Raw genomic sequence first — 288358 nt, 5'->3', positions numbered from 1 at the left:
GGAAACTGTATACCTGATCAGGAGGCAAGCAAGGTAGGGATGCCCATATTATATCCTTGATACTGAATACGTCTCATACTACACCATGGTATAAAATATTGTGCATAGACCACCTATGGTTTCTATTTTCTTGTCCATGGCTACGGTTTCTAGCTCAAGCCATGAACAGAGTTTGGTGCCTAGTGTGGCAGTTTTCATAATAATTTTATTTCTGGTATGGTATGCTGTCACTATTCTGATAGACATTAGTGAATCATAAAAAATGGATTGGTCTACAAGCCAGTCTAGCATACCCAGTTGTTAGGTCTGTCTCTGATAATGAACAGACCTTGTACCATTTAGTCTGACTCTTGGGTAAGGGCAGGCTGGTGCGGGTGGAATCCTGTGTATGTGAAAGGAAGCCAGGTCATTGGCTAGTCAGTGAAAGCCTATTTGTAACTGCAAGCATAAAAGAGGATTCAAACCACACTATGAAGTCATCACTAGCTTCAGTTTATGTGTCTCAACCAGGCTTTTGCTCTGACTATCTGGAGACCTGTGCTGCTGATCTGTTCTTTTAAAACAAATTGTAAATAAATAAATGTCTTTGTTATTTGCATACAACTCCTGCCTCAGTGATCTCTGTGTTCTTCTCTCTCACCACTAAACTTACCTTATGTCAGCAATCCCAAAGCGTTTACACAAGCAACCCTGAGAAAATCTTGTAACTGAGAAGGTTTACAGTTCAAAACAAACATGGTTCCCTATAATCATAACAGGCTGTGTGGGATCCCTTAGTTCCAAGAAAGGTACTATTGCAGTTTTCATGATGTGTTTTTGTTGGTTTTAATTATCTTAAAATGTGTTTTTTATTATGTATATCTAATTCTCAACTTGGCTCCATCTGCAGATTCTTTTTTTCCCCCCAACATTCATCATTTATTGAGATTAGTATATATAACAGATCCATAGTAATAATAAGTATTTAACAATTAAACAAACAAAAATTACGTAGTTCATAATTATCCACTCATCCAACACCCTGTGACCCGTCACCCTTGTTGCCCATACTTATCTATCACTGCCTATTGTATGCCTAATACTTGATATAGCTCTCTGGACCACCTTGGCCCCCACAGCCTAGAGGGAACTATGTTCAAGATCACATCCCGGACCCTGTAAATTATTGACAGCCGCCAAAAATGGTGCCCAAATGTCCTCGAATTGTTGTTGTTGCATCATTCGTCGGTAGACCAGCCTTTCATCCACCGCCAGTCGCAGCATGTCCTCTAACCATTGTGCTACGGTTCCTGAAAAATCCGTTCTCCACATCTGCATGATTATCCTCTTTGCCGTCATCAGTGCCCGAAATCCCCAATATCGCTGTGGGCGAGACAACACCCATGTTGACGGGAAGTGGTTTAAAAGAACTTGCATGGCTGTAAATCTGTGCTGACCTCCCAATACGCGGTTTATCCACCTGAGTATATCGCCCCAGAAATCAAGCAGCACCGGACATGCCCAGATCATGTGGCTTAGCCCCGCTTCACTTCCCTGGCATCGCCAACATGCTGGTGAAGTCAAGAGGTTAAATTTGTGTAGTCGAACAGGTGTCCAGTAAATACGGAAATGAATTTTTTGCTGAATTAATATCAAGCGTTGATCTTTAGAAACTTTTCGGATCGCCCTGTTGATTGTGAACCATTGGAATGGTAAAATATTAAGGTTCAGTTCATCTGCCCATTTTACCCGTAATTCTTCAATTAGCTGTTGTTGTTGCGTCCCATATCGAAAGTGCGTGTACAGGGCTTGCACTGGATTATCTTGTTGCCATGTCCGCCTTAATACAGCTAAAAGGGATTCTTAAATGTGTGGATCAGAACCAGGTGGAGCGTAAGGTTTTTCTGCAAAGTTGAGAACCTGCAAGGTTTGTGTGAAAATCTAAATTTCCCTAAAAATGGGAAATGGATGGGGTATTTCTAATCCGCCCTGCAAATTCACCTCTCAGTGCCTGTACAGAAATGCTGCTGCTCCAGCCCTGCCTCTCCTCAGCAGCCTCAGATTTTCAAGAGGCTGGCATGTCATTGGAGCCAGGTGGCCCTTTGCCACTGCTGCCAATGCTGACTGGTATTCTCCAGCTACTGGGTTCCTAGAGGCTGGCATGGTAGCTGCTGTTGCTAGAGACTGGCATGAGCCCTGGTGAGGGAGCCAGTGGAAATGGGGCTATCTGGGGGTAAAGGCATCTCTACCCTTGTGCTTGCCCTTGTGGGACTCCAGCAGGTCCCATAGGGCTGGCTGCATTAGTATCAGGCAGTCTTCCATGGGCTCTGCCAAAGCTGGATGGCCCTCTGTGGTTGCCATTGACACCAGATGGGCTTCTCCTGTCACTGGTTCTCAAAAGGTCAGTGTACTGCCAAATGGGTCTGGAAGTACCCTGGCCAGAAAGCTGGGGTGAGGCTGGTGGGAAGGCAGGCAAACAGGCCCCACAAGCCAGGGATGATCCAGCAGCAGGCAGGATCCAAGCAAGTGATGGGGATAAGGAGAGAAAGAATTAGAAGGGAGAGAGAAAGAAAGGGTGGTGGCATGGGTGGGGGGAACGAAAGAGAGAGAAGGAAGTGACAGTAGATGTGGGTGGAAGGAGAAAGAGAAAAGCAGAGATAGATAAAGAGAAGGAGAAGAAGAAGAAATTGGATTTATATCCCGCCCTTCACTCTGAATCTCAGAGTCTCAGAGCAGCTCACAATCTCCTTTATCTTCCTCCCCCACAACAGACACCCTATGAGGTGGGTGGGGCTGAGAGGGCTCTCACAGCATCTGCCCTTTCAAGGACAACTCCTATGAAACCTATGGATGACCCAAGGCCATTCTAGCAGGTGCAAGTGGAGGAGTGGGGAATCAAACCTGGTTCTCCCAGATAAGAGTCCGCACACTTAACTACTACACCAAACTGGAGAGGTGGAAAAAATGAGAATGAGTGGGGGGGGGGGAGAAGGGTGGTGGGAGAGAGGAATGAACAAAGGTGTTGGAACAGGATGACCACTTATGGCCTATACTTGTATTGAACTGATCCTTTATTAAATCCAGGAAGAGATGCATTGCATGGTACCATAGAGTTTTTACCCAAATCCTAAAGCATCTCTGGTGCAATGTGCCCAGTGTGATGGCATCACTTCCAGATGATGTCATCATGTAGCACACGCAAAGCACACACAATTAAAATACCCCACTGAGGTATGACTTGGCAACCCTACGACACATTTCTTCCAATTGTGTGGCTTGGTTCCAAGACCCTCTAAAACAGGGGTGGCCAAACTTGCTTAATGTAAGAGCCTCATAGAATAAATGTCAGATGTTTGAGAGCTTCAAGGGAAGGAAAGAAGGAAATGGGAGGAGGGAGGAAGAGGTGGAAAGAAAGCAACATAACTTTACATTCATTCTCCAAGCTGCCGACTTGGATAAGTGATTTAAAGAGAAAAATGCCTTCTCCAAGTCAGCTGACAGGGCAGCGGGGGCTTTGAGAGCCACACAAATCGTGGCTCCCGAGCCACAGTTTGGCCACCCTTGCTCTAAAACATGTTAAAAAATGAAGCAGACTTTCTATGAAGCAGCATGCTCTTTCCTTCTCATTTGCATGTAATTTAATCAGTGTTCACTTCTAAAAACTAACCTACTTGTCTTTACATACCCTGTTGGAATCTCTGTTGTCTTTACAATGGTGCTATATTATTATCAACAGCAATAACAACAACAATAATGTGAAATCATTGTATCCAGGATTGAGCATTCTTCAAAAGCAAAGCAAAACATTTCCATTTAAACAGGAATGAAATTATGAGTAATGTGTTATCACTCTTAATTGCATTCCTGCTTAAATAAAAATTTCATGGCTTACAGATTTCTGAAATATTCTTCTAACCAGTCCTGAACTTAAAGTCCTGGATGGAAAAGAGAAAAGATGAAAATGAACCACCAAACCAGACGGCCAGGGGAGGAAGTTTGAGAAGATCTTTTGGGCAGGTCAACAAGAGCTGGGCTAAGATTCCACAATAGGGTTGCCAAGTCCAATTTAAGAAATATCTGGGGACTTTGGGGGTGGAGCCAGGAGTCTTTGGGGGTGGAGCCAGGAGACATTGTGGGCGGAGCCGAGAGCAAGGGTGTGACAAGCATAATTGAACTTCAAGGGAGTTCTGGCCATCACATTTAAAGGGACTGCACAAATTTTTAAACGCCTTCCTTCCATAGGAAATAATGAAGGATAGGGGCACCTTCTTTTGGGGCTCATAGAATTGGACCCCCTGGTCCAATCTTTTTGAAACTTGGGAGGTATTTTGGGGAGAGGCACTAGATGCTATACTGAAAATTTGGTGCCTCTATCTCAAAAAACAGCCCCCCCCGAGCCCTCGATACCCGCAGATCAATTCCCCATCATTCCCTATGGGAATCGTTCATAGAGGTGCATGATGGCTCTGGGGGCGGGGCTTCCCCCGCCGGCCAGCTGGCTAGGGGAGGGGGGAAGCCTGTAAAACCGGGGGATCCCCTCTGGGACCTGGGGATTGGGAAGCCTATTCCACAATAAGTAATAAAATGCTCACACTTTGAATAATGTTGAGACAGAAATTAAGGATGAAACTTTTAATATATTAAACAGGCCTCTCTGCATAATATCTCCACCTCCTGGCCTTTCCATTGTTTGGAGCTTTTAGTTTAAATGTAACTGCCTAATGGATGAACATTTCATGTATTAGAGTAGGCTTGCCAATCCCCAGGTCCCAGCAGGGGTTCTTCCACTTTCCCAGGCTCCTTCCCACCCCCAGTCAGCTGGCCAGCAGGGGGAAGCCCCGCCCCCAAAGGACCATGTGCCTTTTCACCTCCAGAGGCTTCAGTTTTCGATTGAAAAGCTTCCTCTTGGGATGGTGTGTCTATGTTACTTTGAAGACATTGGCAGCAACTCGTGAGTAGAGAGGCCAATCCCTCACTTCAGAGTCACCAGAAACGGGGTGGTGGGGGGGAGGGAAACGTCTGCTGAGCACTTCATTATTCCCTATGTGGAGATCGATTCTCATAGGGTATAATGGGGAGTTGATCTGGAGGTTTTGGGGGCTCTGGGGGAGCTGTTTATTGAGGTAGAGGCACCAAATTTTCAGTATAGCATTTAGTGCCTCTCCCCAAAGTACCCCCCAAGTTTCAAAACGATTGGACCAGGGGGTCCAATTCTATGAGCCCCAAAAGAAGGTGTCCCTATCCTTCATTATTTTCTATGGAAGGAAGACATTTAAAAAGGTGTGCTGTCCCTTTAAATGTGATGGCCAGAACTCCCTTGGAGTTCAATTATGTTTGTCACACCCTTGTTCCTGGCTCCACCCCCAATGTCTCCTGGCTCCACCCCCAAAGTCTCCTGGCTTCACCCCCAACGTCCCCAGATATTTCTTGAATTGGACTTGGCAACCCTATATTAGCTAGATGGAGCTTTGACTCACAAAAACTTTTTGCTGCAATAAATAGACTTTAAAGTTCTATTGAACCTTCAATTTCATTTCCACCTTGTTAGGAAATGAACCTGCAAGTCCTCCTTTTTTTGCACCAGCCTGTCTTCCCTCATGTCAAATTTCTTCTATTAAAATCAGAGCATTTTCAACATTATTATGTGAGTTGAATTTGTATAAAGAGGGAGGGATGGCATATAAATTATCCAACACTGATGTGTATACAGATATGGCTTTAAAATAGGACTAAAGAAAAAAATGGATAATCAGTGATAGCAAAAAAGAGAGGCAAACTGGAAATAAGAGCATACAAATTTAAAAAATGAAACTGGTCTGGCAATATCAATTCATTCTTGACAAAAGCCATATACATATCCATAGGATGCTGCTGGGACATAGGAATTGAAAACCTGGCCAAATATAACAGAATAAAAAGAATAAACATTCGTTTACTCACCCTGCCCAACCTTGACTGCCTGGCTGAGACCGATATATCGTATATTAAAGCCATTTACGCAAAGAAAGCACCTTCCCATTATAAAAGTGAATTTGATTCACTTATACCTGGAGAGAAGATTATGCCTTCTATCTCATTCCTTGTATTCAGTTCTCCTTGTATCATACGCTACAAAGTCATCTCCTTTCACCCTGTACTGTAATTTTCTACAGGGGTTTTTTTTTTTTTTGAATGTATATATTTTGTGCCTTGGGGAGAATCATTTCCCCAACAATAAACTAATAGTTGGTAGGAGGTCTCTGCACCCTGCTAATTTGCCTTTCATTTTGTTATGCCTGCTCTCAAATCACAGCTTGGTGGGAGGGTGATTTGAACAAGAAAAAGAGAGAGACAAGGATAGACTTGGCAGAATTTTTCTAGTTAGGCTTCAACTGTACACAGACCCAGAGTGCTCAGACTTTTTCATAGTGAACTCAAAAAAAATAATTGCCCAGCCCATCAGCTCTCCTTGTTCAAACACAAGGCAAATAGAAGATTCATCTCTAGGGAGCCATTTCAAGTTTCACCAAGGGGAAGACAGATTTCATAAAGCAAGCAAAATTCACAGCTAGGTTTTTAAAGCTTGTTCTTGGGTATACTGATGACAGAATAGCGAATGTTGTTATTGTTGTTGTTCAGTCGCACAGTCGAGTCTGATTCTTTGCGAGCCCATGGACAATGTAACGCAAGGCCCTTCTGTCTTCCACCATCCTCCAAAGTCTGCTCAAATTCATGTTAGTTGCATCAGTAATGCTATCCAGCCATCTCATCTTTTGCCATCCCCTTCTTCTTTTGCCTTCTGTCTTTCCCAGCATCAGGATCTTCTCCAGTGAGTGCTCCCTTCTCATTTGGTGGCCAAAGTATTTCAGCTTCAGCTTCAGCATCTGACCTCCCAGGGAACAGTCGGGGTTGATTTCTCTTAGGACTGATCAATTTGATCTTCTTGCAGTCCAAGGAACTCTCAAGATTCTTCTCCAGCACCACAGCCCGAAAGCATCTATTCTTCTGCACTTGGCCTTCCTTATGGTCCAACTCTCACAGCCATACATTACTACTGGGAATACCATCGCTTTGTCTATATGGACTTTTGTTGGCAGGGTGATGTCTCTACTTTTTATTATATTGCCCAGGTTCACCATAGCTGCCCTCCCAAGGAGCAAACGTCTTTTAATTTCATGGCTACAGTCACCATCTACAGTGATCTTGGATCCCAGAAATTTGAAGTCTATCACTACGTCCATGTCTTCCCCTTCTATTTGCCAAGGTGTGATGGGGCCAGATGCCATGATCTTAGGTTTTTTTATGTTGAGTTTCAAGCTTAGTTTTGTGCTTTCCTCTTTCACCCTCAACAAGAGGTTCTTTAGGTCCTCCTCACTTTCTGCCATTAGAGTGGTGTCATCTGCATATCTGAGGTTGTTGATTTTTTCCTGGCAATCTTAATTCTGGCTTGTGCTTCATCCAGGCCAGCATTCTTGGAGAAGGAACTTGATCAGGCTAAATTGGAAAATGTCCCAGAACTGGCAGAAATGTTGCTATTTGCCCTGAACATTTGACAGGGGAAGAGTTGCCTGATCTTTTATCAGTATGCCCAGTAACATATGCACAGAATGAGAATAGGCAACAGGTGGTTAACTATACTGTGTTGCCCCACTCTGTTTTGAGTGAAATTCAAAAGGCTATCAGAGACATGGGCATAAGGGGAACCGATGTGCAGAGTCTTTTAGAAGGACTCTCTAATGGATACACTGTGATTCCTCAAGATTGGAAAAATATGGTGGGGATGATGTTAACTCCTGGACTGTATGTGGTATGGGACAGTGAATATTGTAATTTGGCTGATGTTCAAGGGTGTGGCTCCAATGGGACTTATACTGCTGAACAACTATATGGATCTGGACAGTTCAGCTCTATTGAAGCACAAGCGGTGCTCTCTGTTGCAACCCTTGCTATAATATCTAAAGATGCTTTACAGGCCTTTGCTAAGGTACCTACAGAAGGGAAATCAGCCCATAGTTTTGCAGGTGTCTGTCAAAAGCCACAAGAGCCCTATTTAGACTTTATCAACTGTCTTCAGGCAGCAATCAAAAGACAGGTTGATAATCCTGAGGCAGCAGGAGAATTGATGATGAAATTGGCTAAGGAAAATGCTAATTTGGATTCAGAAAGAGCCCTGTGGTGCAGAGTGGTAAAGCTGCAATATTGCAGTCTTGAGCTCTGCTCACGGCCTGAGTTTGATCCTGGCAGAAGCTGGATTCAGGTAGATGGCTCAAGGTTACTCAGCCTTCTTGGGTTGGTAAAATGAGTACCCAGTTTGCTGGGGAGAAAGTGTAAAAGACACAGTTTACTTTGCAACAGCGCTTAGTGCAGCAGGCTGAAATAGCTGCCGTAACAAGGGCTTTTCAGCTCTATTTACAAAGGTTTTTCAGCTTAATAGTTAACACCTTGTATGCATTAAATTTGATACATCAACTTCCTGGTGCATGTATCACTCCTCAAATTGACTCTAATTTGATAGTATATATTTTTAATCTTGTAATTTTTAATTTCTCGATGTGAGTTACTTTTTTCATTGATCACATTCCAAGTCATTCTAATCTTCCTGGCTTGATTGCTCAGGGCAATGCATGCTGATAAGGCTTAAAAAGTGTTACCTCTCTATTTACTAATCCCTCTCTCAGTCATAGCTATTTTCACCAGAATGCTAAAGCATTTGTCAAACAGTTCTCATTACCTTTTGATCAGGACAGTGGCACATCCAGTCCAACACTCTGTGTCATACAGTGACCAATATATGTTTCAGTTTGGTGTAGTGGTTAAGTGTGTGGACTCTTATCTGGGAGAGCCAGGTTTGATTCCCCACTCCTCCACTCACAACTGCTGGAATGGCTTTGGATCAGCCATAACTCTGGCAGAGGTCATCCTTGAAAGGGCAGCTTCTGTGAGAATCCTCTCAGCCCCACCCACCTCACAGGGTGTTTGTTGTGGGGAAGGGAGATAAAGGAGATTGTGAGCCACTCTGCAGCTCTTGAATGGAGGGCAGAATATAAATCCAATGTCTTCTTCTATGCACACACACACACACACACACACACACACATATATATATATATATACATATATATATATATATATATATATATATACATATATATATATATATATATATATATATATATATATATATATATATATATATATATATATATATATATATACACATACATACTGTGGCTAATAGTCACTGATGGACCTCTTCTCTATATTTTTATCCAGTCCCCTCTTGGGGCTGTCTATGCTTGTAGCCACCACCTCCTGTAGCAGTGAATTCCACATGTTAATCACCCTTTGGGTGAAGAAGTACTTCCTTTTATCTGTTTTAACCTGACTGCTAAGCAATTTCATTGAATGCCCACAAGTTCTTGTATTGTGAGAAAGGGAGAAAAGTACTATTTCTCTACTTTCTCCATCCCATGCATAATCTTGTAAACCTCTTATCACATCACTCCGCAGCCAATGTTCAAGCCAAAGAGCCCCAAGTGTTTTAACCTTTCTTCATAGGGAAAGTGTTCCCTAACAAGCTCTGGCAAATGGATATTATCCATATAGCTTCCTTGAAACCCTGATACTGTGTTCATGTTTGCATGGACACATACTCTGGATATCTTTGGGCTACTGCTCACTGTGGCGAAGCCACAAAACATGTCATGGCTCACCTTATTTCTGCCTTTGCGGTAATGGGTTGTCTGCAACTGTTGAAAACTGATAATGCCTCAGTATATAGTTCTTCTGAATTTGTTGATTTTTGTACACAATGGAACATTCAAATCTAGCATAGCATTGCATATAATTCCACAGGTCAAGCTATTGTGAAACATGCTAATCAGACATTGAAAACTACTCTTCAAAAACAATTAAAAGGAGTGAAAATGAAGATTCCTACCCAAATGCGGGTTCAGGAACAATTGAATTTGGTCTTATTAACTTGGCATGGTCCAGTTCCCCTTGTTAACTGGGGGTGCCGGCATGCTGCTGTGTTCTCTCTTACAGGTCCTTTGTGGGTTCTGGCACGTTGTGCTCGCCCAGCTAAAGATGGCGTGGCATCAGGGTCTCCCAAATCCAATTCCCAATTTCAATCTCAGCCTCAAAAGGGAGATGGTGAAATCCACACACCCAGACTGCTTGTGATGTCATATGGGGGGATGTGAAGTGTCTAACTAATCCAGCTCAACAAACATTGGAAGAGGCTGGTCAAGAGCCATCTCCAGAGAATTTGGTGACTACTGTTTTTGCAACTCACAATGAACAAACTTTGTTGTTTGTGTTTATGTATTTTGTCTCCTGTCAAGGCTATTAGTTTTGGAGATCGTCCTCAGTTTAATATTTGGGAACGCTTAGCTAACATGAACAATGTTTCACATCTTTGTTTGACACAACACTCTGCTTTACATATGTTATTAGGAAGCTGCTTAATTCCTGTTTTCAAGGCTCCATTGAACTTTTAGTTATGTTCCTGCTAATATATCTCTTTCTGTATGTTGTTTAAGTCACCTTGCTGTGGTGTTGCCTCAAAGATCCTGGTTTATGGAATCCTCTGCCTCATGCATTAGCAGAGAAACTGTCCCCTTAGACTCTACCTGTGATTCTTCTGATATGGCATTATCTCAAGCTGAATATGTGTCCTTCGCTGCTTCACTCGTCGAGGTGCCAGCCTTAGCTGTTATTAATCACAGAACATTAAGTAAAATTGCTTGCAGCTTAGCAAAAACTATTAATTCTACCTCCATCGCCTTGGACACTTTGAATGCAGAACAAATGGAGCTGCAGCATGCTGTTATAGACTATCTGCTCCTTCTTCACCACCAAGGATGTGAATCATTGCAGAATATGTGCTGCTTCAATATCACTGACAATTCTCAAAGAATAAACCACCAGCTCGATAACCTACGGCAGTTGGCTGCTTCTATTCATAAGGACTTTCTGCCATCCTGGTGGGAAGCACTAGGGTATTGGCTGCCTACAGGATGGTTGGGCACTTCGTGTTTGTGGGGTTTGGGAATGTTAGGACCAGCTGTATCGGTGTGTTGCTTTGTACAATGCTTGCCTTCCTTATGTGTCTTGTGTACAAAAATATGTAAGCCGTCAAGAGAAGAATATACCTTGCAAGCCAATCATGCATATGTATTAGCAAAGCAATTGGAACAATACACCCCTTTAATACAATCGATTCCAGAGAGTGATGGTGAGGGGTCAGATACCTTTTAACAAAAAACAAAAAAGAGTGAGATGCAGGAAGGGCAATGGCCTCGTCAACCTTGTCCTGACTTCATCTGTAGACTCAGAAGGCGGCATTAAGCCTTCATGTACTTTGCCCTATGCAAGAATGCTGAGGGTCTCGGAATGTGCTGGCCTTTTCACCTCCTTCCTGGAATACGCATTTGGGGTAACGAGCTAAGGTAAACATCAGTTGGCTTCATTCTGCATGTTGTTAGTAAATGATTGTGTAAAGAATATTGTATATAAATAAAGCAACACAGCCACTGATAGTCAGAAGAGCAGCACAGACTGGACAGACTGGTGCGAGAACATCAACCCTGAGTCGTGTGACATTCCTACAACCAAAAACCTTATTTATTAATATAGAGAGTACAAAGATACAACCAAAAATGACTACCCTTCTACTATTTTTATGTATTTTCTCCTCCTTCAGAATCCTGACATTTTCCTTCAAATTATTTTCAGTCCACCATTCCATTCAATTTGCCATGGATAAATTTGTAATTAGAAAGAGGAATGTCCCTTCTGATGCTGAAGATCCTCATGTACACCTACAACATCCTGATGTGATGTGAAACAAAAGCCAGGATGACAGTATCAAGATACATGGAAAAGAACCTCTTATGATGTGGAAACGGAAAAAAGCATACTGTGACATCTGTCACTTAGCAGCAAATGACGTGTATGTTCCTCTGCCAAATACATCAAGAGACAAGGATGCATGTAAAGTGGGGAAGGGCATGGAACATGAAAATGGTGGTTCGTGTTGGTTTGTGGTTTGATTACATAAACCAGTGGCTCATTTCATTTTATTATCCATATGGTTGCCTGAACCAGTTGATTATTTGTTTGGTTTGGGGGGGGGGGTGTAAAACTTGCTGGGAGTCTTCAGTAGGCTCTCCTCCACCCACCCACCAAGTTTGGTGAAGATTGGATTTGTAATGTCCGAGTTATAGCCCCCCAAAGCAGATGCCCACAGGAAGGCTCAGCTTTAGCTCTTACATCAACTAACTCTTCCCTCTTCATGGTGCAAAGTGAAAGCAGCTGAGTCAGGGTGTCTGCTCTCATAGAGCAGAATGTGAGCTCCATGATTGGTTCCCAGAGCTGCCAATCAAGCTATAGACTACTGCTATGGGTGTTTCTAAAGCTCCCAGAAGACACTTCTCAGTGTTGCCTAGAAATTGAGTCAAGCACCAGGCTGTCTGGGAAAAGATCAGCAAAAATGAACCAAACAAATTCATTTTCCAATTTGGGCATGACACAAGCAAACAAACTAGTTCAATAACTAACCGTGAACCAGCCTGATTCATGCACAAATCGCAATTTGTGGATTGATTCATGCCCATCCCTAATGTGATGCTTTTGTTCAATGTGGCTTCTCAAACTGGAAGAAGGCACTGTTCAGATTTTGCAACCATGAGAATTCTAACTGGCATCATGCAGCTGTCCAAGCCATGGTCTCTGTTAAGCAGGGGTAAATGTACATAGCAAGTTTCAGAAGGTCAGCAGAAGCAAATGCAAGATGCTAGAAAGGCACTGCTGACAATTCTGTCATCAGTAAGGCACTTTGCCTGTCAGGGCAGTGCAATACGCAGCCATGATGAGGAAGAATCAAACCTGAAACAGCTCTTGCTGCTACATGCTGAAGATATTCCACAGCTAAAATAATGGTTGAATTGCACAATCTACAAATGGATTTTACCCACCACTGTGAATGAAATGCTTGAGATCATGGGTCACAATGTTCTACAAATACTAGTGAGAGAGATTAAAGCAGCTGTTTTATTACAGTGTAATTGCTGATGAGACTACAGATATCACTATGCAAGAACAGGTTTCGTTTTGCTTCCGCATTGCTATGGAGGGTATGTTTGTGGAGGAATTCTTTTTTGGATTTTATGAAACTGGATCTACCACTGCTAAAACTCTCTTTTCTATTTTGAAAGATGTACTCTGTCACTTCGATCTTTCTCTTGACAGATGTTGTGGCCAATGTTTTGATGGAGCATCAAATGTTGCTGGACATGTTAGTGAAGAACAGGCTCTTGTAAAGAATGAGGAGTCAAGAACACTATATCTTCATTGTTCTGCACATGTTGTGAACTTAGTAGTACAAGATGTGCCAAAAAATGTTACTGTGTGTAGAAATTTTCTGAGTTAGTTATTTAACATGTTTACCTTTGTGAAAACTTCACCGAAACATCTTGCTTTGTTTAAGCACTTTCAGCAGGTAGAGAACACAAATCTGAGACAGTTTTACCATATAAGGTGGACTATTAGAGCAGCCTCTTTACAACCAGTGGCTCCAAATTATAGGGAGTTGATTCAGTTCTTTGAGAATGTATCTCCTGAAGAGAGAGGATATTATATAGTGCAGGGGTGGCCAACGGTAGCTCTCCAGATATTTTTTGCCTACAACTCCCATCAGCCCCAGCCGTTGGCCATGCTGGCTGGGCTGATGGAAGTTGTAGGCAAAAAAACATCTGGAGAGCTACCGTTGGCCACCCCTGATATAGTGGGTTTAAAGCATCGAGGAGACGAGGCAACAGTGATAACAACTCTTTATTAGAGGAAGCATGACAATGGCTGCTCCCAACAAGACTGACTAAGGGCCTGTGGGCCAAACCTATATACAACTCTAAGCTCCCGCACAAGCTTGCCATTGGTTCATTCAAACAGGCAGGGGTCTGTGATTGGTGTAGGGCAGCAGGTATTTGGATCCCACTCCCCATTGTTTTCCAGTCCCCAAGCTCTGCTCGCCTGGCTCCAATGAATCACATATTTTAAGGCACATACAATAACATCCCTCCCCCCTAAGTTAACAAGCCCTACTGCACATAATCCTGTAGGTACGCTGGCTTGCGGTGCTCACATGTTGACAGTCTGAGCTCTGGGGCCACAGGTGGGGAGGTTGCAGCCTCAGGTGCTGTGAGTTGAGGGGCCTGTGGTGTTGGCGCCTCAACCACTGGTTTGAGGTCTTCCTGATGCTCAGTTCCAGCCGGATGTTCCAGTTCCCCCTGAGGCTCAGGTGTTTGTTGAGCTGCAGCAGCCGGGGCAGCCGGTTCTTCTGTCTCTGCCTCTGGACTGTCAGCTGGTGAGTCATCTGGGCTTGCCGCTCCGCCCTCTGGTGCCTCACAGGACTGTAACTGGTCTATGTGTCACCTCATTGTGAATCCCCCTTTTGAGGGGACCTCATACATCACCGCCCCCAGGACCCTGGCGACTCAGGCCGGTATCCATGCTGGGCACCCCCTCCCCAAAGTTTTAAGCAAACACCAGGTCCCCTGTGTCAAACCCCCTGGATGCACGGACCATCTCAGGTACCTCCTGTAGATTTGGGGTCCAATCTGGGTATATGTGGTCTAGTAGTGTGTTAAGCCTCCTGCCCATGAGCAGTTCCGCCGGGTTTCGGCTGGTCACCATACTAGGGGTGTAGTGTTGGGTGAGTAGGCATTCAGCTAGGCGGGCTTCCCAGTCACCCTGGATGATGCGGTGGAGCGATTCCTTGGTAGCCTGCACCATCCATTCCGCTTGGCCGTTTGTGGCGGGGTGGAAGGGGACTGACCTTATATGCTTTATTAGATTTTGGCCACAAAAGTCTTGGAACTCGGCCGAAGTGAATGCCATCCCATTGTCTGAGACAAAGGTGTCAGGCAAACTGTGTGTGGCAAAAACCATTCAGAGTGCCCCTAGTGCCACCCTGGTGGACGTGGATGCTATTGGGACTACCTCCAACCACCTGGAGTGAGAATCTATGATCAAGAAGAATACCTGCCCCTGGAAGGGCCCCACAAAATCTAAATGCAGGCAGGTCCAGGGGTTGTGTGTGTGTTCCCACTGTTGACCTGGGGCTCTCGACATGGCTGGCAACAAGCTACCCAGGACTCAATGGCATCATCAATCCGTGACCACCAGACATAACTGCAGGCCAGCGCCTTCATGCACACTATACCGGGGTGTGTCTCGTGCAAGGCATTGAGGACCCGCTGCCTTAAACCAGGGGTACCACCACCCTGTTTCCCCACAACAGACACCCCTTGTATACAGATAATTCATCCTGGTGGGATACAGACGCAGAGAATTCTGACACACACGCACACCCGGCCGTAGGCCATCCCTTCCACATGCACTCCAGAACCCGCAAGAGGGTCTTGTCTTTCCTGGAGCATCAGGCAATGTTCATAATGTGCACCGGGCAGTCCAGAAGAGACTCCAACGACATGATCTGATAAGCCTGGGTAGGATCAGGGTCAATGGAAGGCAGCAGCAGCGAGCTCAACACGTCCGTGTGGCCCATCACCTTCCCCGGTCAGTACCACAGGTTGTACTGGTACCCCTCAAGGAAGATGGACCACCGTAAGACCCACGGGGAAAGCATTTGTGGTGTCTGGCGGTCAGGGATGAACAGGCCAAGCAGGAGCTTGCGGTCAATGTGGGTAGTGAAGGGCCGGCGTACAAATAGTCATGAATTTTTTTTACCCCTGCTACGATAGCCAGACCCTCCTTGTCGATCTACATGTAATGGCACTCCAGCTTCTGCAAAGTCTGGGAATAATAAGCCACCAGGACCTCGCGGCTGTCCAGAAGCACATGAGCCAAGGCCGCCCCCACCCCATATGGTGATGCGTTGCAGGCCAAGACAACAAGCAGCCACTCGTCAAAGTGGGCCAGCAAGCTATTTGAAGTTAAAATGTCCTTTACTGCCTAAAAGCCCTGTGCGTGATGATTGTCTGTGCATCTGCAGTGGCGGCGTCCACAGGAAGCTGCTGATATGCCTGAGCCAAATCTAGCTTTCTAAAAATCTTACCCCCGCCAGCAAGGCCAGCATGTGACCCACCACCAGCACCAGATAAGTGTGGCCTTGCAGTGCCTTGTTGATTGTACATTCGTAATCTGCACAAATGCGCACGCTCCGTTGGGCTTAACTGGGGTGACTATAGGGGTTTCCCATTTAGCGTTCGCCACCAGCTCTTGTACCTCCTGAGCCATAAGGCAGCCCAACTTCTCCTCAATCTTGGACCTTAACGCCAGGAGCACCCACCAGGCCTTCAGCATAATAGGCTGCACATTGGGGTCTAGTTGTAGGGTCACTGGTTCTCCCATGTATGTACCCAAGGTGCCGTCGAAACGGCAGGGAATTCCTCGCACACCCTCTGAAAATTTGTCTGAGAGGGGGCGTGGTGGATACCTGTTACCCGGATTCCCAGGGCCTTGAACCAGGACCACCCCAGGAGACTACATAGGTCCCCCTCAACTACTATTAGGGGAAGCCAGCCCGAAAACTGGCCGTATTTGACGTGGACCTTTCCCACTCCCAGAACGGCAACCTCCCTCTTCTGGAAGTCCTGGACTATGAAAATGGAAGGGCTCAACTGAGCTTCCCTCCCCAGGCACAGTTCCCTGAATGTCCGGGCTGATATTACCATCTGGCCCGCCCCTGAATCAACCTCCATCTGGCAGGGCCTGCCCACTATTAGCACAGTCACTTTGTACTTGTCAAGGGAGGGAATGGGGAGCTGGCATACCTGGTTCCCCGCCTTGGTGAGTGCCTGGATGTCCTCCACGAATGCGACCTCATGGTGGCAGCCTCCTTTCTGTCATGGTTTTTCCCCCTAGGCGCAGCAACTTCAACCGACACACATATGTGAGGTGTCCCGTCCTTCCACATGTGTGGCAGACGGTGTTCTGAAACTTGTAGGAACAGCGCTCATGGGCTTCCCACAGCTGGTGCATCCTCCCGTCAAGGTAGGCTGTTGGCGCTTTGGGGCTTGGCGTGTCTGTAGTGCATCTTCCTCACCGGAGTCTTCCGTGTTGGACCCACTGATGACCTGGTTTGTTGCTGTGGTACACCGCTCTTTATGCAACTTCTTGTAGGCAGCCGCCTCATCCAGGGCATCTGGCAATGTAAGAATCTTGTGTCTCATCAGCTTCTTATCACAGAGACCAGCCACAAAATGGCACAGCACCGCTTTGTCGAGGCTTGCAAAAGCACAATCTTGGGCAAGGCAGTGCAGCTCAACTAGGAAGGTTGAAGCAGTCTCGCCAGCCTTCTGTACTCTTTTGTAGTGTTTTAATCGCAAGGCCGTCAGTGTAGGCCTGGGTGAGAAATGTTCGGTGAGCCTCTACACAATGACCTTGTATGTGGCGGCGTCATCAGTCAGCCGCATGGGCGACATCAGGTTCTCGGCCAGTGCCAGCGTGTCTTCTCCTTAGAAGCTGAACAAAAGCTGTTTCTACTTCCGCTCGTTTGTGATGTCATGGTAGAGGAGGTAAAAATCAAGCCTTTTCTCCCAGAGTAGGGTTGAACTCCGGCAGTTGCCCATGGGGCCCAAGTGCTGCAGCCTGATCGGAGTTGGCCCTCGGCAGGGCCGTAGCGGGAACAGTGGTGCTGGAGGAGCTGGAAGCTTGGCCGTTGCTCATCTCTGGTCCTGGCGCGGTGCTTCTTTAGTGATGGTGGTGTGATGCGTGGAGCTGGGTAGCAGCTGCTGTGGGCACGGTGCAGTGCTGGTTGCTCAGTCGCCTACCAGGATCCTATCCTCGTTGCCTATTATATAGTGGGTTTAAAGTATCGAGGAGACGAGGCAACAGTGATAACAGCTCTTTATTAGAGGCAGCAAGGCAATGGCTGCTCCCAACAAGACTGACTAAGGGCCTGCGGGCCAAACCTATATACAACTCTAAGCTCCCGTGCAAGCTTGCCATTGGTTCATTCAAACAGGCAGGCGTCTGTGATTGGTGTAGGGCAGCAGGTATTTGGATCCCACTCCCCATTGTTCTCCAGTCCCCAAGCTTTGCTCTCCTGGCTTCAATGAGCTGGCAGGAATCACATATTTTAAGGTATAACAGAGGAGATCCTGGGGCAAAAGCTTGAAGCTTGTTGAGATTTGCTTCATACTTCAAGCTACAGTTAGTGCTGTTTATGTATGGTTGTTTGAACACATTAAACACAGCTCTTCAAAAAAGTAATCTACAGTTCCATCAAGCGGAACTTCTTGCTTCTGCAAAAGAGAGTACAAAGCAACTATGGGACATCTTTGAACAGTTCTGGTCACAGACAGTCGTGACAGCAAAAGAGAGTCCTACTGTTCTTAGGTGCAGAATGCCTGCACAATGTGTTGATGCTCACCGGTTGATCCTCACCAGTTTCAATCTCCCAAGATTTCTTCAAGAAAATATTTTATGAAATCATTTATAATATCTCCAGCAGTTTACACAATCGCTTTTCCACGGATGGGTCCCAACACATGTGCAAAATTGAAAAGTTTGCCATAGGAGAGGATGAAAGTATATACATTCTAAACTTTTACAAAACTGACTTGGATGCTGTCCAGTTACAGCTTCACTGGGATATGGGGGTTTTTTTTGATACTGCAAGGGAGTGGAAAGTTAAACTTAGCTCTTCATAATGTGATTGATCTATTCAATAGAGAACATGGAAAATGTCTGCATCAGCTACTACCAGAATAACAGTATCAGAATAGCCCAGCATGAACTCATTTACATATTAGGCCATGCCCCATGATGTCACCAGAAGTGATGTCACCAGTAGGTTACTTTCCACATATTGACACGTAACAGTACAGTGCCATCAGCTGCATTTCATGGATGTTTGTTCTCACACTGCCCAATGAGAAACCTTGTTTCACTCCCCCACAACACAGCTGGAGAGAGAGAGACATGTGTGGCAGAGTGGGCAGTGGCAGGCACAGCTCCCCCAGGAGGGGGCGCTTGTGGGTGGCTCCACATCTCTCGCTCTCTTCACAAGCCTGTTGGAGGCTGTAGGCACGTTTATTTATTTATTTATCTCTTTAGTTTTCTATCCCGCTCTCTCCGCAAGCAGACTCAGGGCGACTCACAGTCATTAAAACACAATTTAAAGTTATAATTTAAAAACAATGCAATTTAATAATTAAAATACAATACATTCATGGTGCTACTCAGAGATTTTTGGTCTAGGTAGGATCAAAACTTACTTCAATCAGCAGTTAGTTCTGATAGTGATCCTATAGTAGTCATAATTGCTTAGCAATATAAAGTGACAGTCCTCTCCCATTTAGGTATTGTAGGCCTGTCAAAATAATTCAGTTTTACAGGCCCTGCAAAACTGGGAGAGATCCCACAGGGCTCTTATGGCCTCTGGGAGGGCATTCCACATCATTGGTGCTGCCGCTGAGAAGGCCCTAGCACAATCTGGCACAATCTGGCCTCCCTTGGCCCAGGGATTTGTAACAGATTTTGTTCTCCTGAACGCAGTTCTCTGGAGAACATGTGTTGGTATGATTAATGGCAAATCTATACTGATTGCTTCATCTAAGTACAACCCACTTGCTAAGATGCAGCATTTAAAAAAAAAAAAAAAACAGCAAGACCGATTTCCCACTCACCTTGTTTCAGTCTCGTTGCTCCTTTTCCCTGTGGGGCTGCTGCTGGATTTCGCACAAGCTGCCCCAAGCCAGCAAGTTGCCCCGCTCCTTTTCAAGTTCCCTCAGAGGCAGACAGAAACTGGTTTTCAGAGGATCCTGCTTGCTGCAGAGGGAACTTGAAGAGAGGCAGCGCAACTCGCTGGTCCGGGGCAGTTTGTGCAAAATCCAACAACAGCCCCGCGGAGAAGAGGAGGTTGAGAGCACTGTAAGTAAATTGGTCCAACTATTTTGTATTCTGCTCTGGCACAGAGACTTCAAGCATGCATTTACCAAATGAAGGCATCTGTGATGCCTTAATTTAGTAAATTTCAGTAGAAGAGGAAGGCTGCAGATTTATACCCTGCCCTTCTCTCTAAATCGGAGACTCAGAGCAGCTTACAATCTCCTATATCTTCTTCCCCTACAACAGACACCCTGTGAGGTAGGTGCGGCTGAGAGGGCTCTCACAGCAGCTGCCCTTTCAAGGACAACCTCTGTGATAGGTATGGTTAACCCAAGGCCATTCCAGCAGCTGTAAGTGGAGGAGTGGGGAATCAAACCTGGTTCTCCCAGATAAGAGTTTGCACACTTAACCACTACACCAAACTGACTTTCTGTACTAAGTCATCCTTATGAATAAGAAACAAGACTACTGTAAATGAACCACCAGGAAAACTTTAAAAATGTTCCCCTACAGGCTTTTTTGTGTTATCTTTCTTAATGTTGATTTTGTGACCATTAATAATTTTTCCTATACATATGGCATATATATTTGTAGATCTTAAAGTGACTATCCTAAAAGCGAATTTCAAAAACAGTACACAGCAAGAGATCATTGAGATACCATCACTGGCCAACTCCCACATTTTCCTAGCTTTGGCCAAGCTCAGGGATGTTGCTAGGAGGTGTCCAGGGGTGCCCAGTTCCCCAAATTTTCTGGGGAGCACCTCCTTAAATCCCCCGTGGCCCCTCATTCAAAGATAGTGGCAATGGAGGCCCCTACCTATGATGCCACTGTGTCCTAGGGTTGCCAGGCCCTACGTTGCTGCTGGCGGAGGTGATCCTGGACCCAGCTCAGGAGTCTTCTGCCACATGTGTGACATCCCTGATGTGATGACATTACTCAGAAGTGACGTCAATACATTGGTGACATCGCGCATGATGCTCGTTTTGAGCAAAAATTCTATTTTGGGGCGTTGCTACAAAACCATAGAGTTTGCCTAAAACCCAGAGCATTGTCATGTGACATCAGTAACATGATGACATCACTTTGTCATCATGTTACTGTCATTGAGTCAGGCACATTGTGTGACAATTCCCCTGTTTCGGAGTGGGGTTTCCCCCACCAGCCAGCAGGGGATTGGTGGATTGGAGCCCCAAAGACCGAGGGATCCCTTGGCTGGACTGGGCATCTGGCAACCCTGCTAGGTACTGGTTCTTTTAAGAACCTAGCATAACAATGCTTCTAGCCCAGCCCCAGGCCCCCCACCCCCGCACTGGAAAGTCTATGCCTTTGAGCTCTGACATTAATTTTGGGCCCAGCCTATATCAACTTTATTTACTGCTACCAGAGCTATAGCTCACTCACCCGAGTATAAGAAGGATGCGGTCCAAATGCTTTAATTAAACAAGCTAGGCCTCAGCCTAGAATTCGGTGTTCAGATGTGGGTGATGGGTTTTGTTATCAGGCCCGTAGCCACGACAGGGGCTGTAAGGGCTAGGCTTCCCACCCCTCCCGCCCTGGCGGGGGACCCCAGGATTTGCAGCCTCTTCCCCCGCTCGCCAAAAAAACGGAAGCGGGGGGAGGGAAACGGCACCAAGGAGCGTGGCAAGCCACTCCATCTCGGAGGAGCAGCTAAGGTGAAGCGGAGAAGAGGCAGCAGCAGCGCAGCGGCATCGCCCGCTCAGCTCCGCCTCTGAGGTAAAATCAGAGAAGGGGAGGGTGAGGGCAGGCCAGGAGTGTGGCGAGCTGCGAATCCGGGTCCTTCTAGGCAAACATCGTCACCCAGCAGCTCCTCCTAGGTATAAGAATAACTTTTCCCGTCAGCCGGGAGTTACCAAGATGGAAGAGAACCGCTTAGTTGCTCCCCCCTCTTTGGCTGGCCTCTGACCACGCCCTGGCCTCTGATTGGGAGCTTATGTTTTCGGCGATCTGATTGGTTAGCATATCAACCACAAGGTTTTGAACTAAGGTAGGGGAAGAACATTGTTTGGCGAAGCGGTCATCTGCGGTTTTCACAGAAAGTGGGCAATCAGTTGGAGGGCTAATGGGACAGCGAGCTGGGTGAGACTCGGGGGTTTGCTCTGATTTTGGTGTCCCGGTTCTGGATCTGGGGGAAAGATGTCCTTGCCTGATCCATTCGTGGCCAGGGTCGTGTGTTTGTAGTTTTAGATGGCGCTTACCAATGCGGACCCTGGGTCTGAGTACTGTGAAAAGCTCCTTTCTTGCATGAATGAAGCTACTGTAATTTCTAAAGACCACAAAGAAGCTACTGTAATTTCTAAAGACCACAAAGGGGTAAATCTCTGAGGTAAAATCAGAGAAGGGGAGGGTGGAGGGAAGGAAGACATTTAAAAAGGTGTGCCGTCCCTTCAAATGCGATGGCCAAAACTCCCATTGGGGTTCAGTGATGCTTGTCACACCCTTGCTCCTAGCTCCACCCCAGTGTCTCCTGGCTCCACCCCCAAAGTCCCCAGATATTTCTTGAATTGGACTTGGCAACACTGCCCCCAACTTCCAGGCAGGGCCCCTGACTTCCAGGGGACCCTCTGGGGAGGGGGGCAGCCTGTTTTCGTGTGTGTGTGTGTGCAATGTCTGAGCCACCAAAGCAGCAGTAGCTGGAGCCATGAAAGCTGAGCAGGGCAGAGTGCACTGCAGCAGCAAAAGTAGCAGTTCCTTCTTGACTCCAAAGTTTTGTGGTTGGCTGCCTTGACTTGGCCACTTTCAGAGCCTCCAGGTTTTGCCCCTACCCCAAAAAGCTTTTGAGAAGCAGCAAGCCCCGCAGTGGATGGCAAAGGGTGCCCCATGACGTTAAAAAAAAGCCCCATGATTTTTAATATCCCGGCTATGACCCTGTTTGTTGTTATTGTTTCTAAGTTTTTTCATTCTACCCATTTTCTTAGCTGATGTGATCCAGAGATCTCATAGAATTACAACTGATATTTAGAATACAAAAAATCTGAAGCCATTGAATCCAGCATCCAATCCAATCCAGCAGTTCTTTCTTCGGTTATCCCCATGTAACTGATCCCATATGACACTTGCATACATTTTCAGACAAAGATACTAAGATGTGCTTTTCTCATGACACATTCCTTTCAAAGATGTACATCTGTGTAACAGGGGAGGAAAAAAATTATGTACAAAATGTTTTCCCCAAAACGAATCTACCTGGCAAATTCAGGCAAATTCAGGCAACTTCATAAATTACATTTTAAGTGTATATTCAAAATATAAAATTTAATGTGAAAAGCAAAACTGTATATCATACAGATGTACCATCAAAGAACCAGGAGTCTCTGCAGCTTCCTATTGAGTGCACACTTCATGGTATACAAATGCGTAAAAATATGGCCTAATCTGTCGCTTGAGATCTTTGTATACCAATGTACACTTGTTTCCCCCTACACCATGTACAAAAATGTGGAGAAAGCATCACAAAAACTGCCTTCATTCTCTTCTATCACCAATAGATGACACTAGAGAGTGTTCTCTAGAATTAGTAGTTTAATTTAATGTGATGTACACTAAAGTGTGGAAAAAACAATACAGAAAAATATTCTCTGAACAAATTTTAGTTATTAACCCTACTTCTTGAGCACATTGTTCAGTTCCTGTAGTGTCCTTTCTGCAAAAAATAATTTATAAAGGACTCTAAATATAAAACAATCTCTCATTCTGCAAAGTATTCACTACTCTTAAATTATACCTCTTAGTAGTAAGATTGCACTACTTCTTCTTAAGCACCTGCAACCATGAAGCAATTGCAGAGTTGGAACAAAGGCTTAATTTCCCAATTTCTAAGTTAGGCTGATGAAGGCTAAGAGGCAGATAAATCATCATAAGGGGAGGAAAGGTATTGTAATCAGCAAGAGGGAAAAAAACATACTTGAAGCTATGAAGGATCTTGGATATTCATTGCTAGCCATTAACCCAATTTTCTAATGAATATGGCATTAGGCATTCATTAACAATCATTTGTGTTTATATGGGACTGTGGCTGTACAATGGGGACTGATAAATGAAAGCAATGAAACGAGGGAATTTTGGACACTTATTAAGCAATTTAACTAGTTGGCCAGTAATTACATATTGTTGCCTAATCAAGTACGTTTGGGAACAGCACGAGGAGTGAGACAGAAAACTAAAGGTACCTAGCCCTAAAAAGAATACAAAGAGCTTTAGATCCTGTCTGAATACCGAGAAAAGCTGACGCAAGTATAGTATTAATGGCAAAGAGTACATTTCTGATTTTTTTTTTTTTTTTTAAAAAAGAGGGGGTCCAGGCTGTGTGGTTAATAAAGAATGAAGTTAATGGAAAAAAATAGCGAAACAACTTTGCCCCTAAAAAAGAATCCTTCATGTTAACAATGGAGTGCAAACAGGTGGTGTACTAGAGGGTTAATGTTTTTGTTTCCCAAAGAAGGCCCAGAGCAAGGGCTGGCTGGCTTGAATGTACACTAATAAACGAAACCACCTAGCAAATTAGATGTGCAAAATGGCATGGGGGGATGGGTGAAGCTCATTTTACAGTTATCGGGATGCATTTTCCTTAATGAGCTAGTAACCTGATCTCTCTGGAGCTACTTTTCCTCTTCTTTCTTTTTTTTAAAAAAAACATACTGCTTCCCCCCCACCCGCCCCCAAAACCCCATGGTATTGATCCTGTAGAATGCAGCACAAGTCTGCAGTTGTAAGAGTCCACAAGGTGCATAGGCTTTCTTCCAATGAATCTGATTAAACAATAAGGACTTCTGTTTAGGATCACAAAATCAGAAAGGTCACAAGCACTGTTCCCCCTAAGCTGAGTTAGCATAAACTAGCTCACATATTTTTAACCTCCAGCTCACACATTTTTGTCTTAGCTCAGGAAGGATGACCCCAAAGCACAATAATCTATGTAGTAGCTCATAACTTTAGTGCCAGTAGCTCACAACTTTAATACCAGTAGCTCACAAAGTAGAATTTTTGCTCACAAGATTTTGCAGCTTAGAGGGAATATTGGTCACAAAGACATTCAACTCATCTTCTTGCCCAAAGACAGTGTAATTCACACATTAGTCTGTTACGTCTTTCTGCCATTCTCACATACAGAATCTAAATAGTACTATGAATGAGAACAGGAATGGGGATACGTCTAAAGAAGGCACATGTAGATAGGCCTGGAGAAAAATGTTCCATCCTTTTTATAGAGGCTATATGTGTGGAATGGGCACCTGAAGTTTTCCAGGGCATGGAGGTGAATAATATCATCTGGAAAATGACCTGCCACTAGGCGTTCATCAAAGAGACCAGGCATTTTTCTCCATGTCTGTTGGCAGACCTACATACAGGAGATAAATCTCTCTGCTTCTGCATCTTTGATACTAACAAGCTGCACTAGATAAGAACATAAGAGAAGCCATGCTGGATCAGGTCAGTAGCCCATCCAGTCCAACACTCTGTCACACAGTTTCCAAAGAAAACCAGGTGCCATCAGGAGGTCCACCAGTGGGGCCAGGACACTAGAAGCCCTCCCACTGCTGCCCCCCAAACACCAAGAATAAAGAGCATTGTGTAATATATTCCATGAGCAATGTTCCCTCTAAGCTGCAGAGTCTTGTGAGCAAAAATTCTACTTTGTGAGTTACTGGCATGAAAGTTGTGAGCTGCTGCATAAATTAGTGTGCTCTGGGGTCATCTTTCCTGAGCTAAGACAAAAATGTGTGAGCTGGAGGTTAAAAATCTGTGAGCTAGCTCACACTAACTCAGCTTAGAGGGAACACTGACCATGAGCATCAGCATTATTTTCATTTAATTCATTACAGCCTGCCTATCTTCTGAGACTCAAGGTGGGCAACAAAACTGGGAGGGTCCATCAGACAACTTAAGACATCTTGCAGGGAGGATAGTATATAAAATGAAGAAATAAAATAAATAAATAAATAAACCGCATTGAGATGAATCCATAGCCAAGGAAAACAGCCAGCTGGGTGCAGAGGAAGAAGTGTTGGACTAGGATCTGGGAGACCCACAACAAGTGTAACACATCCAGGTGTCTCCAACATGGTGACTGTGGGTGCCATGGCACCTGCCATGATCTTTCCTGGTACCTGCCAAGTATTTTTAGAGAGTGGGTGGGGGTAACATGGGGTTTTAGCCCAGAAGGTCTTCTGACTGGCCTATGGAGATCTGATTTGAGTGGATTAAAATAACATTGTTTTAGGAGCTTTCTCACTCCTCTTTCCCAGTGTATTTTTTAGAAAATTGCCCCTCTTCTTCCCTGTACTTGGGCTTCTTCTGCTTGTGGGTACAGCTCTGCCTTCCATGGTGTGTGAGAATTCCAAAGACTCATGCAGGATAAAAAAAAAATACCTGACACAACCCATCGCTTACTGAGTCATACAGGCATGAATTTTAAGACTACTCACTTCAGATATTGAGTCAGGTGTATGAAGCAGACTGAGATTATTTCTATATATTAAATATGATCATGAAATCCCATTAGATCAAATCCCCCCACCTTCAACTTTTCATTGGATCAAAATGTGATCTATGGGACTTCTGCTGAGTGCTCTGTCCCAATGGACATTTTCTTACCCATCTCCCCCCCCCCCCATTTTCTACAGATACTTCAAATGTCAAGAAAAAAAATTCAGTGCATGAATACACACATCTGGGATACTGCAATTCAGTCATCCTTGAGGAACAATAGTACACCCAAGTGTTCCCTAAGGCGCCTTGGTATCTGACAAGCATGGCCAGGGGTGGGGGTGGAAAGCAGGTGCTACGTTCCTCAGTGATTGACAAGATGGGACAAATTCACAGAAACAGAGATTTATGGGTTTAATCTGGGCAAATCTAATAATCCCCACTGTGTGTATGTGTTCAGGTACATTACTGGATCTTAAACCAAGTAACTGGACATTGCTTTCCATTTTTTCACTGCATACATTTCCACATACACCTGCTGCCTTCTCAGTCTAGTATATGCAGCTGCTGAAGTCACTGGTGTCTAGTTTGTATCACAGTAAACAAGCAATTCCTGAAATATCACATTTTGTTGCTTTGCTTCTGCAGATGAATAAAATTATTCTCTTGGAATCCCTACAGGGTAATCCTTTAATTTAGCTTTATGCTGAGGGAAAGACACTAGGGAAACACCCTGTGCATTTTTCTTGGGAGTAATTCCCACTGAATGCTTTACTTCTGAGTAAACACAGATAAGATTATGCAACATGGCTTTTCTCCTATGCCTTGCTACTATGTTCCATTGACTCTGCAGAGAATGGGTTTCCTATCATTAGGGGGGTTATTCATGACAAATGAGCTATGTGGCTGTTTTGGTTTTTCTTTTTTGCTGCTGAATTATTAAGAAACACATAATCAAAATTGGCATGATTAACCCAGTGTAATGTATTTTATTTCCTTACATGAAACCAAATGTAAAAAGCTACCGGGGGGGGGGGGGCAGGAACTATCTGCTTTATTTTTGCGATAGTGTTATTTACTGTGTCATTCTTAAAATCTTTCAGACTGGTGATGGATACCATGTGTACTGCAAAAATATTAATCCATGATTCCACTTATTTGGGAGTAATGTGTCAATTCAACAAAATCCAATTTGCACAATGCTTCTGAAGATCCAAAGGCAGATTCCTTTTTCTGCTTATAAAATTTCTTTATTTCCATGTCGCTCCCTTCTCTGCCATTGTTTTTCCTTGTCAGAAAAGCTGGTGGAAATTTCTCAAGGAATCAAGATGCAGCTAAAGTAAGCCATGAATCCTGACCTAACGGATGGTAACTTTTCTTCTGAAAACAAAAGCTGAATCTTTGTTTTACCCTCACCAGCAAACACCAATCAAAGGCCAAGCTTTTCAGTTACAAATGTTAGCAAGGAAATTCAATTGTGTTTAATTAAGTTCTTCCAGAGAGAAACTGCACACTGTTCCAGCAAAGGAGGTTATCGGAGGTCAGATTCCTGCAATGACTTTGTGACCTCCCAAAGGACAAATAAAAGATAGCCGCATCCCTGCTGGTAAGACGGGCTTCCCCGTTTGTTTCTTCCTCTTTCTGCTTTAATTTAATAGCAATCAGCACAATATGGCGGCTTTTCTTCTAACAATGGGATGGGCAGAAGTTAGATTTACAGCACGGCAAGAGGGAAGTCAGAAAACAAGAGAGGCTCCCCATGACTTTCAATCTACAATGGGGACATCACTTTGATACCCATAAATAACTCCCAAATCTACTTAAGATTCATTGTTGTCAAAAGCTGACAGATGTGCACAATTTAAAATTTAGGAGTTACCTCCTGGATTGTAGTCAGTGCAAGACATATTAAAAGCATCATTTTGATACTTCAAAAAGAACCAGCTCTTATATCAACCTAGCACAAAGTGCACATCATATTTATTTATTTAGAAAATAAAAGAAGGGTTAAAAGAAGCCAAGTAACAACTATATCACAAGTTACTAGAACCAAACACAAAACCACAATTCAAATATGGAAAGCAAGGAAGAGGTGGTGCAAGAATTTCTAAAAATCACATTTTAGAAGATGGATAGGAATGTAGTAAGTTTTGAGAACTGATTACCACAGGGGTAGTTCAGCAATTACACCCAAGATCAGTTCTAAAAGGCTAGCAATGTAGCAGTAGCAACAGCATAAAAAGAGCTTTGTTAACACATCTGTTGTGGCATCTCCTTTCACAGGTATTTCATTTACTTATTATGTTAGAAGCATCTTTACTTTCTACTTCAGGCACCCCACCTGATGAAACGGGCTGCCACTGGCCGACAGAAGCTTATACCAGAATAAACATGACTAATCTTTAAGGTAGTGCAAGATTTCTTGTTATACAAAGCAATATTTCGAGAATCTATTATCTCAAAAAATAGTCTAGATTAAAACTAATGTCTTGATTCATTTTATAGTTTAACAAAAGGGGGACCCACAAGGACTTGTGTGGGGCATCTAATTTAAAACCACCACCCCTACAATTTCCTCTTTCCCTTCCCTGGCAGTCCCCACAGCCTCTACCCCTTTCCTGTTTGTTTCTCTCCTTACCACCCTTACCACCTTACCACCTACCATTATCTGACCTCCTGTCTTCAGTTTTTCCTCCTTCTCTCCTCTGGCAGCCTCTACCTGGGAAGACTATGGCCAAGTTGTGCAGTGGCAGCCACCTCACTCTCCCCTCTATGCCCCTCCCCACACTATTTCCTCTGGCAACCCCCCACTCTCACTTTTCCTTGCTTCTTTCTCTCCTTCCCACCCACCCAGTCTTTTAACTGTCCCCCATCTTTGACTATATTGATATTTATGTCTTTTATGCCATGCCTTTCTCCACAATTAGGACCCACAATAGTTTACATAATTCTCTTTTTCTAAAAAATTATGAACATGTGTGTTTGCATGTGCACACACATGCACGAGTGAATGTGCATGTGCACCTGGAAATTGTGGTGATCTCTGATGGCTGACCCCTACTGGGGACCTGTAGGATATTCAGAGAGGTAGCTGAATAAAGTGCCTGTCTTCTCCTCTGAACTTCTGGTATTCCTTTGGAGGTCTCCCATCCAAGTACTTGCCAGAGTTGACCCTGCTTAGCTTCCGCAGTCTGACAAGATCAGGCTTACCTGGGCTATCCAGATCAGGGCTAGTTTACAGAATTTTCTTGTCCTCTATTTTATCCTCACAACAACCATCTGAGTAGGCGTGCCATTCCCCAGTTGTGGGTAGGGAATTCCCTGGTTTTGAGGGCTCCTGCTCACTGCCTGCCAGCTTGACAGTGGGAGGAAATTCCCTCCCAACAATAATGTCTCACACCGTGCCTATGTCACTCAGAAGTGACATGGGCACACTGAGGGTGGCACTCTGGTTTTGGGGCAAAACTCTATGGTTTGAAGGTGATTTTACCATAGAGTTTGCTGAGCGAGTCATACAAGTCACATAGTAGAAAGTTACCAAGTGGCTGCTGCTGGGCCTGGCCCTACTGAGTCCCTCCTCAAAGTCAAAACAGCTCTGGAAAGAGTCTTGCTCTCTCCTCCTGCCCTCTTCTGTCAGCTTTTGATAAGCAAGTCTGGCCACCTCTGCTCTATATCATACCTACTATGCTATGCTCATTCAGATTTTGGTAATTTTATTCCTAGTACATTGCTCTTTCGATGACTCCTCTTGTTGACTGTATCGACCTACACTGCTTATCAGATATCTCTTTGTATGAGTTGTTATTGATTTGCACTGTGTAATTCACTTTTGAGTCTCAGTGTAAAAAGCAAACTATTAATACAGTAAATACAGGGATCCATTGAGTCCTCCTAACCATCGGGAGGAGGGGGGCTGCTCTGCAGTCTACCCTAATAATTTTGCTAAGCACTTTGAGGATACAATCTCTCACATCCATTCTGATTCAGATTTTACATTAGCAGCAACAGATGAGGTGGTACCAGGGAAACACTTTGTCTGGTTGTGTGGGATATCTTTCCACCTGTGTTGGTCTGAGGATGTGGACAGGATTCTTGGAAGTTTGACAGCTATTACCTGTTTGCATGACCCTTGCCCCTTCTAGCTACTTAAATCTGGCAGAGGGCACTAGCAGACTGGGTCTGGGAGACTGCAAATGCCTCCCTGAGAATAAAGTGTTTGATCCTTGTCTTGAAGTGGGCAACAGTGTGCCCACACCTGTGGTTTATTTTAATGTTGTTTTAATGTTATTTGAATGTTGTAAGCTGCCCTGAGCCTGCTTGTGGAATAGGGTGGGGTATAAATTGAAAAATTAAATTAAACTTATTGTTGTTTCTTCTGTCCAGCTCAAATGTACCATTCTAGAGCAAGGTGGGTGAACAAGCGATTGCTGGCCAAATTCAGAGATTTCTGAATTAAGTGAATTGTTCAAATCAATTTCAATCTGGTTATAGACCTGCTTATGGGACAAACTGCATTGGACTGACATACACTGGAAGACAGATGGGGAAGTCCCACCCTGTTTATTCTCCTAGACCTCTTGGCAGCTTTTGATACCACTGATCATGATAAGCTTCTGGATCACCTTTTGGGAATGAACTGGGAGACCCTGTTCTGTGATAGTTCCAGTTCTAACTCAAGGGTAGATTTCAGAGTGTGGTGATGGGGGACTGTTCCTCTGCCCCTTGGTCTTTGGTTTACAGGGTTCCCCAAGGTTTCCTCTTGTCCCCCATGCTTTTCAGCATCTATGCAAAGTTGCTGGGATCAGTCATCCAGAGATCTGAGCTAAACTGCCACCAATATGCAGATGACACTCAGCCCTATCTAGTGCTACCAGCAGATTCCAGGGAGGCTATAGAAACCAGGTGCATAGAGGCAGTTTTGGAATGGATGAGGGCTAACAAATTGAAGTTTAACCAGGTGCTATTGGTGGTCCGACCCAGGAAATGGGTTATCTGCTGCTCTGGATGGGGTCACGCTCACTCTAAAAGAGCAGGTTCATAGCATGGGGGTGCTCCTGGACCCAGGCCTCCTGTTGGATAAACAGGTAGAAGCAGTGACCACCAGGAGTGCCTTGCAGCAGCTTTGGCTGATGAGCCAGCTGCAGCTCTATCTGAGCAGAAAAGATTTTGCCACTGCTGTGTAACATCTAGATTGGATTACTGCAATACACTCTACATGGCGCAGCCCTTAAAGACTGTCTGGAAGCTACAGTTGGCTCAGACTGCTGTGGTCAGAGCATTGACCGAAGTGAATCATAGGGATCGTATCACTCCAATCTTGTTCCACCTACACTGGCTTCCAGTTTCCTTCCACACTCAATTCAAGGTATTAGTATAAGCCCTGTGCACCCTGGGACCAATATGCCTTAAGGACCACCTTCTCCCATATGAACCTATTTGAACCTACCCGCTCATTCCAGTCATCCTCAGAAGTCCTGTTTTGGTTGCCCCTGCCATCCAAGGCTAAATAGGTGGTAACCCAAGAAAGGGCCTTCTCCAACGTGACACCAGAACTTGTGGCAACACAAGAAAGGGCCCTCTACGTTGTGGCACCAAAGCTTTGGAACTCCCACTCCAGGGAGATTCATCTGTCCCCTCTACCAATGTCTTTTACCAGCAGGTAAAGACTTTTTTTGTTTCATCTGGCATTTCCCCAATAACAGCAAAAATGTCTAAACTGTAGGAACAAATGGAAGCCATGCAGGCAAGATTGGCTAAAGTGATAAAAGACTCTATAACTGAATGTAAGAAGGAATTAAAAAAAGATATAGCAGTTCTCAGAAAAGATTCCCAAGCAGTGTTAAAGAAAGTGCATGAGGTTGAAGAAAAGGTGAAAGACCATGATGCAAGAATAGACACAGTGGATTCCACTATTAAAAAAAAAACAGTACTACAAGACTGTAAACTAATGGAAAATCAGATACATTTGAGAGGGGTGCCTGAATCTGACGAGACTGATTTAAGGGCATATATAATAAAAATCAATGCTGAATTTTTGGGAGATGACCCTGATGAAACCAGTTATTTTTATGACTATATCTACAGGGTTAATTCAGACTATGCAAGGAAAAATAAACTACCAAGGGATGTGGTAGTGAGATATGGTGGGAAGGATTCTAAGGAAACAATTTGAAAATACACTGGTGGTGGATGGCAGTAGTGTAAGAATCATGAAAGAATTGCCAAGGAAAGTTATAAATGACCGAAGATTTTATAAAAAACTGACTGACAAGCTGAGAGAAAGTGAAATGAGATACAGATGGATACTTCCAGAGGGTCTAAGCTTTGAATACAAAGGAAAGAGATTTACCATTACAAGCACTCAAGACATGACGAAGTTTTTGGAGGAATATAAGGAATTTGGGGGTACAGATTAAAAATAGAAAACCATGATGGATTACAAATTAATATCTTGGAATGTAAATGGAAGTAATTCACCACAAAAAAGAAGGGCAACTTTTCATTGGATTGGGAAGCAAAAATGTAACATAATTTGCCTACAAGAAGTACACATCAAACAAATGGATTATAATTTTTTATGGAATAAACAACTTGGTGTGGAATTTTGTTCATTGGCTAAGGAGAAAAAAAGGGGTGTGGCTTTTTTACGTGAAGCAAGAATTAGACCCAAAATTGATTTTTAAAGACAATGATGGTAGATTTATTGCGGTGGAAGTGATGTTGAATCATAAAAGAACTTTGTTATTGGGATTGTATGCCCCAAATGGAGCAAAAGACTCTTTCTTTAAGGACATTATGCAACAATTAGATCAAGTGACATATGAGCAAATTATGTTATGGGAGATTTTAATGGAACAGTTAAAAATATTTTGGACAGATCTGAGAAAAAAAATAATGAAGGAAAACTATCAAAGTCTTTTTTTGAATTAGTTAAACAAGAAAGTCTGGAAGATGTATGGAGGAAATTTAACCCCAAAGAACGTGACTACACTTCCTTTTCAGCAAGACATAACTCTTTCTCAAGAATTGATATGTTATTGATCACAAAAAATTTGGGACTTATAACGAAAAAACCAGAGATTCTTCCTAAAATAGGGGCAGACCATAATCCATTAATATGGTCTGCAAAACCCATAAAAAAGACTTTAAGATGGTGGATAAATGAAGATTTGCTGCAGAAAAAGGTAGTAGTAGAGTCTCTGGAAAAGGAAACTAAATCTTTCTTTCAAATAAATGAAAATGAGGACATTCAATTTCAGATGGTGTGGGATGCATATAAAGTGGTAATGAGGGGCATCCTAATTACATTGAATAATAAAGATTAAAAAGCCAAAGACAAACAAATGATGGACTTACAAAAAGAGATTGGAAAGAATGAGAAGGAGCCCACTGTTGGTGGTTCTGTCCGAAAGTACAGGCCTATTGGAAAGTCTTGCTAAACAAAATTGAAGCCATCACTAATGAACACATTCCTTGCACTCCTGAGTCAATACTACTCAATTACTGGCCGAATAATAATTACACCAAACAAAAAACAGAACTTATTTCTCTTTTAATTTTGGCTGGGAAAGCTCTGTTAGCAAAATATTGGAAAACTACAAGAATTCCTTCAATTACCCTTTGGTTTCAGAAAGTGTGGGAAATAGTTATTCAGGATAAAATTGCATCGCAACTTATTTTTAATGATAATCCCAAAGCAGGGGAGAATTTCATCGAAAAATGGTTTTTTTTTTTATTATATAAATGCTAACTCATCCAAAAAAAATGAAATGCCTAAGAAATACTTAAACTTTGTCCTATTTTAATTTAAAGACTCTTTGATGGGTTCTCTGAGCTTGGCTGTGGAGTTTGGAGCAGTAGTACAAGGGATTTTTTTTCCCTTTCTTTTCTCCCTATACATTGTGTCAGTGTTTGAATTTAAGCTGTATTTGTATTGAAAAGTGTTGTTTATTGAAAAATAAAAAATTTGAGTTTAAAAAAAAAGAGGCATGGGAAAAAGAAAATTACAAGGGAGATTACAATACTACAAAGTCAACTGAGACGTTTGTTAAATAAAGTGGAATGGACTCTTAAAAGACTTCAACAGAAATCTTTTGAAGGAGTGCATAAACCTGGAAAATACTTGGCCTGGCAAATGAAAAAAAAGGGAGAATAAAGTTATTAATAAAATTATATCGGGAGGCAAGGAAATTGTCAACCAGGAAGGAATCAAAAGGTAATTTTATAAATACTATGCCAAGTTGTTTAAACGTCAAGAGGTGGACAAGGAAAAGATTGATGCATACTTACAGAAAATCAATGTAAGTCCCTTAACTGAAAATATGGAGAAGGTATTAAATGAACCAATTGGAAAGGAAGAAATAGAGGCAGCAATTAATTCAATGAAATTAGGAAAGCCACCCGGTCCAAATGGTTTCACAGCAAAATTTTATAAAGTCTTCATGGAGGCCCTATTACCAAAACTTCAGAAGTTGATGAATACTATAAGAATAGATGGGAAAATACCTAATACTTGGAAAGAAGCAGTAATTTCGCTGATACCGAAAGAAGATAGAGATGCCACGAACGTAAAAATTACAGACCAATTTCATTACTTAACAATGACTACAAAATATATGCTAGAATATTAGCAGAACGCCTTAAACAGCATTTGAGTAATTTTATTAAAGGAGAGCAAGCAGGATTTCTTCCCAGGAGGCAAATTAGAGATAACATCAAAACAGTTATAGACATTATTGAATATTATGAGAAACATCCTGAAACAGAAGTAGCATTATTTTTTGCAGATGCAGAGAAAGCATTTGATAACATGCATTGAGATTTTATGTTTGCAGCGATGGAGAAATTAAGATTGGGAGAAGATTTTGTAAGAATGGTGAAGGCAATATATACTGAACAACAAGCAAGACTCTGTATAAATGCAGATTTGACAGAAAAAATTATAATTAGTAAATGAACAAGACAAGGTTGCCCTCTATCTCCATTGATATTTATAATGACTTTCGAGGTATTGCTTATGCAAATCCAAGAAGATAAAGATATAGAGAAACTGAAATTGAAAGGTCTTTCTTATAAATACAGAGCGTTTGCAGATGATGTAATGTTTATAAATGAAAATCCCATTCAAGTTACACCGTTGTTGCTTTGTAAGATACAAGAATATGGAGAATTGGCAGGCTTTTACATAAACAAAGAGAAGTCAAAAATTTTGTGCAAAAATATGTCAAAGAGTGTGAAGTGACCTCCAAAGAAAAATATCTAGGTGTAGAAATTACAACAAAAAACATTGACTTGTATAAAAACAATTATGAAAAGCTTTGACAGAAAAATTGATGGAGACTTATTAAAATGGAATAAGTTGAACCTGTCTATATTGGGCAGAATTTCTGCAAGTAAAATGAATGTTTTACCAAGAATTATGTTCTTGTTTCAAACAATTCCAATAGTGAAGAACAATAAACAATTTAATAAATGGCAGAGGAAACTTTCAGAATTTGTATGGGCTGGCAAGAAACCAAGAATTAAAATGAAAATTTTGACCGATGCAAAAGAAAGGGGAGGCTTCCAATTGCCAGATTTAAAGTTGTACCATGATGCAGTTTGTTTGGTGTGGATCAACAAACTGCATTACTAAATAGAAAATTATTAGCATTAGAAGGTCATGGAAATGTTTTTAGTTGGCATGCTTATCTGTGTTATGGGAAAAGTAAGACGGATGGTTTCTTCTTACATCATTATATAAGAAGTAATTTGTTAAATACCTGGTCGAAATACAAAAGATATGGGGATGAGAGGAAACCGCTTTGGATTGTGCCAAAAGAAGTAATAAAGTTATATTCAGATATTAATGAAGAGAAATGGTTATCATACAAACAATTGTTAAAAATACATGGAGGTAAGGTGGAATTAAAATTGGCGGAAGAATTAGAATATAAATATAATTGGTTTCAATTGCAACAAATTAAGAGTTTGCTTGAACAGGATATTAAAAATGATGGAGTAAGACAAGAACAAATAGAACTGGAGAGAATGCTGTTTGGCAATAATGAAAAATTAATTTCAAGAATTTATACATTATTATTGAAATGGTCTACATAAGATGAAGTAGTTAAATCTCAAATGATAAAATGGGCGATAAATATAAATAAAGAAATACAGATGGAACAATGGAAGTACTTATGGAAGAACTCTATGAAAATATTGACATGTAAAAATATTAAAGAAAACTGTTTTAAAATGCTTGATAGGTGGTATATGACACCTAAGAAACTGTCGAAAATGAACAATCAGGTGTCGGATAGATGTTGGAAAAATAAAAAACATGAAGGATCTTTCTACCATATGTGGTGGACTTGTGAAATGGCAAAGCAATTTTGGTAAATGATTCAGCAAGAGATTTCAAAAATTCTGGGTTATAACATTAAGAAGGCACCAGAAATCTTTCCAAAACAAGATAGAATGATAATTTGGTACATGCTTTCAGCTGCAAGGACATTATATGCACAGATGTGGAAGCAAGACAAAATACCAGAAAATTGGGACTGGATTATGAAAGTAATACATTGGAGTGAAATGGACAAGTTTACAAGAATCTTAAAAGAATATGATGTAGAGAAATTTAAAAATGAGTAGGGAAAATTTCAGAAATATGTTGAAAAACAATGGAAGGTTAAAGGACATTTGGTGATCTTTGACAATAGCTGAATGCTCTCTCTCTCTCTCTCGGCTTGGCTTCGCGAACGAAGATTTAAGAAGGGTGCAGTAGTCCACGTCTGCTGCAGGCTCGCTGGTGGCTGACAAGACCAATGCGGGACAGGCAGATCCGGCCACAGTGGCTGCAGGGAAAAGTCTGATTTGGGGTTGGTGCTGTAGCAGTGCGATTCTTCCTCAATCTCCTTTTGTCCTCAAGACCAGCTATGCGTGCGTTCTCAAAGGAAGAGACGGCCTGGTGGATGGTGTGCCTCCATGCTTTACGATCTGAGGCTAGGTCAGACCACTGGTGATGGTTGATGCGACAGGTGCCAAGGGATTTCTTCAAGGAGTCCTTGTACCTCTTCTTTGGTGCCCCTCTATTTCGATGGCCGGTGGAGAGTTCGCCATACAGGGCAATCTTGGGAAGGCGGTGGTTTTCCATCCTAGAAATATGCCCTGCCCAGCGCAGCTGCGTCTTCAACAGCAGTGCCTCGATGCTTGTAACCTCCGCTCGCTTGAGGACTTCAGTGTTGGTTACAAAGTCACTCCAGTGGATGTTGAGGATGGTGCGAAGGCAGCGCTGATGAAAGCGCTCGAGGAGTCGCAGGTGATGATGGTATAAAACCCACGATTCGGAGCCATAGATGAGGGTTGTCATCACAACCGCTTTGTAAACATTGATCTTTGTGCCTTTTTTCAGATGCTTGTTGCTCCACACTCTTTTGTGCAGTCGGCCAAATGCACGGTTTGCCTTTGCCAGCCTGTTGTCAATCTCCTTGTTGATCTTGGCATCTGAGGAGATGATGCACCCCAGGTAGCTGAACTGCTGGACTGTCTTCAGAACTGATTCACCCACAGTGATGCAGGGAGGGTGATAATCTTCCTGGGGTGCAGGCTGGTGGAGAACTTCTGTCTTCTTCAGACTAACTTCTAGGCCAAATAGCTTGGCAGCCTCTGCAAAGCAGGATGTCATATGCTGCAGAGCTGATACCGAGTGGGAGACGAGTGCAGCATCATCAGCAAACAGTAGCTCTCGGATGAGTTTTTCCATTGTCTTGGAGTGGGCCTTTAGTTGCCTCAGGTTGAACAGGCTGCCATCGGTGCGATAGCAGATGTAGACACCATCGTCATCATCTAGATCTACTGCGGCTCTTTGAAGCATCATGCTAAAGAAGATCGTAAAGAGAGTTGGCGCGAGAACACAGCCTTGCTTTACACCTGTGCCTATTGGGAAGGGCTCTGAGAGGTCGTTGCAGTGTCTGACTTGGCCTCGCTGGTCTTCGTGTAGCTGGATGATCATGCTGAGGAACCTTGGGGGACATCCTAAACGTTCCAAGATTTGCCATAGGCCTTTCCTGCTAATGGTATCGAAAGCTTTGGTAAGGTCGACAAAAGTCACATACAGAGCCTTGTTCTGTTCCCTGCATTTCTCTTGGAGCTGCCTGAGAACAAATACCATGTCGGTGGTGCTCCTGTTAGCTCTGAAGCCGCACTGGCTCTCTGGGAGGAGTTCTTCTGCAATGGTGGGCACCAGTCTGTTCAGGAGTATTCTGGCAAGGATTTTGCCTGCGATGGAGAGCAGGGTTATCCCCCGGTTGTTGGAGCAGTCTGACTTTTCCCCTTTGTTCTTGTATAGGGTGATGATGATTGCATCGCGAAAGTCCTGTGGTAATTTGCCTTGTTCCCAGCAGGTGACAAGTACTTTGTGAAGTGAGCTATGTAGTGCTGTGCCCCCATGCTTCCAGATCTCTGGTGGAATTCCATCAACTCCTGCTGCCTTGCCACTTTTCAGTTGCTTGATGGCTTTAACAGTCTCTTCTAGGGTGGGGATCTCATCCAACTCTGTTTTCACTGGTTGAAGTGGGGTGAGGTGGATTGCTGAATCTTGAACTACGCGGTTGGCACTGAAGAGAACCTGAAAATACTCCAACCACCGGTTCAGTATGGATGCCTTGTCTGTGAGGAGCACTTGGCCGTCTGCACTACGCAAGGGACTCTGAGCCTGATATGATGGACCATATACTGCCTTCAGGGCTTCGTAGAACCCTCTTACATCACCAGTGTCTGCACACAGCTGGGTTCTCTCTGCAAGCTTGGTCCACCAATCATTCTGAATGTCTCGAAGCTTGCGCTGGAGGTTGCTACATGCAGCGCGAAAGGTTGCTTTTTTCCTAGGACAGGAGGGCTGAGCAAGATGTGCTTGGTAGGCAGATCTCTTTTTCGCCAGTAAATCTTGGATCTCTTGATTGTTCTCATCAAACCAGTCCTTGTTCTTCCTTATGGAGAACCCGAGGACTTCTTCAGAGATCTGCAGGACGGTAGTTTTTAGGTGTTCCCAGAGTGCTTCTGGAGAAGGGTCTTCTGGAGAAGGGAGAAGCTGAATGCTAGGGGAATAGTAAATGGACTACAGTTAAAAAATGAGACTATGTGATCAAACCTTTTTTTTCAACTTATTTTAATAAGGATTATAGTTAAAAGTGAGACTCTTCAATCTTATTTTTATGATAAGGACTAAGGACTAAAGGATTATAATGAAGATGGATGATAATCATAGTAAATGGTTTTTTTCTTTTTCTTTATTTTTATTTTATTATAGTTATAAGATTTTTATGAAGATTCTTAAAACGTTAAAATTACCTTTTATTTCTTTTTAGTATTTTAATTAAAATGCACCGGTGGAGGGCACGAAAAGAGGGGGAGGGAGATAGAAAATGTAATATATAGATACTAAGTTTTTAATAATAGATTAGTATTATTTCAATATATTGCAGAATAATAAAAATTGTTTTTACAAAAAAAAAATAGAAAAGCCATGGAGTGTTTCAATAAGTTCAGAATAGAGTCAAAATAACCAATATTATATGAATACTGTAAGTTCATGCTTATACTTATTTAGATTGGATCATATTCTCAATATATATACAACAGTAAACAGTAAAATTTCACATCTCACAGCTAGTCTCATTCAGAAAATCAGCCTGAAGTATCCAACCAAACATATAATGGCTCCCAGTGTTTTCTTGCTTCTTCCTTAGATTTGCCACCAAGTAGATAGATAGTCCATCTCAGCTGTCTCCAATATTTTCCTAATCAGTTCTTGCCTAATAGGCAATCTCTGGAGTTTCCATTTCTGTGCAAGCAATATTCTCATTGCTGTATTAATGTATTCCATTAAATGACTTGTCTCTTTTGTATATTCACTGGAATATATGTTCAATAAAAATAATTCTGGTTTAAATTGGATCTGTGTTTTCAATATTTTCTGTAGTAGTTCATGCACCATCTTCCAATAGCCTTTCACCGGTCCACCACATGTGATAAAAAGATCCAACATGAAATGTACATTTCCAACACTTATTAGACATTTTAACATACATTTTAGATAGCTTTTCAGGAGTTACATATCATCTGTAAAACATGTTATAAACATTTTCTTTAAAGGCTGTTGACTTAGTCAATTTAATACTAAGTTTCCATAATGCCTCCCACTGGTCTAGAGTAATATTACAGGCTATTTTCTTAGCCCATTGTATCATACAATCTTTTACAATCTCATCTTGCATTTTCATTTGCAATAGATATAAATATAACTTCACATCAATTTCTCCTGGGGACCCAAAGGTCATGCTTCTTTCTTCACTTCCAGTCAAATCAAGTGACATTAAGGCATGCATTATTACATTTTTGCCTGGTACCACATTGGGATACAAGATTTGCCTATTTGCTGTCAGCTTGTTCTATGTTATTCAGAAAAACACTTACAAATCCCATATCTATATATGTAACACTGGCAGCAATCAGTGTAGTCTGAAACCTCCAGAACCAAAATCTGCAGTTTCCAGCCTTTTAATTAAAGGAAAGAGCTACTAGCACCTTGACCATGATATGGAGCACCAGATTAATACTAATATTAGTGATCCATGATGGCTGCTTCATGCATGCAAGCTACCACTACTTAACTGCAGCCTCAAGTGGGGCATATGCATGTGTGAACTGTATATTCTCAAGTGTAAACAATGAAAGATTTAGGAATACTGAAGGATGTGCAATCCCATTTGGCAGAAATGCCCACAACTTCAGAGCAAATCCTCAAAAGTAACTATATAAAAAGATTCTATGAAGAATATATGAAGAAACCATCCAACCTATATTATATTATATCATTCACTGTACAAATAAGAAAAATATTTAAACAACAGCAGTTTAGAATAAAAAAATGCTTATTGGATGAATGACAGAATTCAAAATCTTGGAACAAAAGCAACAAAAAACAAATACCATTTTATCACAACTGACTTACGGCAAGAGCTCAGCAAGGTGGTTTTTGCCACTGCCTTCCTCTGCAAAGAAATACTGGTCTCCCCCCAGCCAACAGTAACCATGGCTGACTATGCTTAGCTTTCAAACTCTCATGAGTTTAAGAATATAAGAACATAAAAGAAGCCATGTTGGATCAGGTCAATGGCCCATCCAGTACAACACTTTGTGCCACACAGTAGCCAAAGATCAGATGCCATCAAGGGGTCCACCAGCAGGGCTAGAACTCCAGAAGCCCTCCCACTGTTGCCACCCTGAGCACCAAGAATACTGAGCATCACTGTCCCAGAAATATTGTTTCACCTATACCTTGTGAATAAAAGCTACTGATGGACCTCTGCTCCATATGTTTATCCATAGATTGGCTAGTCTGGGCTACTCAGGCTACTAAAAGCAACAAGCACCAGCATTTGTTCACGAAGTGTCAATGGCAGCCAAAAGATATTTCGTAAGATATTTCCAACAAGTATATGCAGGCCTCAGATTCAGTAGGAGCTCACAGGAGCACAGCTCCTGAACCTTTCTGATGGTTCCCCCTCTTCCTCCCCACCTACCTTGTCCATTGAATAGTAGGTGCAGCTGTATAATAATCCCTGGATTAGGACAGCGGGCAGCCAGCCAGTCACCAGGGGCTTTGTCACGCCCCCAGTAGCCTTCATTAATCCCTGGAGAAGCCCACACCACCCTTTCTCCACTTATATGATTTTGGGCATCGGGTGGCTTGCTGGCCTTTTGCCTGGGGGGCAGCCAAGGAGAGCCCCAGGTGAGTGAGGCCTGCTTGGGCTAGCTGGATCATCTGGGGTTCTCCTTTTTTGCATTGGGTTGCTTTTGGCTGGGAGGGGTAGCATATGCTAATATTATGCTAATGAGCTCCACCACCTATTTTTCTACAAAATGACCCGAGTATATGATACCATCCTATAAATGATATAGTAGAAATGTACAACCTTGGGGCATGAGTTACAGAAAGTGATCAAATGTGTGAGAATAGATTATATGATACCTAATAATCATTCCAGGGTAGCCTTACAAATTCTAACTGCCCAGGAAACACCCATAGCAATCATCTAAGGTGTGGATTTCATGTACTGTCCCAGTTTCAGTCTTCAAGATCAGATAGCCTGAGACCCGGTAAACCTGCTACCTAGCCGCCCTGAGCCCGCCTCGGTGGGGAGGGCGGGATATAAATCGAATAAATAAATAATAAATAAATAGCATTGTGATGTTCCAGGTTGGGCCTGCAGTCCTGCTGGAATTGCAGCTAATCTCAGACTACAAAGATCAGTTCCCTTGGAGGAAATGGCAGCTTCAGTAAATAGAGTCTCTGGCATCACAACCTCCCTGTGCCTCCATCTTCTTCCCAAGTGGAAGTTGTTAACCCTACTGCTTCCAGTTGCACATGGAGCTGTATGGTCTAATTCAGTATAAGACAACATCAGATTTCACATATATACATCATGCATCTTCAAACAGCCATGTGCATACCCCCAACCCAGGGTTCCAGATGCAGCCAATGAGACTGGGGGCAAAAATGTCTTGTCTTTCTTAACAGAGGCTTAATGTATGAAAATGGGCAGTTGAAACTTCCTATAGCATAGAGGTAAACAACATCCCCTGGTATTTACTACACATCAAACTGATATTAAAAGGCCTAGAGGGATCAATTTAAAAGGTGGCAATCTTGTTTGCATCTAGGGATATAACATGTTCACATGTTTGCAGTGAAAAAGCTGCCTTTCTTGAACTTCAGTCTATCACAGAATTTCTAAAGGAGGATGTATTTTTTAAAAGCAGATAATTAGGAGGTAAACCTACTTCTAATCTGATTTGTACCACATCAGAATGCAGGTGTGACGTACAACAATGTATAACAATTCCCTGTGGGTGGAAAACCAGCACATTGAGGAGGAGGGGGAGGTAAAGGTAGTCCCTTGTGCAAGCACCAGTCATTTCCGACTCTGGGGTGACGTTGTATCACGTTTTCATGGCAGATTTTTTTATGGGGTGGTTTGCCATTGCCCTCCCCAGTCATCTATACGTTCTCCCCAGCAAGCTGGGTACTCATTTTACCTACTGCGGAAGGATGGAAGGCTGAGTTAACCTTGAACTGGCTACCTGAACCTAACTTCCATCAGGATTGAACTCAGGTCATGAGCAGAGGTTGGACTACAGTACTGCAGCTTACCACTCTGAGCCATGAAGAACATTAGGGGAAACAGATATCTGATTTTCTATGCTGAGAAGCATTCAGTCACAACTGCCTTCATCTGCAGTCTGAAGTAGCACAGCACAGATACAGGTTTGCCTTCTTATCTTACCAATGTTACTTTGGTATAACAGTAAATGCAGGCTGTGTAATGGATGGATAATGGAGTGGTCACATGACTATGAGCCCCAAGTTTAGGGAAGGACAGTTTAGAAATATAACAGCAGCAGCAACAATAATAATTCTGAATAAATTCTGCCTGTGACAAATCATCACGTATCTCAGCATGTTTTGCTCATGAAAACTGGGTTGCAAAACCTGTTTTCCAGCACTTATTAAAGGGTCTGCTAGATGGGGTTCTTTAAATCTTTAAAGAATCTTTTAAAATAACATTTAGCAGAAACATATTTGTAGTTTATGACATGCAAATTCTCCGAACTGGGAGAAGATGGTAGAGGATGTTATTTTTAGGAAATACACAGTCACAGCAAGGTGTTCCTAACCATTTTGGGTGTTCTTTTTTCTGTAAACAAATGTTGCATTTTATTCCAAATCAACCTATACTAAGCAGGAAAAAATAGGGAGTAGAAATGAAAAGCAGAGTTATAATATTTGTTCAACCACAAAATCATATTTGGGTGATAAAAATTAAATCTAAAAAATTGAGCTGGATCTAATAACAGAAAAAAGATATTCCAGTATTCCAAAATGGAATTACAGATTCTGGGAAAACTGAGTAGGGGGAAAAAATCCCTTCCAAAGAAAAATAAAACAATGTGGCTAAAATAGGCCTGATTATCTGGGTCACTAAGTACTGTGTATTTCCCCTGTAGCATTTCATAGTAGTTACTGTTGCCAAGGAAGGGTTGATCTTCTCATTCTGTATGTTTGTCTTTCACATCAGAGCTAGTCGCTTTCTTTCTCTACCCTAGAACTGTAATAAAAAAAAATAAGAAATAACCTCTATTCCCCACCCCACCCCCACATTATTACACAAATACCTACAAAGCAGAGGGAGGAACCTTCTCAGGTCATGGGGTCAGGTCTCTAATCACTGATGCACTTGCTCCTGCGGTCCCCTGCCTTTTGTAACTGGGTCAAAGCCAAGACCTCTGCTGAGTATCCTCAGTGAAGAATTAACAAGTGTGACAATTTGCAGTCCCTCCCCCAAAGGCCCCTGGTCCCGTCTGTTTGAATGCAGTAAATAGAGACATCTGGATGGAGGCCTTTCAGTGCAGTAATTGAAAATGAACATGGATCAAGTTCTAGCCTGTTGTATTCATAAATCTTGAGGCTTAATTACATTAAAGGGCCCAGCTCTATGAGACGGCAGATTCTATTGGGCACTCCAATCATGAATCTTTAAAATAAGTCTTTGACTGACTCTCGCCCAGCTTAGTGAGAAGAGAATTTTTTTTTAAAGTCAGCATTAAAAAGACAGCTTAAACATTTCTCTCTTTGGGGTACCTTCAATGTGGCCGTTAGCTAAAACCTGAAAGCCATCTATGAAAATAACTGCACTGGTAATTTTGCTATTCATTCCATAATGCCAGTCAGAAGTGGATGTCATAGAAAAAGAACCCAGAATCTACATTTGCTCATGGTGGGCAGAATTATTAACTACCATACAGGTTCCAGTTGGGGGCACCGAGCAAAGCTAATGAGTGAAATCATAAATCAAACACAGCCATTAGGTGTGGTTAAAGTCCTCGCTGGGGTTAACAGCCACAGAGGAGCAGAAGCAAGGATATGAAGGGCTTGAATAATAATCAAGCTACAGACAACAGCAGCACGCCTGAAATAAGTCAGAAGATATATAGGTCAAGAGAGCCACAGATCAAATTCTTTTGCTCCACTCCTTAAGACTGTGGCAGTCCCTACCAACAAAAGAATTTGTACAAATCATGGGAAGTAGTCAACCAGTGAGTCCAAGGGGAAAAACCTCTTTCCAGAAGAATGCACACAGTATTCTGATGAGGCCCATTATTACTGAATCCTGGGAATGTTTGGCATATGGTCTGTAGCAGGACTCGGAGCTAGGTAAAGAGACCAAGCCCTTAGTCAGCCACACTAGGCTGCCAGGGTTATTGGGGCTGTGGCTTTGGTGTCATTATAGCTATGGCATTGGACAATACAGAAGTTCTACCGGTGGTATTATTGCTGCAAAAGCTCATCCACATGCAAGTCATTACACATTGCATGAGTGAATCAACCCTTTGATTCCAAACCACCAAGGCCTTCAGTGGGTCCTGCCTGTTGACTGCTGATAAAATAGGTCTTGCACATGGTATGTGGAATCACAGCTTTCATAAAGCTTGTAGAGAGTAAGGAACAAATTTAACCCCTATAACTGAAGGAGAAAATTCTGATAATGTATTGGCAATGTGACTTAAAGGTTCTGCACATTAACATTTCAAATTTTATTTCAATATTTATGCCCTGCTTTCCTTCCCAAAGGACACCCAAGACAACATTAGTCCCCTTCATTTTATCCTCACAACAACCCTTTTTCATAGATTAGGCTGAGAGAGAGTGACTCACCCAAGTACACCCAGTCAGCTTCCATGGCAGAGCGCAGATTCACACCTGGCTCCCCTCATTCCTAGTCTGAAGTTCTAACTACTACCTTGCACCGGGCAGGTAAGTGTAGTGTCCTCTTCCTTACATATTGTTCCTGAACAAATGGGATGAACTCACATGGTCTGATAGCCTGTGGAAGCTTTTTCATGGGTAATGAGGCACACAGTTTTTCTTCCCCATTGATCATTTTGTTCCTTTGGGCAAAACTGATGTAGTGTGTGGGCATTATTACCTATTCCAGTTCATTCCTTGTCAAATTCCACTGCCTCGGCTACTTTTTGCTGTATTCTCTGCTGGATAAACCAGGGGCCAAAGATTTACTTTAAAGGTACTGTTGTGTATGTGGATCCATGTTACCTTTATACAGGTTCCTGCATGGCTCATTGGAGCCTTTAGGTCTGAGCTAGGGGACACATGAACAATGGGCAGTAGGATCCAAATCCCTTCTGCCATGCTCCAATCACAGGCTCCCTGCTGGTTTAAATGATCCAATGGCATCCTAGCACAGGAACCTTGAACTGTATATAGTTGGCCCCATTGGCCCAGAAAAGCAGTCTTCTAGTCCACACATTGCCATGCTGTAACTAATAAAGAGAGCTATGATCACCACAACCGCATCTCCTCCTTGGATTGAACCCACTATATTATAAGTAACCAAAGGCTTCAGCTTGTTCAGTGGGATTCTTGACACTTCTTTTGTTCCAGAAGACTCCAGCTTATGACCCGGTGCTTTTGGGGTCCTTTTGTTTCAAAAGCAGCTTACTAAGTGGCATAAGGTCATCCAGTTCTGGTATTACTTTTGCAGCCCCCTTCCCCAGGGGCACACGGAGCTAGCTGTGCAGTTTACTAAGTTTCAGCTTGTTTTTGATAACATCCTCTCCTGTACAGATCAAGTATTCTAAAGACCAAAGAGACCCCAGCTCTTACACTGTTTATCCTCATTTGTTTGGTTGGTTTTTCAAGATACGTATGTCCAACTTCACCTCTTTTCCAATTTTTTAAAGTGTGCTTTTTATGATTAATGCTTAATTTTTCTAAGAAACTTAACCAGGAACACACCACAATAGAACTTCTCATACCCGGATCCTTTGACGGTATGTGATGTCAGCGTTTAACAGAGAAGTGTTTGGAATCAGGGCCAGCATCAGTATTCCCTGAGGTGGGACAGCTGCCATGACTCAGGCTCCAGGTGAGGCCCACACCCACTGACCTCATGACCTTCCCTTTGCCAGTTCATTCACCTGTGAGTCCTTTCTGGCTGTACATGCAGCCCTGCACTGGCTATTGTGGCACTCCCAGCCACATAGACTGCCCAGCACCATTTGAGAAAGGGCATGTGGGGTGTGTGAGGATGAGAAAGGGGGTGTTGCAAGGTGGCACAGGAAGGATGTGCAAGAAGGGGGGCAAACAAATGAGTGGGTGGGAAAGGAGAAAAAAGTGGGGTGGCTGGGGGGGCAGAGGAGGGCAAGGGATTTCTGGGCACTTTATGCCCAGAACCTCCCCTCCCCCCTTCAAAATTGGAACGGGGCCTATCTGGCATAAAATGGTTGAGACACAGAACTAAACCAAAACAATTGTATAGAAAAGAATATAATGCAATATACAGAGAAGCTAAAGCAAATCCTACTGAACCACTACTTAGATTGGAGAATTATCTGTCAAAAGTTATGCTCTAACTCTACCATCCCTAAACCCCAAATCTTTTTCATGCCATTCAGAGAGTTTAGAAAGCTGTGTGTGTGTGTGTGTGTCTTTATACTCCTGTAGAAGCAAACTTGCTTCCTCTCCTGTGGAACCACATCATTTCCAAAAGCCCTATACCATTGAGGGGACAATTGTTTTCTATAGAGATGAGAAACAAATACTCATGACCCAGGTCACTTTGCCCCAGCAGGCTTTTGCTGCGGCTTCCTCTGTGCAGCTACAACAAAGTCTGGCAGCAGTCAATCCTGCCAGCCCACACTGAGCCACCACAGAGAGGCCTGCTATTTACCCTTCCTATTAATCTGTCAGGGTCCTAGTCAAACACGTAAAACAATATGGTGTGCACATATCTTGATTAGCCATTGCTAAGTAACTGAGGGGAAACATGAAGAAGTCGAAAACCATCCCGCATTCTACTGCATGGCATTCTGAGGTATGAAATGTTTGTCCACCCACTTGTCAAATTAGAGGGACAGTACACTAGTGAGTTTCTTCTCCACTTGTGGAACCGGCCTTCTAAAATGTCAACTGCAGCTTCAGTTAAAAAAAAGAAAAGAAAAGAAAGGAATGCAATGCAATTTACTATATTTTCCTGTGTAGTGGTTGGTTGTTGTTGGGTTTTTTTAAGGCTGAGGTTGACAGCTGCTTGAAGTCATAACCTCTGGCCTAACAATTGTTTCAGAAGCATGTGGGCTAATACAATTCTGTGACTATGAGATGAAAGTGAATGCTCAGAGGCACTCTCTTCTTCATGTGCCAGAGTACAGCCTTGGTATTCACAACATGGCTGGGAAAACCTTTACTCGGATTAAAGCCTGCAGGGAAATGAGGTGGTAAAATATTGTGGGAGTGAACTGTACCTATGGTTGCCAGCCTCCAGATGTAGCCCAGAAAGCTCTTTAGAATTACAACTGATTTCCAGACTACCAGGGCTTTTTATGTAGAAAAGGCCCAGCAGGAACTCATTTGCATATTAGGCCACACCCTCTGATGCCGAGCCAGCTGGAACTGCATTTCTGCTAAAAAAGAAAAAGCCCTGCAGACTGCAGAGATCAATTCCCCTGGAGAAAATGGCTGCTTTGGGGGGGTGGACTTAATGACATTATACCTTACGCCCACTGAGGCCCCTCACTTTCCTAAACCCTGACATCTGCAGACACCACGCTCAAGTCTCCAGGAACTTCCCACTCCAGATCTGGCAATGCTAATTGCACCACTTTGGACAACAGGCAGAAGATTTCAGCACTGCATGTTCTTTGACATAAAAAGTTCCATGTAAACAGTAGACCAGCTCTGCACAAAAAAATATTCTTGCCCCTGCTTCTTTTTTGCTACTCTTTTTTCTTAAATCATTAGAGACACTTTGCAATAGGGATCACTCCAAAATGTGATCCTCCCAAGATCCTCCACCTGAAGTTTGAATTGCTGTTTAGGATGTGTGCGTGTGTCTGTGTGTGTGGCTTCAGCATTTATACAAGGAACAAGCATGTAATCTTCTTGGGTCCATAAAAACAAATAGGAAGGAATGTGGATTGGAATAAAACAAATATAATAAGTAGGGTTGCCAGCTCTGACTTGGGAAACACCTGGTGATTGGGGGGGGTGGAGCCTCAGGAGGGCAGGGTTGGGGGCATAATGCCATAGAGTCCAACTTCCAAAGAAGTCATTTTTCTCCAGGTGAACTGATATCTGTCACTGGAGGTCAGTTTTAATAGCAGCCACCACCTTGAGGTTGGCAACCCTACAGAGTGCCTGTGTAGCTGTGTCAGCAGTCTCAAAGATTTCTCTGACCTAACAGGTTCTAATAACTTGAGGGATGTCATAGGGATGTCATAGAAGTAGTATTTCCTTTATTGCAAGAACATAAGAAGTTAGGAGCCCTTCTGGATCACACCAATGACTCATGTAGTCCAGCATCATAAGAATATAAGAGAAGCCATGTTGGATTAGCCACTGATGGACCTCTGCTCCACATTTTTATCTAACCCCCTCTTGAAGCATCCTCACACAATGGCCAACCAGTTCCTCTGGAGGGTGAACAGCAGGGCATAGAGGCCAAAACTTTTCCCTGAAGTTGCCTCCTGGCTCTAGGATTCAGAAGATTGGTGCCTCTGAATGTGGAGGTTCCTCCTCAGTCACTATGGCTAGTAACCCGATAGACCTATTCTCCATTAATCTATCAAATTCCCTTTTAAAGCTGTATATTCCTGTGGCCATCACTACATAGGGATCACTATGCAAATTCCATATTTTAATCTCTCTGTGTACAGAAGTAGTTCCATTTGTCCATCTCGAATCTACTGCCCATCAGTTTCATTGGATTCATTCAGATTCAGATTTTTTGGGGGAGAAAAAATGTCAACTCTCTCCAGCCTGTGCATAATTTTATAAACCTCTATAATGTCCCCTCTTACTCATCTGTTTTCTAAACTGAAAAGTTCCAGAGTCTTCAGCCTTTCCCCATAGGGAAGGTGCTTCCAACACACCAACTGTCTTGATGGCCTTCTTCTGTACTTTTTCTAGCCCTACAATGTCCTTTCAAAATATGGTGAGAACTATATGCAATATTCCAAATGAGGCTGCGCCACAGATTTATTGATTTGATTTTTGACCGCCCTTCCCAATAGCTGGGCTCAGGGCAGTTAACAAGATCTATATTAGAGCATTATAATATTGCTTATTTTATGTTCAATCACTTTTCTAATAGTTATTAACACAGAGCTTGCCTTTTTCACTACTGCAGGACACTGGGTTGATGCTTTCATTGAGTTATCCACTACAATCAGAAGATCCCCCCCCCCTCATAGTATCAGCAACTTCAGACCTCATTAGCCTATACTTGAAGTTGGGAATTTTTTTTTTGTCCTAATGTGTACCACCTTACACTAACCACCAATGTTGAATTTCATTTGCCACATTTGCCCAATCTGTGGAGATCATCATGGAGCTCTTCACAGTCAGCCTTGGTTTTCTGAATAATTTCTGAATCCTGAATAATTTTGTGTCACCTGAATACTTGGTCTTTACATACTCACCCCTAGTTCCAGCTAATTTATGAATAAACAAAATAGTGCCATCTTCAGTGAGTTATCATATATGTGCATGTTTCCAAAAGGAGTTATGGATAGAAAGGGCAGAGATCACAATTGAATGGGACATGCCACACTTGAAGCTACACTCAAAAGGAATATGAAATTCCACTAATAAACTCTTCCATAGCTCCCATTAATTTAAAAGTGACTGGTGGGTTATGCCAAAAGCTACAACATGTCTCCAGGCTACTGATTACTGTGAAGAGTCTGTTTTTATATATTTATTCCATTTCAGAGAACCTTATATTTATGAGTACAAAGAATGAAAACCAAGTCCCCTTCAAATCTGTAGTATAAGCATAACAAAAAGTTTGATACATTTCATCAAGAAAGGTCAAACAAGTTTCTGCCTCAAGAGGGCTACTATTTTTAATTTCAGCACTGGGGTGCAATAACAAACTAAGGGTAAAGAGGAAAGGGTAAGCCAAGAGGAATGCGTGATGATATGTCATTGGGGGTAATGATGTGGCATTGGGTTTTGTGTCACTGAGGTTAATGACAGCTCTGTCCAGTCATATACTGTATATAATTAAAAGAGGCATTTCTAGATATCTTTTTTTTAAAAAATGTACAGAATGCTGGAAGCCCAAGGTAAACACATGTAACATTTTCTTCATCTGAAAGATCTTGAGATGATGCCTCGATTGAAAGGCTTGATTTGCTGCTTTGGGTAAGTATATTTTATTACTAATAATACATAAATGCCTGATTCATTGTCTGTTAAGGATGGTGTCAAAAACTCCCACTGATTTTAATGAGATTTGGATCTGATCTTTTCTGTGAGAGCATGTATACATAATCTACTCTTTTGTGACCTTCATAGGCAGAAGATTCTCCTTCAAGACAATCCTAGAACAGCAGGATTTTACTCTGGCAAGCAGTGTCTTGAACCACAACCTTTAAATTCTCTGTAACCATCCAAGCTAGACCCCATGCCAAGTTAAATTACAATATCAGTTTCCATACTAAATTCCCCACTATTTCCACTGAAACTCTGGTGCTGACAACCTCAATGTTATGGTACAGACAAAAATAAAACCTTAACCTGTCCTGCAAGTAGGGAAACAAGTAATCTCAAGGGAAATCATTCTAGCTGTGCAAATTATAGGGAAGATTAAGTGTGCTTTCCTTGAACATATGAAGTAGCATTAAATCATATTCCTTTATTATAATTATACAGCAATTTCCTGCAATCTAATCATCCGTTCTGAGAGAAATGTAGGGGGCTGCAAATTTTTTTTCCTGCCAGTTCTGTTCATGCCTATGTTCTTTAGAAATACTTGTAGTATATTCGCTGCATATAAATACATACAGAACTCTCCTCTGATCATTGGTACAACCAAGCAGCTCTCTAGGGTCTCAAGCAGAGAAAAGGCCTTCCATACATCTGCTACCTGACTTTTTAACTGCCGCTTTCGGGGACTGGACATGGGACTTTCTGCATTTAAGCATATGCTCTTCTCCAGGGTTTCCCAAACTGTTCTTTCTCGTGGCCCAGTTTTTACACTTCTCCTTTGTGGCCCACTAAAATTTGGGGTGGAGCCAGGAGACTTTGAGGGTGGAGCCAGGAGACAGGAATTATGTCATTTCCTGTGGTGTCAAGGGCCAAGTGATGTCACTTCCGGGGGATACTGAACCAAAACTCCACATCTTCCTGTGATGTCACTTCCAAGGCACTCCCCCAAACCTGCTTCTTCTGAAGTAAATTCATTTTCAGAAAAATCTCTCTGAAACTCATGCTGAGCCAAAATGGGGGTGGAAAGTGGGCGGTCTTCTCTTTCCACTCCCACACCTGCATGCACCTATCTGTGTGTTCTTTGTCAGCTTGCAAGCACTCCTAATGCCCATGTTCAATTGCCTGCACCACCTACATATCCCTTCCTCAACAGCACTGGCCAGTGTATGCAGTTGGGAGTGCTGTTGCCATTGCCATCAGAAATGCCAGCACTGTGTACCACCCATACTGGGCCCTGGCAGCTGCTCTACCTCAAAATATGCTGACACATTTAGTAGGCCCTTCCTTCAGCTGCTACTACTGGAAACCTGCCTCAAGCTACAACCAAGCTTGCTTGGTTTCAAGAAAATCTTTCGACAGCTATTCTTCATACTTTTCTTTGGTTGAAACACTGGGAAACTGCTGTGAAAGGTAGCAGAGAATTGTACTGCAACTAATGAATTAATTTCAAGTTATATGAAGTTCATACAAGCTTTTCTGAAGTTATCCCAAAAAGAATATCTATGAGGGGCTTGCAGTTTTTTACCGGCTGTGTTTTCCATGCCTTTAAAAGCAACTTGTTGTGCAGATACTTAGCTAGTGAATTTCTTTCATCCTTTTTAATATCTACAGGAGGAGTTTAATTTTGATGTCAGACAGCTGTTAAAAGCAGGACCAGTAAAATGGTGCCAGGTTCATAGAACCATCACTTCCAGTGCTGTTGAGATATACCGCAGTGATCTCCAATAATCTCTTTCTGCCCCACACCTCTCACTCTCACTCACTCACACAGAATCTCATAGAAGGCCATCTGGCTACAACTGGGGGTGCCAATTTTTCATTGGCAGAGCTCCTATGTCTGCAACAACAGTATGATGAACAGAAAAGTTTCATCCAGTAAAAATGGATGGAAGGAAGAAAGGAAGGAAGGAAGGAAGGAAGGAAGGAAGAAAGAAAGAAAGAAAGAAAGAAAGAAAGAAAGAAAGAAAGAAAGAAAGAAAGAAAGAAAGAAAGAAAGAAAGAAAGAAAGAAAGAAAGAAAGAAAGAAAGAAAGAAAGAAAGAAAGAAAGAAAGAAAGAAAGAAAGAAAGAAAGAAAGAAAGAAAGAAAGGAAAGGAAAGGAAAGACATGGAAAGAAAGAACATAAACATAAGAGGAGCCATGTTGGATCAGGCCAGTGGACTATCCAGTCCAAAATTCCCTCATACAATGCCCAAAAAGTACCAGAATGTCCACCAGTGGGGCCAGGGCACTAGAAGCCCTCCCACTGTTGCTCCCCCGCCCCCAGCACCAAGAATACAGACAGAGCATCACTTGCAGGGAAAGAAAGAGGGGGGGCAAAGGAAAAAAAAGCCTTTCCCACCATCAGATGACCCCAGCCAGCAACAATTCTGCCCAGGGGTTGTTTGGTAAAAAAAAAATAGCTACTGGAATGCCGACTCCTCACCTCTCCTGGAGAGCCAGTTTGGTTTAGTGGTTAAGAGTGTGGACTCTTATCTGGGAGAACCGGTTTTGATTCCCCACTCCTCCACTTGCACCTGCTGGCATGGCCTTGGGTCAGCCATAGCTCTGGCAGAGGTTGTCCTTGAAAGGGCAGATGCTGTGAGAGCCCTCTCCAGCCCCACCCACCTCACAGGGTGTCTGTTGTGGGGGAGGAAGGTAAAGGAGATTGTGAGCCACTCTGAGACTCTTCGGAGTGGAGGGCGGGATATAAATCCAATATCTTCTTCTTCTTCTTCTCCTGGTTGAAAAAAACACACACACCCTTCTTTGCTACCCAGGCCTCCCAGCGAAATCTCCCCAAAAGAACATACTGCAAGGCACATGAAAGCTCATACCTTGACGAACACTTCATGGGTCTAAAGTGCCAGTGGATGCCAGCTTTTCTCTCAAACACTGGGAGCGGGGGAGAAGGAAAGAGAGGCAGGCCAGCTCCTCTCTGTACAATACAGAGATGGGGTGGGGCTAGCTTTGCTGGAGGTGGGGCTAGCTTTGGCTTTTCTTGTGACCCAGTAGTGAGGCTTCCAGGTCACGACCCTGCAAATGGGAAACACTGCTCTACTCCATATCAGTACATGATAACTAAACATACTAAGCCAGATCATTGGACTATATAACCCAGTAGCATCTATTGTGACAGGAAATGGTTCTCCAAGGTCTCACTCAGAGTGATCTTTCCTAACCCCACAACCTACATTCCTTTATTGGGATATGATAACTGAACCTTGGATCTTGTGCATTGAATACATCCTCTGTCTCTATGATCTCCTCCACTTCATAAAAAATTGAGGCTACGATTTTTTTTTCCAAACTTTACTAAGTAGGATACAAGACCCTGTTTTTCAAAAAACCACCAATCCTTATATGGAGCGAGTTAGTGCTTTAGGTTGCATGGTGCATTCATTCATTCATCCCATTCCTTGATTCCTCACACACTTCCTCCAAGGAATTCAGATTTCGGGGTTTTAGTAAATGTCATGAACACCTTTTCGATGAGAAAACTCTAATTACTGACAGGATGAAATGGCAGTTGTTTTTCCCTGACCACACTAACACATTTTTTATAGAACTGCTATTAAAATTCATGATGGGTATTATATCAGCTGCATATAAAAGGCATAAAACGAAGGTAACCTCATATGGATGAGGTTGTTTCAGACTTATTCCATAATTTAAAAAAAAAAATCACTTCAGCCTTTGTCCCTGTGCCTGCTCTGATCTGCAGGCCCTGTTCCACTTCACCCTCCCAGAGGTTCCCAACTCCCTGGAGGGACTGTTCCCTCTCTCTAGGGTAGCCTGCCACCACCATCTGATCATTGTAGGGATTTCCCACTGGGATGATCAAGACTCCCAGCTTCCCTTCCAAGCTCTGAGGCCTTGCTTGTGTGTCTCCTGCTGCCCAGCATCTGGTTACCATGGGGACAGATTACAGTCTTGCTTCCCCCTCCAGGAACTTCTTTTAAAATATCATGTCTAAGATGGTGGAGGTCTATGGACGGTGGCTCAGTGGTAGAGCATCTGCTTGGGAAGCAGAAGGTCCCAGGTTCAATCCCTGGCATCTCCAAAAAAGGGTCCAGGCAAATAGGTGTGAAAAACCTCAGCCTGAGACCCTGGAGAGCCGCTGCCAGTCTGAGAAGACAATACTGACTTTGATGGACCGAGGGTCTGATTCAGTAGAAGGCAGCTTCATATATATATATGTGGTACAAAGGATCACTCCCAGCACCCAAAGTTACAAAGTATTTATTAAAAAGCAAATGTTTACAACCATACTTTTAGCACATCACCAGATGGAAGGGAAACAAAAGAACTGGGTAAAAATTCAAATGCTCTATCCCTCTCAATATAAGTTTAGAATGTTAGAAATCTCTAGCTCTCAGGGTGAGCACATGGTCAAAGATAGCTGCTTTCTTGGAGGAGAGGTCTGGGTGTGATCATGTCCTAACCACCGAAGGAAAAGAGAGCCTCCTCCTTCTGCAAGGAGGTTTTATCAGATGTTTTCCCCTCCTGCTGGCCTGCCCAGGCCAGGAAAAAGAGGCACTTCCTGGAGCTTCTTCCCTAGCACCTCGCTAGCCCAAAGTCCTCCAGCTCTATGTTACCTGCTTGGAGAAGGGGGAGGGCTTGACCTACCCCATTGTCACTAGCTAAATCCATTAGCATATGTGTACAGGTAAACTGGAAAGCCATATGTGTACAGGTAAACTGGAAAGCCTCCCATTCCCCGCCTGGGTTGGAGGACTGTTAAAATACAAAATGGGAGGGTTGGTTCGTTCCCAACTCCCCAGGAGAGAAAAAGGCATATCTTCACAGTCCTCAATGGGAACCCAAAGTGGCTTAATTCTTCATCTCTTCCATATTTGCTCTTACACCAATCCTGTGAGGCAAGTTAGGCTGAGGGTGTATAACTGGCTCAAGTTCACCCAGCAAGCTTCCAAGAACAGCAGAAAATTGAATCTGAGTCTTCTAGATTGGAGTCGGATATTCTAACTATAACACTACACTAGCCCTCACTAATCACTGCATTACTGCTATCCCCATACTTGAGATGACCCAGAATGGAGTACCATGCAATCAATGTCAGGGTGCCTTTGCATCTCATGGGCAACAACTCATTTCAGCCTGCTCTTGTATTGCTCTCACTTCAAACATTAGTTCTGCTTCAATCCAGATCGATTACATCTGAGTTGCAAATATAAAAGCAGTTATAAGGAATGAGTCATGGCTCCAGAAAATGTCAGTGAATTTGCACAGAATTGTGCTAATTCATTAATCTATATGACAGAAAATGAATTTTTCTTGGTCCTTTGTTGTGCATTTCCAGAAGTGTTTGCTTTTGGCAAACGTGTGTGTATGTATATATGGAGAGAGAGAGACAGAGACAAAGAGGTATCTTTGTATTCTAGACATAAAGTCTCGCTTATTTCAACTGATCATGCATCCAGATAAGAAAGCTCAGAAATGATGCTATAGTTGTTTTCTAAATCAATTTCCTATGCAATGGTCCTGTGGGTGTGATTTATACTACCATATTCTCTGGTTCCTATAAGCAGCTAGGACTACTGGCTGCGAAGAGTTACAGGCAAAATGTTCTCAGATGTCATTAAAATTGCAGTCCTTTGAAAGACCTTTGGAGAATGAAGCTTTCACCATAACGTTAAGTGGTCCTCTTCCTCCCACTTTGCCGCCTCATTTCTGAAGTTCATGAAATGCTAACAGAGCATTTTGAATTGAATGCCTGCCTGTTGTGCTTAGCCAAGAGAGGCCGTGTAAACCTAAACAATCACTCAGCTCCTTCTATTTATTTATGTTTGCCTTTGCCAGCTCCTTCTTTGACAACCACAGGTGTTTACGGAGACAAAATACTCCAAATGCATTGGAGATGAGTTCAGCGTGAAGAGGTTTTTCTTCTCCTCTTGTTCAAAAACTGCTTGCAAAGAGTTACATGCATCCTACCGACCCCCATAAAAATCAAGAAACAAGAAGCCCTCTGTAAACCGGTCCAGCAGTTCCACTATGACATTAGTTGAGACAGCTTTGCAACCCTGTATTGTCTGGCCTTTATTCAGACCTGTTTCTTTTCATTATGTGTATGTGTTGCGCACACATTTTACCCTTTTAAAAGAATAGAAAGCCTTTGTGGCATTTTTATCTACTGTAAAATGGACTGGGAGCGAGAAGGGCAAATTTATCTTAAAAGCTGTGCTTCAACCACTTGAGATGACACTAGAAAGCGGCTACTGTAGTTATGGTTTTTAGAACCACCTGCAATCAAGTGCCGATACCGTAGCAAACTGTGCCCTCGGGTTTTGTGGCACTGTTGTAAAGGCTGTTTCTTTTTAAACCCCTTCTCTCTTTTCTCAGCTCAAGACCAGCAATGAATTTATGTGACAGCTATGAAGGTAAGATTCACAGTGTGAATAAAAGCGAACCATTTCCATGCCCCTCTCTGTTGGTATCATCACAATTTGCCATACCATGGAGAATACCAAAACCAGGCCTGGCAAATGGGTGGGAAGGGGAAGAGTACATATAGCCTGAGAGGCACCGATGTCCCCTCATTTAAGTACTGGCAGGAAGATCAGTTCTAGAATTTTACATTCAATTTTCCTCACAACAAAATTTCCTCCTTATTCAGCGGTTTTTAAAGCTTGCTTTTCAACATTTATATCGTTTTTGCCCATTGTTTCAATTGCATAGGATTTTCCTTATGCCTGGTCATGTCATGAAAGCCAGTATGAGAACGTGATGACATCAACTTTGCTACTTGATATCTGATTGGCTATGCTGATCCTCTCAAATTCATTTAATTTTATATGGCTTAGCAAGATGCTATCTCAGTACATCCAATCCACTTCTAGCTGTTTCCCATTCATAACCCAGCCTCTCCCAGCACCACTACAGACCTCACTTAGACTCCTACGATCATTCTGCATCATAGAACAATATGAGCAGGGGTCACTGGGGGTTGTGGTGGGGGAGGTATTTGTGAATTTCCTGCATTGTGCAGGGGGATGGACTAGATAACCCTGGAGGTCCCTTCTACTTCTGATTCTATGTCTGTATCACAAATATATTTCTACTGGCTAAAATCTACATCAAGCCACCAATCAATACTCATTAGTTCAGAAGGTTTTTGGAACATGGGAGCTTGTTATGGTTATATAAGCAAGGTGAGTAAGGTGACTGTCCAAGCACCAATTATATTGTTCTAGCCATCTAGCACATAAATGCACTCATCAGATCTGCTCAGTCCAATAACTGTTGCTGGAGGTTTCTTCCTCCCCCAAATTTAATCCGGCATCAGTGAAAACAATGGTTGTTCTGGTGGTACTCCCTGCTCAATCCTATGGAATGTCATATCAAAAGAAGTACGTAAGTACCTTCTCTAGTTAGATTCCACCAAACAAGTTAAGCAGTTTCATTTCAGCTGACATTTGCCAGGCTTCAGAGTGTATTCTGTAGTTCTGTTGTGATGAGTTTGGGGGCTAATAAATCTATACATTCACTGGCAGGGCAGATGTTTTGTGAGGTGGCATTACACTTCTTATTTCTGTGTATGTGCCCTTTATGTGCCCTCAATTCTTGGCAGCCACATGGAGCATATTTAGAAGTGGGGCAGAATTTTCTTTCAAACAAATATATAAGCCTAGCTGTCCTTCAGTGGAGTACATGTGGAAACTGTAATTCACTTATCAACAGGAATTTTAGTGATTTCAGTATATTCTTAACTCTTCGTGAAATGCTTATGAAACCTGAACCTATTTATGTACTTTGTACTGGTTTTGTTCTCAATAAATGCTTTGGGGGAGTTTCCTTTTTTGTAACCAATATACAGAACTCCCATCAGTTCTACTCCTAACAGGGTAACCTAAGGAACTCCTTGCAGCAACTTTTGTGGTTCACATTTGTGTCCTCAGACACTCAGCTGCGTCCAATGTCTTGCTCTGGCCATGAGGAATAAGTGGGGAGAGCCAAAAACATCAATTGGCAACATGTGTTAACCCATAGGTGGCAGTCAAAAGCATTTTTATTTCATCTTGCTTTTAGTTTGAGGTCTGGTGGTTTAATTTGGTCCTGGGTCTTAACTGCCACTCTTTTCTCAAATCACCATTCTTTTTACATTGCTGTTTTATTACTGATCTGGTAATATTACTAGTTCCTTCTCTCTATACATTTCTATCCCATCTCTTTTCCCTAGGAGTTTGAATATACATGGTTCTCTGCTCTCCATCCTTTCTTTCTCCCAACCCTGTGAGGTAGATTAATTCAGCTGAGTGAGTGAGGGCGGAAAGCTCAGCTAGCACCATGGCTTAGTAGACAACTGAACTTGGGTCTCCCAGGTCCTAACCATTATATCACCCTGAATCACACTGACTTCATGAGAATGGAAACTAAAACTGAAGCAATACAGAAATAAACGGCCTTGTTAGGTTAGATTGGTTCACTGTGGTGATGTTACTGTGCTTAAACTGATGTCAGCCACATTGGACAATTTATTTTTTTAAGTACATAAAAACCTAGGATGGATGCAAAGGCTGGGTGGGGCTTTCTTCCACGTGTCTGCACAGTGCTTCTTTCTGTGGCAGTGAGGAGAAATGCCTCCAAGTTTATTCCTTTCTTTTCTTGACTGTACCTCCCTATTTCTGAGGTAAGTGAGAGAGAAGCACATACTATGGCGTGTAAGCCGCACAGGCATCTCGGGAGGGAGGAGAAAACTCAGGCAAGAAGGCTCCAAAACGGACGCCGCCTCCAAGAATAGAAAAGGAGCAATATGATCAATATGGTTTCTTTGTTGGGCCTCGCTTACCTCGGCGGGAGACCATCTGCTCCCTGTCAATGGATCACCTGCTTGTCTGGCTTGTTGGCCGGGCAACCAGCGGGGAGGAGGGCTGAAGGAAGGCGAGAGAGAGAGCTTGTGTGGCAAAGGAGCCTGTTTTGTTCCCTCACACAGCGCTGGAAGGGCTGGGAGGGGGAGGGTGGAAGGCTGGCGAGAGGACTGGACTCCGCTGGAGGCGAAGCTGGATCGACTCTTACTCATGTCTTCTAATAAAGGACGCTAGGCCACAGGGGCACAGAAGGGTGTAAGGAATGCTGCCTCTTGCTCCCCATTTTTCTCAGAGAGGCTGCCAAGGGTCAGCCACACACCCCTGCAGAGCTTCTGCTGAAATGCTAAACGGTTTCCCCTCCCGGAGGAAAAGAAAAGGCCTGCTTATTGCACGGCCTCACAAGAAACGGATAGTCAACATTTCATTCCTGTAGAACTCTGGAGCCAACAAGGAGGGAGGCAGGCAGGGAGGGCTGTGGCCGGCCTTTGGATTGCCAAGCGTTTGGTTGAAATATTTTCCAGTTATGATTTTTCTAATTTAAGAGGGACTGCCTGAGGTCACATATTTTTGGAATATAAACGGTTTAATTCTCCAAGGCAAAGAATCATGCTAAGAATTGCAGCTAAGAACATAAGAACATAGGAGAAGCCATGTTAGATCAGGCTAATGGTCCATCCAATTCAACACACTGTGTCACACAGTGGCCAAAAAAAAATTCTTTCTATCTATCTATCTATCTATCTATCTATCTATCTATCTATCTATCTATCTATCTATCCATCCATCCATCCATCCATCCATCCATCCATCCATCCATCCATCCATCCACCCACCCACTGTGGCTAATAGCCACTGATTGACCTCTGCTCCATATTTTTATCCAATCCCCTCTTGAAGCTATGCTTGTAGCCACCACCACCTCCTGTGGCAGTGAATTCCACATGTTAATCACCCTTTGGGTGAAGAAGTACTTCCTTTTATCCGTTTTAACCTGACTGCTCAGCAATTTCATTGAATGCCCACAAGTTCTTGTATTGTGAGAAAGGTAGAAAAGTACTTCTTTCTCTACTTTCTCCATCCCATGCATTATCTTGTAAACTTCTATCATGTCACCCCACAGACGACGTTTCTCCAAGCTAAAGAGCCCCAAGCGTTTCAACCTTTCTTCATAGGGAAAGTGTTCCAACCCTTTAATCATTCTAGTTGCCCTTTTCTGGACTTTCTCCAATGCTATAATATTCTTTTTGAGGTGCGGCAATTGCACACAGTACTCCAAATGTGACCGCACCATTGATTTATACAGGGGCATGATGATACTGGCTGATTTGTTATCAATTCCCTTCCTAATAATTCCCAGCATGGCATTGGCCTTCTTTATTGCAATCACACACTGTCTTGACATTTTCAGTGAGTTATCTACCACAACCCCAAGATCTCTCTTGGTCAGTCTCTGCCAGTTCACACCCCATCAATTGTATTTGTAGCTGGGATTCTTGGCCCCAATGTGCATTACTTTTCACTTGGCCACATTGAACCTCATCTGCCACATTGACGCCCACTCACCCAGCCTCAACAGATCCCTTTGCCCCCCAAGGTCGGAATAAAGAGTCAGACACAATGCCTTGGAATAAAATTGGGCCACTTTATTAAACAACATGAACCACGGCAAGGGAACCCAACCAGCAGCCTGGCCAGGGCTAGGGATCACCGTGACCGCTCCCCTACCATTAGCGGGCGAGAGACCCAGCCCCCCAGCTGGAGCTGAGTGACTCAGCTCCCTCCAGGCAGGCCCAGCAGGGAGGCATGCACCAGAGGGTCCAAACCCAGATGCACATCTCGACGGAAAGGCACCCTCTAGCCGTGCCTCCAGGACGGTCTGCATTCTCCAAACCTGGGTTTTCAAACCCCAAGGTTGATCATGCCAGACCCCTAATTCCCCAAAAGGGGGATGCTTCACAGTCCTCCCCTAGCCGCATAGTGCCCTAAACCCCCCAAACCTGCCACAACTAAGGCCAAGTCTCTACTTAGGGCTTAGCGCCCACCAGGAGGCCCAAAGCCACCCGCAACCCTTGCCGCAAATCTCTCAGGAAAAGCACGTTACCCTTTTCTGAGATATGCACCCCATCCCCTCTGTAGAGGTCAGGAAATTTCGTTGAAATGTCCGGATGGGACAAATAGTGGCCCAACCCCCCCTTCTAACACCTTTTTAATCTCCTTATTAGCCTTATACCGGGCCCTCTCAATAGCTGCAGGGTCCCAAGCACAACGCCAAAGAAGGCAGGGCAGCATGGCTGACCACACTATGATGGTCCCAGGCCATCGCTCCCTAATGTGCTGAAAGTCGTCACGGGCCTGCCAAACTAAAGCCTTGCCCTTTAAAAGCCCCAAATCATTGCCTCCCAGGTGAACCATTAAAACCTGGGGAAGAGGACCTGCACTATCTTGAAATAACAAAGGCAGCAGGCCCGGCCACTGAAGGCCCTGGCGTCCCCGCCATTCAATACCAACATGTTGGCTGAGTCCCAGCTGAGAGCCGACCGAAGTTCTCCTCGCCTGGTGAGCGGCCCAAAACACGTGGCTATGGCTGCAGATGAGAACTCGGCTTCTCTGGCCAGGAACAACAGCATCTAAAGAGAAAGAACAGTTAAACAGGCACATGACCAGTAACAACCAATAACAAGCTACCTAAGGCATAAGAAACGGTCGAACATAAGACTTGTAAGCGACGAATGCCAACGGCCCAAGTGCTGAATAGAAGAGGAAGGATACCCCATGGTGGCAGCCGTTGAGGCTGCCCCAATCCTAAAGGAGTGGGTCCCAAACCGCACCCCCATCAAACCCAGTTTTCCTAAAGCCTGGGACGTCACCGCCCAAAACTGATGTTTTGTCAATGGGCTACCATCATGATGGCAAAAAAAACCCCTAATCGGGCCCCCCGGGCTGCCAAGCAGCCAACACGGTACCCGGACATAGTTCAAGCTCTGAGCAGCTACCCAACTCAAGTACAACACCTTTCTGTAACTGATCCATCTTAGAGCGATGGATGGTAATCACAGCCCTACCCTCAGACAGCCTAATATCCCTCAATAATAGAGCCTTACCAGAAACATCGTTTCTGGACTGTGCCACCAGATCACTAACTCTCAAAGCCACTAAGGACGCAGCATGAACCAAACATGCTTCAAAAGAAGAAGCACATGCCATGTCCCAAACCCCTCTCAAACCACACAGAATCAATGGAGACATAGGAATCCGCATGTCAACTCTGGGTCCAGCCTCTGGCCCACCCCTCCAGCATCTTTTGCAGCCAAAAGTCACCTGTCTCCTCCCTATAACCCAGCACCTTACTGGCAAAAGCCAATGCTGACAGGCGCCTCCTGATGGATCACACGGCCAATCCCTTACCTCGAAGTGAAACACAGTAGTGGAGCAACTGCTCCACCGGGAGCGGCCAATCAATGCAATACCCTACCTCAGCCCTAAAGTCTTCAAACTGCCGCACAGCCTGTTCATAAGACTTCCTGGTGCTGGGTGCAATGGCTAGGCCTATCGCTCTGCAGGCCTCAGCTCTCCAATCAGCCATAGATCCTGGGGCATTGGCACCGCGTCTCTGTCAGCATCCGGGGCCAGCTGACAAAACCTCTTCATCTGTTTACAAGAGAGAGCGTCAGCCACCCCATTACTTACCCCAGGAACATGCTTGTCTAAAAACAAAATATTAAGCCGCAAACAGCGCAGAGTGAAGGCCCTCACCAACCTCATCACCCGTTGCAATTTGGATGAAAGGGAATTAATGACGTGGACTACCGCCATATTATCACACCAAAAATGGACAGTGTGATTGGCCAAATCCTTCCCCCACAGCCAAACCGCGACTAAAATAGAAAAGAACTCAAGAAATGTAAGATCCCGGTTCACACCAACCTTTACCCAGGAGTCAGGCCAACTATCTGCGCACCAATGTCCACGGAAATAGACTCCAAAACCCAAGGAACCAGCAGCATCAGACATGACCTGAAGCTCAGCTTCGAGCCTCATGTTGTCTCTCCAAAAGGAGACTCCATTGAAAGACTCAAAAATTCCTGCCAAACCCTCAAACCATCCCTCATGCTGCAGGTAACCCGAGTTCTATGCTGAGGCAGGCGTAACCATGCCATAGCATCACACAGCAGCCTAAGAAAAACCCTCCGTGGAGCAACCACTTTGCACGCAAAGTTAAGGTGCCCCACCAGCTGCTGTAACTCCAGCAGAGTAACCTTCTTTTTGAGGAGAAAAGCAAAAATCCTAGCCCTCAGCTCCACTATCTTCTGAAAAGGTACCCTAGACTGCTGTGCAACAGTATTGATCTTGATTCCTAAAAACGTCAGTTTCTGGACTGGACCTTCCGTTTTCTCAGGGGCCAAAGGGACCCCAAGCTCAGCCGCCAGTTCAGTAAAACCTGACAGGAGCTGGCCACAACGCCCTGTCCCCTCAGGACCCACCAAAAGGTAGTTGTCCAAATAATGAACGACATCCTGTAATCCTACTTTCACCTTCACAGCCCATTCCAAAAATGTGCTGAAGCGCTCGAAAGCAGAACATGAAACAGAGCAGCCCATTGGCAATGTTCTTTCCATGTAAAACTGGCCTTCAAAGAAAAACCCCAAAAGCTCAAAATCCTCGGGATGAACTGGTAAGATCGCATTTTGCCAGCTCTGCCCCCACCCCACAGCGTCTGACCACGGCCACCGCCTGGTCGAAACTAGTATACCTGACTGAGCATAAATGCTCAGGAATCCCATCATTCAAAGACTTTCCCCAGCATAAATGGGACTGTCCCATAAGGGGAAGGTCCGCCAATAAAAGAACCTGCCACACCAGGAAGCCCTAAAGCAGGATAAACACCCATGTTACCTTGTCCATTAGGCCAGCCCCAATTGGGAAGTGAACCGGCTCCCAAAGAAGCCGGCACCCCAACACCTGCCACAGAAGTACCCAGCCCGACACCTACAGCTAGTTCCCAAGGCCCCCATGGCCAAACTTGCTCTAATCCAGCCTGCCAAGTATCCCCAGACCTACCTCCAAATCCAGAAGGCACCAGTGGCAATCCACATCCCAAACCTCCAGCCGCTGCCACCGCACCCAACTTGGGACCACCAAGGCCAGGATCCCTGCCGGGCAGCACTCCACCGGACCTGCCCTCAAGAATAGACAGCCTTGTAAGAATATTAGCTTTCCTACCTTTCTGAGAGGTCCTAACCCCTTCAATACCACATGGTGAAGGGATACCGAACACCTGCTCCAATGTCCTCAACCTACTAATACTAGCATCTACTGCTAAATCACCCTCCTCATCAGACGAGGATGACAGGGGTGGTGCCCTCTTAGCAGGCGCCCTAGGTGCCTGAGGTGCTGGCTTCTTACCCTTAGATGTGCAAGACCCTTTACCCCCTGCCATTATAGTTGAAGGATAAAACTGCAAAAACGGCCCCTCAAAATTACCAAAAATGGCCGCCACCCCCAGAGCAGGGAAAAGAAACCTAAAATGGCCACCAAGGGTTCTTACATACCCTTCTTCCCAAGAAGAGCTTTAAAATGGCCACCCTACCAATGCCCTCAGCAAAGGCAGCCGCTTAAACACAAGCAGCCACCTGCCAGGGAACTTAACAAGGCAGGCTCAACGCTCCTCCACACCTAAACAGGCAGTCACCAGGCAATCCCCTGCACCTGGGACTCAAGCCTCCCCCAAAATAAAGACAAAAGACTACCCCAGGCTCCTCCACTAAAATGGCACCCAAAGAGAGCACAGGCCCAGCTCCTATAGCCCAGGCCCCCACTTCAGACACCTGAAGCAAGGCCCCTCAGAAGCAACTCCCTGCCAACTGCAGCAACCCCCCAAGGGCAGCCACCAGCACCACCGCAAATCAGGGACTTAACCTCCCCAAACCGACCACCCCAGGCTCCCACACAAGGCACCCCAGACCACCCCGAGTCTTCCCCACATGGGCCCAACACCACCAGCCCCCAGGCCAACTCAGCCTAACAGGCTCCTCGGATGCTCAGACGATCCCCCGACGAAACCGCTGCCAACGCCAACATGACCACGTGCTGTTCTGATCTTCAAGAACTGCACAGAGGGAGCGGGGAGCTGGCCATTAAAAAGGCTAGCCCCCGCCCCCAACATTGCGTGCCCAAACGGGCGATCCCTGACTCCTCCCTCCCAGGGAGGCAAACCGGGCTGAAGCAGCCTAGAAGCTACGCTGCAGTCTGTAAGCCCCAGATTGGAGTGCCTCACAATCCTTTCTGGTTCTCACCACCCTGAACAATTTAGTGCCTTCTGCAAACTTGGCCACTTCACTGCTCACTCCCAACTCCAAATCATTTATGAACAAGTTAAAGAGCATGGGACCCAGTACTGAGCCCTGCGGCACCCCATTGCTTACCATCCTCCACTGTGAAGACTGCCCATTTATATTCACTCTCTGTTTCCTATTAAGCAGCCAGTTTTTGATCCACAAGAGGACCTGTCCTTTTACTCCATGACTCTCGAGCTTTCTAAGGAGCCTTTGATGAGGAACTTTATCAAAAGCTTTCTGGAAGTCAAGGTAAACAACATCTATTGGGTCTCCTTTGTCCACATGTTTGTTCACCCCCTCAAAGAACTGTAACAGGTTAGTGAGGCAAGATCTTCCCTTATAGAACCCATGCTGAGTCTTCTTCAATAACCCGTGTTCATCAATGTGCCTACTCATTCTGTCCTTGATAATGGTTTCTACCAACTTTCCCAGTATTGAAGTCAGACTGACTGGCCTGTAATTTCCCGGATCTCCTCTGGAACCCTTTTTAAAGATGGGGGTGACATTTGCTACCTTCCAGTCCTCAGGAAGTTAGTCTGAAGAAGACAGAAGTTCTCCACCAGCCTGAACCCCAGGAAGATTATCACCCTCCCTGCATCACTGTGGGTGAATCAGTTCTGAAGACAGTCCAGCAGTTCAGCTACCTGGGGTGCATCATCTCCTCAGATGCCAAGATCGACAAGGAGATTGACAACAGGCTGGCAAAGGCAAACCGTGCATTTGGCCGACTGCACAAAAGAGTGTGGAGCAACAAGCATCTGAAAAAAGGCACAAAGATCAATGTTTACAAAGCGGTTGTGATGACAACCCTCATCTACGGCTCCGAATCGTGGGTTTTATACCGTCATCACCTGCGACTCCTTGAGCGCTTTCATCAGCGCTGCCTTTGCACCATCCTCAACATCCACTGGAGTGACTTTGTGACCAACACTGAAGTCCTCAAGAGGGCGGAGGTTACAAGCATCGAAGCACTGCTGTTGAAGACGCAGCTGCGCTGGGCAGGGCATATTTCTAGGATGGAAAACCACCGCCTTCCCAAGATTGCTCTGTATGGCGAACTTTCCACCAGCCATCGAAATAGAGGGGCACCAAAGAAGAGGTACAAGGACTCCTTGAAGAATTCCCTTGGCACCTGTCGCATCAACCATCACCAGTGGTCTGACCTAGCCTCAGATCGCAAAGCATGGAGGCACACCATCCACCAGGCTGTCTCTTCCTTTGAGAACGCACACATAGCTGGTCTTGAGGACAAAAGGAGATTGAGGAAGAATCGCACTGCTACAGCACCAACCCCAAATCAGACTTTTCCCTGCAGCCACTGTGGCCGGATCTGCCTGTCCCGCATTGGTCTTGTCAGCCACCAGCGAGCCTGCAGCAGACGTGGACTACTGCACCCTTCTTAAATCTTCGTTCGCGAAGTCAAGCCAAGAGAAGAGAGAGAGAGTCCTCAGGAACGGAGGCAGATTTCAATGAAAGATTACAGATTTTTGTCAGAAGATCTACAAGCTCAACTTTGAGTTCTTTCACAACTCTTGGATGTATGCCATCCGAACCTGGTGACTTATTAGTTTTTAATTCATCTATCAGTTGTAGGACCTCTTCTTTTGTCACCTCAATCTGACTCAGGTCTTTCAACACCCCTTCCAAAATTAGGGGTTCTGGAGCGGGCAAACACTTCTCATCTTCCACAGTGAAGATGGAGGCAAAAAATGCATTCAGCTTCTCAGCCATTTCCCTATCCTCCTTCAGTAATCCTTTGACCCATTGGTCATCCAAGGGCCCCACTGCCTCCCTGCCTGGTTTCCTGCTTCTAATATATTTGAAGACATTTTTATTGTTGGTCCTTATGTTTTTTGCAATATGCTCCTCATAGTCCCTTTTTGCCTGCCTGATCCCAGTCTTGCATTTGATTTGCCACAGCCTGTGTTCCCTTTTATTAATTTCACTTGGACTGATTTTCCACCGCTTAAAGGAGTCCTTCTTACCTTTTACAGCTTCCATTACTTTGTTTGTTAACCATGTAGGCCTTTTCTTATACCTGTTTGTGTTTTTCCTAACTTCTGTATATATTTTATCTGTGCTTCTAGGATTGTAGTTTTAAATAGCCTCCAAGCTTTCCCAAGGGTTTTGATGGTATTTACCTTTCCTTTCAGTTTCCTCTTCACATGCCTCCTCATCTCAGAGAATTTACCCCTTTTAAAGTTAAACGTGGTTGTGCCGGTCTTTTGGGGCAACTCCCTATTTATACAAATGGTGAAATCAATAACGTTATGGTCATTGCTCCCAAGTGGTGCGATCACTTTTACATCTCTCACCAAGTCTTGGACATTACTTAGGACCAAATCCAGGACTGCCCCACCCCTGGTAGGTTCTGAGACCATCTGCTCCATAGCTCAGTCATTGAGAGCATCAAGAAACTCAATCTCTTTCTCTCAACCAGAACACATATTGACCCAATCAATCTGCAGGTAGTTAAAATCACCTATTACGACACAGTTTTTATGTTTAGCTGCTATCTTTAATCCTTCCATCATACTATAGTCGTCCTCTATCTTTCGATTTGGTGGGTGATAACAAACTCCCATAGCTAAATTTCCTTTTGGGCCCTCTATTTCAACCCAAAGCATTTCTAGAAGGGAATCTAATTCTCTGACCTCAGTCTTACTGGACCGTATATTCTCTCTGAGAATTCCAATACATTCCAATTCACCAATTTTACTTCGAACACTTATAGTATTTGCATACAAATATCTATAATTTCCCAGGCAAGCTAGGCCCGCAACCTTCCTCCTGATGCCTCGAGACTTTGGCACCAGGCAGGCAAGTCACCATACGGTCAGTACGCGGTTTTGCCACCCAGCTGTCTACTTGCCTAAGGATCGAATCACCAATTACCAAGACCCCCCCCCTCTCCCCACCCAGGGATGGTTCCTTGGCGTGAAAGGATTCCCACCAACTGAAGAAGAGGTCCCTTCTGAGGGCGCATTCCCCTTATCCTCAGCACGGTGCCCTGTTCCCTCTCAACCCTCACGCTCCCTGGCAGCAATGGGGCTGCCATGTTCAGAGCGTGGTTCATCTAATATGCCCCCAAGAGTCTTCCCCAAGTGCCTAACTGACCGCCTCTGCTTCTCCAGGGCAGTCACCTCAGCTTCAAGGGTACGAACTCGTTCCCTGAGGACCTGGAGCTCCTTGCATCGAGCACACACCCAAGACTTCTGTCCTGTGGGCAGATAGTCATACATGTGACACTCAGTGCAAAACACTGAAAGCCCCCACCCCCTGCTGGCATTCTACCTTCGTGATAGCTTTTTTAAAATATATATATATATATATACAGTCCTCTTTAAATCCTGTTAGTTTAAGTTACTCCCCTTCTGGAGGGTCAACTTACCTTATTGGGAGAACAAGGAAATTAGGGATCTGGGTTCCTGGTCCTTACAGAGCCCCCAGGCTAAGAGCCACAGGCCAAGAGCCCTTTAGCTCTCTGGCAAGGTGCAGCTTAAAATACAAAGAGGGTGGGAGCACTGCCACTCCTAAGCAGTCAGCAGCAATCAGCAACAATCACTTTCAATCACCTTCACCTTCAGCCTACTCAACCAAACAAACAGCAGTTCCCCAGCTACCACAATTCAGCTGTCTCAGCTTATCTCAGAGCTGCTTTGCTCTGCTGTCCCTCAGACCTCTCTGAGATGTGCTCAGCCTTTGGCAAGGCGCAGCTTAAAATGCAAAGAGGGTAGGGAGCACTGCCACTCCTTAGCAATCAGCAGCAATCAACAACAATCACTTTCAATCACCTTCACTTTCAGCCCACTCAACCAAACAAACAGCTACCATAACTCAGCTGTCTCAGCTTATCTCAGAGCTGCTCTGCTCTGCTCTCCCTCAGACCTCTCTGAGATGTCTAGGCTTGCCAAGTCCTATACAAGAAATATCTGGGGGCTTTGGGGGTGGAGCCAAGAGACTTTGGGAGTGAGCTAGGAGACATTGGGGTGGAGCCAGGGGCAAGGTTGTGACTAGTATAATAGAGCTCCAAAGGAAGTTCTGGCCATAACATTTAAAAGAGACTGCACTCCTTTTAAATGTCTTCCTTCCATTGGAAATAATGGATAGGGGCACCTTCTGTTGTGGTTCATAAGATTGGTCCCCCTGGACAAATCTTTTTGAAACTTGGAGGGCGTTTTAAGGAGAGGTAGTGGATGCTATGCGCAAATTTGGTGCCTCTACCTCAAAAAATAGCCCCCCCCCGACTCCCAGTTACCCACAGATCAATTATACCCTATGGAAATTGGTCTCCATAGAGAATAATGGAGTGTCCAGCAGACATTTTCATCCTCCCCCACTTTCTGATTACACTGAGGTGGGGGAAGGGCCTCCAAACTGGGGGATCCCCTGCCCCCACTTGGGGATTGGCAACCCTAATCGCAGCTTATAACCAAGTTTACTCAGAGTTCAGTTCCATTCAGTGGTGCTTATTCATGGAACTTAGTATATAGCCTAAGCATCCTTACCAGGATATGTCCCATTAAATTCAGAGAAACTGGCTTCTGACTAAGAAAACATCTTTAGGATTCACTGAAGAACACCCAGTGAGACTCCACAGCTGTATTCAGAAGTCACAAGCAACCATGGTTTGCTCCTAAGTGAAGCTAAGTGGATGATCCACAGGCTTACCTGCTCTTACCTCTCCCCTCCCTCTTCCACAACCAGCTAATTCACTTTCAGTGATTACAGCTGAACTGACAGTCTGATTTCTGCTTGCCCTACACAGCAGGATTCCCAGTGTTCTAGATGTGCACAAAAATGTGAACGATATCATCCACTGGTTCTGGCATAGCAGGACACTGGTTTGCAGCAAAAAAAGAAATTTGTACTTAGCTGGCCATGTGAAAGAGAAAGAGAAATGCAGCATGAAACCCAGGGAGTCTACGCTCTGCCATTATCTCACCAGAGTCTTATATATGTATTTATTATACAAAAAGGATTTACACCCTCCAAAATCTGCCCAAGGCATCCTCCCTAAAACAAAACAATAGTTCAAGTTAAAATACAATAATACATTTAGCAGAACTAAGCTATCGTTAGTAAAACCATCTGTATTCATCGTTAGTAAAACCACCTGTATCCATGTGACAAAACAGCAATTAATGGAACCAGAGATGTAAAAAGTTTATGACCTGTTCTTATTTTGCAACTCTTTTTACATGGTTGGTTCAACTTTTAGCTCATCAAAAATTTCCAATTTCACAGGCAATAATGATTTGCCATTTCAACCAAATTGGCAAACTACAGTTTGCACCCTTCCTGCTTACCAGGATTCCAGTCGAGGAATGAACCATGTTTTAAAATCCTGGTTTGTATGGCAAACACACACCACAGTTTGCCAACCAGCATGTAATAGCAATGATGGTTTGCCAGGAAAGCAGCAATTTCTAATTAGCTGACCACATTAAGAAGAGGAGGCAGTGGTTATCCACCTATATTGGCCTCCCCTGCCCTGCTTTATTCTACTTTATTTGATCACTAGGAATAAGGCCCATTATGCGGGAAAATACAATGGGCTGTAGAAAGAGGCTCCAGGTGAGTGCCCCCCACCCTTGCTGTCTTCCCACCCAAGTGTAGGCATTCACTCCCCCCACCCTTGTTATCTCCCCCCCCAACTATCACCCACCCCAATCCTCTCAATTACCCCTGCACCCCTGACACTCCACTACTCTCCTAGGCTTGCCAATCCCCAGGTCCCAGCAGGGGTTCTTCTGCTTTCGCAGTCTCCTTCCCGCCTCCAGTCAGCTGGCCGGCGGGGGGAAGCCCCGCCCCTAAAGCCACCATGTGATTTTTTCCTCTTGGGATGGGGTGTCTGTGTTACTTGGAAGAAATTGGCTGCAACTCGTGAGTAGAGAGGCCAAGCCCTCACTTCAGAGTTGCCAGAAAAGGGGGTGGGGAGGAACGTCTGCTGAGCACTTTATTATTCCCTATGTGGAGATCGATTCTCATAGGGTATAATGGGGAATTGATCTGGAGGTTTCAGGGGCTCTGGGGGAGCTGTTTTTGAGGTAGAGGCACCAAATTTTCAGTATAGTATCTAGTGCCTCCCTAAAGTACCCCCCAAGTTTCAAAACAATTGGACCAGGGGGTCCAATTCTATGAGCCCCAGAAGAAGATGCCCCTATCCTTCATTATTTCCTATGGAAGGAAGACATTTAAAAAGGTGTGCTGTCCCTTTAAATGCGATGGCCAGAACTCCCTTGGAGTTCAAGTATGCTTGTCACACCCTTGTTCCTGGCTTCACCCCCAATATCTCCTGGCTCCACCCCCAAAGTCCCCAGATATTTCTTGAATTGGACTTGGCAACCCTATACACTCCCCACCCATGACATTCACTGACCTCCCCCCACCCTTGCTGTCTTCCCACCCACCCTGCAGCTGAAACAGATGCTGGCTTCCCCCCCCCAACATGTGTGTGCGTGTATCCCCATGTCTGTCCCCATCCCCGTGGCTCAAAACCCCCATCCCCATCCCCGTGGCTCAAAACCCTGAAAGAGGTCCAGAATGGAGATAAGGAAGTATTATTATGAGGGGGGTGTGGGGAAGGCACACAAACTCTGAATTTGAGCATTCCTTTTGTTTACAGTGCATTGTTGCACTGCATTTCATGTCATATTCAGCCTTGTGGCACTTTGCATCACTGTGAGCTTGTGGTGTGATTTGTCTTTTTTGTCCTGGCCTGGTTGTGTTATGGTATACCATAGAGTATGCACCTCAAGGCAGGGGAATTGATCTGACTTCAGCTTTCCATCTCCTCCCCCTCCTTGCAGCTTCTACCTAGGAAAAGTACAGTCTTTCTCCACAGTGGGGACCAAAGCAGGAGGGAACAGCTACTGCCCAGCAGCTTCCCCAGTGACCCAATCCTCGTCTGTCCTGAGGTAAGGCTGAGGGGAGGAGTGAAAGAGGGAGTAACAGGAAAGAGGCGGCTACCATGGGCTCTGAGGAAACACTCCTGCTGGGACCAGGCCTTGCCACCTAGTTTAGGATTGCCAGGTCTAATTCAAGAAATATCTGGGGACTTTGGGAGTGAAGCCAGGAGATTTTGGGGTGAAGCCAGGAGCAAAGTTATGACAAGCATAATTGAACTCCAAAAGGAGTTCTGGACATCACATTTAAAGGGACCACACACCTTTTAAATGACTTTCCTCCACTGGAAATAATTAAGGATAGGAGCACCTTTATCTTAAAGGTCATAAAACTTTGTCTTAAAGGTTCCACTGGACTCAGACTTTGTTCTGCTGTTTTGATTATGTGCCACATCTGCTCACAAGGCTACTTACAAGGATTATGTGCCACATCTACTCAGAAGGCTACAGAAATAATAAATTACAACAAACCTGAATTGTATCATAATATTTAAATCCACGTGAAACCAGAATTTTATGTTATGATTTTGTTATTGTTGCAGTGGTGCTTATGTACTTCTCTCTCTCCCCCACCCCCAGACCTATCTCATATGCTCAATCAACTTCAGGGAATCCAGCAAGGACTTTACAAACGAAATTTGTTTCAGACAGGAGAATCTGTCAACACAGGTAAACAGAACTATTTGGCGCAAACCTAATGAGGGAGAAAGAGGCCTTCCAGAACCACTCAGAAGGATAATTAAGTGATAGTGCCGGATGAACGCTGAATTCATTTCCAGCACACTGGAGCTCAGTTTAGGCAAGATGCAAAGCTCAGAATTTTACACAATGCCTGACACGCATCAATGAAAGTAAAGCGAGGCTTCCAGTTAATCATTGCTATTGTCCAAGAGGCTGTCAAAACATGTAAACTGCCAGGAGGAGATAACATTTTAACATCAATGCCAACTTCAAATCATAATTTTATCTATTATTAAAGCACATTTCAGAACAGTTCCCCCCCACACACACACGTGCAAGGACTGCATCAGCATTTACATAAAGACTATTCCCACTTCCAGAGCAAGCACATTGGCACTTTCTTCAGCCCACTTCCTGTTTTGTAGCAAGAGCTGAATCCATAGGGGACTACCAAACAGGCAGGTTATCCAAACTATCTTCAGATGTTGTTCTCTGTAGTTCCCTAATGACTTTTAAAATAATAACGCAGTTTGACCCTACCAGGATGCTACTAAGTGTAGCAGGATGAAGAACTGCGGGAGATACATGATACTGGTGTTCCCCTTGACTGAATCTTGCCACTCTAGGCAAGCAGACTTCACTTGCAACTGCAAAAGCTTCCATGGGGCTACTGTAAAACAATCAAATTATGAATATTCATGAGGGAATTGGACCACTATCCAAGCATGGGAGTGCATCTTTCAAATTGTTGCCACTTTCATAGTTTTCCTAACATTCAAAGTGCTTTTCCTGGTGTACCCCCACCCCAAAGAGAATTGCACTCAGCAGAAGAATCTACTGCTGGTTCCTGGCTTGAGAGATATCCAGATGTTCTTAACCACAGTCAGGGCATTCTCTGTCCTGGATCCAAACTGGTGGAACTCTGTGCCCAAATAACATCCATGCTCTGTGGGATTTAATGCAATTCCCCGGGGCCCATAATGCAGATATGTTCCACCAGCCATTTGAGCACAGTAATGGTTTTCATCTGTATGGCATTCCTATCCCTCTACCCCTGTCCTGTGAGGCAGTGGCACAATTGGAAATTTTTGTGTCATCAAATTAGGCCAATTACCGTGTTTTTACTGTGAATTAATATGTGAAGGTATTTACTGTTGTACACCACCCTAAGCCCTGTTTTACATCTTCCCCAATATGCAAAGGAGTTCCTGCTACAAAAGCCAGCTTGGTGTAGTGGTTAAGTGTGCGAACTCATATCTGGGAGAACCGGGTTTGATTCCGCACTCCTCCACTTACAGCTGCTGGAATGGCCTTGGGTTAGTCATAGCTATCGCAGGAGTTGTCCTTGAAAGAGCAACCCCACCTATCTCATAGGGTGTCTGTTGTGGGGGGAGAAGATATAGGAGATTGTAAGCCATTCCGAGTCTCTGATTTAGAGAGAAGAGTGGGATATAAATCTGCAGTAAGTATTGCCTATTGGCAGCTGCTTTCAAGATGTGTGGAAAATGTCATCAACTTATAGCAGTTTAGGATTTTAAAGGCAAGAGATGTACAGAGGTCATTTGCTTTTGCTGCCTCTACATAACAAACTTGGACTTCCTTGGTGGTCTTCCATCCAAATACTAACCAGAGCCAACCCTACTTAGCTTCCAATATCTGATGAGATCTGGTCAGCTTGAGGCATCCAGGTCAGGACTTTCAAGACACTCAAGTAGAAAAAGGAGGTCTTTCCTAACTTTTGCAAAGGCAAGATTGCAGCATGGCTAAAGAGTTCACAGTGAGTCCTCTTTTTAATATTACATCTCACCACAGTCTAAGGATTGTTGGAACAGGCCTTTCTCAGTTAACACAGCATATCTACCTGTCAACACTCTGGAACCTGAACTGCCATCCCCACACCACAGGACTCATGACAGACAGATGTATAAAACATTCATCCACAGAAAGACAGAACACTCTGTTTTCTTGAAGAAAGATCCAGTTTGTCTGTCCTTGGGAGTTCCAAGTCCCTTTATTCCATTGAAATAGTCCCCCTGCTCGGCTGCACTCACTGTGTGAGTCCCACGAAAGGTTAACAAGCACAGCAGCCATCATTTGTGAGGAGTGGGAAAGCACCATGTGCTGCCTCCCCACCCCTCATTTCTTTTCAACAGACTTGAGGCTTTTTGTCTATATGCTGGCATAGGGCAAGGGCCCAACATAGCTCGTGCTGAGGAATTTGGCAGTGGGGTTAACGTCTCTGACAGAGAAAGAAATCTAGTTGTCATCTACACCTGTAAATGAAAAGGGGAAAAGACAGAATTAATTGATTTGTAGGTCAAGGATTTTTTTTCAAATTTTATACACAATACTTATAGGTGAAATTAGGTCCAATTAACACTACAATCTGAAACACACTTTTTGGAGAATAAACCCCAGGGATGACAGTCGAGCTTTCCCCCTGGGACTTACTATACTCATATACAGTTGTGATCATATGCCTATTTATCTGGAAGTAAGGTTCATTAATTTCAATGAAACATGCAAAGGACCAATATTTAAAGCTACATGCCTATGCACATTAAGGGTTTTTTTTAATCAGTTGGAGTTACTTCTGAGTAGGATTGTGCTATGTACAACAAATTCATCTCATTCATACCCTGGAAACCAGTTTGGAAGATGAACTGATTTAAGAATCAGCACTGTTGAAGGCTAATTTTATTTAAGATTGAGTACGATGAAGGCATTTGTGTAGTCACAGGAAAGGAAAAAGAGTGAAAAGGCAGGAGGAAGTTCACTGGGGATCTGTTAATTGATTCTGATGGAAATGTACTGTTATAAACAACATCTGTCTTCTCTCTCTTATTCCCCTCAGGAAAGTTTGGGCTTTTCTTTGAATGGCATCGCAACATCTTATCTAAAATATATGGTTTTCTCAGAAAGTTTTGCCTTCTGCCAAATATTTGCTGCATACCAAGGCCTTCTGCTCCAGCAGCTTCTGCATGCTGCCTTTCACAAACCATGAGCTAATTGATCAACAGAATGGAGTTATGGGAACCAGATTTCTCAGAACTGCCCCACTTGTCATATGGACTGACTAAGAAGGGGTTCTCCTTAGGGGCAAGCCATTATGGTTTTCATTTCTTTTTAATTGTTGTCCTCATCCATTTTGATCTTCATTTTCATTCCTGTTTTTTTATCTTGGGTGCAATTTATAAGGCTTTTGGTGACCTTCATGAGGGGAAACTGTGATATATTATAAACAAACTAGGAATAAAGCCCATTGTGAGAATTAACACAGAAAGAAGCTCTGAGCAAGTGCTACAGCCTTGGGCACTCAGCATCAATTTGCTGTGGTGTCATAGTATGATGCTAATCATGCAGATGCTGAAGCTCAGCATTCCTTTCATCTGCAGTGCGTTGGTGCCACCTTTTCATGTCATATTCACCCTTGCGGCTTTTAGCATCAGTGTGCGCTTGTGGCGTGATCTGTCTTTTTTTTTTTTACCTAGCATGGTTGCATTATGGTATACCACAAAGTATGCACCTCAAGGCAGCTGTTTTCTGTAGGGGAATTGATCTGACTTCAGATTCCCATCTTCTCTACCCTCCCTGCATCTTCTACCTAGGAAAAGTACAGTCTTTCTCCACAGTGTAGAGCAGGGGTGACCAAATTTTCTTAGCATAAGAGACACATAGAATAAACATCAGAAGTTTGAGAGCTGCAAGGCATGAATATCAGATGTTTGAGAGCAGCAACTTGCAGCCTGCAAGACAGGAAGGAAGGAAAATAGATGGAGGAGGGAAGAAGGAGGGAGAGGTGGAAAGAAAGCAACATTAACTTTAAACACATTCTCTGATCTGCTGGCTGGCTTGGCTTGGAGAAGTGATTTAATGCCTTCACTAAGCTGGCCAATGAGGTAGTGGGGGCTTCGAGAGCCACACATTAAGTGTGAAAGAGCCACACGTGGCTCCTGAGCCACAATTTGGCCACCCCCGATGTAGAGCAAAGTAGTAGGGAAGTGACTTCACAGGGCATCATGACACAGAGTCCACCTTGTAAAGCAGCCATTTTCTCCAGGGGAGGTGATCTCTGCCATCTGGAGAACATTTGTGATTCTGAGTGATCTACAGCCCTCACCTGGAGATTGACAACAATGGTTCCCCAGGAGGAAATGGCTGGTTTGGATGGTGGAGTCTTTGGCATTGTACCTGTCTAAAGTCCCACTCCTCCTCAAACCCCACCCTCTCCAGGCTCCATTCCTCAAATCTTAAGAAATTTTCCAACCTGAAGTTGGCAACCCTATCTCCTTCCCAGTCAACCACCAACCTACCTTTATCTGCACCTCTGACTTCAGCTTTCCATCTGCTCCCGCTTCCCTGCAGCCTCTACCTAGGAAAAGATCAGTCTTTCTCCACAGTGGGGACCAAAGCAGCTTATATCATTCTCCTCTCCCTCTTTTGATCTGCACAACCATCCTGTGAGGTAAGTTGGCATGAAAGTCTGTGATTGGTCCAAAATCACCCAGTCAGCTTCTGCAGTAAGAATCTGGGTTTGGCAGACCCTGCTCTGAAGTGCTAAATGCTTCACTACAGGCTATCATAGGAGGGGGCTGCAGCCAGGCCTAGTTATATCATGCCAATCAGGTGAAATTAAATCACCTTGAGGGTGCTGCCAGGCTAGGGTAGCCAACCTCTTGGTGGAGGCTGAAGATCTCCTGGTATTGCAACTGAACTCCAGGCAACAGATCTCTCTCTCCCGGAAGGAAATAAATGCTTTGGAGGGTGGACTCTATGGCATTATATTCAGCTGAGGCCTCTCCCCTCCCCAAATTCTGGCTTCCATAGACTCTGTCACAAAATCTCCAGGAATTTCCAAACCTGGAGCTGGCAACCCTACTCAGGACTGGCCCCAATCAATTCTTCCTCAAAGACCAAAATAGGCCAAAAAGGGCCTCCTCCCCCTGCCTTTTACTGACAAAGCCAAACTTGGCATACTATGGTTGCCTAGCAACAGCCACTGAGGGAAAACTGAGTGCAGTGTAAAAGTGGAGGACCCAATAGGATGGGCCAATAGGATGCAAAGGCAGCTTCTCCAATGGCCCAATCCTCATTTGTCCTGGGGCTGGAGGGTTGGGTTGCTCTCCATTGAGATTGAGCAACATGCAGCTCAGCCGATGGAAGGCAAGGTGAGCCATCAGCAACACCGCTTGTCTTTTATATAGAGAGAGATAAATGTAGAATGAGATCAGAAAGATCAAGGACAGGAAGAAAACAGAATTGCTTCAACAAACATGGTAGAAAAAGTATGACTTGACTTGACACTTGTAGCTACAGAGGTTTCGGGGATGTTGAGAGTTTTTTTCTTCGGGTTTTTCTTATATATATTGCCACTGTGTGACATTCAGCCTGAAACACATGACATTCTGACAGCATCATCTGCTGCTGAAATAGATACATTAATTAAGTTGCTCTCAGAATATCTGACCTGCTAGCTACAAGCAGAAACAGTGAGAGAGCAAGGATAACAGCAACAGTCATTCAAGCTGTCAGTTTTCGCCAGCTTCCTGTGATGACAGGGTGTAGATCTCCGGGTTAGAGACACATACTTCAGCCTTCAAAGAGGTCACATCAAACCTCTTTCACCCCACAGGCAAGGTGAAGACAAGACCATACATACAAAGGGGAATTGTGTTTCAGCTGGCATGACTGGAACTAATGCCAGTCAAACAAGAGTTCATAGCACAGTTCAATCATTTAGCTTGACAGAGAATGGTTCCTCTCCATCCTTTCTATCATCAAAGCACAGCCTTTTCCTTAACAGTCATGGATTGCATTCTCTAACAGATATTCCAGAGGCAGTAGGGCAGTATTATTTGGGGACTAAATGTGTAATAGTTACTTAGCTACCTAGAGTTCTTTGTTACTGCAGTATTCAGAAAATCAGCTCTGAAAGTAGATCACTTATTTCCTGACAAGTATTTGTAGGAGAAATTTCTATTGTTTTATTTTTCAGATTTCTGGTCATTGAAGCATATTGCTTTTGGTACTTAATGATGTGTGGTGGATAAATATGTCTCTGTAAGGTTGAAAATACTATTTCTTAAAACAAATATTCTTCTTGCATCTAACTCAAATCTAATAGAAAAGCAGTGTACTTCAAGTTCAAAATAAAAAGAGGGAAACATACTGTAAATATATTATCAAATTAGAAGTAACATATCCATATGTGTATCTCAGACAATGTATTTGGGGCCTTAGTTTATTGAGAGCATGGACAAAATGGTCTTTGGTACAAACCACTTCCTTGAACTGGACTTCTCCTTCAGCTGGAGAAAATCCTCTCCCTCTTGACCTAGCATATGGCTGTTGCTAGTCCAGAACTGCTTCAGTTCTTTTCAGCTAGCTGTTTTCTCTCAACTACTTATTATCACTATCTAGATACCTCTGTCTTCAGCCATCTAATCACATTGACAGAAAGTGTTACAGTTTTACTTATTTCAACTGTATCCCACCCTTTAATGAGCTCAGGATGGAATTTTAACCTCACAACATCCTTGTGATGCATACAGAAAAAAGAACAACTGGACCAAGGTCACCTGTGAGTTTCATGATTGAGCAAGGTTTGAATCTGGACCTTCCCAAGTCTAGTCAGACTTTAACCACTGCTCCACATGGATTGCCATTCTAACAGATGACACCTTCCCTGTGAGAACAACCAAGGCAGTGCAGGGTTTTACCAGAAACCCACTGAGCCAGTTTTACCCTCCTCCTTAAAGTTGCTCAGTGGGTCACCATTCTTTTCTTTTTTAAAAAAGCATTTTATTACTATGGTTTGGTTCAGTTGATCAATAAACCTGGACTTTCATATTCATTTTCTACACAATGTGGGCACCACAAGGGCAACACATGTCATTTTTCACATCATACTACTTTCTTCTTAACATGCTAAAAAGCACCCACATGGAGAGAGCAAATACTTATCACTGTGATGAATGAATACCTCTTTTTTGCTGTAAGAAAGGCTGATTTTGTGTGAGGACCATAGCTGACCAAAAACTCAATTCTTTCAACACGGGGAACTGTCATGTAAGCTGTCCAGGATTTCAGACTTAAGAGGGCTGTCCCACCAGCCTGTCAATTATCACCCCAGCAAAGGACAATGGAGAGTTTCCTTCCACCAGACAGACACCTCAGGAACACCCTACTCAAATGCCTCCCCACACAACCCCCAAAGCGCCAGGTGCAAATGCCCCCCCCCCATTAACCTGGAGCAAGAGTTCAGTGGTCTGGACCATTTTGCAAAGAATGTCTGGATACCCCCCCCCCCACATACACATACACACTATTTGAAAAAAGATTAAGCCAACACTCCATCCCACCCTGAAACATAAATTAGCAAGAAGAGAATCCTCTGTCATCAGTTCCATCTGTCATCTCTCAGTTGAGATTGGAGGTTTGGTCTGCTTTGGCTAGCAAGAACACATTGCAGCTAGCTAGAAATTGTACTTTTGAGTTATTTTCTCATTTCTGTATTTCTTTTCCCCAGTTCCCCCTCACACACACATTTGCCTCCTTGTGTGTGCTTAGAATAAACCTTTTAACATTGGGATGTGACTCAAAGAGACTACAGAAAGTTTTCTTTTCCCACACAAGCCCACCAATTAGTAAACTTTACTGGGAATAGGAGAAGTGTCTTACACTGGCTCTCTCTCACACTCACACACACACTATCAAGCAGTGAAGAATTAGGATTGACTAGTTGGAGCAGTCCATCAATATCGCAGAGGGCTGATTTCCTGCATGTGGTGGAAATCTCGTGAAGGCTGGCTTAATGCATGCAGTTGCAGCCACATCTTGCAACACAAGCAAAAATGAAGTTCTCCAAAATGGAGAACTCATGTTCTGTGTTCCTTTGTCTTAGTATAGGCCACACATTTCGCTATTATAATCTATAGAATGCTAAAGGGCACTTGTCATTAGGAAAGTTGACTGAGTCCATTTAGTTTAGTATTACCTGCTCTGATGGGCAGTGGCTCTCCAGAGTCTCAGCCAGAGAAAGGGTTTTCCTGATATCTGCTACCCAAGAGTCTTTAACTGGAGATTTCCAGAGACTGAATCAGAACTTCTACATGGAAGCCATCTCTCTGCTATTCATCCAGGGTCCCATGGTAGAGGAAATAGTGGATAAATTTTCTGATATTTTAACATGTTAAAATATTGTGCTATATGCTTTGCTGTAGTTCCAGACATTATTGTGTGTATGTGTGTGGTCAAGACAAAGTTCCTTTTCAAAACACGTGAAGATTAAATCCAGAAAGTGTGTCATCACACAACACTCACCACGCAATTGGAAATAGCTAGTCCAGCATTAATCTTGAGTATCAGTGCTTGTGTAGGACAAATTCTATGGAAGCCTCATCTTGAAGATTCATGGACTTTCTTACTGGTGCACTCACACATGTAGAGTGTTTCTGGAAAACATATAGACCGATTTAACACCCACCCTACACCGCTCTGACGTTCCTCTTTTCAGCACGTCGTCCTTCCAATTTCCCACTATCTGCCCCGGGGCTTCAGCCTGCATCGCCGTTTTTGCACAGCAAAGAGAAACTGGTTTTTAGCTGAAAAGAGGAACATAGGGTGAGTGCAAAACTGGTTATATAGACTCTTTCATTGAGAGTAGTTAAGCATTTTGTTCTTTAATTAAGGAATAATATTATACATGGCTTTTTCCTTATTGCTCAACCTTGCCTATGTATCCTGGTTGTGTTGCTAAGCCTCCAGGTGAGGCCTAGAGACCTGCTTTTACAACCGATCTCCAGCTGGCAGAGGTCAGCTCTAGGGGTGCCAAGTCCAATTCAAGAAATATCTGGGGACTTTGGGGGTGGAGCCATAAGCAAAGTTGTGACAAGCACAACTGAACTCCAAAGGGAATTCTGGCCATCACATTTAAAGGAATCACACACCTTTTTAAATGCCTTCCCTACATTAGAAATAATGAAGAATAGAGGCACCTTCTTTTGGGGCTCATAGAATTGGACCCCCTGGCCCAATCATTTTAAAACTTGGAGACTATTTTGAGGAGTCATCAGATGCCATGCTGAATATTTGGTGCCTCTACTCAAAAAACAGGCCCTCCAGATCAATTCTCTATTATACCGTATGGGAATTGATCGCCATAGGGAATAATAAAGTGCCCAACAGAAATTTCCCTCCCCCCCCCCGATTTCTGACAACTCTGACGTGGGGGGGGGGGCTGCTCCCACCTGGGGATTGGCATCTCTACTCATGAGTTGCTGAACTTCCAACCTCTTCAAAGTAACACAGAGCAACCAAAGGTTCAAGTTTACCTTTCCTATGCAAACAACCTCTGAAAAGATTGTGCAACCAACAGAGGGTCTGGGCTGCTTTCACAGCCACTCGGAGCAGCCATGTTATTCTTCCTGCTCCCCCCGCCCCAATTCAGCCTTAAAGACACAGAAACACCATCCCAAGAGGAAGCCTTTCCAAGTGGAGTCTGAAGCCTTCGGAGGTGGAAAGGTACACAGTGGCTATGGGGGCGGGGCTTCCCCCCACCAGCTAATTGACTGGGAGCGGGAAAGAGCCTGGGAAGGCGGGAGAACCCCCACTGGGACCTGGAGATTGGCAATCCTAGTCAGCTCCCTGGAGAAAATGGTTGCTTTGAAGAGTGGACTCTATGGCATTCCACCATGCTGAGGCCCCTCCCCTCCCCAAACCCCACCCTCTCCTGGATCTACCTCCAAAGTCTCCAGGTATTTTCCAACACAGACCTGGCATTGCAACCCTATTTTGCAACAGGATGGCCAGGTGTGGTACAAGTTCTACAAAAGTAAATAGAGAAAGGGTTCACAGCCTCACTGTGTACACTCAGAGACCTCCTATGAAATCACATCATGATGAAATCACATCATACAAGAGACATATATTGTGAAGCCCAAGAAAACTGATGGATCTACATTGAATTATAGCAAGTCCTCAAACTATTGTAATGGAATTCTGCTACAATGAGAGCAAATTTCCCATGTCTTTTTTTAAAGCAGCAGCCTATATACAGTTTGTCAATTGTGTTGCCATAAATAAAAGGAAGAGACTAGCACAGCACGGATAACATATGAGTACACCTGGGGTGTTTTCGCACTCACCTTCAGCCGGCGCCGCGACCCTCTTGACGACGGAGGATCTGTGCTGATTTCCCACACGAAGCGCTGGAGCAACCAGAAGAGCCGCCAATTTCCGGCGCGAAGCCCGCTCAAACGCAAATCGCCAGGAAGCAGGAAAACGCTTGAGCGGGCTTCGCGCCGGAAATTGGCGGCTCTTCTGGTTGCTCCAGCGCTTCGTGTGGGAAATCAGCACAGATCCTCCGTCGTCAAGAGGGTCGCGGCGCCGGCTGAAGGTGAGTGCGAAAACACCCCTGGTGTTTTGTGTTTTCAGGAAAGCAATCAAATTGGAAGGGGTCTGCTTTTCATTTGATGATAAATTATTCCATTCATTTTGGGTTTGGGGAGGGGAATGTCCCTCAGCTTCTCGCAGGGTTGTCAACCTCCAGGTGGGGTCTGGAGATCTGGAGCTACAACTGATCCCCACATGACAAAGATTAGTTCTTCTGGAGAAAATGGCTGCTTTGAAGGAAGGGATCTGTGGAATTTTACCCTGCTAAGCTCTCTCTCTAAACCTCCTTCTGAGGCTCTGCCCCATAAATCTCTATTCTTGCCTACTTGCAAGGGGAACCCTTAAAGGTTTCTATAATGTTTTTTTCAAACCCAAGGTGAGAGATTGCTCAAAGAAATTCAAGCATATTCATTTTGTTTATTTCTCCAAATTTTTCAGTTCAGAGACATTTCAAGCCAGTTTATTTATATTAAACTAATCCTTACCCTCATAACCTTAGCATGTAAGAGAACACATGTGTACCCCCTAGGGTTGCCAGCCTCCAGGTAGGGCCTGGAAATCTCCCGCTTTTACAACTGATCTCCAACTGGCAGAGATCAGCTCCCCTGGAGAAACCGGCAACTTTGAAGGGGGGACTCTATGGCATTGAACCATGCTGAGACCCCTCCCCTCTCCAAACCCCACCCTCTCCTGGATCGACGCCGAAAGTCTCCAAGTATTTCCCAACACAAACCTGGCAACCCTAGCTCCTATATGTAATGGAACATGGCCTAGAAGCTTCTGTGAGCCCTGACTTTGATAGCCCAGGCTAGCCCAATTTCTTGAAAGCCTGTCTGCAAAGCATGTTTGGTCCTGGTTAGTATGTGAATGGGAGACTGCAAAGGAATTCTGGGCTCTGTATGTAAAAGCAGGCAATGTTAAACTGTCTCTGCTTCACACTTGTTTTGAAAAAGCCCCTTGCTGTGGTCGCCATACTTTGGCTGCAACTTGACAGCACTTTACACACACACAATGTCCTGCCATTGTGTTCCTCTGCTGTCTTCCTTGGGGGTTTCCCTTCCAAGTACTGCCCCTACTTAGCTTCTGAGGAGCTAGAGCTGGACCAGGCCGCCTTCCTTGCCAGACGACTTTGTATTCTACATTTTTCAAGGTAGCAGTCTAGCACAATTGCTTTTATTCTGCTGCCACCTGGTGGCAGAGTCATTAATTTCTACTTGAAATAGCAGAACTTGGAACTTTTAAAAAAAAAATCGAATTTTTTCTTTGGGGCAATAGGTAAACACCATCTTTCACAGAGTTTACTTAAAAAAAAGTAGTACAATAGTACACTTTATTTTGCATCTGTTAATATTAAATGAAATATCTTACCAGGACATGAAGTCTGTTTTCAAATACAGAGAAAAATGTTTCACAGCAAACAAGTACCCTTAGTAATAGTCATTTTAATCAGTATAGTAGTAATGTAGCTGGTACTCGTGCTAATTACAAAAGCAGCAGAACCTTGGATCCCACAGACAACATACTCAGTGAATCCTCAAGAATGTAAATTAAGCAAAAGAGGAGAAAAAATACACCCTTTACTGAATGTATTCCAGGAGGCTCAGCATGTAAGAATCTGTTAACAGGGAAGAGAAATCATCCTGCTCCATCAAAGAAGGAGGAGGAGCTGGAGGAGATGGATTTATACCCCCACCCTTCAGAGTGATTTACAGTCTCCTTCCCTTCCTCGCCCCACCAGACACCTTGTGAGCAATGTTCCCTCTAAGCTGCAATCTTGTGAGAAAAAATTCTACATTGTGAGCTACTGGTATTAAAGTTGTGAGCTACTGTATAAATTATTGTGCTCTGAAGTCATCCTTCCTGAGCTAAGACAAAAATGTGTTAGCTGAAGACAAAAAAATTGTGAGCTAGCTTACACTAACTGAGCTTAGAGGAAACACTGCTTGTGAGGCATGTAGGGCTGAGAGAGCTCTGAGAGGACTGTTCTTGAGAGAACAGATCTTAGAGAGTTTGTGATTGACCCAAGATCACACCAGCAGCCGCATGTGCAAGAGTGGGGAATCAAACCCAGTTCTCCGAGATTAGAGTCTGCACTGTTAACCACTACACCAAACTAGCTTGGAACTGAAGGGTTTCCAGATGGTTCCCTTTCCTCTCAGCCCCCAACTAAAATATAAACATTCTATTTAATTCTTCATAAAAAAGGGAGATGCAACAACAACAAAAGGATGTGGGTGCCAACCTGCAAATGGGCAAAATCAACAACTGCCTGTACATGTGCTTTTTCTGTTGTGTCTCCTGCCTTGTGGAATGGCCTGCCCAAGGAGGTCAGACAAACACCAACTCTTGGATTGGATAAGCATATGGAGCAGAGGTGACTATTAATATTGTTGGAACTCTCTGTCTGGGGCAGTGATGCTCTGTATTCTTGGTGCTTGGGGGGGCAGCATTGTGGAAGGGTTTTTAGTGTCTTGGCCCCATTGATGGACCTCCTGATGGTGCCTGGTGTTTTGTTTTGTTTTGGCCACTGTATGACACACAGTGTTGGACTAGATGGGCCATTGGCCTGATCCAACATGGCTTCTCTTATGTTCTTATGTTTTTAACTCTTCTGGCCTTCCACAAACTATGCAAAATTCAAGAGAGTATTTCTGCGCAGTACAAAATGGTTCACAAACTTACTTGAATAATATGATTAGGGACTGTGATCTGTACTGCTGTATGTAGTTTATTGTAGGTAGGATCATAATATGTGAATCCTGTAAGGCTTAATGTGAATCCTTATGCTTCAGTTCTTTCTGGTGGTTCAGGACTCCTAAAATCCTAATGCATTGATCAAGATGGGTAGTTGTGTTAGTCTGTCTGTTGCAGTAGAAAAGAGCAAGAATCCAGTAGCACCTTAAAGACTAATAAAATTTGCAGTGGGGTATATGCTCTCATGAGTCACTGCTCACTTCTTCAGATACAGGTAGAATGTGAGTCCATCTTGGAAAGTGGAGTGATTTCAGAGAATTGCAGGCAAGTGAGAATAGGAGCTGAATGACAATAGCGAGCATGATTGGATTAGGTGTGATCTGTCAGTTATTGAATGTTCCCATGTTGTTGATTGTACTGACTCTCTCTGTGTAATCTGCCTTGAGTCTAGGTGAGGAATGCATACTCTAAATAACAAATAAGTATTCGTGTACTATATAATGATGGTGGGCAATGGGATCCCGATGGGGTGGATTCCCTGCCCCAGCCAAGGGTTTAGTAGGCCGGGCCCAATGTTATACAGTTCACCCTCCAAAGCAGCCATTTTCTTCAGGGCAATTGATCCATGTAGATCAGTTATAATTCAAGATCTCCAGGCTCCACCTGAAGGCTGGCAGCCCTATTTACATGGCAGGCACTAATGCAGAAGAAGCATTCTGTCCAATGCAAGAGGGGATGAGGGGTGTGTTTTCTGAACAGTAATCAATGCAACGGTCACCTCCAGGCTGGATTAACTCACTCTGTGTGGGCCTACCCTAGAGGCTGACCTGGAAACTCCAAGTGGTACAGAATGTGACAGTAGGGTCCACATGGGGACTCCACATACAGTACATATCCACCCTGTGCTGTGTAAGCTGTACTGGCTTCCAGTGGAGTACCAAATCAAGTTCAAGTTTCTGATGCTGATCTTTGAGGCCTTTAACAATCTGGGACCCACATATATTCAGGACTGTGTCTCCTGGTATACTGCCCCCCCACAAGAGAGCACAGCTCAATAGATCAAAATCTGCTTGTGGTCCCCAGCCTGAAAGATATCTGGCTGTTCCATCCTGGCTCTAACCTGGGGGAAGTCTCTGCCAAATCACATCTGTACCCTTCAGTACCTGATACAGTTCCACAGGGCCTGTAAGGCAGAGATGTTCCACCAGGCATTTATTTCAGAGCAGCAATAACTCCATCTTTCTGGCATTCCCACTCCCTGCCTCCTTGAGAGAGCCAGTTTGGTGTAGTGGTCAGGTTTGCGGAATTTTATCTGGGAGAACCAGGTTTGATTCCCCACTCCTCCACGTACAGCTGCTGGAATAACCTTGGGTTAGCCATAGCTCTCGCAGAGCTGTTCTTGAAAGGGCAGCTTCTGTGAGAGCTCTCTCAGTCCCACCCACCTCACAGGGTGTCTGTTGTGGGGGAGAAGATATAAGATAAGATAAGATAAATTTATTTTTATATCCCGCCCTCCCCCGCCGATGGCGGGCTCAGGGCGGCTCACAGACACGGAACAGCGTGATATAAATAAAATACAATATAAAACAAACAATTTTAAAATACAATTCAGTTACAATTCAATTACATAGTTAATTAAATGGATAAAACGGTGCTATAAAGTTCTATAGATCACAATCATGCACAAGATGGCTGGATGGCTACAAATCCGGTTAGCCAGGTTCTGTCCCAAAAGCAAGCTGAAACAGAGAGGTTTTGCAAGCCCTGCGGAACTGGTTCAGGTCCCGCAGGGCTCGCACCATCTCTGGAAGTTGATTCCACCATCGAGTGGCCATTGCTGAAAAGGCTTGCTCCCTGGTTGTCTTCAGTCTAGCCTCTCTTGGCCCAGGGATTTTTAAGAGGTTTTGGGAGCTAGATCTCAGTGCTCTCTGGGGAACATATGGGGAGAGGCGGTCCCTAAGGTAGGCAGGTCCTCAGCCATATAGGGCTTTAAAGGTAATAACCAGCACCTTATAGCGAACACGGTACACAACCGGCAGCCAGTGCAGGTCCCGCAGCCCAGGCTGCACGTGTTCCCACCGAGGTAGTCCCAGCAGCAGCCTGGCCGCCGCGTTCTGCACTACCTGAAGTTTCCGTGTTCGGCATAAGGGCAGCCCCATGTAGAGGGCATTGCAGTAGTCTAGTCTCAAGTTGACCGTTGCATGGATCACAGTTGCTAGGTCGCTACGTTCCAAGAAGGGAGCCAACTGCCTCGCCCTCTTGAGGTGGAAGAAGGCGGATCTAGCCGTGGCAGCTATCTGGGCCTCCATTGATAAAGAGGATTCCAGTAGCACTCCCAGGCTCTTGACCCTGCGCACTGGTATCAGTGGCGCACCGTCAAAAGCCGGTAGGATAATCTCCCCTCTTGGTCCGCCGCGGCCCACGCAAAGGACCTCAGTCTTCGCCGGATTCAACTTCAGCCCACTCAGCCTGAGCCAGTCAGCCACGGCTTGTAACGCCCAGTCCAGATGTATAGGGACATCGCCAGTCCGGCCGTCCATCAATAGATAGAGCTGGGTATCATCAGCATACTGATGACAGCCAAGCCCATACCTCCGTGCAATCTGGGCAAGGCGGCGCATGTAGATGTTGAACAACATCGGGGAGAGAACTGCCCCCTGAGGCACCCCGCAATGGAGTGGGTGTCTCTGAGACAGTTCCCCCCTAATTGCCACCCTTTGTCCCCGACCTTCAAGGAAGGAGGAGAGCCACTGTAAGGCTAGCCCCCGAATTCCTGCGTCGGCGAGGCGGCGGGTCAGCAGCCGATGATCGACCATATCAAACGCAGCCGACAGGTCTAGCAGCAGCAATACTGCCGAGCCGCCTCAGTCCAGTTGCTGGAGATTGTGAGCCTCTCTGAGTCTCTGATTCAGAGAGAAGGGTGGGGTATAAATCTGCAGTTGTCTTCTTCTTTTGAGGCCAGTGACACCATTAAGGAAAAAGTTTGTGCCATCTTTTGGTTATTCCTGTGTTTTATTGGTTTTAATTTGTTTTTAATGATGTTTATATGATATTATGGTTTCTCCAAGGGACAGTGGTCTAAATCAAATTTAAGAAATAAACTCTTGCCAACTACCTTTTTTAAAAAAAGTATTTGTATTAAGGACAAGAATGTTACATAACTATCACCATGTTACTCTGGAACAACTTTTTAACAAATCAAAAGATTTTTAATTGCTCAGTGTAATGATTTATGCAACCATAGTCTGGACTGAATTTGGGTCTATCCAGAGATCTATAAATTCTGGCCCCCGACTATGATGTCATTGCTGTGCACCAAAGTCCACAGACCTCAGATTGTGAGGTCATGTGGTATAGTGTTAGAATTCCAGGTTAGGTCTGCAGAGGCTTGGATTCAGACCCCTACTTTCCAATGAAGTTCACTAGGTGACCTTGGACCTAGAAGTGCTAACTTCCAGGTGGGGCCTGATAATCTCCCGGAATGACAACTGATCTCCAGGCAAAAGGAATCAGTTTCCTGGAGAAAATGGCTGCTTTGGAGGATGGACTATATGGCATTAAACCCCATTGAGGTCCCTCCCCTCCCCAAACCCCACCCTCCCCAGGTTCCACCTCAAAATCTAGGGAAATTTTTGCAGCCCAGAGTTGACAACTCTACTTGATTCAGTCTCAGCCTAACCTACTTCATAAAATTGTTGTGAAGGTAATATGGCAGAAAAAACAACCTTGTACCGTCCTGAGATCAGTGCAGGTGGATAGTTGACAAATAAGTCTTCTGCCCTGACCTGGATAGCCCAGGCAAGCCCGATCTTGGCAGATCTCAGAAGCTAAGCAGGGCCAACTCTGGCAAGTACTTGGATGGGAGATCTCAAAGGAATACCAGGAGCCGGGAGGCAGGGCAGACTTTATTCAGCCATCTCCCTGAATATCCTTCAGGCCCCCAGTAGGGGTCAATCACCAGAGGTTGCCATGACTTCCAGGTGCACCTGCACACACACTCACACATGCATGCACACACATGCACATATTTTTAAAAAGATAAATAAGTCTCCTCTGTTATCATAGCCATTGCTCACCTAACTGGTACAGCATTCCTTAACATTCCTTCTCGGTTAAGCTTTCTATATTATTGCCTCAGAAGGCGCTTGCCTTTTGTCTGCAATTACATCAGTTGAGAGGGCTTTTAAAGAACAAAGAAGCTGGAGAGGCTGCTAGAAGGATCTAATCTCTGGATAAGACCCTCCCCACCCCCAGGACTGACAGCCTGCCCTGTCATCAGCTGTATGCCCCCTCAAACATGTTCTCCCTTCAGTCAGCTGTCTTGGCCTTCTCCTTCATTAACGCCAATGAAAGGCGACGGGCTGCAGCAGACAAGCAGCATTCCTCAGCGTGCCATCTGCAGCTGGCTCCTAAGGCTTCCACTTGGCTTTTCGGGATTCATTAATTCTGTCAGTCACCAGTTTTTTTAAAAAGATCTCTGCCATTATGACTGACACCATGACGGAAATTATGAAGCGTCCACCAAATCAAAGCTGAGCAGCAAGCACTCAAGATTTCCACAAGGTTTCCAATGGATTACTTTGAACGGACACATTAACTTCCCATTGACAAACATTTTTCTCCTTTGCTGCAGTCCAGGGGTGAGATATCGCCAATGCAATGGAGTAATTCAAGAATTAATGTGAAAAACACAAAACAGTTGGTTCCATTAACACATAATGCAAAACTGTGCTTCAATTAACATAAAAGGTAAAAAAAGGCAATCCCCTGTGCAAACAGAGAAGGACAGTGCAAACAGTGCAAAAAGGGAGGGACAGTGGCTCAGTGGTAGAGCATCTGCTTGGTAAGCAGAAGGTCCCAGGTTCATTCCCCGGCATCTCCAAGGGTCTAAGCAAATAGGCGTGAAAAACCTCAGCTTGAGACCCTGCCAGTCTGAGTAGACAATACTGACTTTGATGGACCAAGGGTCTGATTCAGTATAAAGCAGCTTCATATGTCCATGTATGTCCATATGTCCACCAGTTGTTTCCAACTCTGAGGTGGGGTGATGTCACATCATGATGTTTTCACGGCAGATTTTTTTATGGGGTGGTTTGCCATTGCCTTCCCCAATCATCTACACTTTCCCCCCAACAAGCTGGGTACTCATTTTACCGACCTTGGAAGGATGGAAGGTTGAGTCAACCTTGAGCTGGCTACCTGAACCCAGCTTCTGCTGGGATCGAACTCAGGTCATGCAGAGAGCTCGAACTGCGTACAGCAGCGTTACCACTCTGCACCATGGGTTCAACTAAAAGTAGGCTATTCCACAATCTGTGGTTAGTTATGGTCCATTCATGGTTTGCCTCATTTATTAATCATAGTCTTAGCTATGTTCTCATGTGAAATATAGAGGTTTGGCTTAATCTAGACTTATTCCTTGGTGCCTCTCTTATGCATTCCCTAAAAGCAAAAGTGATGAAGCCAACATTTGTTGATGCAAAATGAAGATCTGGGTAATTATCCACATGCTGAATCCTGTGAACCATAAGATAAATCATGGTTTTGTGTTGTGCCTGAAATAAGCCAGAATCTTTGATCTTATTTATTTATTTAGATTTTTCAACCACCCTCCCCCATGAAACTGGGATGAGAGCGGTGTACAACAGAGATAAAACATACTGAAACATACTTAAAAGATTATTTTAAAAACAGTATAAACAAGTGTAACAAAAGATGGGGCAAAAGCAGTAACATCACTATCTTACGGGGGCAGGGGGAGTGCCAGGATGGAATCATCAGTGTCCTCAACCAAACACCTGGTGGAACATCTCTGCCTTGCAAGTCCTGTAGAACTGAAGGTTCCGCAGGGCACAGATGTTAGAAGGCAGAGAGTTTCACAGGTTGGAGCCAGGGCAGAAAAAGCCCTGGCTCTGGTCGAGGACAGCCGCATATCTCTTGGGCCAGGAACCACCAGTAGATTTTTGTCTGTAGGGTGCAGTGCTCTTTGGAGGGTATGTTAGACGAGGGAGTCCAAAAGGTACATTTAATGATGAAACTAAACTTTGAAGTCATGCAGAGTTCTTTAACCTTAGCCAAAGTCTGTTTGCTATTGGCAACAAAGCTCAGTGTTCACTACTCAGGAAATGGCCTTATGCAGTATTGTGTACTTTAAACAGCAGTGAATCTCCAAGGTCTCAAACAGAAACAAGATTTATCTCAACACCATGATGAATGCTTTAGGCCAGAAGTGTCAAACATGTGGCCTGGGGGCCGAATCAGGCCCTGGAGGGCTCCTATCAGGCCCCTGAGCAACTGGCTGTCATCTGCTTCCTTCTCCCCCTCTCTTGCTTCCTTTTGCATAACAGCTTGCTTTGCCAGGCTTGCTCAATTGCACAGAAGCTACAGAGCAAAACCTCTATGTTCTCCATTGGCTGAGGTTCCTCCCTTGGGGAAGAAGGGGGGGGAGGCAGAGCTTGCTTTACTAGGCTCTCTCCATCACACAGCAGAGCTACTGAGTCAAGTTTCTCTTCCTTCTATTGACTGAGGCTCCCTCTCTCTTGGTCCCCTGGGAAGGGAGGGAAAGAGCCAGAGCTTCCTCTGCTCAGTTCCCTGGATCCCACAGTAGACATACAAAGAAAGCATGAGTGCTAATGTTTTTAGGATGTCTTATTTTATGGTTTTTTTTAAAAAAAAAATTGGTTGTCTGTGTCCTTTCTAAAGTTTATATCTTTGCTACCTAATCTTAAATAGGTACACACATGGCCCAGCCCAACATGGCTTGGCCCAACAAGGTCTCATTTATATTAGATCCGGCCCTCATAACAAATATGTTCAACACCCCTGCTTTACACTGATCCTGCATTGAGCAGGGGGATGAACTAGATTGCCTGTAGAGCCCCTTCCAGCTCAATGATTCTACGATTCTACCTGCTGTTTGAGATCCTTTCAACTGAAGATGCCAGGAATAAACTTGAACTGAGGGACTTTTTCTGCAAAGCAAATGCTATACGGTTAGGCTGAAGGCAAGAGACATTCAGAGGTGGTTTGCCATTGCTTGCCTCTTCATAGCAACCCTGGTATTCCTGGTGGTCTCCAATCCAAATACCAACCAAATACTAACCAGGGCCAACCCTGCTTAATTGCTGAGATCTGCTGAGATTGGGTTTGCCTGGGCTATCCAGGTCAAGGCAAAGCAGTACATAAATCATGTGCAATACCTACTAACTGCTACACAATGGGTGCTTTCACACTAGAGATTTGACCTGACCTAGGAATGCCTCACACTCGATTTAAATGCACATGTTCACACAAGCACATCTGGCCTCCAAGTCCAACCTGTTCCCACCCCATTCCCAGACACCTCCTATTCACAGTAAAAAGCTACCTGGATCTTCTTGGTAGCTTCCCCGTGATTTGGATGTAGGTCACGTAATCTCCTGCTGTCTGAATGCCCCAGCGTGAAGAGCTGTGTGATCGTGCCAAGCTGTTTGAAGCACCGCCGGGGGGTGGGTGGGGGGTTTACTAGGCCCTCTTGGAGGTGCACTTCTGTGCTTCCCTGCATGAGCGCACACATGGGGGACTTTTTAAGAAAAACCACCCTTTCAGCAGCGGTGGGTACTTGAGCTGCGCTAGCCGTGTGAATGCGCAACCACTGACGGCTGCCGGGATCCTGCCGCTTCAACAGTGACCATCTGATCCCTCTAAAATGGACCTGACTGGATCGGGTTTTTTCGCCTCGAGATACTACCACGTCAATTTCCCAGTCTGTAACTATGTGCCACTGAATTGCCAAGCTAGCCTGAAAGAAACAATGCTGCAGCTGTCTTACAAAAGATGATCTCCTTCCTCAATTTGTTCTAACACAATATAGATTTTATTTTTTTCCTTCCACAGGGGACATTCAAAGAGGATTCCTAAATGAAACAGACATTCAATTTAGTGGCTAGCCGATTCTGCTCTTCAGGTTATGAGGTCTGGGAGATGGTTCAAAAGCAAGAAGCTATCTGTTGTCTGATTCCTTTCCTGGCCCACTATTTGCATATTATCTCCTCCTTTCATTAACAATATCAATAAAGAAAGCATATTCTCCATCCGTGCCAGATCTGTGGTCCTTATTGTGTGTTGTTTTGTATCCTTCTCCTCACAGAAGACAAAGATGAAAAATAACCAGCCATGACACCAATCCCTCCCTCTCATTTACTACTAAGTACTAAGTTAACTACTAGCTAACCAAATGAAATTAAATTGAAATACCAACTATTTCACCTTTTCTCAGTAGATTAATAGCATGTTTCAGTACAGGTCTTTGCAGAGTTGCTCAGGTCTAAGCCCAATGATGTCAGTGAGCTGAGGTTGGATGAACTTTATATAGGATTGCTGTGTAAGCAGCAGGGCTAGCTTTTGAATAGACCTGTTTAGGATTTCTGAGTATGACCCCTGCTCATGTCCCCATGATTTCTGGTGCCTGCCATACTCATTAAACAGACGCAAGACCTGACTGTTCTTTATTGAGGCTAGTGATGGAGGAGTGAAAAGCCACCTTTTCCTTCATGCTGATATTTGATAGAGAATAGTTCTGCATTGCTTTGGAGTCAATCCATAGCACAGGAAAGGGAAGTGCCTCATTTCTAGCCCTTGTGAAAGCTGCTCTGGTTGAAACAAGATAACAGGAAAGAAAGCACACAATTACTCCAATTCGCTACAAGATCCTGAAAGAGAAACATGGAAACAACCACGCAAATTCTCAGAAAATTGGGCTGAACCTGAGGCACTAGACTAGTCTCTCCCCTGCCATGCAGTATGTTAAGAAATATATAACGAACAGGTGGCACAAAAAGGCTATCTCTGTGCTGGGGATTAGTAGGAAAGGGATTGAAAGCAAAAAGGCTAATAATATAGTAATGCCCATGTATATGATCTATGGAGCAGCCTCATTGTGCAGTCCTGTTCACCTAAAAAAGGATATTGCAGAGCTAGAAAAAAATACAGAGATTTTTTTTTTGCAGGGGGGGGTAGGGCTGGAGCACCTTCTTTATGAGGAAAGACTGAACAGTCTGGGACTTTTCAGTTTAGAAAAGAATTGACTAAGGGGGAGTGTGACAGGTTTTTAAAATTATACACAGGATAGAGAGAAAGGACAGAGATAATTTTTTCTCCCTCTTCCCTAGAACTAGAACTCGGGGCAACCAATGAAGATAATAGGCAGTAGCTTCAGGACAGCCAAAAGGATATATTTATACAACGATAGATTGAAATGTGGAATTTGCTGCCAGGAGATGTAATGATAGCTACAGGCAGAGCTTTTTTTGTAGCAGGAACTTTGCATATTAGGCCACACACCCTGATGTAGCCAATCCTCCTGGAGTTTACAGTAGACCCTGTAAGAAGAGCCCTGTAAGCTGTTGGAGGATTGGCTACATCAGGGGTGTGTGGCCTAATATGCAAAGGAGTTCCTGCTACAAAAAAAAAATAAGCCCTGGCTACGAGCATAGATAGTTTTAAAAAGGAATTAGATTCAAAAATGGCAAGTTTATCCATGGTTACCAGCTGTGGTGACTAAAGGGAACCTCCATATACAGAGACCAAAAACTCTGAATCCCAGGGCCATGAGGCAACATCAGGGGAAGGCATTGGCCTCTGTGCCCTATTGTTGATCTTCCCAAGTAACTGGTTGGGCCATCATGTAAGACAGGCAGCTGGACTAGAGGGACTACTGGTCTGATCCAGCAGGGCTCTTCTTACGTTCTTTCTCAGTTGAATTTTCATGACTTCTGTCATGCTCTGCCTGCAACTGCTCTCTCAGTTACTTAAGATTCCTTTCTTTCCACACAGCTTAACTTTTAACATTTAACTAGTTAGTGACATAGAGAGCCCCATGGCACAGAGTGGTAAAGCCGCAGTACTGCAGTCAAACTCTCTGCTCACAACCTGAGTTCGATCCCAGCAGAAGCTGGGTTCAGGTAGCCGGCTCCAGGTTGACTCAGCCTGCACAGGGGACTACCTTTACCTTTTTTTAGTTAGTGACATAATGAGAGGTAGGGCATTCCTCTCCTCCCTTCTCAGCTCTGCCAATTTTCTTCTTTGCTTCCTCCTGAGACATAAACATATTACTCCATAAAAGAGACAGAAGAATCTTGGATTTGCATTGGATTGGAACACCAGGTTAGATCTGAGAATTCCAAGAGTTATGAAAAGGGTACGGAACAATGAACAGGGTATGGAAATACTTCAATATTCTCCCCTCCTCTGCACTCACAGACTCTCCATCATGAATTAATGTAGCTCTTCTGTATATGATTCACAAGTGGACTGTGAATCATATACAGCAGCAGTCCCCAACCTTTTTGGCACCAGGGACCGGTTTTGTGGAAGACAACTGAGGAAGAGCGATGGTTTCAGAATGATATTAGTTTGGTGTGATGGTTAAGTGGGTGGACTCTTATCTGGGAGAACTGGGTTTGATTCCCCACTCCTCCACTTGCAGCTGCTGGAATGGCCTTGGGTCAGCCATAGCAATCACAAAGTTTGTCCTTGAAAGGGCAGCTTCTGAGAGCCTCTCAGCCCCACCCAACTCACAGGGTTTCTGTTGTGGAGGGGGGGAAGGTAAAGGAGATTGTGACTGCTCTGAGACTCTGAGATTCGAAGTGGAGGGCAGGATATAAATCCAATGTTGTCTTATTATTATCACTACATTGTAATATATCATGAAATAATTATACAACTCAAGGCCTGGTTGCTAACAGGCCACAGACTGGTACTGGTCCACGGCCCGGGGGTTGGGGACCCCTGATATACAGGATAGAGAATTTAGAAAGTCATGTGAGAACAACAGAATAATGGTCCACAGGATGACATGGTTGTATAGGTTGTCAGCGTATAAAATTTACTGCAGTGTATACATTGTGAAACCTGGAGAGGTGGTTTACTTTTCGGGGCATACAATTCATCTGATGAGTTTGCAGGAAATCCTTTTTCCCTGTTGTTTCCTATGTTATAATTTTCACTTTTTTGAAAAAAAACCTTAGCACTTTCAAAAAGAACAATACAGGGACATGGTAATGGATTACAGTTGGAGATTTATAAGTCTGATACATTTGTTTAATGTTTTCCAGTGACAAGAAAGTCCACTTGACAACAATAATTGAGTTAACATATACCTGAGGCTTTGGGAGGATTTTAATAGGTAATAGCACAGGTCTACTACCGGCAAAATCCTCCAGCATTTTTGAAAAAGGAAGACATAAAAATAGAGGTGCATAGCAGAGAAATAATAATAATTATTATTATTATTAATCATCATCATCATCAATTGGATTTATGAATTGCCCATCTCTGGGCAATGTACAACATATAATAAAAACATCAGATCATAAAAACTAAGTATAAAAAGGTAAAGGTAGTCCCCTGTGCAAGCACCAGTCGTTTTCGACTCTCGGGTGACATTGCTTTCACATCGTTTTCAGGGCAGACTTTTTACAGGGTGGTTTGCCATTGCCTTCCCCAGTCATCTACACTTTCCCCCCAGCAAGCTGGGTATACAAATAGAATTAATACTTCAGTATTAAAAGTCAGATGGAGAATTTTAAATTATTTCCCATTCTGGACTTTGCAGTAGAAGGGAAGAGGAACAAGCTAGTCTGGAGAGTAAGGGAGGGTGCCAGCCAGTTGGAAAACTATCACTGCCCTCAACCCAAAGCCTGGCAAAACACCTCTGCTTTACAGACCCTGCGGAATTGCATAAGGTCCCACAAGGCCCTGGTTGGACTAATGTGGCAGCCTTGAGCTCTCTTTATTTCCAAATGTTTAGCCATAATGATATAGTATGGCCTAGAAGGTAAAAGCAGCAGAAGATAGGTTAAAAAGCTCAATCAGTTGCATTTACACACCTTGATAAACCTTAGTCAAATCATGGTGAGACCCGGTTTGATCAAACTTGAGCTAGTTTGTTCACTGTGATGAACCACTCTTTGTTGAATAGCTCTCATCCTTCACATGGGTGCCTATACAAGGACAGCATATGAAATATGTCCTTTCCACTGGGAGGCAGGAAAGAAGGGTAAGAAGCAAAGACACCAGGGTTTATAGACACCCCTGGCTCTGCTAACTGCTTTTGGCAAACTAACCAGACCCTCACCTGGATTGCCCAGACTAGCCTGATCTCAGATCTTGGAAACTAAGCAGAGTTGGCCCTAGTTAGTACTTGAATGGGAAGGAAATCCAGAGCTGCTATACAGAGGCAGTTAATGGTGAACCACCTCCATTGATCTCGCCTTGAAAACTCTACAAAACCCTGCTAAGCAGTTGGCTGCAGCTTGACAGCACTTCCCACTACCATCTTGACCAGAATTCATTGCACAACCAACAGATGAATGCATCCTTTCTATCCACCTAACTAAAAGCTTAAAGACACTGCTTTGACCTCTTCTGTTGACCCTCTCGTAGAGTTGCCAGCCTCCAGGTGGGGCCTGGAGATCTCCCACTATTACAACTGATCTCCAGCTGGCAAAGATGAGCTCCCCTGGAGAAAATGGCTGCTTGGAAGGGTGGACTCTATGGCATTGTACCATGCTGAGGCCCCTGCCCTCCACAAGCCCCACCCTCTCCCGGATCCATCCCCAAAGTCTCCAGGTATTTTCTAACACACACTTAGTGGCACCCTACCCTCTCATCAAGCTCTCAGTACTGCAGTCCACTGTTATTCCCACATCTTTGCAAAATTAGCAAATTCAGCTCCATGAAGAGTGGTCTCTGGCTGGTTTCATTTAAGGAAGATTTGCAGATGGTATGTCCTTTAACAACTACTTCCTTAGATTGCTAGTATTCACTCCAAACCCACAAAGTTATCTTCTTTTGTCACCAGTGCTTGTGTCCTTGGAACTGTGTTGTTAACAGCTCCAAATGTTTAGGGAGGGACGGAGAGAGACAAGAGTTCATACAGCAGAGTCTGGCAGGATGCCAGCCAGGAAGTGTTAATTGAGTTGACTGTAAGCATTTTTAACAACTCTCTGCAACTCTGCCTAAAAGCAAGTTTCACATGCTCTCCGGTCTTCACTCGTTTGGGGGGAAGGAGGGGTGGGGGGCAGAAAAGCCAAGGGAACATTTTGAAAGATTCCATAATGTGGATGGATTTAGCTTAGCACAACTTTGCAGACTTGTTGCAATATTTTAACATTCATGACTGAATTATTTCAAAGAAAAGAAAAAGACTCTAATCATTTCTCATCATGAAGAACAGCTTGGCAGCTTTATTCCTTGTGCCTTCTTTGATTGCAAACATGTACAATGTAATACAAGCCACAGAGCAGGTAAGTAGGTCTTTTATGGTCAATGCATGTTGAAAGTAAAGGCTTGCATTAGTACCTAGGAAGGAATACATATTTGAATGTGTGCAAATGGAGGGGTGGGTTATAAGAGCATACAGCATCTACATTCCAACCTCTGGATGAGCAAAAGGTACCTGTAGGCATGACCTCTGGTCTGTATTTCAAGGACCGATTTTTTAGTTAGTTTTGACAAAAATACCCGTGGAAATTCAGAGCTACACTGCAAACAAACAACTTTAATCATAACTGGAAGATGAGTTGGTCTTTAGACCCCGCTTTTCTTTATCCTAAGGAGTCTCAAAGCAGCTTGCAATCACCTTCCCTTCCTCTCCCCACCACAGGCACCTTGTGAGGTAGGTGGGGCTGAGAGAGCTCTGAGAGAACTGTGACTGGCCCAAGACCACCCAGCTGGCTTCATGTGGAGGAGTGGGGGATCAAATCCTGTTCTCCAGATTACAGCCCACTGCTCTTAACCGCTGCACCACTCTGGCTCTCAATATAGATATTAAACTGATAACAGATAAGAATAAGGATGGTATATTCTAATAAAATACAGTTAATTTCTGATGTTTGTAATATACTTATTTCTTCTTGTCTTAAAATTGTGTTGCTTACAGAGGTTCTGTGGTTAAGGAGGAGACCTCAGGACTGGGGCACAGGCTTCCACCTCTGGATGGGGTGCCACTAACACCGGCACATTCTGTCAAAAGTCTGGGTATGATCCTGGATGCCTCCTTGAATATGGAGGCCCGGGTCACACATTGCCAGACTGGCATTTTTCCACCAGGCTCATAAACTGACCCCTTTCCTCTAGCATCAGTAATCCATGCAACAGTCATCTCCAGGCTAGACTACTGTAACTCTCTCTACACTTGCCTGCCCTTGAGACTGACCTGGAAACGCCGACTAATCCTGAATATGGCGGCATGAGTCTGATGGCAACATCACAGATGGCACATATACAACCTGTGCTGCATAGGGTTGCCAAGTCCAATTCAAGAAATATCTGGGGACTTTGGGGGTGGAGCCAGGAGACAATGGGGTGGAGCCAGGAGCATGGTTGTAACAAACATGACTGAACTCCAAAGGGAGTTCTGGCTGTCACATTTAAAGGAACCACACATCTTTTGAATGTCCTCCCTCAATTAGAAATAATGAAGGATAGGGGCACCTTATTTTGGGGCTCATAGAAACTTGGACACTTTTGAAACTTGGAGGGTGTTTTGAGGAGAGGCATTGGATGCTATGCTGCAAATATGGTGCATCTACCTCAAAATATAGCCCCACCCCCAGAGCCCCAGATACTCTCAAATCAATTATCCATTATACCCTATGGGAATTGGTCTCCCTAGGGAATAATGGAGTGCCCAGCAGACAGCTTTCTGATGAAGTGAAGGAAGGGCCTGCAAACCAGGGGATGCCTTGCCCGCACCTGGGAATGGCAGCCCTAGTGCTGCACCAACTGCACTGGCTTCCAGTGGACTATTGAGTCAAGTTCAAAGTCTTAGTGTTGACCTTTAAGGTCTTGAGTAGCCAGGGACCAACTTATCTGCAGGACCATCTTCTCCAGTATGTCTCCAGGAGAGCATTATGCTCCTTAGACAACAATCTACTAGTGATCCCTAGCCTCAAAGATGTCCAGCTGTCCTCAACCAGGGCCAGGACTTTTTTAGTTCTGGCCCCAGCCTGGTGGGATTCCACCAGATACCATCAGGGCCCTGTGGGATTTTATGTAATTCTGTAGGGACTGTAAGGTAAAGATGTTTAGTTGAGGGCAGCAATGGTTTTATTCTGGCTTGCACCTTCCCTTTATTCCCCACGCGATAGAAAGAAAGAAAGAAAGAAAGAAAGAAAGAAAGAAAGAAAGAAAGAAAGAAAGAAAGAAAGAAAGAAAGAAAGAAAGAAAGAAAGAAAGAAAGAAAGAAAGAAAGAAAGAAAGAAAGAAAGAAAGAAAGAAAGGCTGTAATTCTAGGTAGCAGCAGCCATGCAGGCCTGGAATTACTGGCTCTGTAGCCCAGTTTCTTGCCCATATTAAAAGATGCTGATGTATAAGTATAATAAATATTACAAGATGCTGATGTAGCTGTAGCTACTAAGTGGTAAGAAAAATGCACTCTGTACCTGGTCTGGTAAAGTAATCCCATGATTCTGAGGGACTCTGGAACTCAATCTTAATATTGCATGGCCAGTCTAGCACTGAAGTAGACTCACTACCAAAGGACTTGAGCAACAGCCCCAATACTATGTATATTCTCTCAATATATTAAAAGAGGTTTACTTCCAAGTAAATATACATAGAACTGCATCACAAATGAAGCTGGAGGATACCGAATGGAGATTCCTCTTTGCCAATCCAGGGATATTTCACAATATCAATTTTCTCTGGAGGAGAAAAGGCACAAGGATCTCTTGCATTACAAGGGTACCCAGATAAACAGTGCTAATTCCAAAAAGCTGCATCAGGTGGTTATGATCCTAGAAACTATGTCCACTGGGCATGTCCATGCTGCATCTGTGTTTCCTTGTATGCCCACTCTCAGGGCTAAGACAGAGCTTCTGCCTTAACAGGCAGGTGTGATCCATATTCCAGGCACTTGGAAAAGCCAAAAAGATTATTGCAAGTTAGAAGCTCCTGATCCAGATCAAGAAATATTTAAATACAACAGGCACCTGCATTTTGCATATTGAATCTGAGCATTCATCATTCTCCTCCTTGATGGTTAGATACAACTATAACCACCTATTCCAGGGAGAGGAAGAAAGGGGCCCTAGCTTTATTCAAGCATCCATTTGCCCCAAAAGCAGGTCACTTTTACATACAAACAAAAGGGCTAGATCCCATTCTAATTATGAGTTGTATGCTATTATTTGTAAGGGTAGCCAGTTCTAGGTTGGGAAATACCTGGGTGAGGGGAGAACCATCTGAAAGTCAATATCTTCTTTGTCATTCACTTGGAAAAATTCCTTAGTTTCTTTTCCTAGAAATGTCACTGTTTCTTTGCTTTGTAGCAAATCTTGATTCAGTCTCCATCTTCTCAATCTTTTGGACAATTTTGTAATCCACATTATTGGGTTATGATCAGCCCCAATTTTAGGTATCTACATAGAGTCCACTTTCCAAAGCAGTCATTTTCCCCTGGTGAACTGATCTCTGTTGCCTGAATAGCAGGAAATCTCCAGCCACCACTTGGAGGTTAGTATGGGGATATTGGCAAGGCATATTTTAATTTTTGAAAATCTGAGTGCAAAAATATTTGATCACTGCTTTTGCATGGCTTTGGAGGAAAAAAAATTACTGGAGATCTCATTTGTGATCAAACACAAAGGATGACCAAATGTTGCTAGCCACATACAGAATGGAGTTGCCCTTAGTGAGACTCAGCCTTTTATTTAGTGAGATTCAAACTATGTACATGGAAGATGAATTAAAAAGTGTGGTGGGTTATTAATCTGTTACAGCAAAAATGAAAAGGAACCTTTGTGGCACTAAAAGACTATGTTCCCTTTGGGAATTTAGTGTTGCCAGCTTTCAGGTGGTGCCTGGCATTCTCCTGAAACTACAATTTATTGCCAAACTGCAGAGATCAGTTCCCCAGAGGAAATGGCAGCTTTGGAGAGTGGACTTTGTGGCATCACATCCTCCCCTCCCCAGGCTCCAACCTCCCCAGGCTCTACCCCCAAATATCTAGAAATTTCCTAAACCAGAATTGGCAAGCCTATTTCAAATATGGCTGTCATTTTTTGAAAAGACCTATTTATGTGGGGTTGTTAACCACCATTTGATCTGCAGGAATTAGTGATAATGTTACCTCACCACAAAAAGCATTATTTTAGGGTTGCCAACCTTAAGGGGAGGCCTGGAGATTTCCTGGAATTACAACTAATCTCCAAATTACAGAGATCAGGAACCCTGGAGAAAATGGATACTTTTGGGAAGGTGGACTTCATGACATTGTACCCTGCTGAGGTCTCTCCTCCCCAGTCCCCACATTCCCCAGCCTCTACCCTAAATCTCCAGAAATTCCCCAACCCAGAATTAACAACCCTATAATTTATGATACTACAGACATATTCATTTTACAGTTTTTCCATGGACTAAAGTGTTCACTGAATGTATCTTCTATCAAACTACTGTTCAAGGTGTAGCTACAGCAGCTGGTTGAAATTTTAGATACATCACAACTTGCTTTTTCCTCTCAGGGGAAGAATAAATGTGATGAGAAGACCGTCATTACCACAAAAACCCTGTGCCGTCCTTGTTCTCTGAATTATGATATTCAGTGTCCTGAAGGTTTTACCAGAATTACCAATGGTTCTGGAATGCAAGACTGCAGGTATTAATATTGTTAATTACTTATTGAGGCTTTCTGTGTTGAAACAGGACTGTACAATCATAGTTATTTTTGAACATCACCTTCATTAAGAAACTGCTTCATCTGTAGTTTCCAGCTCCATTGGAATAGTAGCTGAATTTATGTAAGACCTTTGAATGTTCACCCTTGAATGTCCGTGCCTGGAGGCAACATCAGGGGGAAGGTATTGGCCTCTGTGCCCTTTTTTTTGCACTCCAGAGTAACTGATTGGTCACTGTATGAGACATAATGCTGGACTAGATGGGCCAGTGGACTGACCAAGCAGAGCTCTTCTTATGTTCTTCCTAAATCTAGCAGGCACAACAGTCCACCAGGTCTTTACTGATCAGCTTGAGTTGCATATTCTCAGCAGTGAGACGCTCCATTGCAGCCACCTCTTTTTCCCAGTACCTACTTCCTAAAGCCAGTGATTAATGCACTGCATTCATGGAAGTGCCATAATCCCATGCAAGCAAAAGCTTTCATTTCTTATACTTGGCCATACATATGGGGAGAACATGCTACATGCAGTCCTCATGATACATGCAGTCATCATTTTGTCTAAAGGGGGCAAGAGACATATATTCTAGATTTTCTTCTCTCTTTTTTTGTACATGTGCACCAGGGCTGAATATATACGTAAAGGCAACCAGCAGGAAGGTTGTGGGTGGGGCCATGGGAGGGCAGCAGCATTGTGTGTGGCACTACATCACTTCTGGGGAAAGACCCCTGAAGTGATAATGGATAGCTGTAGAAGTCATCAGGAACTCTATGATCAAGCCATAGAGTTCCTGGTAATTTCCTCAGTTACCCTTTGTCACTTCCAGTAAGAACATGAGGCTATGTTTTTGTTTTAATTTTTCTCCTGTTGCCATTTATTTATTTATTTATTTATTTATTTATTTATTTATTTATTTATTTATTTATTTATTTATTTAGTAGACTTATAATCCGTCCTTTCCCATAAACGGGCTCAGGGTGGATCACAACATAAACTGAACAACAATAAAAACCTACAATTTAAAACTAAAAACAATGCATTAAAATTAACAAACCAAAGAACAATAGAACAATAAATAAGGTGCATTACAAGTGGGAAGGGCACATTTTACAGAATAAATTATCAGCCCAAGAATAAAAATGATGGTAATAATCAGGGGTGTAATTCTAGCAGAAGCTCCTTTGCATATTAGGCCAAACACCCCTGATGTAGCCAATGCTCCAAGAGCATACAAAAAAAGAGTCTTGTAAGCTCTTGGAGGATTGACAACATGAGGGGGTATGGCCTAATATGCAAAGGAGCTCCTGTTAGAATTCCACCCCTGGTAATAATAAATAAGATAGCACAATAGTAAAGCATGATATCACAACAAGGGAGACCAACTGATGAATAGCAGCTGGAATAGGACACCCACTGCCTCAACCAAAAGCCCAGCAGAATAGCTTCATCTTACAGGCTCTATGGAATGATAGTAGCTCATGTGTGTGGAGTGTGATGGGCAACAGAACCTGGGGGCAAGGAATCCTCCAGCCCTGCAGGCAGTCCTGATGCTGCCCTTCCAGACAAAGTAGTGATCACATGTATTGGGAGAATTACATATAGCACACACTCCCAGTACATGCAACTGTCAAGCATATGGCCATAAAGACTGAAAAGGGCTATAAAGAGAGCTCAGTATGTTTGCAGCACTGTGCTCCTCTTTTATATACAGCTGTATACAGCCTGACAGCTCATCTTTGCCTATGTTTGAAGGTTCCAAATATTCCCTATAAAGCTGTTTAGAACTTTAACAAAGCCTTAAATATATTTCTTCCAGGTTTGGTGGTCAGAGCAGAGGGGGCTCAGTTCTCTCATTCCTGGGATGTCAGCATACATGTATGAAGGAGTATCAGCAGCCTCAGTGTTGCCCAGGTTACTGGGGACCTGACTGTCTAGGTAAGAAAGTTCTCTGATAGTAGGTAGTTTATTGGTGTGGTTCTGTTCCATAAGGATTTATGTACTTCCTTATTTATTTTCTGAACTTCCCTAGTGTAATCCATACTGTGTTCAGGAAAGTACATCAGCTTTGTCAGGAGTATTAGGGGGAAACTGGTTGGAACTATCTTGCTGATGTGCTGTATGTCCAGAGGGAACTTTTTGTAAAGAGCTTGTGGCACAATTGCCAGAAATATTTACATCAGCATTATATAGTTCCATGATAACTTTCAGAATCCCTTTGCACTCAACATGAGCTACCTTTCTGTTTCATCTGTAGGCTGAGATTAGAAATGACCAAAATTGTCCTTGTTAGTATGTGCAAGGGTAGACTGCTACCTCTTTCTTTAAAAAGGATTAAATGGATTAAATTTGGCATACTGTGTTAACTGTGTTTTAAATATGTTTTTGGTATTGTAAATTCTGTTTATAAATAAATAAATAAAAGCTTGCTCCTTAAACAAAAGTAAAAGGTGAGACTTATGGGGGGGGGGTAAAATTAAAATCACTGACAACAATGTTCAGCCCTGGGGAGGTGTTTGTTCCAAGTTTCACACACCTCCCCATGACTGAACAGGGATATTGGTTTTTTTATCTCATTACGCATGCTAAACCTATTCTCACCAAGTATAGCTGTATAACCACAATATTCTAATGTAACCACCCATACTCAAGGAGAATTTGAATTGCTGACTGCTAAATTTATTTGTTAAGTAATTGTCTTATTGGATAATTAATTTTGGACTATTGGTTAATTGATTGGTTATCCGATGAATTTTATATTTCTGGCAAATTAATTGGGGGAGGGTAACTGGCTGGGAGGGTCTTTGCAATTAAGGAAGCATCAGAATTAATTAAATTTTTTAGCTAATTAATTAAAGGGGAGATTGTGGGGTTGGGGTTTTAGATTAAATTAACTATTAGATTAAATTATTAGCAGGTTAATTTAAATTAGAAAACTGACTGATTGGTGAGAGAGGAGAGGGTTGGGGAGCTAGCTTGTTGTTTAACACCCGGAGTAGGGTGATGAGCTGGGCTTATTCACAGCTGGTCTGAGGCTATGGCGGAGACCAGCAGGGGATGACCGGCCTGGGGATTCCATTATTCCTGGAGAGGGGAAGGTATGATGGTGGGAACAGACAGAATTATAAGGGAAGGAGGCCAAGACATGATAGCGCTCTGCCCCCTTCCAGTCTGCATCCCATCCCGACGGTGGCAGGTAAAGGGGTCAGGTCAAATTACTCGCCTCCGTCATTGGTGTTATGTAATGCCAGGTTCATAAATAATAAGACCTCAATCCTTCAGGAGTTCTTGCTTGAGCAAGACGTGGACCTGGCTTGTGTGACTGAGACCTGGGTGCGAGATGGGGAGACTGTAGCTCTCTCCCAGACGGCTCCCCCTGGATACTCAGTCTTTCACTAATCACGAACTAGCAGGTGGGGGGGAGGGGTGGCTCTATTCATACAAGAGGCTTACTCCTCCCGGGCTCTCCCGGCCCCAGAGATCAATGGCATTGAATGTGCCAGTCTGGCGTGGAATGTTGGGGAGGTGAACTGACTGGTGTACCATCTGCCTAATGCACCAGCCAGTGCCTTACCATCCCTGATGGAGGCCGTAACAGGCTGGGCATTGGAGTAACCAAGGCTTTTGATCCTGGGTGACTTCAATGTCCATGCCAATGACGCGACCTCCAGTCAGGCATTGGACTTAGTGTCATCCATGGCGACACTGGGACTCTCCCAACTTGTTACAACGCCCACTCAGCAGGCGGGGCACAAGCTAGATTTGATCTTTGAGGCGGGAGTTTTAGTGGACGGTATTACTGCTGAAGCAGTGCCATGGTCAGACCACTATGCCCTCAAGGCTCGTGTGGATGTCCCACCCCAAGCCCGTTTAGGCAGTGAGCACATTTTAGCTCGCCCATGGAGCCAGATGGACCTGGAATGGTTTCAAAGGGCTCTACGGTATTCTTGGCCCCCTGGCGATTTTCTGGATGACCTGGTTGAGTCCTGGCATGACAGACTCTCCAGAGTCATCAATGAGATCGCACCTCGGCGTCCTCTGCACTCTAGCTCTAAGCTAGCACCATTGTACAACCTGGAGTTGCGGCAGATGAAACGAGAACTCAGATGGCTAGAGAGGCAATGGCAGCGTACTTGAGACAAAGTGACTAGAACATCTTATAGTTTATGAGGTCCTATGAGATGGCAGTCAAAGCCACAAAGAAAACTTACTTTGCAGCCAAGATTGTGTCTGCAATTTCACACCCGGCACAATTGTTTAACACAATTCGGACCCTTACAATACTACCACAAGGCAGGCCAAATTCTAGGGAAGTGGAGATCAGCTGTGAGGCTTTTGCGAACTTTTTTGCAGATAAGATCTTGTTGCTCCGCCACAACCTCCCTGCCACAATGGAGGCAGTATGTGAACTTGAGGCCCCATGCCTGTCTTCTGGTTTTGTTCTGGACCACTTCAATATACTCAACCTAGAGGAAGTTGACATGATCCTCTCTACTGTACGCCCAACAACTTGTGATCTGGACCCTTGCCCCTCCTGGCTAATTAAAGCTTGCCAGAAGGAGCTCAGATATCCTATATGGGATATCATAAATAGATCCCTTGTGGAAGGGCGTTTTCCAACACCTCTTAAAGAGGCTGTGGTTCGCCCTCTCCTGAAAAAATCGACATTAGACCCAGCCGAATTGGCACATTACCTGTCAGTCTCAAATTTACCCTTTTTGTGTAAAATTATTGAGAGGGCAATAGTACTACAGTTACAGAGCTTTCTGGATGATGCTTCCATCCTAGACCCTCACCAGTCCGGCTTCCGCCCAGGTCACAGGACGGAGACAGTGCTGGTCGCCCTGGTGATTGACCTCCAGCGGCATCTGGATCGAGGCGGCTCAGCAGTACTGATATTGTTGGACCTATCAGCAGCGTTCGATACGGTCGACCATTGGTTGCTGACTCGCCGTTGCCAACACAGGGATTCAGGGGTTGGTCTTGCAATGGCTTTCCTCTTTCTTTGATAGTCGGGGACAAATGGTGGCGATTGGGGGTGAACTGTCCCGGAGGCATGCACTTGACTGCAGGGTGCTTCAGGGGCTGGTGCTCTCCCCGATGTTGTTCAACATCTACATGCACCCCCTTGCCCAGATTGCACAGGTATGGGTTGGGTTGTCACCAGTACGCTGATGACACCCAGCTCTATCTACTGATGGACAGCCGGCCTGACTGTGTCCCAGAAAATTTAGATCTGGCGCTACAAGTCATGGCTGGATGGCTTAGGCTGAGTAGATTGAAGCTCAATCCAGCGAAGACAGAGGCCCTTTGCTTGTGTTGTGGCAGTCTGGGAAGGGAAATTTCCCTACCAGCATTTGACGGTGCACCACTGGCAATGGCGCACAAGGTCAAGAGCTTGGGGGTGCTACTGGAGCCTGCCTTGATAATGGAGGCCCAGATAGCAGCCACTGCTAAATCCACGTTTTTCCATCTTAGGCAGGCAAGGCAGTTGGTCCCCTTCCTGGAGCGCAGTGACCTGGCAACAGTGATCCATGAAACGGTCACCTCGAGGCTGGACTACTGTAATGCCCTCTACATAGGCTGCCCTTATACCGAACCGGGAAGCTGCAGCTAGTGCAGAACACAGCCACCCGGCTGTTATTGGGGCTCCCCAGGTGGAAGCACATTCAGCCGGGACTGCGGGAACTGCACTGGCTGCCAATAGTATACCGGATTCATTACAAGGTGCTGGTTATGACCTTTAATGCCCTATATGGCCTAGTACCTGACTACCTTAGGGACCGTTTCTCCTCACATGTTCCCCAGAGAGTACTTAGATCAGGATCACAAAATCTATTAGTAATCCCTGGGCTGAAGGAGGCCTGATTGAAATCAACCAGAGACAGGGCCTTCTCAATTGTAGCCCCCTGCTGGTGGAACCAACTGCCAGATGAAGTGAGGGCCTTGCAGAACCTTGTGCAGTTCTGCAGGGCCTGCAAGACTGTCCTCTTCCAGCTGGCATTCAATTGACTCGACACCGGTATTTAAGAGAAGTGGAAGAAGGCCATCACTACCAGAATAGCACCAATTAAATATTCTGTTTTAACTGTTTTAATCATTTCATATCTATTTTATTACTGAATGTGTAATTTTAATACTTATTAATTTAATTGTTTATGGGATTTTATGTTGTGAGCCGCCCTGAGCCTGCTTCAGCGGGGAGGACGGGATATAAATCAAATAAAATAAAATAAATAAATAAAATAAATTTCTCTTCGAGAATAGTGTATCAGAATGTTTTTTGTATTAACATACTCAAATAAGGGATATTGACTGTTTATCTCATTACATATACTAAACCCATTTTCAGTATATTGTAATGTATTCTTTTTTCTTCTTATGGCAAACTAGAATGATGTTTATAATGCATGTTACATTTTTAAAAGTAAATTAGGTGGACAGGAACATCTTTAAGAAAAACATGTCCTTAGTTTAACTCTACTTGCTAACAACAGGGCAATTAACAGACAGCTTTTATTACCTTTTATTGGTTTCCCATGCAAGTGCTATCCAGAGCAAATATTCTTTTGTTAATTACACTATTTTGGCATTGGATTTTAACTTTGTACCATTTTGTATTCTAAACCACTGTCCACCTGCTATATGTAGCTCTGCTCACTGTACTTCATTCCTTGTCTGAAGAAGTACGCATGCATACAAAAGCTTACCTGCCAAATAAAACTCTGTTGGTTTTAAAGGTGCTACTGGACTCCTACTTTGTTCTATTGCTTCAGACCAACACGGCTGCCCACCTGGATCTATCAACAATGTTTTCTGTAACAATAATGCCACTAAAAAAGATGGTTGAGAAAATACTGGCAATGAAACTTAATATATTGAGAAGCTCCAGTGAACTGCTGTCATCTCTTCCAGACAAATGAATTTAATTATTTGAAACCCTGACAAAACCAGTGGATTAACAAGGAATAAAACATGTCTTTTCCCCTCCTCCCAGTGCAGCATCCTATCTGAAATAAAAGCAACTATAATATGTTTGACATAGCTAATAAATGTTATCAAGGCTTTTTTTGTAGCAGGAACTCCTTTGCATATTAGGCTATAGCCCCCTGATGTAGCCAATTCTCCAAGAGCTTACAGTAGGCCCTGTATGAAAAGCCCTGTAAACTCTTGGAGGATTGGCTACATCAAGGGGGTGTAGCCTAATATGCAAATGAGTTCCTGCTACAATAAAAAGCTCTCAATATAATACAGTTATTCTGACTGACTGAAGACATCTCTAGTTTTGGTTACTTGCTACTGTCTGTATTTTTACCTACTGGAGATCCTTTATTAATTTTGTAATAAGGGTGAAAGTTGTCATGTTTCAGGGTTCAGTTTCCTCCCCAGAGACTCTGGAACTTTTCTGAGTAAGGGTGGAGGGTTTCTAGATGTATCTGGTCTCTATTGAGCATGCCTATAAATACATACACATGAACAGTAAGGCACTCTGCAGTACCCAGCCTGCCATTTCAAATACTGCAGATGCAGATATTTATAGGGCAACTTTTTTCCAGTGTCAAGGAGCTTTGTGTTGGTGTAGTAGTGCTTATACTACAGGGATAAGTCATATCTTGTTAATAACTAACAAATAAGCTGCAGCTTGTGGTCACTTTGACATAGTCCATGAACTTAATCTTGATTGCCAGAAAAGAGGTATGTATCTCCCATGGACTGGGGTCAGGCTATTATATTGACCAACCTGTCAATCACAGACGCAACTGCAGTTTGTTCCCTCTTTGTGCCTGTGCAGTTGGGTGCATCCTTAAATAACTGGCACGGGATATATTGCTTGCTTCTTGCATCACAACAGATTGCAAAATTAGTTAAATTCATGGTCAATTAGGTAAATTCATGGTCAGGAGAGCCAGTTTGGTGTAGTCGTTAAGTGTGTGGACTCTTATCTAGGAAAACCAGGTTTGATTCCCCACTCCTCCACTTGCACCTGCTAGCATGGCCTTGGGTCAGCCATAGCCCTGGCAGAGGTTGTCCTTGAAAGGGCAGCTGCTGTGAGAGCCCTCTCCAGCCCTCCACCTCACAGGGTGTCTGTTGTGGGAGAGGAAGGTAAAGGAGATTGTGAGCCGCTCTGAGACTCTTCGGAGTGGAGGGCAGGATATAAATCCAATATCTTCATCTTCTTCAAACACCTAAGGCACACAGCAACATTCAAATAGTAAGCCTCAACTCAATGTTCAAAGGATTCCCCCCCCCTTTTAACTACATGCCTTTTAACAGTGGGAAGTGGCAGCAGGCAGGGACACAGCTGTGAGAAAGCAGTGTAATTATGCAAACACACAAACATATAAGCATATGAAGCATATCCCTATTTTCCTCTGTGAAATGCTGAAGATAGTTAAGGCACTTCTTCCATGTCTGTGTTAAATCCAGCCTGACAAAAATGTACCACCAGTGGACAATATACCCCAAAGAGGTTGCATCAACTAGCTTTTGCTCTGGTATACCACTAGTATACCATTTTTCGGTGTCTGAGTGAACAATAATGTCCAGAATGTTCTGGCATGTGAAGATCAAGAGGAAATGCTTTGTCTGCCAAGATACAATTGTAAAACAATATGACAAAGCATACTTGAAGGACAGGCAGCCCCTCTATTGCAGTGAAAACAAGAAGCAACCAGGAAATGGAATGGAGTTGTCAGCAGTTTGCAAATGGCTGCTTTTCGAAAAATTTCACGTAGCACAGTCTGAAAGTATTGTTTTAATACTTTTTTATACTTGTTTTAATATTGTTTTAATACTGGTGCCAAGAGGGTTCACTGCCCAACCTAAGAATTTGTCAAAAATAGACTTTTAAATGTATGGTTTAAAAGCAGCTTCTGCAAGTGGCAGCCCCCCACCACTTCATTTTTATTTATTTTTCATTGTAAAATTAGGGGAACTCTTGGGGAAATGTAGGCAGGTACGTGTGTTCAAGTACTTGAGCTTGGCCAATAGGGATTCCTTCATCCCTGCCAATAGCAGCAAGGAAAACTTATGGGTTTAACTCTAGTTCTTGATTGGTAATGTTGCCAACTCTTTTATGGAAGGAGAGCTTTTGCAGAAAGTGGACCTAACAGGACATCTTTGAAGCTTGGGTGTATGGTTAAATACTGCACTTCTTCAAAGTTTTCTTTTTAAAAAAATGGTTAAACACACCACTTCTTCAAAGCTTCTTTTAAAAATGCTTTAGGGAAAGGCACTATGCTTCTCTGGCTATTGATCTAAGAAAAACTGAAAAACCAGTACTCTTCTGGCTAGCTGGAAGCCATGGTTTCCATATACATCCACCTTTAAAAGTGCCTGTCTGAGAAGTCACATCCAAGCTCGCAGTCTTCCCATAAAACTTAGATCTGTTGATTGTTCACTTGCAGAGTGTCCAGGTGGAGCAGCATCTCCCTGCAATAACAGAGGGCATTGCTCTCAGGGCATTACTGGGAATGGAGTCTGTACCTGCCAGGTATGTGTTTATCATTCTTCAAAGCAATACTGCATTTTCACAAGTTGAAAGAGACACAGAAATCAAGCAACATCTAGAATGGGATTTCTTAGTCCTGAGCTTGGCCCACTGGTGGAGCATCTGTTTCCAGGTTCAGCTCCTTGGTGCCTACAGTTAAAGGATCTTAGTTAGTCGATATTGGAGAAGACCTCCTTGATGAGTGCTGTTCCCAGTCAGATCAGACAACTAAGCTAGTTGGAGCAATGATTGAACAGCTTAATTGAGATGTCTGAATAGCCATTCAAGGACCTCCTATATCCTGTCTAATTAAATCCTTAGTAATGTTTAAAAACCTTAGTAACTGTTTAGTTACTTAGTAACTGTTTTTTGTTTTAAAAGTTTTATTGAGTTTACTATAATGAGAAGGGATGGAAAAGGGTAGGGGGATACAAACGTAAGGACGGGTAAGAAAATGTTACATTCTGCATAACATTACTACAAAGAGATTAACAAAAGGGGGGAGAGTTCAAGAAATTCAAAGTACACTAGAATAAGAATACTGTAAGTCTTAGCTTATACCTATCTAGATCAGTCTTTATATCAATATGCAAAATAGCCAACAACAGCCATTATCATCAAACATCATCATTAGGGAGATCAACCAGTATCATCTAAACAAGTATAGAATGGTTGCCAATGCTTTTTGGCTTCCTCCATGGTCTTGCCTCTCAATAGGGAAGATAAATAGTCCAGTCACCTATCTCCCATATTTTTTTCAATTAGTTCTTGTTTTGTAGGCAGCTTCTGATGCTTCCATTTTCGCACAATCAATATTTTCACTGCTATATTAATATGCACCAACAACTATCTTATCTCTTTTGTATAGTCATTAGAATATATATTCAATTAAAATAGCTCTGGTTTAAATTGAATTTGCATTTTCAATATTTTTTGCAATAGTTCATTTACCATCTTCCAATAGCCTTTAATAACATCACAAGCCATTACTTAGTAACTGTTTTGTAGGTGTTGGAGAAGATCTCTACCTCTTTGGGGAGAGCTACTGCCAGTCAAAGTAGACAACACTGAACTAGTTGGAGCAATGGTCCAACAGCTTAATGTGTTCTAATTAGTGATTTAAGATGTCTTAATAACTGGTCATATTTTGACCATTTAAATCCTTAGCAAATATCTAAAAAGAAAGGAATTCCCAGTACCAAAGGACAGACTTTCTCTACTGAAGACATACTGTAGTTCTGATCCTTCTGTTCTTGACACTGGTTGATGATCATGTAATTCTAGGGCCACATCATATTACAGGCTGGCTAGTCTGTGAGTTCCCCATGGAAAAAATGTTTTATGTGTACACTGTTTCTGACATAGAGACTATGTCCCTGTAGGAAAAAAATGTTATGTGTATAGTGGCCCCTTTGAGTAACTTTCCATGCCCCTTTCAAAAGTCACAGCTGTATTCCTAGGAGGGCTGTAGTGACAGTGTTATAATTCACAAAAGCCAGTATTGCATAATGGCTAAGAATGAGCAATGAACCTAGAACTCTGATTCAAATCTCACTTTACAGAGAGGTGCATGTAATTTGTCATTGAATTCCCTAGTGACAACCAGCTTCTGGAAGGTAAAACCTTCTGAAAGGAGAGGGTTACCAATCCTTTGCTCTTGAATTATTTTCCTGTTCAAAATAAACAGAGGTAGGCAAGCAGGTTTCTTTTTTCCCTACAATAAAAGGATTGGTGGCTTTCTCCATGTGGCTTTGGGAGACAGAGAGGCTCTGGAGACAAGAGTGGAGCAAGAAGGCAGAGCCTAAGGGAGAAAAGTAGGGTTGCCAAATCCAATTCAAGAAATATCAGGGGACTTTGGGGATGGAGCCAGGAGTCTTTGGGGATGGAGCCAGGAAATATTGAGGTGGAGCAAGGACGTGACAAACATAATTGAACTCCAAAGGGAGTTCTGACCATCACATTTAAAGAGACTGCACTCCTTTTAAATCCCTCTATTGGAAGTGATGAAGGATAGGGGCACCTTCTTTTGAGGCTCATAAAATTGGACCCCTGGTCCAATCTTTTTATTTATTTATTTTGATTTTTTAGCCTGCCCTTCCCATAGAACAGGCTCAGGGTGGGTTACGTCATTTTTGAAACTTTGGAGGGGGGGGGGGTTGAGGAGAGGCACCAGATGCTTTGCTGAAAATTTGGTGTCTCTACCTCAAAAAACAGCCCTCCTTCAAGCTTCTGATACCCACAGATTAATTCTCCATTACACCCTATGGGAATCAGTCTCCATAGGGAATAATGGAGTGCCCAGCAGACAGTTCCCTCCCCCCCTGCTTTTTGATGACCCTGAAGTGTGGGGGAGAGCTTCCAAACCGGAGGATCCTCTGCCCCCATCTGGGGATTGACAACCCTAGAGAAAAGTTAGCAAGCAGCTCTGTCCCAGACTGAGGCTCATCTCAAGATGGTAGCCATGTGATCTTCAAATGGCCATTTTAAATGCTTGTTATTCTTCAAGGATATGTACAACTAAAGAGAACAAGAAAACAGGAAAAGAACTAACTTTGTTTATGATCCTCAACTAACCACTGATAGCAGAGTAGTCTACACTGGGAAGATCACACTAACCATAGTTGAACTAAATCATAGTTTTGTGTGATATTGAGCTAAGCCATTTTGAGGATTCCTGGGGCCAGGTCTTGAAACCCATTCTCCTAAAAGAAGTTTCTTTTTCAAGGGCACTTCTGCTGTCCAGCACCACATATCGTTCACCTGAAGTCCATGTTGTAAAAATGCTGACCACCATGGTTTCCTTTTCTCACATGCCTGATGTTATTCAAATGCTTTCTGATTCTAAACTTTATGCTTATCTGTACCCATCTCAGTGAACCTGCATACATATTTTTAAAAACCACTCGTGAGAAATGAACATTTCCAGAGTGGATTAGGGTTAGTTAGGATGAATTAGGTGGTTTGTTTCTTTTTTCCCCCCACAAAGGAATCCAGTGACCCATTTCACTATTTTATAATTGGGGAATAGGGAATTAGAACAGTTGACTGGATCTATTTTGTGGCTGTTCAGTCCTTGGTTGCAACAATGTCATTTTTTTGATGTTAGCAGCTGTTATTTCCATAATCACCCTTGTTTAAATGGCATTTTTCTTTGGCAGAAAGGATTTACTGGACTTGCATGTGAAACATGTGATAAAGATCTTTTTGGACCTCTCTGTATGTCAGGTAAAAAAAAAAATAATGCAGTGATATAGATGAATTGTGCTATACCACCCAGTAGACTGCATAGACAATCATGCATTATGTTGTGTAAAAGTCATTTTACAACTATCCGAAGCAAATCTGTCAGTTGTATGCAAACAAGACTATTTTTACAAGGAAAAACCATTGGGTTGAATTCAGTGGATGATTTCCAACATGCTACAGCCCCTTGAACCAGAAAAGGCATACTAAAAAGACCATGCTGATAGCTTGTACTAAGTCAAACTTATCGTATCCTGACTAGCATTCCAGTTGCACAACACATTGTTCAAGTAATTATTAACTGGTTCTTTCTGGTTTATCTAGCACTGTTGCTTGTGCAAGTGAAACTGCACTTAAGTGAGTTTGTCATTTCCCTCACAGCTCACAAGTCACTGGATCCAGCCCATTCTTTGGAAGCTTTATATGATGATCAAAGGGTTAAGGAATTGTGGTCATGTTACGACTCAAAAGTTGGGGCATAAGGCTATAGTTGCTGTCCAATTGCAACTACAGTAGTATACACACATTATCTGCATCTTGTTCTTGGATTTTTCCAATACCATCTGTGGAGAAACGCCATCTTAGTTGGGAGGGAACATGAAACTGCTAAGCAGGCTTTGGGGCCTAGCCCTCCTTTCATTCCCCCCTCCCTTCCAGAGCCAAACCAACAACTCTAGGGGAAAAGCCTCCTAGAGCGGCAGGAAGTTCTTTTGTTCTTGGTATGTGAGTTAGGCAGGAAGAGAAGCAGTTCTCAGCTGGCGCTCAAAGGAAGAGGTTGCCAGGGTGGGGGCTCCTGCCTGTGGAAGAGGCCTATTCAAGAGGAAAAGGCCCCCAGGTAGTCAGACCAAGTAAGTCGTCCACAAGACAGGGCAAGTTTAGACCAGGGACAGTAGGATGCGTTTATAACCACCTTTTCTTTGTCATGCTGTTTGCTGTGCGGGTGCTGTGCTAACCTTTTACATGCAACTGTTTTCGTTGTGCTTTTCTTTTCTTTTCTTTTTCTCTTTTAAATAAATATTTTTGCTGTTTTGAATGCTGGCAGTCAAACTCTGTACCACATAGATCCCGACCACTTAGACCACGCTGCTTTATGAAGGGGGCCCCGGGGAAGGCATGCAGTTGTATAAGGTGCCAATCCTCCAGGGGTTCCCCAAAGAAGTGCTGAGGTCTCTGTGATACCCACGTACAGGGTGGCAGAGGACCTTGAGGCCTGGCCTCATAGCTGGAGAGGGGGATTGGGAGTCCTGTTCCTCTCAATCTGAACCCCTAGACTGAGCAGGTGGTGGCAGCAAGCCCAAGTGGCCAGAGGAGAAATAGCTCCCTCCAGGAGTTGGCGACTCAATAGGGAGTTGACGGGACCGGGTCTGAAGGCAGAATCGGGTCGGTTCCATCACACCATCATATTCAGCCACCAGGAGTAAATGCCATACTTTCAGATGAGTGCAGTTGGTGATTCAAATTGATTATTGTGTTCATGTCACAACAGTCTCATTTGTATCTCAAATGTAATTTATGTACCACAGTTTCTATGCTTAAACAAGGAATTCAAAGTTTCTTCACTCTTTCTTTACTATCATGTGATGACTCAAGGAAAAAATAGTCTGGAACAATATTGGAATGGCAAAGGCCATTATCATGAGAGCAAACATTTTGCTATACACCTTAAATAATAACCTAAAGAATAAATAATAACCTAAAGAAGAGCCCTGTAGCACAGAGCAGTAAGCTGCAGTACTGCAGTCCAAACTCTGAATTCAGCCCTGGTGAAAGCTAGGTTCAGGAAGCCGGCTCAAGGTTTGACTCAGGTTTAGGTTTATTGTATTTATATCCCACCCTCCCCGCCAAAGCAGGCTCAGGGTGGTTCAGGGCAGACTCAGCCTTCCATCCTTCCAGGGTCGGTAAAATGAGTACCCAGCTTGCTGGGGGTAAAGTGTAGCTGACTGGGGAAGGCAATGGCAAACCACCCTGTAAAAAGTCTGTCAAGAAAATATCATGATGTGATGTCACCCCATGGGTTGGTAACTATTCGGTGCTTGCACAGGGGACTACTTTTACCTTTTTAAAGAAGTAAATACAAAATCAACTCATTATCTAGGACCTTCTTACTATGTGTGAAAGCTGAAGCCATGAAAGAGAAAGTAGGGTATATATGAGTGGAGTACCTGATGCCCATATTAATCCTTGGCATCATCAACTGGTCCATGTACATACATCTTCTGCCCGTAAAAGATGGCAACTCCTCTATTTTTATGTGGTCATGCCCTACCATGTAACCATGGACATCAATGTCCTTTCAGCTGATTCATGTCCAGAGATTAGATACAGATAATCAACTTTTTTGACCAGTCAGCTTCAGAGAGTAGAGCTCTAGGTTGTGTGGCTTTGCCTCTAGTTTGCTGAGCCAGGGACAGACAGGTTGGTATCCAGCCCAGGAGAAGCATCTGGGGATACAGGCTGTCTGTAATGGCTTAGGATTCACAGGGCCATCATGACTACATGGTTGACTATCTTTTGAAGGTTTTCCAGGAGTTAAGCCAGTGCAGTTCAGTGTAATAATCATTTCTCAGATTCCTGGGCTATAGGGATGTTTCCTGCAGATATCTCCTGTGCTAAGTATAGAAGGGAACTGCAGTAATCAGGATATTGGTTATCAGGTGCTGACTTGCTAAGAATATATTGAGGACATTTCCTACAGATGTTTCCCATGCAGTGCAGCTAAATGATTCAATGGCCTACTTTTAAGCTAGGAAGAAAACAGAGAAACTAGTTTAGCCCAAGTTGTAAAGCAATCAGTTTTGGAGACCTAGAAAAAGATTCCAAATAGCTGAGATGTCTTGGACAAGCAACTATCATGTTATATGGAAACAGGACCTACCTATCCGGATTGCTTACAGGATTAACAGTGTAACTTGTGAAAGAGAATAATGTCAACATGATTAATAGGAATGACTGGTGATGGCTGCTCTTGATATACCTGTTTAAAAATGTATAATTACAAGTTTATTCCAATGACCAGCTAACTGTATGTTAGCAATGGTACTTCTTTCTGGTTCTAGCTGTAATAACCATAAACCTAGCATATGCTTGCCACAATATCTTCAAAAAAAAGTTTGAACAATGATGCATTTAATGATTGCCTTGGTTTCTACACAACCTATGTACCATGAGCAAACTGTAGTCAAGCAGGGCGGGGAGAGAGGGGAATGGCCAGTTATTAAGATTCTGCACATGGAAATTAGCTAAAGAAAACATAGGGTTTAGTGGCAAAGCCATCTCTGGACAACAGATTAGGGGTGGCAAAATGTAGGTGCTTTCACACATGCTAAATAATGTATTTTCAATCAACTTCATTGATGGTTTGCAAGTGCATCTTTGCCATTTCACACAGTAAAATCCACTTGCAAAGTGGATTGAAAGTGCATTATTTAGGGTGTGTGAAAGTGCTATGAGAGAGCTGCGATGAAGAAGAATCTGAGAGGTGCCTTCAAGAGAGATCAGTGAAGATCAGATTTCTAAAATCTCTTGGCTGTTTTTATTGTCATATAAAGGCAAATGTATCAGCACTAATGTAAATCCAGGTGATATTTTCCTCAGTAAGTAGAGGCAGCCTTCCATTGATGGTAAAAAATGGGGAAAGGGGTTTGTGTGCTTAAAGTGGACTGGGTAAGGAGAGTTGAACCCCTTCTCAGGCCTTACTCCAATTGCTTGAAGCATTTTCCTTCATCCAGGTTCCAATACTGGAAGTCATTAGAGTACAGATGAGATAAGGGAAGGGGAGCAGGATTTACATACTTTGCATTCACATTTAGAGTCTGTTTAAAAATAGGCACGTGCACACACACACACACAGAGTCTTCAGGGTCTCAGGGCAGGAAGAAAAACTCACATACCAATGTTGTCACTGCTTGCTATGCACATTCCACAAGCCAGAAGTTAAGTTGTTTGCAAGGCATAGACCTCTTTTCCTGTGTCTCTGATATTTGTCAAGGAAGCTCTATTAGGTGGGGAAAAATTATTTCTGGTTATGTGTTTCTATTGAAACTAAAACCAAATGTAATAACCAGAAGAAAAAGCCCAGTAGGAATTAATGTGCATATGAGGCCACACCCCCTGCCATCACCATTATTTCACACAGGGCTTTTCTGGTAGAAAAAGCCTAGCAGGAACCCATTTGCAGATTAGGCCACACCCCCTAATGCCAAGCCAGCCGGAACTGCATTCCTGTGCATTCCTGGTTTTTAAAAAGCCCTGGTAATAACTGAACTAATATCTTTAATCCTAGTTATTAAAGAAACTGAATTAAATGAGAGGGTGGGGAATGAGAGGGGGAAAGCATCCCTGCCAGCCAGTGGTCATGTGAATTAACTCATAGCTTCCTCGTAGACAGCGCTATTTTTGTAGAAAAAGCCCAGCAGGAAGCCCTTTGCATATTAGGACACACCCCTGATGTCACCATTGTTCCACACAGGGCTTTTTTGTAGAAAAAGCCCTGCAGAAACTCATTTGCATATTAAGCCACACCCCCTGAAGCCAGCCAGAGCTGCGTTCCTGCTAAAAAAAAAGCCCTGCTCGTAGACTATCAAAGTGTTATACTTTCATTTGGATATCTAATGTAATGAATATAAATAAGACATTTGTCTTCCTTTACTTCATTTCTGTTCATAGTATGTCACTGTGTTCATGGAATATGCAACAGTGGGATAAATGGAGATGGAAAATGCACATGCTTATTTGGATACAAAGGCCCAAGTTGTGACCAACGTAAGTAAAATGTTTTGACTCCTGGGCTTTTTTGTAGTTGCTGGGGTAACTCATTGTGTTAGGGTGAAGCAGCCGTTCAAATGACTAGTTTACAGATGGTGGATTTGTCCTGAGCTTTAGAATCAAGTAAATTAGACTTCTTGCTGTCTCTCCTATTATGAACCTTTACACCAACTCAAAGCTTCTTCCTGCTTTGGAATTTAAATACACAGTTCTCCATGTCATCGCTGTGCATGGAACCATTCCTACTTCTTGTCTCCACTGGCTTTTATTAATGGTGGTGGAGGAAAGTGAAATCAATTCACATCTGACTTATGGCAAGCCTAGAGGGTTGTTAAGGCAAGAGACATTCAGGGCTTACCAATTCCTGCTTCTGTAGAGCAACCCTGGACTTCCACCCTTCCAAATACTAATAAGTATTAGTATACTTTCAATACAAGTATTGTAAACTACTTAGTTTACAAGATATGACAAATCTGGGCTAGCCTGGGCTATTCAGGTCAGAGCAACCAAAGTGTTGATATTCCTATTTCTATGGTCCTCTTACCACTACTGGGACCTTGAGACCCTCTACTTTTACTGTACTCCATACAGAGAGCCAGTGTGGTATGGTGGTTATAGGGCTGGACTACAAACTAGGAGACCCAGGTATGAAAACCTACCTCACAGGCTGTTGTGAGGATAAAATGGAGGGGAGGAGAGGGATGTAAGCTGCTTTGAGTGGCGTATGAAATAAATAGATGTTCACCCAACCTTTATAAAACTAACTGCCTCTCTAAGAAAGTCGGCACAAAACTTTTGACAGTCAGCAGTCTATTGAAGCAATTTATGCCACTGTGTAATCGTTTGACCTCTTTAATTCCAGCAATACAAGAATGTCAGGCCTTGCAGTGCCCAGAAAACTCCAGGTGCACTGTCTCCAGGGCAGATAAAACTCAACTAGAATGCAAATGTCTTCCCAGCTACCAGGAAGAGGGCAAATACTGCAAACGTGAGTAATTTTACACAGCAGACAGATCACAACACTGCTATATTTAATGTCTTTTCTGCATTGTATTAAAAGCACTTTGTTTCAGAAGGCTGGTAAATCAACTGCTTCTTCTCTTGTATCCCTAAATTAATGATCAGGGACAAAAGATTCTCTTCATCCCCTAGCAGAACAATAACAGAGAACAGATCTTTAGTTAATGTGGGAGAGAAAACTGAATGCAATCAGTGTTTCTTTCTTTTCCCTTCTGATGTTTGTTTCACTTTTCCCCCCTCCCAAGCCATCAACCCATGCTTAGAACAGGTCTGTGATCCTCATGCTGACTGCATCTACCTTGGACCCAGTCATCACACATGTGCATGCCAGAATGGCTATGAAGGAAATGGTCAAGTTTGCACTCCAATAGATCCTTGCCAAACAAAGTCTGGGCATTGCCCTACAGAGTCCACTGTCTGTAAATATGATGGCCCTGGAAAGGTAAGTACCAAATGCTGACTTGGCATCTGGTCAAGTGATCAGAGAAAGGTTTAAATTGTCTCTTTTTCCCTGCTCCACCAGGTGGCAGCAGCTTCCTGTGGCTACTTCTGAGTTACACTCCTCCCCAGGGGTGGAATTCTAACAGGAGCTCATTTGCATATTAGGCCACACACCCCTGATGTAGCCAATTCTTCAAGAGCTTACAAAAAAGATCCTTGTAAGCTCTTGGAGGATTGGCTACATTAGGGGTGTGTGGCCTAATATGCAAAGGAGCTCCTGCTAGAATTCCACCCCTGCTCCTCCCTAGTCTAATGTCTAGCCCCTTGTCCTTTTAGCCTCCCCTCCTCAGTTCAGTTCTCTTCCTTGGTGGGGGGAGGGGAAGCAGGGCTTTTTTGTAGCAGGAACTCCTTTGCATATTAGGCTACACCCCCTTGATGTAACCAATCTTCCAAGAGCTTACAGGGCTCTTCTCACAAGGTCTACTGTAAGCTCTTGGTGGACTGGCTACATCAGGGCAGTGTAGCCTAATATGCAAAGGAATTCCTGCTACAAAAAAAGCCCTGGAGGTCAGTACTATATACGAGTTTTTAAACATGGCCACATATCAAAATTAAAGTTATGGAATGTGTATTGGAAGAGATGGATGTGACAATGATGCCAATTTGGGAAAAAGTTAAATATATTAAAGAGAACCTGCATAAAGCTGAAGCTGTAAACTGCAAACTCTGTACTGGAAGGAAGTTAAAGCACCAGCTTTAAATTATAGTTTGCATGTCTTAGACCTCAACTAATTTTCCTGCTTGTGGAAAAACTAGATTCTAGCAGCACCTTGAATCAAGCAGACCAACAAGATTTTGGGTGTGAGCTTTCAAAAGTCAGAGTTCCCTTTATTACACTCTGAAAATCTTGTTGCCCTGTAAGGTGCTACCAGACTCAGCTACGACCTGACATAACTGCCCTCTGGAACTACCTGCTTGTATAAGGCACTTCAGCCTGGAGAAAGGGAGGGTGATTTTTTTTTTTTTTTTTTGCTAATTTCAAGCCTCTCACTTCTTCTCCGCACAGTTTCTGGGGTCCACTTACCACTCAGGGTAGGATCTCAACAGGCATGATTGATGGCATTGGGAGGAGGGAGGCCAGAAGATTATTTTCTGAGGGCTGCTGTGCTTGCCCAGTACAGGAACCAGGCTAGGATTGCCAACTCTGGGTTTGAAAATACCTGGAGATGTTGGGACTAGAGCCTGAGTGTCACATTCAAGAATAATTGTTTCCCAAATACAAGCCTCTGGAATGCACAAAGCATTCAAGCAAACAAATGTCATGTTCAGGGCAGAGCCTGGCACTTTTTACTCTGTCCAGGAGTTCCAGGATGCATATTTGTAATCACAATCAATTAGGCCAAAGACAAGAGCAAGTCAGAAAACCAGCACAGAGTCAGGGGAGCCAAAGGTTCCGTCCAAAGGTCAGGGGAGCAAGAAGGTCTGGAGTTCAAGGTTCAGAGCTTATTACCAAGGCAGGAGATTTGCTGAAAAACCAAACACAGGCTAACAAGACAGAATAAAGCAATACTCTGTTCACTGAGTGAGTCAGCTAACAGAGTGGTGGTTAACAAGATTGCTTCCCTAAGGAGCCCTGCTTAAGCATTCCTTGTATCAGCCTAATTAGCTGATTCATTCCCAAAGCACAGGTGTTACTTCTTACCAGCTGGTCATTACTGCTCCTGAAATTACTCTGACCGTTTTCGCACATAGCTTACCTCGCAGTCATAATCCTGTTCCCTCCGCAGCGTCTGTCGGATTTCCCACCATCTGCACCGGAGTTAAAGGAAGTGCCACGGCTTTTGCGTAGCAAACGTAAACTGGGTTTTAGCAGTTTACATATGCTACGCAGAAGCTGCAGCACTTCCTGTAACTTCGGCGCAGATGGTGGGAAATCCAACTGGACGCTGCGGAGGGAACAGGATTGTGACTGCGAGGTAAGCTGTGTGCGAAAACAGTATCTGTTTCAGGGACTAGTGTTGATCTTCACTGAGCAATTAAACAGCTTCTTCATCTCTCATGATTGTCAAACACTCCCAGCATTGTTCAGCTAGTTCAGGAGATGCCCATGGTGACTGACACTGATCTCTGTCCCATTCTTTTCATCCCCTGCCAGAATGGACAGCCGTCATCTCCTAATGCTTCTTTGGTTGGCTTTGCTTCCACATCAAGCTGCTCAGACAGGCATTCCACCAGTGCAGGACCTCACTCTTCTATTTCCTCATCCTCAGAGGAGGAGACAGCTGGCTGGCTCCTAAAACTGAGAAGGGTGGGGTTTAGGGAGGGGAGGGACCCTAATGGGATATAATGTCATAGAATCCACCTTCTAAAGTGGCCGTTTTCTCTGTCACCTGGAGATCAGTTGGAATAACAGATTTCTAGCTACTGCCTGGAGGCTGGCAACCCTAACAGGCCTGTGTTTTGTTTTTCTGGAGCATGAATGAATTTGTAAAAGCCTTAACTCTACTTTTAAGTGATTAACAGCTTTTTTATTTTAAAACAAGCTTCTCTGATGGAAGAATTCTAGAAAAATGCAGAAAACATTTGGATAAATAAAAATCAATAGCAGGATTTTATCAGAAACAGCAAACACACAGAGAGGGAGGAGTAGAAAAGACTAGTATGTAACAAGAGATGGGTATAAGTAAATAAATGGTTTGAAAATAAATCACTGTTTTTTCCTTCCTTTATTTTAGTCCCACTGCGAATGCAAAGAACATTTCAGCAACTTTGTAGATGGAGAAGGATGCAGTATGGTGGATATCTGTGCATCTAACAATCATTGCCATAAATACGCAACATGCACAATGATTGCACCAGGAAAGACACAGTATGTCATGTATCTTCTGATAACTTCTAATAATTTCCAAGTGGAATGGATGGAAAAGGGAAAATAAATTATTATCAGAATCACAGAGCAGTCCTCTACAGAGTCTCTTCCAGTCTTTGCCTATTTGATCTTTTGGTTTAGATAGGTGTAACTCTACATAGGATTGCATTGTTAATTATGTCCAGCATATTTTAAACTGGCTAAAACAATTTGCAATATATCACATACATCATGCAATTTAAAAATCTCACTATGTGGATATTTTGAGGTCCAATTTCAGTCCTGCCCAAGTGATATCATCTTAGTAGGGCATAACTGACATTTAACCTTGTAGAGAGATGCCCTCTCCCAGAAGTGGATCTTCTGATAATGTTTGATAACAGATTTTTCATCTAGCTGGACCCTGTAGTATAAAGTATGACATTGGCCTTTTCCTCATGGGTTTGCTTTTTGTTTTTAGGTTGGTCCTGGCCCCATAGAGCTTTGGTTTATCCTCTGCTTTTTATGCCAATTTTTGTCCCTTAGTCTTCACGTCATTATTTTGGGGGGTTTTCCCCTCAGTTTTTTTTTCCAGTTCTTTTCAGACCACTTTTACCCCAGAAGCCAATTTTGAATTGCCTTTTTCCTTGTACATATAGTTTTCCTTGTTCCACCACTCCCACACAACTCTAGCCCCACTTTTTGATGATTTGATTGTCATAGAATCATCAAGCCACACCCACTACCACCACCCATCTTGAAGAGCAGCTGGGTTTTTAAGGCACTAAGATATTAATATATCAATACACTGCTATATTGATAGGCCAAGCAGGTTCTCTGAATGTGCAGTTTTCATTAAAAAAAACAAACCAGTAAGTTTCTAGTCCTTTCCCTTGTGGAGATTTGTCTTTTTCCTTACATCTCCATGAGGGAACAAACTAGAGGCTTACACTTCTTTTTTAATGAAAGCTAGGAATTCAGAAAACCTACTTGGCCAATTGTTACAGCACTATATCAATATATCAATATTTTAGTGTCATTTTTTTAAAAGAATGCAATTATGACATCAATATATTGATATAAGCATGCACAAAAATAAAGGAGGGGGGTGCTGTGACACAACCAATGATCCCACCAATGACAACAGCACCCTCCCTTGAAAGTCCTGATTATGTGTGTGTGCAGTAGAAAATAAATTGACTTCACAACAGGGGGGTGCAAAAAAAAAAATTTGGAATTAATCAGATTCGGAAATATACAGGGCTAAAAAATTCGGAATACCGTATATTTCCAAACACGGGTACTCGGAATAGCCGCATATACAGTAGATGCGCGGCTATGTCAGAATATACGGCCCCAGTATACCCTATGGCCATTGAAATCAATGGCAAAATAGGGTATATTGGAAGCCGCCTGGAGGGGAGGGGGTTTGAGGGAGAGCCCCCAAATTTGCAGGCAACCTGCAGGGGACTCTCCCCTACAAACCCCCCAAGTCCCAAAAAGATTGGGCCAGGGGGTCCCATCCCAGGGGCACTGAAAGAGGGTGCCCCTATCCCACCATTATACCCTATGGGCCATTGAAATCAATGGCAACATAGGGCATAATTAGAGGCTACTGGGGAGCAGGGGGTTTAAGGGAGAGCCCCCAAAACTGCAGGGAACCCGCAGGGGACTCTCCCCTACAAAACCCCCAAGTCCCAGAAAGATTGGGCCAGGGGGTCCAATTCCTGGGGCACCCAAAGCTAAACCTAACTTCACACCAGAGAATCTCTATAGGACCCAAATGCACTACAGCCATCTATCTACTCTATGAACCCTGCTGGCCTGAAACCAATATAAACCCAGGTACCAATGCCAACATCACTGCCACACAAAACACAATCTGTTCAAGGTCTGCTCTGCAGACCTGGCTGCAGCAGATCCAGATGCCAGCTCTCCAGCCCTGCCCCAAACAACACAGGGAGAGCTGGCCAAGCACAACAAGCCTGCTGGTTCTGGGTCTCTCACCCAGGTGCCAGCTTCCCTGCCACAGAACACACAATCTACATATGCCAGCTCTCCAGCCCTGCCCCAAACAACACAACTCTCAAACAAGAGAAGTGGTGGACCACACCTAGCTCCACATCCTTCTGTATCTGACACAAAGCAAGAAGCATTTAGACTTACCTTGAGTGATGGATGGTTGGCTGGTCCAGGCTCTTTTGCGTTACCCAGGGTGCACCACGAGGAGGTGAGCCAGAGTTGCACCCCAAATGAGGAAGATCACTGGGAGGGCCTCCGATTGTGTGAGAGGAAGGCAACCATTCCTTCTCTCTTAGCTCAGCAGCAGCACACCACCTATCACTGTCCCATTAGAGGGACCTCAGCATTGGTATGGCTGCTGACTGCCTGTTATCATCACTGGCACCTCCCTCTTTCTTCCTCCTGCCCCTGAAAAAAAAAACCTGGGTTATCCTGACTGGGCCTGTGGGTGCTGTCGGTTACAGTTGGGGGCTGCAATGACCCTTTCAGTATTATTAGGCATGTGTGGATGGGGACTGGAGAAATTGGATTTGCAGATTTTAAACCAGCATTCACTTTTGGTTTGGGGATGGATGAGAGGTGGGGGGGGAGGATGCACTGCCAATCAATTTGTGAGTGAGTTTTTGGGCTGTCTTTGGACTCTAGTCTATTTTTAGTGGGAGAGCGTTTTACAACAACCTTCCAAGCGCAGGCCAAGAGAGGATGCAGGCACAAGTGGGTGTTCACTTCATTCACTCTCAAAGTCTACGTTCGGGGAGCCAAACAGAGGCAAGTTGACCTTCAGGAAGACCAACTGCTCAACTGTCCAGGATTGCAGGCGATTGCAATGTGCGCAGACAATGTCACCCATATGCGAAAAGACGAGCTCACTCTGCACACTTGTCGGTGGGCTTGAGAGGAACGCCTTGGCCACGGAGGAGAGGGCCGGCCAGCCCCCCTCCTTTGTGACCCAGTAGTCCAAAGGAGACGTTTCCTGTGACTTGTTGGGCTCCGAAAGATAGTCCCTCACCATCGCAGCACCCATCTCCGCTCTCAGGGGCCTACCGCTCCTAGAGGGACCAACAAGCCGCCCGATGAGTGTCATCTCAGGACTCTTAGTGGCGTGAGTCTGGTGGGAAACACTGCCTAGCTGGGAAGGTTGGGGATGAACAGCAGTGGAAGTGGCAGATGAGCTGCTTCCACCCCCCTCCTCCTCAGTTACTGGCACTGGGCCCCCCGACTCTGCAATGCTTGACCTTCTGGGAGAGCTCATCTCGCCAGCGATCAAGCTCGTTGGCCCTCTTGGCGATGTGCCCTTAAGGCGCAGGTCTAACATGGTCGCCATCATGTAGACTTTATCCTGGGTGAAAGTCTGAAAGCAGGCCTCAAGCCCTTCCTGCAGCCTAACAACCAGGGCGCGCACCACTGGAAGAATGTCTGCATGGTCTTGAGCTGACACTAGAAATGAGGCCTGGTCCTCACGGGTCATGTAGACCATGGGGACGACCAGTGCGATGCTCACTCTGTCAGACAAGAGCATTTCTGTGTGGGTCTTGAAGGGCCCAAGAACTGCCACGGAACGCTCCTGGAGAGCTCTGGAGGTAGTTGCGATGGGACAGACCTCCTGGCTGGGTGGTGTTGGCCGCTTGGGCACCCCAGCACCAGCCTGCTTCTCCCCCTTAAGAAGCACCACCAGGTGGTGCTTCCGCAGGTTGTTCCGCATTCCCCCCAGAGTCAGGTGGGCAGGATCCCACCTACGACTGATCCGGGCCCTGCACAGCTGACACTGCGCATAGGGTGGATACTCCATAAGTTGGAAATGCTTCCAGACTTCGGAGGTGTATGGATGCCCAAGCTGACTGGCAGCTTGGGTATCTGGAGCCACCTCCTGTGAGGGGCTCGGGGCAGACACATCGTGTCTCGGGGTGGCAGAGGGGCTGGCCGCCAGGGGGAAGTGGGCGGAGATGGAGGCACCTCGTGTTTCTCCATCTCTTCCCCCTCCACCCCATGCGGCCTCCCCTCCTGGCCATCCCCTGAAGGACTGCTTTTGCCCGAAGGAACTGAAGAAGGGGGCTGGTCCTCCTCAACCAGCGTCTCCTCCAGCTCCTGCACAACACTCTGCACCCTCCTTGGGGTGATCATTTTGGACAGAAAACTGTCCCCAAAGCTCATCTCCAAGGAGGGCTGCTCTTGCTGCCCCTCCTCCATCTGCTGAGGCTGAGCGACATCAGCTGGAGGAGAGACTGCCCGAGCAGCAGACCCTTGCTCAGTGCCAGCACCCAAGGTGGGCCTTCTTCTTCATCACACTCCGGCCAGAGGTTGGAGTGCTGGAAGGCGGCTGTGGAGTTGCCCTAAGCACAGATGTGGAGGAGTCCTGGGTCCTCCCCCTCCCCTCCACCCCTCTAGTCTTCTCCTTGGCCTTACCCCCAGGGCCCCTGTTCTGCTGCCTGTCACTCATGTCACCCTTGGCCAGTCTCACACAACCTGAACTGAGAGTGGGGTTTTTTACAAACCTAACTCACTGCACTGTACCCTGAACCAACAGGTGCCCTGACTTCATTTTAAAAACCCTTCCACCAAAACTTGTTTGTTTGTTTTTTGGGTCCCTAACCTGTCCTTCTTTGGGTTGGGGTAGTAGTAGTCTGGTAAAGTTTAGGAGACTAGGTGATCCTGCCTCTACCTGGCTACAGTTTTTAAAAGGCTACCTTGAGATGAAGGCAATCTTTATTATATCCTCCTAGTTAAACTTCTCCTAACTAGATCCTGGGACAAACCTGATTTCCTTGCAAACTAGAAATCAGATGTCCCCTATAACTTGAGAGAAGCTGTTGTTTATCCTATGGAAATCTAAGGATGCACCAGCTTTCAGTGGCTGAAAGCAAGATGCCCTGCAACCCTAGTCTCTTTAAAAGGGAGCCCGATGTGGCCTACTAGTCACGCTGCCTTTTATGAGAAACCTAAAATCTTTTTTAAAATCACCCCTATCTGGCCTAGTTGAATTCTGAAAGAAGATAAAGCCCTAAACTGGATTTTTTTTAAAATTTCAAAAAACACAATCCCTAAAAACACTTTTATTAGTGGGGCAGCCTATTTAGCGGCCCTAGCCAAACCGAAAGCACACTCCGACTCCAAAAATAACTCTATAAAAACATGAAAGTGACCCACCCCACACAACCCACACACCAACCCCCACACCAACCAGAGGTAATTTTAAAAAAACAAAACGTGACAGAAAGAAACTTAACTTTTAACACCCCACCCCACCCCAAAAAAACAGAACCAGGAAAAGGGACAATAGGACAGGAGGATGCAAAACTCACAGCAACAGAGAATAGATCCAAACAGATCACTGAGAAAAGGCCAACAAACTCAACTGTAAAAAAAGTGACCTTTTCAACAAAAACCTCAGGCCAAATCAGTCAACAACACACACACCGCCCCCCAAAACCAGAACCAGGAAAAGGGTCAATAGGACAGGAGGATGCAAAACTCACAGCAACAGAGAATAGATCCAAACAGAGCACTGGGAAAAGGCCAACAAACTTAAATGTTAAAAAAGTGACCTTTTCAACACTGAAAATTAGGCCAAACAGCCCCCCCCCCCCCCCCCGAATCAGAACCAGAAGAGAAAAGGAAGAACAGCAGCACAACATAGCAGCAACAAATCAAACACAGAATCCTTTTAAAACATTAAAAAACTTGACTTTTAACAATACGGGAACTTTACCAAACCTTCCCCCCCCAAAAAAACCTTCACCCTAACCACAAGAAATCCAAGCCACCCAAATCAAGAAAAGTAAAAGGACACTGCATTTTTAAAAGTCCTCTCACTAAAGTAAGATATGGGTAAATTGGCAAAAAAAACCACCCCCAACAGAACCCCCTAACCCCAAATAAGCTACCCAGTACTCACCCACCCAAATCTGGATAAGTAAAGGGACTCTACTTATCTACCTCCCCTCCTCAAACCATGCAGTCTCCCACATTCACCCCCAAAGTCTCCAGGTATTTTCCAACACAAACCTGGCGACCTTGCATTCCAGTGTTTGTGGACTGACTTCCATGAAATCCAGGGGTAAATTGAGCATGTGAAAAAGCCCTTAGATACAACATTGTTACAGAGGAACAGGGCTTAACCTCCAATCTGTCACTGCTCTGGCTTAATCCATTTGCCTCCCTCTTCCAGCTAAGGTGGATCTCCTGATACCTTAAATCACAGATCTAGCTGGATTTCATGACTATTCAGTATGCTAATATTACATTTTGTGCATTTATGTGTAAAATTCAGCTGTACTACACTGTGTTCCTTTTTTGAATAGGTGTGCTTGCCAAAGGGGATATGGAGGTGATGGGTTTGTATGTTACAGAAATATCATGGACCAAATCAGAGACACGAACTCTAAGCCTGGAGGGCAGTGGCAAGGGAAACTAACATCTGCTGCGCAGCTCTTTGGTATGTATATGTTCAATGAAGATCAGTCATTTATGAAGTATATTGCAAGACTATGAAACGTGGCATTTCTCCCCCCCCCCCTCCATTCAACAAAATTAACATTGGACTTGCTTTGTTTTGAAGTGCCCTGTCATTGTAGAAAAACACCCAAGCTTAGTCAACATAAAGTAATAAGGCCACATTTATTGTTTGAGAGGGAGGGAAGGCAGCATGGCTCTTTCTCATCAGATGGGAGACCACCAAGAAAGACTTTGCAGAGGAAGGTAATGACAAACCATCTCTGCTCCTCATTTGCCTTGCAAGCTTCTTACTTGGGCCACTATAACTTGGCTGCAACTTGATAGCATTTTACATACATACACACATGGTGTTTGAGAACAAGCTGTTTCTCAATAGAGCTGGAAGGACCATCAAGCTAGAGGCAGGCCTATCTATCCGCTACTTCCTCTTAAACAAGCAAATAAACCCTGTGCAGTCCTCAGTACAGTGTGCCTGTTATTAGAGAAAAGGTGAGAGGGTGAGCAAAGGGGCCAATAGAGCACAAGAGCCAAAGGTTCAGGATCTGTATCCTCTTCACTTCTGTGGAGAATTTTAAAGATGTGGGCATAAATTGCTAGGTGTTAGCAGTTCTCATCAATGCATATTTAAACTGGTTTTTTTTTTGGGGGGGGGGTAATCCTGAGTCTTCTCAAATGGAAAAAAAAACTATTTAAGGACACCTTTTGGCAAGGATTTTTGGTCCAACCAAATGTGCAGTGTCTAAATGTATGTGAATTAATGTGAGCATGCATTTGGTACTGATGTTCGGAAGGCTATTGCTAGATAAGGAAAGGGAGAAAGAAACTTGTTGGTTTGTAATGGAAGCAGAATATAGGAAACTGCTGATGGAAGAGAGAAAGGAATCAGTCTCCACCATGTTTCCCATAAAAAAAAATCCCTGCTGTTCCGCATTTTTAGGTGTACATGAACCTAAAAATATAATAGGTGAAGCATACCCAATACTGAAACTGGGGTTGCCAATCCCCAGTTGGGGGCAGGAGATGCTCTGGTTTGGAGTCCTCCCCCCGCATCAGGGTTATCAGAAAGCAGGGGTGGGGCTGAATGTCTGCTGGGCACTCCATCATACCCTATGGAGAAAGGTCCCCATAAGGTATAATGGAGAATCGATAAGGGAGTATCTGGGGTTCTGCAGGGGACCCTGTTTTTTGAGGTAAAAAATGGTAAAGGTTCAAGCACCAGTTGTAAAAGGTAAAGGTGCAAGCACCCTGTACAAGCACCAGTTTCTGACTCTGAGGTGATGTTGCTTTCACAACGTTTTCACGGCAGACTTTTTACGGGGTGATTTGCCATTGCCTTCCCCAATCATCTACACTCCCCCCCCTCCCCTGGCAAGCTGGGAGTTTTCTGAGGTAGAGGCACCAAAGTTTCCACATAGGATCTAGTACCTCTCCTCAGAAAAACTCCCACGTTTCAAAAAGATTGCACCAGGGGGTCCAATTCCATGAGCCCCAAAAGAAGGTCCAATTAAGGTAAGGCTTTTAAATAGAGCACAGTCCCTTTAAATGTGATGGCCAGAACTCCCTTTGGAGTTCAGTCATAATTGTCACAACCTTGCTCTTGGTTCCACCCCCAAAGTCCTCAAATATTTCCTGACCTGGCGACCCTACTGGAAACTTGTATCTCTCTCACTTGGAGACTAGCTTCTTGTCAAATATACATTTGGCAAATATGTAATGTGTAGCGTCTCAGTTTCCTCACACTTGTGTTTGCCAAGTCTTCCAATGCACTTGTAACAGCTCTAGCCCCACATTCATTCATAACAATAGTCCTGATTTCCTGTACAGACCTCTAAATGCAAGGTCAGGAAAATTTGTTATCACAGCTTGAGCTGGATAGTGCATTAAAAGCTGAGTTCCTGAAGCTATTTACAAATATACTTGTCTCAGTATAAACTGAGATGATTAGATTATAAATCTACTGAGCCACTCATATTTGAAAACCTTTTTTTCTATCTGAAAGCACTGGCTTTCAAGGTGGCTTTCTCCAGAAGCTTTAAGATTCTGCCTGGGGCTTTTTTAAATAGGAAAAGCCCAGCAGGAATTCATTTGCATATTAGGCCACACCCCTGGCATCAAGCCAGCTGGAACTGCATTCCTGTGCATTCCTGCTTAAAAAAAACCCTGATTCTGTCATTTATTTTTAACAACTGGTTTTATTCAGGAACACCCTGGTTTTGTTCAGGAACAACTGGTTTTGTTCAGGAACAGTGGCTATAGACAAGATAACCATCATGCCGGTTAAACTGAGACATTATTAATTCGATGGCTGGTGTGTATCACAAATGATATATTTCATGTATTTAGGATAGGGCTGCCAGGTCCAATTCAAGAAATATTTGGGGACTTTGGGGTGGAGCCAGGAGAATTTGGGGGTGGAGTCAGGAGCAAGTTTGTGACAAGCATAATTGAACTCCAAAGGAAGTTCTGGCCATCACATTTAAAGAGACCTCACACCTTTTAAATGCATTCCCTCCATTTGGAAATAATGAAGGATAGGGGCTCATAGAATTGGACACTCTGATCCAATCTTTTTGAAACTTGGAGGGTGTTTGCAAATGCTGCAAACTTGGTGCATCTCTCTCAGAAAACAGCCCCGCAGAGCCTCAGATGCCCATGGATCAATTCTGCATTTTACCTAAGGGAATTGGTCTCCATAGGGAATAATGGAGTGCCCAGCAGACATTTCCCTCCCCCACTTTTTCTGATGACTCTGGAGTGGGGGGAGGGCCTCCAAACTGAGGGATCCCCTGCCCCCACTTGGGGATTAGTCTGGTTTAGAAAACCACTAAGAAACAATTTTTATAGTTATATAAATGAAAACAAAATTAGTACATTCTATTTCAACATAACATTCTATCACAAGGCAGTGTATACAATCAGAGGATCAACCTTATTCTCTTTCAACCCTCCAAAAAAATTAAGGTCCATAACACAGTCAAATCATGTGTAAAAATCTTGTCCAAAAGAGGGATCAGGAAATCTTTACTGCCTTCATACAGACGTCCTTCTAGATAATTCAAGACGTTTCAATTCTGTTCTTCTTCAGTTGTCAGGCTGTTAATTAGAACCTAATTTCAATAACTTTTCTTAAAGACACCAAGTTCACAGCTTACAACAATGAATCAGTGGGGTCCATATGGTATCATAGAGTTTTCTTCCCAAATTGCTAGAGCGTCTGGGGAAACCATAGAGTTTTCCTGGAAGCTTCTAGAGCAGCTGGCGTGCGACATCACCAGCATGATGATGTCACTTGTGAGTGATGTCATTGTGCTGGCGATGTTGGGAGGGGATCCCCATGCCAGCCCACTGCGGGCTGGAGGGTTGGGGACCTCCAGGGCAGAAGAACCCCCGCCCCACCAGGAGCTTGGCAGCCCTATTATAATATCACATCCCAGGTGTCAGCATACAGTGGAACTCCACACCATCTGACAGACTCAGGAGACCCAAATGGATCACCTGTGCACTTCCTGAGCAGAAGAGGTGTAGCCTGTTTTAAGTTGGTGGCCCAGCCATGGCATTGGTAAAGCATAACTCTAGCCAGCCAATTGCATGTCATTCCACACTTGAAACTATAGGGACTGGTAAATGGCATCTCAGTCTCAGAGCCCTGAAATACAACTATTCCATCACAGTTAAAACTGTCTCAGTTTGCCTTATAACATTTTTTAACACATCAGACTTTTTCACAGTAATCATCTTTTCTTTTGTTCCCTTTTTTCTCTTCCTTTTCTCCCACTCTGTCTCTGTGTATCTAAGGCTCTGCCTATGAACGTCTGCGGAGTACACTGGGACCATTCACAGTGCTTGTTCCAACAAATGAGGGTTTCAAAAGAAAAAATGTAAGTGCATGTTCAGATATGGGGCACCATTTCAGAAAGAATAATAAACAGAATGCCATATAGAGTCCACCCTCCAAAGCTGCCATTTTCTCCAGGTGAACTGATCTCTGGAGACAGATAACCCTCTGCCCCAAGCAGGTCCAGACCAGCATAGGTCAGGGAGATTATGGAAATAGCCAAGCCCCTTTGCCTCTCCCTAACTCTACATCAGGAGAGCGGGAAGAAAGGAGATCACTGGGTGAGCTGCTATAGCCTCTGGAGCTTGTCTTTCTTATGGGCGGTGGAAGGGAGGCTTGGGCAGCTATGGTTGTCCAGCCAACCATGTCCATTGGCCTTAATTGTGCAGGCAGTTGGGTCTCAGGAGAAATAGAAGCCTTGGTGTTATGGGAGTTCATCCCAGATGCAGGGAATGGCAGGGCAGTACTGGGTAGCAGCAACAAGCACAAGCTATCCCCACTGTCTCTTCCCACACTCTTCCCATCCACCATCAAATTGTGATGTCCCAAAAAGCATCTTGAGTCACATTTGCAGTAAGCCAGCCCTGGTGATGGGAACAGGGAACAGGCAGGCCTAAGCAACTGCCTAGGGTGCAGCCCTGGAGGGGGAGGGCTGAGTTGGGCTATCCCCTCCCCAACCTTGCCTCCTCAGTAGGGTTGCCAAGTCCAATTCAAGAAATACCTGGGGACTTTGGGGGCGGAGCCAGGAGACATTGGGGGTGGAGCCAGGAACAAGGGTGTGACAAGCATAATTGAACTCCAAGGGAGTTCTGGCCATCACATTTAAAGGGACAGCACACCTTTTTAAATGCCTTTCTTCCATAGAAAATAATGAAGGACAGGGGCACCATCTTTCGGGGCTCATAGAATTGGACCCCCTGGTCCAATCGTTTTGAAACTTGGGGGGGGGGGGTATTTTGGGGAGAGGCACTAGATGCTATACTAAAAATTTGGTGCCTCTACTTCAAAACATAGCCCCCCCAGAGCCCCCAATACCCGCTGATCAATTCCCCATTATTCCCTATGGGAATAGTTCTCCATAGGGAACAACAGAGTGCCCAGTAGACATTTCACTCCCCCACACACACTTTCTAAAGTGGGGGGAGGGCCTCCAAACCAGGGAATCCCCTGCCCCAACTCTCTCTCTCACACACAAATACTTACTGGGTCTTGTTCCTGCAGAATTTTACTTGATCTGAAAACGAAAGCAAAACAAAGGGAGGGGCCATTCTCTGAAGCCCTTCCTGTTTCCTGCTTCCTGCTCAGCCTTAAAGGCACATTTTAAAAACGGACCTGCAGGAGCTCTAAAACTACATGGTGACTGTGGAGGCGGGGCTTCCCCCACGGGCTGGCTGGCTGGGGGCGGGGAGAAGCCTGTAAAAGTGGGGGATCCCCCGCTGGGACCTGGGGATTGGGAAGCCTACTCCTCAGCAAGGAAAAGGGGTGAGCATGGTGGCACACGCACTCTGAGGCACAGGCTGCTGCCATGTTGCTCGACCTCACCCTCTTCAGGGGCAAGGGAGGAAGGGTGTAGGGCGGGGGGGGTGGCGAGGCCTTGCCTTGAGCACCAGATGCCCTGAAGCCCTGAAGCTAGCTATCACTTCAAGCCTAAGTGATCTCATTATAAAGCCAGCCCCTGAGGTTCTTGAAAGGAACTGGCAATTCCAGTATTAACTAACCAGGATTCTAATGACTGTCAAACAATATTTGTACTCTCAGAGCATGAGAGTTGCTTAATGTATTTCATTTCTGGAAATGCCAGGGGTTGAAAATAGGGACTTCCTGCATGCCAAGCCATTGGTTCTCCCCAGTAGACATTTACCCTTTCTCTGTCAGAAGCAGCTGGCTTGAACAAGTGGGTTAATGTGAGTATAATTTGAAAGGCTATTATTTCATTTGTTTGTGAGATAGTTTCCTGCCTGAAAGCACCAAGTAGAAATTTAAAATACATTTATAAATACATTATAAGTGTATTTTAACTTGAAATACCATCTCCCATATACATAATCAGCAACAGCGCAAATAAACTACTGAAATAATATTAGCCCCCTCTCTGGAAAAACCCACTTAATTACATTTGGCAATCTGTTTAAGAATATGCAAGCAGATGAATAAAATCAGCAGTAAAATCATAAGAGCAGCCATAGTGAAAACCTAGGGCGTTTTCGCACTCACCTTCAGCCGGCGCGACCCCCCTCTTCACCGCGCAGGATCTGCACGGATTTCGCACTAAATGCCGCGGAGCAGCCTTTTGCGCCGGAAACTCCCGGCGCAAAAGCCGCTCAAACGTAAACCGCCAAAAAGCAGTTTCCGTTTGCGCAGCTTTTGCGACGGGAGTTTCCGGCTCTTCCGGCTGCTCCGTGGCATTTAGTGCGAAATCCGCGCAGATCCTGCTCGGTGAAGAGGGGGGTCGCGCCGGCTGAACGTGAGTGCGAAAACGCCCCTAGCAACAGAAAAGCAGCTGAGCAAAGCATCTCCAGGTATACTTAACTTACGCCAGAAACATTCCCTTGAGGAGTTTTACTTTAAACCAGGAACATTCCCTGGAGGCTTCTCAGCTCCAAAATGACAAGCAAAGTTCTGAAGAAGAGAGCAGAACCTTGCCACCATTTTTTTTTAGCCTTTAAGGTGGTACTGGACTCTTGCTGTTTTCTCTGACAAGCAATGGCGACAGGCATAGGCTTGCTGATCACTTCCTTCTACTCGGCTGCCACCCAGTTCTGAGCTAATTGACTCCTGTAGCGCTGTCCCACAGGGCCTTTTTGCTCAGACCACCTGGTGGCACTGATGACAAGAGAAGGCTCACTCTCTGTGCTACCACTGTTAGCCCCCATGCCAGGGCTTGGACCTCACTAGTTATGACAAAGAGGAGGTGACTGGCAGGTCTGTTTAGGGATGCCAGACCCCCAGTGAGGGCGGGGTTCTCCCACTTTCAGCTCCCACCTCTCCATCATTAACCAACTGTCCAGCAGGGGGAAATTACCTCCCCCAAAAGGGAGAAGTGCCAGAAATTAATGCAACATGCCGACATGACTTGGAAGTGACATAGGCACATTGGGGCAACACTCTAATTTTGGGGCAAAAACTCTATGGTAGAAGCACACCCACTATTCCCTGCTGGCTGCTCCAAGGGACCCATAATGGGTACCCATAATGTTTGGTTTGGCCCTCACTTAAAGCCATCTTAGAATAAGATGCCTTAGAGACAGCTAAACTCCTCTCTGTGAGGAGCTCTAATATAGTATCATATAATACTTATATGGTACTATATACCGTAGTATTACAGGGCTTTTTTGTAGCAGGAACTCCTTTGCATATTAGGCCACACACCCCTGATGTAGCCAATCCTCCAAGAGCTACTCCAAGGGCCTACTGTAAGGTCCAGGAGGATTGGCTGCATCAGAGATGTGTGGCCTAATATGCAAAGGAGTTCCTGCTACAAAAAAAGCCCTGGTACTACATAATATAGTATATAGCATAGTTTAGTGCAATATAGTAACACTCTTTAGGTGTTGTTTTACAAGATGGAAAGAAGTAAGTCATGGAAATTCTTGGCTTAGAATAAATAATTGTATAATTGCTAGTTTCCTTTTTTAAAGAATCTCATTTTTATAACTAGTTGGACTTCCTTTCAGTCACAGAAGCCTTTTAATGCCTTGATATGTTTTCTCTTGTGATTTAGACAGGTGCAATTACAGCACTACTGACAGATATGTCAAATCTAACCATCTTTGTGACTTCTCGACAATCAACTGAAAATATGGACCACAATGACAGAGCTGTTTGGATGTCAAAAAACAACATCCCAGCACTAATAAAGTGTGTTGAGTATTTCTGTCGTAATCTTTTTTTAGGTTATAATTTGCAGAAGATTGATGGACTTTATAGAAATTGCTTCCTCAATTCTTATAAAAGCCTTGTCAGTCAGGCACAAATACAGCTTCAGAGCTAAACAGAGTTAAACATGAGGGGCTAGCACAGGAAAATATGGATTTACCGAAGAAGGTAACACAGAACGAACCAATATTCCAGTGTCTCATTCATGTTGTGCCTTCTGTACTAGGTCAACAATTCTTTGTCTTTAAAAAAAATGACTTCAATTTTCATGGGAAAGTTTTGATTGGAACCTAGAATCCAGCCCTTCTGTCCTTAAAAACAATGGTATCTGTCATGTATATCCACTTTCTCTGTCCATGGGATGATTTCTCTGTCTTGTGAGTACATACCAGCCCTTAATCTACTTTCAAGGTCCCCCGTGGAAGGAGTAGTTGAAAAAGGATTGAAAAACAGTGTGGAGACATTGTTGCAGTAGTCCTGTGGTGTAGTGGTTAAGTTTGGTGTAGTGGTTAAATGCACAGATTCTTATCAGGGGGAACCGGGTTTGATTCCTCACTCCTCCACTTGCAGATGCTGGAATGGCCTGGGGTCAGCCATAGCTGTTCGCATGAGTTGTCCTTGAAAGGGCAGCTTCTGTGAAAGCTCTCTCAGCCCCACCTACCTCACAGGGTGTTTGTTGTGGGGGAGGAAGGTAAAGGAGATTGTGAGCCGCTCTGAGACTGAGATTCAGAGTGAAGGGTGGGATATAAATCCAATATCATCTTCTTCTGGAAGTCCACAAATACTTTCCTATATCAAAAGAAGGGCATTGGGTAAATGTTTCCATTATTTACATGCTGTTGAATTAATTTATTCTGTATTACAAATCTTCAAGCTTCACTGAAACTCAGGTCTTCATCCATATGTCAAACACTGCAAAACAAAACCAATATTTGTATCTTTGTAACAAGAGGCAACTCATACAACTGCCATCAGTAATGTGAAAGTTATTTACTTCTGGGTTTCTTGTATACCAGATCTGATGCAGTTTATATCCCAGAATCACATGGAGGGTGTCAGTCATCTGCACAAAAGATGATGTTTAGGTGGTGAGGGAGGGGCTCAAGTGGTCACCACTATCCCAACTAGGGGTGTGCATTCGGTTCAGCCGAACCGAATCAACCGCCGAATCACCCCTGATTCGGCTGTATATGGAATCACATACAGCCGAATCCAACTGGGGCCCATTATGCGGGAGCCGAGTATGCCTCCCCATATACTTCCATATAGATATTCGGAAGTATATGGAATTCAATGCAAAGGGTGGGAAAGGGGCTTCTGCATTGGGGAGCTGCTTGCCTCCTTTCCTGCCTTTGGTAGCCTTTTCCCGCCTCTCCCATAGCCTCCCTGGGATCAGGGAGGGGGGGAGGGGAAAGAGGAGCCCCAGCAGCCAATCCAAAGCATGCATTTGCAAAATGCATTGCAAATGCATGCTTTGCAGGGCTGTTGTGTTGCTGATCCCCCAGCCATCAGCAACATTGTTGTTCTTTTGGTCTTTTGCTTACTTGGGTATCCAAGTAAGCACTGTTGTCTGGCCAATCACAGAGAAGTGCTGTTTTTTTGAAACTGCTCTCTGTAGGGCAGAGACCCTTTTTAAGGAGTCTGCCTGGCTGGACTCCTCCATTGCTGCTGTATTGGTGTGTGTTGGTGTGAGAGAGTGATTATGCTGTGCTGGCCCTTGGCCTCAGCTGCTGCTGCTCTCTCTCAGCCTTACCAGACTTGCCTGGAGTAGAGAAGATGTCTAAGGTAAGACAGTCTTGGGGTTCTTGTTTTTATTTTAGTTGGTAAAAGGACTTTTTAAGACTCAGTCCATTTACTTATCCAGATTTGGGTGGTGGGTAGCTTATTTGGGGTTAGGGTTAGGGGGTTCTGCTGGGGAAGGGGGCCTGGGGTGGGGGGGTTTGACAATTTGCCCATATCTTACTTTAGTGAGAGGACTTTTAAAAGTGCAGTGTCCTTTTACTTTTCCTGATTTAGGTGGCTTGGATTTCTTGGGGTTAGGGTGAAGGGGTTTTTTTGGGGGGAAGGGGTTGGTAAAGTTCCTGTATTGTTAAAAGTTAATTTTTTAAATTGTTTTAAAGGATTCTGTGTTTGATTTGTTGCTGCTGTGTTGTGCTGTGTTGTTCCATTTCTCTTCTGGTTCTGGTTCTTGGGGGGGCGCTGTTTGGCCTAATTTTCATTGTTTAAAAGGCCACTTTTTAACAGTTGAGTTTCTTGGCCTTCTCCTGTTGTCCCTTTTTTTGGTTCTGGTTTGGGCGGGGGGAAACTGGCACCTGGGTGAGAGACCCAGAACCAGCAGGCTTCTTGTGCTTGGCCAGCTCTCCCCATGTTGTTTGGGGCAGGGCTGTAGAGCTGGCATCTGTAGATTGTGTGTTCTGTGGCAGGGAAGCTGGCACCTGGGTGAGAGACCCAGAACCAGCAGGCTTGTTGTGCTTGGCCAGCTCTCCCCATATTGTTTGGGGCAGGGCTGGACAGCTGGCATCTGTAGATTGTGTGTTCTGTGGCATGGAAGCTGGCACCTGGGTGAGAGACCCAGAACCAGCAGGCTTGTTGTGCTTGGCCAGCTCTCCCCGCATTCTTTGGGGCAGGGCTGGAGAGCTGGCATCTGGGTTTGCTGCAGCCAGATCTGCAGAGCAGACCTTGAGCAGATTGTGTTTTGTGTGGCAGGGTTCATAGAGTAGATAGATGTATATAGTGCATTTGGGTCCTATAGAGATTCTCTTAGGTTTGGCTTTGGGTGCCCCAGGAATTGGACCCCCTGGCCCAATCTTTTTGGGACTTGGGTGTTTTGTAGGGGAGAGTCCCCTGCAGGTCCCCTGCAAATTTGGGGGCTCTCCCTCAAACCCCCTCCCCCCCAGGCGGCTTCAAATATACCCTATTTGCCATTGATTTAAATGGCTCATAGGGTATAATGGGGCCGTATATTCGGAAATAGCCGCGCATCTACCGTATATGCAGCTATTCCGACTATGGAATTCAGAAATATACGGGATTCCGTATTTTTTTCCTCTGTATACTTCCGAATCCGTGTACTACCGATTTTTTTTTTTTTTTTGCACATCCCTAATCCCAACCAGGTGATTCATGGATATAAACTGGGCTGCAGCAGTGGAGAACAGGCCACAGAGAAGTGCTCCCATACTAACATAGGGAATTTCTCCTGGTTCAGATAATGATTGAAGCAAAAATAAGTAAGAAAGTAACCATGACTTTTCACATTGTTTATACCTATATGTATTTCCATTAGGAATCACATATTGGCTGGAACCTACACAGCTGCTGACTTCCAGAACATATCTTTGTCTGACAACCTGCATGATGACTTTGTCCCAGCGTCCAAAGGAAATCGAGTAAGTTTACTAGTACCTTTCTTTACGATCAAAGGAGAAAATGTCATTTCCTGGGGTCCTCTCTTGTTCCCATGCACTTCTGTTACAGGCCAGGAGAATCTCTTGGTTTGCTAGTATTGTCTGAGATATGGTATATTTGCTTAATTGGACAGGCTTTTAAATTGTTGTTTTAGATGCACTTAGAAAGGTATAAAGTGTGCATGCTTTCAATACTGCACCTGCCTCAAGTTCTGCTTCATCTGCTCAGGGTCCCACCAGAAGGTTACAAAGAAGTTTAGACTTGCTACTCCCTTCCATGCCTCATCTTGGAACATTAAGGATACTCCACATATTACAAGCCACCAGTAATAAAGAGTTCGGAAAAATGACCCTATCTCCCCCCACTTTACAGAATCGTATTGCTGAAACCAACATTATTGCTGATGACATTGTAGCCACAAATGGGATTGTGCACATAATTGATAAGGTATTTGTATGCATTTTTCAAAGGATAGGATAGCAGGAAAATTTTTTAAAAATGTATGTTAGAATAGAGATACAACTAAGGGAAGATGTGTTGTTGGAACCATATGAAAATCTTTCAGTGATGTAGCATCCATTTCGCTATGTTAGCTCAGGTTAATCAGTAGGGCTATTTCAAGATATTTTGCTGTACCAGACAAGGTGCACTCATTCTTCTGTGCCACAAGCAGTCAGGTTGCAGAAATAATACCCATTTCCTCCCCCACTGCAATGGCTGGGAGCAAAGCAAGCCCCTCCAGTGTGTTGCTTCCTCCCTTGTAGTGTGACCCCAAGCAGGTATTTGGTGACCCAGCTGGAGAACATGGCTGGTTTTTTTGTCACTGTCATAAATTGGATACCTACTTGTTGGATACCTATAGCGGTAGTTCTGCATTGGCAGGGAATTGGACCATAGGCCGTGGTGGTCCCTTCCAACTCTTTTTTAAATTTATTTAATCAAATTTATATCCTGCCCTCCCCTACAGGCTCACAGCAGCTAACAACAAATAAAAACAACATGAAATATTAAAACAAATATACAATAAAATTTTCAATTTGATTCACTATGTAAAGTAAACAAACTGTCCCTGTTTATAAGAACAAGTGCCCGCTGAATATTTACAGAAATATTTTCAGCTGCTGATGAAATTTTCTTTTTCTTTTTTTTTCCAAAAAGGGTGGTGGTAGGATCCCACAAATCTTTACAAATTGGTTTTTCTATGAAAATTCTGATCGTTTAGGTACATAGCAATTATACTTTTGTAAACTGATGCAAATAGATTCTTACCTTCTCCTTGAGCAGCTGCTAGGGAAGATGGCCACTCTCTTCCAGATTATATTATATTAAATTCTAAATGTTGAGACTTCATCCTGCAATCACAGCAGCATTCACTGAGTTAAACTATGCTTTTGTTCTCAGGATCTTACACCCCGCAGGAACATGAGGTCCACACCGCCAAGACTTCTTACCCGTTTAGAACAGATGCCGGACTACAGCATTTTCAGGCGTTATATTATTGCAAGTATTTGTGTTATTTTCTTAGAATTGTCATGTGATGTCCACTTGTTAAATTATCTCACTTCCTTCAAATTCCTCCTACAAACCCACCTTTGAGTGAAGCTCTTGGCACAACCTAACCTCCCTCCCGCCTATAACTTAGCCACATATAATTGGAACAAATGAAGATTGTTCCTGTTTATCCCTGCCTCCACTTTCCTCCCCTCCTGTTGTGTCTGAAATGTAAAATCTGAGGTTGCAAATGCCCTGGAGCAAAGACACATTATCTTGTACTCTGCAGAGAGCCATCTGAAATAATATTTAAAATTATAGAAAGGAAATAAAAGTGTCTTTGTGTTTCTTTATGTCATAGCAATATAACCTGGCAAGTGAAATAGCAGCAGCTGGCGCTTACACCATTTTTGCCCCGGATGACTATGCCATTAAAAGTTACCTCAGGAGTAAACAGTTGACTTCTCTGGTATGTACTAGTTTATTAGTTCTTGAGTTTTTATTCATTTATAACTGCTCCAGAGTTTTCCTTATTAGCATTGCCCACTTTGTGCTTCAGAACAAAACTGAAAAATGCAGATATGTTCACAAAAAGAGAGTGCCATTGTATGAGTATGGTGCACAGTGCACAGAATTCATCCAGTTAGATTGTACCATCCCCAGTGACCCACAAAATAGACTAGCAATGACTGATAGTATACCATAACTGGCACCATTGAAATTCTTAGGCATTAGAACTATCAGTAGAGAGATCCTGCCTATCAAATTTCAAACACAAAAGACCCTATTCTATAGGTAAAGTAGCATTCTGGTTTGCAAGGTAGGCTTTGGGAATGGCTTTCCCAGAAAGCAGAGGAAGCATCTTCCCAGACAGACTGGGCACAGTTCACCTATTATCCCATTGACTGAGTTGCCTGTTGCTCAGCCTTAATGGAGAGCAACCAGCCCCAGGACAGACAAGGATTGAGCCGCTGCTTCACAGAGGAGAGAAAGAAACCTTTCCCTTGATAAGATGAGGGTTCCTCCTTCTTCTCCTCTGGAAGAGAAACAGCCAGAGATTGGGGTGAGAAAGAAAATGAAGTCCTGTGCATAAGACAAACAACATTATCAGAGAGAGTGTGTTGGTCTGAAAGGTATCACTAAAGGCTTTTGAGGGAGAACTCATTGGGGCCGGTCCTGAACCCCCCAAAGCAGTTATTTTCTCCAAGAGGAGACAGATCTGTTGTCTGTAGTTCAGTGGAGACACCAGGAGATCAAAAAGGGGAGAGGAGAAAAATGTAAGCTGCTGTGGAGAAAGACTGTACTTTTCCTAGTAGAGGTGCAGGGAAGGAGGAGGAGATGGAAAGCTGATGTCAGATCAATTCCCCTACAGAAACAGCCGCTTTGGGTGGGTAGGAAGACAGAAGGTTAGGAAGCACTTCCCCATAGTCTCTTTCTAGAGCTCATTACATTTTTCACCACAATGGACCTTATTCTTAGTATATAAATAATTGGTAATGCCACTGATATGCATCACATTTAACAGAGAATTGAAATCTGTCTACCAAGCATGAACAGGCACAGGTTATAGAGCTGCTGCCTTAACCCTCTGCCCTTGCCTGCTGCAGATGAGCTTTTGACAGTAAGCCAGTATGTGACTGGGAAAAACACTAAGCACAGGAAGACTTATGCATGTACTCCTGCTTAGGGGCAAAATCTATGGAACTCTGCTGACTGAGGAATATTCTTAAACCACTCTCCACTTCCCTTCCCCTTGTCTTTCTCAACCTCAAAGCAGACTCTTGGGATACAGAATGATGGTCAAAGCCAACGTTTTCTGAAGATTACTGATATTTAATGGTGGCTTTTTTTGTTTGTCTTTTGAGATTAATAACAAAAATTGCCTTTTTAGTTACAGGATAAAGTGACTTCTGAAAGCACATTTCTAGCACTTGGTCATGTGTTTGATTGAGGATTTTTATTTGTCCTAAAGCTGACATAGTGACCCCCATTTTAAGTTCAAACTAGTTTGAGGAGACCTTCTAACTCCTTCATCTCTAGCATTTCTTTGTTCAAATCCCCCCTCTGTCTGCAGGGTAAAAATTATGTATACCCATCCTTGAATGTGATAGAAAATAGGTCATGATCTTCAAATTAGAAACCTCTTATATTTAATTTTGATGCTTGTTTTATATGTATCACATTTGATCTCACCCTTCTTCTAAGATGTTCAGGTCCCTCCTCATTTTATTCTTCAACAATCCTGTAACGTATGTCAGGATGAGGGCCAGGGCCATAGCCAGTCTTGGTGGGAGTCCTGCAGATTCTATAGGGGGCACCACCCCCAGTACCCCCCTTCTGGCTATGGCCCTGGTGAGGGCAGATTCAAACATTACAAAGGCCTCATACCCCCTGTAAGGACTTTCTATTCTGGGAGTTTTGCACCTCCTAGGCACAAATTGATCTGTTTTGGATCAGGATCACAGAACAGGGGAGGAGGGAGCTTAAGCCTCCCACAAACACACAGCATTTTCCAAACCTGAAATAGCAGCAGGGAGCTACTATTTGCTAAGTAGAAAAACTTAAGTGTACTGAGAACTACACATACATTTCCACAATGAGGCAAACTATGTCTTCCTTGGGGCTGCTTCAGATCAGGACAACAGTGCAGGGTAGAGCTGCCATCCAAACACCAGCAACTGGCAGGTGGTGAATGGGGGGCACGGGCAGGAATTGAATGGTTTTTTTTTCTGGGTTTTGCTGGCTGGGCAGCACATTTCACTGGTTCTTCTGGTCTTGCAACCCCTCCTCCCACTTGGACTGTGATTCAGTGCTTTATACCAGTCCTGTTGAGGTGGCGTTGGCACAACAGCACTGGGTTCTTCTGGGCTCTTTGTAATTGCACTGCTACTGCCAGGCACTCTGTACATTGAACTGGTTCTGCTGGGCTTGCAAAAATGCCTCCCACTTTAGCTTCTACTGCAGAGTTTCTCTGATTTGACCTTAGTCCTGTTGGGCTTGCACTGCCACAGTGCCACTGGTTCTGCTGGACTTGCAAAATAAAATGCCCCCCACACAAAACCTTCAGTTTCTACTGCAGAGATTCTCTAGGACTTTGATTTTGTTCTTCAGAGCTTCTATTGCCCTTGATATTTTTTTTTTTTTGCTATTTTATTCCTCAGTAGGAAACCATGAAGGATGGGGACACTTTCTTTGGGGACCCACAGAAACTGACCCCCTGATCCAATCTATTTGAAACTTGGGAGTTCCTCTGGGGTGGGGTACATCAACTATGCTCCAAATTTGGTTTCTCTACCTCAAAAAATAGTCCCCTCAGACCCCTTGATACCCATTGATAGATTCCCCATTGAATATAATGGTCCCCATAGGGTATAATGGAGCTAGGGGGGATCAGGATTCGAAAAAAATCCAAATACCATGCCAGTATTGGTCACAGAGCACAGGTACAAGAGATTACAAACAGCTGCTTTCTTTGGAAGGAGAGGAGCTGCTTCTGAGCCCACAGCAAGATTTTCCTTTCCACCAATGAAATCTGGTTTGGGGATCACCAGTTTGCAGGGTAATGCTTAAAGACATGATGGTGGGCTGATAGACAAATGCTGAGATTTCCAAAATAGGGTTCTTCAGCAGCCCTTTTGCTGTTATTCTATCAGCATTGGGATTTGGAAATATTGGGAAGTACATTTTTTGGGGGGGGGACTAATATACCCAAACCCTCCCTCCCAAAAAATGAATTTTTGTACTCCACTACTAGGAAATTAAATGGCTCTAGAGCAAGCCAAGCAGAGTGGTCCTTGTGACACTATAAGCCACAGTGGCAAGGGCCACTCAGCCCTGGAATTCCACTAATAGTCATTAGCTCATCCACTGCTTCCTTTTTAAAACTGACTACAGTACAGCAGATGAGCTACCACCAATTATTATTACTTAGGGCTTTTTTTTTTTTAGCAGAAACACACAGGAACGCAGTTCTGGCTGACTTGGCATCAGGGGTGTAGCCTAATATGCAAATGAGTTCCTGCTGGGCTTTCTCTACCAAAAAGCCCTGTGTGGAACAATGGTGACATCAGAGGTGTGGCTTAGTATGCAAATGAGTTCCTGCTGGCTTTTTCTGCCCCAAAAGCCCTGTTATTACTGATGATTGAAAACAAATGGCCCCTGAGGAGCTGGCAGAGCTGCTGGGGTTTGGCTCTGCTTAAACCTGGCCACCGGTGGCCCACCAGGAAATTTCCTTTTCAGTTAAATGGCCAATCCAGCCCTGATGAGAACCCAATGTGTAATAGGCCCTATGAACAACGATGGTCTCTTTCACATTGTGATGAACTCCCTAAAAAATATTTTGACTGTCTCCATCTTAAAAGGGATTGAGAACAGAGCTTTTAAAATATCGATTTCTGCTGACTGCCATAAAAAGTTTAGCATATACATCCAGCTAATGTACTGGCTAATAGTTAAATTTAACAATATTATTCCCAGGAAGAAGACCAAATCCGGTTCCATATTATTCTAGAGGAGAAGCTCTTCAAGAACGACTTGCATAATGGGATGTTCAGGGACACCATGTTTGGATTTTCATTTAGAGTAGGATTCTTCATCCATGATGCTCAGGTGCCGTATATACAATCAAATGATTAGAATAGCTATTTGCAATGTATCCTAATACTGTGTTCCGAGTTCGTTACAAGGTGCTGGTTATTACCTTTAAAGCCCTATATGGCCGAGGCCCTGTCTACCTTAGGGACCGCCTCTCTCCATATATCCCCCAGAGAGCACTAAGATCTGGCTCACAAAATCTTTTAAAAATCCCTGGACCAAGGGAGGCCAAATTGAAAACAACTCGGGAGCAGGCCTTCTCAGTAACGGCTCCTCATTGGTGGAACCAACTACCAGCGGAGGTTCGAGCCCTGCAGGACTATAATCACTTCCGCAGGGCCTGCAAAACTAGCCTTTTTCAAATGGCCTACAAGATTGAATCCTGAAATGACACCTAGCCATCTGATATACATCTAATATGTTCGCATTGTAGCACCTTAACTGTAATGGTTTTAACTAATTATTTATTAATTATTTATTTAATGTATTTTATCGTATAATGTATTAAATGTAATCATGGTACTTCCATGTCTGTGAGCCGCCCTGAGCCTGTTTCGGCGGGGAGGGCGGGATACAAATAAAAAATATTATTATTATAAAGCAATTCATCCTAATACTCTAAATACCTATTTGCAGGGCTTTTTTTGTAGCAGGAACTCCTTTGCATATTAGGCCACACATACCTGATGTAGCCAATCCTCCTGGAGCTTACAGTAGGCCCCATACTAAGAGCCCTGTAAGTTCTTGGAGGATTGCCTACATCAGGGGTATGTGGCCTAATATGCAAAAGAGTTCCTGATACAAAAAAAAAGCCTTGCCTATTTGCTATTTATGGTCATACTGATCCGGGAAACTGTTTAACATCTTCCTAACTTATAGTAAGTTAGGAAAGGAAAGGTCTCCTGTGCAAGCACCAGTCGTTTTCGACTCTGGGGTGACGTTGCTTTCACAACATTTTCACGGCAGGCTTTTTTACGGGGTGGTTTGCCATTGCCTTCCCCAGTCATCTACACTTTTCCTCCAGCAAGCTGGGTACTCATTTTACCTACCCCGGAAGGATGGAAGGCTGAGTCAACCTTGAGCCGTCTACCTGAAAACCCAGTTTCCGCCGGGGATCGAACTCAGGTCGTGAGCAGAGCTTAGAACTGCAGTACTGCAGCTTTAACACTCTGCACCATGGGGCTCTTATAGTAAGTTAACTTACAACATAATGTTGTAAGAGGCTGTATTGGCTTCAGTGAACAGCATATTAATGTTTGACATTACTTGAGTTCACCTAGGGGCGTCATTAGTGTAAGTATATTTACATTCCCAGTTAATGAGGCTACTTGTTGCATGTAAAAATTAGATGCCTATGTTAAGTGCTGATCTAAGAACATATTAGAATTTAGAAAGCGGGGTTGAGAGCTTATGTATCAACAATACCTTCTGGACTCAGCCAGGGATCTTCTTAGTATTACAAGGCTAAACCACAGGTGCTTCTGGGAATCTCCAGACATTTAACTGAACAGCCAGTGGGGGGCCCAGTACAATTCAGTGCCATGGCACTGGAGAAGGAGTGGTTTAGTTCCTGTCCCCCAGCTGAAAAATGATACATTCATGTGTACACACAAATCAGGCTGCTTTAAGGAGGAAAAAGAGAGGCGCCTTTATTGTAGGCAAGTTTATTAGGGTTGGCAACCTCCAGTTAGTGCAGCAGAAAAATGTCACATGGACAGGAGGTTTTGCAATAAAGTAATGACTCTGTTTAGAGTAGGATTCGTCATCCATGATGCTCAGGTGCCGTATATAAAATCAAATGATTAGAATAGCTATTTGCAATTTATCCTAATACTCTAAAGCAATTCATCCTAATACTCTAAATACCTATTTGCAGGGCTTTTTTTGTAGCAGGGTGTTTTTTTTTGTACCTCTTCTCCAATGATAATTATTCACAATTGTCCAATAAAGATTCTGTCTTCAATAAGTGTAGAAAAATCAATTTCTTTACTGATATCAAAAATTTCATACACCATTCACATTAGTTCCAAATTAGCTCTCTGTATGCAAAGGTAAAATTTCATTTTCCAAGTACCATCAGCTTACAGGCTAGGGTTGCCAAGTCCAATTCAAGAAATATCTGGGGACTTTGGGGGCGGTGCAGGGAGACTTTGGGGGTGGAGCCAGGATACATTGGCGGGAAGAGCCAGGAACAAGGGTGTGACAAGCATAATTGAACTCCAAGGGAGTTCTGGCCATCACATTTAAAGGGACAGCACACTTTTTAAATGTCTTCCTTCCATAGGAAATAATGAAGGATAGGGACACCTTCTTTTGGGACTCATAGAATTGGACCCCCTGGTCCAGTCATTTTGAAACTTGGGGGGTACTTTGGGGAGAGGCACTAAGTACTATACTGAAAATTTGGTGCCTCTACCTCAAAAAACAGCTTCCTCAGAGCCCCCGAAACCTCCAGATCAATTCCCCATTATGCCCTATGAGAATCGATCTCTCATACTGATCCGGGAAACTGTTTAACATCTTCCTAACTTATAGTAAGTTAGGAAAGGAAAGGTCTCCTGTGCAAGCACCAGTCGTTTTCGACTCTGGGGTGACGTTGCTTTCACAACCTTATTTTACTCCACCAACGTTTGCTAACATCTTAGTAGTAGTTAAGATGTTAGCAAACGTTGGTGGAGTAAAATAAGGTGTATCATTGAATGTGAAGAGTGAAGCAATATAGTGGTATGAGATTCTAGCTTGGATAAAGCAGTAATACGAAACAGGAAGTTCAGACCAGTTATGCCTGTAAACTGATGGTACTTGGAAAATGAAATTTAGTTACCTTTGCATACAGAGAGCTAATCCAGAACTAATGTGAATGGTGTATGAATTTTTTTATATCAGTAAAGAAATTGATTTTTCTACACTTATTGGACAATTGTGAATAATTATCATTGGATAATGCATAACAATGTGCAAGCTTTTGAGTTGCCCAGAATATTAGGCCAGATGTTACAAAATAAAAAGGAGGCTTTGCTGTGCTGTCTTCTTTTCCCTCCTGGAGTTTAAAGCAGTGGCTATCAGTGAATGTTCAGAGTTATATCCCTGCTTCCTCATTGCCACATTTGACGTTTGTACCTCTGCACCCATAAAGCAAGTTAGGGTGGGGTCTGATTTTTACATAGAAGGGAGTGCATGGGTGAGTGTAAAGAAAAGGTTCAAGCACTCACTCACATGCCCTAAAGATTTTGCCATCGCACACACATCCAATCTATGAACAGGGGAGATATGTAAATAAGAATTCGTGGCTAACACCATCAAATTTAGTGTCAACTCTTGCCCCAGTAATTCTGGAAAAGGATCAACTTATCCTTTATAGGTGTCTTGTGCTCTAATGATAAACACAGTACTAGTGTCCTGCTATGGCCAACTTATGCATGCACAAAAACAGAATTGATCAGATGTATGAAGATAAACAGGGGTAGCATTCTTCAGAAGATATGATTTGAGTACTTCTACAAATATAGACCTCTATTCCAAAAATATTCCTCACTCAGTAACAAGGAAGAATATATTTGCTCTATATAATCCATGCAATCAGCATTTGTTTCAGCATGCCCCCCTAATGGTAACAAATTTTCTGCAGCTCTACGTAAATGAAGCACCTATAAATTATCCAAATGTTGCAACTGAAAAAGGAGTAATCCATGGACTGGGGAAAGTAATGGAAATCAAGAAGAACCGATGTGATACCAATGATACTGTGCTAATAACTGTAAGTTGTATCCTTTCAAGTCTGTTTTTAATATGTTATTTATTTATTTTAATATTTTCATTATTTAAAAAAATAGGTGTGCACACAAAGCAACGTATATGGTATGTGTGTGTTTTCAGCATCTAGCATTTGTAAAAGGGTTTCTGTCTTTGCAACTTGCAGACTACTTTGGTAAAAGGTAATAGCAACATTGGCATTTAAGACAAAGTTTGTGAAGATGTCAGTTAGTGCACTACTGGCAAATACCCACAAATCAGATTTTGCCCACTTTGGGTGAATGAAAATTCTGTAACCAGAGAACTTATAAAGCTGGGTTGCACTATCAGACCATTGGTCCAACCTTCCTAATATTACCTACTCCTATTGTAGTGTGGGGTATAACCCTGACCTGGATAGCCCAGGCAAGCCTGATCTCATCAGATCTCAGAAGCTAAGCAGAGCCAACCCTGGCAAGTACTCAGATGGGAAACCTCCAAGGAATACCAGGGTCAGGATGTAGAAGCAGGCTGTATCAAGCCACTTCTCTGAGGGCGTTTTCGCACTCACCTTCAGCCGGCGCGACCCCCCTCTTCACCGCGCAGGATCTGCACGGATTTCGCACTAAACGCCGCGGAGCAACCGGAAGAGCCGGAAAGTCTCGGCGCTTTTGCCGCGCAAACGGAAACTGCTTTTTGGCGGTTTATGTTTGCGCCGCAAAAGCGCCGGGACTTTCCGGCTCTTCCGGCTGCTCCACGGCGTTAAGTGCGAAATCCGCGCAGATCCTGCGGTGAAGAGGGGGGTCGCGCCGGCTAAAGGTGAGTGCGAAAACGCCCTGAATGTCCTGCATGCCCAGTAGGAGTTGCAGAAGTCACCACACAAGCATGCACACACACACAAAATAAAAGGACCAAAATGAATGAAGTGGCTCAGCTGCAGTAGGGGAAGGTGCTTGAATCTAGAATAGAGCTGCTGATAAGGTGAGTGAGAGCTGATTTCCTTTTCTAAAACTGTTTGAGAGCATTTCCTAGGGTTCCTGTGGGAGGAAACTGTGTGCCTACTGGAGAGGGGTTTCTGATTGCTTTTGTGTGTCTTTTGTGTAGCTGTTGCTGAGTGAGGAGAGCTTGTTTGCCTGGGGGTAGTTGCTGGCCCCATCCTCTGCTGTTGCTCTGGCTGTTGAGGCAGAGGTAGGTGGGGGCTTGAGCCTTATTTTGCAAGGTTCATCCTTGCCAGAGGAGCTCTTGATGGTCTAGCCTGGGGGTTTCTGTAGAAAGGTGGGTAGTTACTCACAAGTAGTTTCAAGTGGCAGTTGGTAGTGGGATTTAAAGAGAAGTGAAGCTAAAGAAAATTTTGAAATGGATTGCAGCATTATGGCTGGTGAGCGAGCAGAGGCAGTGACGTGTAAAGACTGGGATGTTTGTATTTCTACCTGAGAGTAGCACGAATTACACTTGCAGCAAGTGTAAGTTAGTGGCCCTGCTGGAGGAGAAGATACAGGGACTGGAGGCATGATTGTCCACACTGCAGTGCATAAAGGAAGGTGAAGATTTTCTTGACAGAACGCATGAGGCACTCTTGAAAGGACAAGAGGAGGGAGAGGAAATGGTATCTCAGCAATTAGAAGAAAATCCTACACAGGAGGAGGGTTCCTGGAAAAATGTAACCCAAAGGAGAAAGAAAATCAGGAGATGTTCTGAACCTCTGCTGCTCAGCAATAGGTTCCAGGATCTCCCCACAGTAACTGATTCTGAACCATTGGAACAAGGGCTACATCCCCAGCCTCTACGAAGCCTGAACAAAGTTTCTCAGGATCCTATGGATAAAAAAACCTGGAGCTTCTGCCCCCCAATATATGAGGAGGAAGGTGATGGTGATTGGAGACTCCTTGCTCAGAGGGGTGGAGTCCAAAGTGTGCTGACCGGACTTGTCATCCTGAGAGGTCTGCTGTCTGCTGGGTGCACGCATCCAGCATGTGACAGAAAGGATTGGAAGACTTATCAAGCCCACGGATTACTATCCTTTCTTGCTGATCTATGTGGGAACGAATGATACTGCCCGTCATAGCCCTGAACACATTAAAAAAGACTATGTGGCTCTGGGTCAGAAGGTGAAGGAGCTGGGCGCACAGGTTGTGTTCTAGTCAGTGCTTCCTGTTGAAGGCCGTGACTTAGGACGAGAAAGAAGAATACTTCAAATAAATGACTGGCTACATCGATGGTGTCGTCAGGAAAGATTCGGATTTCTGGACCATGGCTTATGCTTTCGAGATGGTGGTCTTCTATCGGGAGATGGTTTGCACCTTACAGTGGTAGGAAAATGGGTGTTTGGTAACAGCCTTGCTAACCTAATAAGAAGGGCTTTAAACTAAATTGTATGGGGGAGCGAGACAATAATTCAAAGCCTCGTTTGATGCCAGAAACTGGGGATAAGAACATTAAAGATTTGCAGATAGTGGTGCATACGCTAGGTAATGTTAACTTGCAGGTTTGTACAGAAACTGAACCCTCAGGATGCAGAAAACGTGGATTCCAATGTCTCTACACTAATGCAAAGAGTATGGGAAATAAACAGGAGGAACTAGAAGTCCTAATACAGGAAGGAGACTATGACATAATAGGCCTAACTGAAACTTGGTGGGATGACACTGGAATATTAGGATTCAGGGGTACAACTTAGGATTCAGGGGTACAACTGGAATATTAGGAGTCAGGGGTACAACTTTTTTAAAAGGTACAGGCAAACGAGAAAGGGTGGAGGCGTAGCAGTATATGTGAAGGAGGAATATACTTGTGAGGAAATATGTGAATCTGAGCGTGGCAGTTCAGTTGAGAGTGTCTGGGTAAAAATAAAAGGAGTAAGAAATAACAGTGATATTACTGTGGGGATCTGCTATAGACCACCAAGCCAGGCAGAGGACTTGGATGAGATACTCCTACAACAGATTGCAAAGTTCTCCAAGAGAAGGGATACAGTGACCATGGGAAATTTCAATTACCCGAACATCTGTTGGAAGTCCAACTCTGCTAAAAATGAAAAGTCAAATAGATTCCTGACTTGTCTTGCTGACAACTTCCTTTTCCAGAAAATGAAGAAGGAAACAAGGGGATCTGCTATCTTGGATTTGATTCTTACCAACAAGGAAGAATTGATTGAAGAAGTGGAAATAGTGGGCACCCTGGACAGTAGTGACCATGTGATTTTGGAATTTACAGTCTTAGGAAAGGGTCAGACTTATAGGTTGGACTTCAGAAAGGCGAACTTTGATAACTTAGAACTATGCTGGGTAAAATCCCATGGTCAGAAATACTTACGAAGAAGGGGGTTCAGGAGCGATTGGAGTTTCTTAAAAGCGAAATACTGAAAGTGCAATCATAGATGAGTCCTATGAGAAGAAAAAATGGAAAAAGCCTAAAGAAGCCAAGTTGGCTCCATAAACAGCTCTCTAAAGACTTGAGAAATAAAAAAGATTCATTTAGGAATTGGAAGGAGGGCCTTATAACCAAGGATGAATATAAACAAATCACCAGTGCTTGTAGAGAAAAAGTTAGGAAAGCTAAAGCTCAGTATGAGTTTAGGCTGGCCAAAGATGCTAAAAACAACAAAAAAGGATTATTTTCTTATGTTCAGAGTAAGAAAAAGAGCAAGGACATGGTAGGCCCATTGCGAGGGCAAAAAAATGAAATTGTAACAGGTAATGAAGAGAGGGCAGAACTACTCAATTCCTACTTTTCCTCAGTCTTCTCTTCTAAGGGAAACAGTGCTCAACATGGCAAAAACAGAACATATAAGGAGGGTGTGAAGTTCCAACCTAGGATCAGCATAGGGGTAGTACATAAACACCTAGTTTCTTTAAATGAAACGAAGTCCTCAGGGCCAGATGAATTGCATCCAAGGGTTCTAAAAGAGCTTGCAGATGTAATTTCTGAGCCTCTGGCTATTATTTTTGAGAATTCTTGGTGAACAGGAGAGGTGCCGGATGATTGGAGGCGGGCGAATGTTGTCCCCGTCTTCAAGAAGGGAAAAAAAGACGATCCGGGTAACTACTGACCTGTCAGCTTGACATCTATACCTGGAAAAGTTTTAGAACAAATCATCAGTCAGTCAATCCTGGAACATTTAGAAAGAATGGATGTGATTACTAAGGGCCAGCATGGGTTTCTCAAGAACAAGTCATGTCAGACTAACCTGATCTTTTTTTTTTGAGAAAGTGACTACCTTGCTGGATCAGGGGAATGCTGTAGACATTTTTTATCTTGATTTCAGCAAGGCTTTCAATAAGGTTCCAGATACTATCCTTGTTGACAAGTTGGTAAAATGTGGTTTGGATCCTGTTACTGTTAGGTGGATCTGTAACTGGTTGACAGATCGCTCCCAAAGAGTGCTTGTGAATGGTTTCTCATCCCCTTGGAGAGGATTGACAAGTGGAGTGCCTCAAGGATCTGTCCTGGGACCTGTTTTGTTCAACATCTTTATCAATGATTTGGATGGAGGAATAGAGGGAATGCTTATTAAATTATTCATTAATTATAGCAGGGTCTGACTGCACCATGAAGTTTTGTTCTGTGTTTACTTGCTGCCAAGATTACTTTTACCAAGAAGGAAATTTGGAGTAGCTGGGAGAAACAGAGAAAAGAAGACTAACCCTTTTCTCCCCTGTCATTTTCTTTCTAGAAAAAGCCACCCTTGAACTCCTTTTATTCCTGCATGAGAAAAACTTAACTACCTCCCCACACCACCACTCCAGCTCAGGGGCAGTTTTATCAAGTGAGAAAATGGAGTTAAAGTTTCCATCACCTCTTTCCCCCCATTATCCTCATCAAAGCAATCCCTGAGACTGCATTGGGGGGAGGGGAGAAAATTAAATAAACAGATATTTAAAATAAAGTTTAACTGAACATAAGAAAACAAGCAAGGTTACTGCCACTTCAAAGCAGCAGCCTGGCAAATTGGCTTCCAAGTTAGAATTCAGATATGCAGTTTTTTTGTTCTTGTTATTTGTTGTTACGTTTTTTAAATCAAGACAAATGATTGCCCAGGGGAGTTCTCAAACTTTTTGAGACTGTGGGCACCTTTGGAATTCTGATATGGTGGTAGAGTTGACACTCTCCAATTGGTTACACCAAAGACAAAAATAGCTGTGAATTTAAATAACTAATGCACTATGATATAATTCGAGACCTGCTGTCCCTTTTGGAATGATATGGACAGATAGTATGCCTTTCTGAGGAAGATGCTTCAAGAAATGATTTCAAAAGTCAACTGTTTTTGTTAGAGGCTTGAATATGTCTGTTCCATTCATGGATTACCATTCTGTGGTCTGTGGACTATAATAAGAGACATTGACAGAAACTATATATGTTGAAGCACAATACTGGAATCTCATCAGATCAGCACAAGCACTTTAGCACCTTCTCATTTGAGAGGTTGGAAGTTGATGAACTTGCATTTTTGTCTATAAGATTTGTATCCTTATGAACTTATTCGAGACTGAATGATTTTACTATAGAATGAGTTGAAACTGGATTATGTTTTTTATGGATATTGTTTTGTATTTTCACTGTTTTCATACTCCTGTGCAATAGAATTGTATACCAATGGATATGAATTTCTTGAATTACATCATTGTGCATTAGATCCAGGTGGACAACCATGTTGGTCTGAAGCAGCAGAACAAAGTAGGAGGCAAGTGCATCTCTAAGACCAACAAAGTTTTATTGAGAATGTAAGCTTTCATATGCATGCATACTTCTTCAGATGAGGTGCCCATCCCCTCATCTGAAGAAGTATGCATGCATACAGAAGCTTACATTCTGAATAAAACTTTGTTGGTCTTAGAGGTGCCACTTGACTCCTACTTTGTTCTATCATTATACCTTATTTATTTACACTCACTGCTATTTTTGTCTTTGGTGTAACCCTGTACTGTGAATCTCTCTTGCGTGCAGTCTCCAATTGGTAGCTGAAGATCTCCCAGTGTTATAACTAGTCTCCAGGGGTGCAGTCACACGTACCATTAGTGGTGACACAGCTCTGTCTCACTGACGGATTAAATATGTTCGTCCACACATCCACATCTGGCAATCGAGCGTCATCCAGGATCATTCCGACTTGCTGCGAATCAGTGCCGCATTAATTTGACAGCGCAGAAAGTCCGGCCCTTTTTCAAAAAAGCAGCACAAGATCGGCTTTTTCCTGTTAGGACAGCTCACACGCAATACTGCCCCTTGGAATGTTTACTGCCCCTCCCACCTTTTTTTTTTTTTTTAAAGCCTCAACAGACATGCGCACTGCCAGATCATCCAGGAATCTGAGGTGACGCTTTTGCTTCTCCAATCAACACAGGATCGGAGGGGGGGGGAACGTTATCCCACTATTCAGAATAGGAAAAAAATCTTTTTTTTCAATGTGGAGGATTTCCAGATATCATTGTCACTGCCAATTTCTAGGAAAGTAATTCCTGGAAGTTCCTGGGTTTGAATCGGCAACGTTAATTCCGGAAACTTTTCCCCTGCCTCTGAAGCAATGTTTGATTTCCCACCTCCAAACAGTTGGGCGCATGTTCAATGGACCCCCCCCTCCCAGAAATCACCATCTTATCACGCATGCTCCAAGAAAAGAGTGTGATAGTATTGGATGTCTGATCACTCAACAACAGAATGAGTAGCATTCTTGGATGCTCGTCTGAACAACCCTGCATCGAATCAATATTCAGCGGTTCAAATTTGAGTGCTACACACCCACTTTTAATGTGACGTGTGACCGCACCCCAGGTTACAGAGATCAGTTCCCCTGGAGAAAATGGCTGCTTTGGAAGGTGGACTCTATGGCACTGTATCCTGCTGAGAACCCTCCCAACCCCCAACCCCACCTTTCTCAGGCTCCACCCCCAAAATCTCCATGTATTTCCCAGCCCAGAGCTGGCAACCCTACACAGTACTGAGCACACAGCAAAATGGCTGCTGCAGGATGTAGAGTCATTTATAAAGAGTCAGGAAGTGAGTTTAAGCATACCTCTAAATGGTACCTCTTCAACAATTCAGGCAGAAGTTTTGTTTGACAGGATTCCTTTTGAAATGAGTGTACTGTTTAAAAATACTTCTTGCATATACACACCGTACCACAGTGAAGATCCTTGGGTCTGTGGTGCCAGCTGTTGCTGAAACAACTTTTAAATATCTGCACAGCCAATGATGATGATGATGATGATATTGGATTTATATCCCGCCCTCCACTCCGAAGAGTCTCAGAGCGGCTCACAATCTCCTTTACCTTCCTCCCCCACAACAGACACCCTGTGAGGTGGGTGGGGCTGGAGAGGGCTCTCACAGCAGCTGCCCTTTCAAGGACAACCTCTGCCAGAGCTATGGCTGCCCCAAGGCCATTCCAGCAGGTGCAAGTGGAGGAGTGGGGAATCAAACCCGGTTCTCCCAGATAAGAGTCCTCACACTTAACCACTACACCCAACTGGCTCTCTAGCACCAAACTGGCAATCAGATCTCTAGTGGACAGTCAGAAGCTCTGCTGGACAAAAGGCCTATCTGGACCTGCCCACTTTTTAAGAACTCTTGGAGGGCACCAGGAAAGGTGTTGTTGGATGCTGTGGTACCCACAGATACCACATTAGAAACCCCTGTGATTGGCAATGGGAGGGCAAATCATAAGAAAACAAAAAAGAAATGAATTGGTGATGATCTCTTCCTGTTAAAGCCTATAGCGGTATTTCTAGGGTTTCATTGTGGCAAAGACCAATGTCACAAGTTGCCCCAGAGTACTGTGAGCATATACATTTGTGAGTTTATTCAGATGACATGCCACTGGCTGAGCATGCAATGACTGTATAGCATTATAGCAGAAATACATAAATGTACCACGTTTCTCTATTCTTCAAATTTGCATTATGTTTGCTTTCAAGAGAAGCTGTTTGCCCTGTGTATTCCCCCGTGGCTGTCCTCCTGGAACTACTGTGGTGGTAAGTATTTTATAACTGGATTCCTGTAAATAAACAAAAGAACTTGTTGAGTTATTCATATGTAAAATGTGAATTCCACTATGTGAATTCCACTGAGTTTCATTGGAATCCTACTGCTATTTCCTTCCTACCTTCCTTCTTTTTAATTCTTAAAAACATCACAGACACATCAATCAAAAATCCCAGATGTCACCATAATAAATTATTGACTATGGTGGCTGCTGCACAATGCAGGGGGGGCACATTTCTCTCAAGCAAGAACAGCTGGTAGTGGTACCAGTTGGTATTGAGAGTCCCTTAGGTGACTAGTCATTTATTTACTAATTGAAAATCTTTATACCCCACTTTATCTCCTCATGCTCAAGGTAGCCATGCAGTAGCTGCCCATGCATATTTTATGAATTTCTGCAGGGGAAGGGGGGGTAGATCAAGGGTCCAATCCATTCATCCTGCTCTCAGTCCACTATGTGCCTCCTGTAGCTATATCAGTGGCCCAGGACTCTGGAGTGCTGGTGGCCATTCTACATTCTTGGGATGCACAAGGGGCACTGGAGGGAACAGGGCTTTTGGATCCATCCACCTGTGGGCTTGGTATGCAGATAACGGCCAGATGTTCCTACTACAAGGTATGTCATTAATCAGGGAAGGCATGGGGCAGGGCCCCATTATCTGCTAGGGAGTCTGAAGAGTTGTCATAAGCTGTGCAGTTTGTACTCACAAGAGGGGCTGGATCCTGCCCTGGGTTTCTAGCTCTTAAAGCTGCAGATAGAGATTTGAAAGCTCTCTTTGGTGAAATCTCAAGATTTTCTGTGTTCAGGGGGGCTGCTACTATCTATGTCTACTGTTATCCCTCTTCATTGGTTCAGTGAATGCATGAGGAGGGGGCAGAATCACATTCATTTAGGGTTGCCAACTGCCTAGAGGGGAGAAAATGACCTCCCCCCCACACTTTATATAGGCTTAACAGGGTGTTATTTACCAGGTGCCCTGAGCTGGATAACCCAGGCTAGCCTGATCTTGTTAAATCTCAGGCACTAAGCAGTGTCAGCCCTGGTTAGTGTTTGAATGAGAGACCACCAAAAAAGCCCAGGGTCACTACAGAGGCAAGCAGTGGCAAGCCACCTCTGAAGTCTCTTGCCTTGAAAAACCTACAGGGTCACCATAAGTTGGCTGTGACTTGGCGGCACTTTTCACCACCACCATAGACCAGGTGATGTCATTTACCTCCATTGCCATGAAAAGCTTCAGCTGTCTATTTCCACACATAAAGTTTTTATTAAAGGGACAGGACATTTTTTGCTCTAGGTTGTTTGCAGCCCTACGTGCATTGTCTGCAGCCCCAAATGCTACATATCCAGTTGAATAAGTGTAGATACACCTAGGTGGTACAGCTGTCCACACGTCTTTCTGTCCATGCAGTCAGGGAAACCTGAGGATTCCCCATCACATGGAGCCAATACACAGGGCTGGCCCTGCCACTAGGCAAACTAGGTGATTGCCCAGTGTACTGGCCTTCTGGGGGTGCTGAGCTGGATGCCCCCATGTGACTTGGTGACATCATATGACTCAGTGATGTCATGCAATGTCATGTGACACACTGCCACTGGCCTCCTTCCATCAGTCTGGAGCGGGGGAGCACCAGAAGTTAGTCTTGCCTAGGGTGCCAAAGTAGGTTTCTTTTGATTGTCAGGATTTCTTCTGTCAGTATTGTGTTAGTATTGTCTCTTAGCTGCGTGTGATCAACATGTGATTTCAGCAGAAACATTTCCTAGAAAATGGCCGTGTACATTAACTAGAAATATTATAGAAGACTGTAGTGGATTTGATATGATTTTATGCAGGGCCTTTTTTGAGCAGGAATGTACAGGAACGCAGTTCTGGCTAGCTTGGCATCAGAGGTGTGGCCTAATATGCAAATATATTCCTGCTGGGCTTTTTCTAAAAATAAAGTCCCGATTTTATATATAAAATCAACCTGTCTAAGGCTTATAAAAATACGACCCTTTTCTACAGGAAGGGAGCAGACAGACCTGCTTCTACTACAAACCTTTTGAGCACGCCTTGAAAAAGGGATGCCGGGTCCAGTGTGCTAAGAGTGTAATTGTGAGTATTTTGATTGAATTTCCGTTGGTTGTTGCATTAGTGCACATGCAAGAGAAGCTGTTTCCATCGCAGTCAATTATTCAGAGTCATTAGAAGTTAATTATAAGGTCTTTATTAAAGTATTGGTGTCTTTCTCAAATTTTTCTAGAGATTCATCTAGAAATTCATCTTCACTTGGGTGCTTTCTTAGCCTTTCTGCTCTGTTCCATATGCATAAACCCCTGCATTTTACTGCATGGCAGAGAATGCCCTCCGTTCCCACAGCTAGCACAGCATCATAGTTAGAATGTTGGCTTAGGATCTGGAAGACCCGGGTAAGGGTTCAAATTCACTCTGCCATGTGAACTCACTGGTTGACCTTGGGCTACTCGCACTCTTAGCCTAACCTAATGTCAAGGGCTGCTTTGAGGGTAAAATGGAGGAGAATAGAATGATGTGAGCCACTGTGGGGTCACCATTTGGGAGAAAAGTGGGGTATAAATAAAGTAAAATATGAAAATTAATTTTAAAAATTCTGATTTCTCAAAGAAGAGGTATGTCTAGAGGCTTTGCCAGGTCTAGCACCATCACATTCTCCTGACAAAGAAGATGGCCTCTACCCAACTATCTCAGTGCCATTTTTTTTTTACTTTTCCCTGTTACTGGCAAGTCTCCCAAACTATACTCCTCTGTAGCTATTTCCTCTCCTTTTTTATATCCTAAGTCCAACATCTTTAACTTGAAGCTGAGGCAGACTCTGCCTGGCCAAGGCTTTTGAGGGATGAACTAGGAATGATTCAGTTCTCCCAACTGAAGAAATAAGTAAGTGCTTCTCCCAGCATGAAACTGGATAAGGCTGCCATACCCCCGGTCCAGGCGTGAAATCTCCCACTCGAGAGGTTCCCAACCCACTGGCCCACATTGGGCCGGCAGGGGAACCTCCCCCTACATTGCTGGTGCGATGACATCACCTGGAAGTGACATCATTAAAATGGCGGCACCCATGCAAGGCCGCTCTAGGTGTTTCTAGGAAAACTTTATAGTTTTCCTGGACATTCTAACCATTTAGGAGGGAAAACTCTATGGTACAATAGGTACCATAGAGTTTTTCCCTCCCAAACGGCTAGAACGTCCGGGAAAACCATAGAGTGTTCCTGGAAATGTCTAGAGTGGCCCAGTCTCATCAGATCTCAGAAGCTAAGCAGGGCCATCCCTGGTTAGGAGTTGGATGGGAAACCACCAAAAAAGTCCAGGGTCACTACGCAGCAGCTGGCAAATGACAAACCACCTCTGAACGTCTCTTGCTTAGAAAACCCTACTGGGTCACCATAAGTGACTGTGACTTGATGGCACTTTCCACCATTGGTCAGACAGTAGGAAGCACAATGCATAGGCTCACTAAAATGTATCTAACCTTAATCTGCAAGGTTTTTCTCAAATGCCCTCTTTCTTTTTGTAGTCTCTTACACGTGATTCTCATTTGCCTTATGTGGTTTTTCTTTCCAGATCAGAGAATGTTGCGCAGGTTTCTATGGCACAGAGTGTGAGCCTTGTCCGCAAGCAGCTGGAAATATTTGCTTTGGGAATGGGATTTGTTTGGATGGCTTCAACGGCACTGGTTTTTGTGAATGTGAAGCAGGCTTTAAAGGACTGGCTTGTGATAGTTGCATTGAAGGCAAATACGGCACCAACTGTGATCAAGGTATAAAACTCCACATGTTTGAGAACTAGTGAATATTGTACAGTTGGGGAGGGATGGTGGCTCAGTGGTAGAACATCTGCTTGGTAAGCAGAAGGTCCCAGGTTTGGTCCCTGGCATCTCCAACTAAAAAGGGTTCAAGCAAAAAGGCATGAAAAACCTCAGAGACCCTGGAGAGCCGCTGCCAGTCTGAGTAGACAATACTGACTTTGATGGACCGAGGGTCTGATTCAGTATAAGGCAGCTTCATATGTTCAGGCCTCAGATTCAGTGGGAGCTCACAGGAGCACAGCTCCTGCACCTTTCTGACAGTTCCACCTCCTTCTTCTGAGAGTTCCGCCTCCTTGTCCATTGACTAGTATATGCAGCTGCATAACAATCCCTGAATGAGCTCCACCACTTATTTTTCTACAAAATGACCACTGCATATGTTCATATGTCCTAAAAGTGTCACATCTGTCACAGTCCTAGATACTGTAAGAATGATATTGGGGGATTGGAGCTAGGGAAGCTTAATACTGGCCCTGCTTCCTCAAGCTCCTCTTGCAGATCATAGTGAAAAATAGAGAGATTTACTTTGGGAGTACCAGAGAAAAACATATCCACACAAAAGTCTTGAAAGGTTTGGAACAGCTCTTAATGGATTTAATGTCATTTTTAAAAAAAAAAAATTAACTACCATACTCATGTATAACAAAGATTTTGTGCTTCACAAGTAAAAAAAAAAGTGAGAATTATTCTTTCAGACCTAGATGTGGGTAACTGAGCATGAAGAGACAGATGGAAAATTAGTATAAACCAATGGGGATCCAGGAGACTCGCAGGAGGGCAATCCCATCCTTTTATCTCCCCTTTCCACCCCCACCACTGGCCATTCTGCCCTCTTAGCACCTCCTTCCCCCACCTCCTTGCTTCTCCTACCCTCCTCTTTTCAGTTTTATATTACTGCATCCCTTTTCTGTGGGCCCTTTTCTTTTCCTGCCAGAATTACTAGGCAACCTCTCAATGTCATCTGCGATCTCATGAGATTTTAGAAAAACCTCAAGTGGCCTTTGGAAGCAAATTCAACCCCTACACCCTCATTTCACTATTCAGATTTTTGTGCAAACCTAGGGTATTTGAAAGTTCGGTAGCAAAAATTTTTGAACATGGCCTCATTTTGCAGATTAATCTGTATTCTTGGGCCATTGTTCAGAATTAAATATATGACAATCCAAGATCAGCAAGATTCATGGGAGAGGGGATTTCATTCTCCTCATCACTTGTCTCAGCTCACTTAGAACCAACAACAGCCCTCATTTCAGCTTCCACTCCTCCCCCACCACAGGCAAACTCACAGGAATAGAGATTCTCACTGGCTTCCTCCACCCCCTCCCCAACTGCGCTTGCCAGTCTCCCATCCTGTTCACCATTTCCCCCATCCACTCTTCTTTTCTCCACCATACCTGCCCTCCTTACCTCCTGATGCTCTTCCCACTGTGCCTACCCATCTGGCTGTTCACTGTATTCTCCATAAGTTATTCTGCGCAAAAAGTACAGCAGAGTAATTTTTTTGTAAGTGTCGTGCCCCTGTTGCCCCCTGGGGGGGGCCCTGGCAACCAGCCCTCCCAGTGGACCCTCAAAGCCAGTTGTGGGGGTCTCAGAATTGGATAGGGGTGGGGTTGCGTCACCCAGCTTCCTATCCCTGGTGGTGTTTAGGGCTCCTTCTCTCTCCCTCTGAGCAGGCAGCCCTCTGTTCACATCCACCATCCTTCCTCCCTGACCGCCCAGCATGGCTTCCTTTTATTCCCCAGGGAGCCCCACTTCTTCCCTCCTGCCCTCCCCCAGGCTGGCCCTGCCTCCCTTCATAAGCCCCAATGCCAATCCCAGGTGTCCTGGAGCGATGCCTTCATCCAGCTCTCATGCCAGTCATCTGGTGGGCTGGGCTGCAGGGCGCCGCCGTGGCTTGGGCTGGGCCTCGGAGGGTCTTCGCCGGTCAGCTCTTTCCACATCGGGCGCCACGGGGTCTGGTGCCTCTGGGCTCCTCAGGCTGCGTGGAAGTGAGTGGGAATATCACGGGTGGCCCCAGTGCCCGCCGGAGGGACCCTTCGCTGGTGGGGTTCACTTGGGTAGTCGGCTGAGGTGGGAGTGACTGCAGCGGGGGGGCCGTGGGGGGTGGGACAGTAAGACATGCAGAAAATCTGTCTGCATCTACAGTGGCTCTATGTCATGCTTTATATTGAATCAAGGTATTGAACACAATGTAAAACCTCATAGTTCCCCAGAGGTTACTGTGATGTGGAAGAAGGGAGGGTCTCTGCTCATGAAGAATTCTACATGCTGTGCTTGTGATGCCATCTCTATTTGTCTTATGGTAATTCTGGAAATAATCAAGAGGGGCTGCTGTCCTTGCTCCCGACTTCCATGTGCTGATTGGGTCGTCTGTGGAGGCTCCTATCACACATCCTAAATAATGCATTTTCAGTTCACATTCAGTGCACTTTAGTATTCATTTGCAAGTAGATTTTGCTGTTTTACATGTTTAATCCAGTTGCAAAGTGCATTGCAAGTGGATTGAGAGTGCATTATTCAGCATGTATGAACATTTGATCAGGAGCTGGGACAGCAGGGGTGTTTCCCTTCCTTCCTTTGTTAGCTTGCCATCTCCGGAACTCATGTTATCTGAACAAAGCAAATACATCAATTATCATAGCCATGAATATCGAGTGAGATTTTGAAGCCTGCCACCACTTTGCATTTCTTAGATTGTGCCTGTGTCCATGGGAAGTGCAACAGTGGCATAAAAGGCGACGGCTCTTGTGAATGTGACGTTGGCTGGAGAGGTGTGAAATGCGATATCCGTAAGTGTGGCTGTCCTCAGCAGAGATCCCAAGATGCAGATCCATTTTCTGAATGTCGTACTCCAGAGTCAGTCTAGCTCTAAGTATAAGAGAATGGACTGACAGCAGCTTCTCAGTGCTCCCTTGAGCCTTCATGCAAGCCAAACTGAAAGTTGTTTATAGCTGCTGCTTTATGATGTTTCTTGATATCAACAGAGTGGTAGGCACAATACACAAATTAAAGGGCAAACTCTATTAGGGTGCGATCACACAAGAAATCTGGCATGGCAGTGTCCTGGCTTTGAAAAAGCCGGTATTCTTTGATGGGTGCTGGGGCATTCACACAGCCCATGCCCTGCTGCCAGGAGAGCCACTGTTAGCCAAATTGCCTCTGAAATGAGTCTTGGGATATCTTCCAATGGATGAAGCCATCTGAATGTTGGCAATGGTGCTTTCTGACCTCTGTCCACTCTAAGCACTGAACAGCTCAGGGGAGCAGGGGAAAAGGAACAAGGAAAAGGGAACAAATGGAACAACATGTGTGAACAACAAGTGTGAACTGGCAGAGACTGACCAAGAGAGAGATCTTGGGGTCGTAGTAGATAACTCACTGAAAATGTCAAGACAGTGTGCGTTTGCAATAAAAAAAGGCCAACGCCATGCTGGGAATTATTAGGAAGGGAACTGAAAACAAATCAGCCAGTATCATAATGCCCTTGTATAAATCGATGGTGCGGTCTCATTTGGAGTACTGTGTGCAGTTCTGGTCGCCGCACCTCAAAAAGGATATTATAGCATTGGAGAAAGTCCAGAAAAGGGCAACTAGAATGATTAAAGGGCTGGAGCACTTTCCCTATGAAGAAAGGTTGAAACGCTTGGGACTCTTCAGCTTGGAGAAACGTCGACTGCGGGGTGACATGATAGAGGTTTACAAGATAATGCATGGGATGGAGAAAGTAGAGAAAGAAATACTTTTCTCCCTTTCTCACAATACAAGAACTCGTGGGCATTCGATGAAATTGCTGAGCAGACAGGTTAAAACGGATAAAAGGAAGTACTTCTTCACCCAAAGGGTGATTAACATGTGGAATTCACTGCCACAGGAGGTGGTGGCGGCCACAAGTATAGCCACCTTCAAGAGGGGTTTAGATAAAAATATGGAGCACAGGTCCATCAGTGGCTATTAGCCACAGTGTGTGTGTATATATAAAAAATTTTGCCACTGTGTGACACAGAGTGTTGGACTGGATGGGCCGTTGGCCTGATCCAACATGGCTTCTCTTATGTTCTTATTCACATATGACAACCTGAACGATAATCCTTTTGCTACAAAGCTAGACTGTAAAGGCAAAATAAAATGCATACATTTGACCACATTGGCGGATAGAGAAATAACAGGAAGAACCACTGTTTCTTAGTCCGTCCAAGTGATGGTAACCAGTGAGCTTTTACGTCATTGGAGCTTATTGCCATTACAAGGCTGCACCTTACACAATAGGCCTGAGCAGTTTTGCTGTTATACTAAACATTTAGGGCTTTAAGATGCCTTTTTCAAGGAGGGAAAAAGTGTCAAAATATGCAAATTAACACCCAGAAATATTAATTACCGGTAATTCCCTATTTTTAACACATAAATCATGTCAGTGGGCTTCAAAAATGAGGCCAAACGCAAATCATAAGGTGTCGGGAGCATAATTTAGGACATATGGTTATGCTCATGGAACAGGTTAGGGCACATGCATCAATTCAGAAGGCTTGTGAAATGGTATTGTGAATTCAGGTTTCCCAATGAAATCAACTCATAGAGATACAGCACACCTTGATACAGCAAGAGCATAAGCTGCACACATGCATGAGGAGCATTCAGACTGCTCATGTGGGGTGCATGCTTCATGTGCACCGACCATTCAGAAGCTGGGAAATGCACCTTACATATGCTTTAGAGATTTGCTACTGGGAAGTACCTGGTAGCTATTTAATCTGGTCCCAGCCCATCCTAAGACGAAGTAAGGATGGGTGGGACTTGGGAGGCAGAACTGTGCATATGATCGTGCACATTAAATCCAGATGGGAGGCATTGCTAGGTCTGGCCAAATCTCTTGTGTGATCCCATGCTTACTGTCTGTATGATAATCTACACATGCAGCATAATTGCATGATATAGTTTTCCTTTGGGCTATACAATTCCAAGTGTAGGTAAATTTTGTGATTGAATTATCTCATTCTTTTACAAAACTGTCTGGGGAAAAGCTGTAGGCTTTATTTTTGCATTAAGTGCGGGAAAAATTTCCATCCATGAATATCTGAATCACATGATTCTGCAACATCCATATATCAGTTCTTGGGCAAACAGTCAAAGGGAAAGGGAGGAGTTGTCACTCTGTGATTGCATCCTAACAAAGGCCTTTTCTTCTTCTTTTGCTTCCCCAGAAGCCAAAGATGATGACTGCAACAATACTTGCCACACCAGTGCTAAGTATGTATGACATCCAACCAGCTAATAGAAGCTAACCTTTCCTTGCTGACCACAGCACTACTTTTGAAGTGTGTGGGTGGAGAGGGGAATCTCAAAAAAGAAGCACCAGCTCTCATGGGAATTTTGCATTATTCACTTGCTAGAACTATACCACCCACACTGATCCTGCCATTAGTTCATATGGATTAGTAACAATTGGCTTGGGGATCTACATAATCTTTCTGAACCTTATGGATGCCAGAAACTCTAGCATACCTGTCTTTTTCCTTTTTAAATTTTTTAATAAACACAGAAAACATATCCAACATAAAATCCAGTGTGATACAGTATTCTTGTCTCCATAGGGCTGCCAAGCTCCTGGGCAGGGCTGGGATTCTCCCACTTTGGAGGTCCCCAACCCGCCAGCCCACAGTGGGCCAGCAGGGGGATCCCCTCCCAATGTCTCCAGCATGAGTGACATCATCGCACTGGCAATGTCATGTGCTGGCCGCTCTAGGAACTTCCAGGAAAACTATGGTTTTCCCAAACGCTCTAAGCAATTTGGGAGGAAAACTCTATGGTACCATAGAGTGGTACCATACTGGCATGGTTTCATAGAGTTTTTGTCCCAAATTGTCCCAAATTGCTAGAGCATCCTGGAAAACCACAATGACGTCACAAGTGACAGTGTCTTAGACAGATAGGCTATGCCCCTGAAGCTCAGGGGAGGTCAAAACTACAGAACACGTTCTACTGCATTGCCCTTTTTATTGTCATTGTTATTGTTATTGAAGAAATGTAATAATAATTTTACTCATTACAGATTGCACGTATTATATGTGGGATTCAATTTTTAATTTTTTTTCTTATTTACAGTGGTTATGAACTTTGTTATGACTTGTGCTGGTCAAAGACCATTTTAATAATAAGAATTCTGAGAAACAGTATTATAGCTTACAATTCAGTTTGACAACTATGAATAATTAACTTAATCACTGCTTTCAAGCATTTCATGTGAACCATTTGTCTCTAAGCATCAGTATTTATTTAAGACTTTCTAATAAAATACATTGTCAATTTGATCATGCAAAACCACTGCTTTTCACTTGGGAGAGCATTTTTCTTCCAATGTTTGGCAAAGATAATATAAGCAGATCTTCTGTCTTTTAAAAAAAAAAAACACCCTATCCTAGGGTTTACTATCCTAGTTTAAATATAAAGTTCGTTTTGAGATTCATCTTTTTGGCATGCACATCTAGTAGTCCTGTGTGATCTGAACTTTTGAAAACAAAAAATCCACAAAGCTGGGCAATGCAAGGCTACAGTATGGATTTCTGCAAACCCAAGGAAAACATCCAATGATTTTTAAACTAAACAGCTGAGGGTTACCTCCCTGCCCCCCCCCCAAAAAAAAGGTAGCAGCAAGGAGTGCACATGTGCACATTCACAAAAAATAATTAGGTGGCAAACTTTGATGTATGAAAAATTAACATAGTAGCTGTGGCCACCTCATTAAGAAAATGAGGCTACACTGAGTGGCAGCTGACCTCCAGTGCCTGCATGCTACTTCCCCAGTGCTGAAAGTAGTTTAGTAATAACTTGGCCAGACACAAAGGCCAGCTAAGGAAAGGACCGATAAGAAAAATGGCTGCAGGTGGGGAGAGGATGGACAGAGGTGGGGAAGAGGGTGGGGACAGGGAAGGCAACCCTATTTCCTATACTGTAAGCCTGGCTCTCTGTGCTTCAACCTGTCAAGATAAGGCAGATGGCAAGTGGAGAAAGAGAGCGCTTGGGCTTCAAGGGCCCTCTAGCTGACTTGGGCCTCCCGAATTTTGTTCTCCTCTGTTGGCAGCTCTGATTATACTCTGCTGAGGTCCTCCCCAAACTCTGCCGTCTCCAGCATTCAAGGAAGTGGCTGTTGATCATTGGAGGTTTAATGTCAGCAGTATGCTATTTTCTACTAGGACCGGCTCCTGTCTTGCACATTGAAAGCAAACTATGGCTCTTTGTTCTAATGTTGGTCATCAGTGGTTTTTCCCTTGCAATGGGTGGTATTCCAGTATTCCCTGAGGTACTCAATTGTGCATATGAGCATGGATTTGAGGAGGGATTAAGCTTGTTAGGGCTGGTCTCAGGACTCTTCAGTGCAGTATGGTCACTTGGGTCTTTTATAGGACCTATACTAGGTGGATTCCTAAATGACAAACTAGGTTTTGAGTGGGCTGCAGCCATACAAGGTGGATGGCCACTACTGAGTGGACTGGGTATTGGAATTTACTATATCTATGAGGCCTCATGTAGAAGAAGATCCTTTCCACCAGACAGTCTGGGTACAGAGCAAGAGAGCTCAGCTTTTATCCAGTGAAACATAGTCGGAAATCTTCCCCATCAGCATCTGAAATCTGATTTTGTGTCACCTTGAAGCATAACTCACTCATAAGGGGCAGCAAATATAATACACTGTGAAGAATTCTGAAGCCTTTATAACTGTAATGTATCGTTCCATCATTTAGATAACTAATGCCTTTCTGTTTTTGGCATTTGAGGTGGCTATATCTGCGAGTATTTGTACAGGAGAAGTATTTTATACAATGTGAAATTAATATATAGCACAATATGCCATATGTTTCATAATAATATACTTTTGTACTTAACACCACCATCTGCTGGTCCAGTTTCTTCAGAAGTATTATTCTAGTAAATTTTGTTAAAACTTTTTACAGATTATTATGCTGATGATCTAAAACTATGCATATGACTTAAACATTACATTGAATAAATAAAAATGCTTTTCTGTCTAAAAAAAAAAAGAGAGAGAGAGCGCTTTATTAGTGGTGGCATTTTGCCTTTGAAATGTTCTCCTGCTTGGGATTTGCCTGAAATCTACCATACCCTCCTTCTGGTATCAGGCAAAAACATTTCCTTTTACCCAGGTTTTTAAGGGGAGGCATTTCATCCTTTTTAACTGGTTATGGTCGGCTCCTAGCTTGCAGTCCATCTTATGAACATCATTTTTAGGTTGCTGTATTGTTATTCTTTTAATGACTTGCTTTTATTATGCATGGAATTTTATGCTATTCATGGTTTTATTGTATTGTTTTACTTTATGATCCACCTCGAGAAAGTAATTCTATTTTCTAGAGATGTCTGTTTTCTAAGTAAATAAATATATTTTTATCCTACCTTTATCACATAGCAGACTAAATGTTTAGCAATCAAGGCAGAGCATTTGAACATACATTTTGGATCCTTAGAATTACCATTTAACAAAAACTGGCATTTTAAAAATTAGTATTGTCAATTTATCAATTTTATATCTGTTTCACATATCCATTAACTCTTCAGAATGACAAGGCATGAAAAGACTTGCTGCAGAATAAATCTGCCTTTCTGAGTATCAGTGACCTTTTTTTCCATTTTAGCTGCCTTCTCAATCCTAAAGGGACATCGTACTGCAAATGTGCAGCAGGGTTTAAAGGGAATGGGACACATTGTACAGGCAAGTGGATTTACTTCTATTTGGAAGACTGTTTGCTGTCGCTAATGTTTCAGTTTTTTGAGGGGGCCACCACTCATTTTTGTGTGTTAATTTGAGAAAAGGAATAATTCCAAATGCATTCACAATGAACAGTTTGATTTAGAAAATGCAAATTTACAGGAAAAGGAGGCAGAGACCTTTTGAGATCTAGCATATTGTGCACAGTTGAGTTTGAGCATGGGCCGATTTGGATTCTGTCTGTACTCTGCCTTTCAGAAAGTTTAAGTGGAATTGCTTGCACTTAGATGTCTGCAAATGTGTGCATACAAATACATATTGGGGAATGGGGTAGCTCAGTGGTGGAGCATCTGCTTGGCATGCAGAAGATCCCAGTTCAATCACTGGCATTTCCAGCTAAAAGGATCAGGTAGGAGGTGATGTGAAAGACCTCGGCCTGTAGTCCTGGAGAGCTGTTGCCATTCTGAGTAGACAATACTGAACCTGATAGATTAATGGCCTGATTTAGTATGAGGTGGCTTCATATGTATATGTTTGGAAACATGTTTGCTGGAGTGCCTGAGTTTCATTTTTCTGTGAGACGTATTTGGTAAACCTAAGTGTGCTTCTGCATGCTATATAAAGTCACCTTTAAAGACTGCAGCCTTGACTATAGCTAGCAGTAAACTAGCCTAAGGGACTAAGAAAAGCTGTTCAATGGGGCCACCCACAGAAAATGTAGGGAATTCTTCCTACTCAGGGAAACTGACTGGATATGTAATAAAAAAAAATGGCCATGTAAATTAATTCATGGGGAAAGGGTGGGAAAGTCCTGATGAGGAATGAAATTGCTTCAGAAGATGTAGAATGTTGACAGTAGCTGAGTACTAGTTAAAGGAGGAAAGGGAGGGTAGGAGAAATTACCCTGTTCAAGCCTGTGAAAGACCAGAAGCCCCAGAGAGGAAGATTTGGGGGAGATTGGATTAGTCCTCCTCGGTCTTGATTCCTCAAAGAAAACCAGCTTGTAGTTTTACATTGTGTGTCCTTTTACAGCCATTGACGGATGTGAAATCAGCAATGGAGATTGTTCCACTGAAGCAGAATGTAGACGGACCACTCCAGGAAATCGAGTGTGTGCTTGCAAAACAGGTTACACTGGAGATGGAATAGTCTGCCTTGGTAAGTATCTACTCTGTATGTACAGTTCTTTGTCTCAGTAAAGAGCGATTATTAGAATTCAGTCTATTCCATGAATGCTTTGCGTGCATTAATACAATGTGGGGGGAAACTCATTGAGAATTGCCTGGAGATGCACAATTTCTGAACCAACTTGGGAACTTATCCATTGAGGATTTGTGCATGTTGTTGATTTGGCCTTGGAGGTGATTCAGGTATTCATAAGATGAAAGTGACACAGACTAATACCATCTCATAAATAACCTGAAGTGTAATTTGTTCCAAAGTTCTCTCCACTTGTAGAGCCCCGTGGCGCAGAGTGGTAAAGCTGCAGTACTGCAGTCAGAGCCCTCTGTTCACAACCTGAGTCCGATTCCAGTGGAAGCTGGTTCAGGTAGCTGGCTCAAGGTTGACTCAGCTTTCCATCCTTCCAAGGTTGGTAAAATGAGTACCCAACTTGCTGGGGGGAAAGTGTAATGACTGGGGAAGGCAATGGCAAACCACCCCATAAAAAGGTCTGCCGTGAAAACATTGTGAAAGCAGCATCACCCCAGAGTCAGAAACGACTGGTGCTTGCACAGGGGACCTTTCTTTTCCTTTTCTCCCCACATGTGTCAAAATCTCTGCACATCAAGGAAAAGATCTGAGAAGATTGTTATAGTTCCTTGACATCATTCAAGGAGAGAAAAGGGTGCAGTACTGCCTACATTGGCAACAGTATTGCCTATACACATATAGGTATACCTTGATGATATCAAGGAAATTAGCTTAAGAGACATAGAGGGTAATAATGAGAATGATTGAACCTAGTAGCTTGCATTTCTAGGATCCCTTAAATACTGTCCCATGAGAAATAGAAGAGTACTCATCCTTTTTCTGCTTTTCTCATTTGATCTCATAAAGAAATTAACCCCTGCATAACAAATAATGGTGGATGTGACAAAAATGCTGAATGCACTCATATTGGACCCAATCAGGTAAGCAATTTCAACAATACATCTTGTATTATGAAGTATGGCAGGCAATCACGGATCCCAGGGAAATGTACTGTATGCATTAACACGCCGTGGTGTCAACAGTATTTGTCTTGTTTGCTGAAGACTTTTAACAGGGTCTGGGCCACACAGGGAATGGAAAAGTAGGAGAAGCACATGAGGCAACATTTCCTAAAGCTAAGCAAGTCTAGGCTGGATTAGTGGCTGGGCAGGAGACCTCCTGGAACATGCATATTTCCTTGAATAGCATGGTGGAAGAAAGGACAGATATGAATGGAATAAATATTCAGTGATGATTTATAGGCTAAAGATAGCAAACAATCAAATAAAAGCTGCTTTTTACTGAATCAGAATGTTGGTCTGTCTAGCCCAGAACTGTCACCTCTTCAAGGCTGATGTGTCTAACAGTTCTGCTGAAATCACTTTAACTGGAGATGCCAGGGAATTAGCCATATGAATTCAAAGTATGAGCTCTTCTATTGAAATATGAACCCTTATTCTGTTTTTAACTGCAAGATTTTGGTGGTGTCTGGTGTGGTGTAGCATGATTACCAGTTAGTAGCAATAATAAACCACCAGTTAAAACCTTAGTTCTGCCATAAACTCTCTGGATAGGTTTAGACTGTGCCTCAGGTTCCAGTCTGTAATATGGTGCTATAATAATGGCATCACCTTGTCTTGCAAGAATTACTGGAATATGTGAAATGCTTTGAACACTTAGCACTTATATGGCACTTTTCCTCTGTTGGTTGTTGGTTGGTTAAGTATTGTGAGGAATCCTATGACATACTGTGTTCTCTGAACAAAGGGAAGAAGAGAAATACAGTATAAAGACTAAAATCTTTCCTAAAATAAAGTGTTCATAGTTGAAAAAGCTAGCATATTTTGGTAGACCCCAACTAAATTTTGCATGAGTAACCACATATTTGCATTCCTGCTGAGCTATCCAAGATAAACTGGAACGATGAAAGAATGCCTGTCTGGAAAAGTTATTACATTTGCATTACAACATTTCACTTTCACTAAGGGGAGGCAAGCTGTAAAATGCACTAGCAGAGAGAGGATATTGTTAGATTGCATGCTTTGCATATCAGAGAAGGCAAATTACAGAGACGATAGGAGCTCAGAATGGACTGAATAATGCTCTATGATGCTTTTCCACTCATATAAGCATTGCCAAATTTTTAAAAAAGAGGTGATATTGAAGTTTTTTCGGTATTATTATATACCTTGATTTATTTCTGTTCATGGCAGGCTGCATGCAACTGTTTAAAAGGATATTCTGGAAATGGCAATACATGCACCTACATCAGTTTATGTTCAATTGTGAGTACCTTTAGATTAGTCAAAATTTGGGTTCATGGGGTGGTTTTCCTTTGCATCTGTTACTTCTGAAGCAGAGCTCCACCGTTTGCTCAGGGCACATCCTAACAGGGACAAATAAATATTTATATACCAACATGAGGGAACCAGCTACTGAGCCCAACATCTGGTTGCCATTCATCTGTATACCAGTCACAGGCAGATGTGCAGCCACCGTGCTGGATCTCCTCAAGGCTTAATTGAGGACTTGGCTCCAAAGCATAATAAAGATGGAGTATTTCATGAATTTACTCTGGGGTCACACAAATCTCCGTATCATTCTAATTTTAATACAGTCAGGGCTTTTTTTGAGCAGGAACCCACAGGAACGCAGTTCCAGCCAGCTTGGCATCAGGATGTGTGGCTTAATATGCAAATTAGTTCCTGCTGGGCTTAGAAAAAGCCCTATGTGAAACAATGGTGACATCAGGGGGTGTAGCCTAACATGCAAATGAGTTCTTGCTGGGCTTTTTCTACACACACAAAAAAAAACCCTGAGTACAGTATATATGCTACCAAAGTGAGTACCCTAATTTACCTCATAGAGTTATTATGAGAATAAAATGAAGGAGGGGAGAATTAAGTAGGCCACTGTAAGCTCCTGGATGGAAGGGCAGGTAAAGAAGAGGTTCTACATAAATTAATAAAGGATATGTCACTCCCAAGTAATGGTGGAAGTATATTGTGGCTTTTAAGTTCAGCTCCTCCTTCTCCTATGCTACTCAGCACAGGGATGGGTGGTCACTGAAAGTCCACATAGAGTTGCCAGCTTCCAGATGGGACCTGGGGATTCCCTGGAATTACAGTTTATCTCAAACTACAGAGATCAGTTCAGCTGGAGAAAATGGATGCTGTGAAGGGTGAACTCTGACACTGTACTCCACTGAGGCCCTGTCCTCCCCAGGCTCCACCCCCAAATATCCAGGTGGCAAGGGGAAGCCTGGCAATTTTACTCCCCAATTACCACAGCATGACCTGAAGGGCTCTCTCTACCAACTTTCCTTCTGCTTCAGTATCCATAACACCATTAAAACTGATTTTACAACATGTTTTCATAGCACTTCTTGTATCAGTGTCATTTAGTCAGGCAACCAATCCCTGGGAGATTAAACATTGCAAAGAGCTTTGACAAAACCAAGTTCTTTCTCTCCCTGATAGCTCACCTAGATCCACCAGAATAAACTGCACACAAATCCAGATGCTGTGATTTTCCGTCACAGTCTTCAGGCTGCATTTCCAGATTCTGTTATCATACCTCATGCTGGTTAGTCAGCCAGCCTTAACTTTTTTCTGCTTGGGCTTTGGCAGCCAACTTCGAGAAGGGCATTTAAAAGGAAAATAAGTCTATGGTTCAGAAACCTCTACATTTGTCACAAAAAAGGCTTTCAAAATTGCCTGCAGGAATACTTTTTCTTAGCACTTTAGTCTGAGGTTTCTATCTGCATGCTTTTTGTCTGGTCGCTGCCTTGAAAGGCTGATCAGTTCAATGCACAATTGCTGTACATTTGGGTTGCAGTTCCTAAAAAGCTTAATGCTTTGCCCAACAATTAAGCAGCAATATATATTGTTATTGAGTGAAAAATGGAGTTCTGTCCCCAATTGCCATTGAAAATGTGGAGGTCTGACTGGAATGCTATCTTACCCCATCTTTCTACCCAATAATTACGGTTGCCAACTTCTGCCTGGGAGATTCCTGGAAATTTAGAGAAGGAGCCTGGCGTGGAGTCTCAGGATCCAATTCACCCTCCAGAACTGCCACTTGCTCTATGGGATCTGATTTCTATAGTATGGAGATCTGCTGTATTTCTGGGAGATCCCCAGGCCCTGCCTGGAGGTTGTCAACCTTAGGGTCTTCAAGGCAGCATAGTCCTCAGAAATTTCCAGCTGGATATAGCAGCTAACACCTATCTTACCATAAAGTGGAGGGCAAAGTTCCAGTACTTCCTCTGAAATTTTGCTGGCCTATTTTGTTTGGGAGCAGGCTAGACAGCATGACTGGGGGAATCTGTGAACTGAGTTCCAATCAGGATCAGAATTACAATGTGGGATCATAAGGATTTAACCTTTCCGCTCATACATTTTTTACAATTTAACACATCCATATGTCCTGCTTCTTGCCCCATTGTCAGTGGTGGGGAAGGGTCAGATGTGAGGGAAATGATGTGAGGAAAATGATGTGAGGAAAAAAGTTAAATTCTGCTTTTTCCTATGCAAAGGCTCTGATCCAAATCAGGTCCTCACATGGCTGGAATTGACAGTTTGCAGGAATGCACAGGAATGCAGTTCCAACTGGCTTGGCATCAGCAGGTGTGGCCTAATATGCAAATGAGTTCCTACTGGACTTTTTCTACAGAAAAAGCCCTGAGGAGATCCCATTCCAGGCTCTTATTCATAGCTTGGCTTCTAGCACTACAGGGTGGGAGGGGTAAAAGAAGATCCAAGAAGTTGCAGTTTTACAAGATACTGCTTGAGGATGAGTAAACAAGCAGATTGTGTGTGCTTTAGCGGAAACCAAAAAGCACTTGTGTTTGACAAGTTTGTACCCACATTCATTTATTGTTTTAAAGTTGCAGTGAAAAGGCAGCAAGATTTTATTTATTGTTGTTGCCTTCCTGACAGAATAATGGTGGCTGTGGGGAAAATGCGATCTGTAACGATACTGAGGAGACAGAAAGGACCTGTGCATGTAAACCTGGTTACATTGGGGATGGAATTACTTGCAGAGGCAGCATCATCCAGGTAAAAGATTGTTTTATTAAGGGTCTGTCCGTTAAGCTGTGTTCAGGAGCTGAACTAAACCCAGGAAGAATCTATACTTTATTGGGTACTATGATACCCTGCTCAATGATATTACAGTATTCAATGATGTGTGGATCTCCCCAGGTGACTGGGGGGGGGGGGTGAGGTGTGGAATTTGCAGGAGAGAAGCAGTGGATAGTAGGGGAGATCTCATCATTGTCAAAGTTATGAGGCACATTTAGCCCTGTGCATATTGTAGTCCTCAGTGTTTCATGCCATCCTACATGTGACTGTTTCTATATTTTGATGTCACGGATTCTCATAATTCTTTTTGTTGTCATTGAAGGAACTTTCAAGGGATTACAACACTAGTCGATTTAAAATGTATCTTCAGGTAAGAAAGTTACTGTGGTTAATAAACGAACTTCAAACCAGACTCAAGTTTTTGTACCTGGTTTGATGTACCCTAACTAAATACACCCTGAGATAGATGGCCAAGGATAGCCTGATCTCAGAAGCTAAGCAGAGTTGGCCCTGGTTAGTATTTGGATGGGAGACCACTAAGGAAGTCCAGGGTCACTACACAGAGGCAGAATGGCAGACCACCTCTGAATGTCTCTTGCCTTGAAAACCCTCAAGGATCTCCTTAAGTTAGCTTCAACTTGATAGCACTTTCCACCACCGTGTAAACATAGTTAGTAGAGTGGTCCACATTTGGATATTCATGCTTATTATAGTTCATTTAACTATGTGATGTTTGAACCAAGACATAGGCTTTTGATGGGAGGGTCTTTGTTTTCTACAATATTCTTGAGGATTTCCAGAAAACCTGAAAAAGTGTTTTAAGGGAACGGCCTTTCATGTAGGGTTGGTAGCCTCCAGGTGGGGCCTGGGGACCTCTCAGAATTATACCTGTTCTCCAGACTAGACAGCTCAGTTCCCCTGAAGAAAATGGCTGCTTTGGCAGATAGGCTGCACTGGATCCTGAGATCCTTCCCTTCTCCAGGAATTTTCTCTGTCCTCAGGCTCCATCCCCAAATCTCCAGTAATTTTCAAACCCAGAGTTGGCAACTCTAAGTAACAGGATGGCGGTCTATCAAGTGCCACTGCTCTGCTTGAAACTGAGAGTTGGAATTGCTTTGTTGCAGGATGTTGGTGTCCAGGATATCGAAGGAACCGGCCCTTTCACTGTTTTTGTACCCCTCAGGAAAGCAGTTCAATTGAAAGTAAGCAAGCAAAAAGCAAAATCATGCTAAATTATTTTGGTTCCATTCTCTCACAGTCTCCTTTAGCTTCCTCCCCCACAACAAGCACTCTGTGAGGCAGGTGGGTGTGAGAGAGCTCTCCTAAAGCAGTCCTTTCAAGGACAAGCTCTGTGATAGCCACGGCTGACCCAAGGCTGTTTCAACAGCGGCAAGTGGCGGAGTGAGGAATCAAACCCACTACACCAAAACTGGCTCTGAATGAAACAATTAAAAAACACATGATTCACAATATGTTTGGGGTTTAAAAGCATGTCTTATTCAGTAGGGAATACTTCAGTGTCTGAATGAAAATAAATAGAAAGTTATCTGTAAGGAGGATTTTTTTCGCTCCCAACGACAGCCCTGACAGGTAGGCTTAGGGGAGAGACTTGATTCATGTTGGGCTGCCGTGTGACACCTTTACAGATGCCTCTGGGAGAAGAGAACCTTGTGGTATTGTTTTTAGGGTGCTGGGGGGCCCCTCTGTTCTAGAGACCCTCACACGGTCCCCTTTTCTAAATAGAACTCTTGTTTCTTTTTGTTCCCCCCCCCCTTGTACTTTTCTCTTCCAAGAATTCCAACTGGTTAAAAAATGGCCTGATGCCCCAGATCCTTCGCTACCATATAGTAGCCTGTGGTGCACTACTCTATGACGATCTGACAGCAGACAAAAACCTGACAACTCTCCATGGAGAACAACTCAAGATCAGTATTTCACAGGTAGATAAATGTACAGTTTCACTTCCACTTCTTGTCTTGGAAAAGAAAGAGCATATAGGATTGTAAATGGGTTGGGGAAAGTAAACTGGGAATTTTTGCTGTTTGGAATAATGAATTAGGGCCTAATGATAAAGTTCTACACAATAATTCCAAAGGCTGGTTCACATGTAGAACTCTTAAGGGTGAAATACATATACAGTTCATGTTCAGTTCACCTGTGTCTCTTTTGCCGGAGCCACAGAATTTTGTGAGCAAAAATTCTACTTTGTGAGCTACTGGCATTAAGGTTGTGAGCTACTGCATAAATTAGTATGCTCTGGGGTCATCCTTCCTGAGCTAAGACAATAATGTGTGAGCTGGAGGCTAAAAATCTGTGAGCTAGCTCATGCTAACTCAGCTTAGAGAGAACACTGGAAGGGAGTAAACTCCCTTATCTAAGCAGCCAGTTTGATTAAGAGATTATCAGGAATTTATGCCTCTGTGCCCTGCCTTACTCTCCAAAGAAGAGAAAGAATCACCATAACTTTTTAAGAGCAGCCATAGTTACTCTGGCAGCTGCTGCTTTTGCCTAATATTAAAGGTGGACCAGCTGCTGCCAGAGAGTGTGAAATGGTGTTGCTGAGGCCTTCAGGGGAGGGTGCTTTATAAAGTGAATCAATTAATCAACCAATCAGAACCCAAATAATGATGCCATGACTAAAGATAGGGTGCTGGATAAGCACCAAAGGCCAGTCCCTTTGGCTGAGCCAGTCCCTGAAAGTCTCTTCGCGCTTCCTAAACAGACAGATTCTAGTACAGCTGCAGCTGCAGCATGGGGGTGGGAAGGGCTCTTTCCTCCCCCATGCCACTTTCCTAAATGGCCCTAGGGGTGTTATTTACCCCCCTGGGCATACTGAAAATCACATGCAGTTGAATTTTTTTAAGTACCTGTCATTATTGTTGTTGATGATGATGGATTAGATAAGCATATGGAGCAGAGATCCATCAGTGGCTATTAGCCACAGCATATTGTTGGAATCACTGTCTGGGGCAGTGATGCTCTGTATTCTTGGTGTTTGGGATGAGGCAACAGTGGGAGGGCTTCTAGTGTCCTGATCCCACAGGCAGACCTCCTGATGGCACCTATTTTTTTGGCCGCTGTGTGACAGGGTGTTGGACTGGATGAGCCATTGGCCTGATCCAACATGGCTTCTCTTATGTTCTTATTAACACCAGCAGCAAATCAGAGAGGCGAGAACATTTTGAGCACTTAATTTATTCTGTGGACAGAATTGTGCCAGATTATTCAAGTCCCAAATACCAGTTCTATATTGAGGTTCAGAGATTTTGGAATTCAGAAATTATTTGGTTTCATTGTTTCCTAGTGAAAATCTTTCCAGGAGATTGGGGTAGCTGGGGTTTTTTTGTGTGCAAATGACACCAAAATTGCAGCAGAGTTAATGCTTCCTATCCACAAAAGACCTCAAGTTTCAAATGAATTGGACCTGAAGTGCACATCCCTATTACCCACATCCCCTTGTGTCATACAGCAACTAGGGTTCAGTTGAAAACTGCTTAGCATCAGGGAGTGCCCTCACCATTCCCCCTGGCTGTGCAGCTGATAAGCAGCTGACTTATGTGAAGTCTCTTCATCAGTAGATGCCTCAAGGTGCTTATCAAGTTTTCCTGCCCATCTAATTAAAAAAAAAACTATTCATTTTAAAACTTTTTTTCAAAAAAAGGTATCAAAGAGACAAATTTTAAACTTATTCATTGTTTTGAAATTAACTCTCTGGCGCAAGTAGCAACCAGCTGGTAGCCTACAAAAACTTGGGGGTGAGGCCAACCTTTCTCTGAATTTGGTCAGTGCTACTGCCAGCTTCATACTTATATGAATTTATAAGCTGCCTCACACTGAATCAGATCCATAAGAACATAAGAGAAGCCATGTTGGATCAGGCCAAAGGCCCATTAGTCCAACACTCTGTGTCACACAGTGGCCAAAAAACCAGGTGCCATCAGTTGGGCCAGGACACTAGAAGCCTTCCCACTGTTGTCTCCCCTCACCAAGCACACAGAGCATCATTTGCCCCAGACAGAGAGTTCCATCAAAGACTGGTCCATCAAAGACTGGCAGTGGCTCTGCAGGGTCTCAGGCAGAGACATCACCTATGACCCAGTCCTTTTAGCTGGAGATGCCAAGGATTGAACCTGGGACCTTCTGCATATTGAGCAGATGCTCTACACACTGAGCTACAGCTCCTATTTCTATTACAAGGTGTGGATCAATCTAGTCTGCCTTATGTCTTCACAGTATGCATCTTGATCCCATGAAAAACTTTGTTGCCTCTGTTTGCCTTTTTAGAATTCAGTCTTTTTAAATGGCAAAGCTAAGATTTTAACTAGCGATATAATAAGCACAAATGGAATCATACATATCATAGACAGTTGGCTGATTCCACAGAGAATTCAAGACTTTCCAGCATCTAATCCGGCAACTGAGAGGGTATGTAAAGTTTACTTTTTGATTGCCAACTCATTAAAAACTGTTCAAGCAAATGAACTTAACAAATGTTTTGTCTTCCTAGGAGAGTCTCAAAATGGTTGCAGCAAAAAATGGCTATATCATGTTTGCCAACTTGCTAGAGGTAAGGCTACAGGATTATGCAATTTGGCAAAATGTTGCTATAATAGTGCCTAAATCATTGCAGCCTAGGGCCAAATTAGGCCCCCAGAGGGCTCCTATCAGGCCCCCGAGCAATTGGCTGTCTGCTTCCTTCTCCTTCTCTCTTGCTTCCTTCTGCATCACAGCTTGCTTTGCCAGGCTTGCTCAATCGCACAGGAGCTACAGAGCAAAGCCTCTATTTTCTCCATCAGCTGTGGCTCCTCCCTTGGGGAGGAAGGTGAGTAGGCAGAGCTTGCTTTGCCAGGCTCTCTCAATCGCACAGCAGAGCTACTGAACAAAGCCTCTCTTCCTTCTATTGGCTGAGGTTCCTCCCCTCCTTTGGGGAAGGAAGGAATAAGTCGGAGCTTCCTTTGCCCAGTTCTTTGGATCCTATGGGAGAAATACAAAGAAAGCACCTTTAAGACCAATAGCTAATGTTTTAAGCATCTTTTAACTTTAAAAAAAATCCATTGTGTTTGTCTGTGTCCTTTATAAAGTTTATATCTCTGCTACCTGATCTTAAATAGGTTCACACATGACCTGGCCCGACATGGCTTGGCCCAACCCAACATGGCCTGGCCTGACAAGGTCTCATTTATGTCAGATCCATCCCTCATAACAAATTCAACACCCCTGACCTAAATCATTGTAAGCCTGTGATGACCATGTTCAGTAGATTAACTTGTAGCTAGTTTGATGAGAAAATCAGTTTTACTTGTATTTTATTTTATTTCAGAATGCTGGGTTGTTCGGCTTCCTCAATGATCCCGCTCACCAACCAATCACCTTGTTCTGGCCCACTGACAAAGTGATCAGAGCTCTCCCTGCAGAACAGCAGGATTTTCTATTTAAAATGTCAAACTATGCAACATTGCAGCAGTATCTGAAATTCCATATTATTAGAGATGCCAAGGTAGGCACTTTCTGTAAACCTTTCTTGGTTATGTAAGGTTGCCAGCTCTGGGTTGGGGAATTCCTGAAGATCTGGCGGTGGAGCCTGGAGTGGGACCTCAGCAGAAAGTAATGGCACACAGGCCATCCTCCGAAGTAGCCATTTTCTCCAGAGGAACTGATCTCTGTTGTCTGGAGATCAGTAGGTATAAGGCACGAACTGGGAAAATGTGTTTCGGTTTGATTTGTGGTTCGTGGCTGAACCAGACTGAATCAGTTCATGGTTTGTGGCCCTGCAAACCCTATTGAAAGAGACCGTAGTTCCTTTAAACAGGTTTGCAGAAAGCCCAAGAAACAGCTAAGAAACAGAGGAGACGTTCCCCACCATGCAACTGTTTTTGGCTATCCCACTCAGGTCCTTTAAAATTTAAAGGGACAGCAAAACAGCACAAAAAATAGCTGCATGAGGGGAGGTACTCCTCACTGCGCTGGTTATCTTCTGCAGTCTCTTTTCAAGTTTAAAGGGACTGCAAACCAGTACAAAAAACAGCTGTGCTAGGGGAGGCATTCCCTGCCACATAGCTGTTTCAGGCGTCTTGTGAAGAAGACAGCCTGAAATAGCTGTGTCTCCCTGCTGCACAGCTGTTTTTGGTATGTCTTCTGTCATCCTTTTAAAGTGACTACACAAGACAGCCTGAAACTGCTGAGCAACATGAGGAGTGCCTCCCCACTGCTCAGTTGTTTTTGCAGCTTTCATGAGGAACAGAAAACAGCAGATTAAAGGGACTCAGAGCCCCTATAAGCCCCTGCTTTCTGCTCCATCCACCACAAACTGCATGAACTATAAAAGTTTGTGAAAGTTCATGTCAGTGAAGCTGTCATGAACTTCTGTTCCCAAATTACACACAGGGCAAAATTCATCGTTATTTTTGTTTTGTGTTCTATTCATGCCCATCCCTAGATATCAGTTTTAATGGGGGAGATCTGCAGGCCCTAGGCTGGCAACTCTAAATGTACAGCATGGCTAATCTCTAATTATATCTCTACTCTCTATCTTCTGCCCATCTCTTCCATAGATTACAGCCTCTGCCCTCCCTACCTCTAGTTCACTGACAACAGTTCAAGGTTTTGATCTCAGTGTGACATGCAGTAATTCTAATAGTGAAATTGTAAGTATTTCACATCAGTTAATTACATAATCCTTGGATGTTAAAAAATTCTGTTAAATAGATGCCAAGGTTTAAATGAAAACAAGGAGGGTCTTCATTGTATGCAATACAGTTCCTCCAGCCTGTTGATTTGCACATTGGCTAAGGAGTATGCAACCTATGGCTTTAGACTAGTGCAAGTCAGTATAGAATCAAAAGAAAATTAAATCTTCACATGTTATATTGGAGGGGCAGCTGGGGTGCTAGAATGATCAATATGGTAAAAGGAATGGCAATAATAGATTTCTTTATGGGACTAAAGGGCTTCTTAGAAATGCTTTGCAGAAAGGGGAAGTGATAGAGGTGAACCGTGGCTCATAATCTAAGTGTGAACTATATGTAGAATTATTCTAGTGCACTAAAACAATCATGCAGAGTGTTCCTTTACATATTTAGTACTTATAGTAAGACCGTGGTTATGGCACATCCTAATAAAAGACTCACAACAACCCCTGACAGAGCTGCAAAGACTTTAAGCATTATTAATCTATGTATCAGTTATCAGTAACCCTAAATTGTATATTTTCACTTGTGCAAGTGGACTTTTTCATCTAATTTGATAAGGAATGTCTGTGCAGATTCCCACATATGAATCTCATGGCCCAGTTAGGATCTTCATATGCCATCTGTGTGCATGGAGCCTACTGGTGTAATAATACTTCCAGTTGTGCACATGCACAGTTCACTTCAATGGATCAAGAAGTACATATGCAGGAATCTGGGGGAGGAAAATGCCGAGCTGAGCTGCTTCTCATAACGGGAGCAGGCTGGAATTTCTGTTCGGGGTAGTGGAAGGCAAATTAATGCCTACTGCCTACTTTTCTCAGTTAGAGATTAGTCCAAGATATGCACAGGAAACTTTGAGGAGATTTACCTTGGCTAAAAGGGAGTCCCGGGGGGGGGGGGCTCCTTTGAGGCAAATGCAAATAGTAAGCCTTTATTGGCATAAAACAGATTTAGCAGTAAAATAGCAATATAAATAATATAAAATCCTAGATTATAAAGTACATAGGGAGCTAAAATACATAAAATAAGTAAAATATATATGAGTCGAATTTAGCCAAATTAAAAGATAAAATGTGGTCATTCCAGAACCATTCTCTGTCGTATTTCCATGGCCTGTTGGAGAAATCTAGCCACCATTAAAGTTACCTCAGCGCAAGTCATTTAAAAGTTTGTGGACTTTGCCTGAATCAGCACAGCCCAACATATCTGCTAAGATATCTTTCAAGTATATACAACGAATATCTTCATAAAGAGGACAGTTCAGTAGTACATGGGAAATAGTTTCAATACACTTGGAATTACAAAGACAGTGTCTATTAGAGTACTCAATCCTGTTAAATCTACCAAATAGGATAGCAGATGGTAATGCATTACATCTCGTTAACAAGAACGCACGCCGTTGCTGTGGAGCTTGCAGAGAGGAGAAATACGACGCTAAATTCCCTACTGAGAGAGGAAGTTTGAAATTCAGCGGGGAGCAGGACTTTTTGGCCAGGCTATATAATGTTTGCATTTCAATATCTAGAATTCTGAGCTTAAGTTTCAAAAAAGCTTCTTTTAAGGATAGCATAAGAAGTGAACCTAAATCAATGTCCATAGATTTTATTTTCCTCTCAATAAATGCCAGCCAATTTGACAAATTAGATTCTGAGAGCAGTTGATATAAAAGGCTCTCTGAGTCAGAGTGGAAATGTAGCCGAAGCCAGTATTTAAGTGACATTAGCCATGCTTGTGTTTCCACAAGATTCGTCCCTGTTTCTAAACACAAAACTGCATATGGTACGCATATGGGTGTGGAGATAACAATGAAAAATATTGATCTATTTAAAAATAATTATGAGAAGCTATGGCGTAAAATGGATGAAGATATGTTAAAATGGAACAAACTTAATTTGTCATTGCTGGGTAGTATAGCTGCAATTAAAATGAATATTCTACCAAGAATAATGTATTTGTTTCAAACTTTTCCCATTGTGAAAAAAGTAAGCAATTTGATAAATGGTGAAGAAAAATTTCAGAAACCAAGGATCAAAATGAAAATGTTGACAGATGCAAAAGAGAAAGGTGGATTTCAACTACCAAATTTAAAATTATATCAGGAAGCAGTTTGTTTAGTGTGGATAAAAGAATGGATAATGCTTTTAAAAGAAAAAACTCTTAGTGCTGGAAGGTCACGGAAATAAATTTGGCTGGCACGAATATTTGTATTATGGAAAAAAGAAGATGGACGGTTTTTTCTCTCACCATTATATAAGAAATAATTTGCTAAATACATGGATGAAATACAAGAAATATGGGGATGAGAGAAAACCTTTATGGATAGTGCCAGCTGAAGTAATAAAAATAACAGCTGAGATAGGTGAAGAAAAGTGGTTGTCATATAATCAATTATTAAAAATACAAAGTGGCAAAATAGAACTGAAAACTGCTGAAGAGTTGAATAATAAATATGATTGGTTCCAAATGCAACAAATAAAGAGTTTGGTGGATAATGATATCAAAACTGAAGGAATAAGAAAAGAACAAACAGAAATGGAAAAAGTTCTGCTTGGAGATAATGAAAAATTAATTTCAAAAATATATAAATTACTTTTAAAATGGTCTACGGAGGATGAAGTAATGAAATCTCAAATGATTAAATGGGCAATTAATGTAAATAAAGAAATACAGATGGAAACTTGGGAACACTTGTGGAAGAATTCTATGAAGCTTTCAATGTGTCATAGTATTAAAGAGAACTGTTTCAAAATGATGTATAGATGGTATATGACTCCTAAAAAATTGGCAAAGATGAACAATAAGATGCCAGATAGATGTTGGAAATGTAAAAAACATGAAGGTTCTTTCTACCATATGTCGTGGACTTGTGACAGGGCCAAAAAGTATTGGCAAATGATTCAGCAAGAAATTTCTAAGATTTTGGGATATGAATTTAAGAAAGTTGCAGAGACTTTTCTGTTGGGATTACAAATGGAAAAATTTCCAAAAGAAGATAGAACTGTAATTTGGTACTTGCTTTCAGCTGCTAGGACATTATATGCGCAGTTGTGGAAGCAAGAAAAAATACCAGAGAAATGGGATTGGATTATAAAAGTTATGACATGGAGTGAAATGGACAAATTAACAAGAATATTAAGAGACTATGATTTAGAAGTTTTTAAGACGGAGTGGGAAAAGTTTAGAAGATATGTAGAAAAAGAGTGGAAAATAAAAGGACATTGGACAATTTTTGATAACGATTAAGTTTTAGAAAGAAGAAGAATATAAGTTTTTGTTTTAATTGTTAAGGATACCTTTAAATATTAGCATTTTAAGTAGATAACACCGGCGGGGGTCAAGTAACGGGGGGAGGGGTGGGTAGAAAGTAATATATGGGGTAGATAAAAGAAGGTATTAAGATGTAAGAAATAGATTTGTTACCATATGTTACCTATAAAATTGTTTTAACCATCATAAAAATAATAAACTGTCATTCACTCCTTGCCACTCAAAAAGAAAAAAAATACATATGCAGATTGAGGTAGATAGATCTAGATGAGCATTGCCCATGTCTTCCCATCTATCTTGCACTAGGAATGGCTGTCCACATTTTTGCTTGCAACCAAAGGAAAAATTACAAGTTTCAAGAAGTCTTACGCTGGAGGAAAGCTTCAAACTTTTGAAGAGCAGAGTAGTAGGATATAGGCCATTATATCTGTGCTTCCTATTTTCTCCTACTCAGTGGCCTGAAAAAGATTGAAGAGAGATAATTTTATGTATTTTTCTCCCTCAGGGTGAATTGTATGTCAATGATAGGAGCTGTAGGATAGTACAAAGGTACCTGGAGTTTGATGGTGGTGTCGCTTATGGGATTGACTGCATACTAACAGATCCTAACCTTGGAGGTCGCTGTGACACTTTCATCAGTCATGATATTTTGGTCAGTCCTTTTATGAATTTTTATTACCCTTCTGAACCTCAGGCTTCCAATATGGTGACTGGGAAACCCTGTTTTAGCCATCTGTAACCAAAATTAGTCAGAAAGTTTTTTTTTAAAAAATAAGTTTTTTAGATCAACTATTGTATGATAGCGTTGCCCCACTGCCACAATTAGCATAGCTGTGTAAATCTATAAAAGTATATTGTCAAAACTTGATAAAATGCTGTTAGCAAAATAATCAGATAGCCTGGCTATGCATTAACATTGGAATAAAATGTGGATTTTTTTTTCTCTGAGGGAGGGTGGATTATGAGAGCATAACAGAGCTGATCTGTAATATGGTGAGCTGTAAAAATGCACCCTACTGGGATAATGACAGAGAGAGTACCAAAAAACTGGGGGAGGGGGGGAAAGGATGTCGTGCCATCAGAGAAAAGGACTCATCTCAGTGAGTCAGTATGGCAGGTTCACATGGGAGAAGGTGACCAATCGCTGGACTCTGTTTTTGCTAAACTTTATTAAACTGTGTATTGTAGGAAATATTAACTAAGAAAAGCTTATTAGAGAAATTTATTTAAAAGTTTTCTGGTTTAAAATATTTTCTGTTTTCCAGGGAGATTGCGGTAGTTGTTACAGAACTCCAAAGTGTCCTGCTGGGGCTAAAGCAAAGGTAATTGATATACTTCCAACTATAATTCTAATCAGTAAACTATACTAATATGTTCAGAGAAAGAGAGCCAGAATGTTTTTTTAAAATAGCACATGGAGATAAGCGAATATCAGAGTCCGGGCTTTTTTTGTAGCAGGAACTCCTTTGGATATTAGGCCACATACCCCTGATGTAGCCAATCCTCCCAAGAGCTTACAGGGATCTTAGTACAGGGCCTACTGTAAACTCCAGGAGGATTGGCTATATCAGGGGTGTGTGGCATAATATGCAAAGGATGTTCCTGCTACAAAGTCCTACTTTGAATCAATGCAACAGAAAACCAGGTTTCTTCCTGTATGGATGGAATTAACCTTATTGACACACATGGGGCACCAAATGGAGGCACTCCTTGGTTCTCTCCATTTATCGGGGAGGTGGACATTATTAAGGCCAACAGCAAGGCTGGCAAGTGGAGGCAGACTGTGGCCCCTCCTGGTGGTGACTGGAGATTAATGGGATTAAATCTAATCTCCAGGCAACAGAGATCAGTTCACCCCGAGAAAATGGCCACTTTGGAAGGTGGACTCTATGGCATTATATCCCATTAAAGTCCCTCCCTTCTCCATATCCTGCCTTTCTGAGGCTCCACCTCCAAAATCTCCTGGTGTTTCCCAACCTAGAGCTGACAGCCCTACACCTGCTTCTAGCTACTGTGTTGTGTTTCTCCTTCCCACACTAGCCTTATACATTTTGGCTTGGCTTTGTGATTCCAGTTTGCTATGTCTGTTGTAACAGAAGTGGAATCATAGTGAGAGGTCTCACTGGTCTCTTTTATGATCTTCAGAATCACTTCTCCTGGTATACCCACTAAAGAGTATTCTGCTTGGCAGATAAGTACTTATTGGTGATCCCCTGTAAGTTCTTATCTGCCACCTGGGACATTTTTGCTTTACAAAACTTCTTTAGGCTTTAACTTGCACCACTGCTGGTTGTCTCTAAGAATTCTGGAAATGGTAGTTTAGCAAGAGGGCTGAAAATTCCTCTGCAGAACCCCTTTCTAAAAATTTCACTGAACAACGCTGTCATTCCATTTGTGAAGACAATGACTTCTAATGCTGGTTCGACAGCGGTGTAGATAATAAACTTCACCAGCCTACCAGAAGATCTGTAATTCAAAGGGAGTGGGCCAGTTTTTACACCTATGGGCCAGTTTTTACACATGATTATCCAGAGAATTTTGATTTTTTCCTTTGCATGAACACACGGACACACACACCACTGGACATTTGTCCAGATAGAGCTATGGTGTGCTTAAAGACATTACTTTACTACCATTCCGTAGGGCCTGTAAGATGGAGCTATTCCTCAAGGCTTTTGGCTGAGGCAAGCGGGTGTCCTCACTTCATTTCTATACCATCTATTTGTCCTCCCTTACACTGACTTATTGATTAACCATCTCAACTATTAGATCTCGGGCCAATAATTATGGCATCTATATTTTAATTTGTAAAATGTGCCTGCACCACCTAAGCTGTATTTTATCCTAATATGATTGTTTAATTGTTTATTGTTGGGTTTTTAACCATTTTGTTGTGTTTGTAATCTGCCCTGAGCCCATCATGGGAAAGGGCGGAATATAAATCTACTAAATAAATAAATAAAATTAATCAATTAATTTCCTGTGCTCCTTTGTTGTGTTTCCTTGTTTTTCTCTTTCTTTCTGTATTCAACATTAAAACCACAAGGAACAACAGATATTCCCATGTACTCACAATAGCTATGGAAGACTCCGAGAAGGTTGTCAGAGAAGCTGCTCTGTGTTTGTCAGGGTACCACAATGCTGCAAGGGCTATTTTGGGAATGACTGTCAAGGTGAGATTTTCCAAAATTAAACTTTTGCTCCTGGGAAGATTTGTGTAGCATAGCATGAAATGCTATTCCCCTCCCCCTCCCAGCAAAGAAGAAAAGCTACAGTATTTCCAAAGATAACTATTGTAGCAAAAGAACATAATAAAATGTTAAACAGAGCCTCAAAACGTTATGAGGGACCACTGCAGCATTTCTATAGACAGAAGGATTTCAGGCCATGGAGCCATGACTTTTCTCACTTCCCATCTCCCATTACACTGCCGCTCAACATGCTGTTCTTTGTGGGCATCTTGGGCTGCAGTGGGAGGAGGGAGGCCAAATAGCCATGTTCTGTGGGTAGAAAATCTTTCTATCCATGGAAATGCTGCACTGAATCCAACCCACTATGTGCTAAAATTGTTCTGAACCACTCTTCACATTCATTCTTTAAAAAAACATATCACTACATAATTCTTATTAATTGCATCCATCTGGTGGATACATTATTTATTTTAAATACTTCTATTCCATTTTTCTCAGTGGAACTCATTTTTATACATGCCTCTCTACAGAATCCTTAGATTCCATAGAGAACTCCATAGAGATTCCATAGAGAATTCCAAAGATACATCAGTATCTGTTTGTTTCAGAAGTACATGTAGTTTTATAAGAAATCTCTAGCTCATGTACGAGGTAGATAAAGAGCATATTATGTGAATGTTATCTGGCACTGGCTATTCCAGTTGACCGTTCCAGTTGACTGTTAGTCAGTTTCCATGATAATAAATTTCAGAGGGTTAATAACAGTAGGCTGTTGCAACAAAAATAACCAGGAGTTCTGTGGCATCTTACAAGCTCAACAGTTTATCATGGAGACGTTTTCATGGATTAAAGACCACCATCAAATACATTTTACAAAGGAGGCTGTAGTCCGTGAAAGTTTGTGCCTGAATAAATTAGTTGGACTTTTAAGATGCCACAAGTCTCTCTTTTTGTTTAAGTAGATGGATTAGGTTTAGCAGACAATAGTGACCCTGGTCACACTCACCGATAAAGCCGTCATGAACACGTTGCTATTATAGTCTGGGTGTATTATCAACGCATTTCCTGGATCAGACATCCCGACAGCCACCCATTATACCCCATTTTGTTCCCATGATTGGTTGATCAGACGTCCCTGCTGGACCTCGTTTTCTGACAGTAGCACTCTGGATTTGTGCAGGTGCATTCCCAACGGCTCGCAGGACATAATAAAATAAATGATAAGATTGCCCATAGGAAACAATGGGAGAGGCTGGATTGCCCGTTTGGATATAATGGGAGACAACATTGCCAGTTGACTTGCATGGGCTCCATTGAAACACATTGAAGCACAAAAATGGCTGCAATAAAAATCTGGACTGGATCTTCCAGGAAAGTCAACACAACCTACAAGTGTCCAGGAATGGGATTGCCAGGGGAATGGCAGATTGTCAGCCCCTAGGAACGGCACAGGTGTTCTGGATTTAAATTGTGAGGGGGAAGGGTGGGTTGCCACCCTCTGGGACTGGATTGCAAGGGGACAGGGCAGAATGTCAGCCTCTGGGACTGGATTGCAGGATGGCTGACTGGATTACTGACCCCGGCCAATAGTTGTTGGATTGCCAGGGAAAACACTAGATTGCCAGCCTCTGGGACTGGATTGTCCAGAACAACCCAGAACACTTGTGCCAGTCCCAGGAGCTGGCAATCTGCCCTTCCCCCAGCAATCCAATTCCTGGACACTTGCAGGTTGTGTTGACTTTCCTGGAAAATCCATTCCAGATTTTTATTGCAGCTGTTTTTGTGCTTCTGTATGTTTTAATGGAGCCCATGCAAGTCAATTGGCAATCTTGTCTCCCATTATATTCAATGGGCAATCCAGTCTCTCCCATTGTTTCCTATGGGCAATCTTGTAATTCATTTTAGTATGTCCCCCACGACTCTACTTTTCTCTACCACGGAACTACTTTTCCTGCACGATCGCAATGCACTCAGAAATAACCTGCCAAATTACGCACAACTATTCTCAGTTTTGGGACTGGATTAAAAGAACACTCAGGTGTTCGGTTTACCAGGCAGTTGACAGAGTTTTTCATCTTATGTCTGCTCACGCATTGATATTACTTCTGGTTGAGGTTTCGGCAGGAACCAGTTCTGTGCTTACAATGACCCAGTAACAGAGGAGTGTTCAAATATGCAAAGTCCACTGTTGGGTCATCAGGAGTGCTCTTGGTCCGGATTTAAAGCACTATCAAAAAACTCCGGGTCCAAGTTAAGGCAATGAGGGACCTGGACGAGTCACCCACCATTCCCAGATGCTGATGTTTGGACACCCGCATAAAATCCGACATGTATCCATGCCCATGTCGGGATTTTCTGTACGTCTGACCTCGGCCATTAGTAGTGTAATTGTGTTGTTGGTTCCTCCCCCCCCCCTCCCGAGTGGTAAAGATGGTATAGAGATATCATTGCCCAATTTCCTCTGGTACATATGCCTGTTTTGGGTTTGGGATTGAATTATGCATTAAAAGTCTGTGATTGTCTAATTTTGAAATACGGAAAGACAGTAGGGAAGGAGGAAAGCACCAAGAATTTGATCTTAAAAATCCAAATATGTACTTGAAGGATTGATACTAGCAGGGGTGTTATTCCAGGAAAGACTGAGTGCATGAGGTTATCTCTATTCTATGAGTCTTGGGGTCTTAGCCCAACCATTTATTGCACTAAACAAAATTTCCATCGTGGAGTCAATGCTTGAAAATGTTTGACTTGCTGCTGTTTACTGCTTTTCAGCCTGCCCAGGAGGGCCAGAAGCTCCATGTAGTGGCCATGGGTCTTGTGAGGAAGGATATTCTGGCACAGGACAATGTACATGTTATGGTGGCTTCAATGGGACTTCATGTGAGCTCTGTCTGCCTGGAAGATATGGCCCAGATTGCAGATGTAGGTTTCCTGTGGTGGTCATACTGTTAAGTTATTGTGCTAACATAACCAGAATATGGGAGGTGGTGTGGCTTTCTGGATTGAGAGTGTCTGATTTGAGCCTGGAAGAACCGACTTCAGACCTCCTGGCTCAAACATGAATTTACAATGTAGCCTTACGCAAGTTGCTCTAAATGGAGGAAAACACATGCAAAAATGGAAATAAAAACTGAGGTGTTTGGTGATATGCACTAACAAAAACCACTGGTGCAGATGTCAGTATTTGGGTTTTATAGTTTGTGAAAAGTTCATGAAAGTTTTTTTTAATACTTGCTTTTAATGACTTTTGTGAGCTGGGCTTCTAGTTTTAAGTAGGTCCACTTATTTTTATATTTCCAATGCTATTTATTGTTGCAGTTCTTCTGTGAAAACTTCCTTGAAAGTGTCACTGTGAATATTTTCACAGGGTATGAATATTTTAAGTGAATAAATAATTATTGTTCTCCTAATAATCCAACCATTCTATTTATAGTCTGTCAGTGCACAGATCATGGACAGTGTGATGAAGGCATTTCTGGATCAGGACTGTGCATCTGTGAAACTGGATGGATAGGAAAGTTCTGCGAAACCAAATTAGGTCAGTTGATTTAGCAGTAACAATAACTTAAAGCCCAGAAGGTAGTTTTCACCTTGCCATTAACAGCTTATGACTAATTTACCCCAGTAAAATACATTGAAGGACCATTTATTTTATTGGATTTATATCCCGCCCACCCCTCTGAAGCAGGCTCAGGGCAGCTCACAAGAATTTATGTTGTCACCTCTCAGAGCTGTTCCCTGGTTAAGCCCTCCCTTCAAGTTGCAGGATCATCCACTGCTCAGACCCTCTCACCCTAGTCTACGGTGACCTTTGTGGAACACCCTCCCTGAGGAGGCATGGCTCCTCTGTTAGCCTATTCCCAGAAAAGATGCAAGCCTGTACCTTTTATGACCTGGATGGATGGATGGATGGATGGATGGATGGATGGATGGATGGATGGATGGATGATAGATAGAGAATTATGTCTCAGTCTTGAGAAATTTTCAAATGCACAAATAGTTATGTTAATTTTTTTCACAGATGTGGCACCAGTGTGTTCACCCAGCTGTTCAGTTAATGCTGTGTGCAAGCCCCAAAACATCTGTCAGTGTAAACTATTTTATGTTGGGGATGGAATCACTTGTACAGGTAAATTCTTTACAAACACTTGGAAAAAATTCACTGGGAACGAAACATGAAAAATGGATATATTGAATCTCATTCTTTCAGCCCTCATAAATGGTTCTTAAGTAATACAACCGTGGATGAAAGTATTTGCAAATGTCACAAAATCATGCTGTAGTATGCTATCAGTGAGGCTGAAAACTGAACTGTTATATGTGGTACAAAAGAACCCCACATATGGCACTTAGAAGTATATTTACATTGCCTACATGGAGTGTGGTCAAATGATAAAATACATATATTCTTGCAAGGGTGATGCATGACACAAAACATAAGGTTCTACTTATGAACTTCCTTTCCTAGGAATACAAAGGGGGTTGAGGATGGATCCACATCTTTTTATCTACATGAGGTGTACCACCATTCAGACCTGCAGCTCTGGACATGACAGAATGTTGAGTCCAAGACAGCCTCTAACTCCCATCTGTCAGATTTGACAGCCATGACCATTTGCCTGGTGGAGGGAGAGGAGTGCAATCTTCAAGGTAGAAGACAAGGAAGGGCAATTCCTCCCCCCATAAAAGGACAGGCAAATACTTAGGCTGGTACATGAATGTAGCAGTTTATTATTTGAAGACTGACTGATCATTCTGAAAACTATATTTCTCAAGAGCAAATTAATCTTTCGTTATCCTGGAGTATCCTCTGCCCTAGAGGAACATCAGGAAATCTTCCAATGGTGATGAACTGTGGCTTGCAAGCATCAGTCTAAGGATCTTGGCTTCTCTTTTTGTTTGTCCATGGAGTAACAAGATTAGGTCTGTAGCCTTCTGTTAAGAGCCCCATGGCACAGAGTGGTAAAGCTGCAGTACTGCAGTCAGAGCCCTCTGCTCATGACCTGAGTTCGATCCCAGCGAAAACTGGTTCAGATAGCCAGCTCAGGTTGACTCAGCCTGCCATTCTTCCGAGGTTGGTAAAATGAGTACCCAGCTTGTGGAGAAGGCAATGACAAACCACCCTGTAAAAAGTCTACCATGAAAACGTTGTGAAAGCAATGTCACCCCAGAGTCAGAAACGACTATTACCTTTACCTTTAGCCTTCTGTTGCTCTCATACATCTCTGCTTTGGGGCTGAGATGGCGTTTGGAGATTCATGGGCTCTTTCTTTGCCAAAACTTTAGCCAGTTATATTTCACCTAGCAGATGCAGCCAAATCCAGCTGTCCATTTTACTTCTGACCTTTCCAGTCTAGCCCTGAGCTTCAGTTTGTGATCATCAAAGCTTTGGAGGGGGAGAATCACCAGTGTCCTTTTTAAAAAGCTGATCCAGGAGAAGATGCAGTCCCAAGAGCAACTTGCTAGAAGACTGTAGGGATAACCCAGGCTAGCCTGAACCTGTCAGATCTCAGAAGCTAAGCAGAACCAGCCCTAATTAGTACTTGGGTGTGAGACCGCCAAGAAAGTCCAGGGTTGGTATGCAGAGGCAGATGGTGGGAAATGACTTCTGTTCATCTCTTGTCTCGGAAAGCTGGCTACAACTTGATGTCACTAGTGTCCACCACAAGGTGACTATGGAAAATCTGGGCACTGGTAGCCTTCAGGGCTGCAGGCATAATTTCTGCCTAGCAATAATATCCCAAACTGCCAAAAATATTTACACTGTTGATTGTTGTTGCAGTGGGATATCCAAATGTTTACTTAAGTGTTCCAAGGTCAAAATTGCATTTCTTATTCTCTGTGAGGTAATAAAACCACACTTCCATGGAGACAAGAATTAGACAAATTCACGGATGATTAACCCATCAGTGGCTTTTGTCCATAATGGCTAATGGAAGAACCTCAGTGTTCAGAAGCAGTGTTGCTTATGAGCTTTCCAGTCTACTTTATTGTTATTTATTACATTTATATCCTACATTTTATCCATGATGGAACCTGAGGCAGTATATAAAAGGTTTACAGAAGATCTCCCATCAAGATATTGACTAGGCCTATACCTGCAGAGTTCAAGCACATCTTTGGAGAAAGTGTTGAACAGGTGTAATGTACTGAGTTCCAAGAAGTTTAGAAGGCAACATGCTTTATTGGCTAGTACATCACAAAGACAACATGGCAGGGCCGGGTCCCCTGATTATATACATCTTCCGGAACAACCCCCTTACCTGGCCAGGTCCAATCCTGGCCAGTTAAACTTCCCGCCATAGATCTACACAGGCGGATTGCATTTCGTCCTTACATCCGGCAACCTGTGGTTTCCCACTGGTCACCTCCACGCGTGCGCACTCACGCTGTGTTGTAAATTCAGGGACCGAATTGCAAGACACACAACAACAGGATAGGCTTGTTTGTTGAATTTAGCAAAGCTGTTTTGGCCTTGGTAATTCCCTAAGTCTCTCTAAAGATACACAAGGCTTTGCACAGACAGTACACCTTTCTATCTGCACACATGCACACATACACGTGTATGCACACTACATACACACACAAGCTGCAGTATCTCGAATCCTTGTTACATGACATATTGATCCTGAAAGTCCCTTGATTTTCAAAATACATTCGCAATGTGGAATAGTTTGCAGTCTATTTCAAATGCTAATCAAGTAACAGATTCCTCTAGTTCATGGTTTTGATGTCACATTTTGTTATAAATTATTATATAAAGAATTAGGTGGGTAGCCATGTTGATATGAAGCAACAGAACAGAGTTTGAGTCCAATGGCACCTTTAAGAGCAACGAAGTTTAATTCTGGGTATAAGCTTATATGTGTGTGCCTATATGTAAGGTTTGAGGAAATCTGTTTCAATGTATCTGATGAAGTGTACATGCACACAAAAGCTTATACCCAGAATTAAACTTGTTAAATTGGTCTTAAAGGTGCCACTGGACCCAAACTTTATTCTAAATAAAGAATTCTCAGGCTTTCTTGTGAAGAGCATGCCAGGACAAAATAATTTATTTCTGGTTTTGCTTTAATTTTTTTCTTTATAGCTATGAACCTTTGTTTGATATCCAATGGTGGCTGTCATAAGAATGCAAAATGTTCACAATCTGGTGTGAAAGTCAATTGCACATGTCAGAAAGGATACAAAGGAGATGGCCACATCTGCACAGCTGTCAACTCTTGTGCAGATGGGCTCAATGGTGGTTGCCATGAACATGCGATTTGTACTAAAACAGGGCCGGTAAGTGTTACTGTCTGTAGCCCCTTCACTTTAGGGGGCCTCACCCACAAGGTGTCTGTCTTCACTGACATTTGAGTATTCTGGCAAAAAAGTGAGACCGATTTCCCACTCACCTTATGCCACTCTCACATTCCTCTGCTCAGCGGGGCTTCCTTCCGATTTCACACTATTTGCCCCAGGGCGTCAGCTTTTTCGCACCGCAAACAGAAACCTCTAAAAACCAGTTTCTGTTTGCGGCGCGAAAAAGCCAACACTAGCTGCAGCCCCAGGGCAGATACTGTGAAATCGGAAGGAAGCCCCGCTGAGAAGAGGAACATGAGAGTGGCGTAAGGTGAGTGGGAAAGTGGTCTGAGAATCCAGGAAATGTTCTAGGACATATTGCATGCACACACCATCCTACCTGTACTGATCAGCACAGTCTTTCTGTTGTGTTGACAGGAAGTCCCCTCCCTCCCTGTGTGTGTGTGTGTGTGTGCATGCACATGCGTGCACATACTGTAGAACCTGAAAATACTAATGATGCCATGCCCAGTAATAACCCAGCAGATGTGACTACAACAGTGCAGTTTTACTGATTTCATTGAGCTTAGTCTGGACCAATGTTGTCTAGTGTTGCACTGTGAACCTGTTGGGCTGAAGGAGAATTGCAGGGCAGCTTGATTGCTTAGGTTCAATTCCATCTGCTAAAGAGGATTCATATGGTCTATACAATATTCTTCTCTGCCCTCAAAAGCTGGTTCGACTCTAGCTAAACAATTTGGAATTGCCATGACTTTTTTTTCACTCATTGGTAATGGACAGTCCAAATGATACCATGATGAGTCTGATCATTCCAATATTTTGTTTTTCTCTGATATGAGAAGTCTATTTCTGTTGATTTCTTTCTTTGAGCAGTTCCAGCAGACAGTTCCTGCTGACAGCTTGGACAGTATAGAGGTCCATATTTCCAGAATTTCAATTCATGTTTGCACCCTCACAAATTAGCCTTGTAACAGAGAGCCAGTTTGGTGTAGTGGTTAAGTGTGTGGTCTCCTACCTGGGAGAACCAAGTTTGATTCCCCACTCCTCCACATACACCTGCTGATGTGACCTTGGGTCAGCCACAAGTTCTCTCAAGACTGTTCTGCTCAAGAGCAGTTCTGGGAGTGCTCTCTCAGCCCACAGGGTGTCTGTTGTGGCGGGGTGGGGGGTGGGAAGGGAAAGGTGATTTGTAAGCCACTCTGAGATACCTTTGGCTAGTGAAGGACAGGGTATAAATCCAATCTCTTCTTCTTCTCCCTATGCATGCTAATGGAGACAGTGCTTGGGATGTACCCACCTTAGTGGCATTTTCAGGGCTTCCTGGTATCTGCAGGGGTTAGAAGTGAAAAGGAAGATTTAGGATAGCAGCTGAATATTTGCATCTTTGCTGACTTGGGATATTGAGTTGGACTGAAAATCTCCCTCCTAGGCTAAACGCAAGTGTGAATGCAAAGATAACTACGTTGGTGATGGAATTGACTGTGAAGTGAAACAGCTCCGAGTGAACCGATGCTTACAAGACAATGGACAGTGCCACGCTGATGCTGACTGTGTAGATCTCCATTTTGAGGGTCAGTACTCCAGAAGCATGAATACAAATTCAGTGGATGGGAAAAGAACAGTTAAAGTTAAGCTCTGAAATTTCAAGGAAACCTATGTGTTAGAACGACAACTGTCACTCTAGAAACTCTTAGGACTACCGTCATATTATGTGTGTGGTATGTGTGTGTCTATAATCTACATTTCTTCTTGTTTAGCATTATGTTGGATGCTTTATAGAGTGCCAAACAAACAAACAAACAAACAAATGATTCTTGAACTCGAAAATGTTAACTGGATTCCCCCCACTCAAAATGTCTTTGTTCTAGTTATGCAGGACATTATTGTAATAGGGATCTCATTACCAAAAATGCTTGTCAGTGTGAAACCTATAAGCCATTGGTTACATCAGCTAATCATATGCAAATAAGTCTGTTTTGAGTGAATATATGTGATATGAGTTGCCTTTAGTTGATTTTTTTTTTTTTTTGCAGAATTCTTTGATGGCCAGCATGGTGTGGTGGATAGTGTTGGAGTAGGATCTGGGAGACTCGGGTTCAAATTCCCATTCTGCCAAATCCTCATTCAGCCAAGGTGTTTACTGAGTAATCTTTAGCCAGTCATCCTGTCCACTTTACAGGGCTGTTGTGAAGATAAAAGGAAGAGGGAAATAACAATCTGTGCCATCCTAAGCCCTTGTGTGGGGGGGTCACAAATGAAATTGAAACTTTCAGGAATCACTAGCTTCTGCCACATCAAGACCACTCAGTTCACTAGAGAACAGTCCAGGGGCATTGATTGGTCATGTCCAAAACAAAGTTGATACCATCTAGCAGGAATGCTATGTCTAAGTTCATCTGCTTCCCATCTGCAAAACCCATCTACAAGAAGGACCTCACAGAGGGGGAAGAACAGCTCTTTCAGACACAGCACTATCCACACAACTATACACATTACACACACAATCCAAATTTAGTAAGGCTATCAGAAGCTAGCCAAAATTGTTCTAGGAGTTTCCTCCATTGCTGGCCATTGCTGAGTTACACTGTCCAAAGAATAATTATCCAGATGTGCAATATTTTTGATATGTCAAAAACAGATAATTTTTTTAAAAAAAAAATATTTCCAGGGTGCTCTGCAAGATGAGTGTGGAAAAGGAAGTAAGAGAATGGCCCTCTGGTTTCCTTGTCTGGCCACTGCATTGTTTCTTTAAAAATGGTCTGTTTTTGCCTTCCTCTTTTTTTGTCCCCTTCTTTCTGCCAGATGCAACAGTTGGAGTTTTTCACCTACGTTCTCCTCTGGGACAGTACAAACTGACTTTTGATGAAGCAAATAAAGCCTGTGCAGATGAAGGAGCAACACTAGCTACATACAATCAGCTCTCATATGCCCAGATGGTAACATAACATTACTTAACCCATGCACATAAGGCACTGTGGTTAAGATAGCAAGAGAAACAGTGTGGTGTAGCAGTTAAGAGTGTCCCACTTTGAATAGAGAGCCCTGGGTCCCAGCTGAACTTCACAGAGTTGTGATGATATAATGGAGGAGCAGAGAACCATGTATGCCATTTAGAGGAGTAGCAGGATGTTGCTTTAGACAGTTTTCCCCTCCTTCTCCTCATTAAGTTGGGAGGAGGCTGAATAATGAGTCTTAGGCGCTTAAATGCTGAATTCTAAAGGACACACGTTGTTCTGTTCTATCAGGCGTGCAATTTTCTCAGGCTGAATTCTGGTGGGGGGGAACCTGGTAATGCACTCAAATGAAGTATGTATCTCACTGGCTGACACTGCAATCTGACATGAAATCACTAAAGGAGCTGTCTGCACACACTTCCTTAGATTGTTTGGACTCTTCTGTTCAATACTAATTGCTCATGTAAGGTAGACATAAGTCAAAGTTGTAAGTGCACTGGATTTTCCCCAGTGCAGAACAGTGGTTTGGCCTAACTAGACAGAACTCTATATTAATTAACTCCTTGGGCTTCAGATTCCAGAGCAATTCTGCAGCAGGATATGGAGGAAGCAGCCAGACTTATTCCTTCTATTGATCTAGTGTGGCTGTGGTGGTACAAGTCATGGGTGAATTCCCCACAATTCCTAACTGTGAGGGGTACAGCTATTGGGATCCTTTACTTGGCCAATGAAGGAAAGCTGTGCAGATCTCTTGCTCCCTTCTGGTGTGTGGGTCGGTCTCTCTCTCTCTCTCACACACACACACGCACACACACATCTTACAGATTCTTCCTTTGAGTAAAGACCAAAATCAGCCAGTATCATAATGCCTCTGTATCGATGGTGTGGCCTCATTTGGAGTACTGTGTACAATTCTGGTCACCGCACCTGAAAAAAGATATTATAGCACTGGAAAAAGTGTAGAAAAGGGCAACTAGAATGATTAAAGGGTTGGAACACTTTTCCTATGAAGAAAGGTTAAAATGCTTGGGGCTCTTTAGCTTGGAGAAATGTTGACTGCGGGGTGACATGATAGAGGTTTACAAGATTATGCATGGGATAGAGAAGGTAAAGAAAGAAGTACTTTTCTCCCTTTCTCACAATACAAGAACTCGTGGGCATTCAATGAAATTGCTGAGCAGTCGGGTTAGAACTGATTAAAGGAAGTACTTCTTCACCCAAAGCGTGATTAATATGTGGAATTCACTGCCATAGGAGGTGGTGGTGGCTGCAAGCATAGACAGCTTCAAGAGGGGAATGGATAAGCATATGGAGCAGAGGTCCATCAGTGGCTATTAGTCACATTTTATAGTTGGAACTCTCTGCCTGGGGCAGACTCTGTCTTGTGCTGGGGGGGGGGTCACAGTAGAAGGGCTTCTAGCCCCACTGGTGGTCCTCTTGATGGCACTTGGGGGTTTTGGCCGGTGTGTGACACAGAGTGTTGGACTGGATGGGCCATTGGCCTGATCCAACATGGCTTCTCTTATGCTCTTAAATGAAGGATGTGGGATTCTAGAAAGGCATAAGACACTAGAGAAAAGGAACACAGGGGTCTCTGTCTCAAATAGCAAATTTCCTCATACAGCATCACTATGCCACATTTCAAGCAGGAAGCAATTGTGGTTCAGCAACGCAGCATTGTCCGGTATGCTGGATGTAGGTCCTAGTGTTAGTTGAAGGCACCAGTTGTGGATTTGTTCCAACATAAAATTGTTTTAAGCCCACACAGACATAACTTGATTAGTAGAGGAATGCCTGGTCATCTAACCAGGCCATCTTTTCAAACTGTCAGAGCAAGACAATAGTGGGCCTTGTAAATTGAATAAGTTCTCCATTCCCTCCTTATACTTTTTGTAATGTGTCTCATATCTTTAGACTAACATTGCTACCTGGTTTCCCTTTGTTTGACAATTGTTTCATTTCCATGTTATGACAGGCAAAGTACCACTTATGCGCAGCTGGCTGGCTGGAAAATGGGAGAGTAGGCTATCCAACTGCCTTCTCTACCCCTAACTGTGGTGGAGGATTGGTTGGGATTGTTGACTATGGAATCAAACTCAACCGGAGTGAAAGATGGGATGCCTTCTGCTACAGAGTCCAAGGTATACGTGCTTTTGAGCAAAGCAGAGAAACAGTTCATTTCCAGACAACCTAATCAGTTTGCGGCAGACGTGGCAACAGACTTCAACCCAGTTCTAACACTTTTTGTTAAAACTATCTCCCAAAATAGAGGCAATATCAAGAAGACTATGGCCTCTAGTTTGACCCTTGTGTGGGAAAGGATGCTGGACTGATTAAGCCAGCAGGCACCTCTTATGTTCTTATGGTGGAACAAAACAGACATAGCACCATTGTTTTCTATGTGTCGCCACATTCAGAGCATCTCATTCTGCATACAAAAGTGTGTCTCGCTGCAGATAGACTAAGAATGAGGCACCGCAAAACATGTTACTGGATACCTGAGATGTTGGTTTGACAACTAGTAGCTGAGCCTCATTGAGCCCCGGGCCAGTTTGAAGTCACCATGTTGCAGTAACTTTGCTGGCTGGGCTTGAGGTAGGAGTCAGTTATCCAAGCCACTCCATGAGTTAAACTGCTTCACACTAGTTGAGAATTGCAAGTACTGCATCCCTGAGAGAGAAAGCATGCAGCATTAATCAGAACATTTTTAGACTGGAAAAAAGCAACATCATATGAACATACAAAGCTGCCTTATACTGAGCCAGGTTGTTGGTTCTTAACCTTGCTCTGCCAGCAGCTGTTCTGGGCTTTTAGGCAAATTTCTTCCTGAACCATCCAACAGAGTTCCTTTAAAAGTGGAGTGATCTTCTGTATGTGAAGGATATGTTGTACCACTGAACTACAGCCCTTTACCAAAAAGCCCTTGTTTACAGGGGGAGTCTTGGGCTGCCTCCACATTAGGATGTTCTTGTGTTAAACAGTCAACAGCAAATACAATTACAACCGTGGCTGCGCATGGAACTTAGAACAGCATTATAGAAGAAGAGATTATATTTATACTCCGCTCTTCACTACCCAAAGGAGTCTCAGAGCCGCTAACAATCTCCTTCCCCTTTCCCTTCCCACAACATATACCCTGTGAGATAGGTGCGGCTGAGACAGCTTTGACAGAAACTGCTTATGAGACAACAACTCTGAGAGTGTTAAGACTGACTTAAGGCCATTGCAGCAGCTGCAAGTGGAGGAGTGGGGAATCAAACCTCTCACATAAGAGTCTGAGCACTTAACCACTACACCAAACTGGCTCTCGACCCCATAGATCCCATAAAAATTGGCAGTGCCTGTTCAACATTCAATTATGCATCCCTTTACATTGGCTTTCTGTTTTATAAATGCTTCTTTTATGTGCTTAATTAATTTTTGTTCATTCACAATTACTTCAGCATTCCTAATATCACAGTCTTTAATTATATTATGTCCTCTGTGTGCCACAGGAGGGGTTACTGCTTGTTTCATTGCAGCCAAAGAGACTGCCCATTAATTTCTCCCCATAATTATAATTTTGTGATTGTGCAATTATCATTGTAAAAAAAGAGAAAAAAATCAACAAGCAATCACCTTGACTGGGGGAAAAAAGGAAAATAATCACTCTCCCCTTCCAGGGATCTGAACTAATATGAAAAGATTGGCCCCGGGATGTTACAGCCTTCAAGAGTCAACAGATAGTAATTAGTGAGGTACTTAAATACCTATAAACAGAAAAAGCAAAATGTAAAGGGGCAGTAGCCTTGAGAAACCTCAGTAGCACACTTCCCTGCCAGAATGAACAGACTGATGCTGAAGTTACATTTTAAGTTATTTTTTAAAAATCACCTCCAATCTGTTTGGGAAAAGGTGAGGGGGCAACAGGGGAAGACACTGGAATGTAATGGGTTCACTGTCATCTGAATTTCTCATAAAAAATGAATGAATGATTGATGTCCCTAGTATAAATTTGTTTTATCCTTTTTGAATTATGTTTTTTGGAAAATGGTAATTCTGCAAAGCTGTGGTAGATGGCACTCTAGATAACTGATGTCTGGACTCCTACCTCAGCTTGCTGTTTAAAATCCTTATGCTTCGATTTTGTAGATGTTAATTGCACTTGCAAGATTGGCTATGTGGGGGATGGATTTACATGTACCGGGAACCTACTTCAGGTCCTCATGTCTATTCCAACATTTACAAACTTTGTCTCGGTAAGTAATAGAATAGACATTTGCACTGAAAATAGCAGTGGTAAAGCTGCAATACTGCAGTCGGAGCCCTCTGCTCATGACCTGAGTTCGATCCCAGCAGAAGCTGGTTCAGGTAGCCAGCTCCAGGTTAACTCAGCCTTCCATCCTTCTGAGGTCGGTAAAATGAGTACCCAGCTTGCTGGGGGGAAGTGTAGATGACTGGGGAAGGCAATGGCAAGCCACCCCATAAAAAGTCTGCCATGAAAACGTTGTGAAAGCAATGTCACCCCAGAGTCGAAAGCGACTGGTGCTTGCACAGGGGACAACCTTTACCTTTTTACCCATGTATGTGGAGAGAGATACATGTTGATTATGCTGATCCAGCTAGGATTCTGGACCTGCCACCTTTTGCCCTGACTCACAGTCCACTTCTATGCCTATTACTTGCTCTCAAGGGGAGGGGAAATGATCAGTTCCATGGTGGGGGCTAATGGGCAAAACTGAATGGTGAGGAGAGTTAAATTTCCTTTTACTCCTCTTTGTATGGCCATCAACTGAATCAGATCCCCACACAGCATTATAAAATTTCAGATAAATTATTTTTTGCAATTTTTCATTTCTGATGGTTAGGGATGGAAGCTGGGTTCAGATAGCCAGTTCGAGGTTGATTCAGCCTTCCATCCTTTTGAGGTCGGTAAAATGAGTACCCAGCTTGCTGGGGGGGGAAGTGTAGATGACTGGGGAAGGCAATGGCAAACCACCCCATAAAAAGTCTGTCAGGAGAACATTGTGAAAGCAATGTCACCCCAGAGCTGGAAACGACTGGTGCTTGCACAGGGACTACTTTTACCTTTGGCATAGGCCATATATGAGCCCCGTGGTGCAGAGTGATAAGCTGCAGTACTGCAGTCCAAGCTCTGCTCATGACCTGAGTTCAATCCTGGCAGAAGCTGGGTTCAGGTAGCTGGCTCAAGGTTAACTCAGCCTTCCATCCTTCTGAGGTTGGTAGAATGAGTACCTGGCTTGCTGGGGCTAAAGGTAGATGACTGGGGAAGGCAATGTCAAACCACTCCTAACAAAAAGTCTGTCAAAAAATGTAGTGATGTTACATCACCCCATGGGTCGGTAACAACTTGGTGCTTGCACAGAGGACTACCTTTAACTTTTACCTTTTAACATCGGCCAAGTCCTGCCCTGCCTCCACCTTCTGACTAAGCCATCCAATCAGCTGTAATAATCAAGCTACCTATTAAGCCAACTACAATTAAGTTGCCAAAAAAAAAATCACAATCTTCCTTTTTAAAATCATCTCATCCATTGGGAGAAAATACTAGATTTCTCTTTTGTTTTCTGCTCCTTCAAGAAATTTGCCTCCATGAGCACTAGAAATATTGATATTAAGAATGTAGCAAGGATGCAGGTTTCTTCAAAGCTCTCTTGTGACCCACCAGTTTCCTTCATAGAAAAGCAAAGTTGATCATTTAGGACACGTGTCCGAATAAAAAATGTTGAGGCATTGTCATCGATATTAAAATTTAATTATGAATAATCCATATTTCTAGCACCTTTCTACTTTTCTGAACTGTCTACATCTCCTTTCAGATAATTGTGTATGGGTAAAGGAAATTTAATTTCACAGGATCACTTGTAAATGCTTGTGAAATTTTTATCACAAGAAAAATATTTCACTACAGAGTATCCTGTTTCTTCACAGGAAATCTTTACTTACTCAAATACCTCAAAGAAAGGTCAAGAATTCCTGAAATACCTCACAAATTTGTCAATTAAGGTTACATTGTTTGTGCCAGACAATGATGGACTGAAGGAAAATGAGGTAAAGTACCAACTGAGTATGGGAGAGAAAATCATGTCATAAACCTGGCTCTGCCTGAATCAGCCTCATATAGAACATCCAAGAAATGTTATTGAATTGTTACAGAAAAAAGAAATGAATGGTAACTTTTGTTGCTGGGAAACTCCCTTGGCCCAAGGGTTCCCTGAAAAACACCCAGCCACCTCCACTCAAAAACCTCCTGAAAACATCTAAACTGACCCACTGAGAAAGGTACCCTTCTAGCATAGTAGAGAGAGAGAGAAGAGATTGGATTTATACCATCCTTCACTAGGAATCTCAGAGTGGTTTACAATCTCTTTTCCCTTCCCACAGCAGGCACCCTGTGAGATAGGTGGGGCTGACAGAGCTCTGACAGAAACTGTTCTTGAGAGAACAGCTCTGGCAGAGTTATGACTGACCCAAGATCACTCCATTAATAACAAAGTGATAGGGAATGAACTCTAGAAAATATCTTGCAACCAACTATACAGCACCTGTGCAATCTAACATATAGGGGAAAGATTTAGAGAAATAGCAAAGAGAAACAAGTTCTACTAAGTGAAATCAAAATGTCTTCACTTAGTAGAACTTGTTTCTTTTATAATAAACTTTTTAAATGAAGTCAAAATGTCTTCATTAAAAAAGTTTATTATAAAAGAGGGGAAAAGGATAGCTGGATTCAAAAAGGTGGTGGGAAAAGGGCAAAGCAAAAATACAGGAAAGGCTCACAAAACAGCACAGATATTTTCAAATAAAAAGCAATAAAGTTGGAGAGAGATCAAGGTGGGTAGCCATGTTAGTCTGTCTGTAGCAGTAGAAAAGAGTCCAGTAGCACCTTAAAGACTAACAAAATTTATGACAGGGTATGGACCTGTCATGAGTCACTGAAGAAGGGAGCAGTGACACTCAAAAACTGATACCCTGGTACAAATTTTGTTAGTCTTTAAGGTGCTGCCGGACTCTTGCTCTTTTTCACTTTGGAGCTTTGTGAAATGATTTTAACCTTTTATTTACTCTCTATTCCTATCTCTTTTGCCATCGGTTGAAGGTGAACCCAAGTGATGCTATATTATTCAGCATTGCAAACAAAGGGGTACAGGTGAACCTATTGTGGGGGCCAATAGCTCAGAGGGGTGATTATGTTGTCAGTGACCATAAGAACATACAAACCCTCCTGTTAGACCACTGGTTCATCTGGTTAGCATCCTGTATCACATAGTGGTCAATCAGTTGCCCTAAATAGCCAGCAAATAGGGGATAGACACCAATGTTACATTCTACTATTGGTATTCAGAGGTTTACTTTCTCTGCATATGGGACATTCCTTATTGTCACAGTGGCTAGTAGCCATTGATGGACCTGGTCTTCATGAAACTGTCTTATTCCCTTTTAAAGCTATTTATGCTTGTGGCCATCATATAACCTGCAAATGAGAGAGGATTGGTACTGGCATACCATATCCAGAAGATCATGTCAACAGCTCTGAACTGCTGAGATTGTGCTACTGTTATTATAAACCTTATGATATTATAAATATTATAAACCTAGGTCCAAAAATTCCATCCAGTCAAGTAACCATCTTCAGACTTTTGAAACCTAAACCACACACTCAACTTCAGCTTGCTATATAGGACCCAGTTTTCATTTTTTATGCCCATTGTTCAGCTTTTTAAAAATTATATATTCATCTCCCTCTCCCTTTTTCCTTATTCCCTCCTCCTGCTTTCCCCTTTCTATTTAAAAATGAATATCGATATGCAAGAACTTTTTAAAAATCCATTGAGTAGTGGATATGTGGTGATTTTATTAACTGACATTGCTTGTTGTTGCTTGCCGCATTCAGACACTTTCTGGAAGAGACATTGAGTACCATTTGTCCAACATCAGCATGTTGTACTATGAGGACTTGACCAACGGAACTACCCTTCAAACTAGGATAGGGAAAAAGCTATTAATTACACATAGTGAAAATCAAGGAAATCAGGTTTCAGTTGCTAAAAAGGTGAGTGCAAGTTTGCATGTTCACAGATAAATCCCTAGCTTGTATGCTTCTCAGGATGGGTACTGATTGCAATAAGCAGAGGAATGGCACACATCCTCCCTCATATGCAAATTACAGCTAGTTTGGATTGGTGCTCCATGTGGTTGTGGAATGCGCAGGTCACAAAAGGGGACCAGAGATTGCATGAACCAGACCTCAATGTAATGGGAGTTCACACAGAGAAGCCATTTTGTACTAGTTGCTATCTGAATGATGGCAAACTGAGCACTGACCTTAGGGAGTGCATGAACCAAGACACATCTTTGAGTAAGGACTTTTCCTAGAGAATTATCAGTGCCCATGCCAAACTATAATCTTTAAAATTTTGATGAGGGAAAAGCCAAGACAGCTAATAAAAGTTATATAAGATTGTAGCATAGAAATGTTGATCATTGTGCTCTTTAGGTCCTATTTGGTTTAAAGAAACAGTAGCAGAGAACCGGTGGAAGGAAGAAATGGGTAAATCCTGGTGAAAACCATTGCAGAAGTCTAAGAAAGACCAAGAGCAGGGAGAAATGCAATGGAAACAAGTACTGGAATAGTGTTTATTGAATTCAAGTTCTCCTCTTGTAGATAAGAGGTAATTCTGAGTTTGATAAATTCCTTCCCTCTAAGAGTGGAAGATAGAGAATCCAGACAGATTCTCTCTTCAGATTCCAGTTTTGAGCCACTCTGGCCTTGATAGCCCAGGCAAGCCTGATCTCATCAGATCCAGGAAGCTAAGCAAGGTCAATTCTGGCAAGTACTTGATGGGAGACCTCCTTGAAATACTGGAGGCAGGGGCAGGCTTTATTTAGCCACCTCCCTGAATATCCTCCAAGTCCCCAGTATGGGCCAGTCACCATGCCATGACTTCCAGGTGCACACACACACACATTTTTAAAAATACCAATTTTCCCCCATTTTACGCCAAAAAGGTTGCAAATGTCCTTCCTTAAAAAACATGCCTAAGCATCTAGACAGATCTAATTTAACTAAAATTTGAAAACGGTCCAGAAACTTTTACTGTTTAATTATCAAACTATTGATTGTAAAATTTTTACTTATGTTTTGTTGTAATCTACCTTGTGCTCACTTGTGGGAAGAGTGGAATAAAAATTTACTAAATAAATAAACTTCAGCTCATCCAAAACGCAGCAGCCTAGCTATTGTTGGGGTGGGATACATGGACTGTATTGCCCGAATGCTGAAAGTCTGCACCAGCTGATGGTTCTTACCTTGAAAGCCCTAAATGGCTTGGGGCTAGGATACCTGAAGAACCACTTCTTTCCATATTGTTTAGCTTACCAGTAAAGATCTGCCTCTCAAGCCCTGCTCTCTGTGCTCCTACCTTCAGAGGAGAGGCAAGTAACAGCCAGAAATGGTGCTTTTTCAGTAGTAGCACTTCACTTATGGAATGCCCTTTCTCTTGAGGATTGCTTGGCACCAACGTTGTTCTCTTTTAAGTTCCAGGCTAAAACGTTTCTATTCACCCAGGCTTTTAATTAAAATCTTTTAACACTATTTTAGTGCAAAAAATGTATTTTAAGTGGTCAGTGCTCTGTTTCTATGGGGGGGGTTATGCTGGGCTGGATTTTAATGCTGGGTTTTAAACTAATTTTTAAATGTTTTGTTTTTATTAATTTGTAAGCAACCTGGGCAGGTTCCTGGAGAAGTGCATAAAAATGTCTAAATAATAAATGCTATATTGAAGCTTTAGTATTTTCAAAAAAAGTACTAGCAAGTTAATTATTTTAGGAATGAACAAGCCAAATTATTAACTGAGATGGGAAAAAAATAACATTCACTCAGTAGGCAATTAAATCTGTATGAAACTAACTCATGGTATAAGAGACTAGATTCTGTCTCCAGCCAGTTTCTTATAGCATGAAACCAAGGACTGAAACTTTCATGGGCCAATATCAACCAGTATGAATGACTGAGTTCTACAGCCAAGAGTGTACAGATCTTAGCACTGCCTCCAGCTGCAGGGGGAGACCTCAGTCAGGCTCCCCCATTCCACACTGCTGTTTGACAGACCAGCAGGGGGAGCTGTTTGGTGTCACACTGACATGGCAGCATCGTTTCTGGTGTGAAACTGGATGTAGCAACATGGCATAGGTTCAGTGCTCCAGGATTTACTCAGATCTCAGTTTGGGGTGAATCCTTGAGCATCAACCTGACATGGACTTGTTTTCATTCCACAGGTGATGTTGCATATTGCTGTTCTAGGGAGAGCTACATGGGCATCTGTATATTTTCAGCTGTGTGCCAATCAGCAGCGGGGGGGGGGGGGAGATTTAGGACTGCAAAAACAATGCAGAGGAAAGGGTTCTATATCCCCTGGTCTCCCCCCAGCAGTAACCCCAATCCAAACTGGAGAGACTCAACCAACACCTTCAGCAGCTGTTGTTTCAGCAGGTTTAGGTAAATACTTAGAAAAGGTTACATGAGTATTCATTGTTACAGCTCTCTTTGCTTCCTTTTTAGAAGACAAGGTACGTGGATGGAAGAGCTATCCTTGGGTGGGACATTGTTGCTTCCAACGGGGTCATCCATGTCATTGGAGCACCCCTGAAGGCTCCTCCTCTACCTCCTGTAAGTCTTTTCTTTGCACAGAAATTACTGTTTCTTTTTTAGTCCCTTGCTGATCCGTTGAAAAATTGCAAATAGATATTTCTGCTTCTTCCTGTTCTAATTTGAAAGCAAGAACTGTGATTGCATTGTTATATCCAGAGTCAATTATGATGTCATGGCAGGGGTGCCATTTCAGTTTTCAGCAGCAGGGGAAATATACAACCACGTCCAGGCCTGTTTCATAATAACATCAAGCATCCCGCTTAACAGAGGGAAAGGAATAACAAGGGCTGAGTCACACTGATTTCAGTGTGGTCTTTCTCTGGGTAGTGATCAAAAGCTGTCTTTGATAGCACACTCAGAATAATGTATTTATTTAAATAAATCCCCAAGTCTTTTGTCACTCCCCCCCCCCCTTCAGTGGATGAGACAGTTGCATAAGACCCTGAGATTTGTAGTGGGCTTCAGTCACCTGTAGCTTGTTGCCCAACAACAAACCAAGGGAAGTATCTCAGGCTGAAATCCTGGTGTAATATGGCTTCCACTCCCCCTCTCATTGCCCCATGCAATGCATCCTAGCCAATTTTGATGGTTAATTAGTTACACTCCTTAGCCACTTGTGAATGAAGGTAATTTCCTCTGAGACTAGATTGTTTGTGCTCTGCAAAAAAAAATTGTTGGACGCATTTACTGTCATCTCTTGCACTTCCTGAGCCTTCTAGCCTCACTGTATACTTTTCTGTCTCTGTAAAAAACCCCACCAATTTAGAAGACTGGCCAAAGTTAGTACTTGGACGGGAGACCACCAAGGAAGACCAATGTTGCTATGCAAAGGACAGCAATGGTGACCTACCTTTGGTACACTTTTGCCTTGAAAACCCCATGAGATGTCATCATAAATCGGTTGTAACTTTATGGCATCTAATCATTCTTATTCATGCATCTGATGGTAGGCCAAGTAGTCTTGTACCATGATTGTTAAAATACCATGTGATTCCCTCTTGCCTTTACTACAACAGATCAAATAGTTTTAACTATTTCCTAGCATACTTATTTGCCTTCACTGCCTCCACTCAGGCATTCTTACATCTTGGAGTTGGAACAGGAATATTCTTCGCAGTTCTGCTTATCATTGGAATAATTGGCCTTATTGGGTATGCGTACTTCAGATTTAAGCAAGGAGATATTCGCTTCCAGCGTTTCAAGGTATGGAACAGATGAAAATGTGAAACTGAGTGTCAAGGAAGAAAGTACAATCTGCAGGGCCTATCTGTGTGGGCCTCTTGTGTGGTTTTTTAAGGAGTTGCTACTGAGGGTAGCCAGTGTAGTAAAGTGATTAAAGAGCAGCAGAGTCCAAACTGGAGAACCAGGTTTGATTCCCTACTCCTCTACACAAAGCTCTGTTGGTTGACCTTGGGCCAATCATAGTTCTCTCAGAACTCTCTCAGTCCCACCTACCTCACAAGGTGCCTCTTGTGGGGAGAGGAAAGGAAGGTGATTATAAGCTTCTTCATGATTCCTCAAGATATAGAAAAGCAGAGAAGAAAAATCAACTCTTCTATAAAATCAGACTACTTTGTCCAGCTGTATTCACACTTGGGAGGGTCTTTAGTAGATAAGGACTAGATCTCTTGAAAATTTTCCCCATATGATTTTTAAAAATTGAAAGCTGTTCTGGAGAACCAGTTTAATTTCCCCCAAAGGAAATAATGGTGGACATCCAATATAAATTATGATGATTTTTCTTCTCAACCTGACTTTTTGAAATAGACTCCCAATATTTAATTAATATTATAGCTATGCCCTGTCCACCATTACAATATAGAACTAAAATGATAATTTTTGAAGTGCACATTCCTAAACAGAACTCACTAAATACCACAAAGTATTAGTGGAATCAGCAAGCCTATATTATTTTATCTTTTTGACTACACCATCATAGTTGCATTCATTCATCTGAATGCCTTGCAATGCATCCAAGAAGTATAAATATGTGTTGGTTTTTAAAACAGCAAAAGAATGAAATTGATGTAACTACACTGGACACAACCCAGACTTCAAACATCTCAAACATTAACTACGAAGGCTCAACAACTTCACCACCAGATCTTCCTTATGATCCATTTTCAGTAAGTTTTTCTTTAAACCGTTCTTATTTGAGGTTACTCTTGCAATTTATCAGTGGAACTGTTTTATAATAAAACTTTTAAAAAACACACTTCAGGAGATAAAATGGGCAGCCACAGATTGCTACTGTTTCTTTTTAACTTACTAGTAGGATTATTAGACAAGTATAGGCAAGATGTGCCCTAACCTAGATAGTCCAAGCTAGCCCAATCTTATCAGATCTCAGAAGCTAAACTAAATAGAAAACATCAGGGAAATGCTGTCTGTTATATCCAAACAATGATAACGTTTATTGTAAACATCTAAAAAGTATTGAAAGTTTCAACATTCAAAAAGAGTCCATGGCAAAAGCTTATTAACTCTCAGAGAGTCCACAACAAAGACTCATTCACTGAAAACACATACAGGTGCGTTTTTAAAGATGCCATACAACATTAGGTTTCCCCGCATGAAAAATATTCCTAACACCAAGTTCACAAAAAGATCCTTATAGGAGTCAAATCATAGGTAGGGAAATATGGAAGTCCAATAATCAGGGCTCCTTTTGGGCAGGAGCTTACCGGAGCGGAGCTCCAGAACCTCTCAATTTTATTGTGCTCTTTCTTTCTTAACCCCCCCCCCCCAAAAAAAAAACTTGCTTCTGGCCTCCATTGTTCAAATCCCCTGCAAAAATTTTGATGAACTCTAAGATTTGACAAACTTTTTAATATTTTCCCCACAAAAAATGGGAAAATAACCAAAACGTATAAAGCAGATGGAAATTTTCATAATGCCACTGTGGCCACATAGGAGTAAGTATGATGGGAGTAAGGTTTTATTATGACAAGTATAATTCAAGAAGCATTTTAAGATAGATGCTGAGCTGATATAATTTAGTACACCTTCTGGTGATGTCGGGGATGTGTGGCATATACAAATGAGTTGTGCTAATGATCTCTGGTGCCTCTTTTTCTACAAAATGACCCCTGCCAATAATATTCACAGAAAGCCCATCCATGCTGACCAGTGTCCCATGTTTCGTTGCCTTTATCAAGACTGCTGGTGCTAACGGAACCAATAATTCATGTTGCTTTCACCCTAGGCATAAGCTCGTATCTTGTACAAATGGAACAGGTTCTTATGATTTGAATCCTATAAAGATCTTTTTGTGAATTTGGCATTAGGAATGTTTTTCATGTGAGGAAACCTAATGTTGTATGGTATCTTTAAGAACATGCCTGTGTGCACTTTCAGTGAACGAGTCATTGTTGACTCTTGAATGTATTAATGAGTCTTCACCATGGACTTTTTTTGCATGACCATTTTCGTACAAAGCTTACCTCGCAGTCACAATCCTGTTTCCTCCGCAGCGTCTGGTCGGATTTCCCACCATCTGCGCCGAAGTTATGGGAAGTGCCGCAGCTTTTGCGTAGCAAATGTAAACCGCTAAAACCCAGTTTACGTTTGCTACGCAAAAGCTGCAGCACTTCCTGTAACTCCGGCACAGATGGTGGGAAATCCGACAGACACTGCGGAGGGAACAGGATTGTGACTGCGAGGTAAGCTGTGTGCAAAAACGGTACATGTTGTTGAAACGTCTAATACTTTTTAGGTGTTTACAATAAACATTATCATTGTTTGGATATAACAGACAGCATTTCCCTGATGTTTTTCACTTTGTGTTCTGCTTTTACGCAGGAAGTCCCTTTTCTTTTTGTCTGTACTTAGATTGTTTTGGGACAACAGATCTGGCTAGTATTTGGATGGGAGACCTCCAAGGAATAACAGGGGCATGATACTGAGGCAGGCAATGGCAAACCAACTCTGAACATCTCCTGCCTTGTAAACCCTACAAGTTCACCATAAATCAGCTGTGCCTTGGCGGCACTTTCAACCACAAGCAAGAAATCCACAATGATTCTGATGCAGTACTTTGCATTTGCTAAGCACATTCAAGCAATTCAAACTTGTGCTCCACATTCTGTATCTCAGTAACATGAACAGACTGTATTTCCTATACCTGTCTTCCCTCCCCCAGGATTCTGATGTACGTGAGTTGGTGGCCAATGAACCCCCTGCAGAGTTCTGATGACTTGAGCTACCATAGGAAAGAACATGTGTGAGAGCTGGAACTGAATATGAAATATAAAGCAGTACAAAGATATCACTGCTTCAAAGTGAGGAGCATTCCAAAACTATGGAGAAGGGCAATTTTGGGGAGAATCTAGGTGGTTTTGTTTTCCTAAAATTTTATTTTGCCATTTTATTTTAGAGTGCCAGTTTTTCCCAGGTTCAAACTGTTTTTCAGGTCTGCTATTCATTCTTACCTCATTTTTGGGCAAGGGGTACTGAGCATAGAGTTCTATGGTGCAGATGTAATTACATTTATATTTGTAACTGTATGTTCAACTAAAAAATCCATAGTAGTGCTTGGAATTGAGCTTAAATGTTGTAGCACACTGATGTCCCTATGAGAGAGCCAGTTGATCCAGAGAGTATTTCATATGATTTTTGGTTTTCTCTCCACTAAAATATATATAGGCTGCTTTAACTGCTGTACTCCTGCCAAGAAGGTGTTCAAATATATGCACTTGTGTATCATATCTTAGATATGCTACAACAGCATTGTTCAAAACAGACCATTAAATATGGAAAAACTGTACTATTATGGAATATAAATATGGAAAAACTGTACAAGAAATTTGGTCTTATCCGTTGCCTTAAAACTGATTCATGACTTTTGCATTTCAGGCAACTTATTTTTATAGTTAGGGTTGCCAGCTTCAGGTTCGGAAATGCCTGAAGGTGGGGATGGGGAGGGACTTCAATGGAGTACAATGCCATAGAGTCCACCTTCCAAAGTGACCATTTTTGCCAGGTGAACTGACCTCACTTGAAGATCAGTCCTAATTCCAGTTGATCTTCAGCCATTCTGTGTTGTCTCAGTCCCAGCCCATCACTATAGTTGCACATTCCAGGGGAAGATCAATAGTAACAAGCAAGCCTTTTCCAGAGAAGCTTATCCAAATCATAAATAATCACATTAACAAGGAACTCCAAGTTGATTCCTTTAAAGCTTTAATTTGGCTTAAAGGTTACAAGTCAGGGAAGTAACAGCTTCAGAAATATCTTTTGCGGGGTAGAGTAATATGATTCTTGTGCCAATATGAGGGCTTTGGAGCACATAAGTACTGGTGGGTGGAAGTATTCTGTACTTCAATAGTGTGCAGATTTAAAAGCAAAAGGGTGGGGGGGTGAGTAATCTTTCAATATCCAGCCTGAGAAAGAATTCTGGAAAACCTGAAAAGCATGCAAGCTTCAACATTTTGAATGGCTGCAGAAAAAGATACTACATGGCTTTTGCTTCTGGGTTTTACTATGAATCAACTCAACCACTAAGATTCTCTGTTATGATATCCCATTTTTAGAATCAAAAGACTGCACTTCTGAATGGCTGGTGTGTCCCATTGTTTTGTAAAGTATTCTTGACCCACATAAACTACTTTAAAGTAGCTAGCATTTAGTTTTGCTTCAACCCTCCTACTCCCCACTTCCCCTGCACACTAGAAACAGTACTAAATCCTGCTCTTTTTTTGGAAGCTGAACTTGAAAGTTAAGCTGCATCAGTTATGGTCAGTGTTTGGATGGGAGACCACCACCTAAGTGCGGGGTTGTTTTGGAAGGCAGGCAATGCAAAACCAGCTCTGAATGTCTTGAAAATCTCACCAGGGGTCACCATACCTCAGCTGTGACTTGACAGCGACAAAAAAACCCCCAAAGAAACCCCATACATAAAATTCTATTGAAATGCCAACTGTGTGCTATGAGCCCAATACTACTTTCTCTGTTTAACTGACCAGGTATTTCTCCTGTTTCAATTAACACCCTGTATAATGAATCCCATACCACTTAAGCCTAAACAGTGGATGAGACATTTTATTATTGTGCACAATTCCATACCATGAACATTTTAAGACAATTTTTTTTCCTGACAATAAATTCCATTCTATACATTCATATGTTTAGCCTTCAGTTTTTCAAGAAGTTCATTGTTTGCCTCATTTTTGGTGTTCAAAAAATATACAGACAAGAGTCTCCATAGCACAATATTAAAGAAATTACAGACATTAATAGCTTCAAAACTTGATTACAATTCCCAAAGTTATCAGAGCACAAAAACAAATATAAATTAATATTAGTTTTTGCTGCTGTTTGTGCAAGGATATTCCACCCAGGGAAAAAACTCACTTCTCATGAAAAACCATTTTTACTATACAGTGTGCTAAGAATTAAAGCAGTGATCTGCACTAGATAACACACTTAAAGGTTTTTTATTCTGCAACAGAAGAACGTTTCTACATGGCAGTTCAAAATCACTGGTGGGTAAAGCAGGAACACACATTTACCACCATCGGACAGTATGTGCCTGGGGTCCCCAGTGTGGTGCCCATGGGTGCTATGGTATCCACCCCAATACTTCTTTGGGCCCCCATCAAGTGCTTTTAGAAAGTGGGTGGGCCAGTTGGGGCTTTTGCCCAGCAAGGCTTTTGATTGGATGTGCAAGTTTTTAAAAACATTGCTTTGGCAGTAGCTGTCACCATGGCACAAGGATCCTCGTTGTGTGACTGAAGATAAGCTGGGGCAACCATTTTGTAGCTAGCTCCACTTCCTGCTGTAGCCATTTTGTGCCAGTGGCCACTATATTGTATCAGAATTCCAAAAGCACCCGCAGGCTCAAAAGGTTTGCGGACCCTTGGTGTATGCTAACCCCACATATCTTGCAAATCCTATGTTTTAGGAACTTTAACAGCAACAGTCTTCTGAAAAAAGTACTGACAGAATAAAATTGGAGGAGAATGATGTCTGTTGCCTTGAGTTTCCATTGGGGAGAAAGGCAAATTATAAAGGAACTAAAATAAAAACAATCAAGTATCTTATAAGAAGGGCTTTGAATGTATTCCAAACAATATCATCCCATTTTAGCTTTCAGTTCTGAGTCTGCCACCCCTAGATATACAACACTGAGGGATTTTTTTAAAAGTTAACAAAATACCAGAAGTCACTATTTTGGCAGAACACAGCCAATTACTCTTTAATGCTCACTGTTTTAAAACAGCCTATGGAAGTCATGCATTGCATATCAAAAACAATAAATATCTAAGTACACACAGTACTCAACGCACCCAGCTATACCGACAGACAAGGTCAAGCAGCTTGCATACATGATCACCATTAGACTACATGGCCAGCAAATCAGAATTCGTAGAAGTATGGCTGAACTGAAGAGAAGAAGGAGGGAAAGGAATTTAATGTGAATCTTTTAGCAACATCAAGGGCATCCTTTGGGGGGGGGCACTGCAGAAGTGCTCAATTGCTGAAACAATTCCCAGCTGGGTACTGGGATCACCATTATCACCAGTGTAAGAAGTGCTTGCCCTCAGTCTAAATGTGATTCATTAGCCCCTAGTTAGGTGTGCACACAGACCCATTCAATTGGTTACCTTGCTGTGATGTCACAGCATCAAATCAAAAATGCAAACACTGTGAGAACATTAATGGAGGAGTGAAACAAACACAAAAATGGTGTCAAACCAGAGGATACAACAGCTACAAACTGTACAAAAGGGAGGTTTTACTCTAGCGAGTGGTTGCTCCTCTCTCTCCTAAAATACTGCTACTTAAGGTGAGAAAAATCAGATCAGCTCTACTTAGAAGTCTGTTTCAAGGAATTACAATCTTGAACACAGCAGAGTCATGCCAGCCAGTTGTTCTTCAATTATGCAACAAAGAATTCAGCAATATCAGAAAACCCATCTCAGATTTTTCATACACATAAAATACTTACAAACTTTGAGAAACACGTTTACCTGACCACCATTTTGGGAATCAAATGGTTGCCTAAAAAGAGAGCAAGAATTCTTGCTGTATTTTGGTTGGTTTTAGAAAACAATGTATATGACATTGTTACAAAACAGTTTAAAGAATGAGGAATGTTATATTGCTAGTTCACCAAAAAGACATGGATTGGGATCCCCTTCTTGGAAAAGTACATTCTTTAAAAAAAAAAATCAGTGGTTTTAAATTCATCTCTGCAAAAACTCTCTCCCATCCAAGGAAACTGTTATCTATGTTACAGGTTTTAGGATTTAGGATTAAAAGCAATAACTTATCCTAATCTGTGGTAGTACTGACTTCCTTTGGCTTACCAGAGCCTGTGGGGTACAGTGGCTGGTAACAGTATAGGGCTGAAGTGACCCATGTTTAAATCTTCACTCTGTCAAGAAGCTCCCCCACTGAGTTTAGGCTTGTCACACACCCTCTCTAAACCTAACCTACTAGGCGGGCTTGTTGGGACAATAACATAGAAGCAGTAGAACCATGAAAATGTACCCATCATGATAAGATGGAGGAGGAAAGAACCATACACACACCACACCCCAAGTTTCTTGGTGGAAGGGAAGGGTAGATGTGCAACAGGAGAAGAGTGGGAGGTTGAAGTCCACCATTTTTCTGAAGCAGATTATCTAAAGAGGTAGCCACATTAAGCTGTTGCAAACTTGGGTGGTATTTAGTAGAAATTGTTAGTGATGTGATACCGCAGCAGCATCTTGTAGCATTTTACTAAGTCATGTTCCTGTTCTGAGCACTGTGACTTGGTTGTTTTGTGTGGTAACTTTTAACAGCAGTGAAACTTCTTTCTGGAGAAGGACTCATGCTGCCATGAAAAGTCAGCACGCCAGGTATTAAAGTAAGTGGCCACAATAGACTTTGGTCATGGTGAGTACGGAGCCACACAGAATTGCCTCCATAACACCACTCTTCCATCTGTTCACAGTTCAATGAGACTTTCTTCCTATAAAGCAAAACTACAAGACTTGTACAGCTGAATAACTGCAATGGCAATCAGGCTGTGAATTATGATGCTGAATTCACATTTTATCTACGACCTAGGCCAGCAGCAGCAGAACATTTAACTCTGGGATTCCTGAAACACTGAGGTGCTGTGGCACAGGGCAGGGACCATGGCTCAGTTGCTGAACATCTGCTCATCATGCAGAGTGTCCCAGGTTCAATGCCCAGCATCTCCAGTTAAAAAGGAGCTGACAGTAGGTGATACAAAAGACCTCAGCCTGAGACCCTGGAGAGCTGCTGCCAGTCTGGGTAGACAATACCCGCCTTGATGGACCAAGGAACCAATTCACTATAAAGCAGTTCAGAACAGTGTGCCTGTTTTTGCCCTTCATTTTATCCTTGCACCAAATCTATGAGGTTGGCTGGGTTGGAAGTTTTATTGTTCAGTAAGAATTTGAACCTTGATCTCTCCAGCTCTAGTCAGAAACTAATCATTTCAGCATACTGACTCTCTTGTGTAATCAGACATTTGTTTCAGCACACAGATACAGCTAGTTCTTAATACTACATAGCTCTGTAGCCAGATTTTTGGGGGGGAGCCAATAGGGGGCAGTTTAGCATGGTAGCTAACTTAATTACGGGAGCTCTCAGAGAACATCCCACTGATAATATTTTGAAGCCAGCCTTCTGATACAAACTTGCTTAAATGTAAGAACCACATAGAATAAACAGCAGATGTGGGAGAGAGGGAGGGAGGAAGGAAAATGGGGGAGGAGAGGTAGAAAGGAAACAACTAACTTTAAATGCGTTCTTCGAAGCTGCTGGCCAACAGAGCAGTGGGGGCTTCGAAAGCCACACAATATGTGTGAAAGAGCCACATGGGGCTCCTGAACCACAGTTTGGCCACTCCTGTGCTATAGAAACTGAGACTGAGCCAGAGTTTCTATGAATGGGACAGCAGTGAATCATGCCCCCAGAGGTACTGCCTTTTGAACAGGAAAAGAGGAAAACAATTTAGGGCTCATGATCAATGTTCCCTCTAAGCTGCAGAGTCTTGCGAGCAAAAATTCTACTTTGTGAGCTACTGGCATCAGTTGTGAGCTACTGCATAAATTATTGTGCTCTGGAGTCATCTTTCCTGAGCGAAGACAAAAATGTGTGAGCTGTAGGCTAAAAATCTGTGAGCTAGCTCACACTAACTTAGCTTAGAGGGAACACTGCTCACAACCCGCTGCCCTGCTTGCCTTCCGTCCTCCTCCATATCACAGCTAGCTTGTGTACCTTGTGGTTGGCTGGGAAGGAGAGGGAGCCTGGTGCACTCAGCATTGCCCTCCTCCCCTGCACCAGGTGAGCCCTTCCTCCTTGGGCCTGGCACAGATGAGGCAGGTGGGCAGGGCAAACTCAGGAGGGGGTGCCCTAGGGGTCCCTCTGGCTACAGGCCTGAAGGTACACTGTATTGCTGAGCTGCACTGCTGGAAATATGCATTTCTCCTCTTCCTACATAAATATGAGGCACATGTATTATTTCTAAGCTGAAGTTTTAAAAGTGGGATATTTATGCTTCAGTGTTGTTGATTTCAGCCTGCTAAGTGGCATAAAAAAGTGCTTATGCACCTTTGTGTATGGAAGATTGCAACTCACTTTCTAACACTTCGTATACTTGCATACATCAGGATAAAAACTAAAAACAGGTCATAACATACTAATAATCCCTATTATGTGCAAGTTATACATTTTGGCCTTGATATGGCTTTTGCATAACTAGTAGCCACATTTGGAGACAGACCTCTCCATCTACATGAAAACAAATGTACCTAGCCAGTTCATTGGGTCACACACGAGCATTAAATATAGAGTAGCATCAACATGTACCCACAGAAGCCTGCTTCTGTGCAGAAATCTCCTTTGCTATGAGAGGAAACACATTCCGTGCACTTAAAGTACAAAATAAGAGAATTTAGATTTGGTACGTATAGGATATGTTTTGATTTCTGTTTTCACATGGCTTCAAAATGTGTGGAATTTTAACACCTCTTCCCACAACTGGCCAGAAACAGCTACACTTGTAGTAAATTAAAATATGCTTCAAGATGTGCTTCAAACACAAAGCAGTGCCTTCACTGTAAACCAAAAATCTGGGGCAATATTAAACAGATTTATGTCCAGATCCAACAAATACTCTGCAAAGGGGCAAATGAGTCCATTTCCCTCACAGTACAACCAGAAGTCCTATCCATAACCCAAAAAAGGGAACCCTCAACTAACCAGAAACAGTATGCCCCATAAGCATATACAATAAATAGAGCTGTCGCAGCTGTTATTGAGACAAATGCTTTTTAAGATAGTTGTGTTCTAATAAATATAACTTACTGCACCACTAAGGGAGGAAGAGGATGGTTTAAAAGGCCTGACCTTACAAAAACAAGGGAGAGGAGCAACTTGGACCCTATTTAAGCTGAACCATCTCTTGCAGAAACGGTATTCTGAATGTACCAGTGCACAGCTGGTCTGACCAGGTCGGGAGTTCATGCTGCAAAGGAGTCCTCCTTGGGAAAAACGTGTAATTGGGGTCATAGTTCAAAAGGCAGCTTAAGGATGCCATGTAAATATCAGCAAAGCGAGACAAGCGTCTTAAGAAGTAGGTCGGGTTCTGGTCAGTCCTAAACAAGCTTCCAAACTGAGAGTTGAAGAAGTTCTTGGTCAGTTCTCTGGAAGAGTTGAGGGAGAGAAAAACAACAAGAAGAAAGACTTTTTAAAAAAAAGAATTGTCAATACATTAGTTTAGAAAGCTTATGTCCCCCCTCCCATCCTTTCCAGGTAATATTTAAATATCCACTTTTGCTTGTTTTAAACCAGTCTAATATACTGAAGGGGTGATCAGCAACTGAAGCCAATTAAGAGGATCCCAAAATAACATAGAGCAGGGGTGGCCAATGGTAGCTCTCCAGACTTTTTTTTGCCTACAACTCCCATCAGCCCCAGCCATTGGCCATGCTGGCTGGGGCTGATGGGAGTTGTAGGCAAAAAAAACATCTGGAGGGCTACCGTTGGCCCCCCGACATAGAGGCTTCCAGTTGCCTTAGTTTCATCTCGAGAACCAGTGGGCAGACATGTCACCCCTTTTCAGCATGTAGCAAGAATAGCACAAATTACAGACAAATGACACACATCAGGTTTTCCCAAGGAGAAAAGATACAGCAACAAACCATTGTGGACTAGCTACACATAACTGGGAATCATGTGCAGCTCAGCCCCTGCAATCAAAAGGATGGAACAGCTCACAGCAAGGGTCACTAATGTGGTGCCAATGGTGCCACGATGCCCACTGCCTCCTTTCCTGATGCCCACCTAGTGTTTTTAGAAAGTGGGCAGGGTCAAGTGAGGGATTTTGCCCAACATGGCTTCTGATTGGTCACTGGAGATTCAATCAGCTGTGCAGATGTTTAAAGATGTTGCTTGGGCAGCAGCTGCCACCACAGTACAAAATAAGGATGCCAGACCCACCCCTCCTCCAATGGAGGTGAGAGTCCCTCACTGCCAGGCCCCACCTCTCTGCTGCCAATCAGTTGGCTGGCCGAGGAAAATTTACCACACACAAAAAGAGAAAAATGCAATGTTTTAGTGATGTGCCTATGTGACTTCAATGAGACCCAGAAGTGACATAGGCATGCTGGGATGACACTCTGGTTTGAGGGCTAAAACTCTATGGTAGATGCTAATTCTACAATAGCATTTTTGCCCAAAAACCAGAGCACCATCCCAATGTCCTCAACGTGCCTACATCAATTCCGGGTCACATGGGCACATTGCCAAAATGTTGGATTTATTTATTTATTTATTTATTTATTTATTTTTGTAATTTATATCCCGCCCTTCCCACTAGGTGGCTCAGGGCGGCTTACAACATATTAAAACTAACATAAAATATAAAATTAAGCATAAAAAGTTAACATTTCATAATTTATATAGTTAAAATCTAGACATTTGTTATATACGTAAACATTAAAATCATACAGCGGTCTTACAGCTACACTCAGTTCAAGTTCAGTTCAGTGCCGGTTAGTTGTGGGCCAGCCGGAAGAGGGCTGTCTTGCAGGTCCTGCGGAATTGGGCAAGGTCCCGCAGGGCCCTTACCTCTTCCGGCAGCTGGTTCCACCAGGATGGAGCCATTACGGAGAAGGCCCTGTCCCTTGTAGCTTTCAAACGGGCTTCCTTTGGCCCGGGATGAAACTCCCTGCTCACGGTAAGCCTACTCCCCATCTTCTGGTGTCTGCCAGGAAGAACATGGCAACCCTAGTACAAGGCTCTTCACTACATGACTGAAGGTAAGCCACAACAGGCATTTTCTTGCTGACTTCGCCTCTTGCAGCAAGCTCTTTTGTGGCAGCCATTTTGTGGCTGTGTCCACCATGCTGTGTCAGAATTCCAAAGGTGCCTGCAGGCTCAAAAATGTTGGGGATACCTGGATCACAGTGTCAAGTTGTCTGGATGACTTCAACACATACCCTCTTCACAATCTCAGGTTTGCAAGCATCTGGCCCACATAACATTCTTACAGTCTCTATTAATTTGGCCATTTCTTCCTTTCAGCCCACTCCAGGCTTCAGCAATGCAGACAGCCCAATTTAAATATGATACTAGTAAGGCTAAACATGTCCAAACATGTCATTTAAACTGGACCGCTGCCCTTGCAAAGAGGCTATATGAAGGCTTAGCATCCTGGTGTAGTATCCAGCACTCAGGTCACAGATCTCTAGCATGGTTACCCAGTTAAAAGAATACTGGGTCCATGCAAAGTCACACATGGAAGTTCTTTTGCCTTGCCAGCACCATGCTCAATCCAGGACTAAGTCAGAATGCTGGATGCAAAGATTCAACAATGTTAGCAGGTTCATTTCCTGTGATTAGATCCCCTGTGCTTAAAGTTGTGGTGAAGCCGTGAGATTAAAAAAAAGACTTATCCTTCCCCAGTACCGTGAGATTGTGTGTTTACTTCTACTGGTTGGTCAATTTCTGGAAGGAAAACAATTCTAAAAAACAACCATCTGATAATCACAGGCTTTAGATACAACCTGGCTCAAGGGATTGTCAAAGAGGAAGAGAATGGTACTCCCTCTGTTCTAAGAAACAGCTGACACCAGGAAAGTCTGTGTGCTTAAACAAAGCAGAAGATACACTTGGAAACAGAGAAAGCAGCCCAAAAGTCAAGCTGGCAGATAGTCTTAAAGCCTAAACTCCCAAACACTGCTAATTTCAGAATAATCTACTCAGGGAAAAAGCATAGCCTTCTGGCCTCCCTTATAAAAAAACAAACAAACACTAAAACAATTAGTGGATGCTTTTAATAAATTCAGTCATCAAAACTATATCATAGCTCACTGCAAGCCCCATTTCCCACTGAAACCATTATTTCAGAACCTGATGTTTTAGATTTAATTTCTGCAACAAAACATAGCAGGCAACTTCTAGAGCATTAGTGTGTCCCACTCCCACAGTAGCCACCTTTATTATCATTAAATAATAAACTGACTAATAACACTTCCCATCCCCACCCCCGTACTGTGGTGCAGCTGAACACCTTCCAGGCTCCCCCACAGGTTTATCTGATCTTTCCCAACCAGTGTCACTGCAGTGCTTTGGTAAAGATGGCTGCTGTGTACACAAGACATGGCTGCTGTATGTGAAAGAATTCCAGATCTCTCATCAACATCCGTGCCTTTCTCCCAGCACCAGTCCCCTGCAGCAGCCATACCACCACAGGCCTCACCAGGATCAGCTTTAAAAAAAAAGCATTGATATAGTGATATAATGATATTGCTGTGTCAATTAATGGTTTTAAAAATCCTTGAAAAGAAAAAGGACCAGGGCAGGGGATGTGTGAGGAAACCTGCATCTGGGACTCCCACTGCCACTGTTCTAGGCTGGTCCCTCAGCTACTACTGGAGGTCAAAGAGTCAAAGTAGAACTCCAGTCCATACTTACAAAAAGCTGATAATAAGTTTGCTTTATGAGACAAATCTTAACAAAAAAACAAGTGCCTAATTTTGGTCCCTACCTCATTTCCTTCCTTTCCTTTTTCCACTCTTGTAAGATCAGCTGCGAGTCAGGATCCCTGTAAACCTGAAATTAAAACAATGAAGATATGTATCTGTATCACTTCTTGAATTAAAAAAAAAATTCCTTGACAGCTTTTTCTTTTAAAAAGTATCACTTAAAGTGACCGTGGCCAGATTCAGACATCACAGCATACCTTGATTCATGATGGGCACAAACAGAGTTTGCTTGGTGCATCTGTATGCATGCTCATTCCCACACAGCTAACTGAAGACCCCCCCAATCTAGGAAGTTTTCAGATGCAGACTGGAACGTTTCCCCTCTCTGCAAACTGGAGTTCTAAACTAGGTTTAAACTGTACTTTAGAGTCCTGGTTTACAGGGATGAAACAGACTCTTGTTTTCCCAATTCACCTCCTTTTTGATGCCACAGCAAATAAGTTTGATCAAAGGATTCCCAAGCCAGGAAGCCTTCAATGAAGCTTCACACACAACGGGAAGCAGCACATGAGAAGAAAACCTAGATTACCATGATGTCAAAATGGGGCTCATGCTGGTTCATGCAACATTCATATCACCATATACAAATGCCGGTCATTAACAGAAATCTTACTTCTCAGCAAAGGTGATTACCATATGCTTAAAAACACTTTCTGCTTTTGATTCCACTGCTACAATCTTACAGGTAATTTCAAACACATTTTTTTTATTTTAGCGCAACACTGTTTTACTGTCCATGTTGACAGGTTTGATCCATAGTTTTTCAACCATGAATTTAATTTACAGTTCGTTAGTTCCGATGCCTTGTATATTGTCTGTTTTTCATTATTCTGAACCCATATGCAAGACCAGTCAATTCAACCCCTAGTGGAATTTCCCAGTCCTTATCCTCTCTCCAAAAAGGGAAACGACAACACTAACCTGCATGTGTTCCAGTAATCCAGTGAGAGTTTGCAGCCAGGTCATTGTCTGAATATACTGCTGTGTGTTCATGATCTTGATCTCAGTTCGTAACTCTGGAATGATGGCACCAGTTCGCCAGCCGTGTTTTAAGGTCAGATCCTATTTTGGCGACAAGAATTGCAACATACGTTATGGTTAAGGTAATTATTCCTGTTCATTCCTGTTTTTTCACCCTAAAGACCATTTGGGCAATTTATTTACAAAGAGCAATTAAAATTAAGTGGCTCACCAACAGCATTGTGCAAACAATGTGAAATAATACACTTCAAAGAAGATTCCAAAGCTACAGAGGAATCTCCAGGCCCAAGTGTCAGCGGGTAAAGAGAACACCTACTGATCAGGATTATACTACAAAACTGTTTTAAGACTAGAAAGGCATGAGAAATTAGGGAAGGATTGTGAGGCTCAGGAATGGTAAAAATATTCACAGAACCTGCACCCACTAAGTCTCTTTCTCTACACCCAACAGGAAGGGGGTTCCACACAAACATATTATCTCTAGGAACTCGACACAGCAATTTCAAATGCCAACAACAGCTGCTATTATTAACAATCAGCACTGCAGAGCTGAGCTCCAGATGCACTACACACGAGTTATAACCCTTAGCCAGATGCACTACGCTTGAGTTTGTGTTAGGTGCTAACAGAGGAGTTTATCTGATGAACAGATAGATGGATTCAACAACTATTCCCCTGCTTCTTTGGTTGGAAATAAATACAGAGCAAAGCTAGACACTCTCTAAATATGGTGGAAGGAATTTTTCAACCATATTTTCTGCCCTGAAAATAAGTGCCATGGATTTTTTTTTTAAAAAAAAATGACTTGCATCATGCTCTAGAGTGTACACCTTCACCCGCATAGATACTATATAATGCACTCCACAACAAAATTCTTATTACTGTGGATTAACACACATTGAAGCTAATCCAAACTTGGCAGCATACAAAGAGTGGGAGAATTAAGTATATTTCAGACTAATTTAAAATAGGTTACTCTGATTTTCGTTTTTTTTTTTAAAGAAACACATTTTGATTAATTTTCTTTTTAAATAAATAAATTAAGCAGTTTTGCTCCTCACATATCTGTTTAACATATAGTGACTGTAAAAGATGCAGATATGTGAGGAGCAAAACTTCTTGGTATCCAGGACTCAGATTTATTTATTTAAAAAGAAAATTAGCTTCAATGTGTGTTAATCCACAGTAATAAGAATTCAACAAGAAAACAGAAGTAAAACTGATTGTGCTGGAAAAGTTCTAAGTGCTTCTTTGTAAGGTTGCAATGGAATCCACACTGGACAGGTTTTCAGATTTAAAGTGCTTCATTGTTCCAGTGAGATGAGTGCTTATCTCCAAGTTGAGACATGGGTTGTGCTTCTCCAAATTTGGTTTTTGTTGTGGAGTGCATTATATAGTATCTCAGACCAAACAGAGCAAATCCATTGTATTCCCCTCCCCCCAGCCTGTGTACACAATCTTGGTAGTTGGTGGTGCTGCCGTGAAAATTCACTCTACTCACTCACAGCCATACAGACTGCAGAACAGATTTCAAACATTAGAACATCCATGGGCAGATGAAGTGGGTGTGTGGGTAGAGACACAACTTATTTTTAGATTTACTTACTTCATTTATACCCTCCTTTTCTCCTTGATGGGAACCTAAAATGGCTTACATCATTCTACTTGCTTCCATTTTATTTTCACAAGAACCCTGTGAGGTACTCTAGGCTGGGAGTGACTGGCCTAAGGTCGCCCAGAGAGCTTCCATGGCAGAGTAGGTCTTTGAACCTGGGTTTCCCAGATCCTAGTCCAACACTCTTAACTACTACACAACACTAGCTCCATCATCACAAGCTGCTTTAATGAATCCCAGTGCCAGCATGGTTCTTTAGACCAGCATAACATCTCCCTCCAGGTTTCTATATACATGCTGAACAAGGACCTCGCATCAATTTCAGTTTGAAGCCTGCATAACAGTACTACTGCTCCATTCATCACGCTGAACTGTTTAGCAGTGAAGTGAATCATCCACTTTAAAGAACAAAATCTCAACAGCAGCAATAACAGAGTGCTGAAAAGGCAGGTACAGCAGCCATTGTGGAGATCAGTTGTCTATTATCTGAGGTGGGGTGTGGGGATGAACACACTAGATTTATTCAAATCAAGATCTTCCTTCAGCTTTGAACACATCAGAGCATTGCTAGAGGACTCATTTGTTGAAAAGAATCCAGACCAAAGAATTCTGTAAATAGCTAACAGGTTACAAGAACCCATAATTCACAGTAATGTCCATTACGCAGCACAAGATATATGAAATCCTAGGACGAGGATTACTCTTTTTCCATTTAAATACTTATAATAGCAGGCTGTAAATACCACCTGACCCACAATCCTCCCTAATTTTAGGTCACCCCCATCTAGCCTTGGTCAGGAGCTTATCCAAGAGTGCATGTCCTAAACAAATTTGAAACTACGTGGCAAACGAACAAAGAGGCTTATATTTCTTTGAACAGAGAAGTAATCCCTTCAGGGATTCCCACACACACACGTGCACTTGTGGTAGAAACAGGGTGTTCTTTTGTCTTCACTGCTTTTCAAAAGTAATTTCATAATCTATATTTCATTCCTAAAGACATCACCAGTTCTCACAACACAGTAGGCACAAATTAGCTACTTACTGCTAAATCACTGTAAATGTGATCACCAAAATACAAGACTTTGGAACCTCTCCATCCAGTTAGTTTCAAAAATTCATACAAATTACCCTATAAAACCAGAAAAAACAGTAACGTTATAGGAATCATGAACAGAGCCGTTAACATGCTAGCTGCATATACCCTTGAGAGGAAGAGCTGCTTTCTTCTCACATGAAAACCCAACTAGGGTTTTATAACTCAGGCAACATACTCCCTGGTCTCTCGAGACAGCTCTACAACCAGATGGAATATTTGTTTGTCTACTCCTCAAACTGTTCTGCTTCTCTGTTTTTCAAGAAATAATTCTTCAAGTTCAAAAGCTACACTTTGGATAGGACACAGATAGCTATTCACTGCTGCTGAAATGCCTAAAATGGTCCAGCAGCATGGATTTGATTCTGGTTTTCAGAGAAGCTTTTCAAGATTTAAGAATAAAATGGGTAAAAAGCTCTGGAACAGAAATCCTGAAAGCAACAGGCTCAAGTAAGCACAAACCACTGAACAAATACCAGAGTCATCTGGTTACAATGATGGGGGTGGAAGAGAAAGAAAATTATCCCCAGGACTAGGGCCATAGCTAGGGATGCTGTAATGTATCAACCACTCAAATCAATTCATGAGACCAATTTCTAAGATAAACTGTTCATTATTGCATACATTAATATAAAGCATAAAGAACTGCTATACACAAAGCCAGCCACTAGCCCAGGAGTACCCACTCCAGGGTTCACAAAGAACCACATACATCAACCAAAAGAGCCACATTTACTTCCTGGCATGAGGCCTGCAACTCAGGGAAGCTTACAGCTTACCTGTTCCTCTGGTGACTGCTGTTTCAAGGTGGGAACCACTTGCCAGCTACACACCCCATTGGGCAAGGTCCTTGCCTACTTTCCTGAAACATGGGACAGGAGCCAAATTGGGGAGTTATGCTCAGAAGAGCCACAGGTGGTTCCTGTGCCATTCAGTGAGCATCACCACACTAGCCCACGTAGCCCAGTACTCTGAATGACAACTCACCAATATCTCTGGTCTTATTCCAGCCCCTTAACTGGCTGTGCTGGGAACTGAACCTGGGATTTCTATCCACAAAACACATGCTCTGCCACTGAGTTATGAACCATCCAACCATTCCATTGAGCATGTTAAGAAAAGGGTTCCTTTTGGGGAGAAACACATAATAAAATGCATCTCCTAGCTAATTTAGCAACCAGCAACAAGCATCTTGGTCTATACATTGAGAACTGAGGCTGAAAGGGTCTTACCCAAGGTGACCCAATAAGTTCATAGATGGTTAAACTGGACCTCAAGTCTCCTAACTCTACATCCAAAATGCAACTACATGACTGCATCAATTCAAGTATCTTTAAGTGTTTTGCAAGTAAACACCATACCCTCTCTAGCTTCAGAATGTCTTTACAAAAGACTTATTTTATAGATTAAATGCACATGCATACCCCTACCTGCTTGTAAATCTGTCCTTTTTGCAGTTCATTAATTTTATCCCAAAGCAACACACCTCTTTCATTCACCTTACGGAATGGTCTAAAAAAAAAAAAAAGGTGAACTGCAATCATACAACAGTGACAATAATGCCAAAGAGTTGACACAATTAAGGGTATGTGTGCATCGAAACAGTTCTGCAAAGTTCTCCCCAAAATCAGAAAATTAGTGCTTGCAAACCTGCAGCTTTCTACAATGCATGAACAACTGGCTTAAGTTTCAGAAGAACAGATGTGGTGTGAAGAAAAAACAGAGTGTTTTAAGATAAGTAAAATATATAGTCTGTTTTTTAAAGGACTATCTAGATAGAAGAGACCAGCAGGTATTGTTTTAATTAAACCTGCTGCAATATTAAGAAAAAATGTTTCTGCATGGATGATGAAGTTTAATAACTCATCATCATTTTACAATCTCTTTGAAGTCACACAGTGAGAACTATTTAAAGCTGTTGAAACAGCAGACTCTGCAGTAGAAACTTAATCTGACAACTGGTCAATCCTTAATTCAGATGCCCTCAGACTGATCAGATGGAGCTTTAAGAATGAATGGAGTTGCAGTAGGAAAAGGCAATGGATGGACTATGATTTCCTGCCTCCACCCCACTCTAGGGTGAAACAATATTATTTTAACATGATGAATGTTTTTGGACAGAATTATGCCCAAGAATGTTTAAGCAGACACAAATTATTAATTTTCTTACAGCTCTTTTGAATGGTTGCCTTTTTTGCACAACATGGAAGGGCTCTCCCCAAACCCCCATTTTCTTGTCTCTGTGTATGTATATATAACCTGGATCTAGATGATAAAACTGATAAAGCACATTGCAGTGTATTTTTTTAAAATTTCAAAACAAAAAATGTCATAAATAAAAAATACAAGATTAGCCTTCATTTGATAGCATATATAGCCCTGGTCCTTCCATGCCTTGATGTAGTTTTCATGCCTAGTCTACAGAACTGACAGACAGCAGTGGCATGCTGGAGAGAGAAGCCTAACTGTACACCATAAGACAGACACACAGGCCCTTCTGGTGTGTGTGTTGTGGGGGGGGTATGCCATAACCTATAGGAGAAGGAACTCACCTCCTTTTATCATTGAAGAAGTTGGGCTTGTCAGCTTGGACAATGACTACATCAAAGAGATCCCGCCAGTCTTTCCCAACTATGAACTTCATACCTCTGTCCCTGCAAAGATCAACCCAAATAACAGAAGTACAAATGTGACTTTTTTTTAAAGTGACATTTGATAGTCATCATTGAGAGTATGCTTTTTTGGTTAAATCCATGTACAAAGCCAGCCACCTACACAAAGCTGCTAGGACTGTTCGTGATGAGGAACATCTTCTTGCCATGATCTGCCAATTTCGCTAGCACGGCACGCGTCTGCTCCGCATAACAAATGTATTTCTCTAGAGGGAAGGAAGGTTGGGGGGGGAAAACCAAGTTACACAAACTAAAGTTGAAGACTTTTTTTGCAATATTCATTAGCACATTAAGGATTGTCTGTCATTCCCAGTCACGATTGTAGCATCTGAATTACAATAGCATCAGTAAAATTTAAACAGTTTTGGTGATTTACCACAGAGAAAGTTCATATGGAAGGGAACAATGAGCATCCATAGGCTTAATGCCTCTACACTATTACTAAAGACCCCATCAAATAAGATGTCTCTTGTATGCCTGTTGTAATTCTATGGAATTTCTTAAATACAGCACTTTACAAATCAATTGTACATAGCCCCAATATCAGTTGTGCTGGGACACTGACCAAAAAAAATTATGTTAACTGCATTACTGTGAACAGAAGGTATCATATTTAAGGATTCTTTGTTCTTAAGGATGTTTGTTCTTAAAATCAGACATTAATTCTTAGAAACTAGGCTTTGGGCTCTAATGGAAGTCAAAGTCACTTACATGGAAGCATGGACCACAATACATCTAGTATATTTTTATCCTGCTCTTCCTTCCAAGGAGTCCAAGATGGCATATATGCAGTGATCTTCCCCATTTTATCATCATAACCAACCTGTGACTTAGGTTGATCAAGTCATTTATCTTAGCTTAAGGTCACCCAGCTGAAAGGGGATTTGAATCCAGGCCTTCACAGTCCAATACTGCAACTATTACACCCCCCACCAAAAGCCCTGCAGGAACTCATTTGCATATTAGGCCACACCCCCTGACAACACCATGGTTTCATACAAGGTTTTTCTGTAGAAAAAGTCCAGCAGGAAATCATTTGCATATTAGGACACACACCCCTGATACTAAGCCAGCCAGAACTGTGTGCCTGCTCAAAAGCCCTAATTACACCATATTGGTTCTCAGTTTGCCTTGCAGAGGTATATGGGCTGCAATCAGTCACTGCTGAGGAAAGAGGCATGCATTCAGCACCTAAGAATATTTCTGAAGCTTTGAAATGATGTAAGAAACCAGCTTGCAGGCAAGGCCAGTACTCTAAATAAAGCCTGCAAAATGTTAGAAGTTGTTTAAAAGGAAACAAAAAGTTTATATCTACAACAGACTGGAAACCTGGACTCCAGAGACAGCATGACTTTTTGAAGCATTTTTATCTGCATACTATTTCTTTTTTGTCTAAACATTTGAGAGAACATCTTTTATGCTAAGACGCTAGAACTCTAAAGCATTGGGAAGAACAATAAAATTGCTCATATATGGTGTGCAAGATAAACTGCAAGACAATTCACCACACTTGTGGTTTGTCATATATATGTTGTTAAATGAAGGGTATTGTCTCCTTGCCTATACAAGCATGAGAGAATTAAAGGTCCCTCATGAGCTGGCATATGTAGTGATTACTGGAACCCTGGAGACCCAAATTTACATCCCCACTGAAGTGCTGAAGGTCACTGGGTGATCTTGAGCCAGTCACAGTCTCCCTCTTGCTACTATAAACTATCACATTAGGCAAATAATCTAATGTTAATTCAAGATGACCACTTCCGGCTATAGAAAAAGGCCTGCCACACTGAACATGCTTCCCCACAAAACCCTGTGGTGATCCTGGTTCATAAAAAGCTGTCCTTCATTACTTCCCTCTAAGTGTTCCCTCTAAGCTGAGTTACTGTGAGCTAGCGCAGTTTTTTAGCCTCCAGCACACACACTTTTGTCTTCGGTCAGGAATGGCGGCCCCAGAGCAAACTAATTTATGCAGCTGCCAAATTGCTCACTCACAACTTTAATGCCAGCAGCTCACGAAGTAGAATTTTTGCTCACAAGACTCCACAGCTTAAAGGGATGGAAAGAAACTGGAGCCCTTTAAACGTGATGTGCATTGGAAGAGGGGCATTTGTAGACACAATTTTGGCAACCACATTGCAGTGAATGCTTGCGAAAGCCCAAGACATCACTACTATAACAGGGGTGGCCAAATTTGCTTAACATAAGAGCCGCATGGAATAAGTGTCAGATGTTTGAGAGCCCCAAGACATGAACGTCAGATGTTTGAGGGAGAGGAAGGCAGAAGTGGAAAGAAAGCAACTTTAACTTTAAATGCATTCCCAAAACCGCTGGCTGGCTTGGCTTGGAGAAATGATTTAAAGAGACAAATGCCTTCTCCAAGCAGGGTGTTGGGGAATTCAAGACCCACACAGTATGTGTGAAAAAGCCACATGGGGGTCCTGAGCCACGGTTTGGCCACCCCTGTACTGTAATAATGATTCTAAAATCTTAAGCATGAGAGAAAAATGAAGGCCCCCCCTCCATAAAAACCCCACTCACGCTTACCAATATCTGCTTCAATTGCTCGGTACATTATTCCTTTGATGTGGACATCTCTGATTGAGTCCTAACAGGGAGATGAATGCAAAATGGCAGTAAGGGTGCCATACTGAAAGCTCTCTCACTTACAATAAAGCATTAATGAATGGGACATCTTCCCTCTTCTGTCTTTGGCTTGTTTTATACAAATATTCAGGGTCGGCTGCTAGGTCTAGAACATGAGGCAGAGAACACTGCAAAAGTTGACATTGGTGGGAAAGGATGCTTCCAGACTTTAGAGAAAGGAGCAGCAGGAAACACAGGCAACCCGGAAGACTGAATTCCATTCTGTATTTTCCCCCCTGCAAATGTTTTTATAAACCACAGCTTTTTGCTGCTGGACTCAAGTCTTTGGGTTAAAGAGTTCTACATGCTTTATTTATTTAAAATATTAAGTCACCTTTCTTCCATCCAGAGCTCAAGGCAACTTACAACTTAAATAAAATACATTAAATGAAATATATTTGGAAAAAATCTTTAAAAACTAAAATTTAAAGTCACAGTTCTTCACTACTTAGTAAACTTGACTAAAGGCTTCACTGCCTTCAAAGTGAAATGACACCCAATCAAAGTCAATGGTTGCATGTTTGGAAGCAAATTTTCTCTGGCGTCATTTAAACACAATGCTGGCAAGATAAAAACACTTTTCTGTAAGATGTCACAATTGCACTGCATCTTGTTAAAAAATACTCAGCTACTTGTACAAAAGCACAAGCCTGATTTCACCAGATATTTCCCACACACTTTTCAAACTCATTTTAGCAAAACCAGTCTCCAGCTCTTACAGCTGCAGAGATGTTTCATGTGTTTTCAGTAACCCAGATTTTTCTAACAATGAGAATGAGTGATCATTTTGTCTCTCAATCATTACTCCTATATCAGAATTTATAGAACAACTATAAATAGGGTAAGGTACTAATGTTTGGCATATGATTTTTTTTTTTACATATTACATTTATATATACACACAGAGGCACACCCCTCCCCATTAGTTTTGCAATAGATGTAGAACTGCAGGAACAGGATGGTTAGCAAATAGCTAAGTCAGCACACTGAAAGATGCAGCTGATGACAAGAGAAAATAGCTTCATATTCAATGAGAGATGGTCAAATGGATCAATACCTTCACATCTTTGTAGAGATGAACGGGCTCATAGTCTATGTTGTTTTTCAGGAAATACTCATTTACGCAAGACAGGAGAGTCATCTCAGGTAAGGAGAAGATATCCATAAACTGCTTCATGGTGTTACCTTGCGAACTCTGTGAACAACCACACAGGACTCAAACACATGCCATAAAAGTCAAGAAGGTTTAACAAAACTTAAGTTTTTACTATTTCCCATTTAAGTCTGTAGACAAGAAGAGGCAGACAAAAAAAGGACTTGAGGCTTCATCAGGGATACAAGAATGCCTTTTATGTTGAATTATCCTTATACCTAATCAGCATGAGTAGCTCCCGTGTGGATCAAAAACTCCACACAGTGGAGAGTGGTAAGGCTAGGATACAGGCTTCTCCAAAGCCAGAATATAACAATGATCCCTAACATGGTCCCTATGTATGTTTGCCAACCTCCAGGTGTGGCCTGGAGTTGTCCCAGCATTAGCACTGATCTTCATACTAGAAAAATTACCGTATTTTCGGACCATAAGACGCACTTCCCCCCCCCCCAAAAAAAAGTGGGGGGAAAGTGTTTGCGTCTTATGGAGCGAAGGTACCTTCCTCCGAGGGGGGGGGGCAATCCGTTGAGTCCGCCTCTGATCCCGGCGCTTCCCCCGCGCCTGCCTGGCTCCAGCTTCTTCCAGCAAGCGCTGGGATCACTCCATGCTGCCCCCACCCAAACCCAGCGCTTCGTGAGCGCCAACTGCGGAGAGGGTAGCGTGCTTCCTCCGTGCCTGTCTGCCTGGCTCCAGCTCTGATGCTTACAGCAAGCACCAGGATCGCTCCCTCCGCCCTCCGATCCCAGCGCTCGCTTTAAGCATCAGAGCTGAAGACAAGCAGACAGGCACGGAGGAAGCACCCGCCCCCTCCGCAAACCCAGCGCTTCACGAGCGCCGGCTGTGGAGGGGGCAGCGTGCTTCCTCCGTGCCTGTCTGCCTGGCTTCAGCTCTGATGCTTAAACCAAGCGCTGGGATCGGAGGGTGGAGGGAGCGATCCTGGCGCTTGCTGTAAGCGTCAGAGCTGGAGCCAGGCAGACAGGCACGGAGGAAGCACGCTGCCCTCTCCGCAGCCGGCGCTCACAAAGCTCTGGGTTTGCAGTGGGGGCAGCGTGGAGCGATCCCAGCACTTGCTGGAAGAAGCTGTAGCCAGGCAGGCAGGCGCAGGAGAAGCGCCGGGATCGGAGGCGGAGGCAGCGGATCGCCCCCCAGGAGGAAGGTGCGTCCTATGGTCCGGAGCGCCTTATGGTCCGAAAAATGCGGTAGTTCCTCTGGAGAAAACAGCAGCTCTGGATGACGGACTCTATGGGCATCACATCCCTGTTGAGCTCCCTCCCCAAACTCCACCTTCCTCAGGCTCTACCCCCAAATTTCCAGGAATTTCTCAGCTCAGAGTTGGTGACCCTATGCCCACGAGCATTATGGTACCCACTGCATATTCCCAAAAGCAGACAGTTAATCTTGACTTTCCTTGATCTTGCTGGAGCAGGGTCTGCAGTGCTTTGCACCTGTAGGAAATAGCTGCCCCATCACAGGGGGATGCTGGCTTAGAACCATCAAACATTAGAACCTTCCCCATAGCAGGTATTTTATGATTCCTCAGTCTTTCAGGAGCTCCCACAAGTTCAACACAGACATGGTCCCTGATACACAGCAACACAGACAAGTAAGCACATAAAACCTAATTATGTTGTCCTATGGAAACTTTATTTCATCCTAGGATAAAAGTTTGTACTTTTACCTTTCCATAGAAGTCACTCATTTGTTCCAATGGGACGTGGGATCCATCATACATGGCAATAACTTCCTCATCTGGGACGACACTCAGTCCTCTGGCAACAACAACAACAACAGCTTCAGTGCCAAAGCCAAGCAAAACATTTTAGGTAGCTCTCCCATGGCACTATGAAGATTCTACACAAGAGCCCTTCCAGTTTTCTCTTTTTTTACAAAGCAATGGGCCAGCTTTAACTACTCAGAATATGTCTGCCATTAGCTGGCGTCAGGGATTGTGCAAGGAACACTATGCCCTGCCAAACAAGAACAGATTGCACATCTTAAAATTGCATTTCTTCTGTGAAAATTAATTATCCTTTATTATTTGAGGCCCTCAGCTGTAAGAATGTCAGGCTTCCCAACAAAAAGCAATCCCCCCTCCCTGTTTTTATTGTCATTTTGTAAGTGAAGAGATGAGAAGATAGTATTCAAAATCAGATTCCTTCTCCACCTTAATAGCGTTCAGCCTGACTTACAAGTACAGGAAAAAATTCTAATGCACAATGAAAGTCATGATTAGAGCTGCCACTCAGCAATTAGCCGGGGGGGGGGGGGGAGTTACCAAGCATCTGCTTAACAAGATTTGTCACTCCTGCTTCCTTTCAGCAGTAAGGAAGTTGTCAGATTGGTTCTTCCAAGGCTTAGCGGTAGTATAAAGATGTGGGAAAAGCTAGAGAATCTCTCCTCCCACAAATATTTCAAAGGCATTTGGAATATAATTTATTAACACCTGGGGTTTGTGTATCTGTTGCTGTTACACCACATAGCTATTATATTGTTTGCAGTATTTTACTCTTTGTAACAGATCTGCCCAATCAGTCCCACCTTAATGGCAAGAAGATTAGGGAGGTTGGCCTTCATAAGGACGTTTGCTTGTATCCTACTGCTTGGCTCCAAAGACCAAAGCAGAGAGAAATTTGGGCAGATTTCCTCCTCCTACTGCAGACTCCTTCCACTTTGCTTCCTTGCTGTTCATTCATTCATTCATTCATTCATTCATTTATTTATGGAAAACATTTTTATGCCACCTTTCCAGAAAGCAGCCTAAGGCAGCTTATAAAACAAAACATTGAAACATATTTAATTAAAACTCTTAATTAATTAAAATTTAATTAAAATTCAAAAAAGACAATAAGAAGAAATCAGCTTGCCCTCCTCCTTTTGGAATTAAGTAGCAGGGTACAGGGAGCAGATGCCATTACAATTTGCAGCAAGACATTCCTATGTTTTTATCCCACACACCCATCCACCAAGGAACTCATGATTTCTGCCACCACACTTTGTTTTTACAACAATAATGTAAGGCGGGGGGAAGAGACTGGCTGTGCATGACTGGTCCACCTGGTGTCACCCAAAGAGCTTCACAGCTGCATGAGGAATTAAATTCTGGTCTCTCGGATCCTAGTCCAACAGTTCTATGGCATCACATTGGTTCTATTAAAGATCTGTTTTACTTTTTTGTTCCTATACAAACCATCTTGCCAGGATGGATGAGTCACTACAAGGATCTACTTAATGCACAATTTTAATGACAACAAGACATAACAGACTGAAGGCCAGACTACATGCTACAAGGGGGCTGTTTAGGGTGGCCATAATGTCTGAAGGCCAGCCAGGGACACCTTAGGGGGGGGGGGAAGGTAGGGGTGCGCGCGCGCGAAGCGCGCGCGCCGCCGGAAACAGGAAGTGACGTCACTTCTGGTGACGTCATGCCACCGCCGGAAACAGGAAGTGACGTCACTTCCGGCGACGGCATGCCACCGCCGGAAACAGGAAGTGACATCACTTCCTGTGACATCATTTCCCCCGCCACCTGCCGGAAACAGGAAGTGACATCACTTCCTGTGACATCATTTCCCCTCGCGCCACCTGCCGGAAGCAGGAAGTGACATCACTTCCTGTGACATCATTTCCCCCGCGCCACCTGCCAGAAGCAGGAAGTGACATCACCTCCTTTGACAGCACTTCCTGTGATGTCATTTCCCCCAAATATCACCGCCGGAAACATGAATAGTAGTTGATACTTCAGAACCAGACAAACCCGTTTGGAATAATGGTTAAGAGCAGTGGAGTCTAATCTGGAGAACTGGGTTTGATTCCCTGCTTCTCCACATGCAACAGCTCTTAGAGTTGCTCTCTCAAGAGCAGTTCTCTCAGAGCTCTCTCAGCCTCACTTTACCTCTGTGCTTGTTGTGGGAAGAGGAAGGGAAGGAGATTGTAAACTGCTCTGAGACAAGCGAAGGACAGGGTATAAATCCAACTCTTCTTTTAGGTGTCTCCATTTAATCTTCTAGTGAAATATGTCATTCATAGTTCAGTACAGTAACATGTTTGAGTTGGTATTGAATTTCAGTCAGACATGACATCAAGCTCTTGAGAAATAGTCCCTCTAAGCTGAGTTAGTGTGAGCTAGCTCCGTTTTTTAGCCTCCTGCTCACACATTTTTGTATTAGCTCAGGAAATATAGTCCAAGAGCAAACTAATTTATGCAGTAGCTAAATCACTTGCTCACTTTAATTCCAGTAGCTTATGAGGCAGAATTTTTGCTCACAAGATTCCACAGCTTAGAAGGAACAATGGCTGTAAGTTAAACAAAATAAGGCTGCAAACTAATGCACTTTCAATGCTCTTTCCAGTTGGGTTTCATTGTGCAAACTGGCAAAGCCCAGTTGGAAAGTGCAATGAACGTGGGTGGAAAGTGCATTCTTTAATATGCCTGATCACGGCCTAAATAAAGAAACATAGATTTTGTTTGCTTCCTCAGTTGTATAATGTAGCTCTTAAGAGCATGCTGCGTAAAAAAAATCAATCATGATTTATATAGGCAGTTCCCAGTGTGCTGGGATGTATTGATGCTCTATTCTATTTGGCTCTATTAAATTTCATTTTTCAGATCAACAGATGTTTTGTGAACAAACAGTGCACTTTCAATACACCTCACATCTGGGAACAAAAACTGCACATCAGACAATTTGGAGAGCTTTAAACTCCTTATACAAAACACTATGCACACCAGTTGTAAGTGTTAACTGCTGAACTAGTGGCGAAAGTGTAAAGGTGCACATTACTAAAAGTAGGGAACTTTAAAAATTTCAAAACCAGATTACTTTAGAAAACTCTGTAAACCACAGAAATTAAATCAGTAGACCATGCAGATAAAGCCCTGCAATTTAAGAATCTGACTAAACAGTTAGCTATAAAAGACTGATTAAATACAGCAAATTCTACAGTTTCAACAAAATTCTTCTTTCATTAAAATGTTGCCCAAAATGCATGATCCTCATTATTAGCACCATTTCTGCTGGCTGCTCTCAGTTGACTACAATCTTAAAAGGCAGCTGTAGTCTCAAATACTCCCAAACATTTTGCCTCCTCTATTTCTCTCTCACACAAACACACTCTAAAAGGGTGCACTTTCTTGCTGTAGCAAACAGACAAATCTAGGTTAGAGAGGTTTTCATGCTGTGCTGTTGATCTTATGAAATATACATAACCTCCATGCAGGCTTTGTATTTAACAGAAGTAATTGTGTTGTGGGGAGGGGAAAGGGTTGGTTGACAATTGAGGGACAAGAGCCTGCGGTCCAAAGCCTGAGTTTGAGAAAACAAAACAACATGCACACACACAACACCCCCGGAGGGGGGGGCACGCACACTTAAGTTTTAACATACAGGACTGCATGTTGCCTGGAAGGCTGCACTGGGTATCCTATGTAGCAGCTCCTCACCAAGAAGGCAAAAAGCTACAAAACAAACAATGATAAAATACTCACTCTAAAGCCTGCTGCCCTAGCCTATACATTTTCGAACAGAAATCATTAACAAGCACACGGAGGGAGGGGGAGCACTTCAAACTAAGCAGTCTCTTCTTAAGTCCATACAATTCTGCTTCTCCCCCTCCACACACACACTTCTTCTATATAATGGTGTTTACCAGAACTGAGAGGTCTAATCCGCGGTCTGATGTGCCAACGCCACGGAGAAAGCTTCTCCCCGCCCACCCGCATCCACCCCAAATATCCCACCCCCCTTAGGGTTGCCAAGTCCAATTCAAGAAATATCTGGGGACTTTGGGGGTGGAGCCAGGAGACTTTGGGGGTGGAGCCAGGAACAAGGGTGTGACAAACAATTGAACTTCAAGGGAGTTATGGCCACATTTAAAGGGACCGCACATCTTTTAAATCCCTTCCCTCCCTAGGAAATAATGAAGGATAGGGGCACCTTTCCCTCAGCCTCGCCTGGCCTCAGCGCTGCCGCCACCGCTCACAAGCCCCCCACCCCAGCCCTGGGCTGCCTCGCTCTGCTCCTTCGCTCACTCATCGACGACGGGGGAGGGGGGGTCAGGGAGGGATGGCACGGCAGGGGAGGCAGGGAAGGCGGAGGTTCTTTCACACCCAAGCAGGCAGCGCCGGCCCCTGCGGGAGGGAGGGAGGGAGGGAGAAGAGAAAAGTGGGAGGGCGAGGAGGAGGAGGAGGAAAGCGACCGGTGCTTGCACAGGGAACCTTTCCTTTTTCCTTGTCATTACCATTTAAACAAAGGCGCAATAAAGAACTGCAACCAGTCACAAAGCTCCAAGTCTACCGAATAGCCAGCACAGAGACGATCACCCTTGACGTTTGGAGTTGGCTACAGGGCGCAAAACTAAACCAGGATAACCCCCAGACCAGACTCTTAAGAAAGACTTTTTTTTCCCCATGGGGCATTTACATTTCTTATTACAGCAATAAAAGCTTGCATTCTGTGAAAAGGAACACTTTGCATCCCCTCTCCCGCTCCCCCACAGTCCTCGCTCGGGAGGAGAGAAAAACAACAAGCAGACTAGATCAAAGGCTGTGACTTTGGAAGCAAGGGAGATTTGTTGCCTGGTGCCACTTAATAAATACTTCTAAAAATGTGATCACAGTAGCTGAAAGGGAGGAGGGCCAGTGTCATAGGGTGGGGGGAATTGCAAGGCTCTCCTAACAGCTAGTTTGTTGGGCTAGTTAAGGCAACAAAAATGAGAGAGAGAACATGCATACAAACAGGAGTCTGTTCTTTCTCTCTCCCACCCACGCTCTACCTCTTCCTGGGCCATTCTCTGGAGTTGTTGTTGCCAGGGTTAGACCTGGACAAGCTGCCTCCAGCCAGCTCCTCTCATCTTCTCCTCCCTACCAGGCAGAGTTAAGAGGCAGCTTTCCACACAGGCTGGCGGCCCAGGCATTGGCACGCACCCTACCCCCGCACACAGAGCGTAGCCCCAGATCAGTTCCCCCAGCTAAGCTGCTGGGTGGCAAAGGGCTTCTTCCCCTCAAAGCAAAGCAAAGCGTGGGTACTGTGGAGACCCCACCCCCGCCGCTTGCAAAGTTACTAGCGCACTTGTTCCCCTCGCCTGGCCAGGGAGCAGGCAGGCAGATCCCAGCTGGTGGCGCCAAAGGGCTCGAGCTCAACCTCTCCCCCCCCCACACACACACACGGCAAAGCAAAATGCGGGCATTGGGACCCCACCTGCAGGATGCAGCCGCGCTCGCCTTGCTCCTTGCCACACTTTGCTCCCCTGAGGAGGAGAAGTTTCGGACTTGTTGCTGGGGGTGTTACTTAGTTCGAACGCGCTCGACTTCTTTATCTCCCTGGGCACAAAGCGGGGAGAGGCGGCGCTGGAGGGAAGAGGGGCCGAGAGGCAGCACTCCCTTCGAGATGCCCTCGGAGCCTCTCTAACCCGCCGCAGCCTCTCACTCACCAGCCCCGGCTCTCCCGCGCTTTTCCTCCTCCTTGCAGTCGCCATGGCGGCGGCTGCAGCAGCTCCCGCTGCTCGCTTTGAATGGGGCCCTCCAGCTCTAATTGCGGCGGCAGCCCAAGAAGCCCGCCTGGCGCTCGTGCCGGGCACAATTTGAATGAAAATGCCTCAGCTTGTGCGGCGCTCGAGTGACTAGCTGCCATTAGGGCTCGCCAGCCACTTCCTGCCCAGGGCCGCAGAGGTGCACATTGCCTCTTAAACTCTCCAGCCGCGTCAACAGGCCGAGGTGCTGCTTATTGGGAGGGAGGGAAGGAAAGAAGAGGGGGAGAAAACGCACCCGCAGACAGAATGGAAGGAGGAGGAGGGAAGGGATGAAGGCCAGCCAGCTGAACTTAATTGGGGGGTCAGATCAGTTCCATGATCGCTGCTCCCCGCATGAGAGAGCCGCCCTTGCCCGGACGGTACCGACTAGGCAGGAAGAGTACCTGTGGTCTCTGGGCTGGCTGTCGCCGGGGAGCGCCTCTGCTTTTCCATCCCTAGCTGTGGCCTGTCTCCTTTTGCCGTCTGGTTCGGATCCTACCCAGCCGGGGCAATGTCGGGTCCTCTCCCGAGTGCAGCCCAAGGCGGGGTTCTCTCCCTTCTCTGGATATGCGCGGGTTTTTTTGGGGGGGGGGGCGCAGCCAGGAGGCCACGCTGGGCAGGGGGCGGTAGTGAAAGGGCCTTTCCCCCACTCTGGAGGGCCGTGTGACTCTATCTGAAGTACTGGGGATTTTTGAGCCCCCAATTTAAGGAGGAGCATGAATTAAACAAAGCAGACCCTAATGTTAGCACGAAGGAGAAGTCCCCTCTTCGGTGTTGCATCTTACCCCCCCCCCCCCCCCGTTTGCCGGGACGCGCTGTCTACTCTGGTCTCATACTTGCCTTAGAAGGCTCCTGCAGGGCGGCGGCAGGAGAAGGCTCGGCGCTGAGCGACTGCAGCCCTTTGGGGCCGGCCGGCGGCTGCTCCAGCGGCAGGTAGGTGGGCGAGGAGGCGCGGGGCTGCTGCTGCTGCTGCTCTCGGGCGGAAAGCAGCAGGCGCCGAGGTGAAAGCCCAGCTCTGCGGCCCGCTGCCCGCCGCTGCCACGCGCGCTGAGCGGCCATTTGCAAGGAGCAGGCTGGGCCAGCCTGCTCCTTGCAAATGGCCGCTCTCAGCGCACGTGGCGGCGGCGGGCAGCGGGACAGCTGGCAGGCGGCAGAGCTCCTGAAGACGGGGAGGGGGCGGGAAGCAAGCATGCGCAGAGCCCGCCACACCGCCGTGCGCACGCGCAGGGACGCTCGGTCCCTCACTCGCCACCTTCCCTGACCCCACGCTCGGCCCGCCGGCTAAACCGGGATCTCTAATGGTCCCGGTATAGCCAGCCCGGGAGGTGGGAATAGGGGGCCAGAACCGGGACATTCCCGGGAGCCCGGGACGGTCTGGCCACCCTAGGGCTGTTTGTTTATTTTTACACAGCAGCTGCAGGGAATGGCCTTTCAAACCCACCCACCCTTCAGTTTGGTATGGTTCCACAGCATGGAGGAGGAGGAGGCACTCTCCATTCTTGCTGTTTTCCTAAGCTGAAATGGCCCTAGGGTAAGAAGAGTTATTTGCTCCATTTTGGAGCTGCACAGTGTGCACAGAAAAGACATAATGGGCAGTTTGACTCTGAAGATCTTGGGTATTCAACATTTTAAGTGATGAGATGGGTTGCAATTTATTTAATGAAGAGCTGCATACCGAGAAGTATTGAATTTAAAAACAGATAGCCAAAAGCCTCAGTGACTCTTCTTTTCTGAAAGTTAAACACAATTTAACAATTTCTTTGGATATAGCTAAATCTTTCCTTAAATCTGAATACTGTAAAAAGCTACTGAATCTATTTCTTACTGAAGTCCAAACATTAACACAAAAAACAGACTCTTAATGGATGTAAAAACTAGCATTGATGCAGCTTTTTATAAGAACAACAACTAAACAGTCAAGTATTTTTAGCAGTCTTCCTGCACAGTTTAACATCTGGAAGCAAGGATATTAGTCAGCAGCACTACTTGGCCAGTCAGCTCTCCTCAGACCGCAAGCTGAAGAACAGATTTGATAGGCTCAGCCTTTAAAAGCATCTTAACTGCACTTCAATGTTCTCTCCAGCAGAGGACTGTGCAGCATGGGAGCCCATCTGATGGGATTACACTGCTACCACATTGACACATGACTCTGCTGTATCCCCACTCATAATGAAGATTGGGCAAAAACGCAGGAGTAGTCCAACTCACCTGTACACAGTTCCCAGCTGAATATAATGAAAAGCATCAATCTTCATCAATAATGCCTTAAAAAAGGAAGGACACCACATTTCAGGTTATATTTTAAGGCCTCAAAGAGATTTGGAATGACTACGTCAATTACTATATGATTTAGAACAGGGTATGTCCAAGAAACTCTACTCTCAACAGAACTGGAACACATCTCCCAAGGTGGGAAAACTACAGGATCCAGCCCAGTACATGCTACATAGCCAGTAGCAATCCTAATTCAGATGACAGGACTACTAAATTTCAACTGATTTTAGGAATCAATTAAAGACAGCTATTCCAGGAAGCCCTGGTCCCCTCAGTTTGCAAGACCTGAGCAAAGCTGAACAACAGGATGTTTGGAGATCATTAATTTATAGGATTGCAATAAATTGGAACCAGTTTGATGGCACTTCACACAAACACACATACTTCACTTTCCCATGAAGTATTTCAGCCTTTAATGCTTAAACAGAATAAAAAAGAATGATAAAGTAGCTCTCATTCAATCGAGATAAACAGCTCTCTGACCACTTTTCTACAAAATTAAGGGAGCCTCTTTGATCTAATCCAATTTGACATTTAAACACCATGCAAAGAGCCAGGGTTTATGACCACCAGATGAATGAGATGTAAACACTGCTGAACTTACCACTTTAGAGGGCATGAACCACAGATGAACACTCCCTCATACAAAACACAGCATGATCAAACAGAACCTGCACCTTCAGGAAAAAGCCCTTCTCTCAGACAGCCTTACACAAAATTTCTGAGATGAAGCACCATTCAAATATTTGATCCCTCTACAGCATACTATGCAAATTTGTTGGTCAAACAGCTTACTCCAGAAGGCCAGGACAGCTAACAGCTGTCATGTGGCACTCAGAATGAATGATGCTTATTTAAATTTAACAATTAATAAATAAACTATACACACTATGCACACAAAAACACAGTTCTGCATCTTTTTCAAGCTTCTCACAAATAATGGGCAAAGAAATAAGGCTCTATCACCTGACAATACAGGATAAAGGATTAAGACCAATGATAATATGTGACACCTGTGGTTCTCAAACTGGGTTCTGATGTTCTCACAAGAGAATTGTGAGGCAAGGAGGACGGGGCACAGTGTGAGCTGGGACAGGTAGCCCTGTGGCAAATTTGGGCTCGGTGGTGGTAAAAAGTGCCATCAAGTCATAGCAAATTTATTGCCACCCCATAAGGCTTTCAAGGCAAGAGAAGAAGAGAAGTGGTTTGCCATTGCCTACTTCTATGTAGTGACCCTTGACTTCCTTAGTGGTCTTCCATCCAATTGTTAACCACAGCCAGCCCTGCTTAGCTTCTGAGATCTGACAAGATCAATCTAGCCTCCATCCAGGTCAGGGCCTGCCCCTCTATAATGTGCAAAATGGCCATGAAATACTAAGCCTGTTGCTCAGAAATGTTATATATACTACATATTGAGAGTGAATTAAACTTGTTCAATTTTAAGTAATGCAAGCCATCAGCATGTTATGCTAGGAAGGAGAAGTGTAGAGTAGAGGTACTGTGCATGTGAGTCCTGAAAAAGAGCTAATTTTAGAAGTAAGGTCTCAAGTTTAAACACCACCATATTAAACATAGCAGAAGTCCCTAATGGAATTGTTTATACTTACCCGGTGCACATCATAATGAAGTCCTCTTATTGCAAAGTTGGGATCATAATCATATTTCCGTATTTCTGCAGGATACTGGCAGGATGAGAATTAAGAAGTCAGCTTAAAAATTGCAGAATACCAAGTGCTCTTATCCCAGATAACCACAACAGGTCTCTAGTCCTCAAAATGCAATATTTGGTCCACTTTGCCACTGTACAAATTGCAAATGTTTCTCTAAAAATATAAGGCCCAGAATTAATGTCACTTTTTGTAAAAGGTTGAAACAATTCATGGTATGACAGAGCTTGCATCTACCTGAAGATCAACCTGCCAAACTCCACTGAAACTGGACATTAAGGATGCCAACAGACATCAGACTCTCTTGTTTTCTGCTCTTAACCAGGAAACTTCATCCTGATTGCTAAGTATATTATTGTGGTGGTTGAGCGAACAGAACACAAGAGGGAGGGAGATCGCTGTTCCCTGCGGTTTTGCACAAAGAAGTGCATGATGCAAAACCCTGAGTGTCTCAGATATTTTTCTTAAATGTTCTAAACCAGTGATGTTGAACTCATTTGTTACGAGGGCCGTATCTGACATAAATGAGATCTTGTTGGGCCAAGCCATGTGTGTCATAAAATGTAATGCCAGGTAGCAGGGATATATACTTTATAAAGGACACAAACACAAAGATTTTTTTTTAAACTTAAAACATGTTTAAAACACTAGCACTCTTGTAATATTTTGTTTATTTAACTGTTTCTGATAACTGACACCTCTTGCTCTGAATTATTACATCAAAAACCAGAGACAATTGTCTGTGCTGTAGCAACCTTGAGTATTCTGTTCAGGTGTTGTTCAGGCGTGTATCTGTAAGTTGCAAACCCACTTTTGATTTATTGACATTCATTACAGAAATCTCATGCTCAGTGCTCTGAGCCTAAGACCTGGGGGAAAACATGAAATGGCTGGGCATTGTGAGCTTTTGTACATGATTCTTCGTGTGCTAGTTAAGAACATGTGAAGACACCACAGCACAGACTGAGGGCTATGTGTTTGTCTAAAAAACTATAATCTTCCACAGAAAAATAACTACAATTCCTACAAGGCAGTTCAAGAACAGAGAGATGGCCATGTATAGTTGTCAGTATCAGCCTACTATCTGGAACGTCTAACTTCAAAATCCCCAATCAATCAAAGGAAGTCAAAGGAAAATGAGAAATGTTAAAGAAAAAAATCAAAGGAAATGTGCTGGGTGAATTTAGTCTGGACACACACACTCAGCCTAATCCACCTAACTGGCTTGTTGTTATTCCTCATCTAAATTGTTCACATTGCTTTCCTACTGAGGGCATGAATACAGTAAAAAAGAGGAGGGGAATCCAGTTGCACCCAGGAGAGCCCTGACAGAATGAGCCCAATAGAACACACACACAAACTCTCTCTTTGTCGTAAGGCAAGAAGCTCTTACCTTGAATAAAACTTTGCCAGTCTTAATGGTGCTTTATATCTCTCCCCTGTGATTGCGAGAACTGGGCAAAGCAAGATCTTGGTCTTTCCTTCGCTTCCCAGGAGGTGGGCAGGGAGGAGCCTCAACCAATAAAGAGGGGTTTGGCTCTGTAATTCTGCTATGTGATTAAGAGAGCCTGGCAAAGCAAGTTCTTGCTCTTTCCCTCCCTCCCTCCTCCTTTCTACCTCCCCAAGAGAGGAGCCTCAGCCAGTGGAGGGAAGAGAGGCTTTGCTCTGTAGCACCTGTATGATTGAGAGAGCCTGGCAAAGCAAGCTGAGACACAGAAGGATGCAAGAGAGGAGAAGGAAGCAGATGACAACCAGCTGCTGGTGGGTTGGATAGCAGCCCTCTGGGGGTCAGGTGCATTTCACAAGCAGCATGTTTTGACACCCTTATAAGTAGTAAAAATACATATTGATGGCCTAGGGTTCCAGACATCTCCTTTTCCCTTTAATGGGAAAAGGGTGCAGACACAAAGCTGGTGCTTCCCCCGAAGTCTCCAATGAAGCCCTGGTATACACAGAGGTATGAGGCACGTAAAAACTTGGGCAGCAGGAAACAGCCCACTGACCATGGGAAGTGCCTTCAAGATTCACTTAATGGGGCAGCCCATCTGTGGGCTTCTAGTGGTGTCCCATTTCTATCTCAAGCTCACTTCTACTTCTTCCACCAATACATACAATATACAACAAAAACTACATTGTACAAGAACTCAGAACAGAATCACCAGGTATGTATGTTCGTCTGAGGTTGGGAGGAATATATTTTGATAAACTTTGATTTGATTTCTACAATTTATTCTGAATACTGGATTTGTTGTCTTTGAGGACACAGCAGTCCTGGCAATATCCTTTGAATCCCTGTGCCTAGTCAGGGCCAGAGGTATGGGAACAAAGCCCTTGAGAAGCTTTTCTTAAGATACTTCAGTTTTTCTTCCCATTTTGATGCTGCCCCAAACAGATGAGATCTTGTACCCAGTGTGTCCAGATGGAAGGCGTGTCAATTTTCCTGGCATTTCCTTCCAGAGGAGAAAGGATTCCTGGGAGTAGAGAACCAACATGGATGAACTGCTGTGCAGGTTGAGAGGTTGCATTAGGGGGGGAAAGGGATGAAGTCACCCTTCCTGTCTTAATGTCCAGCAAAGCCTTGATGGAAGATGGCTTACCCAAAATGTCTCCAATTTTATCTGGGCCATCCAGCAGGGCTTCTGTTGCCAGGTTATAGTCTCCAACTGAAAGCATCAACTTATACAGGGCTTTTGTAAAACCACATTTAAAAAAAGATACCCTATGATGTATCCTTGTGTTTCTGTGATCAGCTCTCATGGACCACAGAATTACCCCTTTCTTCTACCAGATGTTGGGCTGGCAGGAACTGTGGCAAATAGCCAAGATGCAACATCTGTATGCTGTAGTCTCCCTTCCCCCCAATTATGCTGCATCTAATTCACTGAGACAGAGTTTGTGTATCAACTGCAAACTCAAAACGGGACAGGCCTGTTTTATCACAAAGCACAAGGATTTGTTCATAACAGGAGCTTAAGTACCTTGCAAGCAAAACAAATGTCATTTTAAAAAATCACAATCTAAGCTTATTTTAAATAAGCATGTCCTTTTTACAGATCGGGTGAAATCACTCTCAGCTTCCCTCCTTGCATTGGTGGAAGAAAAGCAGCTGTGAAACTATGATAGAAAATGGAAGAAGAGCAAATTCACACAACCCGTCTCCTGACAGCCTCCTCCCTGCAAGACCTCATGCCAGTTTCTCCATAACTTTGTCCCTCAATCATCAGCTTTGGATTTTAGTCTGCTAGAAGAAGAGGTAAGAGCCATCACAACAGATGCCTTTCACTCACCATTCATAGGAACCAACCCTAAACATTTTCATGTTTGATACTTCTCCTGTACTGTCATTCCCTAAATGTAGAGCAAAGAATATCAATATAACACTAGGAAGCTGTTCAGACGCACAATACAATCAGTTGTCGCTGCTGTTTCATACCGGATTAAAAGTGGCTTATCAGACAGCAACATCTGCTTCCCGGTATTAACTCATAGTATCCCCCCGCCCCACAATCCTTCTCGTTACCAGAGTATTTTGTTACCTGCTCCTCTGCAGTGTTTTTTGAGTTCTCCGGTTTCACCTTGTAGTTTCCCCGTCTGGATAGTTCTCAACCAACTTCCAGATGTCTGAAGGCTGTCCCAGAGCAAAAGGAGCCTCAGACATCCAGTTTACTGTCGCCATTTTTTTTACTACTTAGCGATAAGCGCATAACTGCATAATCACATAATGTTCTAACCTATGCACATGCGCAAGCGCGTTTGTACATGTGCATATAATGTGCATAATGCACATAAAAGTGAAGAAAAAAAGAACTGCATGGTGCCGTCATGTGGACGGCAGAAGACGGTTTCACCACGGAGTGATTCGAATTGTAGTATGGCAGTCTGATCAATAATATCCAGAACAAAGATATTCGGAACAGAACCGGGGCGGTTTAACACGGACTCAACATGCTGTGTGAACAGGGCCTAGGTGTCTTTCATCCACTCCTGGCACTAAACATTAGCAACAATATTTTGGAGTACTCTACTAGCCCTGTTTATGTGCAATGATCTAATTTCCTATTTACTCCAGAGATATTTATAAGCACACATATGTGTATATATAGCCATGACCTTTGGACTGCTAGCTGTTTCTAACACAGCATTGAATTCTACACTCTGAACTAAATCTAGGTAGCAGAAAGAAAAAGTTCATATGAAGCAGCACAGAAGAGCAAGAATATGCCTTTGAGAGATTTAAGGGTTACGTAAAGGCTCTGAGACCATAGCACTGGAGCAGATGCAATACAGGAAAGAAATTTGAACGGCAGTTCATTCAGCTAGCAAACTTTATAACTTGGGAACAGATTGTCAATCTAAGTAAGATTTTCTATTATGAACTAGCTGCATTTTACGTTTTATTTGTGTACAAACACAGAGTGGGGGGAAATTTTTTTTTTTTTTAAGAATGTCAAGCTATAGTGCATTTCCTCAAACAGAATCTGGTCCAAAAGGAAATCTGAATTTAATATTAGCATGAAAACCTATTCTTTAGAAGAAGCTATGTATTACGTGTAGTCAAAGATTTCAGGTTTTCACAGCTGGTAACATCATTAGGGTTTGTAGAATCTTTCGGGATCAAGTGCCGTGTTCTACTGGAGAAAGTTTTCCTTCCAGACGTTTCGTTCTCAGCTGCGGAGAACATCCTCAGTGGCGTTGCAGCCGGAGCAGGCGCTCAGACCTTCTTGGCTGCTGTGCATTGAGTGGAGCCAGGGCTGCTGGAGAGCTGCTATTTCTAGGCTGGAGGGGGTGTGATGAAAAGGCAATAGGTTTGTGGATGTGCCCATTGTTTGGTGGGGCTTCCTGGAAGGGTAGTGATAAGGAAACTGGCTGTTGAATGTGACCATTGTTCTGTGTTAATTGCTGGGAGGGTTGGAAGGGGTTTGAAGATAAAGAAGATGATTGTTGACTGTGCTGATTGTTCTGTGCCCTTTCATCACACCCCCAATTGCCCTTTCATCACACCAACCAATTGCCCTTTCATCACACCCCCTCCAGCCTAGAAATAGCAGCTCTCCAGCAGCCCTGGCTCCACTCAATGCACAGAAGCCAAGAAGGTCTGAGCGCCTGCTCCAACTGCAACGCCACTGAGGATGTTCTCCACAGCTGAGAACGAAACGTCTGGAAGGAAAACTTTCTCCAGTAGAACACGGCACTTGATCCCGAAAGATTCTACAAACCCTAATATTACGTGTAGTTCCATCAATATTTTAAAAGTCCAAGGGGTTTTTCTTAATGATTTCAGACCTAAGGCCACCATTAACAGAGGAAAAACTAGGGGAAAGAGGGTCAGAACAGGCGGGTTTAATCCCTTCATCCCTTATTTCCCCTCTACTGGGTTTTGTTGTAGGAAAACAACAAAAGAAATGGGCTGAAAAGCCTTTCTTCACCAACAGCAGCTGCAACTGGGCCAAATTTGGCCTTACTTGGGTTTTAACTATTCTGGAGAGGTTCAGGCTGGTTTTAGAGTGCCTGATTGTATTGTAAACCACTATGAGCAACTCGGAAAAGTGGTATAGGAATATAATACAGGAGAAACAGTCTTAAAGTACCGGTAATCATGGAACTATAGGTAGCACAGTTCTGGCCTTAATCTCACATCTATCAAAGCTATGTAGAAAACAAGCTCTAAATTAGAGCACAGACGATTGACTTCAGAGGGTAAGTGTTGATAAATATAGCATATGCTGAAGTGCTTATTATTGTGGCATTCCCACTGGACCTGAGATTGAGAAATCATCACTGATGCAAAATGCTCTTCTGAGCCCCACTAGGATCATTCCCAAAGCTCATACAAGGAACCTTGCACTCTAGTTTTATATACAAAAAACTTCACAGCAATATGGTCATTGCTCAGTTTAGGTCTCTACCAAGCCACATGAATATTTACTTCCCATTTACTTTGCCTGGTAGCTACCAACCCTCCAGTCTATAGCACCCTGACAAAGCTACTATTTGCAAATTTCATATATAGCATAGGAAGTTATGTAATCCTCCATACATGAGGCTTGTGAAAAGTAGAAAGTTACTGTCAGTTAAAGGCTGATACATTATATGCACACTCCAAGGGATTTGATAGCCATGGTTAGGCCCACAGGGCTTTTTTTGTAGAAACTCATCTGCATATTAGGCCACACCCCTGGTAGCACCATTGTCTCACACAGGGCTTTTTTGTAGAAAAAGCTCAGCATGAACTCATTTGCATATTAGGCCACACTTCCTAATGCCAAGCCAGCAAGAACTGCATTCCTGTATGATCCTGCTCAAAAAAGCCCTGCAAATATGTATGTTACAAGGTTTATCTTACTGCAATTTGTTCTGTTCTTAATTAATTGAACTTAATTTTTCTCATTTAAGTAGCTTTGTCATACACATTTTTTTTACAGAAGGAGTTACTGAATCTGCATTCCTTGGATGTGTGTGCCTAAAAATTTAAGAAAACTTTTCATTCTTTTGCTGCACAATGTGGAATGTGAGTAATTAATTCCAAAAAAATAAATGCCTTATGATGTAGTTAAACTATTTTTCACATATAAATTATTGAATAATTACATTCTTTATTCATTTTCAAACCTTATGATCAACCTGCTTTGGCATTAACACATTTATATGCCACAGTGTGCATGTATACATAAAATAAACAAAAACAAACCTGTCCTAAATATCTTCTGTACATATAAAATAAGTGAGATGTGTGTCTTACCCGATGTTCATTGATCAGCAGATCCCGGGCAGCATTAAAGATCAATGTGTGCAAATGCTTGGAATAGAAGACCAATGTGTAGTCATAATCAAAACCATAGATTTCTATGTCTGAGAGACTCATTTCATTGTTGGAAAAGATTGCATCCGGATTCAGCAAGTTGCTCATTATTGAAGGAACCAGCTCTGTAAAAGAAATAAAAATACCAAGTTTTACAGGAAGAATGCGAGTATCTATATAATAATTCTAAAATACGGTGCCATTGCAAGAAACGGTGGGCACATGATGCTTTTACAGTGTTAAAGCTAAGCTTGAACAAAACCTGCTTTGGAGACTGCCAGAGAGTCTCGTGTTTTTATACCACCATTCCTTCAAAGGACTTAAACACACATGATTCAAATACAATTGACACAGTCCCTTTAGAATTAATTTTCAAATAAGAACATAAGAGAAGCCATGTTAGATCAGGCCAATGGCCCATCCAGTCCAACACCCTGTGTCACACAGTGGCCAAAAAAAATTATACACACACACACATATACACACTGTGGCTAATAGCCACTGATGGACCTCTGCTCCATATTTTTATCTAACCCCCTCTTGAAGGTGGCTATGCTTGTGGCCGCCACCACCTCCTGTGGCAGTGAATTCCACATGTTAATCACCCTTTGGGTGAAGAAGTACTTCCTTTTATCCATTTTAACCTGTCTGCTCAGCAATTTCATCGAATGCCCACGAGTTCTTGTATTGTGAGAAAGGGAGAAAAGTACTTCTTTCTCTACTTTCTCCATCCCATGAATTATCTTGTAAACCTCTATCATGTCACCCCGCAGTCGACGTTTCTCCAAGCTAAAGAGCCCCAAACATTTCAACCTTTCTTCATAGGGAAAGTGTTCCAGCCCTTTAATCATTGTAGTTGCCCTTTTCTGGACTTTCTCCAATGCTATAATATCCTTTTTGAGATGCGGTGACCAGAACTGCACACAGTACTCCAAATGAGACCGCACCATCGATTTATACAGGGGCATTATGATACTGGCTGATTTGTTTTCAATTCCCTTCCTAATAATTCCCAGCATGGTGTTGGCCTTTTTTTATTGCAAACGCACACTGTCTTGACATTTATACATTGAGAGGGTGGTGTTAAGCCGGTAGGAGACAGTTACACAACTGCTACAATCATTAGAAAGATCCTCAGCATGTGAAACCCCCTCTTAATAAAGTTTTTAATTCTCTTTTTCTTTTCTTTTTTCCTCTTTTTTTTTGGATATCCAAAAAGAGATTGCTAAGAAGGAACTTAGAAAGCGACCAGGGAAAAAGAAAATTATAAGTGAGATTACAATATTACAGAACCAGCTAAGACATCTGCTAAATAAAGAAGTAGAATGGAATCTTAAAAGATTGCAACAGAAATCTTTTGAAGGAGCAAATAAACCTGGGAAATACCCATTCTGGCAAATGAAAAAAAAAGAGAGTAAATTTATTAACAAAATTATGTCAGATGGTAAAGATATTGTGGACCAAGCAGGAATTAAAAGGGAATTTTATAAATATTATGCTAAATTGTTCCAATGTCAAAAGGTGGACAGAGTAAAATAAATGTTTATTTACAGAAAATACAAGTAAGTCCCTTAACAGAAAATATGCAAAAGGTCTTAAATGAACCAATTGGAAAAACAGAAGTTGAAGCAGCAATAAACTCAATGAAATTGGGAAAAGCACCGGGTCCAGATGGTTTTACAGCAAAATTTTACAAAGTCCTCGCAGAGACATTAGTACCAAAACTTCAAAAATTGATGAATAGAATAAGAACTTATGGAAAAGTGCCAAATACATGGAAGAAAGCAGTAATTTAGTTGATACCGAAAGAAGATAGAGACACCATGAATGTAAAAAATTATAGCCCAATTTCACTACTTAATAATGATTACAAAATATATGCTAGGATACTAGCAGAAAGATTCAAACAGCATTTGAACAATTTTATTAAAGACGAGCAAGCAGGTTTTCTTCCCAGGAGACAAATTAGAGATAATATTAGAACTGTCATAGATGTGGTTGAATATTATGAGAAGCATCCTGGAAAAGAAGTGGCATTATTCTTTGCTGATGCAGAGAAGGCCTTTGATAATGTGAATTGGGACTTTATGTTTGCAGTGATGGAGAAATTAGGATTAGGAGAAAATTTTATAAGAATGGTTAAGGCAATATATACTGAACAACAAGCAAGACTCTGTATAAATGCAGATTTGACAGAAAAAATTATAATCAACAAAGGTACGAGACAAGGTTGCCCTCTATCTCCATTGATATTCATAATGACTCTAGAGATTTTGCTTATGCAAATACAAGAAGATAAGGAGATAGAGGGACTGAAACTGAAAGGTTTTTCCTATAAATATAGAGCGTTTGCTGATGATGTAATGTTTATTAATTAAAATCCTATATATGTAACACCATTGCTGCTTCACAAGATACAAGAATATGGAGAATTGGCAGGATTTTATATAAATAAAAAAAAATCAAAAATGTTATGTAAAAATATGACAAAGAATCAACAGGAAGATTGTGAAGTTGTTTCAAAAGTAAAATATCTGGATGTGGAAATCACTATGAAAAATATAGATTTATATAAAAATAACTATGAGAAGCTTTGGTATAAGATTGATGGAGATTTGCTAAAATGGAATAAATTGAACTTGTCTTTGCTGGGCAGAATTTCTGCAATCAAAATGAACGTTATACCAAGAATTATGTTTTTGTTTCAGACAATCCCAATTGTGAAAGATTACAAACAATTCAGTAAATGGCAAAGGAAGATTTCAGAATTGACTCGCTCCTTAACAGAGTGTTTATTGATTCTAAAAGATTTTTTGCCTCTAATGAATTTGCTTGCCATTTATGCTGCCTTAGATAATGCGCAGTTCTCTTCCCACTTTATCCTCATCACAACAGTGAATCCATTAGGCATTACGAGTGTCAAACTACAGCCACAGGTTCCATCTTCAACCTTGTTTTGAATATCTGCTGTATTAGTGGTGGTTTACTTCTCCTTGTACTTCTGTCTCTCTTTCCATTCTCCAAGAAATTCCGGTAGAGGACATGTCCTCTTTTTTTGTTGTCTGTTCTCCTTTGGGCTCTTTTTAAAAAACTGATGAAAATGTCCTCTTTGGGTTGGAAGGATAGGGACATTCTTAGTAGAAATTATCACAGAAATTTTGAGCAGACTTCGGAGGATGGTGGAAGACAGTAGGGGCCTGGCGTGACTTGGTCCATGGGGTCGCAAAGAGTCGGACTCGACTGTGCAACAACAACAAAATCACAGAAATATTAGGTATTTAAAATGAGATATATCAAAGTGATCAGTTCTTTGAAGTAGTCAGTCATGAAATTTGTCCTCTTTTTTTGCTTTTCAAAATATAATAAGCCTAAGCACAGGACCACCTTCATCTGGCTGTTGTAAAGATAAAATGGGTACGCCTTGTGGCATAATTTAGGCACAGAGAGAGAGAGAGAGAAGCTGGCCCAAATAGCCACTGAGATCCATCGAAGAGGGGGGATTTGAACCTTGGTCTTCACCGGAAGTCCTTCATTCGGCCCACGACTCTACAATAGCCCTATGGGGGTAACAGCTCATATCTTCAATCTTCTGTTCAGTTTGAGCTGAACTCATCCATTTTATGGGTCGGGGGGTGGAACAGCCGCATGTGTGCATATGCACACATCCCTACAAGGCCCCCCCAAAACCCCACACAAATAAGCCATAAGCCAGTTGCATATCCACACATATGCACACCTACCAGGCAAAACACACACACACAACAGAGATGGAAATGGCCTTCACACTTTCCATCTGGCACCCATTTTCAACAGGGGAATTCAGACATCAGAAAAAGTGGTGTGGAAACATTGGCATACAAAGTTTCGGCAAACTTGCTTCCAGGATAGGCCGGACCCAAGTACCAGCATCTGGGGTTCAGAAGACAGATGTTGTTATCTGACTGTGTTCTATGTCTATAAAAATACCACAACAATATCTGCACAAACTGCTCATGTTACTGCAGCCCTAGTTAGAGCTTGGAAACGAAGTAGGATTGGACACAGTTAGTACTTGGATGGGAGACCAACAATGAAGTCCAGGGTTGCTATGTAGAGGAAGGCAATGGCAAGCCACCTCTGCTCATCTCTTGAACAGAAAACCCCATGGTTATGGGTTGCCACAAGTCTGCTGAGACTGGATAGAACATTCTTATTGCCCTGACCTGGATGGTCCAGGTTAGCCCAATCTCATCAAATCCTAGAAGCTAAGCAGGATCAGTCCTGGTTAGTACTTGGATGGGAGACCACTAAGGAAATCACAGGTTGCTACATGCAAAGCCAGGCAATGGCAAACCACCTCCGTTTGTCTCTTGCCTTGAAAACCCTACAGGTCACATAAGTCAGCTGTAATTTGATGAAACTTTTCACTACCACGTAAGTTTAACTTTAAGTAAAATTTAAGGCACTATCTTCTTTTTCTTGATGCCGCATGTGTGTGTGTGTGTGGGGGAATCCTAGTCTTCCATTGGGTAAAGAGGAAATGCATTTTTTAAAAAAAGCAGGAAACTCAAAGTGAAACTGTGCAGCACTTTACCACCTGAAAAATAGCACAAACCAGAGAAGCAGTGTTTTGAAATAGCTCAGTGTTTCCCAAAGTGGGCAATATTGCCCCCTGGGGGGTGCTGGGACGATCCAGGGGGGCGGTAGTAGCCTTGGGTGCAATTGGGGGGCGGTGAATAAAAATAAGGGGGCAGTGGAAGCATAAAGGAAGAAGAAAAGAGGGTGGGAGGTATCAAATTTCTGGGAGGGGTCCAGAACATCACATTTCTGGGAAGGGTCCAGAATTTCTAATTTAGAGAAAAATTCCAATTAATAAAAATAGAGGGCTCCTTTTTGTCTGCTACTTAGTGCGATTTCACCCAATTAGACTAGTAATGAGGGCCACAACTCCTTCCAATTAAAATATAAGAAAGATGCAGACAAACAAGAAAGAAAGAAAAAACCTTATTAGTCTATCCTAGCCAATACTTGCTATAGCTAGCCGCTTCTCAAGGTTACTTGCAGTTTCTCTCTCAGCAATACAGTTCAAATCAGGACAGTGGAAGTACTGCGGCAATTACACAAACTTCTCTGAAGAGTTTCAAGCTGTAGCTTGCTCCTCACAAGATTTTCTGCAGAGCGTCAAGCTTCTTACAGACCTCTGGTTACCAGGTGGTTGTTTCTGTTGATTTCAGCCAACCACAATGCCCCAGACGCAGAGACTGATTTCCCACTCATCTTACGCGGCTCTCAAACTCCTCTTCTCAGCAGGGCTTCCTTTGGATTTCACACTATTTGCCCCAGGGTTGCAGCTAGCGTCTGCTTTTTTGTGCAACAAACTGGGTTTTAGAGGTTTCTGTTTGGCGTGCGAAAAAGCCAAAGCTAGCTGCAGCCCCAGGGCAGATAGTGTGAAATCAGAGGGAAGCCCTGCTGAGAAGAGGAGGCTGGGAGCGGCTTAAGACGAGTGGGAAATCAGTCAGAGTGTCTTCTCAGGGTAGCTACTAAAATTTTATTTTTCATTTCCCTGACCAACATTTGTCAATTTCCCTGATCACCATTCAAATATAACCACAAGTTAAAAAATGAATAGGTTGTGTTGCATTAATGCAAGGCTTAATGAAACATTCTACTCTACAACTACACAAGTCTCAACTACAAAAATATTTGTCAAAGTAAGAGATTTAATATCAGCTTCTTTCAACATTAACTGCAGCAACATCTGTTTTGCAATTGCACCAGAAATTACACCAAGATGCAAACTTCAACTCAAGTAAACTCTGAATGCGAACAAGTAGAAACTTTCCAAAACTGGGAAAGTTTCACTTTCAGTTTCTGGTTCCAGAAAGTGTAATGAGCAGATCAGCAAGAAAGGAGGTGGAGTTTCTGCAATCTAGAGAAGCAGACAACCCTCATTTGCAACCTTTATGCACGAGAGAAGTCAGGAAAGAGGGTGAGAGAACTGGTTCTCTGTAAACTCCAGCAGTAACAATCACATTCGCAAAATTTACTTTGCAAGGTGCAGAGTAGAAAGTGCTAGTTGTCTGTGAAATCCAACAGCGGCAAAACTCATTTGCAACTCTGTGCTGGGTTTAGCAGGAGACAAAACGTCCATTCCATACACAAGCATGACCCAAAAACATGCTTATTTTTATATGTAAGTTAAATGCAGTACTAGTAGGTAGGGATGAAAACAGATGTTTAAAGTTTGTATATTGCTAAATGTTTAAACTAGCCTTGCTTTGCCAATGCTACAGGCAGATTTTGGAAATCATGCAGGGACAGAGCTCAACAAACACATTAGGCTGGTTGCTGGGGGTGGAGCTGAGAAAAAGGTGGGACTGGGAAAGGGCATCATAAAGTTTTACTTGTATTCTGTTACTTTGTAGCAGAGGAATAAGCGAGGCGCACACTTACTGATTGAAAAATGAGGTATTTTACTTTGACATCAAAGCAGGTTCATTTGAGCATCAAGGCTCCCAAAAATAATGAACCCCGGACCCTTCTCAAAACATCAGCTTTAAGCAAAAGCGAGCCTGCAGCCTGCCGCCTTACACGTTATCTGATTCACTTCTCCCCTCCCCTTTTCTCCCTGCTTATTCCAGCATGTCTGCTTATCTCTATTCAGCAAGGAGCTTCCTCAGAGGGCCTCTTTATCAGTACCCATCTGTGTCTTACACCCATTTGAGCTGCCTGCTTTTCTAACAATTACAGCTCTTCAAATATTGCATCAGACATTCTCTTTGCTGTTAAAAGCAAAACCATATTTTCAATTATTATTATTATAGGGGTGTTCATAATTATTCAGGGGTCCCTCTTCAACTTCTCTATTCCAGTTGCCACAAGAACAGATCATGCTTTTGCAGCAGCAGGTCAAAAATTCACTGCTTGAATATATTTTAATCACAATTTCGCTGACTTTCCCTGACCAATTTCCATTTTCCTGACTTTCCAGAAAGTGGCAACCCTGCTTCTGCAGGGCCAGCGCATGAGAGTAGGTGGGTAAGTGACCACCTAGGGTGCCACCCTGCCAGGGGGCGCTGCTGGGCACCCCCTTACTCCCCCTTCCCTTGTGGCACGATTGCGCCAGCCAACAGACAAGCCAAGAGCCCCAGGCGGTGTTGCCACGCTGCCGCTTTTCTTTGCAGGGCAAACATTGCCTTTGCTTGTCGGAGGCTTCCAAGGAAGCCTCCAAAGAGAGCCCCATTTTACTGCTGCCTGCTGCTTTCAGGTTGAAAGCGGCTGGGTGGTGGCACCTTCCCATTGCATTAGTTGGAGCTGACAAGGGGAGGGTGGATAATAATTATAAAGAAATTTCAAAAATTCTCTGTGTATGGGAATGTTGCTATGGTTGATTTTATAAAATAATTTTAGAATTTCAAGCTTCAAAGTGTTTTCTTTACAACATCTTTGTTTAATCTGTGTGCAAATATGTCATTGCATCTTTTAGTCCACTTCCTGAAGGTAGATTTCCAGGGGGACACTGTGTAACTTTTTTTCTGAAAAGGGGGTGTTAGACCAAATAAGTTTGGGGACCTCTGAAATAGCTGCTAAAAAGCCCAGGAACATTATGCATCTGCCTCACTTCAGCAAAGAACAAGGTTTGTACTTGCGGCTGCAAATGAAGAACCAAGTTTGACAGAGAGCTTAACATACCATAAGGAATCTTAAAGCTTTAAACAGCACAGCTAACCTGAAAAAAATGTACAAATTCCTGCTTAGACAGCTCAGGCAGCAGAAAGTTTAGTCACTCTTTCCCCAGCATCCTGATTCATTTAAATTCTTTGTGTCAAAATGACGCAAGTGGCAAGCAGCCAGCCAACGAATAAGGGGGAAATCTAAGTATCTTACAACAGGTTAAGCCGTAAAAGCATTCCTTTTCTTTACTGCCTCAACCTCCAGCAAGAGGATAATTGCAGATTTTTCTCTTTTTTAGGAGACAATCCAAAAATATGCTTTATCAGCACCATCAGAACTACGCATGAGCTATTAGGACAGCTTTTAGGCCCACTGTCTAAATAAACTCAGCCACCACTCCTAGGGTTCAAGCATGCTTGGTAGGTACACTTTTCAGCCTGTAATTTTTAATGCTCTGACCCAGATATATCTCAAGCAGGGCTGAGACTGGTTACTACTTTAATGGGAGACCACCAAAGAATACCAAGATCTCTACGCAGAGGTGTGCAACGGAAAACCACCTCTTCCATTTCTTGCCTTGAAAACCCAATAAGGTCACCATAAGCCAGTTGTGAGTTGATGGTAAAAAATAAAAAAAAATCTTTAATGCAAAACATGAAGCTCCAATGACAGCAATCAGAAATGGATCCAAGGACACATATACTTCCCATCCCAGCCACAGAGCTACCATCAGCATGTCCTCTCTTCAGCTGCCAACCTAGAGGAACTGGAAGGAGGGGGACTCTTATCACAAGACCTTCGAGTAATTTACTACCACATGGAGATGCAATGCTGGTTCATTATCCCAACCTCAACATACCCTTTTTAAGGTAATGTTGCCCTCTAGGACTCTGTGAGAAAATCGATCCATCACATATACAGAGCAGAAAGAGGTTGCAGACAGCCATGTTGGTTCAAAGTAAAACCTGAAACTACATGATAACTTTGTTATTAGGACCAACCAAAATGACATAAAATAGTGTGCCATTTTGGCCAGTCCTCATGAAAGATATCATGCAGTCATGAAGATCTTCACAGATACTTTCACACCACATATTTCATGTCTAATTGCTTTCACAGAAGCCAGATTCCTAAACTTATTCTTGGTGAGTCCTGGCATAAATTAAGTTCTGCATCTCTCCCAGACACAAGTGCAGACTACCAGCCTAGACTTCTTAACCCCATCCTACCCTGCCAACACAAAATTTATGCAGTACACGGTTCACTTGTGCTACCCAAGTTATATATGAATTATATGATCTTCTACACCTCTATAATAACTGACAGACTGAACCTATATTGCAAGAAGTGTTTAAGCCTGGTGTAGGTAACATATTGAGAAAAACCATTAAAACAAACAACAGAGGCTGGGAATACAGCTTGGTGGTTCAGACTATGTTTTGCATAGAGGCTCAATCCATGGCATCTCAAGCAAATCTCAAATTGCTGAAAAAAACCTCTGTTTGCCTGGGGCCCTGAAAAGCTTGCTACTTTTACTGAGCTAGGTAAACAAAAGGTCCGACTGGACACCAGGTTTGCAGGTATATTTTTGGACTACTTGGTAACTTACTATATATACTGTAATCTATGTGGAGCACCAGGCTAGCCCAATCTTATCAGATTTCGGAGGCTAAACAGGGTTGGTCTTGGTTAGTATTTGGATGAGAGACCTCCAAGGAATGCCAGGGTTGTGACACAGAAGCAGGCAATGGCAAACCACCTTTGACTCTCTTGCCTTGAAAACCCTGTAGGGTCACCATAAGTCAGCTGTGATTTGATGGCATTTACCACCATGTGGAGTGCCTCCCTAAGTTAGTTTATATGGAGGTGGAGAAAGGAACAAAGAAAGTTTAACCAGGATTTTGTAGAAAAAATCCAGCAGGGACTCATTTGCATTTTAGGCCACACCCCCTAACACCAAGCCAGTCAGGACTGTGTTCCTGCTGGGAAAAAAAGCCCTGGGGTTAACTGAAATAGCTTTTCCAGGTCCAGCGTCTGCATCAGTTGTGTCTCCAGCTACAGAATAGCTTTGAATAGACTGTATAACTGGCAGATTGATAATGACTGCCAAGAATTGTCACTTTTGCATACAGTTAATACATATCAAAACATGCAAAATGACAAGTGATGTTTAGCTTCACAACTGCTTTACTGTTTTGTTTGTTATGTAACAATGAAGTTACAGGAATGTAGTTTAAACCTTCTTACTCCAGTACCGCAGGCTATTTACCACCAAGAAGGAAACTCCACTGGCATATTCTTTATGTTACAGAACAGAAGTTAACTGGAATTTACTTTTGAGTTAAGTGTTCTGCTCCATAGCACCTGAAAAAAGTAAGCATAAGCAATGGCAAGAAAAACTCTATGCATAAGAAAACAATGACTTAATTATACATTTCTGTCTTCTTGTGGAAGTGCCACATCAACACATTTCCAAACCTAGGTAAAAGTAGATTTTCTTCACTGTGCTGCATTGCATTAGATTGTTTCCCTTTCAATGACAATTTAATTAAAACTTTATTGCACTTCTTGGAAAGGCAATTATTAGAATGATTCACAATTGTTTAAAACAAATTAAAGAGCTGCAGCCTAGGATAATGGGTTTCCAATATTAATTCAGCACTTAACTGCTTGTTTTACTAGATGGAATGTTCTGCTGCTCTCGAGAGATCAGAGAACCAAAGCAAATGACTATCAATAGAGGTTGCCTGAAGATAAAACCCATATCAAAGATACTCAAGCTAAGAAATACCACTGGAGCCAAGTCTGCTTTGAAGATTCTTCTATCTCACAAAGAGAGAACTAGTCTGAAAAGTACAGTGGCCACAAAGTAAACCCATTTATAGGTAAAGTTGATCCTTATTTAAAAAATGATAAGGCAATTAAGATTATGTATCATTCTGACAAGCATACTGGTTAATAAACTCTATCTGCATACATCAGTAAGTATTCAGCAACTGTAAAGACATAGAAAACACGATTTCCTTCTAATAACTACTTTGTAAGCACCATTAAAATAATAGCAAGATGGTATAAAAAACAAAACATTAATTGCACTAAAACATAACAGGATTCCAGTGGCTCCTTAGAGACTACCAAAATACTTTCCATTCTACCTACTGTATGACCATCTTCAGTTGCCTATTTTGGAAAGTACAAAGCTCATCATACTAAATACTGGTATGTAACGCCGCACCCTGTGGATCATAAGAACATAAGAGCCATGCTGGATCAGGCTAGTAGTTCATCCTGTCTCATACAACAACTGGCCAGTTAGTATGGAGGGCAACAGGGCACAGAGGTCGAGGCCTTCCCCTGATGTTGCCTGGTATTCAGAGGTACTTCCTCTGAACATGGAGGTTCCCCTGAGTCACCATGGCTAGTAGCCCCTGGTGAACCTGTCCTCTGGGAATCTGTCTAATCCCCTTTTAGAACTGTCTATGCCTGTTGCCATCACAACATCTGTTGGAAGCAAAGTCCACATTTTAATCACTCAGAAGTATTGCCTTTTGTCCATCCTGGATGTACCGTCCATCAACTTCATTGGATGCCCTTGGGTTCGAATATTTTAGGAGGGGGGGAGAAAAAGCTCTCTCTGTCCACTCTCTCTACCCTGTGCATAATTGTATAAACCTCTATCATGTCCTCCTTTAATTATCTCTTTTTTAAACTGAAAAGTCTCAGACTCTTCAGCCTTTCTTCATAGGAAAGGTACTCCATCTCATTAAATCATCCTGGTTGTCCTCTTCTTCACTTTTTGCAGCTCTGCAATGTCCTTTCTGAGAAATGGTGACCAGAACTGCATACAGTATTCCAAATGTGTCCATCCCACAGATCTATTCAGGGGCATTATAATATTGGCTGCTTTATTTTCAGTCCCTTTCCTAATAATCTCTAGCACAGTGTGTTGCCTTTTTCACTGCTGCGGCACACTAGGTTGACACTATTAAGCGATATGCTACAACCCCAAGATCTCTTTCCCTCTTAGTGTTACTTTCATCCAGATTTCTAGATGAATACTCTCCCTCTTCCCAACCTCCCCCGCCCCCCACAACTCTTGCATCACAATAACCAATACACACACGGTATTCGAGGAAAATCAGAAGGAAACATACTCTGAAGTTGCCTTGGAATCAGCATAGCTAAGAGAGAGAACTAATTTGCACCTTATTAAAATGAATGCTTTAATTCCTAACAATTCAAGTTTCAAGTAGTCTGAAGGTGTCAAGGGCAGGTAGTAGAGTAGCAACTAAGAAGCAAGAAACATGAATGAAAGAAGCCCTACATATGTGCCTAAACATTTTCACTTCTGAATTGGAAAGCAGTAAACAGCCTTCTAAGATAGCGAGAACTCTTTTTTTCTTTTTGCTGTACATCATCTTCCCTTAGCCACATGATCAGAAAGCAACACAAGCAAACTCAAAACAGGTCATGTAGCTATTGCCCCAACTATGGTAACTTTCCCCTGCAGCCCAGCTTTAATGTACTGCTACCAGGGCTTTTTTTCTGAAAAAAGAGGTGCCACAACTCTCAAGAGGGACAATGAATGAGAAACACACGGGTGCCCTCATGAAGTTGTAAATGTTTTTTGAGAATTTTGTTTACACAAAGGGGTTCCAGAACTCCATTTCACTGCATTCCCCCAGAAAAAAAGCCTTACTACTCTTGCCAATTCTCATTCCAGAAATTAACCATGCATTCTCTGCAAGATTTCCTCTTGGTAATTTTCTCCATGGGAATCAGACATTTACTAATTTATTGAATGTGTAAAACACTGCTCCCCTTCCGTACATGTATATTTTGCCATATTTAATTCACTGCAATTGAACTTGGCTTGTTTCGCTGGTATAAAGTTAAATGCACCAGACTTTGATCAATGAAAGTCTGAATGATTTGCATCTAGGAATTTAGGGCACAAAATGCTACTAACTGGACTTTGGATCTGATCTGGTAGGGTTGATATTATGTTCATAATAAATCTATGCCAACTGACAGTTGTAAACAAGCCCCAACACAGACTGTGTTGTCCTTTGGACTTCTGCATTTCTTTTTTTGTTGTTGCTCAGTGACACAGTCGAGTCCGACTCTTTGCGACCCCATGGACAAAGTCACGCCAGGCCCTCCTGTCTTCCACCATCCTCCAAAGTCTGTTCAAATTCATGTGTGTTACATCAGTAATGCTGTCCAGCCATCTCATCTTTTGCCGTTCCCTTCTTCTTTTGCCTTCTGTCTTTCTTAGCATCAGGATCTTCTCCAGGGAGTGCTCCCTTCTCATTTGGTGGTCAAAGTATTTGAGCTTCAGCTTCAGCATCTGACCTTCCAGGGAACAGTCTGGGTTGATTTCCCTTAGGACTGACTGATTTGATCTTCTTGCAGTCCAAGGAACTCTCAAGAGTCTTCTCCAGCACCACATCTCAAAAACATCTATTCTTCTGTGCTCGGCCTTCCTTATGGTCCAGCTCTCACAGCCATACATTACCTACTGGGAATACCATCACTTTGACTATACGGATTTTTGTTGGCAGGGTGATGTCTCTACTTTTTATTATACTGCCCAGGTTTGCCATAGCTGTCCTCCCAAGGAGCAAACGTCTTTTAATTTCATGGCTACAGTCACCATCTGCAGTGATCTTGGATCCCAGAAAAGTGAAGTCTGTCACTACTTCCATGTCTTCCCCTTATATTTGCCAAGGTGTGATGGGGGCGGATGCCATGATCTTAGTTTTTTTGATGTTGAGTTTCAAGCCTACTTTTGTGCTCTCCTCTTTCACCCTCAACAAGAGGTTCTTTAGGTCCTCCTCACTTTCTGCCAGTAGAGTGGTGTCATCTGCATAACTGAGGTTGTTGATGTTTTTCCCGGCAATCTTAATTCCGGCTTGTGCTTCATCCAGGCCAGCATTCCGCATGATGTACTTTTGTCTAACTCCTTTTCCTATTCTAAACCAATCAGTTGTTCCATATCCTGTTCTGACCGTTGCTTCTTGACCCTTATACAGGTTTCTCAGGAGACATGTGAGGTGGTCTGGTACTCCTATCTCTTTAAGGACTTGCCACAGTTTGTTGTGATCCACACAAAGGCTTTAGCATAGTCAATGAAACAGAAATAAACATTTTTCTGATACTCTTGTGGTTTCTCCATAATCCACTTAATGTTGGCAATCTGATCTCTAGTTCCTCTACCTCTGCGAAACCCAGCTTGAACTTCTGGTAGTTCCCGATCGACATACTGCTGAAGCCTAGCTTGTAGGATCTTTAACATGATCTTGCTGGCATGTGAAATGAGTGCAATGGTGCAATAGTTTGAACATTCTTTGGCATTATCCTTCGTTGAGATTGGAATATAAACTGATCTTTTCCAATCCTGTGGCCACTATTGCGTTTTCCAAATTTGTTGACATAACGTGTGCATCACTTTAACAGCATCATCTTTTAGAACTTTGAATAGCTCTACTGGGATACTGTTATCTCCGCTCGCTTTGCTGTTAGTAATGCTTTCTAAGGCCCATTTGACTTCACACTCCAGAATGTCTGGCTCAAGGTCAGCAATTTCACTGTCATGGTTACCAAGGACATTGAGATCCTTCTTGTATAATTCTTCTGTGTATTCTTGCCACCTCTTCCTGATCTCTTCTGCTTCTGTTAGGTCCCTACTGTTTTTGTCTTTTACCATGGCCATCTTTGCACAAAACGTTCCCTTGATTTCTCCAATTTTCTTGAAGATATCTCTTGTCCTTCCCATTCTATGATTTTCCTCTATTGCTTTGCATTGTTCCTTCAGGAAGGTCTCCTTATCTCTCCTTGCTGTTCTCTGAAAATCTGCATTCAGTTGGGTGAAATTTTCCTTTTCACCTTTGCCTTTCACTTTCCTTAGCTATTTGTAAAGCCTCATCAGACAGCCACTTTGCTTTCTTGCATTTCTTTTTCTTTGGGATGGTGCTGATTGCTGCCTTCTGTACAATGTCACAAACCTCCGTCCATAGTTCTTCAGGCACTCTGTCTATCAACTCTAGTTCCTTAAACCTATTCCTCACCTCCACTGTATATTCATAAGGGATGTGATAAAGGTCAAACCTGAATGACCTAATGGCTTCCCCAGTTTTCTTCAGTTTAAGCCTGAATTTTGCAATGAGTAGCTCATGATCGCAGTCAGCTCCAGGTCTTGTTTTTGCTGACTGTAAGAAGCTTCTCCATCTTTGACTGCAGAGTATATAATCAATCTGATTTCTGTGTAGCCCATCAGGTGATGTCCATGTGTCAAGTCACCTTTTAGGTTGTTGGAAGAGGGTGTTCACTATGACCAGCTTGTTCTCTTGACAGAACTCTATTAGCCTTTGCTTCATTTTGTTCTCCAAGGCCAAACTTGTCAATTGTTCCAGTTACCTTTTGACTTCCCACTTTGGCATTCCAGTCCCCTATGATGAGGAGGACATCTTTTTTTGGTGTTAATTCTAGAAGTGTTATAGATCTTCACAGAACTGGTCCACTTCAGTCTCTTCTGCATCAGTGGTTGGGGTATAGATTTGGATTACTGTGATATTGAATGATTTGCCTTGGATACGGACTGAGATCATTCTGTCATTTTTGAGACTGGATCCCATTACTGCCTTCCTCACTCTCTTGTTAACTATAAAGGCCACACCATTTCTTCTATGGGACTCTGGCCCACAATAATAGATGTAGCGATCCTCTGAGTTAAATTCACCCATTCCCATCCATTTTAGTTCACTGATTCCCAAGATGTCCATGTTCAGTCTTGCCATCTCTTGTTTGATTACATCCAGCTTACCTTGATTCACAGATCTTACATTCCACATTCCAATGCAGTATTGTTCTTTGCAGCATCGGACTGTTCTTTCACCAGACACATCCACAGCTAAGCGTCCTTTGGCCCAGCCGCTTCACTCTTTCTGTGGTTACTTGGACTTGCCCTCTGCTCTTCCCCAGTAGCATATTGGGCACCTTCTGACCTGAGGGGCTCATCTTCCAGTGCCATATCTTTTAGCCTTTTGCTACTGTCCATGGTGTTTTCTTGGCAAGGACACTGGAGTGGTTTGCCATTTCCTTCTCCAGTGGATCACATTTTGTCTGGGTTCTCAGCTGTGGCCTATCTATCTTGGGTGGCCCTGCATGGTATAACCCACAGCCTCACTGAACCATGCAAGCCCTCTCGCCACATCAAGGCAGCAATCTATGAGAGGGCTTCTGCGTTTTAAGCTATCTTAAATCAATTTCATCCATGAGAGGAATAAACCCTTGATCAACAAAATCGTCTTGCAGCAGGATATCCACATCTCTTCTTCTCTCCAACTTGTCATCAAGGACATTATTCTCCACCTTGTTACATTTCAACACTCATGTTCCACTATTATTTGGGGAGAGGCAGAGTAGTAAAGCTGCAGTACTGCAGTCCAAGCTCTCTGCTCATGACCAGAGTTTGATCCCAGCAGAAGCTGGGTTCAGGTAGCCGGCTCAGGGTTGACTCAGCCTTCCATCCTTCTGAGGTCAGTAAAATGAGTACCCATCTTGCTGGGGGGAAAGTGTAGATGACTGGGGAAGGCAATGGCAAAACCACCCTGTAAAAGTCTGCCATGAAATATCATGAGGTGACATCACCCCAGAGTCCGAAATGACTAGTGCTTGCACAGGGGATGACTTTTACCTTTTTAGACATATATCCCAACAACCAGCATCTCACTGTTTGGTCTCATGGGCAACTAACCACTACCCATCACAAACCATGCTTTCTACCTGGCCCACTTTTTTAAAGCTTTTCTATAGTTCCCATCCGAAGAAAATTCATCCAGAACATTTCTAGTAGCTTTAGATTACATTTTTCATTTGTTTTATATAGAGGTACCTCCCATGTAATAAACTCTGCAATTGTCTGCAAAGTATCATATATAAACAAGGTGAAACTGGTTCAACTGCAGGCCTCTTTTCTTCATAGTTTAAGGAGTATCATCACTACATTACTGCCAGTTTTAATAGATTCCTCCCTGTGTCCATGTGCATGCACACACACACAAACCACATACTTCTACAACAACCAGTTACAAAACAGAACAAGTAGTTCTACCATTTTTAAAGTGGCCTTGAAGATCTTTGCATTTACTCAAGCTTTAGAAGTTTACATTAGCTGGCTATTTTACGGCTTGCCAGGTATAGGTTTCATTCCTGCTCAGAGCATTGCTTTCTCATGTTCTGCAACTGATTTTCGGAGCTTTTTTTGAAAAGAGTTCATACATTTTAATGCTACCCCACTTTCCCCTTTTTTGTCATCAAGACACAGTTGACCTACAACAATCCAGTAGGGTTTTCAAGGTAAGAGAGGTTCAAAAGTGGTTTGCCATGTCTGCTAATGCCCTGATTTGCCTGATGGTCTCCTGTCCAAATACTCACCAGTACCAACACTGCTTATCAGCCAAGATTCAGCAAGATCAGACTAGCCTGGGCTCTCGAGGTCAGGGCTCAACCTCCTCTAAGGGCAACTATTTTTCAAAGGGATTAAATGCTGGTGAATATTTTAAGGATTTATGTTGTCGGAGTTTAAAGGAAGTTCATAAGCAACTTAATGAAGCAGAGAGAATGCATGGAGACTTGATTAGGTGGTGCAAAAAATAACCTCTGGGAGACTGAAATATAGGACCATTCCATACGTGACTGCTCCTTGCCTGACTGCAACAAGAACTGTGGACTTGCATATTCATAAGAATTCACACATTCAGCAAAAGTTCCAGTTTTGAGTAGGCAAGTGATGCATGTGCAAACTGGCCAGTAGAGAGAGAATCACAGAAACTATTTGTCAAGTGTACACTTTAGAGGATTTAGGGGAGAAGCATCCACATGAAAAGTCTGATTTGCAAATGTTCAGTTGTTTCAGCTTGTTTATGCTTCATTTTTACAGATCCCGACAATAGCCTCCAGATAGCAGAGGGACTTTTTCTTTTCTTTTGGGGGGTGGGGGTGGGGGCAGCCTCCTGGCCATTGCCATCTTTTGTCTACTGTCTCAGTCCAGAACCCAAAGCAGTCAATCAATCTTCTCTCTCCTGTAAGAACGCTACAACAAGCAACACATGCCTCATAGAGATGCCTAAATTCTCACAAAATTTCTTCTTGTTTCAAAAACTCAGTCGTCAATTTGGTTGTCATACAGTCATGACAATTAGAAAGGTTGCCAGGGCAACCAAAAACAATGGCTGAACTCTCACAAAAAAACCTTCTCTTTAAAGTTTCACAAGCTGGGCGCACTTGTTTTTAAAAAAGCTGAAAGAGACAGCATGAGCTTCTCCATCTCCCAAGAAGGGGAGCATGATATTTAGAGTGAGCACTATGTTTAAAAAATCAGAATGTCCTCCAAAAGGTCATAACAGAGACCATGAAGCTGAATAAGTATCCCCTTCATCAGTGGTACACAATTTCATTTAGACATCTCCTGCTTCAACATGACACACTCAGGATTGCACCAAAGAAGGACATTGTTCTTGGCCAGTCAATTCAACATTTTAAAGCCATTTGAAACCATCCTCTTTCTTGCAATCCTTTGCAACTTGGATTGCCCAAAGTCAGAGGATTTGCCTTAAAAGAGAGCAGTATTTACCACTATTCCAAATACTATTTATCCAGGACACATAAATGTTCAGGAATCCACTAATAACAGTGTGGCAGCTTACAAGCTTTCAGCAGTGCAGTTCTCTTACTTATATAAGCAATACTTTTGTCAAAGGTGAGAAGAACATTATGTTTATCCTGTCTATCCACCTTCTCTGCAAGGGAATATTAGCATGGGATTCTCTCCACACACACCCCGCTGATTTAACCCATCAAAATTCAAAGAAGTCACACAAAATTCCTACCTAACACACATTGACTTTGACAGAAATGGAGAAGTCTGGAGTAGCCATAGAACGAAGTTTGAGTCTAATGGCACCTTTAGGTAGGGCTTTTTTTTTTTTTTAAAGCAGGAACGCACAGGAACGCGGGTGTAACCTAATATGCAAATGAGTTCCTGCTGTGCTTTTTCTACAAAAAAAGCCCTGCCTTTAGGACTAACAAAGTTTTATTCAAGGTGTGCAAGCATGATTTTACCTGGATCTGAAACCTCATCTAAAAGTGTGGAATGGTTACTGTGCATTCAAACACGTTAACTGCCTCAAATTGATCTTAGTGACAATCACTGGTCATGTTCATGTTCTAACACATTGCATTTCAGGGCCCATTCACACTCTAACAAGACAAGTTTGCCAGCAAGCATATATACAAGACCCACAACAGATACTAGCGCCCCAACATGCCAATTTCTCATTTTTGTTTCAATCATATTTTCCAGGTATTAAGTTTTTATATGCATAAAAGATAGTCATCAATTTTCAGATTACTGACAACACTGTCCTCTCAACAGCCTCTCTCTATAAAAACTGCACAGTCTCTTCCATTTCTGCAAGAGATGAACATTCTCCATATGCCATCCTTGATAGGACTATTTTTTACTCTCTAACACCTACTTAAGTCATCTGTCACATTATGTCACACTTCTAAACAGAACCTGAATTTCTTTAAAAGTCCTTCCTCTTTACTTGCAACTGTGCTATTGGCTGTTTTACTTGCAAGCATACTATTGGCAGCTGAAGCTCAAATACTTTGGCCACCAAATGAGAAGGCAGCACTCACTGGAAAAGACCCTGATGCTGGGAAAGACAGAAGGCAAAAGAAGGGGACAGCAAAAGATGAGATGGCTGGACAGCATTATTGATGTAACTAACATGAATTCAAGTGGACTTTGGAGGATGGTGGAAGACAGGGAGGGCCTGCCGTGACTTGATCCATGTGACTGAACAACAAAAATACTATTGGCTTAAGGTGGAAAGTGCCAGTCAGACACAAGGAGACTTATAGCGACCCCATACGGTTTTCAAGGCAAGAGATATTCAGTCCTGACCTGGATAGCTTGGACAACCCAATCTTGGAAGCTAAGCAGGGCTGACCCTGGCAAGTACTTGGATGGGAAACCTCCTTGGAATACCAGGACTGGGAGGCAGAGGCATGCTGTTTCAAACCACTTATTTGAATGTCCTCCATGCCCCAGTAGAGGCTGCCAGAAGTCACCATAACTTCCAGGCATGCACACACACACACATACAAATACTACAAAAACAAACAAACAAGAGACATTCAGAGGTGGTTTGCCATTGCCCAGCTCCTTGGTATTCCTTAGAGGTCTCCTATCCAAAAACTGGGCATGGCTGACCTTGCTTAGCTTCCAAGATCTGACCAACTCAGGCTAGCCTGGACCATCCAGGTCAGGGCATACTACTGGCTACTAGAAATTATATTACCTGTCAAGCATCACAATTTATTCCCCAACTATTTGTGAACTCATTCACATGACCATATACATAAGGAGGCCTGAGCATGCTGGCTTCCAGCACTAGATTTGGCTTTTGACACAGCACCACAAATATACATTTGCAAGCATCCCACGGAATCACTAAGGAACAGGAGTCAAGGGGATTGTTACATAGAGCAGTGAGCACAAGAGTATAATAGCATTTTTTTCACAGACACATCTTCCTTTTCCACTCCAGAGCACCAAGCAGCAGCCATGAAATTATTGCACCATGTCCACATAGTGCACATATTAGGCTTAAGAGGTTTGGTCAAGGTCACAAGTCAGCCTCACAGGGATGCAAATCTAAATTCTTCAAGTTCCCACATGCTGTGCCATCACACCACCAGGGTTCTGAGCATGCTCTTGGAGGGTTTCAGTTCTCCATTCTGAAGCCCAAGAGCTGGCCACCTCAAACATCTACAAGGCATTTCTGACAGCTAGGAGTCTGCCATGGTACTAACTGCCTTTTAATAACACCAGTCAACACATCACAAGATAGCGACCACAAGCTTCACCATTCTGGATGTTAGGAAACATACACTCTAATATCAGCTGGAAGGTTCTAAAGAATGGGACTCCCATTTCAAAGAGAAATTTGTACCAGTTTGAGCCACTGACTACCAGCTATGTGTGCCTTTGCTCACTGTACCGGATTCCTCGTCTGATGAAGTGTGCTTAGCACACGAAAGCTTACGTTCTGAAAAAGTTGGACTTAAAGGTGAAATTGACTCCTATTTTGTTCTACTACTTCAGACCAACACCGCTGACTACTTGGATCTATGCTCACCTTTAGTCACTTTTTTGGCCTCGTTGTAGCGCGTCCACAGGTAGTTCTTCATATCCGGAGGCGGAGCCGAGGGCTGCTGCGGGGCCAGCGTGCAATAGGCGCCTGCCTTCAAGCTGCAGCAGGAGCATAGCCCGGAGGCAGGAGCCACCCGCCGCGCACACGCCTTCCCCGCTGCATCCAGCAGGACTCGCCCAGCAGCGGCGACTACCATGACCGGCGCCCGGCAGCCTTCCTCCTCCCAGGAGTTCCTTAGAGCAGAACAGCGCCCGCTCCTTCTTCTCCTCCTCCTCCTCCGTCGCCGCCGCCACCAGCCAGCCAAGCAGCCAGACTGCCCGCTGCTGCACCGTGCCCGGCTGAAGTCACTTCCTCAAGCCACGCCTCCTCCCGGGCTCCCTCTGGATGAGGGATCGAGGGGGCGGGCCTGAACGCGTGTCTGCTCGGAAACCACGCCCCCATCGTCCCCAAATGGCGAAAAGTATCGGGCGGCGGCTTCAGCAAGGCGCAGAAGCGGCGTTTACGGTTCCCATCCCGCGCCGCTGTCCTTCTTCCTCAGCTTGCGCCTGCGTTAGCCTAGTTGCAGCCTATTCTATTAATAGAGCACGCCGCCTTGGTTGCAAGGGCGGGAAAGCGGTATAACGAAACCAGGGGTAAAGCAGATGCACAATGGTTAAGAGGGAGCCCGTTGCAGAGAGGCGTAGAGTCATCTAGAATGGTGGATTGGGATGCGCAAAGAGCACGGCCCTGTTAAACCCCAGCTCTGGGAGAGTTATCGTTGCTCCTGCTCCTCTTCTCCAGCATGAGACGATCCAGCTGCAGAGCTACTCCGGTCTAGGCCGATTGGAGTCAAATGGTTTAGACTGGCGTAACTCTGCATAAGACTGCAGTCAACAGTCCTCGTCTCTTTTGAAGGAGAGAGCGGGGGGAGGGGGCTTATGATGCCTTTGTAATACTTGCTTTCGTAGGAAGTACATAAATGGAGCAACAGACGATTATATACTTGGCGGGGGGAGGGCATTATGTCTGCCGAGACATTTTAACCTGCTCTTTGCAGGCTACGTAAGCAATCTGTCACCTTTCCTCTCATGCTTTTCATTCGGAAACTCAATTCTGACAGACCAACGGGTTGAAACAGGCTTTTTTCTGACATGTTTCCATAGGTCTGGCAGGGTGGGAGGCAGTGTTCCCTTTAAGCTGAGTTAGCATGAGCTAACTCACAGATTTTTAGCCTCCAGCTCACACCTTTTTGTTTTAGCTCAGGAAAAATGGCCCCAGAGCACAATAATTTATGCAGTAGCTCACAACTTTAATGCCAGTAGCTCACAAAGTAGAATTTTTGTTCATAAGACTCTACAGCTTAGAGGGAACATTGGTGGGGGGAATGCCACTTCTTCAAAAAGTGGCATCAGATATTTGGCATCCCAAAGTACTTCACCTACAAGTAACTGGCAACTCTTGAGTCCTCCTCTCAGGTTCACACTATCCAAAATCATGGATCTTCCTACATCTTAAAGCTACCTTTCAAGCGTGTGAAGCCCCATTTTGGTGAGGGGATGTTTTCTATCAAGGTGGCATTTTGTCTAGCAAAGCCACACACCCAGGATAAAGGGACCATCCATCAGAAGGTCTCCTGCTTAGAGGAACTGTACATGCACATGCAGACAGCTCAGCATACTTTGCTGCCCCGGATACTGAAGTGCATCTAAAGACCTACGTTATTTCAGAACACGCTGCATGCTACACTGAACACAGGAAGCAACCTTATGCTGAACCAACCACGGATCCATCAGGATCAGCACTGTCTACTCTGACAGGCAGGTACTCTCCAGGGTTTCAGGCAAAGGGCTTTCCCATCACGGCTCCTTGATCATTTTTAAACAGAGATGCAATGTGGGACCTTCTGCATGCAAAACAGATGCTCTGCCACTGACTCCAGTTGTCAACCTCCATGTGATGGCTGGAGATGTCTCAGATTTATGTCTGCTCTCCAAGTGATAGTGATCAGTTCTTCGGGAGAAAATGGCTGCCTTGGAAGTTGGAATCTATGGCATTATACCCTGCTGAAGTCCTTCTGTTGGAATGCAAGTTATTTACATTTCAGCCATTACAGAATTAACAAGATGTTGTTTGCTGAAAAACAGGATCTGATATATTGTATCTTAGACCCAATTAGGAACTGGCTGAAGTAAGCCTGGGAAAATCCAGAAGGAAATAGTCTGACATCTAACCTCTGTATTGGTTAGTTAACACCTTGAGTGTGAGAATGTTTTGATCTTGTATGCAAGCTTAACAGGTCAGTATTCGGTCCCTGTGCTCTGGGTAGAAGAGAGCCAAGGACCACCATTCTTAGAAGTAGTCATGCAGTTGTAAGGATGTACTAAGTAATGTAGGATGCATTTTTTTTCTTTTATCCCATGCTTTTTTCCCTTATGTTTTATACCAGTAAACGTTAATTCTTTTGATAAACTGAAGTCTTGTCTCCTTTTATGCATGTACATCACCTCTGATTTAAAACAAATATCCCAACACCCTCCCCTCCCCAAACTCCGTCATCTTCAGGAATTTCCCAAACCAAAACTGGCAAGCCGACCACTGACCCAAGATCCCTTCCCTAGTACTCCGGTTGACCCTAAACATTGCCTGCCCATGTCACCATTTACACTACTATAAAATCCAGCCAATTCTCCCTCTCACTCCAAATCTAAATCAGCATATTTCTACAAGAAATTGAAAACTAGAATTAATGCGCACACGTAGTCCAAGACATCTATCCCAAAGCTATGCCACTCTGCTGACTGGACTTTATTTTTACAGCAAATAGCAGCTAAGGGTGTATCATAATAGTAAGTGATGTGGCAGAACAGAGCAGACGGCAAGCTACACAAGGGAGATTCTGCGTTCAAATGCTTTAACAGTCAAGTTGGGAAGTGGAGATTTGCAGTAGCAAATAGGAGCTATTGAGGCCTGGAACAATCCAAATGTATCATAAGAAGCAGAAGTGATGGGCAAGAGGGGCTGCCAAGAATGCACCCATACACCAAGCCCCTCTAGCATCTTTAGTATCTCTTCCTTACAATACTTTGTAACATGACCTGCTCACCTTATTTTCATACTTGATTTAGTGATGAGATTAAGATCACTGACCTGACTAAGACATTCCCATCTTCAACATATATTTGTTCTATTATAGAAATTCAGTGTTAACAGGCCGTGGGAAGCAGTAGCCCACAATGCAGACAATCTTTCAACTTCACTGCTGAAAAGGCCTCCTGTGGTGCTATGTACTATTTTAAACATGAAACATGCCAACAGTTTGCAGGCTGCTAAGCATATTTGCTTGGATCTGAGGATTAAATATAGCAGATCCTATGTCATAATGGCTTCCATTCCTGCAAGTATTTGTTCATCATCTTACAATAAGCAGGGCTTTTTTTACCCCATGTACTTACACACCTACAGAATTACTGCTCTGCATATTCTCTGCATCAAGACCCTGACAGCCAAACCACTTGTCACACAGAGTTCCATGTAGTTCTCCTCTCACCCTGTTTCTTCTTCAAATAATACACATTGCTAGAGAAACTGGGGGAGGGGAGGCATAATGGCTTGGGCTGCTTAATCTTTCTCATGGCAGCAGTTTTCTACCCATAGATCACCCTTCCTGGTTTCTGCCACAAGAAACAAACACTATGATGTACTGGCTAATGATGTTTAGTGAAACCTCTTTAAGAATCATATAATCTTTTTATACATTGCAATATTACAAGAAAGATCCATTCTATGAGCACCCAGATATAGGCTCATTTCGTCAATAAACTTCCTAAGGAGTATTCCTATTTCTTTCAGGGTTATCAGCCTCTTGTTATAATTCAAAGTTAATGCTTTATTTTCTTCAATATCTCTCATCCCTGGAATAAACCATGGTAATTAGAATGAGATACAACACAAAACTGAATGGAAATGGATAATTCTTAAATGACTAATTTTTAAGATATTGGTGATTGTTGTTAAGGACTTACCTCTCAGTACCACTTAAGTGTATATATTTATATTAGGAGTTTAAACCAGAGAAAGCAAGACACAGAGAGAGATTGAAGTCCTGTGCTTAAGACCAACAATGTTATCAGAGACAGATTGTTGCTCTGAAAGGTATCACTTTCAGAGCACTTTCAGAGCATCTGAGGCAGAACTCATTGGGGTCAGTCCTGACTAGGGCTGCCAGTTCCAGGTTGGTGGGAAATTCCTGGAGATTCTGTGGTAGAGTTTGAGGAGGGCATCGGAGTTAGGGCTTCAGAGTGGGGTCTACCAGACCCAGGTTCTTGCTGTGGAAGCTGACTGGGTGATTTTGGACAAGTCACTTTCAGCCTCATGGGGTTGTTGTTCAGATCAAAGGGGGGAAAAGAGAATGATGTAAGCTGCTTTGGTTCCCACCACTGTGGCGAAAGACTGTTCTTTTCCTATGTAGAGGCTGCAGGGAAGGGGAAGGCAATGGAAAGCTGAACTCAGAGGAGCAGATAATGGGAAGGATATAGGGTTGCCAACTCTAGGTTAGGGAATTCCTGGAGATTTAAGGAATGGGGCTTGGAGAGGGTGGGGTTTGAGAAGGTGGGACCTCGGACAGGTACAATGCCATTTCCTCTTGCGGAACCACTGTTGCCAATCTCCAGGTGATGGCTGAAGATAACTCAGAATTACAACTGCTCTTCAGATGGCAGCGATCAGTTCCCCTTGATGTGGAGGGGGGAAGACAGCCTGGGTGGAGGGGCACTCACCCAGAGCCTCTTTCTAGAACCCATTGTATTGTTCTCCACAGCAGACCTTATCCCTAGTTTCATATTATTTACACACCATCTTTCAGCCTTAACTGCTCCCAAGATGATTTACAATAAATTTAAAACAATTCATAGTTAAAATAATAAACCAACTGTAGATAGTGAGATGGCACTGGGCTGTGTGCAATTAGTAATCCTTCTAGCTTCTGCTAACTCCTTATTCATGGAGCTGTTTGCTTGCAGCTGGGGGTGGGGGGGTGGAGATTACCACCCAATATGAATGAATTTTCAAACAAAATATTTTAAATAATATTTTAAAGACTTTTAGAAAAAGAGGCAGCAAATACAAAATGAACATCTGCCAGACATCTAAGTTCTGAAAATATACAAAATGTTTAGAACAGCCTATTTGTGATTATAAGCATAGCTTTAATACCAAAGGGGGGGATATCCACATGATGACACACAAAAGATACTGATCAGAAATGGTACTCAAGTCATTAATCAAGTACCCCCAAGTTCTCAGCCATGGGCCTCTTGCCATGAGGTATTTTCCTCCCATTTTCCTCCCATACCCAGTTTCCTCCCCCAGCATCCAAGTCCAAAATCTAACTGCTGGTGTTTATTCCTGTAGCTGAGAGGGTGGATAAAAATATGCTTAAGTAGCACCACTTAGCAACACCATAGCCAGAGACTCCAGATGTTGCATCAGAACAAGGAAGGAATATTATGGCCACGTAAGGCTTTGTATCATTATTTAAATAATCTTCAATATGTTCTGTAAATGTTCTTAGGTGAGGAGACAGATCCTCAGCCTGAGGAGCTTGTATTTCAAGGCCCAATTTAAATATGACTCTTGACTGAATTTACCTGTGACATCTTACACCTGCTCAGTATCTTGTTTAAATATGGAGGAATTCAGGCTGTGGCATCATAAAGGAAGCTATTGGGACAAAGCGGAGGCAGCAGGGCAACACCTCACTGAAAAATTGGGCAAGGACTGCAAGGCTGACAAAGGACACACCCAGTCCTTGCTGCCAAACTACATCCATTAGTTTATTCCTGGACAACACAGCCAAGAGGCACAAACTTTAGTTCTACACATTGATTGGCCTTTAGCCTCAATGAGAAAGGCAAGCTATGCTGTGTGTACAGGAAATGAATGGACATGCAAAGTCATATTTGTCGCAGCCTGCAGCAACTATTGTGTCAAGGCACTTGCAAAAGACTGGCGTGAGCTGGGCATCCAGTGATTCACAATGCACTGCTATGCAATGGAGTCCTTTCCAGATGCTTGCCTATGTGCTCTTTAATTGTGCATAGATTGAAGCAAGTGGGGTTGTGCCCTTACTCTGCCCCACAGCATCTATGTCTTCAGCCAAATGTCTGTAGCATGCCCTTATGCACATGGGATCCTAATTTTTTAAGTGGTCCCTTAGCAGATGAAGGAGTCTTTACATACATTCAATTCAAATTGTAAACATGTCTGGGCTACTGGGTTTCATCCCACGACCCTTATAATGCTTAGATGACCATCTTAAAGTGTCTGTAGTTGTCAGGCCCTCTAGAGCATCACAGCAAGTGGGCAGTGAGTACTGGTGTGTAGAATCCTCCAGCAGCTATGCTCCATAGCCTCCTATCATCTATTCTCTCTCAGAAATTAATTTGTTTTCATAGGGCAAAGGTGGGGTTTGTTTTAAAGAGCAAGCACTATCCTGTTAAGGTTTCCAACCTCCTAGTGGGGGTTGAAAACCTCCCAGAATTACAAGTGAGGAGGAGGAGGAGGAGCAGAAATTGGATTTATACCCTGCCCTTCATTCAGAGTCTCAGAGCAGCTTACAAACTCCTTTTCCTTCCTCTCCCCTCAACAGACACCCTGGGAGGTAGGTGGGGCTGAGAGAGCTATTTCAAGAACTGCTCTTGAGCAGAACTATGAAACAGTTATAACTGACCCAAGGTCACTCCAGCAGGTGCATGTGGAGGAGTGGGGAATCAAACCTGGTTCTCCCAGATTAGAGTCTGAGCACTTAACCACTGCACCAAGCTGGCTTTTCTTGGAGAAAACAGTGTCTTTAAAGGCAGACTATATGACATCACATGCCTACTAACCTCCCTCCCCAAATTTCACCCTTCCCAGGCTCTGCCCCCAAATCTCCAGGAATTTCTCAACTCAAGAGTCAGCAACCACATCTATCATTCAGTACTGACCTACATAAACAGACTTGAAGTTCTGATGGCTCTCTAAGGATTGAGAGAAACACAGCAGAGAAACTGGGGGGTTGTTTTGCTTTTCTTATCTTCACATAGGGTTGTCAAGTCTGTGTTGGAAAATATCTGGAGACTTTGGGGGTGGATCTGGGAGAGCGCAGGGTTTTGGGAGGGGAGGGACCTCAGCATGGTTCAATGCCATAGAGTCCATCCTTTAAAGCAGCTGTTTTCTCCAGGGGAACTGATCTCTGCCAGCTGGAGATCAGTTGTAAAAACGGGAGATCTCCAGGCCCCACCTGAGGCTGGCAACACTACCTTCTCACCAGAATTCTGTTGTTACATGCTCCCCACTTCTCCAAAGGGTAGAAGTTCCAGGACAGGGCTACCAAAGTTGGTCCACTTTGAAGAAGAGAATACTGGAGACCAATGGCTTTTTAAAATATTTGCTTTATTTACAAATATACAAGCAGAGCCCAGGCAGCACTAAAGAGACAATCATAAAGGGCAGCAGATCTATGAACCCACATGAGAACCCCAAAGAAAGAGGCAGATCTTGCACCCTAAGCTGCTTCTGCCAAACAGCTATCTGCTTTTCTCTTCCGACATATCTTCCAAAAGTCAAACCTGCTGTTTCTTTAGCTGCTTCTCTCAACTAAGCTAGGAGGGGAGAGAGCTCTTCAAGCTCTCATGGCTACTTAACAAAGCAATCTGGGGACTCTCTCCTAACAGTTAACCCCCATGGAGGAACATGAACATTCTTTCCACTTCGGGCTCTGATACCCCAAGGCCTGTCACTTTAGGTCAAGTCCACCATTCACAACAATCGGACAGAAAAAAACAAACCCTGTTTTGCAATACTTGTGCCTGTTTGGCAGAGCCTAACTAGGTTTCTATTGCATCATTGCACTCATTTCACATGCCAGCAAGGTCATGTTAAAGATCCTACAAGCTAGGCTTCAGCAGTATGTTGATCGGGAACTACCAGAAGTTCAAGCTGGGCTTTGCAGAGGTAGAGGAACTAGAGATCAAATTGCCAAAATTCGATGGATTATGGAGAAAGCACGGGAGTATCAGAAAAACGTCTATTTCTGCTTAATTGACTATGCTAAAGCCTTTGATTGTGTGGATCACAACAAACTGTGGCAAGTCCTTAAAGAGACGGGAGTACCAGACCACCTCACATGTCTACTGAGAAACCTGTGTAAGGGTCAAGAAGCAACGGTCAGAACGGGATATGGAACAATTGATTGGTTTAGAATACGAAAATAAGTTAGACAAGGATGTATATTGTCATGCTGCTTATTTAATTTATATACAGAGTACATCATGCGGAATGCCTGGATGAAGCACAAACCAGAATTAAGATTCCTGGGGAAAACATCAACAACCTCAGATATGCAGATGATACTAATGGCAAAAAGTGAGGAGGACCTAAAGAACCTCTTGTTGAGGGTGAAAGAGGAGAGCACAAAAGTAGGCTTGAAACTCAACATCAAAAAACTAAGATCATGGCATCCGTTCCCATCACACCTTAGCAAATAGAAGGGGAAGACATAGAAGTAGTGACAGACTTCACTTTTCTGGGATCCAAGATCACTGCAGATGGTGACTGTAGCCATGAAATTAAAAGACGTTTGCTCCTTGGGAGGACAGCTATGGTGAACCTGGGCAGTATAATAAAAAGTAGAGACATCACCCTGCCAACAAAAGTTCGTATAGTCAAAGCGATGGTATTCCCAGTAGTAATGTATGGCTGTGAGAGCTGGACCGTAAGGAAGGCTGAGCGCAGAAGAATAGATGTTTTTGAGATGTGGTGCTGGAGAAGACTCTTGAGAGTTCCTTGGACTGCAAGAAGATCAAATCAGTCAATCCTAAGGGAAATCAACCCAGACTTTTCCCTGGAAGGTCAGATGCTGAAGTTCAAATACTTTGGCCACTAAATGAGAAGGGAGGGACGGTAGCTCAGTGGTAGAGCA

At 43.3% G+C, this 288358-nt stretch overlaps 2 protein-coding genes across 3 annotated transcripts; one reads left to right on the top strand and one right to left on the bottom strand.

The window, feature by feature from the left end:
• The first annotated feature begins 100513 nt into the window (after nucleotides 1–100513).
• STAB2 (stabilin 2) lies at nucleotides 100514–219417 on the top strand. Its single transcript, XM_060244437.1, has 51 exons — nucleotides 100514–100691; nucleotides 104910–105043; nucleotides 106879–106997; nucleotides 114467–114552; nucleotides 117708–117774; nucleotides 122458–122553; nucleotides 123419–123544; nucleotides 123822–124018; nucleotides 126753–126886; nucleotides 133186–133319; nucleotides 137135–137217; nucleotides 140896–141032; nucleotides 144337–144439; nucleotides 144831–144905; nucleotides 146311–146418; nucleotides 150426–150557; nucleotides 154171–154299; nucleotides 162188–162244; nucleotides 164258–164347; nucleotides 165833–166028; nucleotides 168770–168865; nucleotides 171275–171320; nucleotides 174722–174798; nucleotides 175828–175953; nucleotides 176854–176927; nucleotides 178200–178271; nucleotides 180927–181046; nucleotides 181393–181440; nucleotides 182195–182272; nucleotides 182864–183010; nucleotides 185355–185495; nucleotides 185578–185637; nucleotides 186391–186567; nucleotides 187622–187714; nucleotides 191532–191678; nucleotides 192292–192348; nucleotides 194073–194199; nucleotides 196990–197139; nucleotides 197651–197755; nucleotides 198239–198346; nucleotides 201308–201501; nucleotides 202952–203093; nucleotides 204325–204458; nucleotides 206452–206617; nucleotides 208608–208714; nucleotides 210408–210527; nucleotides 212371–212529; nucleotides 215038–215145; nucleotides 216202–216330; nucleotides 217137–217253; nucleotides 219269–219417. The coding sequence occupies exons 1-51, from the start codon at nucleotides 100611–100613 to the stop codon at nucleotides 219317–219319; spliced, it is 5760 nt and encodes a 1919-aa protein (XP_060100420.1). The 5' UTR covers nucleotides 100514–100610; the 3' UTR covers nucleotides 219320–219417.
• A 3158-nt stretch (nucleotides 219418–222575) lies between these two features.
• NT5DC3 (5'-nucleotidase domain containing 3) lies at nucleotides 222576–279668 on the bottom strand. Of its 2 annotated transcripts, XM_060245600.1 has the most exons (15): nucleotides 279406–279668; nucleotides 258482–258666; nucleotides 251683–251757; nucleotides 250010–250065; nucleotides 241974–242064; nucleotides 240200–240337; nucleotides 239044–239104; nucleotides 236603–236705; nucleotides 236380–236481; nucleotides 235258–235339; nucleotides 233777–233863; nucleotides 231057–231197; nucleotides 230138–230202; nucleotides 226576–226790; nucleotides 222576–223128 (listed from the first exon to the last, which is right to left on the bottom strand). In XM_060245600.1, the coding sequence occupies exons 1-15, from the start codon at nucleotides 279614–279616 to the stop codon at nucleotides 223094–223096; spliced, it is 1647 nt and encodes a 548-aa protein (XP_060101583.1). In that variant the 5' UTR covers nucleotides 279617–279668; the 3' UTR covers nucleotides 222576–223093. The 2 variants fall into 2 exon arrangements, with proteins under 2 accessions (XP_060101583.1, XP_060101582.1); XM_060245599.1 differs by lacking the exon at nucleotides 222576–223128 and having other exon boundaries at nucleotides 226400–226790.
• Nucleotides 279669–288358: the final 8690 nt, after the last annotated feature.

Source organism: Heteronotia binoei, chromosome 8 (assembly GCF_032191835.1).
Source record: "Heteronotia binoei isolate CCM8104 ecotype False Entrance Well chromosome 8, APGP_CSIRO_Hbin_v1, whole genome shotgun sequence".
Classification (NCBI taxonomy): Eukaryota; Metazoa; Chordata; class Lepidosauria; order Squamata; family Gekkonidae; genus Heteronotia; species Heteronotia binoei.
Note: the sequence above shows the minus strand (reverse complement) of the source record. Positions and strands in the feature narration are given on the sequence as shown.

Excerpts from the sequence above, each read along its gene's own strand:
- STAB2 (XM_060244437.1), top strand. The coding sequence starts at position 100,611 with ATGAAGAACAGCTTGGCAGCTTTATTCCTTGTGCCTTCTTTGATTGCA. Across the intron at positions 141,033-144,336 it reads AACATCCCAGCACTAATAAA|GAATCACATATTGGCTGGAA; the intron begins GTGTGTTGAGTA and ends TATTTCCATTAG. Across the intron at positions 197,756-198,238 it reads GTTCTGCGAAACCAAATTAG|ATGTGGCACCAGTGTGTTCA; the intron begins GTCAGTTGATTT and ends TTTTTTTCACAG.
- NT5DC3 (XM_060245599.1), bottom strand. The coding sequence starts at position 279,616 with ATGGTAGTCGCCGCTGCTGGGCGAGTCCTGCTGGATGCAGCGGGGAAG. Across the intron at positions 235,340-236,379 it reads TTCTTCAATGATAAAAGGAG|ACCATTCCGTAAGGTGAATG; the intron begins GTGAGTTCCTTC and ends TTTTTTTTTTAG. Across the intron at positions 233,864-235,257 it reads AAGGACAGATTTACAAGCAG|GGTAATTTGTATGAATTTTT; the intron begins GTAGGGGTATGC and ends CTGGTTTTATAG.